This window comes from Orcinus orca, chromosome 8 (assembly GCF_937001465.1).
Source record: "Orcinus orca chromosome 8, mOrcOrc1.1, whole genome shotgun sequence".
In the NCBI taxonomy this organism is placed as follows: Eukaryota; Metazoa; Chordata; class Mammalia; order Artiodactyla; family Delphinidae; genus Orcinus; species Orcinus orca.
The window spans coordinates 756732-1016345 of record NC_064566.1 but is presented as its reverse complement, the minus strand read 5'-3'; the positions used below and the strand labels follow the sequence as shown (position 1 = coordinate 1016345).

The 259614-nt window shown below is 60.7% G+C and overlaps 4 protein-coding genes and 1 long non-coding RNA gene across 25 annotated transcripts; 1 reads left to right on the top strand and 4 right to left on the bottom strand.

The window, feature by feature from the left end:
• Positions 1–4287: 4287 nt before the first annotated feature.
• Positions 4288–68105, bottom strand: BRSK2 (BR serine/threonine kinase 2). Of its 17 annotated transcripts, none has more exons than XR_007478950.1 (23): positions 67619–67809; positions 27045–27139; positions 25985–26070; positions 23372–23512; positions 22755–22871; positions 22059–22092; positions 21775–21843; positions 21544–21690; positions 20702–20733; positions 20209–20373; positions 20003–20100; positions 19777–19927; positions 18011–18076; positions 16861–16884; positions 16015–16075; positions 15085–15292; positions 14309–14357; positions 10771–10894; positions 9259–9439; positions 9073–9162; positions 8809–8903; positions 6744–6791; positions 4288–5047 (listed from the first exon to the last, which is right to left on the bottom strand). XR_007478950.1 is itself a non-coding variant. In XM_049714009.1 (22 exons), the coding sequence occupies exons 1-22, from the start codon at positions 67710–67712 to the stop codon at positions 5312–5314; spliced, it is 2304 nt and encodes a 767-aa protein (XP_049569966.1). In that variant the 5' UTR covers positions 67713–67811; the 3' UTR covers positions 4288–5311. The 17 variants fall into 17 exon arrangements, 12 of the variants coding, with proteins under 12 accessions (XP_049569966.1, XP_049569968.1, XP_049569969.1 ...); XR_007478951.1 differs by lacking the exon at positions 4288–5047 and adding an exon at positions 5403–5487; XR_007478952.1 differs by lacking the exon at positions 4288–5047 and adding an exon at positions 5517–5535.
• Positions 68106–122534: 54429 nt separating this feature from the next.
• On the top strand, positions 122535–142521 carry TOLLIP (toll interacting protein). 5 transcript variants are annotated; one of them, XM_049714053.1, is made up of 6 exons: positions 122535–122557; positions 132156–132305; positions 135896–136078; positions 136785–136937; positions 137589–137679; positions 140498–142521. In XM_049714053.1, the coding sequence occupies exons 3-6, from the start codon at positions 135920–135922 to the stop codon at positions 140707–140709; spliced, it is 615 nt and encodes a 204-aa protein (XP_049570010.1). In that variant the 5' UTR covers positions 122535–122557; positions 132156–132305; positions 135896–135919; the 3' UTR covers positions 140710–142521. The 5 variants fall into 5 exon arrangements, with proteins under 5 accessions (XP_049570010.1, XP_049570009.1, XP_033258465.1 ...); XM_049714050.1 differs by lacking the exon at positions 122535–122557 and adding an exon at positions 122901–123191; XM_004278082.4 differs by lacking the exon at positions 122535–122557 and adding an exon at positions 122904–123080.
• On the bottom strand, positions 128231–128796 carry LOC125965259 (uncharacterized). Its single transcript, XR_007478956.1, has 3 exons — positions 128664–128796; positions 128341–128493; positions 128231–128306 (listed from the first exon to the last, which is right to left on the bottom strand). It is a non-coding gene; the product is annotated as an uncharacterized LOC125965259 (long non-coding RNA).
• Positions 142522–149139: 6618 nt separating the features above from the next.
• MUC5B (mucin 5B, oligomeric mucus/gel-forming) lies at positions 149140–202726 on the bottom strand. Its single transcript, XM_049713415.1, has 58 exons — positions 202518–202726; positions 201798–202047; positions 183920–184013; positions 181528–181674; positions 180904–180957; positions 179743–180313; positions 179313–179638; positions 178987–179093; positions 178075–178276; positions 177513–177638; positions 177266–177383; positions 177040–177178; positions 176633–176743; positions 176467–176536; positions 175971–176108; positions 175447–175611; positions 174985–175079; positions 173876–174002; positions 173393–173648; positions 172859–172911; positions 172640–172740; positions 172364–172515; positions 171742–171880; positions 171526–171639; positions 170442–170621; positions 169399–169638; positions 168355–168511; positions 167609–168074; positions 167452–167495; positions 167180–167377; positions 166001–166953; positions 164362–164770; positions 163376–163926; positions 162503–163135; positions 162398–162453; positions 162224–162282; positions 161786–162156; positions 161546–161553; positions 159943–161456; positions 157440–159630; positions 157222–157389; positions 156922–157120; positions 156513–156684; positions 155519–155766; positions 154945–155131; positions 154463–154688; positions 154194–154381; positions 154054–154123; positions 153719–153819; positions 153397–153428; positions 152960–153140; positions 152458–152562; positions 152330–152367; positions 151797–151913; positions 151099–151419; positions 150917–150962; positions 150650–150758; positions 149140–149976 (listed from the first exon to the last, which is right to left on the bottom strand). The coding sequence occupies exons 1-58, from the start codon at positions 202724–202726 to the stop codon at positions 149754–149756; spliced, it is 14625 nt and encodes a 4874-aa protein (XP_049569372.1). The 3' UTR covers positions 149140–149753.
• Positions 202727–203790: 1064 nt separating this feature from the next.
• Positions 203791–230654, bottom strand: MUC5AC (mucin 5AC, oligomeric mucus/gel-forming). The gene is made up of 49 exons (XM_049713414.1): positions 230582–230654; positions 228902–228976; positions 227836–227895; positions 227399–227660; positions 226965–227079; positions 226513–226603; positions 225626–225735; positions 225290–225503; positions 225068–225193; positions 224727–224844; positions 224315–224453; positions 223971–224081; positions 223498–223567; positions 223250–223387; positions 223005–223169; positions 222522–222616; positions 221639–221765; positions 221209–221464; positions 221087–221139; positions 220734–220834; positions 220396–220547; positions 220112–220250; positions 219913–220026; positions 219585–219764; positions 218500–218739; positions 218115–218271; positions 217593–217721; positions 217196–217358; positions 216679–216722; positions 216401–216586; positions 211712–215779; positions 211218–211426; positions 210497–210671; positions 209870–210120; positions 209579–209762; positions 208945–209152; positions 208301–208479; positions 207854–207941; positions 207641–207744; positions 207427–207458; positions 206920–207091; positions 206467–206568; positions 206275–206312; positions 205767–205889; positions 205544–205642; positions 205137–205256; positions 204937–205000; positions 204717–204831; positions 203791–204342 (listed from the first exon to the last, which is right to left on the bottom strand). The coding sequence occupies exons 1-49, from the start codon at positions 230652–230654 to the stop codon at positions 204072–204074; spliced, it is 10605 nt and encodes a 3534-aa protein (XP_049569371.1). The 3' UTR covers positions 203791–204071.
• Between the last annotated feature and the right edge of the window lie 28960 nt (positions 230655–259614).

Genomic DNA, 259614 nt, shown 5'->3' with positions numbered 1-259614 from the left:
TGGGGGTGCTTCCCAGGCAGCCCGCCCGTCCCAGGGGCTCTGCTGCAGGGACCACCTCTGGACAGGGCAGCACTGCCTGAGGGGTGGGCATAGGGAGAGCTCGAGAGAGGGGTGTGTGCTGCAGCGCAGGCTGGGCAGGGTGGCCGTGGCACGAACAACCCTGGAGCTTGTCCAGCCCCCTGTGGGCAGAGGTGAGGGGCTTCTGTGGGGCCCTGTCCCCCGACCCTGCAGCTGGCATCTTCTGCCTGTTCTACCATCGTAGTTTGGAAGTAGATAACTTTCCTAGGTCCACAGGCTCAACATGGAAAGGAATTTTGTGCTAGGGTGGATCATACTCGAAGTTTCACTTTTACCTGATTCAGATGATTTAGATGAGATTTGGGGTTTGACTTGAAACCATAATGGGTTGAGACTTCTGGAGACCTCAGGAACGGGGGGGTGTTTTACACGTGAGGTAGATGTGGGACTTGCTAGAGGGCAGTCTGCGGTAAGCAGAATAATGCGCACCTCCCCCCGCCAAAAGAAAGAGAGTCCACAGCCTAATGCCTGGAAACTCAACATGTTACCTTCCATAGCGAAGGGGGAGTAAAGCTGCAGGTGGAAGTAAGGTTGCTAATGAGCTGAACTTGAGATGGAGAGATTATCTGGGCCCAGTGTAATCACCAGATTCCTCAAAACTGGGAGGGGGCAGAAGAGGGAGAAGCAGAGAGATGGCAGGGTGAGAAGGGCTCATCTGATGTTGCTGGCTTTGAAGACCGAGGAAGGGGCTGCGAGCCAGGGGTGCAGGCGGCCTCAAGAAGCTGGAAAAGACAAGGAAATGGATTTCCCCAGGGCCTCCAGAAGGAACGCAGCCCTGCCAGCACCTTGATTGTAGCCAGTGAGACCCAGTTCTCGGCGTCCAGATCTTAAGATGGCACATTTGTGTGGTTTTAAGCCACTTGGTTTTTGGTAACTTGTTACAGCAGCAGTAGGAGACTCATACATCTGTGAGCCGGGCCATGGAACTCTCACAGGGTCATTCTGAGGGCCCACAGAGATGATCCACTTCACCCAGGGCCTGACTCCAAGGATGAGTGTGACAGACGGCAGTGCTTGGGCTTGTGACTAACAGCATAGACCCCGCAATCCCACCTGAGGCCCCGAGGCCGGCACTTGGCTCCCCTCCCTCGTGTGTGTCCGTCTCTGCTGCCCTCCTCCTCCGCAGACGTCCGTCCCTGCCTGGAGCTCACACAGGTTTTCTCTCCTCCTGGTCCCGGCCACTGTCTGCTCCGTGCCAGAAGCCCCACCCCTCTCTGAGTCACACCGAGGACCTGGGCTGGTGGTGGGGAGCGGCGGGGGCCCAGGAAAGGCGAAGTGTGACGGGGGAGTGGAGTGGACTTGGTGGCCGGGGGTGAGGGCAGGAGGAGTGGGCACTGAAGCCCGGGGAGAGGGGAGGGCAGGATGAGGCCAGCCCACCTCCAGCAGCGCGCTCCCTGGAGCAGCCTCGTGACGCCAGGAATCGCTCCATCTCACGGCCGAGGAGCCTGGGGCCCCTGCCCCACCTGTCCACTGAGAGCATGGACAGAGTCTAGGGCGGGCTCCTGGCAGAGCAGAATGAGGCTGGGCCGCTGCTCACACATCCCCTCCCTCGTGTGTGCCCCCGCCCACTCTGCCTCTGCTGCCCGGGAGCACTCAGAGCCCCTGTGGGGACACGGGTCAGACTGTCTCCCCCACCCCCATCCATGATTGCTTTGGCGAGCACACCACGTTGTTTGTTCACCAGGAACCCAGCTCCCAGGCCAGTCGGGCTGGCTACCTGAGAGTGGGGCCTGAGAAGTCATCCTCTCACCAGCTGCTGGACCCACCACATATCCTTTTTGTTTTTCACAAGCACCCAGTTACGTTTCTACTTCATAGAAAATGGCGTGAGGACCATTCGGCTTAATGCTCAGCGTGAAGTGCTCAGAGGTATCTGGCACGTAGCGAGTCCTCGTGTGTTGGGTTTTATTTTCTATTTTAGTAAATATGTGACACTAACAGTTTTTGAGCCTGCTTTGGTTCAGAAGTGGGATCGCAGGGAAGCGGCCCCTTCCCGCTAAAGGAGTGCGGTGGTGGGCATACGGAAAGCTGGCCGTCTGCTGGGTGTTCTGTGGTATTTCCTTCTGGGGACTCCATCGTGTGCCCGCTAAGGCTGACACATCAGACTGCAAACGTTGAGAGGGCCAAGTGGGGGAAGAGGAGGCCTGTGTGTGTCAGCGGCTCTCTCAGTAAAGCACATGCAGAAGCACAGGTCAGGGAACCCTGGTGGCTTGGCCAGGAGCCACATAACCACGTTCCCTGGCGAGACGTAGCAACCAAACCCCCTCCTCCAACTTGGCTTTTAAGCTAAAGTTAATGGGACACCATGCAGCCCAGAGACAGCAACAGGACCTGGCCCCAGAGTACCTTCTGAGGCCTCCCTCAAAGGGGCTGGGCAAAAGAGGGCCGCAGCTCCACGTCGGCAGACCCTCATTCGTGTCCTTCCAGCAGAGCTCCCGAGCTCACAACTAAGCCAGTGAAGCGTGGCACGCGCCTGGCGCTCTCCAGCAAGGGGGTGTAGGAGGCAAGAGCGCGAACTCTTTAGGGCTGATCTGTCCACCCTCAGGGATGGATGGCAAGGTTGGAAACAGTTTGTCACGTGGGGCTGGGAGGCTGCTACCGGCATCTAGTAGGTAGAGGCCATGGATGACGCTGACATTCTGCCACGGGCAGGACGGTCCCCACCACAGAGAACCACGCAGCCCCAAGGTCGGTAGTGCTGCGGTGGTGTAGACGGCTGGGTGCAGAGTGGCCAGGCCACACCTGACCCCCTCCACACGTGAGAGGCTGGGGGAGGCTTCCGAGAGCGTTGTGGTCTCTGCCGGGACCCCCCGTCGGGCTGCTGCTCGTCCCTCCTCAGGGCTGCGTGGTGACTGCCAGGTGCTGCCCTCGAGACGTGCGGCTGGGCGGTCCGTGGCACTCGGGAGGCTGCACCTGTCCTTCACGCCGCAGCGGCAGAGGGGGTGGCTCCCTGGTGCGTGGTCATGGTGCCTCCGTCCCTGGCTGGCGGGCATGGTGGGCACGGCTGGGACCACACTGCCCTGCCAGCCGTCGTCTCCAGGGCCTGCCCGCCAGCCTTGGCTCATCACTTGCAGGGCTGGGCCACGCTCCCCATCTGCCTCTTCCCATGGAAGGAGTGGAAAGAAGGTTCATCCTCCAGGAAGAAGCCCAGGTGCTGGTCTCGGGCTGAGGTCTCGGGGTGGCAGCAGAGCTGCAGTGGCCGGGCAGGGGGCCGTACTCGCCAGGCACCCCATCCCCAGCAGAGCTCCGTGTCAGCCTCTGGCGGTGCTTCCCACCTGGCCCAGCCCGTGTGATGCCCGCGCAGACCCGCGGCACAGGGCCCGTCCTCTGGCTGGGGCGGAAGTAGCACACGCACACCTGGCAGGGGCGGTCCCAGGTGGTCCCACATCCCTGCCCGCCCGCCCACCCGCATGGAGACCGGCGTGGGTGTCTTTGCTGAAGGAATTTATTGTTCGGAACTAACGTTGCTCACAGTTACTTGACAGGGGATACACGGGGTGGGGCTTGTCCGTTTCCGTGACGTCTGTGTGTGTCCCGAGTACAAAAGAGGAAGGCTAACGAGAGGTATTGCTTTCTGGACCTCCGCTTGTGCCGCGGCTTTTGCTGTTAGAGGCGTTTCATTTTTTGTTATGTATTGAAATCCCAGCCTGTGGTAGGGGGTCAATGGAACAGAAGCATTAAAATCTATGCACGACGGGAGAGGCAGCAGGGCGGGCAGGAGAGACGCCAGATGCGAAGTGGACTTGCCCCAGCGAGGGCGCAGCCACACGTGCCTCGCGGCCCCTCCGGGAACAGAGAGCACGCTGCCGAGGACGCCGCTACCGTTCTCTCTGTCCTTTGTTGCTTTTTGTTTTGTTTTGTTTTTAACTTTTTTTGTCATTTTAGTAAAAAAAAAAAAACCCTGCAGTGGCCCTGCCATCTTGCATGTGGTGCATAGGCGGCCGGCTCGGGCCTTCCTCCCGCCCCGCACTCGGACACAAAACCAAGATGGCCCCCAGCCCGGGCCTGGCGGAGGGGCCCTGGCCGTGCCCGGCCCCCATAGGACTGGAGTCGCTTCTCCACGATAACGGCACAGAACCGGGGACGGAGCGAACCGTGCCGTTCTCTAAATATATTTATATGCATGTGTATAGTAAGAACCGGACTCAAAGCCTAGCCCTGCCCCGTGGTCCCCCCCGCCAACACCCTTCTCCAAAAACAACCAAGAAAAAAAGTTTATAAAAATATCTTGCAGGAATTCTTTAAAGTTTACAGTAGCTTGCCGGCGCTGCATCGGCCGGCTGCCCCCGCGGCCCCGGCACCCCGACCGCTCTGTCCACGGGGCACCTTGGCCCAGACCCCACCCTGCCCAAGACACACACACAGACAGACGGCAGGACGGCGCTGCTGCTGCCCCTTCCCTGAACGGAGAAGTAAAGAAACTCAATAAGTTAAAACAGCAAGGAAATAATACTGATCTCGGCCTGCCCTCGGGCGGGCGGGTGGGCAGGTGGGCAGGTGCTGCGGGGCCCCCGGGGTTTCTTTCCACCTGCAGCCCCCGGGGAGCTGGGGGGTGGGATGCGGCGAGGCAGGTGGGCGGCGCTGAGGTGCATGGACGTGGACGAGGAGGGAGCAGCAGGGAGGGGACGTGCTGAGGAGAGGCCGTGCCGGCCGGGCCAGACGGCTGCTTCACCCCCTTGGGCCTGCCCCGGAGGCTGGCCGGACCCGCCGGGGGCACCGGTCACCGCGCGTCCAGTCGGGTGGGCCCGAGGCGGCCTCCCGTCGGGGCCGGGTCCTCCTCCCCGTGGCCATGCGGAGCTGAAACTGGGCAGAGCTGGCGGGCGGGCAGGGCCTCACTGCCCAGTGGGCGGCAGCAGCAGGAGAGGAGAGAGGGCAGGTCCACGGCAGCTGCCTTCGGTCAGCCGGTATCCGGTGCAGAGCACGGAGGACGGCCTCGTGGAGATGACATGTTAACTTTTCGGGATAATTCCTGGTATCAGAGCGGAAACAGTGGCGTTGTCAGAGACAGGCAGGGAGAGAGACAGCGAGAGAAAGAGAGAGCGGGCGCGGGTGGCCCAGCCGCGGCTGTGGCCCCCGGTGCCCCCTTTCCTTTCCTCCCCGGCTTCACAACAGTCTAGACGGACAGACGGGCGCAGCCCCGGGTCCACACCGGGCGGGCGGCGGGCGGGCGAGCGGGCGGCGAGGCGGCCTGGGGGCCACTGTCGGGGCCGTGCAGGGGGAGGGGGCTATGTGTCTAAGGCTGCTCTCGGCGGGCGGCGGGCGGCCCCGTCCTGGCCGTGTCCTTGCCCGCTGGGTACTCGGCGTCCCCTCCAGGGCCGGGGCCAGCGGCCGCGGAGTCCCCGAGTGGGCCGTGGGCACTCCGCTTGGCGGGCGTGCTGGGGGCCTGGGCCGCCTGCCCGTTCTTCTCGTCTGAAAAAAGTTGTTTAATTACGTCAAAGAAGTTACTCAATGGGCTGCCTGGGTGCACAGAACAGAAGACAAAAGAAAAAAAGGAGAGAGAGAAAAGGAGGGAGGGAGGGAAGAGAGAGAACAACAGACGAATGAACGAAAGGCCCGTGAGGGGGTCCGAGCGGGTGAGCGGGGCCGCGGCAGCAAGCAGGGCAGGCGGCCGGTGGGGGCTCGAGGCCTCTGGGCTGCGGGGCGGAAGCTGGGGCCAGTGGGCACCTTCCTCCCTCGCCAGGCCTCCCGAAGGACCGGCCCTCCCTCCACCTCAGCCTCGGCCTCCGTCAGCCCCGCAGCCTGGCCAGCGGGCCGGCCCAGCTCTGGAGACAGACGCGTAAAGGCCGGGGCCGAGCAGGACCCTGGGGCTGGCGGCCGGGGAGGCTGGAGCCAGCAGGCCTGCCACACTCCTCCCAGGAGGCCTGGAGCCCGGCCCCCAGCCAGCCCGAGTGGCACAGCGTGGACACAGAGGTCAGCAGTGGACAGACGGACGGATGGGTGGGTGGACAGGCATGGAGCTAGGGTGTAGGGGGGCTGGGCAGGCAGCCACAGTGGGGGCCCTGGTCCCAGAGGGCATGTCTGGAGGGCAAGAAGGGCGGGGCAGAAGCGGGGCCCCGCCCCACCCGGGGGCCTGTGCTCACGGTCCAGGTGCGCGACTGGGGTCACCTCAGTTCTATCTCCTAAACCTGGCCCCCACCTGAGCAGGAACGGGCAGGGCCCTCTCCCCGCCAGCTGCGGCAGGGCGAGCGGCCGGCGCACCTGCGGCCAGGCAGCTCAGGGCCTGGGCAGGAGCTGCTCCCCGCCCCCCCTCCAGTGGGCAGAGAGGGCATGACGCCAGTCTCCGGCCCAAGGCCTAGGGGCCACCCTGACCCCCGGCCAGGGCCCAGACGTGGGACCCTTGCTGGCCTTGGGGCTTGGGCACCCTTTCCTGCTGAGCCTTGGGGTCCCTCCGTGGCCTGCCCTGATCCTAGGGCCGGGCCTGTGCCCGCCCTGGAGGGTGACCGAGGCTGCCTGTGGCAGGGGCTGGGGGGCTGGGCACGGCTGGGCGCCGTGGGGGCCAGCGAGGCCACGTGCGCATGTCCGGGCCCCTCGTGTACACAGGGATCCCAGGACAGCCCCGGGGGGTGGCGGGGCAGCACCCAGCCAGGAGCAGGCTGCAGGGGGTGCAGGGTGAGCGGTGGGGGTGACAGGCTGGGGGGGCCCAGGTGAGCGTGAGGGGTTCTTACCACATTTGGAAAGCCTCCCCGTCATCATTTCCATACAGTTAGTGGTGTCTGGAGCACAGAACGGAGAGAGGGGGAGGGAGACGTGTGAAAAAGGCTTCCGGCTCAGACCTCAAGCCGGTGCTGCCTGCAGCCTCGGCCAGGCCCTGGGGGAGGGGGCGGAGCCTGGAGTGGGGTGGAGGGGCTGTGGCCAAGGGGTGGGGCTCAGGTGGGTAGAGCCTGGAGTGGGCGGCTCAGAGAGGAGGGGCTCAGCAGAGGGCCAGCCTGGTGTGGGGCCCCTCTCCTGGGCAGTGGAGCGTCCTGCCTGGCCCGCCCTCCCTTCTGCCCTCTGGGCCCAGGACACACGCCTCGGAGCCGAGAGGGCCAGGTCCCCGGCTGCGGTCTACGCTGCCACCTCCGTGTCCTCACCCTGGCTCTCTGTGGCTCACGTGGCCGCAGGCTCCCATTCGCCCCTCGACTCACGGTGGCACACCCTCTCCCGCTCTCTGCTGGGCTTGGCCGTGTTAGGGCTGGGGGTAGGGAAGGCAGCAGAGCCTGGGGTGGAGGGCGGCTGCCTCACGGCCCTCACTGGGGCCTCCCCTCCCTGGGCTGGGTAGGGGCCCTATTGGAGTGGCCACCAGATCTCTTGGCCTGGTGCCCGAGGGGCCCCCGCTTCTGCCCCCTCCTCCAGTGGCTCTAGGACTGAGCTTGCTGGACAAGAGTGTCCAGTATGGGGGGAGGGTGTTGGGAAAGGCTGACCCCTCGGGGAGGCCTGGGGACGGGGCCAAGGGATGGGCTGGGGTCCCGGAGTGGGCTCCCCAGGCCCAGGGCTCCCTGAAGGAAGGCAGGGGAGATGGGCTTGGCCCAGGGCAGGCACCCAACAGTCTCCAGGGACGTGGGTTTGGGCCCAGGGCTAAAACGGGGATGGGGCCCTGCAGAAGGACCGTGTCCGCCCTGCTCACTGCTGGGCCTGGGACCTAGAGCAGGGCACGTTCGCCGACAGACAGAATGGTATCCCTTAGGGTGGGACTCTGCCTGGCCAGGAGCAAAGAGGGACTGTGGCGCTGGGCGGGGTGGGTGCAGGCACGGCTGTCCCTGGGCGGCACACCAGGCCCCTTGCTTGCCTCCCTGAACAAGCTCTGTCCTTCCCCAGCCTCGGTTTCCCCCTCTGAGCACTGCTCTGCTCCGACGTGGAGGCCTTAAAGGCACCGGCCCCTGGGCCAGCCTGGCTCCCAGGGCCAGGGTGTCGGGGCTCCTCCAGCCCCAACCCACCAATAGGGCAGTGAGGCACACGCTGGGGGGAGAAAAGGGGGGCAGGTGAAACACAGACGATGGAATGAGGATGGCAGGGGCGGGTGGACAGTGGGGCAGGTCTGGCCTCTAGGACCCTACACAGAAGCACAGACGGCTGGCCACAGGGGGCTCTGAGAGGTGGGGCTGGGCTGGACCCTGTGCTCCCCAGACCCCACACCCCGACACAGGCCTCGTGGTGAGCTGCCAGCTCCCGCTGAGCGCACGCGCACCGCTCGCCCTCCCTAACAGCTCATGCACGTGCCCCCGGGGCTCACCCGCACCCACAGGGCTGCAGCCACTCCCCGCCAGGTGCCGAGCGGCACAGACCCTCAGGCTCCCGGGCCCCTGGCACCTGCAGGCCTGGGCAGCCCCATTCCTGTGTGGCCCCCTCTAGGCCCAGCTGGGGAGCCCCTGCTTTGACTGGACCTCAGGGCCCCTGTGTCCTGCCCGCCACGGGGAGGGTGGGTGGCGGACAGCCCCTCACATGCCAGCCAGTGTGGGCACCAGGCCCACAGCCCTGGAGAGTGCTACGTGGGGGACCCCTTGAGGGCGGCAGGGCTCCCGGCAGCACCTTGGTCACTGCTCTGCCGGAGCCTGCTGTCGCTGGCCTGGGGCCGGGCTGCCCCTGTGTCCAGCCGTTCGGCTGGGTGCTGGGCCTGCGGGGCCTGTCCAGGGCCGGGAGGTGGCCGCTGGACACATGGGTGGGCACAGGGTGCCTCCTCGGGGCCAGTCTGGCTCTCGCAGAGGACCTGCCCGCAGCCCCTCCCTGCCCCAGCGGCGGGGCTGGACACCTTACCTGCCAGCGTCAGAGGCTACTCTCGTAGCTGGTGGCCACCTTCTGGCCCTTAAGCCCAGCACCCCAGCTTAGTCCCGGAGCTGGCGGGGGGGGGTCTACAGTGGACAAGAGGCGCCTTTCAGTGTGGCGTGCTGGGCCTACCCCCCTGGTGTGCAGAGACGGCCGGCCACTGTGCCGGGAGGGCCCTGCTCCCGGGGGTGCACGCGGAGGGGCCACACCCCATCGCCAGCCCTCAGGGCGGCCCAAGCTGAGCCCCCCCCTCACCTGACAAGTGCTGGGCAGAAGGCTGCTCATGTGTGCTCAGCAGCTGGGTCTGAATGGTCTCCACGACCCTCTTGAAGCGGCGGCTCGGGCCTGGGGGGGGTGGGGGGGGGTGGGTGAGGCGGGGGCAGGGCTGGCCCGGAGCCCCGCCCCCGGGAGCCCCGCCCTCGGCCTCCGCCAGCAGCTCACCTGACAGGAGCGTGAACGTGACGGAGTAGACACCGTTCTCCTTCTGCGCCGCCCCGCCCTCGGTGTAGGTGATGTCCACCTGGAACTTGACGGGCTTCTGGAACACCGCTGGGCCCCCCGTCGCCTTGTGCTCGGCCCGGAAGCTCGTCTGGGAGATGACGCTGTGGCTGAGGCTGGGGATCTGCGGGCAGGGGGTGGCGTGAGCGAGGAACCCCCAGAGGGCAGGGAGCCGGCCGCCGCCCGAGGCCCCAGCAGCACTGGCTCCCCAGGAGCCTCAGCGAGACGGAGCTGTGCACGGGTCGCAGATGGATCGCGACACGGCAGCGGAGAGCAGGGCTCTGAGGGGCGGGCGGGGAGGCCCCGCAAGCGGCAGCGAAGCCTGGGGCTAGAGCCCATGCCCCGAATTGAGACAGAGCCCCCGGGGTTAAGGCCCCTGGCACCGCTGACAACAGCGCCCGCCGCTCTGCTGGCTCCGGGGTCTGCGGCCCTGGGCGCAGGCGAGGGGCCTCTGCGTGACTGGGCTGCGCAGCGGCCAGGGAAATGTCCGGCAAAACAAACCCAGGAGGCGGTCTTGCCTCAGAGGGGTCGCCCCCAGGACAGGGCTCTGTTGCTTGGGAGAGCACAGTGCTGGCTCGCCGGTTAGAAGGGGCTGAGTTCACATCACGGGGGAAATCTTGGTGTCCCAGGAGAGGCCTGGGGGGCTCCAGGGAAGGCCCAGACCCGGGGCCCGGAGGAGAAGAGGCTGCAGTGGCGGGGTTGGGGGGACTCAGCAGGGCCAGGGTGCCCACACCCGGCACAAGGCCGAAGTCCCCACCTGGTGCTGAGCTCTCCCGTTCCTGGAGACCTCTGGGAGGAGTGCCAAGCTGGCCCCCAAGCCCTAAGGGAAACTTCGCTGCGCCCAGGGAGGCAGGGTGGCCACCCCGGCAGGTCCCGCCCATACCAAGGCGGGGTCCCGGGCTTGGGCTGTGGGGATGCCGAGGGACCCCTAACCTGTGATCCCGGGGGGCCCGGCACAAGGCAGGCCCCACGCAGGGCGGGGCGGGTGAGGCCTCCTGACACGAGTGACTGTGGAAGACACTCTTCAGGGCTTTCTGCCCCACGCGCCCAAAGATCCCAGCAAAGACAGATGGAAACCCACCCAAGGCCCAAGCACAGCCCACCTCAAAAGCCACCAGTGGGAGGCGAGGGACTGCAGGAGGCCGGCAGCACGTGGGAGTGGGCAGGGGCACACAGGACACGGAGCCAGCCCTCCAGGACCGTTCTTGGGGCCGTAGGCGCATCCACCAGACCCAGCAGAGGCCCCCCCCACCCCCCGTGTCGAGGCCTCAAGTTCCCTCCTCAAAGCTGCCTCGCAGCCGCCCATGCTTCACCCCCGTCTCAGCGAGGTGCCCCCCCGAGGCCCGCCCCACCCCGGGCCTGTGCACAGCCCGTCTCCCGGCCACAGCGTGCCTGCTGCCCTGGCCCTGCCCAGGCGGGGCCCCAGGGGCAGTGGCCGCGCGGCGCAAGGCTCACCGACAGGAAGGCGTGGACGATGTCGGCTTTGATGGAGCTCAGCGGCTTGTCCTTGATGACCGCGAAGACCTGTTCCTCCTTCTCCAGGCTGATGAAGTTCCCAAACCAGGACCTTTTGGCGAGCCTGGGGGCGGGGCGGAGGGCTGGGCAGGTCAGGGTACGCCGGCCGAGCCCCGAGCCCCCCCTCTGGGCTGCGGGCCAGCTTGCTGTCCCAGCCAGACCCTGCCCTGGCCCCGACTCCCCGCCCTGACCCGCCATCCTGACCCTGACCACCCTCTGCCCTGCCCTGACCCTCACCCGACAGCCCTGATGCTAATCGCAGAGCCCTCAGCCTCGCACCTCACCCCAACCACCCCTGCCTGCTCGGGCCTGGGCTGCGCCCACCGGAACCCCACCAGGAAAGAAAGGAGGGTGGGGGTAGGGTGCCCTGTCCTTGAGCCCACCCTGACCCCCACCCTTGCTCCTCTCTGTTGAAGCCACCATGTTTCGGGGTAACTCGCTAAGCCGCAATCCTGCAGCTTCCTGGAGAAAAGTGCCCCGCCCGGGGCTATGTGGGGGGCAGGGGTTGGGGGCGGGGGGCAGGCCAGGGACCCCTGCACAGGTATGTACAGGGGTGACATGGCGCAGAGGGCCGGGGCTGGGGGCCCCGGGTGCTACCTGCCCCTCCCCGTGGCAGACCACCCTCTGTCCTTGGGGACTGGTAGCCCCCTGGCCATCTGCAGCCCCGCTGCCCCAGCCCAGGTCACTCGAACACAGTGGTCGCTTCGACCCCTGGGGGCCCAGCCGCTGTACGGGGCAGGGCAGGGGCCACCCCAGGGGTCCCGAGGCCGGCAGGGCCCTCCCGCACGAGACCCCTCATCTCACGGGCATCACGTGTACGCCTCCCTGCCCTCTACGCCATCATGCTCCGGTCTCGTCACTCTGCCCTGCTTCTGGGGCCCCCCTTCTCTGCGGCGGGGCCCTGCCCTACGGCGCACACCAGTGTGGGGGAGACCCCTTGCCGGCCCCACCATCCTGCCTCCGGGGTTCAGCCTGTGCGGGCCCCTCCCTCGTGTGGACGAGGCCCGGGACTTGCTCCTGACCATGAGAACGGGGAGTGGGGGAAGGTGACGGGGGTCGCGTGCGACCTCAGTCTCTAAAAGGCTGGACTTCCGTCTGGCGAGCGGGTCTCCACCTCTTTTTGACGAAGCCGACGGACGCGGCGGGGACGGACGGATGTGACAGCGAGGCCCACGTGGCCAGGAACCTGAATCCTGCCCGTGACCCCACGAGCCCGGCGGAGGATTCTGCCCCAGCTGGGCCTTGAGACGAACACCGCTGGCCAACACCCTGAAGCAGGGCCCGGCCGGGCCGTGCACGGGGCCTGACCCCAAGCCACGTGCCGTTGGGAGCAACTGCTGACTGTCACTCTCGCCCAGGCAGCTGTAGTGCGGAGACGGCGAGGGCCCCGCTGGCAGACGCGCCCAACTCAGGCTGGGCGGGGGCCAGGGCCGGCCCGCTCGGGCCCGGTGTCTTGCCCCGGCGGTGCTGGCAGCGTGAGCCGCGGGGTCTGAGGCACGGCTGCTGTTTCCTGCCGTGCACCTTCCCTTTTCCTGCCCGTTTCCAGAGCCTGCTCTCCAGCCCGTGGCGATGTGGCGGCAGCAGGCAGCTTGCCAACAGAGGCCGTCCGCTCCTGCGGCTGGAGCCGGCCCGAGACCTGACGGAGGCAGAGCCACGGGGACACACATCCTTCCCGACGCCACGCCGTACTTGGCCACCTTCGCCTCCTTCCCCACATCCTGCCGTCTCTGTGGCTGCTGGCGTGCTCAGAGCTCTGGGGTGCAGGCCACCCGCGCTGCTCACCCCAGCACCGCACTGGGGCCTGAGCCCAGGACGTGGGCCGGGAGGCGGCTCTGAAGCCCGCGGCGAGCGCTTCTGCCCCTCCTCCCTCGATGAAGAGACAGAGCAACAGGAAGGCTCCGTGTTGTACTTTGGTGTCTGGTTCGCAAGCAGCCTGGATGAGCCGGGAAGGCCTGTGACAGTTAATGGGCGTCAACTGGGCCCATTTGGTAAAGGTTGGGTGTGCTTCTTGAAAGCAACTTTGAGACGTGGTGACGAGCAGACTCTGGACGTGGCGGGCCTTGGAAGGTCCTGAGAGCAAAGGCTGAGGCTCCTGGAGGGGAAGCGATTCTCAGCACTGAGACGGAGAAGCCGCCCTGATTCCCGCCTGCGAAGCCTACAGTCCCCAGGCTCGCCAGCCCCACGGGCCGGTTCTGGAACACGCGGACGCACACGCTCCACTGACACGAGGCTGCTGGCCGCTGGTGGAGGGGACGTCTCAGGGCGGGCAAACACGTCCTTGGGAGGAGTGGGTGCTGGGGGTGCAGCGGCCCCCCAGGGCCACCCGTCTGCTCCTTCCCGTCAGCCACATGCACCGGGTGGCGACGCTGGCCGGGGCCCTCAGGAGGGGGACGAGGCCTCCAGGACTCGAGAATGGGCAGGGGAGGCTGCAGGCCACCTGCACGGTGGTGTCAGCTGCTCTGGGTGGCTTTTTTTTTTGAGTTTTCTGATAAACCTAACAATTCTGTTACAAACGTGGTCGCGAGAGCTTCTGATGACAACAGGAAACCGTGACCGAAGGGAGACAAACGGTGGGATCACGGAGATCCCGAAACCCCACACTTCAGGCTGGCTGCCCTTCAGCTGCACCCCCGCCCGCTCCTGCTGTGTCCACAGGCCCCATGGGGGGTCACGGCGACAGGGTAACGGCAGCTTCTCCTGCCGGGCCGAAGGCTGCCGGTGAGGTCACGACAGGGCGCTGCCCTGTGTCCACTCCGCACTTCACGTTCACACGAGGTGGTGGGGAGCGAAGGCTGGCGCCTCTCTGGGGTCTTCACCCCAGACACACGGGACTCCCGTCCAGACATCTGGCTGGGCTGCAGCACTGCCCCGCTGTCGCCTCAAGGCCCTGCTTCCTGCCCTTGCGGGACGGTGAGCCGGGGGCTCTATGTGTCCTGACCTTGGCCAAGGCCACCCTGCCCTGAACACGGTTCCCGCCGGCTGCCCCTCCTCACCTCCTCCCTGAGACCCTCCATCCCTACGAGCCGCCAGGTGTCCGGCCACACTCCGGGCTGGGCTCACCCTGGGAAGCCCCAGTCAGCACTGCCCAGCGCCCCTCCCTGGTGGAGGCCCCCCGCAGGCACCGCACCCCTGGTCACCAAGGGCTGGGGGCCGACACGCTCCCCCATGTGGAGGCCGGGGCTCTCAGCAGGTGTGGACACTCACCCTGAGGCGTGGCTGTGCTCTCCCCTGCCACCCCCAGTCCCAGGCACCCCCAGGCTGTGGCTTCTGAGCACATCTGGGAAGAGCAGCTCCCTCACCGCCCAGGCCCTAACCCCTGGCCTGGCATTCGAGGTGGAGACACAGAGACCCCAGCGCTGAGGGGCCCCAAAGCCCTCAGTGGATCCCCCGGCCTGACACACGGGAGGGTCCGTCACAGACCCCCATGCACTACGAAGGCGGCGACAGGTCACACTTGACCTCGGGCGGGGCCACTTACTCTGGGGACGACTCCGGGGTCAGGTTGGACATCTCCTCGGGCGTCGGAACTGCACACGGGAAGGACGGGGAGAGTGTGGTGACCACTCCACCTTTCCCCCACCAGGGCACCTGCGCCACGGGTGGGGTCTCGGGAGCCACGGCACTGTCTCCAGCGCCCACAGGCACAGGTCAGCTCCCGGCTCCTGCCCGCCGCGGCTGCAGGAGCCGCGGGCCACAGGGAGCTGTCCTGCCTTCTGGTGCTGAAACCGGGCCTCACCGCCTCTGGCCTCCAACCAGCCCTGCTGTCCCGGGATAGATGGTACCGCCCGTCGACCGTGCAGGGTGGCTGGTGGGGCCTGGTGGCCTGGAGGTACCAGTTGACCCTCGAAACCCAGCACACAGGGGCAGGCTGCCTATCGCTGCCCCAGCCCCGTGGGCTTCCTCACCACACCCACCCATGCCCGCCCACTGGCCTGCTCTCCTCTGTGGGGCTCAGGCAGCCCGGCCTGAAGAGGCCACTGGGCCAAGGGGTAACAATGGAGGCAGGAGGAGTCCCAAGGCCGCACCCGCCGGGCAGGCATCCCTGCACTGTGGGGTCCTTGACACACAGTGGGCAGGCTTGGGGACACGTGGACACTGGGGGTACCTCTCGCCAGCGCCTTCAGGAGGGGGAGGGGAAGACCCTCTGAAGCCGGCCCCTGCCTGCCCCGCTCGCCAGGACGGGCAGTGCTCCTCGGGGCCCCCGCCACCAGCCCCCCCGAGCCCCGCCCACCCCGCGTGTCCCGCCACACTCACCTTGCAGTTTCCGGCGGTGGAAGCGGGGTGACCCCAGGAAGCTGTTCTTGATGGAGTTGAGCCGTGTCCTCCAGGGCACCCCTCCCACGCTGGGGCTGGACGGTGGCGTGGGGTTGGGCGTGCCGGCCGGGCTCTCCTTGGGCGTGTGCACAGGCGTCCCCTTGGGGGTAGGGAGGGGACTGCCCCTCGGAGAGGGGTGAGGGGTCACCTGTATGGTGGGGACAGATTTGGTGTTGGCTTCAGTCCCGGTGGGGGGGAGCCGGGCGGGGGCCGGCAGGGTGGGTGAGCCCGGGGTCAGGGCCAGCTGGGGGCTGAGGCCTCCCGCAACAAGGGGCCGGGCCTGGGTGCCCGCCGGGAGCGGGTTGGACTTGGTGCCCTGCAGCGGCTTGTCGGTCAGCTTGGCCTTGCTCGGCAAGGTCTGGGTCTTGGGGTTGGGCCGCGGGGCGGCCTGTGGAGGGAGGACGTGTCCGGGCCGCGCGGCGCTCCGGCCAGCTTCGGGCTCCACGGAGGTGGCCGGGGGGCAGGCCACAAAGGGGAGCTCGGGGGGCGGGGGCGGCAAGACAAACTTTCTAACAGGCTACAGGGCAACGCCGAGGGCGGGAGGGAGAGCGCACGGGTCCCCGAGAGCCAAGTGGCCCCAGCGCGTGCCCCGCCCGCCCCGCATGCACACACAGCACCCGGGGACCCCAAGGCAGGACCAGCGGGGGCAGGCAGGCGGGGGGGGGGGAGCGTTCGCCACAAAAGAAAAGAACACACGAGAAAACAAACAAAACAAAACAAAAAACGTGCAGTTAGCGAAGGCAGCCGGAGCCCACAGAGCAGCAGCTGCCACCACGCGGGCGGCCCCAGCAGCAGGCGGGGTTGGGGGCCCACCGAGCCGCCCCCCACCCGGGCGCACGCTGGCGGCGGAGCTGGGGCGGGTTCACTTACCCGGGGGCTGCTGAGTGGGCTGGTGGAGAGGCCTGAGGAAGCGCCGCTGATGGACCTAGACCTGGGGACACAGGTGCAGAGGGCGGCTCAGACCAGGAAGGGGCCTCCGGCTCTCGGCTTCTCTCTCCCCTCAGGTGGACCCTCCAGGAGGCCTGGAGCCCTGGTTGAGAGCCCCGAGGCTGCCCCAGTCTGGCCGTGCCTGGGGCTGTCCTGCTGTCCCCACCCCGCCTCTCACCAGGCCCAGGAGAGCCCCCCGCCCCTTGGGGGCCCCATCAGAGCCCCAGTGGTGCAGCTGGAGACCGTGGGACTCCTTTTCCCCCACGCAGAAGGTGCCCTGTGTCCAAGGCCCGAGGCCCCAGGTCCAGGATGGCACGGAGGAGCCCTCGGCAAGGATCTCTCGGGCCCGGGGTGAGAGGACACAGGGCTTCCCGTGAGCCGATGCCAGCCCCGGTGCCCTGAGGCAGCCCAGCTGAACCCCAAGGCTGAGCTGTCACAGGCCCCGAGTCCTGCACTCCGCCCGGCGCCTCACACCCTGCCGTTTGGGCCACCAGCTGGCACCAGCCCAGCCCCTCCAGGCCCACGGCCCTCCCCTTGCTCACACCACAAACACCTGGGACGGGCGTCAGCAGGGACGCGGACTCGGTCCACCCCGGCCCCATCTGGCCTGCAGACCTGGCCTGGGCCTGGCCAGAGAGAGGCCACCGGCCCAGCGTGCCCAGCGGAGACACGCATGTAGCCGCCGCCCCCTCAGGGCAGGAACTGGACACCTCTCGGGGCAGGGCCAGGCCTGCAGGGCCTCGCTCCACCACCCCGCGTGGCCTCGGGGGAAAGGAAACGCCCGCTCACCCCTGGGCGCCGGCACCTGCCATCCTTAGAGCAAGGAAGCCGGAGGGGTCGAGGCAGCCACGGGAGAGAAGAGGACAGAAAAGAGTGAAGGGCGTCCACACCGCCCACCCGCCAGCCCGGCCACACTGCCCACACCGCAGCTGGCCCCTGGGCCTCGGGCCGGAGCTGAGCCCACGCTGGCCGGTCCCCCAGCACCTGTGGGCCGGGGCCCCATGGCGATGACCCTCCGACTCCCACCCCGCGAGCTGACACAGCCCGGAGCCGGGGGGCAGCGCTGACCCTCCTCTCAGCACCCCCGACCCAGCCTGCCCGAGTCCAGGACTGCACTCAGAGCCGGGCCCGAAGCTTCCCGATGCCGAGAACGGGGCCGGAGGGCTGGTCGGTGGCAGCTGGTGCCCACCCCGGCAGCCACAAGCCAGCCGTGAGCTTGCTGCTGGGCACAAGGAGAGCGGAGCAGCAGCAGCAGGAGAGAGAGGGTAGCCGCGTGCACGCCCTCCTGTCTAACCAGGCGGTCCCTGGAAACTGAGCTGAGGAAGGACGGCGCCAGCACGAGAGCAGCCAGGGCGCGGAGCAGAGCGGGCGAGGCGCAGGCAGGTGCGGGGGGAGGCAGAGGGGGCCCGGGGGCGAGCGAGGTCCCGCCACTGTCACCGCCGGGCAGCAGGCCCTGCAGGGGCGGGGCTGGGGCTCTGGAAGGCCAGACCCTGTGCTGAGACCCCTGGGACCGGCACACCTCCTGCCCCTTCCTAAGGAGCCTGCAGCCGCCTGGGGCTGCCACGTCTACTCTGGCCCTTGCGGGATATGGGCCAGCGTGGGCTGGGGGAGGGGAGCTTAACGAGGGCCACGGAGGCCCACTGACCACAGGGCAAGGGCCGGCCGGAAGGGACCTCACAGCCTGCAGCCCAGGGGCCCAGGGCAGGCAGAGTCTCTGGGTCTCCCGGCCCCTCTCGGGGCCGGCCATGGGTCTCGTCCCAGCAGCCCCGCTCCTCATTCTGGGCCTCAGTCTAGCCTGACCCGGGCCCTTCCCCGGCTCGCTGGAAGGTTCCCTTGCCAAAGAGGAGAGGGCCAGATGCACCTCAGGCCCAGCCCTGCCACCAGGCCCGCCGCTGTCTTTGGGACTGGGGGGCGGGGGATGGGTGGGCAGGGTGTATACCTGTCTTCTTTGCTGAATTGGGGGTGGGCTTCAGCGATATCCAGGCTTTTACTGAACATTGCTTTACTACAGCAGGAACAAAGCGAGAAAAGAGAGTTACTGACGCAGCCCCAGCAGGCGGCCCAGGAGGCCGGACCTCCACACGGCTCCGAGCTGCGCACCACCCACCTGGCCCCAGGCCAGGGCGCACAGACGTGAGGGGCGGGGTCAGGCAGGAGAGCACCAGGGCCACAGCACACCCGGCCCGGGTGACGTGCCTGGCAGGGTGGCCTGGCCGGGCCTTGGAGGATGCCTAGCACTGCCGCCAGCCCCGGGACCCCTCCAGCCCCAGCGGGTGTGGCCTGTTGTGGTAACAAGTGGCCAAGCCAGAGAGGAGGCAGAGCCTGAGAAGCAGCAGCGGGTGGGGAAGCGCCAGGGCAAGGACGGCTCGCAGCTGAGCCCACCCCACCCCTCCCCGGGCACCCCCGGCCCCCGAGGCGCCCAGGCCGGGAAGGCAAAGCAGAAGCCGCGACGGGGGGCCTCCCACGCCCAGCCCCTGCCCCTGTGCCTGCGCCTGCCCAGGCGGCTGCGGTGTGCGGGGTGTGGGTGGCTGGTGCCGGGAGCGCTGGCGAGCCTTCAAGCTGCCCTGCAGGTGTTGGACCGGAAGCCAGGACAAGGCTCGGGAAAGGTGGGCTGGGGAGAGGTGACCTCTCGCCCGGGCCGCTGGAGGGAGAGGTGCACCCCCAGCAAGCGGGACACAAGGCACAATCAGGGCAGGACCACGGCCAGCAGAGACCTTCCCGCTGCTCGTCCCCCCACCCAGTGCACGAGCCCGTGGCGGGTGGGCCACGCGGCCTGGAGGCCTGGAAGGAAGCCCCGGAGGCCAGGAGCCCAGGTCAGAGGCCAAGCCGGCCTGCTTCCCCGGGGAGGGCCTGGCACCACCACGGGGCTGTGGCCTGTGAGCTGGGCAGCCAGTTGAATCCTGACGGTGGGGCCCAGTAGCCCTGCGGGTCCTCGGAGGCCTGGCCCAAGGGGCCGTCCCCAGATGGCTGAAGCCCCTGCCTGGGCAGGAAAGCTTGGTCTCGCCCAGCCAGCCCCGAGTCGGCAGAGGCTCTGCAGGACCTGGGTGCCCTTCCTTCCTCCAGGGGGCACTCTGTTTGCACAGCCCAGACCTGCTCCTCACCCACCGCCCTGCCCCCGAATTCCACGTCCCTGGGCCCTGCACTGCCACAGGTGACCCAGACGTGGGCTCAGCGTCCATCGGGGATATGCCTGCTGGGCTGCAGCTCTGAGCACAGCTTCATCTCTGAGCAGCCGGCTCAGCCCCCTGAAGTCCAGCTCAGCTAAGCTCAGCTTAGATCTCAGTTTAATCCACTCCAGCCCAGCCCAGCCCAGCCCGGTCCGGTCCAGGATGGCCTGACCCAGCCCAGTTTAACCCAGGCCAACAAAGCAAAGCCCTGCCCAGCTCAGCCCAGCCCAGCCCAGTGTACTCCAGTCCAGCTCAGCTCAGCCAGTCCAGCCCAGCTCAGTCCAGCCCAGCCCAGCCCAGAGTTCAGCCCAGATCAACCTACTTCAGCTCAGTCCAGCCCAGCCCAGATCTGCCCTGCCCAGGGCAGTCTAGCCCAGCTCAGCTCAGTGCAGCCAGTGCAGCCCATGCAGCCCAGCCCCAGGGCCGGGGGCGCAGAGAAGAGCCAGGCCAGGCCCAGCACAGCCCGTGAGGGGCCCCGTCGCTGACTGGGCCGGGGCACCAGGAGGCAGAGCGCTGGGCCCTCCCAGAAGGCACGCACCTCTGGCCGTGCTGGGCCATCTCGATGGCCCGCCGCGCAGGCACCGGGGAGCCGCCATCCGTCACGCTCAGCACCTCCATGGACTTGCGCTCAGGCCGCCGCTTGCCGTGCCGGTTCAGCATTGGGGAGTCCACGCGCTTCCGGGGAGGGTCTGCGTGCAGATGGGGGTCAGGGCCGGGCAGCCTGGAGGGGGCAGCGTGGGCCGGGCCACCCGGGGACCTCATACCTATCTCGTTCCTGGGCGGCAGGTCCTCGTCCTCGTGGCTCGGATACCTTTCTTTCCGGTCCAGGAGGAGGAAGTAAATCATCTTCTCCTGGTTCTCCCTGCAGCGGGCGAGAGGCGCCAGGAAGGGTGGATGGGGGTTCCTGGGGGGCGGTGTTCCCACCCACAGACTCCACCAGGCCCCGCCCCGGCGCGGCTCCCAGACGCACTCCTCGGACAGCAGGTCCTGCAGCAGCTTGTTCCGGTCCCGGAAGCAGCCCAGCGAGTGCATGCTGTCCAGCACGTCGGGGTCGATGTCCTCCAGGCTGGGCAGCGAGCGGATCTGCACCTTGCGGGGGATGGGCTGCTCCGGCTCGGGCTCGTTCTTGCCTCCTCTGTGGGTGACAGGGCACCGCCACCACCAGTCACTCACCTCTGGCCCAGCCCGAGGCTCCTCCGCCCCCCCCCCCCTTCCTGGGGCCCCGAATCCTGCTGCCTTCCCTGTGCCCAGCCCCTGCACACTCCTGCATCCTGCATGTGCCCAGCGCAGGCCGGCCCAGAGGCCCCCAAGAGCTGGCCGGGTGGCCCGAGGCTGGAGGCAAGCCTGCGCTGGGCCCCCTGCCCCGGGCCCCCTGCCCCCCCCCCGCCCCCCGCCTTCCCTAGCAGGCCCTCCAGGCCACAGCGCAGGCAAAGCAGGCGATGAGGGGAGGAAAAGCTACTTACATATACCAAATGTGTTTCTGAATGTGCTCTAGCTACAAGGAAAGAGAAACAGGGAGTTAATACGAGGAAGGAGCAGAGGCCACGTTAGGAGGCCATGAAGGAGCAAGGAGGTGGGGGCCTGAGTGTGGAGAGAGCAGGAGAATGGGGGAGGGGAGGAGGGAGGGAGGAGGACCCGGGGGTAGGGAGAGCCTGGAGGCGGGGGAGGGGTGGGGGGACCATGGAGAGTGGGGGGAGCACGGGGCTCCAGGCCAGCACCCCTGACCCTGCCTATCTCAAGTGGAAGAGAAAACGCCACCCTAGAGACAGCAGAGAGCTGGGGAGAGTGGGGGCTGCAGGCACGGCAGAGGGAGTGGGTGGGGGGTGGGAAGCAGGAGCCCCCGGGGCTCAGGGCGGGAGGCCTGAGGGAGGACAGCAGGGGGAAGCAGCCAGGGCTCAGCCCACCCGTGCGGGAGGCGCTGGGTGCAGGTGTCAGCAGGAGGCTGGGGCTAGCCCCGCCCTCCACCCTGACTAGGGGGGCTTGCTTGGGGAGGGCGGCCTCTTGGGCAGTCCTGCTGCCCCTTCCCCGAGGGACCTGACATCCTGGCACGAACCGAGCCCAGAGGAGGCCAGAGACGGCTGGCTGGGGCTTCCCTCAGACCCCGGCCACCCCCTGGCCACTGGCGTCGGTCATGAGGAACTATTCGCGCATACAGGGCAGGCCCCGGACAGCCGGAGTGGCTCCGCGCTCCTGGACCGCGCTCGCGCGCGGACGGCCCTGCGCACGTTCACGCCGGGCGCGCGCCCGCGGCCTCCGCCCCGCGCCCGTGCGCCCAGGTGCGAGCTCGGGGGGAGGAGGGACGCACCGTGAGGCGCCGCGTGGCGTCCACCTCGATCATGCCGCGCAGCAGGCTCTGGCAGTCGGGCGGGATGAAGTGCGGCATGTGGAACACGCCCCGCTTCACCTTCTCCAGCAGCTGCCGCAGGTTGTCGTCGTCGAAGGGCAGCGCCCCCTGCCGGCGGGACCGGGTCACCGCGGGGGCGGACCGACGGCGGGGGCGGGATGGGGGCGGGGGCGAGGGCGGGGGGAGCCTCACCACAAGCAGGGCGAACAGAATCACGCCGCAGCTCCACACGTCTGCCTTGCGGCCATCGTACTTCTCTCCCTGTGGACAGCACTGGGGTTGGTGCGGGCGCAGGGCCGGGGTCTTTCCGGGGATCGAGGGGCCCAAGGGGAGCGTCTGGGAGGAGCTGGCCCCGTGGGCGGCGCCAAGGACAGGAGGCCAGGCCCCGGCCTGGGGGTCCACGATCTCCGGGGCAGGGAGGCCCCCTAGGCGGGACAGGGACCAGGGTGGGGGCGCGTGGTGGGTTGGCTACTTACCCGGATCACCTCCGGGCAGGCATAGTGGGGGGACCTGGAGGCAAAGGCAGCAGTCAGGGCAGGAGACTCAGTACCCACCGCGCACCCAGCCGTCCCGCCCCCTGCGCTTCTGGACCGGCCCCAGGACCGCAGCAGGTGGAGACGGACGGAGGGGCCCTCCCCGCTCCCCCCCGCCCCGCAAACTGCCTGGGACGGATGCCCCACTGTGGGATCCTCAGGCCCACCAGGAGGCCCCAGGGCTTCGGTGCCGATTCCCTCACAACCTAATCCCCCTGCCTGCTCCTGGGGGAGGCCCAGGCCTGGGACCCAGGGGCCCACCTGCCCTGACCAAGGAGATGGTCACCAGAGGCTGGACCGTGAGGCACCCCCATGAGAGTGCTTGCAGCCAGGAAGCTGGCACGCCAGCCTCACTCCCAAGCACGGCAGGGAGCTCCCAGGGCAAGACCGGCCTTTCCGAGCCTGGCCACAGAACCGAGGGATGTAATGGGCCAGGCGGGTCGCCTGCAGCCCCCCACTGCACCGGGGAGACGGTGCCAGGAGCAGAGCCGGGGCCCTGCCTCCAGCCCAGGCTGTGGGGTGCTGGGGGGCCCTGGGGCCGCGGGGCCACCTGGGTGGGCAGCCGCGGGGCCAGGCTGTGGGCGGGGCAGCAGCCCCTGGCCTATGGAGAAGCGGCAGCCGGTCCGGGGCTCAGCTCACCCGCAGCTCGTCTCCAGCAGGCTGTCGCCAACCTGCAGCGACGCCATCCCGAAGTCCGCGATCCGGATGTTATTCTTCTCGTCCAGCAGAAGGTTTTCTGGTTTCAGATCCCTGTGGCTGGGAAGGAAGGCGGGATTGAGGCTGACAGGGGTGGGAGCTGCCGCCCCTCCCGAAACCCCGCCCTCACAACATGAGGCCAATGGCAGCGCTGCCTGGTGATGTCACCAGCAGCCAATCGGAAGTCTCCTACGGGGCAGACGGCTTCAAGGTGGCAGGACAGAAGGACAGGGACTCTGCCAGCAAGGGGCAAGTTCTGCTTTGCTCCCTGAGGTCGCGTTCCCCTTCGCTGCTCCCACCACCACACCTACTCTGGGCCGAGGCCAACCTGGAGCCCCCAGACCGAGGGTGCCCTGACCCCAGGACCCCTGAAACACCAAGGAGACTTGGGTGGGCACCTGGCGGAAAGCCTCCTGATGCCCCTGGGCTGGGGGGCCAGTAGAGGATACACTGCCTGGTCCAGGGGGAACGGGGGCAGTGCAAGAGTGGGGGGAGGCACACCTGCAGGGACGGGGGCTAGCGGGTGGGGGACAGGGCCCCTGGAGGGGCGGGGAACGCACCATATGGAGTGACTGTGGCAGAAGTCTAGCGCAGAGATGATCTGCCGGAAGAACTTTCTAGCCTCTTTGGGGGTCAGCCTCCCCTTCTTGACAAGGTAGTCGAAGAGCTCCCCACCAGACACGTGTTCTAGCACCAGGTATCTGCGGGGGACGGGTGGGCGTCGGGTGGGCGCACCCAGCCAGGGCACCGCGGCCCAGAGGCGGTGGGCCACCACCCCATCCCGGCGCCATCCTCCACCACGTCCCGGCACTGGGCACCCTCAGCGGGTGGGGTCCCCCCCCGCCTCCAGGGAAGCAGGTCCAGAGGAGCAGGGCCACACTGGGCCCCAAGGCAAGAGGGGCACTGCAGTTGCTGACCTTCTTGCGAGCCTGAGGCTTGGCCCTTCCAGGCCCTCCCTGGCCACCCCGGGCTGGGCTCCCAGAGGAGCGGGGGGACACACAGACACTCAGGCCCTCAGGGAGCCCTGGCCAGCAGGGCAGACCACAAAAAGGCATGGGTGGGGGACAGGGCACAGCTGGTCTCGGAAGATAGGGGGCGGGTGTGGGACGAGGGACTGGGTGGGTGTGGCCGGGAGGCAGGTGGTGAACGCCCCCAGCTTGGCTCACGGCTGGGGTGATGCCGGAGGGTAGGGGTGAGCTGCTGGAGGCGTGGGCTTCCCATGGCGCCCCAGGTTCCATGGGGACCCCACGCCCCTCTGCGGTGAGCAGTGGGCTATGTCCAAGCTGAGCCTCCCTGGAGTGGAATCTGAGGGGCTGGTTTCTAGGGGTGGGCGGGGGGGTGGTCCAAGACACGTGGACATGGATGCCTGCGGGCCTCAGGGGAGCTGGGCCTGGAGGGCTGAGCACAGGCCCCGAGGAGCCCCTGGTGGGAGCCAGGGAGGGGTGGTTCTGGTGGGCTGCGGTGGCTTGGGGAGGGGAGGTGGGTGACAGGGGACGTGCGGGACCAGGGCTGGTGAGGATGAGGGTGTGGGCCTCGGGGGGCTGTATCAGGAGCTGGTCTTGCAGGAATGGAGGGGCTGGAGCGGGTGGGGGGGCAGCCTGTCTGCAGAGAGGAGGGGTTGGGGGGAGGAAACGGCTGGAGACACAGGGTGGGGACACTGGGTGGGGTTCGAGCAGAGGCGGGGCCAGTCCCAGGGGACCTGCCCTGCTCCTGAGCGGGAAGCCACAGCACAGGCCCAGCGGTGCCCCAACCTCGGTGGCAGAGGTCCCCTGCCCGCTCCCCTGCCTCCAGGCTCCCTGGGCCGCCTTGGGACCCCCGGGAGGGCTGGGCCCACCAGCACCAAGGCCGGCCGCTGTCCACCATGCTCCCGGCATCCTGTCACCCCGCCTCTGCTCAGCTGCACCCCCGCCTGGCCTGCTGTCTGGGCCCCTCCCTGCTTCCTGCCCCTCCTGGGGGCCTCTCCCCCTGCCTGGCACCCCCACAAGTGTCTGAACAGAAGGAGGCAGTGTGACCGGTCTCCTGTGTGCAGAGGTGGGCAAGGCCTGCCCAGCACCCACCCATACCCCAAACTCATGGATGTCATCAAGACACTGCCAGGTGGGTCCCCACGTGGGCCTGTGGCCCTCACGGGGTCCCGATGGCGGCTTCAGCTCAGCAGTGTCGGGGGCCCAGGACCACCACCTGCTTCACACCCCCAATCCCGTGGTAACCGGGGCCCTGCTCTTCCCAGGGCCCCCATGGGGGGTGGCTCTTGTCATCCCATCTGCAGTTAAACACTCAGAGTTGGGCACTCATGCAGCGCTGGGTCCCCGGCTGGCACAGGAAGAGAGGGAGGCCCGAGAGCAGGCGCTGCTTGTCGGAGGGGCTGGGGCTGAACCCGGGCCCCCTGCTCCCCCAGGGCCACTTCCTGCCCCCACCTCCCCTGCCCGAGACAGCGCTGCAGCGGCTAAGGCCAGCCTGCATCAGGGGCCCAGTCAGGGCTGGGCTCGAGGCCTTGAGGGCCCCTGGGGCAGTGGGCCTGCGGGGACCGTGCCAGGCCAGCCCCCTGCCCACACCCCCTCGCCCAGCTGCCCGTCCCCTCCCTGAGGGACGCGGCCCAGCAGCCAGGCCTTTCCTACGGCCACACACGGGGCAGCGGCAAAGCTGACTCCCCCGAGGGGACCCTGTGAGCAGCCCCCCACATCCCCAGGGAAGCTCGCGGAGGCCACACAGCGGGGGACATGGGGGCTGCCCACGCGGGGAAACGTCCGCCAGCCTCAGTGGCCTCGGTGGTGACAGGTCAGCCACGCTCAGCATCCCAACAGCAGGCTGGGGGAGGGGCCTGGGTGGCGACAGTGCGGTCCGCCGGCCTGGGGTCCCCACCCACGTGAGGGAGCACACGGGGGCTCCAAGGGGCTTGGCACGGGGTCCGTGGGAGCCCCCAGCAGAGCGGCGGGGTCCTGAGGCTCGCTGGGGCCAGGAGAAAGGGCCTGAGGTGCTCCTGCCCCTCAACGCCCCCCTCCCCCGAGTCTGCTCCCCACAAGGCCCCATCCTCAAGCCAGTGGCTCTGCAAGTCCCCGCTGGCCAGCCCTGGACCTGGTCAAGGAGCAGTGACCGCCATTGCCTGTCCTGCAGACCCCCTCCCGGGACGGCCCCCCTCTGCCCCCCAGCTCTCCGGACCCAGCAATACCTACAAATATTTTTTGTTTTCATAGACGTCGTGCAGCTTGAGGACATGGGGGTGCTCGATCAGCTTCAGGATGGCAATCTCCCGCTCCACCTGCGAGGAAGGGGGCGCCGTCATGGCAGGCCGGGCTCATCCCCCCACCCGTGCGCCGCCCACCCACCCGTCCAGGCTGTGGGGTCACAGAGCCCCCGGGATGCTGGGCTCCTGGGGCAGGTCCAGCCTCGCACTGGCATCTCTACCCCGTGGGCCGCCTCCCTGCCCTCCCCCAGCTGCGCTCGGTCCCTGCCAGGCCTCCGGGGGGGGCCCGGTTACACCCCCGGGTCCACTTCCACTGAGATAGCTCCTGTCTCCCCACTCAGATATCTTGTGGCATCTTGACCTTAGCGCCCCAAACTGACACGTAAGACCCGCCCCCAAGCCGGGCGCTGGCCAAGGCAGGATGGGAATCGGTCAAGCCGCCACCAGCACCGCCCACACCCCATCCAAACGACCGCCACCTCCCCTTAAAACCAGCCCGTGGCGCATCCCCCAGGCTTCCCCAGCTGGGCCCACCCGGTGCCCCCCGCCCCCACCGGCCAGAGGGGTCCTCACTGTGTCACTGGCCGGCGCCCACCACGGCCCACCTGCTTTCCTGCCCCCCCTCTGCCCCTCACCCCTGCCCGCTGAGAGGACAGCCGTTTGGACAGATGAGCAGACAGACGGGGAACAGAGCCTGGGCAGCCCCTCCCCGCTGAGTGTCTGGTCCCACCCAGGAGTCCTCCAGTCACGTGGGGTCTGCTTCAGTCCCTAAGGGGACCGGACTCCACCAGGGCTGAGGGGATGCTGAGGTGGGGGGAGCGGGGAGGAGGAGGGGCTGCGAGGCCTCCTGGGACCCCGCACTTCCTCTTCTCCCTCAGAGACAGGGGTCTCCTCCTGATTCTAACGGGGGAAACTGAGGCCAGCCAGCCCTCTCAACAGATGGGGCAGCAGGACCCAGCAGGAACCCCCTTCCCAGGCAGCTCGCCTGCAGCCTGGCTCCACCCCGCCCACTGGGCCTCACCACCTCCCCTGGCCGCCCCCAAGCTCACCTTCATCAGTACAGACTCGCTGAGCTTCTCGCGGTTGACGATTTTGACAGCCACCTTCTGGCACGTGACACAGTGAATCCCCAGCTTCACGAGGCCTGGGGGCGAGGGGAGCCCTCAGACCCCGTCTGGCCACCGCCCAGGCCCGACCAGCAGGGCCCCTCCCGCACCCAAGCCCGGCCCCTCACTCAGCGCCGGGATCCTGTGCCCCTGCCCCCCAGCCTGTCTTGGGCCAACCCCAGGCCAACATCTGCCCTCCCGCGCTCCCTGGTCGCTGGCCAGAGGCTGTCCCCAGTATGGTCACTCTGACCCACGCCACATACGGGCCGTCTGCCCCTCCAGCGACACCTGGAGTCCCTCCCCCGGACCTTAGCCGGAGCTCAGCCCCTCGGCAGGGGAGCCAGGGTGCCCTCAGGTCCCACAGGCCCCTCCCCCACCTGTCACCCTCCTCTTGGCCTTCGGACCCCTGGACAAGGTGCCCCCGACACCTGTGTCCAGCTCCCTGCTCTCCCCAGGACACCAGCACAGGCCCAAGGCCCCTCCCCCGGCAGCTGCGGCCCCGCAGCCCGCCTCCCTGCATCTCCCATTGGACAGGACACTGCCGATTCACCTCTGCTGTCGTCACCACGCTGCAGGGAGCCGTGGTCCTGGTCACTGCCCCCTGGCCTCCTGGCCTCCGCTGGACCTTCTGTGGCCTCAGACCGAGATGCCCTGCATTCTCCCCTCCCAAGCCCGGGCCCGACCTGGACGTTCCCCCAGGTGGCCTGTGTTCCCCGATGGGCACGGAGGTGACCACCACAGTTCGGGCCACCCCTGGCATTCGGGCGCCTGGATGCAGCATAGGACGACCTGCTCCCCACGGCACTGCAGCCTGCGTTTTGAGGGATGTGGAGCGCTGGACGCCCCTCGGTTTCATTCACACTTTGCCGACTCTGCTGCTGCTGCTTTAGTTACGACCTTGACACAGTCTCACGGTTCCAACCACTCGGGTTTGCACTTGCCCCTTTTTACGCTGCTGAAGGGCGGCTCTAACAATTTGCAAAGCCCTTTGCTTTGTACGGGAAATGAATTCCTTGCCATGTGCATCGAAAACACGTTCCCCTGAGGGGCACATCTCTTTATCAAGCCTTCGGGGCCACGAGCAGTCACACCCTCCCAGCAGTGTCGCGTCCTCCTCCTTCCTGCTCCCCGTGGGCAGTGAGCCCGTTGGCGGCCGGGAGATGACCTGTGCCCCCCAGACACGGGAGCAGCAGCAGGCAGGGCTGGACGAGGGGCGGGGGACCAGGCCCGGTGGAACCCCTGAGCCCTGAGCCTGGGGGCCCGGAGCTCCTTGGCTCAGGGAAGGACAGAGGTCCCGCAGGGGGGCCCGCTGAGCCCCGGCTCCCACCCGGGAAGGGCTGCGGGCTCCTGGGGGCTCTCCCCAGCTGCCTTTGATCCAGAGCCCGAGCCCTGGGATTGCAGGTCAGGAGCCGAGCACAGAGAACAGGCCCCGGGCAGCAGGAAGAGCGCCACCGGCATCTGTAATTCAGAGCCGTGGCCCAGGACTACTCTCCACAGCCTCCAGGATGGGAACCGGGCCTGGCACTGACCCCTCCACCCTGACTCCAGGCAGGTCTGGGCCCAGACGCAGAAACGGAGGGGGAGCCGGCCTGAGTGACAAGCAGGCTTCTGCCTGGCAAGGCCCCCAGACAAGGTACACAGGCCTCGAGGAGCCGCAGCAACGGCGGCCAGGCCTCTCCCCGGGGGCACGAGTCCCTAATGCCCAGGACAGCTGGCCCAGAAACGCCCCTCAGATGAGCCTCACACCCGTGCACACACACCCCTACACGCGTGTCCTCAAGGGTCAGGGGCACATGGGGAATAAAGGGAAGTGAGCTTCAACTCAAAAGGGAGCTGGACAGGGACGCAGGCGACCCTCCGGAAGTGGAAAACTAAGTGGCCTCTAACACCACCCCCATCACTGACCACCACAGCAGCCAGCCTGCTGACAGAGTGCTGGGGCCATGCGACATCGGGGACCTCACTTCACAGATGAGAAACTCCATCACCAGCTGGTGCACAGGAAGGCCAGGAGGACAAAGGACCCAGTGGACAAGGTGCCCTGGACGAGCCCCACGCCAGGGCGCGAGCCTGCCAAACCCTCACAGCCGCCAGCGGGCCTGTGGGCTGGGCCCCCGGCCAGGACGCGTGGCTGGGGGGCAGGGGGCTGCCCTGGGCCGCGTCCTAGAACTCTGGTGGCTATCTCCCTGCCTTCACCTTCCTCCGCTTGCTGCCTCTTTCCCCGAAAGTCCTCTGCCCACAGACTCCTACACACCCCTCAAAGCCCAGCATGAAGGTGCCCCTCCTGGGTGAAGCTTCCAGGCCGCCCTGGCTGTGCTGGTCTCCTGCAGCCCCGGGGTCCTCTGGGGTGGGATGTGTGGGTTCCAAGCAGTCCTGTCACTTCCCTGGAGGCGGGAAGCAGAGTGTACCCTCGGGAGGGCGTGCTAGGGAAGCCCAAGACCGCCCTAATTACCCCACCCTCCAACAGCTCTGGCTCATTTTCCAATTGCGATTTCACCTCTAATTATTGCCTTTGCAGCAAATACCGCGCATGTCAAGTGAAGGCAAGGACAGGGCGTCACAGATAATTGCGGGAGGAACAGAGGCAATCCCGCCCGGCGGGTGCTTGAGGGTGTTGCGCTGTCTGCAGGAAGGGGCTCCTCAAGGGCGTCCTGAGGACCCCAGGCCCACCCACGAGCTCCCCACCACACCCCAGGCTCAGGCACAAGGACGCGTGTGCACGAACACGGGCCCCCACCTCCCGGGGCTCCTGAGCACGGCTGGGAGAGTCAAGGGGATCCAGGAACCGCCAACTGAGAGCAGACCCCGCCCCAGGGCGCCCAAGTGTGCGGGACCTCCCCGCACCTGGGCCAAGGGCACGGGGCAGCAGGACAGCCCTCTCGAGCACCCCGGCCCCTCCACTCATCTACTATGGCTCGAGGGCCAAGAGGCGGCCACAGTGCTGGGGGCAGGGAGCTCTCCAGGCCTGGCTCAGCGCCCTCTGCAGCCCCCGCTGGCCCCTGGTTAGCCGTCAAACCCAGGGCACCAGTCTGGTCGGAGGAAGGAGGCCAGGGCCCCGGGCGGCCCAGGAGTGGTGGGGAGCAGAAGGTGCAGCCCGCGGGGTTCTCAGACCTGCAGGGGTCCAGCATGGGAGGTGGCTGGACAAGCCTGTGGGGTCAGAGGTCAGGCAGGGGTGGTCCTGAGCAGACGCCTCACCCTACGGCTCTCTGGTCATCCTTGGCCTCCCTTTTCTTCTTGGTCAGGTACCTTCAGGAAAGAACCCTGCCGGAGAGCCCTGCACCCAGGGGGCTGCCAGCTCGTAGGAGTGAACAGAGCACGAGGGACCACCGCCCAGTGGGGAGCCCCCAGAGGGGGGCCCAGACTCCACTGCCCAGAGACTGCCATTGGGGCTGGACAGGGGTCCAGGCCAGGTGACACTGCTGCAGCTGTGGGGGGTGGGGTGGCAGGGAAGAGGACCCTCTGCACCCCAGGCTCAGCCCTGTAGCCCAACAGGGCAGTCAACACTGGGGGTGTCAGCGGGGCCGCCGGAGGACTCCCCTCCCTACAGACACAGGGGGGTCACTCCCTCTAACTGCACGCCAGCCTCCAGCGCTGTTTCCACCCCCAAGTGATGAGCCTCCGTGGGTGCCCAGGCCCACCTGGGAGGGGAAGGCCCTGGTCTGGTGCGGGCGGCATCAGGCTCCCCTCTCGACCTCTCAGGGTGGTCCGGCCAAGGCCTGCTGCCCCATCCCTGCAGCCCCCATCCCAGCAGCCCCAGCCCTGCAGCCCCAGCCCTGCAGCCCCCAGCCCAGCAGCCCCAACCCTGCAGCCCCCAGCCCTGCAGCCCCAGCCCTGCAGCCCCCAGCCCCGCAGCCCCAGCCCCGCTGCCCGCAGCCCCCAGCCCCGCTGCCCCCAGCCCCGCAGCCCCACTGCCCCCAGCCCCGCAGCCCCCAGCCCCGCAGCTCCAGCCCTGCAGCCCCACTGCCCCCAGCCCCGCAGCCCCGCAGGCCCCAACCCCGCAGCCCCCAGCCCTGCAGCCCCAGCCCGACAACCCCCAGCCCCACTGCCCCAGCCCCGCAGGCCCCAGCCCTGCTGCCCCAGCCCTGCAGCCCCCAGCCCTGCAGTCCCTGTGGGCAGACAGTGCGGCTCCCAGGAGCCTGCCCCTCCGCCCTTCGTCCTGAGCTCAGAGCCGCCCCAGGCCCTCGGCTGTCCCTGTCCGTCTCCTCTCCAGGTGCCAGGCCACTGCACGGCCTCCCTCAGGGCATGCTTGGAGCACCTCCTGGAGGGCCCTTCTCCCCGCCCCAGGGCCCCTCGCTCCTCTGCCTGTGACCATCAGGTCCTGAGACCCCAGCTGGCCCCACCCCACCCCTTGGGGGCCCAGTGAGCGTCCTGCACCCATGGCTTTCCTGGCCACCCCCAAGTGGCAGCTGCAGGGGGGTCAGGACCAGAGGGAGGTCCCACTTCTGTCAGCAACATTCCTCTGTCAGGTTCCACCTCTGATTACCATCCCCCCACCCACCCAGCCCACGCGCTGCCCACCTCATCTGAACGCCCGATGGTGACGGGGGCACCGTGGCTCAGTCTGTCAGCCCCCACCACACGGCACTGTGGCCACCCTTCCGGAGAGGCGGCGTCCCATGGGTGGGAGCCTCCCTCCCAGGATTGGGGTGCCTTTCCTACACTTATGGCCCCTGAAGATGGCCTGTGGGTTCCCATCACCCAGGGCCTTCCCAGCACCCTCTTTAACAGGCCGGGAGGGAGGTTCTCGGGGCCTGGGGGCCACGCTCAGCCGTGGTCTGTGGCAGGAGAGCTTCGTGACCTTCTCCCCCGCGGATGACCTGTGTCTCACACACCGCGTGACAACACAGGAGTGTGACCTCGAGCCTACCCTGGCTTGAGCTCCACGCTGCCAGCCAGCGCTCACCGGCCGTGTCCTCTGCACATCCACCACGTGCCAGCCTGGGAGTCCTCTGCACACAGGAACCAGGGCACGAGAGGGGTGCCCGCAAGCTAGCGCACACACACGTACGTGGGTCCCGTGCGTGGTTGCCTCCACCCGCGCCTCCACACCGCCGACTGGCCGTGTGACCTCGGCGACACAAATCCCACGGGCTCTGCACGGCGGCCGGGTCTGCCCCGGGCCCTGCTGGCAGAGTCCTGCAAAGTGACACGTGCAGGGCGCATGCGGCGCCCACACAGACGGGAAAGCAAAGAGAGTAAAGGCTGGTTTTGCCATTTCTCGTTTAAATCACCAGATCTAGACCATGCTGCCACCGTGAGCACCATCCCTGGGGCATGGACCCAGCTGAAGGAAGAGAGAAGGCCCCTCCACCCCCGGGCCGGGCTGTCCCCTGCGTGGTCCCCTCCCTCGGTGGCGTCAGCTCTGCAGGGCCCTGGAGTTTTTGCCTAAAAGGCCCTTCTCCCCGCCGCCCCGCCGTCTCCATACTGCCTGACGCACCGAGCCGCAGCTTCACGGGTTCCGGGGTCCCTCCTGCCCGCCCGACCCCACGGGGGAGTCCCCTGCCTCAGGGGCCAACCCCGAGACCCCCTCCTGTGGCTTCTGCCTCGCGCCCCCCAGAAGAGGGCGAAGGTTCAGATAAAGGGTGGGGGTCAGCCTGTCTCCCCGGAAGCGGGCCCCGAGGCTCTGGCGGAGGGGGAGGGGAGTCGGCACGTTTCTCTGTAACTTCCACGGGAGCCAGCGGGAGGCTGCCTGGACACCAGAGCCCGCTCTGCCGCAGCGCAGCGCCAGCTGCTGTCCGTGGTGCTGACAGAGCCGGGCCGCGGCCTCCGACGAGCCCAGGCCTTCGGGGGACAGGAAACAGACCCTGGGGGGAAGGGACGGGACACACTCGCTCCTGCGAAGCCCCCGTCCGTGTGCCCACACCGGCCTCCTCGCGCTGGGGACGCGGGCACGGGTGACCAGACGGGGTGGAGGGCAGGATGCGCCACAGCCCAGCTCGGGTCACCTGGCAGCTCCAGTCCCCCGTCAGGCTTCTGCTGAGCCCGGAGGAGGGCAGGGCAGCCTGCCTGGGCCCCCCAGAGCCCCTCTGAGCACCCCGGGAGGCAGCAGCATCCAGCCGCTAGCACAGGACCACCGAGCACCACTAACGCCCGGGGCGGTGACCGGCCCTCCTCGCGCATCACTCCCCACTGTGCCTCTGGACCACGTGGCCAGCTAACGTGGTGCCAGGGGCACAGGCACAGCTAACGGCGACCCACTTCCCGCCCACTGTAGGGGCGTCGGGGGATGCTGTTTTCCTGGGGTGGAGAGGATGGAGCAGCCCTGTCACCCTCCCGCCCAGGCTTTCGTTGGACGATGGGGGAGGCGGCTCCACACCGGCTCTTGGGAAGAGTCAGCAAACCTGGTCACCCTGCTGCCCGGCCTGCTGCCCAGCCCTGCTGCCCGGCCCTGCTGCCCGCGGCTGGCACCAGGGGAGCCTTAGACAGCGATCGGGGCGAGACGGGCTCGGCTGCCCTCACTGAGACGGGGCAAGAGAAGGAATGGGGCTGAGTCCCCAGCCTGGGAGGGGACGCGTCTTCTGGCATCAGTGCAGTGGCGCCTGGCCTCCCGGTGCAGGTCCTTCCTGCCACCTAGGCACTGGCTGCTCCGCCCGCCTCGGTGGACTGCAGCCCCACGAGGACCCCCGGTGACTCGTGCCTCCTGGAAACCGGCCCCCGGGCAGTGTGGTCGCCCCCACGCTGCACCAGAGCTGGTCTGTGTGGCCAATGGAACGTGGCAGAACAGATGGCTTCCTGTCTCCAAGGTCAGGTGCTAACAAGAGCACAGCTTCCTTTGGGGTCCCTGGGGTCTTGCTCGGGTGGAGACGGCTGCCTTGTCTCTAGGCAGTGCCCCTTGGAGACGGCCACATGGCCTCCAGGTGACAGCAGGGGCAGGGGGAGCCTCCAGTCCAGCCCACAGCTGGAACCTCGTGAGACCCCTGAGCCCCACGCACCCAGCTCGGTTGCCCTGGACGCCTGCCCCTCAGGGGTGGTGAGAGAACGTTTGCTGTCTCAAGACGCTAGGTTTTGGGGGCAGCTTGTTACACAGCAACAGAGATCAAAGAAATACACTCAGCCCTACAACCGCCAGGCCTCAGAGGAACGCCTGGGACGGTGTCCAGTGTGAGCTGAACACACGTGGGGGACAGCCTCACAGACAGGACACGTGGCCTCAGCGGCAGTCGAGCCTGGTGGTCCCAGCCAGTGCTCTCAGATGAGACCCCGAACCGCCCCAGGCCTGAGTTTCCTCACCTGAAGCAGGAAAACTAATCCCCCAACAGGCCCCTGGCCGGCCCGGCCCAGCCCCATAGGACGGCAGGAGGTGCCTGTGAAACCCTGGGACCGGAAGAGGGGCGGCCTCTCCCCCTAGGCAGCCCACCCAGAGGGCATCCCAGGGCCAGAGCCTCAACCCTGGTCTGTCTCGACCCCCAGCCAGCTGGCCGGCTCCCGCCATCGCTGGGGGAGAGCAAGGGCCTGCCCGGCTCCCGGGACTAAACCCTCCCAGGCCCGGCCAGGTTGGGAGCCCTACGGACAGCAAGGCGCACGGATGCTGGTGGTGGGTTGAGGATGACGCACGGCCCTCCCCACTCCCGGGGGGGTGGGTGGAGGGAGCTGTATCCTTGTCTTTTAAACCTTGGGGAAACTTCTGCCACCGGGAGGCCGCTGAGAAAAGGGGACTCCTCGGCCCGTCCTCTGTCTCCTACACTGACCCCGTCTCTTCCCCGGCACAGCCCCCTCCACTGTCTGCCTGCGTGGGTGGGGGATCCTGACGGGGGGCAGGAGGCCACCCCACTAGGGTGACGGTTAACCCCACCTGGCTCTCCTCCCATCACCCCCCACTCGGGGTACCCAGCTGTGGGGGAGGAGCCCTGGTGGCACCCGGGTCCAGGCTTCCAGGAAGAGCATCCCCTCCCTCATCCTGCAGGACCAGGGACGGCCAGGCGACAGCCAGGCGACGGCCACGGGCTGCCGGCCGCAGCCGAGCAGCTCTTGAGCCCACGGGCAAGAGCGACAGTGCAAAACGGGGATCCGCTTGGGGCCCCAAGCCCAGTGTGCAGGGGCTGAATGGTGGCCCCAAGATGATGTGTCCACGTCCTAATGCCCAGAACCCACGAGTGTGAGCCTGTCTGGGCAAAGGGCTTTTCCAGAGGTACTTACGTTACAGATCTCAAGAGGAGATCACCCTGCATGGAGGGCGGGTGGGCCCTAAGTCCAATGACAAAGTTCTTATAAGAGAAAGACAGAAGGAGATTAGACACAGGCGCACGTGAAGACGGAGGAAGAAGCCGTGGGGATGCCTCTAGAAGAGCCAGCAAGCCACCGGAAGCCGGGGGAGGGGCCTGGAACCATCCTCCCTCAGAGCCTCAGGAGAACCACCGCAGACTTCCGGCTCCTGGAGTTGAGGGTAAGATTCTGTTGTTCTAGGGACCAGGGTTGTGGCAGTCGTGTGGGGCCCCAGGGAACTGTGCAGGGTCCCTTCAGCTCACATGGTATTTACCTGAGCCTCCTCTCACCCCAAACCTCCCGGTACGTTTCAGAAGGGTTTCCGTTCACTCCAGAGGCCTCTATGTAAGCACATACCTTCACGTCACTCAGTGTAACGGGAGCCCCTCCCCAGGCCCACATACACGCGGCAAAGGCCTCTGTGCCCGCCGCAACGGGCGGCTGCCAACAGCGCTGGAGCACCCGGGGCCCTGGAGAGGTTAAGGACGGGACTGGGGGTGGGCTGTCGGGTTCCGCTGCCTCTGTGAGCGCTGAGCAGCTCTCACGGCAAGCCTGGCTGGCACCCCCTTCGCCCTGCCTGCACCGGCGACACCTGGGGCACAGGCCCTGGGGGCTGCAGACCTGGTCAGCCTGGCGCCATGGCTGAGACCCTCGGGCGGGCGGGCTCTGGGCAGTGGTCAGGCCTGGATGTGGCCCCTGCTCCAGCCACGCCACTGTCTGGTCAGGACGAAGGTTCCCAACTATGTTCCACTCGAACCCTGATCCTTGCAATGGCTCCTCCCTTTCTCCGAAGGGGACACGAGGCCGGGCGAGGCCTGCAGGACCCCAAGGTCCATTCACTGCCACTGCCCAGGGAGTCAGGGTGAAACAGCCCCGGAGCCGGGGCTTCCCCAGCTGGTGTAGACACAAGTTCCATCCCCATCACCCCCTCATTACAGGCTTGGGGAGTCGAAGGTGTGCTGGGCAAAGAGATGGGAGGAAAACAGATGCTGGAAAGAATGCCTGCAGCTGCCCGGGGCTGCAGGAGGGGCAGGCGGTGGGCGGTGGCACGTGAAGCCCCTTTCAGCACCACGGACAGGAGCCGGCGCGGCCCAGGGACAGCAGGCGACTTACTCCGGACCACACTGCAGCTGGTGGACGCCAGAGCCAGGGTGCCCTTGGAAGACAGTTGGCGATCCTGGGGCACCTCCACCGGCCACAGCCCTGGCTCTTCCCTGTGCGGAGCAGGAGGCCTGCCTGCGCCACACCCTGGGGACGTGGCACTGTTCTGGCCTGTAAACTCAGGACACCAGGGGCACGCACATCCTTCTGCACGGCCCCTCGTGCATCAGCCCCAACCTCAGGAGATGCCGCCGGCCCCCCAGGTTCCAGCGCCTGGACACGCAGCCCCACCCAGGCCCCCCACAGGGTCTCCCACGGCTCGGGCCCACAGAAGGGCCCTCGGAGTGCAGGAGAACACCCCCCTCCAACCGTGGGGTGGGAGGTGCTACAGGAGCTCCCACCCCTCGGAGGGAGTGCACCAAGGCAGGGCCCGGAGTTGGGCCGGGCAGAGGATGGAGCTTGGTGGCCCAGGGCCCAGGTGGAGCGCTGGGAGAGTCGGGGGCAGGGCCCAGGCGGCTCCACCCGGGGAGGGACCCTCGCCCCCTCCAAGTCTCTGAAGCCGGTGCTCAGGGAGGTCCAAAGCGCCCCCCTCCCACAGCAGGGGCTGGGGGGACTGCCTTCGCCACCTCCAAGGCCCGAGGAGGAGACCGTGCTGGGAGAGGGTTCACGTTGCTCTGGGCCAGCGAGGGTGGGAGGTGGGGGGATCGCGCTGAGGTGAAGCCCCCCCACACCTGCAGCCCCCCCGCCCCCCCAGCGGCCCGGGCACCCAGCTGCCAGCGCCCTCTCCATCCTGCCTGACTTCCGTTCACACCCGACCACCAGGGGCCCCATGGCTGGGCTGGGGAAGTTCAGGGACTGCAGGCTCGGCCTACAGTGGGCCTGATGAATAAACGAAGAATGGCCACAGAGAGGCCAGCAGCGCGGCGGGGCTCCACCTGCGTCCGCGGCCGCGCCCCAGTAATCCCTCCTACTGGACAGGAGAGCGGGCCTTGGAGGACGTCTGGGGGCGCTCTCCGCAGCCGCCCCCTCTTCCTCCCTCACGTCTGCTCCTCCAGGCGCAGCGCGGGGAGGGAGCACAGCACCACGACCTGCCCCGGCCCCCCGGGTCCCTGCCCAGGGGGCGCCCACGCCCAGGGGGTCCACTTCAAACACGCGCTGCCTGCGCGCCGCGGGCCTCCGCGGACTCAGACCCGCGCGGGAGGGGGCGGCCTCTTTGAAGTTGCCGCCGACATCAAAGCGCGCGCGTTCCCTCATTAGTGGTCCCGCCTGGTTCATCCCGCGCCCCTCCACCCCGCGCCTCCCTCCTTTCCCCGCCCGCCCGCGCGCACTCAGCCCTAGCTCTCGGTGGGCTGATAAGGCGCCCCGGTTCTCTCAGCCTCTCCTCCTGGGGTCGGAGCTCCCCAACCTCCTCCTCCCCGCTTCCGGTTGGCGGGGATGCCCCGATCGTGCGCCCCAGCTTTGCGCTGCATCCGCCCCCGGTGCACCCACGCTTCCGGGCTCCCGGTGACACCCCGACACCCCTCACCGCGCTCCCGGGGGGACGGGGGGGGGCGCGCTCTCAATATAGATTCCGCTGTTTCCTTCGCCCACCAGCGCCAGGCAGGAGGGAGGGGGAGGCGGTGGCGGCGTCTCTTGGGAGACAACTGTTCACGCTCCGAAAAGGAACCTCTCAAATTAAATTAATTAAGCCCTGACATATTTCACACGCACTGAAGCCACTCAGCCGCCTCCGCTGGGCTCCCTGCCTGCCCCGCCCACAGCACCCAAACACAAGGGGACTGCTGCCCCCTCCGTGGAACAGGCCGGAAGCCCCAGGGCAGCCCTTGACCCACGGGAGGAAAGGGACATGGGGGCCGCTCCCCACCCATCCCCAAGAGCCCTTCCTACCTGCACGGCCATTCTGCGCCCCTGACGAAGCCTCGGGGCGCTATTCTGGTACCTGAAGGCCCTTCCCCCGCTGAGCCAGCCATATTTGGCCAGCGGTGGGCACAATGGCCGTGGTCAGGGCCGAGGCTTTGAAGCCTGGTTCCCCATCTCTGCCTGGGGTGGGGACTTGGGTGGCCCCTCCAGCCACAGGGGTGTACTAACACCCTCTCCTGATGCCAGTAAAGATTAAATGAGAAAACACCCCATCCCCCTCTCTCTCTCACACACACACACACACACACACACACGCATCTCAGTCCTAAGCATCCTACACTTCCTCCCTCCCCCTCCCAGAGGCATCTGGGATTGCACCCACGAAAACGTACAGCTGAGGGTTCTAACCCTCAGCACAGCCAGGGGGTCTCCAGGGTGGGGCCAGCCACCCTCGCCCCACAGCCCAACGCAGCCCTCAGGGCCTTGGAATGCTTTCAGGCCCAGAACCGCTGAAAAAAGATGATCACCCAAGCCTGCCCACACCCCGCTCCCCGCACCACCACCACCACCAAGCAGCTCCCTCTCAGCTCTGTGCCCGGTGGGAACTGCTGATAGGAACCGCCAATGGAAGCCCTGGGATGAAGAACTTCATTGGCCAGGACACAGTCGGAGGGTTGGGGGTGGGTGCCGCAGTGATCCTGGGGACACAGACCCTCCTTCCCGAAGAGACACTCAGGCCAGGCTCCCAAGGTCAAAGCTGAGAAGGGGCGAGATGCTGGGCACCTGCTGGTCGTGAAGGGGATGCCAAACATAGAGGCCTCTAGGCCCAGTAAATGGGCTCTGGAAGCAGCTAGAAACAGGAACATGCCCTGTGGCCCGGAGGTGCCCAGAGGCGCTTCCTAAGCAGGCCACACAGAGGCGTGTGCTCAGAAGCATCTCCAGTGGAGACAGACTGGGAGTCAGAAGACGGAGCTGGACGGAGGAGGGCTGAGCCCAGAGGACTCTGCTGGCCCAGGTGATGGAGGAGACGGCAGAGTTGGGTGGAGTTCTGGGGAGGAGGGGCCAGGAGAGATGCTTGCGGGGAGACCCTAGGAGGAGTCTGGGCTGGGGGCCAGTACCTGGAGAAGCTGCCAGGGCCCTGCTGGCCAGACAGACCCAGGTTGCTTGCAGTTGCCTCCTTCTGACCCCACCCTCTGGATTAAAAAAGAGGGAGCCTGGTGGTGGAAAGGAGATCTCAAAACATTCCAGAAACCTCTTGAAGAAGGAAGACAGGGGGCTGGTGATGGGGGACAGGGCAGGGGCCGGGCCTGCCGGCCTCCAGGGTGCCCTAGAGAGACTCCAGGTGCCAGCGTCAGCCAGGGGCAGAGGGCAGGCCTGGGACGGGGCTGCAAAAACAGATGGGCACGTATCAAGGGCACAGATGTGGGGACAGCCCGGGTCAGCATCCCCTCCCTCCAGGCCAAGACTCAGACACAACCAGGGACAAAGCCCAGGACCACAGGGGCCAGGAGGCTGCCTTGCTCGTCCCTGTTGTCACACGCTGAGTGCTCAGCCCCTGCCATCAGCGTGCCCCCACCAGACACCCCGCGCTCTGAACTCCAGGCAGGAGACCCCCTGAGGAGAGACCCAGGCAAGAAAATATTCCTGCTTCTCACACAGAAGGCAAACAGCCAACCACGCCACTAGAGGGAGCCCGAGAGAGAAACAGCGCTGACTCGGTAGAAACAGACATTTTAAAATTATGTTACTGTTTATTGCATTGACTTGCCAGGATTTAATCAGCTGCTACACCTATAAAACAAGAAATCTACAGAAAGGATGAGAAAGCAAGAAAGAGCTCTAAGATATAATAGTAATGGCTAGAGAAAGGAACTGCTGAGATAAGGGCTAAAAGCATGAGAAAATGCCCAATGAGGCGGAGCAAAGAGCAAAAAGAAAAGGTGAAACAATAAGAGATGATCAGTCCAGGATGCCCGATGTTTGTCCAAAGGGAGTAGCTAAGAGTGAACAGAAACAATGCCCTGGAGCAGATGGGCGTGCCAGAGCAAGAGGCCCTTGGTCGGCCCACACCCTGGCTGCAAGCTGGCCCACGCCCAGGCACGGCCTCTCGAAGGTGAGATCCCGGGAGCCTGCCTCATTCCTTCATTCGCTGACAAGTATTCACTGGGCTTCTCCAGGGACAGGCATTCAAAACAACAGCAACAAAAAGCGGGTCCACACCGTGGCGCTTACGCCCTCGAGACACCTGGCTAGAGCTGAACAGAAACTCGCTGAAGTATCCACTTAGTCCTGACCCAGAGAAAGTCCTACCACCCTACAGTCCTGGCAGAGGGAAAGGCAAGCCCTTTCTGGGGAAACCTTACCCACTGCGCTGCTCTTTTCAATAAAGAACGCCTGGCACACAATAAAGATGACGACATACACAAAGAAGCAGGAAAAGTGACCTACCCTCAAGAGGAAAAGGAGCCACAGCAGGAGCAGGCTGCAGCTGACCCAAAAAGCAGAAGTTTCTGGAAAGGATTTCGCAGTGATATGTACATATCTATATCTATATATATATTTTTTTAATTAGACGAAAAGATGCACAAAAAGAATTCATTGAATGGACTTAACAGCAGACTGGACACAACAGAAGAAAGGACCAGTGAACTCTAAGACAGGCCAATATACAGCATCCAAGCTGAAGTATGGAGGAACAGAACAAACAGAAAACCAAACAGCACGAGAGACCTGGGGGCAGCACCCGACAGTCCAACATACTTGTAATTGGAGTCCCAGAAAAAGAGAAAGGGGGGGTCGGGGGACAGGGTGGAGGACATATTTTAAGAGAGAACAGCCACGCATTTCCCCAAATTATTAGCTATTTCAGCCCACAGGTCCATGAGGCCCACTGAACCAAAAGTATGACAGAAACACAGAAAACCACACCAAGGCATATCACTGCCAAACTGACAAAACTGAGAGGAAGAGAAAACCTTAAAAGCAGCCAAGACAAAAAACGCACATCACATCACGGGGAGCACCAGTGGTGCCTGACTTCTCACCAGAAACAGTGTGACCAGGAGGCAATGGCTTAACACATCCTTGGTGCTGAAAGAAAACCTAAAGTTCTATAACCAGCAAAAATATCCTTCAAAAATAAGGCAAAATAAAGACATCTGTAGTTAGGCAAAAGCTGAGAGGATGTGTTGTGAGCGCTGTAACAGCACTAAAGGAAACTCTTCAGGTTGAGGGAGCCCCAACCCACAGGCAGGAAAGGGCGCCCCAAGAAGGGGACACATGATGAAATGGGAACACCCTCCCTGGAAAGAGCATCTCTTTAAAGAATCGACTCTGCAGATGCAGCAGCAAAGTACTGTGGGGTTACCACCAGGCAGAAGCCAGACACAACAGGGGCCCAGAAATGAAGGGCTGCGTCAGGAGGCCCCTCCCCTCTGCAACGTGGGGCAGCGCCAACTCCATGAGGACTGTGGGGCTGCAGCCCCTAAGTCAGAAGGTCTCAGCCTCTGTGACCTCATGATCCCCTTATACTCATAAAAGTTACCGAGGACACCAAAGAGCTTTTATGTATGTGGTTATATCTACTGCTATTTATTGGATTAGAAATGAAAACTGAGAAATTTTACAAATATTTATTAACTTGTTAAATATAATAAACCCAGGATTTCCCTGGTGGTGCAGTGGTTACGACTCCACGCTCCCAGTGCAGGGGGCCTGGGTTCGATCCCTGCGCAGGGAACTAGATCTCACACGCATGCTGCAACTGAGAGTTTGCATGCCACAACTAAGGAGCCCGCCTGTCGCAACTAAGACCCGGTGCAAATACATAAACAAATAAATATTTTTAATATGTATATATAATAAACCCAGTATACACAAACATAAATAATTTTTATCAAAAATAGCCATTTTTTTCAAAGCTCTAAAGAGCTAGTGGGAAGAGCGGCACTGTTCTACATCTTGGCAGATCTCTTTAACATCTGCCTTCAAAGAAGACACGTGGGGAACCTCCGGAAATTTCCCTGTGTTGAGGCGAATACCATCGTATAATGATATCCTATAATGTATGAAAACGGTTTGGGCCTCATGGACCACCCCTCACAAGGATCTCCCCAAGGGGTCCCTGGTCTAAGACTTTGCGAACAACTACTCTACAGTAACCGCTAAAGAAATAATAAAAGAGGTGCAGCGAAAACACTAAAAGAGGAAAGAAAGTGGAATGACTAAAACAATACCTGGTTGACACCAAAAAAGCCAGGAAAGGAAGGAAAATGTACAAAGAACAGACGGACAAATAGAAAACAAATAGAAAGACAGCAAGCTTAAACCAAAGCGTGTCAGTAATTACACAAAATGTAATGGATCTAAACACTCCAACTAAAAGAGACTCAGGGGAAAAAGGAAACTCAAACCCAAGTACGTGTGGTTTACAAGTGACACTTCAACTGTAAGGACACACACAGGTTGAAAGTAAGAGAATGATAAACATGGGCCATGCAAACCCTAAGATGCAGGAATGGACAAGGTCACCCGGGTGCCCATCAGCAGAGGAAGGCCAAGCTGACCGGGGGCACTCCAGCTCGCAAGCTGGCAAGGTGAGGACGGTCCAGAGAAGCGGAATGGGGAGGAGGGGGAAGAAAAGGGCAAACGTGGGGCTTCATAAGTTAAGTGAAGGAGGATGTCCAACTGCGTCTGATGCTGCTGACGGGGCAGGGACTGCCAAGTGACCACTGGCTTGGCACTGTAAGGGTCATGCATGCAGCAGGGTGGCCGGGTCAAGAGGTAGAGGGAAAAGATGTGGGTTCAACGGGAATCACACTTTCGAGGAGCTCTGATGTAAATGGGGGCAAAGAAAAAGGCAGGTAGGTCAGACTGGCATCTAATCTCCCATCAGCACTTGAGGTCGGGAGCTAATGGGAGGAGCATGAGTCCGCAGAGAAGGTGCCTCCCGTGTCGCTTTTCCTGGGAAGTCACCTGACAAAAGGAGGTGGTAGACCAGAAGGAAGTTAAGATCCCATCCAGAGAGGAGTCCTGGGAACTCCCCAAAGGAGGCCTCTTAGAGAAACATGGCAGACTAGAGCAGGACAGAAGGCTCCGGGAAAGAGGTTACCACGAGAAAAAGGGAACTTGACAGATCGGATGGCCTGCCCATAAATACATGTAATGAGTTTTATAATAATAGTGCAATGAAGCGGCCTCCCTGGTGGCGCAGTTGTTGGGAGTCCACCTGCCGATGCAGGGGACACGGGTGCGTGCCCCGGTCCGGGAAGATCCCACACGCCGCGGAGCGGCTGGGCCCGTGAGCCATGGCGGCTGAGCCTGCGCGTCCGGAGCCTGTGCTCCGCAACGGGAGAGGCCACAACAGTGAGAGGCCCGCGTACCGCAAAAAAAAAAAGAAAAAAAAAATAGTGCAGTGAAAAAGAAAGGCAACTGGGAACTCCAGGAAAATCAAAGGACTCTTCAAGAAAGTCATGGTGATGCAAATGGAATGTGTCAAGAACATAAACATTCATGGGGTCTCAGAAAAGAGATTCCGCGGATGGACTCCAAACCCCTGATTCTCCCAACTCCTTAAAGACCAGGCTGGCGCAGAGGCACAGCTTCCTTCAAGCGGGTCACATGACCAGGACAGGTGATCCCGGCACACTACCTAGCCCAGCATTGACCAACAATTCCCGAGTGACATCTAGGAAAACCCTCTTTATGATTTTTCCCTTTTGAGAGTCAACCAACAGTCAATCCCACAAGGCATGGGTGGGGCTGAAGGACACAGATTCTGTTCTTAAAAAAAAAGGTAAAAGTATCTGCTAGAAAGGAGGACGGGAGGGAAAGAGAGGCGAGGACAGCAGGACGCTCATCTGCTGCAGCTAACGGACAAGACAGGCGTTTACTGCGGTATCTGCAAGTACAGAGAAACCCAAGGATGCCCCGGGAAGAGCCACAGGTATCCACCTCGGGGGGGTGGGGGGAGATGCAGGGCTCACTGGGGATTGCCTAACTTGGCCCGTCAAGACCCTGAGGTGTGAGTTCACCCCCAAAGCAGTGCAACTGGAAACGGTTCAAAGAGGTAGCCTTGGGGGCAGCGCTCAGCAAGCCATCTGCGCCCGGCCCCTCCGAGCGGCCAGTGGACCAGGGTGCACTCTCGTTCCCGCCACAACATCGCAGCAACTGGACCAAATAATCTTACATCTGGTGAACATAGTAAATGGTAAATTATACGGGCTTGTGATGCACAAGGTTTGGGGTTTTTTCCTCACTTTGTTTTATTGCATTTCACTCCCACAGACACGTCGAGGTACCACTGGGCCCCACCCTAGCCAGAACACAGCCCTCGACAGTGTGGCCTCTCTCCCTCCCCTGCAGCCTGGCTTCCCAGCCGTGCCCCCTCCCCAGCCCCTCGGAGGCCACACTGCCCTGTCTACTGGGAGGTGCCCCCTGCACTGGACGAAGCCCAGGGCTACCACGGGAACCAGTGGTAAATTCTGTCCACTGTGTTGTTCTGGGTCCCAGCTGGCAACGGACTTCAAATTCTCGACTTGTCCAAATCTGTAAAAACTGAGACACAGAACAGAAGCGCTGAGAGCCCAAGGCTGGGCGCCCAGGGCTCCCACAGCTGCCTTCCCAAGCGACAGTGGCCGAGGGGAGCCGTGGCCACCATGGAGCCCAGGACAACAGGCAGGCAGCAGCCCAGGGAGCCCCCACCAGGACCAGGACCACCTGCGAGCATCACACAGATGTCGGCGAGTCACACCCTCCCTCTGAGCCAATGCATTCTGCAAAGGAAGAGAGGACGGTGGTAGGGTGGGCAGTGGGGGCCACCCAACGGGTGGGGGTAGGCAATGGGGGGGCCCTGTCTGTGGAGACGTTAATGGCAAAAATAAACTGACTAAAACTGGGTCTATCAGAAAGCAGTGTGGCCGTACTTCAAACGATTAAACCTAAGGGTCACCATTCCCAGGTGTGTCCCCAAAAGAACCGAAAGCAGGGACTCAAACACACCCGCAGCAGCCAAAGGGGCAAACCACCCAAGTGCCCATCGACAGATGAACGGATAAAACAATGTGCTCCGGGGGTGAGGATTCGGCGCTTCCACTGCCGGGGCCCGAGTTCAATCCCTGGTGAGGGAACTAAGATCCCGCAGGCTGCACGGCATGGCCAAAAAAGAAAAAAAATGTGGTCCATCCGCACAAAGGAATGTTGTTCAGCCTTAAAGGGGGACACAGGTTGACACAGCTACAACCTGGACGAACGTTGAGGATTTTCTGCTACGGGAAAGCAGGGAGACACAAAAGGCCACATATGCGTGACTCCATTTCTGTGAAACATCTACAATAATACATAAACCCACAGAAACAGGAAGCGGATTAGTGGCTGCCAGGGCTGGGGAAGGGGCATCAGGAGCCACTCCTTACGGGCTCCGGGTTCTTTTGCGCGATGAGACTGTCCTGGAAGCAGAGGCGGTGACCGCACCACACGGAACACGCTGAGCGCTGCAGAGCTGTACGTTTTAAAATGGTCCCTTTTATGTCACGTGAATTTCATCTCAACTTTTTAAAAAAGAAAGACACGGGTCTACTTTTTGCCACCACACACCGATGCCAAACGTCAGCGATAAAATAAACACCCATCTCCCCCAAACGCAGTCCGTCACCCTCCCAGTTCCAGACAGTCGCTGCCCACAGGTGGGTCTCTGTCCCGTGTGTGGAGGCGGCGACAGATGCTGCATCTACATGGAGGGCGTCCTCCAATCCCGACACTCGCCACCTTCTGCAGGAAGAAAGTTCTGGCTGCCACTCGGAGGCTCCCACCGCCCCAGAGCCTCCCCTGCGCTCACGGCTCAAAGCAATGACACAGGGTGAACCTCGGGCTGTGATGTCTTTGGAAGGTGCAAACCTTGGTTCATACACGAAATACTTTAGTATCTTGGAGTCTGAAAGTCAAGCCTTCTTTTTAAATGAATCCAATTAATTAATGAGAACAGTTTTAGACCCAAAGAACGAGTCAGGAAAGCAGTTATCACTGACTGTCACCGATTATCACCAAACACACTTCTGCCGTAAGAACCGTTCAGCTACGGCCTGTTCTGGATGTCAGGATGCGAGGGGGCACCGAGCCCCCAGGGAGGGGCCGCTCTCCACGGGGGTCCGGCAGGGCTGGGGCAGGCTGCCACGTGTCCCCACAGGTCACCAGGAGGTGCCACGGGCACGGGCAGCCCCACTCACATCCCAGGCCCCGCGGATGAGCCTCTGGCCCCCGAGGGCGGCCCTAGTCCCCTGCCCTGCAGTGCTGGCCACTGGCTAGGGCTGCCCTTGGCCTTGGTGTCCCTAAGCCCACCCCAGGTGGTCACCTCCTTCTCTCTGCCTGCAGCCAAGGCTGGGACCAGTGGCCAGGGCACCTGCCCGGGAGTCACAGCTGCCCTGCCCCTCGAGCACCCCAAAGACAGTGTGAGGTGGAGGCAGGGGTAAGGCAGGTTCCGCTGACCCCGGGGCTCAGGTCAGGACCCCTCCTCCTGGCTCCCACCGGCTCCGCCCAGGAAGGCACCACCTGGACTCGTGGGGGACAGGGGAACAGTGTGGGGATCCCCCAAGACAGGGCTCAGCTTCCGCACCGCAGGCCCCAGACGCCCTGCGCCCACTCCCTTCCTGACGGGGGGCTCTGTCGGGGAGCTGGGGGCTGGGCCGGGGGCAGACAGCAGCACACCTGGAGGTGAGGGACGGGGCTGAGGGTGCCGCTGGCGGGGCAGGACGGCCACAGGGCCCCGTGTCTCACGCCTCCTGCAGCTGCACCGCAGTCCCCTGGCATCTGCCTGGGCACCCCGCCCAGCCTGGCTGCCCCACGTCACGTCATTCAGCGGCCTCACCCCAAACTTGGGCTGGCTCTGGCCTGCCCCTCCCCCACCTTCCAGGAACAGTTTTCTTAAACTGAAAACAGTCCAATTAAGTCCCCCCAGAAAAGGCGGGCATTTTACCAAACCAGCCACAAAATTCTCTGGCTTCCCTGCTGGCAGGCAGCTGCCCTTGGTCTCCAGTCACTTCCCCAAGGGTGGGGGCGTTGCAGATGCTGCCCTGACTCTGGAAACAGCCCCGGGGAAAGGGCTGGTGAGCTGCGCCCACACCGGGGCCTGGGCTGACCCAGGGGTCCTTCCCCCCCTCCCCCCCAGGGGCCTGCAGGAGGCAGTGCCAGGGGCCACGCTTACCCTGCACAGAGGGGCAGCACGACCACTCTCACCCCAGGCCTTGCTGCCCTGGGACTCCAGCACAGTCTCCCCGGGGCGGGGGGCGGGGGCGGGCACAGGGCAGAGAGAAGAGGGGCCCCCACCAGCCGGCTCTCTGAGCCACTCCCCACCCTGGGGACAGGTCACTGTGTCTGCCCTGGAAGCTGCCTGGGCTACACTGCCCCTCCCCCCCCGCCCGACCCCCCCCCCCCCCTTCCGGCTAGTGCCAGGCAGGAGTCGGGAGCTGCCCGAGAGCCCACCGTCATGGAAAGACACACACACGTGTGGCTTTGACATCCCCACCCATCACCACACACCTCATTCCCCCAGAAAGGTCAGGAGTCAGCCTGCAGCCTGGGCCCCTCGGACCCTCTGCAGTGAGCGGACCTCGACCCAGGCCCCAGGCCTCCTGCTGTCCAGGCCCTGAAGGAGCCCCAGGCCCCCCAAGGCGGGGTGGGGGGGGGGTGGTCAGTCTCACCCGAGTGCCAACCCAGGCCCTTGACAAGTCCTGAGAAAGGGTCCCTGGAGGGTCTCCGGGGATCAGCGCTGGGGCCTGGGGCTCCAGAGATGGGGTCCCCCGGACTGCTGAGAGTGGGTGGTGGGGTCAGGGCAGAGCCAGGACAAGCTCTGTGGAGGCACTGAGCTGAGACTGCAGGGGGACGTGGCCGGATGCTGGTGACGGGTCGGGGCCCCACGGGTGCTCACAGGGCGCTGGGGCACACCTGGCGTGCCGATCTGCTCGGCGGAGACCCTGGCCTAGGCCTGAGCCCTGGGAGCCACGAGAGGTCTCAGAGAAAGGGGCCCCAGAGCCCTCCGGCCAATCTTCGCGAGGAGGCTGGGCGCGGCGGCTGGTCCTGGGCGGGGCCACAAGCCTGCAAAAGCAGCCGGAGCCCTGTGGGCGGGGTAGGAGGAGGGGCCCTGTCCCCACCCCCCCATTCCACCCGAGCTGTGCTGTGCTGGGGCTCAGGGCCGATGCAGGGCCTCCGATGCCAGACTGGGCTGGGGAGCCCGCCCTGCAGTGGCCCAGGCAGGGGTCTCCAAACCTCAGCAGGTGACCGGCAGCTTCCTCACCCACGGGGTGGGCGGCACCAGGCCAAAGACTCAGCTCAGGCGTGCACTCTGCCCTGGGAACCCACAGCTGGAGCTCAGCTGGGCCTGATGGACGTGCACAGGGCCCTTCCCCCCTCTCACGCTCACACACGGCCTCACGCTCACGCTCCTGGGGAACAATCAGGGCCGAGCCTGGACTGGGCCTGCAGGTCGGGAGGCTGTCTGCAGGAAGCGCCTGCCTGGCCTTGGGGAGAAGCGGCAGGTGCAGTGGGAGGGAGGGAGGCAGGTGCAGGGGTGGCGGTAAGGGCCCTGCTCAGGTGATCACCCCGGAAAGCCTGGGCCCCTTCCCTCCCCCCTCTCCACAGGCAGAGGGAGGCTGGCCAAGCGGAGGGGTCGCAGCGCAGGGCTGGCTGGGACTCGGTCATCCTGGGATGGCGCCCCGTGGCGGTCGCCCCTGCAGCCGGTGGCAGTACAGGGTTGAGGCTCCTGTGCTCCCGCCGGGTCTTCTCCCCATCCCCAGGCTCGCGGGGTGTCCAGGTGGGGGCACTGGTCTCTTTCTGATTTGCAGCCCTGGTCCAGGAGCCAGGGGAGAGAGAGAGGGAGGGGCGAGCAAGGGGGGCCAGGCGGCCACTGGGAGCCGGGGCGGGGCCGGCACTCCAGAGAAAAGAAGCTCAGACTTGGGTTTCTGTCTAAAACCTGCGCTGTGAACGGGGGCTGCGCTGGGGGCCCAGGGGAGGAGCTTGCTCAGCCGCGTCGCCAGAGCCCCGCCCTGTCCCTGAAGGATCCCAGCTGGTCTCCAAATCCTGCGCCCTCCTCATACAAAGCCCTCCCCCTCCTCTCTCCTGCCAAACCACCATCTGTTTCCATGACAACGGGAGCAGGAAAGGCAGGGGCACCGAGCGCTCTCCCCCACCCCCTTTCTTCCTGCTCCCTTCAGCTGGGCCCTGGACTCAGAGCAAGCCACTGGCTGCAGCCCTCACCGGCCGCAGAGACCCCTGCCCCCAGCTACCGGGCATGGCCTCAGCCGCCTCCTGCACAAAAGGCCAGGCGAAGGGCCCCCACTCCAGCTCCCCCCGCCCCCACCCCCGCCCCCTGCCCCGCCATGGTGCCAGCCCTGCCCAGGGCAGGACCTGTTTCGCACCAAGGAATGGCTGGTGCCCTGTCTGGTCCCTGACCCATCTCCCATGCTGTGCCCCCACCAGCGGGGCCCTGGCCTGCTGCAGGCTCAACCCAAGGAGCATCCCCAGGAGGCCAGCCTTCCCCCTACCCCATCATGAGACAGGCGTGGGCTCCGGGAGTCCTGGCTGCCCAGCGGGCGGTGCCCAGCAGATGACCAAGCCAGGGAGATGCAGCAGGCAGCCCCGCCTACACATGCTGCCCAGATAAACTCCAGGTAGACCAAGGAGACCCCCGAGAAGGAAAGCACCGCGCTCGTTCTGCGGCCAGGGCACGGCCATCACGGTGACAAGAAGGCACACGGCTGCAGCCACGTCACACCACACCTCTGCCAGGCGGACACCATGACTGCCCCTCTCACAAGGGCCCCAGGCTCAGAGAGGTTCAGTGACTTTCCCGGAAGCACCCAGCCCGAGACCAGGCGGAGTTCAGGGTTTTCCTTTTCCTTGTGTTTGTTGAGCCCTGGTTTGCTCCTTAAAACCTGCTTCCCCAGCAGTCTCCCCTTCTCAGCAGCTCCATGGAGGTGTCAGCGACACGCACACTTAAAGTGCCGGAGTGTTTCTCCCTGGGCCCTGCGAAAGGGCGTCCCAGTGCCCCGTCACCCCGCCCTCCGCAGCAGCCTGGTCACTGTCCACAGCCCACCTTCCCTGGGATTTCGTGTCAACGGAACCACTGGTCGAGCCACAGCCAGAGTGACTCAGAGCATCCCACCCCCAGACGGAGGGAAAGGCCCAGTGAACCCGGCCCTCGGATGTGAAGAGCTCCTTCAGAAACCCGCCAACGCGGCTGCTTCAAAGGAGCCAAGGATGAGACCGGTGATTCCCAAGAGAAACACAAACGTCCAACACACCAGAACAGGGGCTTCAGCCAGGCGGGCCAGGCCTGAGCCGGACGCACCCTTGAACAGGCGCGGGGCGGGCTGAGACGCTCCCAGTGCAGTCACAGCCCCCCAGTCTCAGGCACAGGCCCCGGCAACGGGGCAGCCAGGCCGGGCTCGAGGCAGAGTCACGGGGGCCACAGGAGCAGGAGGGCCCCGGCCCTCCCCAGTCCGTCCGGCTCTTTCTGCCCAGCGGCCCCCGTGGGCCTGGGAGGCGGGGGCGGGAGGGAGCGGGGACAGCTCGAGGCTGCAGTGTGAAGCCCCCCTGCCCCGTGATACCACGCACACCCCGGCTCCTTCCAAGGGCAGCTGCCCTGGCACCCGCCCACCGTGGTGTGGCCAGGACGGGGCTCCTTCCCACCACAGCGGGGACTTGCTTGGGGCTGTGGAAGGAACGCGGTCAAGGAGAGCGGGGTGTGGGCCGCACACAGGGCTGCAGGGACAGAACCAGGGAGGCCCCGGCTGTGCGCTGAGGGCCACCCCAGGTCCCCACACCCCCGGGCTGGTGGGAGAGGGCAGGGGGGCCATGGCTTCCTTCCTGGACCAAGGGCCCAGCCAGCAGGGCACCCTCTCCGCAGAGTCACTGCCCCAACCTCAGCAGCCCGGTGGTTGCCATGGTGACCACAACAGGGCTCCCCTCCCCCCCCCAACCCCAGTGCCAACTCCCCACCCCCGCCAGGACCCCCTCCACAGTCCCACCCGCAGAAGCCGGGGCACAAGGGTGGACGCTTCTCCTTCAGCCAAGGTACCCTGGCCAACACCCAGAGCATGGAAATCATCGCCCCTACCTCCAGGCCGGGTCTCCCCCAGATGCAGCAGGGCCCCCCAGGACATCCCTCAGCCACACCACGGAAAGTCCACCCATGCAGCCAGTGTCCCCAAGGGGCGTCCACCTACTGTGTACTCAGCAGCACGTCCTGAGAGCCCCAGATACTCGGAGGCCTGACCTGTGCGCCCCGAGCCCCCTCTGCGGGGAGAGGTGGAGGGAGAGGCCAGCACCTGGGCCCCTCGGCCCTCTGACTGCAGCCTCGGGGCGGGATGGCCAGGGGGACCCGGCGGTCTTGTCTGGGGGGCACGAGTGCTGGGAAACCATCAGTTCTGGGGTGCGCTGGGGGAAGCTCCAGCCAGCAGCCGCCCGGGCCCCCTTCCTGCCCTGCCTGCCCATACTTCTGCCTGCTCTCACTCTGAGAGCCTCTGGGAGGAGCAGGGCTTCCCAGAGGCCAGCGAGCGGGCCCCGCATCTCCGCTTCCCATGGTGGCAGATGACCACGTGAGCTTTTTATTAACTGCTTTATCAGTTCAACGCTGTAAAATTAGCCCAATGAAACATTTTGATTGAATTCAGTAACTATTCAGTAATTCAATCTGGTAAATTGTTGTTGTTGTTTTAAGCTGGTGCCCTAGTTTCAGAAGCCTTAGGACTGGGGACTGATGCTGGGGTCGCCTGCCAAGGGCCTGCAGGAAGGAGGGTGACTGGCCCAAGGGACCCAGGAAGGGGAGGGGTCGGAGGCTTGTGGGGAGCAGGTGGCAGGGGGCGCAGCTGCTGTGAAGACAAGGGTGCCGGGTCCCGCACGCGAGCAGCCAGCTGTACGAGGGGGCTGGACTCCAGGGGACCAAGGTCACACGTGCAGCGTGGACGCCATGCTGCGACGTGAGCATGCACCACCAGCAGCTGTCCAGCCCTCCAGGGACATGGGGGGGGCAGTGGAGGGACAGAGCCATGGTGACCGGCAGGAGTGCTTCAAGGTCAGTGACCCAGCGCCTGGTGGGGGGGAAGAGAAGGGGTCGCCAGGACAGGAAGGCTGCCTACAGGCCAGGCCCCAGGGGGCTTCAGCAGCAGACACGGACCGCCCCCGCCCCCCCAACCCCCGCACCAGGCCTTCCCTCCTTCCTGCTCCACCCCCTCCAGGCCCCAGGGATGGTGATGGGGTTGCCTTGGTGACGAGGCTGGGATGCCTGCCCCGGGAGGCCCAGGCACACACACCAACAGCCTCTCTGGCAGCAGATGCAACGCCACACAACCCCACTCACACCTGCCAGGTGTGGGGGGCCCTCGGGGTGGAGCCAGGCCCAGAGCCGCTCACAGCTAAGCCAGGTGTGGAAATACCTCCCAGAAGCCCCTGGGCCTCCCCTCAGCCCCCACCCCGAGGGGCAGGAGCTGCAGGTGACCAGACGCCAGAGGCTGGCCGCGCTCCGCCCCTGCCCGCTTCCCAGCTCCCACCGGCCCCCTGGCCGCGCCTCCAGGCCCCGACACAGGCCCCAGCGAAGCCCTGTGCAGGGAAGGTGCCCCTCATCTGCGGGCCGGCCTGTGGCCACCAGGCACCCCCGGCAGCCCCCTGGCCTGGCACACCTGGGAGGGCTGCCAGGGTTGGCCTCGGAAGCCACACGGGCACCCGCGGTGCAGCGGGCAGGGGAAGAAGGAACAGGAGGGTGGGGCGGGGGCCGGCGGCGGGGCAGACAAGCCCTCTCCGGTCTGTGGCTGAGATCCCGTGTCCCCACCTGGGACGGGCTGGGGGCCAGAGGACCACTCTGCAGTGTCAAGTCTGCATTTATCATTAAAAAAAAAAACCCCAATCCACGTTTTACAAACTATCTGCTGAGTTAGTTGGTTTCCCCAGCCACGAGGTAGGTCTGGTGTCCCACCCTCCCCCGGGCCAAGAAGCCTGTGTCCCCCACCCTGCTCGCGGGTCGGGGAGCTGCAGGCCCCACCCTAGACTCGTCTCAGAAGCCAGCCGTCCGATGCCCCTGGGTCAGGGCGCCCGGGCGGGAGGGGAAGGCGCTGGCACCGCGGCACCTGCCCCGACCGTGGAGCTTCAAGACCGCTCATGGCGGGTGCCTGACCTGGGGGAGCCGGGGGCTGAGGCAGCTGCTGGCTGCCCAGGGGCCCGGCCAGTGCTGAGCACCAGATGGACACCAAGGCGCTGGGCCAGGCAGGCCGTGTGCAGACTGCTCCCACCTGAGCCAGACAAGTTCCGTGCCCAGGTCCCTGGGACGGACGGACGGATGGACGGAAGGATGGTCAGACAGACGCACACCCTGCCTGCGGTACCAGCAGGAAGTGGGAAACACGCCTGTGGCCCGAGCTCCGCCCCCGCCCAGCGGGATCAGGTGCCAGGAGAGTCTGCCCATCCCCAGAAGGGCGCCGGCAGATGTAACCTCCAGCGCGGGTAATAATAGAAGCTGCTTGGCGGTCAGCGGGCAGCTTCTCCGAAGGACAGAGAGGAGGAGAGAGGCAGAGACCCGCCTGCCCGCAGCTGCCCCCTGGTCCTCCCAAACATCAGCCCGGTCCCTGAGCGCCTCTGACTGTTTCCAGGAGGCCCACCTGCCCGGACCTGTCCACGGTCACGGAGCCCGGGCAGGACGCCCACCTCTGCCACCTCCTCCCCGCCCCCGGGGCTGGCACCTGCGGAGCGGCCGGAAGGGCCGGGCAGTGGGACCTGCCACTCAAAGGCGCAAATGGGCACGAGGTCTCAGGAGAGGAGCCCAGCCCAGAGGAGGTGCAGAGCAGCCCTGCCCTGGTGCGCCACCCACAGGCCCCTGCTCAGGGTCCCCTGGGCCTCTGCCCTGACCCCCCGACCCAGGCAGCAGAGACTGTCCCGCACACCTCCCCCCGGCACATCCCCCCAGGGACGGGCAGGCAAGGCGCTCCATTACGTGTACATCTTTGCACCTGCAAACTTGAGGTTGGCCTCGGCGCTGGCCACGGAGCGCAGGCCTGGTTTATGAAGTCCCCAACCCAACACCTCCAGGAGACCGCCTGTCCTGAGGTGCACACACCAGAGAACCCCACATGGTCCTGCCAGCACGGGATCCCCAGGCTCTCACTCTGCTGACCCTGCTGACTGACCTGTCCCCACCTGCCCCAGCTCCTTGAGCAACGGGAAGCGGAGGAGCACGGGCGCCCCCCGCCAACCACTCCATCAACACCCACTGTGAGCCTCCCGGAGCTGATGGCCCCCCGCACGCCCACGCTGTTTCTGGGGGCCGCTCCCCCAGGGTACAGGCCACTTGGTGTCCAAGAGAAGAGGCACCCCCATGGGGATGGGTGCTGGCCTGCAGCCCCCCAGGCTCGGCAGGACTCACCCAAGTGGTGAGCTCCTGAGGCCCAGCAAGGGACCGCAGAGCCCCCACGACGCCGCCTGGGGCACGTGCCCACGGCCACCATGCCCGAGGTCCTGCGCAGGGCCAGAGAGGCTCCCCAGGGGCCATCTTTTCTCCCCAAGGCCCACTGCAGCAGGCGGGGGGAGGCAGCCTGGGCCCCAGACCCAGCATGGACTGGCATGGACAGGCCCAGGAGCCAGCCTCCCCCGAACCCTGGCTGCCCAGTCGCTCTGCCCAGGACAGGACTGTCCCCAGCACAGAGCCCGGCCAGCTTCCCAGAGGTGCCCCCAGGTGTCCACTGGCCAGAGACCAGCACCTCCCCAGCAGCACCAAGAGGGCTGCCAACCAGGCTCTGGTCAGCGTGGGACCCCACGCACACCACCTGGCATGGTGGGACTGGCACCCAGAGGCCACCCACCCAGGGTGACTCGGGATGCCACAGCCCCCTGGACAGAAGGGGCAGAGTAAGCCTGTGAGGTCAGAGGCCCTGGCTGGCCCCCCAGCCCCTGCCAGGCCCTGAGCACCTCTGGAGGCCCACAGCACTGACCAGCCCAGCCTGGCCCCCTCAGATCCAACTCTCCTGCCCCACGAGCCTGGATCCCGACGGAGGCATCACCAGCACCACCGACAGAGAGCCGGTTCCCATGTCCCCTTCTGCAGACACCAGGGCCGCGCACAGATGCCCACAGGAGGGTGTGCACTGCACACAGGGTGGCGGGAAGCAGGGCCCCCGAGGTCAGAGGCCCTACGGCCAGCTGACGCCAAAGACGGGCTGTGGGACAGGGGTCTGAGCACCCCTCAGGCAGAGGGACCCAGGAGGGGGAGGTACGGACGTGGGTGGCACTGAGGGCAGCAGCCAGCTCTCTGAGGAGGCCGAGGACACCGTGTGCCCTGCCAGGGCCGGCAGCGAAGCTGGAAGTGAATCTGGGAACCCGGCCCGTAGACCCTGGGCCACTGGGCATCACCCAGAGGGGCCCCTGTAGCCCCCACCAAGCCCCCGACACGGCTGCCCTGATGCCCAGGCCGACGCAGCCCACGACCGCCCACAGATGCCCTCAGTCGCCCCGCAGCATCTGCTGGAGGGTGTCCTATCTGTGCCACTTTATGATTAGTTATAAATCCCTTGGGATTTGGGGTTTAGAGTCAGCAAACCTCCAATCAGAGACGAGCTCTTGCCCCTAGAGCTAAGCCAGCATCTAACCCTTCCCATCTGCCCAGTCCAGCCCCACCCCCACACACAGGAAACAGTCCCTCCACCTCCAAGGCCTCGGGCCTTCCCAAACGTCTCCTGTCTCCGGTCTCCCCGCCGAGCCAGCCCAGGAGGCTGGTCTGGATGCGGGGGGTTAGTGGGGGTTGGAGCTGGGGGCCTGCCTTCCTGAGTCCAGGCTCAATTGCCCCCAGTGCCCAGGCCTGGGGAGGGGGCTGCAGGCATGGACTTTGAGGTCAGAGGACCCTCCTTGTGTGCACGGGGAGCTCCACAGATCAGCGCATGGCAGAACCAGCGGGAGGGCAACACCCGTGCCTTCACACCCACCACATCTCTGTCCCCATGGGTAGGGGCTCAGGTGGGCAGACCCCTGACTCAGAGGGTCGGTGCACAGCCCGGGCCCCAGCAGGTCTCCCCTCTCGGCTGCCCCAAGGCCACCACTGATGTCCCAGCGTGCTGCAGAAACTCCTGCGTTTCATCCACCCTTGGGCCACAAGACCCTTGAAATAAGGGGACGCAGGAGGGAGCCAGGAGATACAACTGGCTGGTGTGCACCAGAGCCTCTCACGGTGTGCCTGCCCCTCCCTGGGGAGCCCAGGCGACGCGGGGCACCCACAGCCTACAGAGCACGGGGCCGGGTGGCCAAGGCCTCCCTGGCTGCTCTGTGCCCCCAACGGCACCCACACCCGGGCGACGGGGGTCTCCAAGGGCTTCTGGATGGGAGGGTTCACTGCAGCAGCTCCTGCCACCTCAGAGACACCAAGCGGACATCAGGGACACCAGGGACTGCCCTGCAGAGTCACCTTGAATCAACCCCAGGGCCAGAGAAGGTGCCGGCAGCCTTGGAGGGCAAGCAGTACTCATGTTCACACTCTGTGGGGTCCTGGCCTGCCCCCTGCCCTGGCAGGTCAGCAGCAGCCCCAGGAGAACTGGCCACCAGTTCCTCCTGACTGAGGAGGGGAGTGGAGGCCGGGGTCTCCCCTGGGAGCACACCAGGCAGCTTCCCCCTTCCCACCTCCTCAGCACAGAGCCCAAGTCCCACACCGGGGAGACAGGTGCAGGAGCTCACCAAAGACTTACAGACCCTCCCACAGGTCTACCCAGCTGCAAAGGAGGGTTGAGGACAAACTGCTAACCGCAGCCTCCCTCCTGGGCCGCGGAAGCTGCAGACTTCAGCACTGCCGCGCTGGACAGCTCCCACAGGCGGGCCCAGGGAGAGGGCCTGGCCCCAGGCTGCAGGGCCAACCCAGGCCCCTCGGCGCCCCCTCAGGAACAGGGGGCAGCCAGTGAGTGGCCCCAGCCTCGTCCCCACAAGCCGCCCTGGCAGAGCGCAGCAGAGATGGGGCACCACCTGAGGGCTTGCCGCTGCTCTCCTTGGAGACTTATGGAGGGGAGGGCAGGGGCCACCCTGCACAGTGCAGGGGTCCTAGGCTGCCTGCACACTGCTCACGGGTAGCTGGCCCCTGGACGCAGGGTCTCCTGGCAGCCCACGCCGTGTACGAACACGCTGGCCTAGAAGAGCAATTCTCCCAGGTCACCAGGGCCCACGGCTTCGCACAGAAGCAGGCGCGTTTGGGGAAGGCGCAGCGCCCCCAGCGTGAGCCCCGCTGCAGGAGCGTGTGCCCCAGCCTCAAGCAGCCTTGACACCAAGCGGAAAACCCCAAACCCCAGAGAGCACAAGGGATTCGAGCTCAGCGGCTCCCGTGTGAGGTCACGTGGAGCCACAGGCCAGGCGTGGTGGCAGAGGGCCTGGGGGAAGAGCTGGAGGCGTGGGCCGGGCGTGGGCAGGCTGACTGTCCACCCTAGGCAGTGGGTGCTCCAAGTGGCCCTCCGTGACAGGGCCACTGCAGCCAAGAGGGTGAGGCTGCACACAGAGAGGGGCCCAGCAGGACGTGAGGAGACCAGGCGCCCGGTGGAAGCTGGTCCAAGCTCCCCAGGAGGGCCTCCCCCACCGAGCCTGTTCCCTCACCTACACGCCCCGCCCAGGGCTGCAGCGGCTCGAGGGACCGAGGGACCAGAAAGTGACCGGCCAGCTGTCCTCACCTGCCTTACGTCCACCCCCACAGGACAGAACCCAAACGGGGCACTCCTCACATGCCGTGACCCCCACTGGGCCTGCACCTCTGTGTGCGTGACGGCAGTGAAGCTTCTGGGCTCGGTGGACCCACCGCTCCCAGGCAAGGCCAGGCCTGGATTTCGCTGCTCACTGCACACCGGCACCAATGACCATCACGTCAGGGTCGGGACGGGAGTGAGAGCGGGACAGGCCACAAGCACACACGGTTTCCTGTCCAAGTGGGGCCCCGCCAGCACCCCCGGGAAGTCAGAAACGCGCAGATCCTGAGGTTGAGGACCCCTGGGAGCAGCCCCGGCGCCCAGGCCCCAAGGCCTCCAGACGCCGCACGCGGGGGGCCACGGGGACTCGGGTTCCAGGAAACAGCCCTTACCCGCTAAAAATGCAGCGTCTGACTGTATTTCTGCCAGGCTGGGAAATCAGGGTTAACTTCTCAGGGTACTAATGGTGCTTCTTTTAAAGAGTCTCTGTCTTTTAGACCCAGCCCGAAATCTTTACATTTCAGGGAAGTCTGGGGGTGGGGGGTGAAGCAAACTGACCCCGTGTCTGTGTCGCTGGGCTGGGGTGGGCTCGCGGGGTCCAGGGTGCTCTTTTCTCTACCTCTGCATCTGGAAATGCCCGTTTGCAGAGGGAAACGAGAAGCCGGCTCCCACGGCGGCCCAGGAACATGGGGCCTCCACCCCGGTGGGCCCCCAGAACAGAGGCATCTTCCAGCCAGAACACCGCAGGTCGGGCGCAAGAGGTCAGCGGGGGGGGGGGGGCCACAGGCAGGGCAGGCCGCGTCGCAGGGCACCATGTGGCAGAGGGAAGGGACGAGGCAAGCCCCTCCCCAGCCCAGACTGTGCCGCCACCCCCGGGTCCCTCAGCCGCGCAGAGCTGGCGGCCCAGCTCTGCCACAGTCCGCATCCACTCTCCCCACTCGCTGCCCCGTGAACAAGCGACGCACGAAGATACCACATCCGCGGGGATAAGCAAACACGATGCCCATCTGTCCTCCCTCGTCCTGTTTCCTCCTCGGCCCCTGGGCCTGGGCCGGACGTGAAGGCTGAGCCCACTCTCAGGCCCACGGCCCAAGGGTGACACAGGCTGCCAGCCCCCTGCCTGGTCCCAAGCAAACACATTCCCTCGCGGTGTCGCTCACCCTCACACCTGAGTCACAACAGGGACACGGAGGCCTGCAGACGCTGACTTTCCCACCCAGTCTGGGCTGGAGGCCCTGCCCTGGGGGCTCTGCACGCAGGCTGACCCCCGAGACCCTGGATGACCCCAAATGCTCTGTGCCTCCTGGCTGACTCCTGGGGGCGGCCAGAGTGAGCCCGGGACGGAGCGGCCCATCCAGCTCCTTCCTGGCTCCATTGGGCCAGCCAAGGGACTTTCTCTGAATGGTCTCGGAGGACCCTGAGCCCCTCACACACGCTCCAGGCACACCCCTCTCCACAGGCATCGGGGATCCCCGCGTCCCCGCAGCTGCCCGCCGAGCACCTGCCCCTCACCCTTCAGAGAAGAAACCGGCTCCACTGCAGGCCCCTGCCAGACGACCGAGCCTCTGCAGCCCCGGGCTCCCCACCGCCCTGCCGGCCCGAGCCCCGGACTCCAGCTCGGGCCCAGCGTCAACACCTGAGGAAGCTGGACCCGCGCGCCTCATACACCGCTGGGCCCGACTCAGAACAAGGCGCAGGAAGCACCTGGCCTCAGGGCCCCCGCCCTGCCCTTCCCTGGGGCTGCTCTGGCCTCGTGGCCTGTGATCCAGGCCGAAGTCGGCCACGGGCAGGGACCCGTCAGGTTCCCAGGCGGCCACCCCCCAACACGTAGGCCCCCCACTTACCCTGCTCCTCCACCCAGGCCAGCGGCTGCCAGCAACTGTAGAGTCGCCCGGGGCACCACGGCCAAGGCCCCCCACAGATGCCACATTCCTGGCCGGGCAGCCTCCTGCCGCCCCCGGAAAGCACCCCCGGCCCTGGGACGGAGCAGGAGCCCGCCACGCCCCCAGCCTCCGCTACACCACTTGGGCCATGCAGGCGGCCACGCAGGCTGCCCTCCCAGCTCCACCCTGGGGCCAGGAAGGCCAGCCCTGGTACCCAGTCTGAGCCCAGAGTGGGCAGCAATGGCGAAATGCCCCGCGGTGCTTCCCCACCCCGCAGCCCAGAACCACAAGGCCCCAGAATCTTCCATCCACCCTCGGCCAGGCCTGTGGGCACGGTCTGCGGGAGGCCCAAGTGGGGGCGGCCAGCCCTGGGGCCCTGTGTGGACGAGGATGTGACAGCACCTGCGGAAGCGTCTCTGTCCTCACAGGTCAGCGCCCCCAACCAGGGTGTGTGTTCCCGGGATGCCGTGTCAGCGCTCAACAGGCATCGGCCTCGGTGACCCCTGAAATCCACCCGGAGGCGCTGTCACCCCAGGGCACAGGGAAGAAACCAAGGCCCAGCAGCAGCCTCCCTGGACCCTGAGGGACGAAAGCAGAACGAACAGGAAGAAAACCACCAGAAGAGAAGGGCCGTTTTCTCATCCTGGGGTTGGGGGGCGGTGCTCCCAGCTGCCCAGCTCCAGAACACTGGGCCCTCAGAGGCTGCAGAACAAGGCCTGGGCCGCCTCTCAGGGTCCAGCCCGCACAATCCCTGCTTTGTCCCTGCAGCCTCTGCCCCAACCCAGCCTCCATCCCATCCAGAGTCTGAGGCAGCTAGCTCGGGGCAGCCCCGCTTGGCAGCCGGCACCCCTGTCTGGGGTGAAACCTCGGGCAGGCGGGCGGGCAGCTCGGCCATCCCTGGCCAGGACCCAGGGCTCTGGGCAGGTTCATGGAGGCCCACCCGGGGCCCACCACCCAGTGGTGTGTGGTGGACACGTCAGCCAGCCCACAGGAGACAGTGGGGCTGGCCGGGCCTGGCACCGGGGAGAGCTCCGTTGGAGCAGTTGTCTGAAGGCACCAGCTTGCCCCATGTCTGAGAGGACTTCCTGCAGAATCCAGGGCAACGCAAGGTACCACCCACAGGGAAGGGGGTCCTTCCCCTCCCCCGAGACCCTAGATGGGCCCTGACAGATGCTGGCCTCCTGCTGGACACCAGGCACAGCAGACGTGCCCCCGACGTTGCTCCCGTCCATCATGGCCTCACAGAAGCACCCCTGCCGTCGGGGGGCCTGAGGCTCAAAGCCCCTCAGCTACGGAGCACCAGAGCCTCGGGGGCCGTCCCTGGCTATACCTCCGGGACCAGAGGCACAGAACCACCCCATGAGGGTCCAAGGTGGCCTCGGGGGCCTGGGGGCCCTGGCTGTACCGCTGGGGAAGCCAGGCCACGTGGGCAGCACACAGGGCCACAGGCAGGTGGCAAGGCCTCTCAACCACCTCAAACGCCCTGCCACGTGTGCGGCCGCCACCGTGCTCCCTCTCTGCGTGGCAGCAGGCCCTGGGGAGCACCAGCGTGCCCCGCTCCAAGGAGCCCAGACTGTGCGGGGGGCCACAGGCAGGAAGCGCCCCGGGCCCGGGGAGCTCCAGGCATAGCCTGTGGGCGCGGGCAGACGGAGGACACAGCCTCCTCTGTGGGCACCGCCACCCAGCCAGGCCCCCACAGACACCAGTTCTGTGTCCACTGGCCTCAAAGGCACAGGTGCTCCCCAAACCAGAGCGCTAGGTGCCTAGGAAGTCGCCCTAACGCTCCTCGTAGCACCAGCCACGCACCCTCCCACTGCACCGCTGACTCGGGAGCCCGGCTGACGCGGGCCATCCTCAGCGCGGGCCTCTGACCTGGCAGGACCTGTCTGCTCCGGGCACACGGAAGGTGCCGGGCACCGAGCAGGGCTCATGCGCAGGCAGAGAAGATGCAGTCAGTGCTGCTGCCAAGCCCACCTGCCTCTCAGATGCCGGCCTCCTCTCCCTCCCCTGACGTTTTCAGGCCCAGTGGTCGCCCCACAGATAAGCCCCAGTGATGAACACCAGGGGAGGAAGTAGCCAGAAAAAGGCGCGTGTGGGCAGGGGAAGCGCACGCTCGCTCGGGCCCCCGTCCAGGCGCAGGCCCAGGGCAGTGCCGGTCAGCCGCTGCCGTGGGCAGCAGGGGACCCTGCCTCCTGCGGCAGAGCCCTCGGCGGCCCCACACCGCCCTCGAGGCTGGTTGGGATGGGCCAGGAGGCAGGGGGAGCAAGCCCTGGAGGCCCCAGTCCACACGCACCCCCAGCACGCACGGCCAAGCCTGCCGGTCCCCAGCAAGGCTCGGGTACCCCTGGCCACCCTCCAGCAGCCCCCGGAGTCTGAGACCCCTCTGCTCCTCTGCCCTGAGCACAGCGCAGACGGCTGTATATCCAGCAGGGTCCCCCCGTGAGTCCCACACGAGGACCTGCTGGAGACAGGCTCTGCTTGGACCTCGGAGCCGTGGCCAGCACTGGCCTGGCTTCTTCCAGAAAGAGCCAGGCCTGGCCTTGCCCCCCAAACCCGCTCCGGACAGACGGCTCTGGGACAGAGGCTGTGGCCACAGGTGACGCACTCTTTCTGCATCATGCTGGGGGCCCTGTGGGCGGAGGACTGCAGGCCTTGATGCCCCCTGTGGAAAACCCCCAGCACGGAGGAACCCACGGCCAGAGCTGCACTGGGCAGCAGCCGGCTCTGCAAAGAGCATGTCTCACCTCTGCCCCCTCGCCCGGGCCGTGCCCTCTGCACCGCACGCCCTTCCTGGTACAAACACCCCTCCCCCCATCCCTGCAGAGCCACAGCCAGTGGTGAGGCAGGCGGGACACGTGAAAACTCAGAGGTGCTCAGAGCCACAGGGGACCACGGTGGGTAGGGGACACTCTGGGACCAGGGTCCTAGGGCTCTGTCCACCCCAGGACCCTCCCATCCCTACCTTCAGGAAAATGCCTATCCTTTGAGGCGAGACCCCCATCGCCCCAGGAAGCCCGGTGCAGAGCTGCCCTCCATCAACAAGGACAGCCCACCCAGGGCCAGCGCTCCGCTCGGGGAAGGGGTTTTCCTGGGGGCGGGTCTGTGCCTCGGGAGGATGGCTGAGCAGCCTCTGTCCCACCCAAAGTCACTGATGGGCTGCTGAGCCTTTCTAACCACTCCAGTGGGGCAGGGAGACAGGTGGGGGATCCCCACTGCCCCCCAAGGTCTGCCCACAACTATTTGAGAACATGGTCGTAACGTTTAACCAGGCTCGTGCAGTGAGCATCTGTGGGCTTTCCTACCGTCCCCCGGGAGCCACTGCCCTGGACCCAGTTCAGGTTCTGAGCCCGTTCCCTCACTTATAAAACAGGTTAGATGGACTGAGGCCAGCCTGAGGCACAGAGCAAAGGGCAATGTGGCCTGCGACCATTCGGACCATGAGGCACAAAAGGCGGTCCACACGCGACCACTGGAGGCCACCCCCTCACTCTGCTCTGCCCACGTTCACTGTGCACCCCAAGTCCAGTGCCTCCAGCCACATGGGGAGGCCCACTCCTTCTCCAAGCCTCAGCCCTCCATGGCACCCCAGGCCGGATCCTGGGCCAGCCCCTGCCTGCCCCATCCCCAGAGCCGACGCACTGCAGCCTCTCGCAGGCTCAAAGCTGCCTCCGGACTTCCCTGGTGGTGCAGTGGTTAAGAATCCGCCTGCCAATGCAGGGGACACGGGTTCGAGCCCCGGTCTGGGAAGATCCCACATGCCGCGGAGCAACTAAGCCTGCGCGCCACAACTACTGAGCCTTTGCTCTAGAGCCCACGAGCCACAACTACTGAGCCTGCGTGCCACAACTACTGAAGCCCATGTACCTAGAGCCCACAGTCCACCACAAGAGAAGCCACCACAATGAGAAGCCCACACACCGCAACAAAGAGTAGCCCCCGCTCGCCACAACTAGAGAAAAGCCCGCGTGCAGCAACGAGGACCCAATGCGGCCAAAAATAAATAAATATTTTTTAAAATTAAAAAAAAAAAAAGCTGCCTCCTTATGCTCCACCTTGTAAAGCTGATGCGGCCCCCGCGCCCCAGGTGCCGCCCCGCCCGCCTCGGCCTCCGGCTCCGAGCTGGGCTCCCTCCATCTCTGGGCCATGGGTCACCGCAGGGTCTGCCAGACTCTCCCGCCAGCTCACCTGTCTCCCTCTCACACCTGTCTCTCCTCCCAGCTCACCCATCTCTCCTGCTCACACCTGTCTCTCCTCCCAGCTCACCTGTCTCCCTCCAGCTCACCTGTCTCTCCTCCCAGCTCACCTGTGTCTCCCTCGCTCACCTGCCTCATCCCACCCAAGGAGTCCTCTCCAGCCTGCCTGCCACCAGCACCCACATTAATTCTCCTGAGGGTCCCTCGAGAGCCTGGAGGGGGCTCTCCCCCTGCCCACCCACCAACCTGAGAGCTCAGCCAGATGAGCAGCAGGGAGGCCCCTCACCGCCCCCTTCTCTCTTTAGCTGGACCGACCCCTTGCCTGAAAGCCCTGTCTCAGTGCTGCCCCCCGCCCCCGTCTCCTGCCCACTGGAGAAGGGTTTCCGAGGGGGGGCTCCACATCTTACCGTGGACCTTGGCTCCAGGAAAGGCTCCCAGAGCCCACCGTCCTCCCCATCGAGCCCGGGGTCCTCCCGGCCTATGGGCGCCGAGCCCCACTTGGGCCTGCTGAGCCCTGGCTTGGGCAGGGCTCCTGATGGGGAGCCTGATGGGGCTGGAGGGGTGAAGACGGCACAGCCCACACCACTCACCTCCTGGGCCTACTCGGTCCCCGCTGGACCCTCTGGGGGTGTCCTCCCCACCCCCCAGCTGAAGAAGCCTCTCCTGGATGAGGGAGGGGCCAGGCGGAGCCTCCGCAGTGAACGCCACAGGGCACAGCGACACCCACCCCAGCAGGCCCGGAAGGCCCCGTCGCTCGACCAGAAACCACGTCGCGGCCGAGGCGGAGGCACCCTTCCCGGGCTGCTTGCAGAGGTGGCGCCAGGCCGTCAAGGAGAGCTGGGCAGAGCAGATGACTTCTCAACCACGGCCTCGCCAGCCCTGACGGGGAGGCCCAACCCGGCAGGAGTGACGGACCCGCTCCCTGAGCCCAACGCCAAACAAGCAAGACGGAACCAACCAGCGGCTAAAAAGGTGCAACAAAGTGTGAGCTGGACCCTGCCAGCCCCAGCCGGGCGGAAGAGGCGGCTCTGCCCACACCTGCACTCTGCACCTGGCGGCACCCCCATCCCGCATCTGACTCCCCAGAGGCGGCGTTTTGGGGGAGAGCAGCGGGCCCGCCTCCCAACAGGCCCCCACTCGGGACACGCAGCCAGAGTGCCCGGATCAGCTGGGTTGAGAGGCCCAGCTGCCCCACGCGGCCCACAGCCGCCGACGTCTACCCTCCTCAGCTCCCCCTTTACAGGACTTGGGCAGAGGGCGGGCAAAGAGCAGGGAGAACGGAGGTGTCCGTGAGACGAGAAGGGCTGGGCTGGAGTCGAGGGACAAAGCATGGGCCCCACCGCACCCTGGGCCTGGGGGCTGCACGGCTCCGGGAAGCAGCTCCCAGCAGCACCGATGGCTGGCGAGGGAGGCGGCACACTTCCACCGAGCTGTCCTGGCAAGAAGCCTGGCCCCCAGAGAAGGTCAGGTTTATCTCGGGAGCGAAAGGACAGGCCTGGGAAATCAAGCTTTCCTGGCTTTTGGTGCCAAAGAGCAGCCAGCAAGCGGAGCAGCCGGGCCCGGCACACACACCGCGAGGCCCTACGTCCACCAGACTCCAGACGACCCTGCCCCAGAGAGGACGGAGAGACAGGCGCCAACAGGACAGCCTCCTCCCCAGCCTTCCTGGGAAGCAGGTGCTCCAACCGTCAGGACCCCGAGTGGCAGCTCCAAGCACTCAGGGAGGCCAGAAGGAACAGAGGACGGACAGACCCCCAGAGAGGGGGCCTCAGCTAGAGACCTGATCCCACTCACGAGAGAAGGGCCTGAGGAGAGAGGCCGCTGGCTGGATGCAGGGGCCACTCAGAGCTGCTTCTAAACATCACACAGCCTGTTGTTCACACACTGTACATCCTTTTGTGTTCGTTACTGTTAATTACAGTGGAACCCTCCTGTAATTAACTGTACGACAGAATAGCTCAATGAAGAGTACGGAGACCAGCCCCTGCCCTGGGAGACCTGCGAATAATTCGCGGCTGTCATCGCTCGCGCCGATGTCCCCTCGTAATAACATTCTAGCGGTAAGGCAATTAGGTTATTCCACTGCCTCCTGCGTTCTGCTGCCCCAAGCCCCTCCCCCACGGAGAATTTCACCAACTACAGTTGTTCCTCCCAGGAAACATGCACATTTTGAACTCAGCTGATCACGGGCTGTCTGCCACCTCCTCTTCGAACCTGGCCTGCCACCCCGACTTCCAACAGCACTGCACTACTGCCCCGGGCCCCACGGTGCAAGGGCTGCCCGCCCAGCAGGGGGCGGGGGGGCTCCCACTGCCTCTAGCCCAGACGCCTTCACGCGTTCTGCCTTAGTTACATCACAGCCCCTGCCCCCCACCCCAGCCCGGGGCTTGGCCCACTTTCCTTCCACCTCCAGGCTCCGCCTCTGGGCCACCCTGGGGGGCTCAGGGAGGGCCTGCAGCAAGCCTGGCTAGAGCGCTCCCTCCTGGGCCCCAGCCCTGCACCAGTGGGGTGGGCCCAGCCCTGCCGCACCCTCCTCCTCCCTTGCTCCGCTTGCCTGCCTGCCCTAGGTCTAAGGAACGTCCCAGAGAGGCAGGGAGAAGGAGGCAGTGCCAATCGGACCTCTGGGCCGCCAGGAGAGGCCCATCCAGGGAGAAGAAAGAAAATGGCTGAGCCCAGCGTCCCACAAAGCGACTCTGCGAACGCCCAGCCAGCCAGATGAGGGCACTGGCCTTGGGGCTGCGATCTAACCCAATCGCCAGAAGACGGCTGCCCAGCACCAGCCCCCTCCTCCCGTAGGCTGGGGTCTGTCCCACCGCCGGTGTGGGATCCGTGGCCCAGGATCCGCGGTCGGGCCCAGTACCGGTCTCCCTCTCCCGCCCCTGGAGGAGTGCAGTGTCGCAGACATCCTGACAGGTTGGGAGAAGAGAGGCGCTGTCCAGCCCTCTGAGTGGCCCGGGCACTCTCCCACTCCCACCGTGGAGGGAGGTCCCGGCCTGGCCAAAGTGGCCCGGTCCCTGCAGGACACGCATGGCGGCCTCGCTGCTCGCCGGCCGCGGGAGTTGGGGGTCGCGGCCGGGGTCGCGCGGCCCGGGGCGCAGCTGCTCGGGCAGCACGCCTATTAGCGCGGCCGCGGCAGACGGCAGATGGGCGCCCGCTCGGCCCCCTCCTCCCGCGGCACAATGGGCCCGGTCGCTCGGGCGCACAATGCGGCGGGGGCCGCGCACCTGCAGCCTGCAGCCGGGCCGAGGGGCGCTGGCCGGGCCAGTGCGCCGCCGTCCGCGCCGAGTGTCCTTGGGCCGCGCCCGGCCGACCGCAGCCGCGCGGCCTGCGGGGCTCCGCGGCGAGACCGGGCGCCCGGCCTCCCATTGTTCGCGGCCGCGGGCCGGAGACGTGGGCCGGGCCTGCAGCACCCCGCTCCGGGCGGCCTCCTTCCCGGGCCCCAACTCGGCGCGCCGGCGCCAGCCTCCCCGGCGGCGGGCCTGTGCGCCCCTGGCCCTCCCGGTCCCCCGGCGCCCCCGGCCCGCATCGGTGTTCCCGGCCCTCTGGGCCTTCCGTGTGCACTGTCTCCCCGGCCCCGGCCCCCGCCGGCCCGCACGCACCTGTCTGCCCCTTGCCCAGCGTCTTCTCCAGCCGGTAGGGCCCCACATACTGCGCGTGCTGCGCCCCGCTGCCGTCCTTCCCCGTCGATGTCATCGCTCCCGGGCCCGGCGCCGGCGAGGTGGGCGCCCCGGGCGGGCGGCGGCAGGGAGGGGCCGCGTCCGTGCGCGTCCGTCAGTCCGCTGGGCCGGGTCGGCGGCGCCCGGCGGGCCGCGCTCGCTCAGCGCCCCACGCGCCTCCCCCGCGCCGCCGCCCCCCGCGCCTGCGCCCGCTCTGCTGCGGCCGGCCCGCGCTGCCTCCGCCTCTCCGAGACGACCGGGCGGGCGGGGACACAAGGCTTCCGCCGCCGCCGCCGCCGCCGCCGCCGAGGCCCGCGCCCCGCGCCCCGCGCCCCGCGCCTCGCGCCCCCCGCGCACGCCCGTCAGTCCGTCAGCGGTCGCGCAGCCGAGCTGAACCGAGCCGCCGAGCTGAGCCGAGCTGCCGAGCCGAGCCGAGCCGAGCCGAGCCGAGCTGATCCGCCGAGCCCAGCCGAGCTGCCGAGCCGAACCCGTACGAGCGCAGCCGGATGCAGCGGCGGCAGCGAGTGGCTCTCGCGCCTGCCAATCAGCGGCACTGGCCAATCAGCGACGCCTTCTGCAGGCCCCGCTCCCCGCCTCGCTCCGCCCCGCCGCGGAGAGCGCTCCTGGGAGCTGGTCTCCGGGAGGCGAGGCCGGGGTGGGGTCCGGGCGAGGCCCGGGCTGGGTTGGGGCCTGGGCGTCTCGAGCCCCTCGCCCGCCACCCACCGCCTTTAGTCCCCCGACCCCGCCCGGATGCCGAGCTGCGGCGGCCCTCTCTTAAAGTGCCTCCCGGGATGGTGCAGGCGGCGGGCCGTGGGGGTGGGCAGTCAGCTGCCCCGGCTCCCGGCGCCGTCCCTCTTGGCCGCGACCACCGGGGTGGAAAGGAGTTACGAGCCCCTCCCCACCCCCATCCCGGGGGCGGCGGCGCTGCGTGGCTCTTGGCCCAGACGTGACCTTGTGCGTCCCAAGGCCGTGCCCGGGTTGCTGCCCTCCTCCGCTCTGTTTTCCCGGGTACACCACTGTGACCAGCACAGCGGGGTCAGGAACTCAACCCAGGCCACACAGCAGGCCTTTGTGCCAGCCCACCTTCTTCCTCGGTTGGGCCGAGGGTGCACCGGCACCGACGCCTCGAGGGCTCGAGCCCTCTGGAGGGCCCCTGTTCCTTGCGGAAAACACGTGCTGCCTAAGCCAGTGCCACAGAGGTGGTGGGAGAAGAGATGTGAGGGCCGGGAGCAGGGAGCCCCGAACCCTGCACGTGAGGGTCCCACGCCCTTTGAGCCGCTGGGTGCCCTGCCCTGGCTCGGATCTGCCACCAAGTCCTGGGTGGCCGAGTTTCACCTGAAGTTTTTCTGCGGCTCCCAGGGCTCCACAGCTAGCCCTCACTCCCGTCAGGCTAATCCTCTGCTCCTGCCCGCCCTGGGGGGAGGGCTGAGAGAACTCTGGAAACTCGCAGGTCTTCCCAGCACCCCTCCTGGAAGGGCCTGTTTGCATTTCTTTCTCCCCTGTCTGAACTCAGAACACCTGTCTGCTCCACGCGGCCCTTGCAGGTCCCCCCTTGCTTCCCACGCGTTTCTTAAAAGGTTGCAGATCAAGAGTCTTTAGGTGCCTCCAAAGGTGTGCAGTGCAAGTCGGGAACACTGCCGCAGACAGCGCCAGGCTTCAGGGGGGTGGTGCAGTTTAAACTGGATATAAGAAGAGTTTGGGACCTTGGACTAGAGAAATTTTCCAGGGGCTAAAGGCAGACTGGGAGTCGTCAGGTCAAGGGTGGGCAAGAGATGGGCTAGGGCCGTGGGCAAGCAGAGGAGGGATGACATCCCGGTACCTGGAGGAGGGGCACCTGCCAGGGAAGGAACATGCCCCTGGCCTCCTCATCTTCCTCTGCTGGAGCTGTGCCTGCCACAGTCACCTGGGCCTCCCCAGCCTGCAGGACTTACCAGACGCATCATTCTTGTGCCCTCAGCAGCACTGGCCCAGCTGACCATTCTTTTTTTTTTTTTTTTAAATAAATTTATTTATTTATTTATTTTTGGCTGCATTGGGTCTTCATTGCTGCGCACAGGCTTTCTTTAGTTGTGGCGAGCGGGGGCTACTCTTTGTTGTGGTGCTCAGGCTTCTCATTGCAGTGGCTTCTCTTTGTTGTGGAGTATGGGCTCTAAGCATGAGGGCTTCAGTAGTTGTGGCTCACGGGCTCTAGAGCGCAGGCTCAGTAGTTGTGGCACATGGGCTTAGTTGCTACGCGGCATGTGGGACCTTCCCGGACCAGGGCTCAGCCCATGTCCCCTGCATTGGCAGGTAGATACTTAACCACTGCACCACCAGAGAAGTCCCAGCTGACCATTCTTATCTGGATACTCTTGGGCTAAAATTCCTGGCTTTCAAGATTCCCACGTCCCCACCCCCACCTCACCCTGTGCTCCTGGGGTCTTCTTCCCTCTCTGGCCACTTCTCGCTTCTCTGTGTCCGTGCAGCCCATACCCATCATCATTTCTCAGGGCTCCATGGGGGACCCCTCTACTGGCCTCTCCATGTTCTCCAGGTGACCACATCCACTCCCATCTCATCCCTGAATCACCACTGCCAGCCCCCCTCACTCCAGGGCTGTGGGGCAGGCTCCCTCCTGCACTCCTCCTGGTATCCGTTGCACAAACTCTCAAACTTAGTGCATGCACAACAGAATAGCTCATCTTCCCATCTTTGTGGGGGTCAAGAGCACAACCCCTCGTGGTCAGGCTTCCATCTGCCTGCTCCAGTGCTGGCCTTGGTGCAGAGAATGTCAAGGTGGGAGGCCTCGCTGGAGGATTACAGGAGACCCTTAAAGGAGAAATAACACGGCCACTACAGAAGTGCTTTCAGAACACGGAGGAGGAGGGAGCACCCGCTAACTCTTCACGGGAGTCCATCTTAACCCTGGTACCAAATCCAGATAAGGAAATGACATGAAAAGGAAATTAAAGTCCAATATACTTCATGAGCCCAGAAAAAAATCCTTAACAGAATATTAGCAAGTTGATTCCAGCAATATATTAAAAGAATAATACATATGACCAAGAAGGGCTCATTCCAAGAATGTAAAGTTCCTTTAACATTTCAAAATTGATTGATGTAATTCACAATGTGATTGGTCTGAAACAGAAAAACCACACAATCATTTCAATAGATGCCCCCAAAGAAAGCATGACAAAATTCACCCATTTATGGTTTAAACACACACATGTACAACACACACACATAAACATGTCAGTAAACTAGGACTAAAAGGGAGCGCCTTCAGTTGATAAAGGGGACCTTCAAAAACCCACAGTGACATCGTACTTGATGGTGAAAGACTGAGTGGGAATGAGGCAAAAGCATCTACTATCACCACTTTACTAGAAAACCTAGCCTATGTAATAAGGCAAGGAAAACAAGTTATACCTTATATTTTTATATGATTGGAAAGGAAAAATGGAAACAATCTTGATCCACAGATGACATTTTTGTCTGCAGAAAATCCTAAACTACAAAATACTCGTAAAACTAACAAGTGAGTTCGGCAAAGTCACAGGATACAAAGCCAAAATATAAAAATCCTATCTCTGTGTCCTAACAATGGATAATTAGAATTTGAAATTACAAGCACAATACAATTTATAAATAGAATTGAAGAACATGAATTACTTAGAGGTAAATTTAACAAAATATGTGTGAGATATGTACCCAGAAAACTATAAAATACCACTGAGAGACTAAAAAAGACCTAAGTAAATGGAGAGTCATACTGTGTTCGTTACCAAACCAAACTTGGGTCCACTCACCCCAATGTGCAGCAAAGCCAATCTACTAACACTGGGTTGTGGTGAAGAAAAGTGCAGTTTATTGCAGGGCCAACGAAGGAGAATGGGCAGCTTCTGTTCAAAAGACCCAAACTCCCCCACGGCTTTCAGGGAAGGGTCTTTAAAGACACTGTGAAGGAGAGGGTCAGAGGGTGGGTGACCAGCTTTTGCATAATTCTCTGATTGGTTGATGGTGATGTTTCAGGAATCTCAATCATCAACTTTCCTGTTCCAGCTGATCTGGGGTCTCTGTGCTGGTGGTCAGCATGCAGTTAACTTGTTCCACCTGGTGAAGGTTTCAGTATCTGCAAAACAACTCAAGGATACGGCTCAGGATGTTATCTATAGCCCTTGAGAAGGAAACTTGACTTAGCTTTATGGCTAAACTACTATTATTTTGTCTTGCTTGACCACTTTCCTACGTTTCTGCATTTTCTCACTTCTCTGATTAAATTTGCTCTTCAGAACATGGGGAAGGCCTAGAAGGCTGAAGCCTCTCTGCAAACAAGAGGTGTGGGACTTAGAGGGGGTCTGTCCCTGAAGCCCCTGCAGGGCCCTGCTCGGTTTCACATTCATGGATTCCAAGACTGAATATTGTTAAGATGTTGATTCTCCCCAAATTGATCTATAGGTTCAATGCGATTTCAAGCAAAACCACCCAGTTTTTAAAAAGACATTGACAAGCTGATGCTAAAATTTATAAAGAAATGCAAAAGGCAAAGGAAATTCCAAACAATGATAAGGAAGAAGGAAGTTGGGAGACTTATACCACCTTATTTCAAGACTTAAAAAGGTACAGCAGTCAAGACAGAACAGTGTTGGCTTAAAGATAGGCACATAAATCAAAGAATGAGGCTAGAGTTCAGAAATCAATCCTTGCATTTATGACAATAGGTTTTCAACAAAGGTGCAGAGGTCATTTAATGGAGAAAGGACAGTCATTTCAGCAAAAGGTACTGAAATAATGAGACATCATATGTTAATACAGAACCTCAAAGCTTACATTATCTATAAATATCAACTAGATTAATATTTATTAACCAACAATAATACAGGCATAAATGTAAAAACTATAAATATGAACCTACTAGAAGAAAACACAGGAGAAAATCTTTGTGTCCTTAAGTTATGCAAAGATTTTTCTACATAAGATGTGAAAAACACAAACCATAAAATTTTTAAAATAATAATTGGGTCTCATCAGAATTAAAAAATGTTTGCTTTGGGGACTTCCCTGGTGGTCCAGTGGTTAAGAATCCATCTTGCAATGCAGGGGACGCCAGTTCAATCCCTGGTCAGGGATCTAAGATCCCACATGCCGCGGGGCAACTAAGCCCATGTGCCACAACTAGAGAGAAGCCCGCGCACCACAACGAAGAGCCCACACACTGCAACTAAGACCCGATGCAGCCAATAAATAAATATTTTTTTAATCTGTGCTTCAAAAGACACTGTAAAGAAAATGAAAAGCCACAAATTGGGAGAAAATATTTGCAAAACACATCCTCGATAACAGATTTGTATTTTGAGTACACAAAGAACTCTTGCAACTCAATAAGAAGAAAACTTGATTTAAAACTCGGGCAAAACACTTCAACCAAGAAGAGAAATGGATGGCAAATAAGCACCTGGAAAAAAATGGTCAAAGAGATTAGTCATGTGATCCAGGAAAAGTAAAACCACAACTACAGACCTATTAAAACAACTAAAACTCCCAACGCTGACAACACCTACTGGAGAGAATTTGGAGCGCCTGGAGCTCTCGCATGTTGCTGACGGGAATGTAAACATACAGCCACTTTGGAAATCAGTTTGGCAATAATCTACAAAGTTCAACATACACTTACCACACAATCCAACAATCCCACTCGTAGGTATTTCCCCCCCAAAATGAAGACTTAGTCTACATGAACCAGCATACCAGTGTTCATAGCAGCTTCATTTGTAATAGCCAAAAAGCGGAAGCAACACAAGTGTCCTCCAGTGGGTGACTGGCTGGACAAGCTGTGGTTCATCCACACAGTGGACAACTGCTCCACAGTAAATAGGGTGCCCGTCAGGACTCAGGTGAACCTCAGAAACATCACGCAGAGAATCTGGTCTCAAGAAATAGTGTCCTGTGTGATTTTATGTATGACGTTTTAGAAGAGGCAAGACTGCAGTTACAGAAAGCAGACTGGGGTTGCCAGGTGCGGGCTGGGGGAAGGAGATTGCTGGAAAATGGTGGAGGGAGCCTTGCGGGGTGCTGGAAACGCTCTAGGGCCCAATTGTGGTTACGCCACAGTGCTTTTGTCAACCTCATCGAACTACAGGTCGATTTTTTTTAAAATAAATTTATTTATTTATTTATTTTTATTTTTGGCTGTGTTGGGTCTTCGTTGCTGTGCGCGTGCTTTCTCTAGTTGCTGTGAGCGGGGGCTACTCTTAGTTGCGGTGGGTGGGCTGCTCATTGCGGTGGCTTCTCTTGTTGCAGAGCACAGGCTCTAGGCACGTGGGCTTCAGTAATTGTGGCACGTGGGCTCAGTAGTTGTGGCACACGGGCTTCGTTGCTCTGCGCCATGTGGGATCTTCCTGGACCAGGGCTCGAACCCGTGTCCCCTGCATTGGCCGGCGGATTATTAACCACTGTGCCGCCAGGGAAGCCCTACAGGTCGATTTTACCGCATGTGATTTTTACTTTAGTAAAGCTGACCGGCACAAATGGGATCCGCCCTGCGGGGCCAAGGTCCAGGTGGGGAGAGAAAGCCCATGACCTCTGCCCATTTTCAGCACCCCCCGGCTGTGGGCATGTGAGAAGGAGAGGGCTTCCTGGAGTAGGCGGGCTTGGGCTGCCTGAGGACCTGAGTGCACAGCAGAGACGGCAAGGATTGTCGTCCCAACTCCACTGCAGCCTAAAGGTTCCTTGAGGCAGGGCCGATGCTGCGGGTTCCCAGCTCCCACAGCCCCAAGCAAGGGCCCTCAGGAGGACGAGCTGGAAAGAGAAGGCTCGCTCGGCCCCCGTGAGACACACAGGGCAGCGAACAGCTGTGGCCACAGGTTGGGGTTGGGGCACAGGCCACAGCAGCTCCGCCAGGAGGCACTCTAGGTGCCATGCGGTGCGTCTGGCCGGGCTGTCACTGCTGCAGGGGTGCGCTCTCCCCCTCCCACCGTCCTGCCCGCTGGCATCCCCAGGCCCAGGGACACCGGCCCTGGCTCCAGGACTCCAGCACTTGTTTCCTGAGGCTAAGGGCAGACAGCGTCATCATTCATTCATTCATTCATTCCACATTGCCTGGGGTTCATGGCCACAGTGTGGCAGCCCCTTCCCCAGATGCTGACCCTCTGCCCTGGAGAGAGAATCACACAAATAAATGATTACAAAACCTGGGTGGGGGACTTCCCTTGTGGTCCAGTGCTAAGACTCTGTGCTCCCAATGCACGGGGCCCGGGTTCAATCCCTGGTCAGGGAACTAGATCCCACATGCTGCAACTAAAAGATCCCGTATGCCACAACGAAGATCCCGTGTGCCGCAACTAAGACACGGCACAGCCAAATAAATAAATGTGAAAAAAAGAAAAAAAAGTGATGTGGGTGGACTGCATAAGTGAGCAGGGGAGACATTCACAGCCCTGAGTCACCCCCATGGAGGTAAGTGATGTTGGGTGTGAGCAAGGCCCCCCAAGGAAGGTGTGCAGCTCTGAAGACAGGCCAGAGGGACACAGAGAGATGGCACGGTAGGCGGGCCTACAGAGGAGATGGAGGACAAGCCATGGACCCAGGATGGGAGGGGCGGGAGGAGGGGCGGGAGGAAGGGCGGCAACAGGAGGAGTCTGCAGCTGAGCTTTGGAGGGAGGGGTGTGGAGGGAGGGGTGGGACCAATGTGTTCTAAAGGCTCTGTTGGGAAAATGAGGCTAACGTGACTCAATTACCAAGGAATGTGTGTTCATTGAGAGCATTTCAGAGCACAAGTGTTGTGCTTCTTTCGTTAAATTTATTCCTAAGTATTTTATTATTTATGATGTTATTATAAATGTAAGTGTTTTCTTAATTTCATTTTCAGATTGCTCTTGCTAGCATATAGAAACACACATGGTTTTTTGCATTGCATCCTGCAAATTTGCTAAACTTACTAGTTCTGGTAGTTTTTAGTAGATCCCTTAAGTTTCCTATATTCAAGCTCATGCCATCTGCATATAGAGACAGCTTTACTTCTTCCTTTCCAATCTGGATGCCTTTATTTCTTTTTCTTGACTTATTACCCTGTCCAGAACCTCCAGGACAGTGTTGAATAGAAGTGGTGATGGGCAGACATCCTTGTCCTGTTCCTGATGTCAGGAGGAAAGCACCTAGTCTTCTGTTGTTAATATGGTGTGAGCTATGGGATTTTGTAGATGCCCTTCATCAAGTGGTAGAAGTTCACTTCGATTCCTAATTTGTTAAATGTTTTTAATCATGCAAGGGTATCAGATTTGGTCAAATGCTTTTGCCAAGTCTACTGAGATGATGTGGCTTTTTAAAAGCCAGTTGATGTGGTGTATTACATTAATTGATTTTCGAGCACTAAACCAACTTTGCGTTCCTGGGATCAATACGACTTGGTCATGGTACATAATGTTGGTGGATTCAGTCTGCTAACATTTTGTTGAGGATTTTTGTGTCTATATTCATAAGGTAATTGGTCGGTAGTTTTCTTTTCTTGTGATGTCTTTGTCTGGTTTTGCTATCAGGGTGGTTCTGGCCGCATAGAATGAGTTGGGAAGAGTTCCCCCCTCTTCTTGGAAGGGTTTGTGAAGGATTGGTATTAATTCTTCCTTAGTGTTTGGTCGGATTCACCAGAGAAGCCATCTGGGCGAGGGTTTGTCCTTGTGGGAATCTAAATTATTAATTCAATCTCTTTACTTGTTACAAGTCTATTCAGATTTTCTATTTCTCCTGGAGTCAGTTTTGGTTCTTGCGTCTTCCCAGGAACTTGTCCATCTCGCCTAAGTTCTGTAGGTAGTCGGAGCACACGCATATTCATAGTTGAGCCCTTTGCTGTCTTTGGTTTTTCCCTGGGCCTCTCAGGGGCTAAGACTGGGAGTCAGATCCCACCCCTCCTCTGCTCACACCCTTCCCTGGGTCCCTGTCACCCAGCTTAGAAGGCGAGGTGGGCTTCCCCCACCCCCTCTCTCGGGCGTCCTCTCCCACCAGCGGCCTGCTTCACGCTGCTCCTCCCACCGTGGCCCCTCGCTGGCGCTGGGTGCCAGGCATACTCGTCCTCACGGCCTGGAAGGGCTTTTGCAACTTTTTCGTCAAGTGTCAGGGTATGTGCTTGCCAGGGAGGCCATAGCAAGTGCCACAGCCGGGGCGGCTTAAACAACAGACATTCACTGTCCCCAGTCCTGGAGGCTAGAATCTGAGATCCAGGTGTGGGCAGGGCTGGGTCTTCCTGAGGCCTCTCTCCCTGGCGTGTAGACGGCCGTCTCCTCCCTGTGTCCTCACGGGGTCATCCCTCTGTGTGTGTCTGTGTCCTGACCTCCTCTTCCTATAAGGACACCAGTCCTGTGGGGTTAGGGCCCCACCCTAGTGACCTCATTTTACCTTCCTCACCTCGTTAAAGGCCCAGCTCCAGACACAGCCACACTCTGAGGTGCTGGGGTTAAACATGTGAATTTGGGGACACAATTCAGCCCATCACGTGAGGCCCACTGTGGCACGCCTCTTGAAGCTGGCAACTTTTCCTTCCAAAGACTCCACATCCTTCTCACCTGCTCACCGTTTCTTTTTCCACGGCAGGTACCATCTTCTGAGGTCCATTCGACGTTACCTCTGGCGGGGTCTCCCTCTGGAACTCAGCCCTGTGAGGCAGGGTCCTTGTTTTGTTTCTGGGTGGATCTCAGGAGCCAGAGCCCAGCCTGGCACATGGCGGGCACTCGGCCAATGAGTCACTTTCCTCCTCACAGGTTCTTTTGTGGCATTACCTTCAGGGGCTGCAGTAGGTGCAGGCACCATAACCGTGAGTATTAGCCGGGGTCTCCGGGGGACAGAACCAACAGGAGATCTGTGCATCCTTTCTCTTTCTCTCTGTATCTCTATCTCCATCCCATCTCTCTCCTCTGTCAGCGGGCTGGATATTCAGGGGACCGGGAGGTGCAGTTCTAGTCCAAAGGCAAAAGAAGACCGATGTCCCAGCTCAAGCAGCTAGGCAGGTGGAGTTCCCTCTTACTTGCGGAGGCTCAGCCTTCGGGCCTTCAACTGATTGGATGAGGCCCACCCACATCGGGGAGAACCATCTGCTTTACCGCGTCCACTGATTCAGACGTTCATCTCATCCAGAAACACCCAGACTCTTGTTCAACCAAATGTCTGGGCCCCCTATAGCCCAGCCAGGTTGACATATGAAATTCACCCTCACACTGTGTAAGCTGTATAATGCCTTCACTTACAAAGATGCTGGTCTGGCCCATCTGCACTTGCATGTTTCATGTGCCTCTCGATGGCTTTCCTACAGTGAATTTCCCGGCGCAGGTGGTTAGGGCAGCGGGTACTGCATTTTACATGCCTTCTATCCACCCCCAACACAGCCCTGTCTCTAGAACAGTTGTGTTGATTTACTGCCCTCTCTCCTCCTGTTCATCCCTCATCACCCATATGTTAGTGAACCACCTTCGTCCACCCTCACAGAACTGGGTCATGTTTTGACACCCGGCGGTTCGGATGCAGGGCAATCACCCTCTTCATTCGCGGGGACGGTTCCGGTCACTGGTGAGGCTGGAAGTATTCTTTCTTGCATTTAGTCACCATTTGCATTTTTCTTTTGTGAATGACTTCTACATGTCTTTTGCCTACTTTTCTTTCGAGGCGTTCAGGTTTCTCTCACTGATTTGCAAGAGACCTTTTAGTATTTTTTTTTAATAAATTTATTTATTTATTTTTGGCTGCGTTGGGTCTTCGTTGCTGCGCACGGGCTTTCTCTAGTTGCAGTGAGCGGGGGCTACTCTTCATTGCAGTGCGCAGGCTTCTCACTGCGGTGGCTTCTCTTGTTGCAGAGCACGGGCTCTAGACACGTGGGCTTCAGTAGTTTGGGCACACGAGCTCAGTAATTGTGGCTCGCGGGCTCTAGAGCACAGGTCAGTAGTTGTGGCACACAGGCTTAGTTGCTCCACAGCATGTGGGATCTTCCCGGACCAGGGATCAAACCTGTGTCCCCTGTATTGGCAGGCGGATTAACCACTGTGCCACCAGGGAAGTCCCCCTTTTAGTATTGAAGACATCAACATTCCCTCTAGCATGCTTGCTGCAAACGTTTTTTTTCCATGCTTGTGCTTTGACTCTCAATCTCGGTTACAGTGTTTTGCGGGCTAAGTGCATTTTCAACGTCTGTGTCGTCAGGTATTGTTATCTTCCCCTTTACAGTTCTGGCAAAGTGGAGACCTCTGGGCTGTCTCTCCAGATTAGGGTCCTCCTGCTGTCAACGGCTGTAACCTCGGAGTCGGATCGGTTGGTGCCCTGCGACATCAGCCGTGGCTCATTGGACCAGGATGCCCAGCTGCCCACGCGGGGCCAACTGGGGTCTCCCTCCTGACCATTTGGGACTAGGATCCAGAGGTGCTTACCAGGCACTGCTGCCCATTCCACCTGAGGACACAGAAACCTGGGAACTGTGAGGGTAGGACGACCCCCAAGGGCCCTGAGATGCTGGAAAAGTCAGATCACAGAGAGACGGGGAGGAAGAGAGGGCTGCAGAGGTGAGTGAGAGGGCCGGGATGGGAGAGGCACAAGCGGATGGGGTGGAGGGCTCCCGGACCTTGACGGCTCCCCAGGCCTGGCCCATGGCTTAGGAGACTGGCTGTGTCCCAGGGGCGTCTCCTGCTTCTTAGCTGGGTGGGTCACTTGCCCTAGCAAAGCCTTGACCAAGCCGCGCGGGGACCGGACGCCAGCGCTCAGGCTGTCCTCCTGGAAATGAAGACCTTTGCCAGCAGGCAAGCCCTCCCACCCGTGCCCTCCCCCAGCTTGTCCTGGGGGAGACCCCAAGAGAGAACTTTACTCTTCCTGGCTGGGCTGGCTGCAAGTCGCTACTTCCTGGGGTCACCACTCTTCCCCATGAGCTCGGGGTGGGGGTGGGGAGAAATGACAAAGGCGAGGGCCTTGGAGCAGGTGACCCGGTGGCCCCAGGGCCAGTCCCAGGTGCCTCCCTGGCTGCACCACACTGAGATACACCGAGGTTCCCAGTGTTTGGCCCTTGGAGTGTTTGGCCCTGGGGGTCTCAGTGGCAACTCCTGCGTCCAGCCCCGCCCCCATACTTCTGTCTGCTGGGGGAGGGGCCGAGCCCCTGCAGCCTCAGGACGGCGGCTCCTCCCGGGCCCGTCCAGCCTTCTGCTGCACACAAGCACCTTCCTCCTCTGTGGGCACCTGAAGAGCTGAAGAGGGAGCCATGGAGCTCAGGAGTCTGTGGGTGCCTCTGATCATGGGGAGCTGACCCAGGGAAAATGGGGAGGCCTGTTCCTCAGTGACCCCGAGGCCCCAAGGGGTACAGGTTCCAGCGACAAGGATCTAGCCTGAGGACACAGAAAGACTTTCTAGTAATTCAGAGGTGGGTGGGCCGCCCTGGGTCGCAGGAGGCTCTGAGCCCCACCCCCAGCTTGGTGGGGGGTCCACCCACGGGTGGGAGGGGGTGGAGGAGCCTCCAGAGTGTAGGGACCTCTTTCGCTGCAGGGTCAAGATCCAGGGACCCCTGGCTTTGCTCCCCATCTGGGGTGGGGGGTTGAGGGGGGAAGCGCGGGGGGGGGAGTGTTCCACTCTCCCCACGAGTGTATCTCCATCAGCATTTGAGTAAGAAATGGGGAGTTAAAAAGCGAGCGGTTGGAGCTGGTTGCAGGACAGAGTGAAGGTACTGACACCGCTGAACTGCACGCTTAAAAATGCTTAAGAGGTTACATTTTATGTATATTTTTAAACACAATTAAAAACGTAAAAAACAGGCCGGAAAAACGATGGGAGTCATATTCTTCAAAGTAGGGCTTTGTTTCTTCCCCCTCCCTCCGCGGGACTTCTTGGGGGTGGGGGCGGGGTGGGCAGTGTGCGGCAGGTCATACGCGCAGGTGCGGCAGGACAGCGTAGGGAGCCTGGCCTCTTGGACCCAATACGGGCGCTGGGTGCGGGGAGGAGGGAGAGGGGACGGAGGGCGTTTCCAAGCCGGCTCTCCCAGCACTGGCCGCCTATTTTTGGAGCATTAATCCCATTCCTCGAGAGACAGCCCAGCCACACGCCCCCTCCTCCCTCGCTCGCGGGGTGAACCGACGCGGAGCGCGCAGGAGACGGTGCGCGGAGACGGTGCGCCCGCGCCACCACCGAGGAAGGAGGAAGCAGGCCACGCTGGAAATTACACTTATTAGGCAAAGCGCAGTAAATGCAGGTGCTGCGGTTGCCAGGGGGTGTGCGCCCTTCCTTCTCCCTCGTTCGTTCTCGAGCTGGCCGCGAAGAAACCATGCCCGAGCGCCAGGGCAGAAAACGCTCCGCGCGCGGAGTCCCCACCTGATTGATAACCGGACAGACTGATAAAACGTAATGACGCTTATAATCCGGCGAATTGTGGCTTAATAGTCGATGCATTTTCAGTAAGACTGTCTTTGTATTTACTTGTTTAATGACATGGGGCTCCAGGGACCCTGGAGAGGTCCCAGCCCCGGAAGTGCTGCAGGAGACAGGGAGCTGCCCCAACCCAGCTTCCCCTCCTGTCTGCTCCTGGCTCCTAATGGGGCCATTTATTTATGTTTTCAATCTGGTTATTATTATTATTATTCGCCTTTACAGAATTAGGAGTACATCAAACATCCTCTCGCCCCCAGAACCGGGTCACATGTCTCCAAAGTGCAGGCAAAGCTTCCCTCAGATGTAAGCAGAAGAAAAATATCTAATAATTATGTTGAATGTTAATAATTAAAGTCAATATAACTCAGTGGATTGAGTCCCTGTTTCTTGCAGTTTGCCCGTCGCATCACGAGGTAAGCCTGTGCGTCGATTCTTTGTATGTGAATAGCTGGCAGATTTGCATTTTTGCAATATTAGTGTTTCCCATGAAATTGGTGTTTAATATGGGATTTTTCTCTTGTTTTTTCAGGACCCTTTCAGCACCACGATCAGTCCCTTGGTCTTCACCTGACCCGTTTCCTGAGCCCCGCGTGAGGGGGTGAGGCTGCCCGTGTTTGGCACCTTGGTCATCTGTTGACTCCACCTCATCACACACTCATCGGAAAAACTCCAATCCTGTCCCACGGAGCCATATGCCGGAAATTCAGGAAGCAACTCACTGCAGTAAGAGCCCCGTGCGGGGAGCTCGGGCCACAGGTTAGGATTTGGAATTCATTTTGGTCACCTGAAGGTAGAGCCTTTCAGGGTTGGGTGCAGCTGTTGGAGACCTTTGTAAAGTCCCGGAGACCACTTTCTTGGGTACACGCCTCTGCCGTGGCCAGGCCTCGGAGCACAGTAGCTGGGACGGGAGCTGATCAAGGCTGCCCGTCCCAGGAGAGGCCTCAGCCCAAAGCGTAGGGAGGGTGGGAACCGGCACAGCGGCTGCAGGTGCAGCAACGGGGAGATGCCCTCCGACCCCGTGAGCGTGAGAGGTGTGCGCAGGTGGACAAGGGGAGCGGCCAGGACTTCTCTGCGGAAGCGGGGCTGGCCAGACAGGGCTGCAGCCCCCGCTGAGGCCTCTGCCCAGGTCACGAGATGATCCCGCCTCAGGAACAGGAAAGGGGCCCAGTTGTGTCACTGAGCACCTCCCTGCTGTAGCCTAGATTGTGTCCCCCAGGTTCCTAGACTGAAGCCCAAACGCCAGCATCTCAGAATGTGACTGTATTTGGAGGTGGGCCCCTTAAAGAGTGGATGAAGGTAAAATGACTGAGGTACCCTGAGGTGACCCTAACCCCACAGGACTGGGGTCCTTATAAGAAGAGGAGGTCAGGACACAGACACACACAGAGGGACGACCCCGTGAGGACACAGGGAGGAGACGGCCAGCTACACGCCAAGGAGAGAGGCCTCAGGAGGACCAGCCTAGCCCACACCTGGATCTGGGACTGGAGACAGTAAACGACGTGAGGGCATCCGGGCCAGGGCTGTGAGGGCATCTGGGCCAGTGTGCTGTGACGGAGGCACCTCCAGCCCAGCCGCGGCCGTGGTGCTACAGTCGCCTTCAGAAGCAGGTGGTTCATGTTGAGACTGATGACACCACAGGCGCCAAGAGGGTAAAGAAAACTTATTCCTCATGGAGCAGGTGTCTGCGGGGAGCAGAGAGGCCCGATGCCTTGACTGAGGGCAGGAAGACTGGGTCTTCACCAAGGTCACAGTGGGGCAGCTGTGAGTGTCCCCACGTGGCAGGAACGTGCACTTGAATCTCCTGCCGGCACCAGAGGGCAGATGAAGCGCTCGCTTCCTTCCCAGCTCACCCAGATGTGGGCGCGAGGAACCCTAAACGCCGTCAGCGAGCAGACACCGAGAGATGGAGTCCCATCCCTGGCGCACCTGGACAGCAGCCGGGCCAGAGCCACCGACCAGGCAGCTGACATCTCGGGCCAGCATGGAAGGGTGGCCAGAACAGCCTGTGCCTGGGGGCCGGGCTGCGGGGGAGTCAGCCACTCACACCACCTCCCCGGTCCTTCCCCGCCCCCCTCCCTGACCTAAAGAATCCTGTCCCTTTTTTCAAATTATGTTGCGCTTTCAACTCCTTTCCAGGAGCTCTGCTCTCCTCTCTACCTGGCCGTGGGGAGGACACGGGGATGGACCCACCTGGCGGGCAGGGGAGGGAATGGGCCACGGCCGTGGCTGAGGTCGGGAGGGACAGTTAGCTCTCGAATATGCGTCCAGCCATCCGTGTGGCCAAGATGAGCCCCGGGATCTTCCAGACCAGGCTCAGGATCTGGCCCGAGGCCCTGCGGCAGGAGGAGGGCAGAGGCTGGCAGGGCGGTGCCCAAGGAGGGATGTTCGGGAGGGAGGTGCTGGGGACCCATCCCACCCCCCACAGAGGCATTTTCCCTTCACCAACATCAGTGTCATAGGAGGGGCCGGACTTAATAAATGAAAACACAGAACGTGCAGCTAAATTTGAATTTCAGATAAACAACGAACAATCTTTCAGTATAAGTACGTCCCGTGCAATATTTAGGGCATATTTATGCTGAAAAATTATTCATTGTTTACCTGAGTTTTAACATAAGGGTGTCCTGCCACCTGCCTGGCGACCCCGTGAGCGTGAGAGGTGTGCACAGGTGGGCAGGGGGAGCGGCCGGGACACTAGGCCTTTCTCAGATCCCTGGACCACAGCAGTGGCCTCGTGGCCTTGAAGTGTGTCCTGGGGGCCCAGCTGCCTGGGGGGACACTGAGGTGGGCCAGGGGAGGGGGCAGAGCAACACCCACCCTCACCCTCAGGTCCAGTGGAGGGACGGAGGGGCAAGGCCCAGAGGGGCCCCTCTTTTGCTGGGGACAGCACCTCGCGGAGGCTGCGGCCCCCCAGGTGCCTCCCCCCTCGCACCCCTCCAGCTGTGGTTTACAGGAAACCCAAGGGCATTTCCAAAGGAACATGCTCTCTGCGGCACTGGTTTCCCGCGCTCTGCGGCTCCAGGCACCTAACTCGGAGCTCAGGGCGTGGGATTCACAGCAGAGCGACGGCGCCAGAAGCAGGGGTTACTCGGCCTGAAGCTCGGCCCAGCCGGGACGCCCCCAACACCCCCAGCAGCAGAGCCGTCGTCCTGAGAGGCCGCCACACGCGCCTTCATGGGTTTTAAATGAGGAGAAAATAGGCCAGCGGTAAAACGGAAATAAAGTGACGGGATTAATAGACCTGAACGTTCAAGTTCATCCGAGCAGGTGACAGCGGGGAGAGAGCAGTCAGTGCCGGCAGCTCAGCAGCGTGAGATCGGGCTGCAGGGGGTCTGCCGCCCTCTAGGGGGACTCTCCTCTTTGGCTGGGTCTCTGAGCACCCCTGGGACCCCTGACACCCTAGGGCAGACCCTGGGCTCCCTTGCTTTGCTGAGGGCATGAGGCAGGACGGCCCAGTGTTCAGATGCCCCAGGTCAGGGGTCAGCCTGCTGGGTTCAAATTCCTCCTCCCCTGCTGGAGCCGGTGGGGCCCCGTCCCGTCCTGACCTGCCCCTGTCCATGAGTGAGGGTGGTGGCAGTGATGCCTGGGTGCATGGTCGTAGAGCACTAGATGAGAGGGTGGGTGGGGCCAGTGCCCAGGCAGGGCTGCTGCGGGGTCCTGGCAGTGCCCCTTCCTGGGCCTGTCCCTGTGTGCAGCGCCCTGGCAGCCTGGCACCCGAGAGGCAGGGGCAACCCAGCCCCAGAGGACGAGGCCAACACGGCTATTCCTGGGTCGCTTGGGCTGCACCCCAGCTCCAGGCACCATGGGCTCCTGGCCAGTCCCCTCATGGGCATGGGGCCTGCTGGGCAGGAATCGTTGCCCTTCTCTGTGTTGGTCAAGGGTCTACCGGCTGCCAGGGTGTCTGCTGACCCCAAGAATGTGGGGAGTGGAGAGTCCATGGCCAGAAGGACAACTGAGTGGGCAGCTTAGGTGTCCAGGCAGCAGCTGTGGAGGGTGTACCTGGCAAGGCGAGGGTGGGGCTGGGGAGTATGCACACAACCGTCCCTTGCCAGTTCTCAGCACATCCTAGCAGGGATGCCACCCTTTCCTTCCTGTTTACACCCTCTCTCCCCGCATGCGCCCAGTAGCCACCCCCCCGCATCCTTTCGGTCCTTCCCCGCACCGTCCGTCCCCGGCAGGATAATTCAGCGTGTGCTTCTGTGTCCCCCTGTGCACCCCAGGCAGCCTCCTCGAGGCTGGAGTCTCACCTGCCTTTTCCGTGGAGGCCTCAGGAATGCTTTCTGGAGGCACACGGTTTTGTTCGTTTGCTTTTTATTTTTTCAAAATTTTAAATTTGTGGTAAAATGTACATAACCTAAAATTTGCCATTTTAACCATTTTCAGGTGTACAATTCAGTGGCATTCAGTGCATTCGCACATGTTATGCAGCCGTCTCTGCTCTCCTCTATGGTTCTTCATCGGTCAATTTGAGATATTATTCACTAACTTCTGTTGTGTCAGGTGAGGACTAGCTCTGTTATTACCCCTCACCTGTCCCTCACCTGTCCTTCCTCATGTACTCCATACAGAGAGAACTTTGAAACTTGAATCAATGGTCAGTGTTTACAACATCCTGTCTACACACCATCCACTCTAGTAGAAGGTAGTGTAACTTCATTACCTTCTTTGGACAGCCTTTTGTTTTTCCTGGAGTTTGTTATTGCTGCATATTCCACTTGCATCAATTGCTGTCCTTTTGTCTTTAATTCTTTCCAGTTGCTCTGCCCTACTGTACAGCTGTCTACTGCTGCTGCACCAAATTGCCACAAATTTAGTGGAGGACACCTTGAGAGACATGACTAAGGAAAGTTCTAGAAGCGTCCTGTGTGTCTAGTTGGAGCAGGTCCTGCCAGAGTGGACAGAGGCCCTCCCATGAGCACAGTGCCAGGCCAGGGGCCGAGCGTAAGGAAAGAAGGGTGTCCAGAGGCTCCTGTCCAGACCTGGAGACAGTGCCCACCTGGGAGGAGGAGTTGGCAGCAGCAGGTGCATCTGGCAGATACACGACATTAGGGCAAAGGCCCAGAACCAGGAGCTGCTCCCCCGGAGATCTGCCTCCTCAGCCACGCCCTCCACGGAAGGCAGGCCTGTCCGCCGTTGCTCACTGTTCTGCCCCAGCGCTCAGCAGGCCCTCAGACAGGCAGCTGCCCCAAGACTGACTAAGTTCTGGATGGAATGCTCGCCCGCACGGGACCAGATGTTTCTGGAGAAGGCCAGACTTGGGCGATCCTGGAGAGAGAGGGGGATGTGCATTCCTGCAGAGAGGGAGGGGTCCCAGGCTGTGGAGGGCAGATGAGCCAGGGCTGGACGGCAAGGACAGCCAGCACAGGGGGTGTGGCCAAGGGGATGGCTGGGGTCAGTGACAGAGGGGTGCTCGCCCTGGGGAAGGACGCAAATCTGATGGGCCGGGCCCCCCAGGATGACATGTGGGTAGGCGGGGGCTGGGTGTTAAGATGGGGGTGGTCAGCTGAGACAACCCAGGTGAAGCCAGAGATGGCAGGAGGAGGGGCCACCAGAAGGTTCTAGAAGCCAGTGGGGCACCAGCCCATGTTCGGGCCAGACCCTGGGCCGTATGGCCATGGGGGGTCCAGGCAGGACATTCTCTACATGAAGGGCTGTCCAGCCCAGCGCCCGGTCAGTTCCCACAGCCACGGCCAGGCCCTGGCCGCCCCACAGGCCTGCGGGATGGGAGCCTACTGCCCGGGTCTCGGAGGAGGGAGGAAAGACAAAGACAACAAAGGCGGCAGCCGGCACTGAGCCCGTCAGAGTCAGGCCACATGGAGCAGGTGGGCCTCGGGGCCAGGCCGAGCACCCGCCACAAGCCATCCATCAAGTCGAAGGTCCCATTGAAATTCTAATAGGAAAGGGGTGGGAGGCAGGGACTTCCCTGGGGCCGCGCTCCTGGCTCAGAGCGCCCAGGACAGGGTCACAGGGCCCCAGGAGGGGCACACAGAAGTGAGGTCACTCCCCCAGGAAACTCAGAGCACGTGCTTTTGGTGGCTTTCCCAGGGACCCCCAGGAAGACTGCAAACTGCCCCCAGCACCGGCGGGAGTCTGAGCAGAGGACTCTGCCGTGGACAGGCAGGCGTCCCACTGCGCGGCTGGATTTTCGGAGGGGCTCACGGGGCAAACGGCATTTTGGTTGCATGAGTTATAGATGCCCCTTCCCTGGGAGGCAGGATGTGGCTCTCCCCCCAGCGCCCCACGCTCTGCACGGGTATCCACTCAGGACACCCCGCCTGGCTTCAAGTGCTCAGTACTTTCTCTTAGATTTCATTCAATTCAGAATGTGGGTTGGGGGAGCCTCACACCCCCACGTGCGTCCGGCCAGCAGGAAGGGGCCCCGAGGCCCGCAGGCTGGGGAAGGACGGCATGAACCGAGGGGGGGCCGGTTGCAGAGAGGGTCCTGCAGGCGAGGCAAGGACTTGGACTTCTGTTCCAGGGGGACATCCGACCAATCTCCAGCCAGAGACGCACAATTCAGACCACGTCACCCTCTTGCTGGACCTCCTCCCACCAGGAGGGGGACGGCTGGCCCTGTGCCCCTTCTTTGGGCCCTGCCGCCCCAGATGCACAGAGAAATGGCCCTGCCCAGCTCCTGTGGGGCGGGGTGACCACCCCCCACCCCCCACTGCTGATCCACTGCCAGAAGGCAAAGTGCGAGGGGCCTTGAACCTGCTGCCGATGGTGCGACCTGGGATGGAGGCGGACGAGGGCTCGCAGGCGTGGGGGCAGCTGGTGCCCACGGACCCCAAGGAATAGTGGTCAGTGCAGGGCAGAGAGGGGCAAACCCACGGAGTGTCCACGGGGAGAGCCCGCGGGGGAGGAAGCCACTCCCGCGTCCTGAGAGCCGTGAGCAGTGAGGGTGCCACGGGGGTGAGCGCAGGCGGGGGTCGCTGGAGGGAGGCAGGCTGGTGAAGGCTATCGGAGAAGCAGCGGGCCCCTAGCCCCACCCCCTGCACCCTGGGACCCCTGCAGGTGCCTTCGGGGTTTATTCCCCCGGAGGGTAGCGGGGAGACTCCGGGCGCAGCTTGGGGTGGGTGGAGTGGGGGGAAGCCCTGCCCCAAGAAACACCGAGACCCTGGGCAACAGAACCCCAGCACCCCCAGTGGGCAGCCGGCGGACGGTGCCGCCGCTGAAGACCAGGCGTGGAGCTCCCGGGGGTACTGACGGGAGGGTCCCCTGGAGAAGCTCAGGGAGAAGAGATGGGGGGGTGTGGGGAGGGGCCAGGGCTGCTGGCGCTGAACAGGCCCTGAGGACGGGGCCAGCCTACCACGTGGGGGTGCTCAGGAGCACCACCCCCCCCCAGCCCCGGGGAGAGGGCTTTAGAGCCTGGAACGCGGCGGAGCCTGGGCCACAGAAGGTGGGTGCGGGTGCGGGTGCGGGTGCGGGCTGGGGGGAGGGGCCCTCGCGGCAATGGCTGGATGTCCCGTGATAACTGCCGGCAAAGGAAGCCCTCCAGGAAGTGGAACCCGCCAGCACCCACGGAGGAGCTCGAGGCAGGGCCTCCCCAGGGCAGCCTTCAGGGGAGACCACGGCCCTGGGGGACCCAGACGAGCCCCTCCCGGATCCTGACCCTCAGAAGCAGGGAGGTGGTGAAACGCGTGTTGTTTCCAGCCGTGACGTTTGCGGGTAACTTGCTACACGGCAGCCGATGCAATAGCTCACGGAATAAAGAATGTTAGCAGCGGGGCTGGACCCACTGTGAGTGTCTGAAGCTCTAGGGAAGGAGGGCCTGGGGGGGTGGCTGCCCTTGCCTCCCCTGCAGCTGGGTCCAGACTCGCGCAGGCCTGGCTGCTGCCCCCCTTGCTGTTGCCTCCACGAGTCCACAGCCAAGCGCCCGACAACACCTGGGGTCCCTGTGGGGCAGCGGGGACCCATCGGGAAGAGGGCTCAGGGCAGGAAAAGTGGAGACATCTGCAAAGTGCCAGGCCTGTGTCTGCCTCACTGCCTGTGGCCACCGTGACCTTAAGAGCGTGTGAGTTGTGTCCCCACAAGAAGTGAAAGCAGAGTCTCGGAGAGACACGTGCTCACCCGTGTCCACGACATCATCATTCACACGCCTGAAGGTGGATGCAGCCCACGTCCGTCAGCAGGAGAACAGGCACGCAAACTGTGGTCCATGCACACAGTGGGGCATTACTCAGCCTTGAAAAGGAAGGAAATCCTGACACAGGCTACCGCAGGATGGCCCCTGGAGGACGTTATGCTAAGTGAAAATAATCCGGACACAGAAGGACAAACCCTGTCTAATTCCATCCACGTGAGGTCCCTGAAGGAGTCAGATCCATAGAGACAGACAGGAGATGGTGGGGTCCGGGGCTGGGGGAGGGGAGGGGAGGGAGTGTTCATGGGGGCAGAGTGTCCGTTTGGGAAGACGGAACATTCTGGGGATGATGGTGGGGAAGGTAACACAGCATGTGAATGTGCTCCGTGCCCGGACATGTACACCTCGAAATGGCTGAGATGGAAATTTTATGTTGTGTGTTTGTTACCACAATCTAAAAAAAAGAATAGTATTTTTACAAAAGAACACAGTGGCTGCTGAGTTTTGCTCCTCTCTGGCCGACTGTGTCCTGGAGACACCTGATTCAGCTGAGTTGACACAAACCACTGCCTGGGCCTCACGCTCCCCCTGGACTGAACGACGGGGGGACTGTTTTCAGCTTGAGGCGTCTGTGGAGAGCTGGCTGTTTGGAGAGGCCACAGCCCTGGAGACAAGAATCCAGGCTCCAGGCCCCGATGCCCGAGCACCAGGCCAGCCTTGCACATTTCTACCTGCAAGGCTTTGGAGAGGTTCTGTGGGGGACCTGCTGTCCTCTTCCCTCATAAAAGCCAGGGTCACGGCAAGCCAGCCTCATGAGGCTCTTGAGACAGCTGAGTGGGTCAATATGTGTGAAATCTTTTAAAAGTACCTGCTACTATCAGACGGTATAGAAGTGTTAGCTCTTGTTGTATCGTTGAAGCATAATTGTGTGTTGAGTTTATGATGTCATCACAGAATCTCTGATGGCCTGTTCCAGGACGTGGCCAGACACAAGCTTGGGAAATAGGAGGGAAATAACGCACTTACGCCCTGGACGGGGTATGAGTTTGCTCAGGCTGCTGTAACCAACATCACAGACCAGGGGGCTTAAACAGCAGACGTTATTGTCCCCAGTCCTGGAGGCTGGAATCCCAGATCCAGGTGTGGGCAGGGCTGGGTCCTCCCGAGGCCTCTCTCCTCGGTGTGTAGACGGCCGTCTTCTCCCTGTGTCCTCACCAGGTCGTCCCTCTGTGTGTGTCTGTGTCCTGACCTCCTCTTCTTATAAGGACACCAGTCATTGGATTAGGGTCACAGTCTTATGACTTCATTTACCTTAATCACCTCTTTAAAGACCCCACCTCCAAACACAGTCACATTCTGAGGTCCTGGGGTTTAGGTCTGCTATGCACGACTCAGCCCATCACAGATGGAGAATGGCACTGGAATTAAGTATGGTTCTAACCGCTTCAGAACCTTCTAGAGGTAAAGGCTACACTGCCTCCCAGAGGCCCCAGGAGGTCAGGGACCAGAGGTCGGGGTCTCCGTGGACGGCCCTGGGAGGGGGCTCATTCGTCCACCACAGGCTTTTTGTTTAGGAGACAAGAGGTGGCGGATGTGTCCCTCCGCCGTGATGGCTCTCCCCGTAGACTGGGGAGGGGGCCCTGCTTATTGGAGAGCTAAGGGGAGGGGCAGGGCAGGGGTCCCCACTCCTCCCTGGGAACCAACCTGCCCAAGCCTCTTCCGTGCTCTTCCAACCTCCACGGTTTCCAGCATCGGGCTCTCCCCTTAGGGAAGGACAGGGACAGCTGTGCCTGGGGGGCAAGTCTGCACATTCTGAGGGTCGTCATTAAAAAGACCCCTGAGCTCATATTCTCCAACAGCAGCTTTACCGGTAATAAACAGCATGTTGGTCCCCCAAACCTCACTCTTTTATTTCTCAACTGGCGCAGAACTCCATGGGGAGAAGTGTGGCCTCCTCAAACCGTATCAGAACGAGCCCAGAATTCCTGGAATTTGAAGAACCAGATGAGAATCCTGTGGGCACCCCATTTTTCTCCTGGCCCTGGAAGAAGACAAAACTCACCTACAAGGAAGATTATCAGGCTCGTTTCTGAATTTTCCACAGGAACATTCCATGCCAGGAGCAATGTCTACAGGGACCTCAGAGAAAGAGAGTGTAATCCAGTAATTCTATAACCAGCTCAATTCTTGTGCAGGGAAAGGCCACAGACTTTTGAAATGTGAAATTTTTAAATTTTTCAAATTTTGTAATTGGAAGGTTTAATGTGATATAATTTATACAGGATAAAATGCTCCAATGTAAACTGTCCAGTTCAATGAGTTGTAAAAAAAATGTACCCCGCTTTGTAACTACCTTCCCGGTCCAGACCCAGAGTATTTCCATCAGCCTGGAAGGTTTCTCTGCGCTCCTTTGCCGTAAATCCCTGCTGCCCCATCCCCAAGGCTGCTGACCATTGACCTGACTTCTATCAATAGATCAATTTTGCCTGTTCTAGGATGTTGTGATAGTGAAATCAAATGGCCTGTTCTTTCTGTGTCCATTTTCACTCATTATTGTGTCTGACATTTGACCCTTTCATAGCATCGCAGACAACATTTTCAAACATCTCAAGAACAGGAGCCTCCCAGAGACTCTGTGCTGATTCCTCCACTTGCTGAGAGCCCCCTGGCCAGGGAGGACCCTATTACGTGCATCACTTTATATCCAGCCCCTCAGATAGGGCCCCGGCATCCACTGTATAAATGAATGATGAAATAAAAGGAGATGCTGTTATAAAATGAGCGAGGTTGACCCTGAATCAACTTAAATGTAGAACGACTAAACAAAGCAAAGGGGCTTCCCTGGTGGCGCAGTGGTTGAGAGTCCGCCTGCCGATGCAGGGAACGCGGGTTCGTGCCCCAGTCCGGGAAGATACCACATGCCGCGGGGCGGCTGGGCCCGTGAGCCATGGCTGCTGAGCCTGCGCGTCCGGAGCCTGTGCTCCGCAACGGGAGAGGCCACAGCAGTGAGAGGCCCGCGTACCGCAAAAAACAAAACAAACAAAAAAAACTCTAGGAATTGTCCAAATGCATGCAACAAATTGAGACATTTTTGTTTGTTTGTTTTTATAAATTTATTTATTTTTTGGCTGCGTTGGGTCTTCGTTGCTGCACGTGGGCTTTCTCTAGGTGCAGCGAGCGGGGCTACTCTTCATTGTGGTGTGTGGGCTTCTCATTGTGGTGGCTTCTTTAGTTGCAGAGCATGGGCTCTAGGTGCATGGGCTTCAGTAGTTGTGGCATGCGGGCTCAGTAGTTGTGGCTCACGGGCTCTAGACCACAGGCTCAGTAGTTGTGGTGCACAGGCTTAGTTGCTCCGTGGCATGTGGGATCTTCCCGGACCAGGGCTCGAACCCGTTTCACCTGCATTGGCAGGCGGATTCTTAACCACTGCGCCACCAGGGAAGTCCCTTGAGACATGTTTATCCAGGGAAATCTACTGAATCTTGGCAGGAACCGTGAGAGTTTGTGGCATCTTAGCCAGGGCCTGCTCCTCTCCCTCCCCGCCCACAAGACCCATTGCAGGGAAGTCCGGCCCAGCCTGGAGAGCAGAAGGACCGTGGCAGAGGGGGCCGGCTTTCTCTGGAGCTGAGTCTGGAAAATTCCATGCTCAGGGCGTTGCCAACAACAACAACAACGACAGCAAACTCTGTGGCAACTGACAGAGAAGGCCAACACCCCAGCTAGCCTGAGGTCCCCGTAGTGGTCGGGGCAAGTGACGGACCACCCAGACAGACAGACATTTCACGTGGACATCTGGGGGGTGAAAAAGCCAGGGAGGGCCTTCAAAGACGCCATGTGTCCCTGGTGGCCTGGCGGATAGCACCCATGCTCAGTAGAGAGCAGAGAAGCCCCAGCGGCCACTCGCGACCAGAGGAACATGAATTCCTTTTCCGAAGGGCTACTCGGTTCTCCCAAAGCCATCACTGAAGATTCTGTCTTTACCCCGTGATTTGTGACCCACCTTGTCATCCATGAACTTTCCACCCAGCCGGGCCCTATCTGTGGTCCGAGTCCACGCCGGCGCCGGCACCACGCGGCTCTAAACAGGTCACAGAGACTTTCAGGTGTCGTCACATCCGCTGAGTCCTCACAATTTCTCTTTTTCGGGGCACGCCTAGCTTTTCCGACATGTTTGCTTTTCCGTAAGAACTGTATCACCAACTCGTTTCACTCCATAAACGTGTCTTGGTATCTTGATTGGGGTTGCATTGAATTTATAAATTAACTTAGGAAGAAGTGACACTTTACAATGTTGGGTCACTCTGTCCAAGGGGATGAGGATGTCTTTCCACTTCTTCAAACCGACTTGTGCCCCTTTCCAGAGTGTTTTAAAATTTTCCCCATGGGTTTCAGTGCAGTGTTTTTCAAAACACTGGTCCACTGTCTCTCCCTTCAAAGCAGCTGATGCCAATTCTGCAAGTTCTGACAATGCTATTAAAACAAACAAACAAAAACTTACTATGGGGGCTTCCCTGGTGGCGCAGTGGTTGAGAGTCTGCCTGCCGATGCAGGGGAAGCGGGTTCGTGCCACGGTCCGGGAGGATCCCACATGCCGCGGAGTGGCTGGGCCCGTGAGCCATGGCCGCTGAGCCTGCGCGTCCAGAGCCTGTGCTCCGCAACGGGAGAGACCACGACAGTGAGAGGCCCGCGTACCGCAAAAAAAAAAAAAAAACTTACTATGGGACTTCCCTGGTGGTGCAGTGGTTAAGAATGCAGGGGACACGGGTTCAATCCTAGGTCTGGGAAGATCCCACATGCCATGGAGCAACTAAGCCCGTGCGCCACAACTACTGAGCCCGTGTGCTGCAACTACTGAAGCCCATGCGCCTAGAGCCCGTACTCCACAACAAGAGAAGCCACCGCAATGAGAAGCCCGCGCACCGCAGTGAAGAGCAGCTCCCTCTCGCTGCAACTAGAGAAAACCCGCGCGCAGCAGTGAAGACCCAACACAGCCAAAAATAAAAATAAATAAATAAAAATTTTAAAGTTAAAAAACAAAACAAAACACTTACTAGAGAGTGTTAGGCAGGGTTTCAGACAAGTCAGGACTCACATCCTTTCTCCAGATGGTCCTTACACGGCCTGTTGGGTGACAGCTGTGGAGCGCCCGCGGCTGTCCAGCCGGACCCACAGGAGAAACCGCCAAGTTTTCCTGTGCGTGGGTGGTGACCAAATGTCCACATGTCACAGTTGCCACCAGGGCGCAGTGATTATAAGACAACATCCACTGCCACTCACAGATCTAGAGAACAAACTAGTCGTTACCAGTGGATAGGTGGAAGGGGGGAGGGGCGATGTAGGGTTGGAGGTTAAGAGGTACGAACTATCAGGTATACAAAAAACTACAAGGATACATTGTACACACAGGGAATATAGCCAATATTTTATAATAGTTATAAATGGAGCAAAACCTTTGAGAATTGCGAATCATTCTATTGTGTAATTTATTGATATACAATATTATGCATCAAATATACTTCAATAATAATAGAAAAAGACAACATCCATGGCAACACTGCACCTGACTTCAGAGATGTTAAATGGTGAAAAAAACATGCCTAGGAATTTACAAAATATAGCGCATCCGGAGAAAATGCCCACTGGAAACTTCATTGGCGTGGCTCACAAATGAAAGGAGGATATCCTGGGACTTCCCTGGTGGTCCAGTGGTTAACACTCCACGCTCCCAATGCAGGGGCCCTGGAGTTCGATCCCTGGTCAAGGAACCAGATCCCGCATGCTGCAACTAAAAGATCCCGCACGCTACAACAAAGATCCCATGTGCCGCAACGAAGACCCAGCACAGCCAAATAAATAAATAAATAAATTTTAATAAATTTATTTATTTATTTTATTTAGTTATTTTTGGCTGTGCTGGGTCTTCGTTGCTGCACGCGGGCTTTCTCTAGTTTCAGTGAGCCGGGGCTGCTCTTCGTTGCAGTGCGCGGTCTTCTCATTGTGGTGGCTTGTCTTGTTGCAGAGCACGGGCTCTAGGTGCGCGGGCCTCAGTAGTTGTGGCTCATGGGCTCTAGAGCACAGGCTCAGTAGTTGTGGCGCATGGGCTTAGTTGCTCCGCGGCACTTAGGATCTTCCCGGACCAGGGCTCGAACCAGTGTCCCCTGCATTGACAGGCGGATTCTTAACCACTGTGCCCCCAGGGAAGTCCCTAAATATTTTTTTTAAGTAAATAAAAAAAGGAGGAAGTCCTGCGATCATCTCAACAGAGACTGAGGATGCTTTTGAGCAAATCCAATGTTCCTTCATTCGATTTAAAAACTGACTAGCAAACGAGGTGAGTCACAGAAATCTGACCCTCTGAGGCTGGGTGCCTATATTCAGTGCTGGGGTCCTGATCGCTGCTGTAAGAAAGAGAAATTAAAAGGAAAAATTAAATTATGTCATCACACATGATATAGTTGGGTATACAGAAGAATCCACAAGAGCCAGTGCTACCGGTTGAACTGTGTCCCCAAAATTCACATGTTGGAGTCCTAACTCCCAGACTTCAGAATGTGGCTGTGTTCGGAGCTGGGACCTTTACAGAAGTAGATTAAGTGAAAATGAGGCCATTAGGATGGGCCCTAGTCCAACGTGACTGGTGTCCTTATAAGAAGAGGAGATCAGGACGCAGACACACCAAGAGGGACGAACAGGGAGAAGACAGCTGTCTACACGCCAAGGAGAGAGGCCTCAGGAGGACCCAGCCCTGCCCACACCTGGATCTCAGATTACAGCCTCCAGGACTGGAGACAACGAATGTGTGTTGTTTAAGCCGCCCCGTATGTGGCATGTTGTTATGGCAGCCCTAGCAAACTAATACAGCCTTGATTGATACAAAATCAATATACAGGGTGTATAGTTTCTATGTGGGGTGACGAGGACGTTCTGGAGCTGGGTGATGGCGGTGGCTGCAGGACAATGTGAATGTGCTTAATGCCACTGAACTGTTCCCTTAGAGATGGTTCAAATGGTAACTTTTATGTTATGTTATTTTACCACAGTAAAAAAAAAAATCAATACACAGAAATCAATTATTTCTGTGCCTGCAACAAACTGTTGAAAATAGAATTTGGAAGCTGACGCTTAAAATAAGCATCAAAAATATCAAACAGCTATGAATCTAACAGAAGATGTGTAAGACCACTCTGGTGACCGTCACGACATTTTGAGGGAATTTAGAGATTATCACTAAAAATTGAGAAATACGCTATATTGATGGATGTCGAGACTTGGTACTGTTCGGATGTCGGTTCTCCTCAAAGCAGTTATCTGTTTGACACCGGGTTTTAATGGGATGCTTTTAATGTCTAAGACATAAACAGGGCAGTTGCTGTAGGTTTCCAGCTTCGTGAATGAAGTATGTGCTTTTGTGCTCCCGATTCACTGAGAGTTTTCACCTTTGAGCTCCTAACGTACGGAATCGCACTGATGGATGTGGTAGCGCGGAAACACCCTTGCAGGCCGAGAGGAGGCTTCCTTCGGGTCGAGGACCAGTTACTCTTTTGATCCCTCACTTGGTTTTTTTGCTGGTGTTTTTATTTAGGCAAGTTCAGAACACTACGTACCTCCACGTGGACGTGCCTGAGAAATTCCAAACAACGACCAGGCATTTAACTCTGGGAAGCGGAGGGCCTGCGGCTTCGAACCATTGTCTGCGTTGCGTGTGCTGCCTGTCTGTGGCTCGTGCAGCAGAAACAGATGTGACATGGAAACCTGCACGGTGTTTGCATCCACAGTCTCCTGTGATGCTGCCTGGGGTTTTCCTTCACGTTCTTTTTTCCTTTGTGTGTGTCTGCGTGTAAGACTGCATGTGATTGTTTGTGTCTGTATCACCAGGTGTGTCTGTGTGTTTGATTGTGCGTGCTCGTGTATTTGTGTCTGTCTCTGTGTATTACCGTGTGTGTACGTGTGTGACTGTGAGTGTGTGAATGCCTGTCAGATGCAGGGGGACGCTGCTGCGGGCAGGCTGGTCCCAGGGCCAGGACCGCTGTCCATCTTTCACTGTTGGCCACACCCACGTAAGGGGGCACTGCCCGCTGCTCGGACCTGCTCTGTGGGTCTCCCTGGTGTTGATGGCCAGCGGACGGCCACCACGTCACATACTGCTGGTCATCGTCTAGTTTCCTTAGAGAGTCAGTGCCCCGAGGGCAGTGGTCCCTGTTGGTCTGTCTGTCCCTGGCTCACAGGAGATGCCCCCAAATATATGGGGAGAAATGAACGAGTCCATTTCATCCCATAGTTCCTCAGTTTCATTTAGACCTTCCAAGTGCTGGGTAGAAACTTGTGCATGAAGTTCTCCTTTAACTTTTTTTTTTTTTTTTTTTTGCGGTACGCGGGCCTCTCACTGTTGTGGCCTCTTCCGTTGCGGAGCACAGGCTCCGGACGTGCAGGCTCAGCGGCCATGGCTCACGGGCCCAGCCGCTCCGTGGCATGTGGAATCTTCCCGGACTGGGGCACGAACCCGTTTCCCCTGCATCGGCAGGCGGACTCTCAACCACTGCGCCACCAGGGAAGCCCTCCTTTAACTTTTGACATCCCTTTAGTTTCTGTCATTGTTTTACTTTTTTGTCTTTTATCTTTAATAAAATTCATTTTTCCCCGAAGTCCAGCATTGGGTTTTCCTGGGCAGGTCTACTTGTCAATTTCCTGTTTTCTCAGTTTCCTCCTGCCTCATCGAGCCCTTTCCTGGGGGCATCTGCTCTGTGCTTTCTGGCTTCAGCACCCCCCCGACCCCCGTTCTCCAGGAAACGCCCACGGTGCTGCTGTGAGGCCATTTCCAGGCAGCTTTAACCAGGAAGTTGTTTACAAAGGTCTCTTTAAAGGGTCCCGGGAAACAGGGCCCTGCGTTACTGGGGCGCAGAGGGAGCTCGTGGGCAATCCCGGCCCCCGTGCGGCACTGGGCGAGTCCACCTTCCCGACCCCAGCCTCCTCTGCTTACTGTGACCACACGTCCGGCCTGCCCTCCGACCAGGTAACTCCATCCCCAGGGACCTACTTACCTACTTACCTTCCACTTCATCAGCTTCTGTGAGCGTGTCCAGTGTCTCACTGTGAGGGTGGAGCTCACCCGAAAAGTCCTAAAGGGTTTTGCTTCCTACATCCTGAAGGTGAGCATTTAGCTGCACTATTCACTACTGTTACGTCTTTTTGGATAGTCCATATAAAACCTTCCTTTTTCTAGACTAAGTCTTTCCATCTTCATTCTATTTTAATGAATACTTGTTCAGACGTAGAGTGGCACAACCACTTTCTCTTTGTGTGTGTGGATGCTTTAATCTCTGTCTTTCCCTCTATATTCAAAGGTTCCTTTTCATTGAGCTTCTGACTGTATCTCTTATAAACAGCATACAGAATTGTCCACTAATCCCTCTCCCAGCCCCTCAAATCTGGAAGGTTCTTAGTAGGGACCTCAGCCCTTGATGCTTTTCTGTGATCGTTAGCGGCTTCGCATTTACCTGGCCGTCTGGTCTTGCATTTCTTATTTACCATGGTTTTTACTGTTACCCCTCCCCCCAAGCCTTTCACCGTATTGGCTGAATTTTCTTTGCTCCACTTTTTGTCTTGATGATGGTTTGGAAGTTCTCCATCCAATTTCTGTTCTCCTGGTGGCTACCTTTAAAACCTATTTTTATTTTATTTTTAAACTTTATTTTGTATTAGAGTTGATTTACAACGTTGTGTTAGTTTCAGGTGTACAGCAAAGTGATTCAGTGACACATATACTCATTCTTTTTCAGGTTCTTCTCCCGTATAGTTTATTACTGGATATTGAGTAGAGTTCCCAGTGCTATACAGTAGGTCCTTGTTGATTAGCTATAAAATCTTAACATAGGTTGGAAGATATTTTTCTGTGGATACCTGGAATCAGTCTCCTGTCGGGGGTTACAGAGGAGCTGCCAGTCCGGGGGGACATTTTACCGACATTGTTTAGGAGGGTCAGAGTGCAGTGATGACAACACACACACATTTGGTCAGCTTATTATGGTTTTGGGATCCCCTTGTGCACCCGGGGTGGGGTGCCCATCACCCTCTTTAGGTGCAGTCAGTCAGCATCTCTGCCCTCCTTGGAAGCAAGAGGAGAAGCTGCTCTTATGCTGGGTTTGAAATGCCCACATAAAACCCACAGGTACACACGTGTGTGCACACGCACACAGATGCACCACACGTTCATAGGTACAACTATACACCCACAGCACAAATGTACACGCCCGTACACACACTCACACAGATGCACACACACGTGCACACATTGGCCCCAGGGCTGCAGGGCTCAGCCCCTTCTCCTCTGTGTCCCCGATGCCAGGAGCAGGGGATGCCCGATGACACCCAGTGGAAGATCCATGACAGGCACCGAAACTGCACTGGCAGAAGCAGCGCTGAACCCACGGTGAGATGGTTCTGTCCTTCCAGGGATGTTGTGTGAGTTTCCACAGATGCTCTGAAAAGGAAACAATCTCCTGTTGGTGGCCGAGCAGCTGGCAACAGTCCAGCCTTCCAGATGGCCGTCCACTGCTGGCCCAGATGCCCCAGAGGGCCACAGGGCCAGTGGTCACAGAAGGAGTCTCAGTGCTGGGGACAGCTCCAGCCACATGGACAATTGCCGGCCTGGGACGCATTGTAAAGATGGGGCCCAGGGACTGAGTGGGGGTCGCAGGGGGACCGGGGCAGACAGAGGACGAGGACCTGTGCAGGGGAGAGGCTGGAGCCTGCGGCCGTGGGTGAGTTCCAGGGAAGGGAGCCGCCAGCACGGGACAAAAGAGACGCAGGAAGACCAACCACAGCAAGTGGAAGGAGAAGGAAAAGGTTCTCTGAGGAAGGAGAACCCTGGGAGGAGAGAGACACAGAGACTGGGAGCCACAGAGACAGAGAGAAGAGACAGGGAGACATACAGAGACAGAGAGACAGAGAGAAGAGAGAGGGAGGAAGAGGGGGGGTTGACGCGGGCGGGGGGCGCAGAGGGAGGCTTCCAGACCCGGAGCAGCGGGAAGATGCCCGCCCGCCGCGGTGAGGGGACGGGAGGATGCGTGGGGACCTTGACGCCCAGTAAGCCGATGGCAGTGTGGCTTCTCCTCACCCCAGCTTTTTTTCATCCTCGTAACCGGCCGCTGTCCTCCTGCGGCCACCCCGCCTCCCCGCACAGGGGGCCGTGTCCCCGGGGCCGCTGGCTCCGGGTGCTGCCTCCGAGGGAGCCGCCAGGGGGCGGCGGAGACCCGGGAACAGAGGACGCAGGAGTTCAGAATCTCTCCCCCAAATTGTTTCTAACGACATTTCTCAAATGAAGATGAAATGGAATAAAAACCATGCATGGGAGGGAGGCGAGCCCAGCAGTGGGGACACGAAAGAAAACCTGCCTGTGAAGGGAAACGGGGGGAATGACAGCAGCGGAGGGCAGGGCCCTGGGGGGCCCCAGAACTCCGGGCTCTGCGGGTGTCCCGGCTTCGACTCAGGGCAGACAGACAGGCGCCAACACTGGGGCAGGTGCAGAGTTAGAGACAGCGAGGCGCTTACACCAAACCACGGAGCAACGATCAGGGTCTGTGTCATCATCATCGTCGTCATCAATAAGGAGACCACCGCCCTCCTGGGCCTAGGGGTCTGGGCCCGGCACACCGAGGCCCCTGCAAGGAGCTGGCTTGGTGAGCGTGAGATAGAAGGTCCTAGTGGACCACCTGACTTGGAGCCTGCACTGGGCACAGCTCCATCCAGCAGGGATCGCCCCGAGGAGCAGGGTCACGGTGTCGCGAGGCGGAACCCTGTCCCCCCCACCACCACCACCACCACCGACAGCAGGCTTCCGTGGGGCCGTCCTTCGCTGGAGGAGGAAATTTTCCATCTGGGTTTGATCTGCATTATGAACACTCTCTACCGCCTCCTGAAGGCGACACCATCAGCAGAACCGGAGTCAAGGCCTGAGGCGTGGCCTTGGCGAATTTTCTCGCTAAGTCCTCCCACGTGGGCTCCGAGCCGGAGTTGGCGGAGGTGCGCGGCAGCATCTGCGGCCCACGCGGGTGCGCCCCACGCGGAGCAGCGAGGGGCCGGCGGTAATTAGGAAGCGGTGGTTCTGGCTTTACTGCAGGTTATTTGACTGTAAGCTAATACACATTAACGTTTGAGGACGGCCGTGCTTCCGAGCTCCTGGGCATCAGCGGTCACTTCCCCGGCCCGCGGACTGGCAGCTGCGGAGGCCGCGGAGCCACGAGTAGTGCGTGTGTTTCTGAGCTCCGTCCAGAGTGGAAGTAAGGACTGGTGGTTCCTGAAGAGATGCGCCTCCGAGCTCTCCCTGGGCGGGGCCTAGCTGGGGGGCGGCAGACGTAAGAAGGCACGGGAAGGGGTGGGGTAGGGAGAGGGGAGGTGGGGTAGGGAGAGGGGGGTGGGGTGGGGAGAGGGGGGTGGGGTGGGGGCGGGGCGGGGCTAGGGTGGGGCTGGAGCTGGCGTGAGCTGGGGTGGGGGTTTGGTTGGCGGGGGATGGTGCAGTGGCCTTGACCCAGCGCTGGCCCCGGGCCGGGCCTGCAGGGCTGAAGCTGGGTGGCACAGGGAGCTGGGAGCGGGGAGGGAGGCCGAGACCCACAAGACCAGCCCCTCGCTGGGCTGACCTGTTCGCTTACAACCAGGCAGGGACCACCCGGAGAAAACTGGCCAGCAGGTTCGCTCCATCTTGAAGATGTATTAGGACACGTATTAAAAACAAAGACCCGGCTTTGTTACAATGGAGTTTCGTTCCCAGAGATTGTGGTGTATGGAACTTCCACTCCAAACATCTCTGAATTAGTTAGCACTTGGAAAATTGACACCCGATGTCTTGCAAGAGCTGCTAGTTATAGGAGTTCTGGGTTTTAGCAGATTCTCTTGAAAGCCCACGAGGTTGCTCTCCAATGTAGCTGTTTTATCCGTTGACATCCCTACACTGGGTATCTGATTTTTGTGTTTCCTAGGGCACACCTCTAAGATGCTCTCAGGGGCTCAAAGAGAGAGTTTTGGGCTTCAATTTAGTCTCATCACGTAGAATCCATCTCTTACAAACAATTCACCTGTTCATCTATCCATCCATTCACTACTTATGTGGACTTGGGAAAGGTGCTTATGTCCCTGAGCCACAGTTTCCCCGCTTGTATCACGGGGCTGTGTGGCTCCTGCAAAGAGTGGCGGGACTGCAAAGTCCCTGCCGTGGGCCCTGCTCGGTGAACGTTGGCGTAAATGTTGGCTGCGTGATTGTCAGCCTCCTGTGCACCTAAGGGTGTGACTCAGAGCTGACCAGCTTCCGCGCAGGACTGGCTGTGAGCCCACATCCCGGGGAGCAGTTAAAGCTGCCCAGGAGTGTGGCGACAGCCTTGACACAGGAGGCGACGTGGGGCAGGGGCTTTTGGGGCTTTTTTCAACATCTTTATTGGAGTGTAATTGCTTTAAAATGTTGTGTTAGTTTCTGCTGTATAACAAAGTGAATCAGCTATTCGTATACATATATCCCCATGTCCCCTCACTCTTGCGTCTCCCTGCCACCCTCCCTATCCCTCCCCTCTAGGTGGTCACAAAGCACCGAGCTGATCTCCCTGTGCTATGCAGCTGCTTCCCACTAGCTATCTATTTTACATTTGGTAGTGTATATATGTCAGTGACGGGGCAGGGTCTTGATGTACGCATATGAGTTTTCCAGGTAGCAGGTGGTGGAGAGGGACTTGCAGGCAGAGGAATCAGGAATCACTCCTAGAGGCAGGTCCCTCACACCACACGGAAGAATGAGCTCAAAGTGGATTATCAGGACGAATCTTACAGGAGTGGCCAGTCATGCTGACATCAAACCACCATCACTGCTGTGGAGGGCATCACAGTACAGCAGAGAGAGACACAAAGCACAAACACTTTAAAAACAACACGGAGAGAACAGAGTAGAACAACGATTAGTATAATGAGTTGCAATCCGGGTCACGATAAGGCACTAAGTGCAGAAGGGAGCCCGCTGAAGGTTTCTCGATGTCAGGGTCAGAGCATCTTTTGCAGTGCGAAATGTCTCTGATCATGTCATCAAGGGTTTAGGTAAACTTTCTGAGTGGCTCGTACAACAGCAGACGTGAAGATTGTCTGTACGTGAGCTGTTATGGTGATTTCTCTGAAATTTAAATCAAGTTGTCTGATGTTAGCTTGCATGACTTTGGGAAAAGGGCATTTTTAGTTCTAAACATTTCCAAGTCAAAGGGATGGGAGGGAAACTGGAAATGTTAGCTTGGAGTCATAGCCAGATATTAGAGGACACTAGGAGAATTCAGGATCTAGTCCAGATTATGGGTAAATACCAAAACCTCAAAGGCAATTTAATAGCACTAGAACCTGATATCCGCAAAAGTATTACTGAAACATAACTTTTCTCTCTAAAATTACCCTCATTTCTACCAAAGTTAGCCAAAGTAATTTTTTTTGCAAAGTAAGTCTGATTTCAATAAACTCAACCCAATTATTTACATAAGTGGAACAAGAAGAGCAATTGTTCATATTTTTATGATAATTTAAATTGGCTTTGCTGGAACTGTTGATAAAGAATCTCAGATTGAACTTTTTTAAAAAATTTACTTATTTGTTTATTTTTGGCTGTGTTGGGTCTTCACTGCTGCACGTGGGCTTTCTCTAGTTGCGGCGAGCAGGGGCTACTCTTCGTTGCGGTGCGCGGTCTTCTCATTGCGGTGGCTTCTCTCGTTGTGAAGCATGGGTTCTACGCACACGGGCTCTAGAGCACAGGCTCAGTAGTTGTGGCGCACGGGCTTAATTGTTCCACGGCATGTGGGATCTTCCCGGCCGAGGGATCGAACCCATGTCCCCTGTGTTGGCAGGTGGATTCTTAACCACTGCGCCACCAGCGAAGCCCCTCAGGCTGAACTTTTATTTATTTATTTATTTTTATTTTTGGCTGCGTTGGGTCATTGTTGCTGGGCGTGGGCTTTTCTCTAGTTGCGGCGAGCGGGGGCTACTATTTGTTGCGGTGTGCGGGCTTCTCATTGTGGTGATTTCTCTTGTTGCAGAGCACGGGGCTCTAGGCATGCGGGCCTCAGTGGTTGTGGCACGTGGGTGCAGTAGTTGTGGCTCGCAGGTTCTAGAGCGCAGGCTCAGTAGTTGTGGCGCACGGGCTTAGTTGCTCTGCGGCATGTGGGATCTTCCCGGAGCAGGGCTCGAACCCGTGTCCCCTGCGTTGGCAGGCAGATTCTTAACCACTGCGCCATGAGGGAAGCCCCCAGCCTGAACTTTTAAAGTCCTCTCAAGGCCAGGAAAGCCAAGCAAGAACTTGACATCAGATTTCGCCTGCAGTACCTGCAGATTGGGTTCCATTCCTCTTTTCTCCAGGTCCCCAAATATCTTGAGGTTTATGCACCTGCCAGGAAGTGACTTTCCCTACTCACATGTTTAGGCTGCTGGGAACCCTGTAAGCCAGGTCCCAGGCTGTTTTCCCAATGGGCTTTTGGCTCCATAAAGTCAGGCTTAGTTCCTTAAAGCTTTCTGGCCTGAGACAATGCATGTCCCTCTCAAATATGACATTCCAGTCAAAGCCTTGGTAAAAGAACCAATGCTTCCAATTATGTCCTGTTATAAGGAGAACAGAGTCTTATTGAAATTATGCAAATAATTATATTGCCATGGAAACAAGAATACCCACTCAGAGTTTCCAAATTCTGGAGGGATTAGGTAGGGAGAAAAGATCGATATTTCATCTTTGTCTACAAAGGTATACTTTATCAAATTGCTGCAAGTCCTAGATAGCTTGAGAGGAAAGGTTTTCTTAAATCTGGAAAAGCAAAACATAAAATGACCTGCAATGTTTAAAACAAAAAGTCATAAAAGTGATAATTCTCCTCACCAGTTCATTCAGTTTCATGGAATTAATTCTTTTTTTTTTTTTTTTTTTTTGGCGGTATGCGGGCCTCTCACTGTTGTGGCCTCTCCCGTTGCGGCAGGCTCAGCGGCCATGGCTCACGGGCCCAGCCGCTCCGCGGCATGTGGGATCTTCCCGGACCGGGGCACAAACCCGTGTCCCCTGCATCGGCAGGCGGACCCTTAACCACTGCGCCACCAGGGAAGCCCCCCATGGAATTAATTCTTGATCTTGACCTGTTGTTAGTAGTTTTATGAAGCCATCAGTTTCTTCAGTAGAGTTCTGTGAATTCTTACCCAGTTGAATGGTATGATCTAAAAGTTTATCAGAAACCTGTAGTCTAGAGAAAGTGTCAGAGCCCTTTCCAGGAATCTCTCTGAAGAGGAAACATTAATAAAGACCAGAGTAAAGCAATGTGTATAAATGAAAAAAGACTTAAAATGGCTGGTTAAAGACCTGATCACAATGCAATTGACAAGGAAATTAGGTTATTCCACTGACATACAGCATTTTAAGATAATAACTAGAATTATGACTGATGACATTATACCAGGATACACCAGATTTCCAGAAATTTCACATAGTTTCAGAAACATATTTAACATATACCTACACGGACACAACATAAAGGAGGCTTAGTATTACTTCTTATTTGACAATGCTTCCCGTGCAATTTAAAATATCAAATAAGCCTAATTCATTTAACATCTCCTTTTTACAAGGAGAGAGAACAAATCTTTGTGTTATTTCAGGGGCCCTCTGAAACATCTCATACCTCGAAGTTAGTTCTAAGTCAAAAAGACTTCATTTAGAATTTGATTCGGGGAATTTTGCAACAAATACCAAAAGTTTTTAAAAAAAGCACTTGGTCAAATCGGATCATAGGTAACTGTGAAGCAGTGCTTAGTTATCCATTTTACCAAAATAACAATTAAAGGCTTCACAGGCAAATATAAAAAATTATGTATATTGTAAAAAGCCTGAGCTATACAATATAGAATCTTTGTTTTTCTAGACAGATTACATTAAAGATAAAAAAAACCTTTGTCTACAATTTCTCATTAAGATCAGACCAATAATCTAAGAAAACGTTTCCTTTCAACAGAGAAAACAGAGTTTAATTTTTTAAACAAAGCTTGCTTTTGATATTAAAAATCATTTACTTAATTGAATTCATTCCAGTGTTAGCCAGTTCTGACCATATATAAAATTCCCTTCTAAACGTTCGCTTTTTTGTTTCATTTTGTTTACAAACTTTCTATAACTTCCTATATCCATATTGTTTGTCCCCTGTTTTCTTTCCCATTTAGAAACTACCAGCTTTAGGACAAAGTCACTTTTTTTCCCTTAACAAAATGCATTTCCATTCCTTAGACTTTTTAAAACAAATTGCCTTGCATGTGAAGATGTTTTTCTTATTAATTTTGGTAGTTTTAATGACATATATTAATTAGAATTTTAACCCTTAGAAACCTTAATTTCTAGTAAAAATTAAGAAGTAGGCAATCATGGACTGTCTTTTGCATTAGCATTCTGTAGGTTGGCGAATTACAAATACTTTTTACAATTTCTAGAAACATGGACTTTCTCACAGATAATTACTCAGGGTGGCACCAAATATATTTACTAATAGCCCCAAATATCTTTAGTTTCTCTGTAAAAGGAAGCCTATGTTCAGTAATTAATGTTTCAGCATCTTATTTTGGGGGGAATGACCTAGATATTTAATAAATTTCTGTCATTTAACTTAACAAAACTCTAAAGTTTCCAGTTACCAAAAAGAATGGAAAAAATATTTTTAAGTGTCATAAAACATAAAGAATTCACCTAACAACTCTTATCTCATTTACATTTAATTCACTTATGAAGATATCATCATACGAACTATTTTTTTTTTGGCTGACAAATTTTATAACAAAGATAACATGAACTTTTTGACTTTTAGTAAACCTAGGTATTGATACAATAAAAGTATTATACTTGATGCTGAAGAAATGTCTATATGAATTAAACCAACAAAGTTAAACTAGTTTTAATAACAAATATTAATTTAATACTGAAAATTTCCCAGATCACATAACCTGAAATTCATTTGGGTTAGTTTCTATTATATTTCTAAAAATTTATATAAGCACTTAATTTTCTTTAAGTCAATTATATAGAGCTCTTTGACAAGTTAATTTTGGCAATACCCTCCAGAGGTAGAAACATACCATATCCATAAGTACATACGTAGATATTCACACAGTCACCCAGACAGACGCAGACAGAGATCTCATAGTTTCCATTTTAAAACTTTCGTCATGAATTACGTACAATACAAAACTCACTAGTTTATAAATAACAGTTGGAATAAATTAAGTCTACTCACTCAGACGGCTAAAGTCTTTTATTATCTGTGGAGAACACTTTTAATATTTGTATTTGCCCTTGACGAAAGGCAGGTCACCAGGGGGAACAATGGTGTGATTAGACGGCTGTCACTCTCATTCCATCCCCCAGACCTCTGAGGAGGGGAGGGGGCTGGGGATTCAGTTCAATCACCAGTGGCCAATGATTTAATCAATCAGGTAATGAAGGCTCGAAAGCACTGAAAAGGACCGGGCTGTGAACACACGGAGGTCTGGGAGACTGCGCACCTGGAGACGGCATGGGAGCTCCTGACCCTTTCCCCACACATTGCCCCAGGCATCTCTTCCACCAGAGTTACATCCTTTTATAATAAACTGATGATCTAGTGAGTAAAATGTTTCTCTGAGTTCTGTGAGCCACTCTAGCAAATCAAACCCCAAGAGGGGGTCTTAGGAACCTCCAACCTATACCCAGTCGGTCAGAAGCACAGGTGACAACCTGGATTTGGGATTGGCATCTTAAGGTGGAGATGTGAGACTGAGCCCTTTACCTGTGGGGTCTGATGCTAACTCTAGGCAGGTAGTGTCAGAATTGAATTAAATTTGTGAGACACCCAGGTAGTGTCTCACAGGAGAATCACTTGGGGGTGTGGGAAAAAAACACACATTGGAATACCCAAGAGAAACAAAAATATGTCCACACAAAACTTGTAATATTCACAGCAATGTTATTCATAACAGCAACAAATGGAAACAGCCCAAATGCCCAGCATCTGATGAATCAATAAACAAAATGGTGTATCCACACAATGGAATGTTGTTTGGCCATAAAGAAGCATGAAGCAGAGAGGAAAGCAGGCTCTCAAACAGGTACTTGCACACCTGTGTTCACAGCAGCATCGTTCACAACAGCCAAGACGCAGCAACAGCCCAGGTGTCCACAGATAGATGGACGGATAAGCAAAATGTGGTCTGTGTGTACCGTGAAATATTATGCGTCCTTAAAAAGGAAGGAGATGCTGACACAGGCTACCACGTGGATGACACTTGGGGACACTATGCTCAGCGGGAAAAAAAGCAGAGACAAAATGTCACAAACCGTACAGTTCCATTTATATGAAATGTGCAGGACAGGCAAATCTAGGCGACATAAAGGAGATTTGTGGTTGCCAGGGGCTGGGGGCAGGGGAAGGAGCGGTCTATGACCGCGAAGGGTGCAGGGCTTCTTGGGGGTGGGGGATGTGCTCTAAAGTGGATGATGGTGATGGGTGCATCTCTGTGGACCCGCTAAAAGCGGGTGGGTTATATCTCAACAAAGCTGGGGGTAGGGGGGAGGAGGAGGGAAGGGAAGCAAACCCAGGCTGGAGGGTCTGGTGGGTGGAGCCACGGAGGCTGGGATGACCCAGTGCCGGGTGAGGCGGGCGGGAGCGGGGGACGTGGGAGGAGGGAAAGACTGGGGTCTGGTGACCAAGAGCCAAATACCGAAGAAGGGTTGCTAACTAGCCGCCAGAACCTCTCCTTCTCTCTTCCTTTAACTAGTTAGGAAAGACCTTCCCCAGGGACTCTGTTCTCTATACAAAGGGAGTGGCCAAGTGCTGATGAAGGAGTGGGTTCTGACCAGCCCTGAAGGGAGAAGTGTTCTGGCCACTACTTTTTCCTGGCGGGACTGACCAGTGGTGGCCAGACACACCCCCACCGCAATGCACTGGGCGGGCAACGCCCTGGGTTGGCAGGGCTGTCGAAAGACCCGCCAGGGTTGTGAGAGACATACGCGTTCCTCTGGGTTTGGTGTCCGTCACAGCAGGAAATCTTTATTGTGCATGTTTTAAAGGTCATATTTGTAATTTCTTACCCCGCTGGCCTTCTCTTCGACCCCAGCCTGAATTCTGCTCTCCTGTGGCTAATGCCTAGAAGCAGGAAGTGTGCCCTGGTGTGGTTTACGGGTAGGCATGTGAAAAGTGGCTTCTTTTGTGAAACCTCACTTTCTGCAAGCTGTAAGCTGGGTGCCCCCTTGTGTCCTTACTCAGCTCTCGCCCACCTGGGCGTCCATTAAGGACACATGCCTCCTGGGTGCCAGCCCTGGGCCTGAGGACTCCCCTGAGCGCGGTCTGGGCTTCCACCTGTTCCTGGAATGACATAGGTCATTTTTTTTTCCGTAGAGAAGATGCAGGTGCTGGCACACTGACCATGCAGGAGGTGAGGGACACTCTCTGTGCCCCTGGATCCCGGGGACGTCCTGCATCCTGGGAGCAGGATAAGACACCCTGAAGAGCGGTGTCACTCTCTCCACAGACCTTGCCCCGAGCAGCTTCAGCTGGGCTTCCAGAGTCGCCTGCCAGACGGAGTTCGTGTTGCACTGAATGATAAAACACCCTGAGCGTAAAGCACCACAGTGCTGCTTCCTGGATGGAGAAGAGAAGCCGGTGCTCCACGCCACAATGGGACTTCCTGGTGACACACAGAGTCCGAGAGGCAGTGCCTGGATGGAGAAGAGAAGCCGGTGCTCCACACCAGAATGGGACTTCCTGGTGACACACAGAGTCCGAGAGGCAGTGCCTGGATGGAGAAGAGAAGCCGGTGTTCCACGCCACAATGGGACTTCCTGGTGACACACAGAGTCCGAGAGGCAGTGCCTGGATGGAGAAGAGAAGCCGGTGCTCCATGCCACAATGGGACTTCCTGGTGACACACAGAGTCCGAGAGGCAGCGGCCAGGCTCTTGGGGACCAGAGCCACAGTGGACCACGCTCTCCAGATTCCAGGTGGAAAGAGCGGCAGAGGTGGGTCATTTCACTGGCCTGTGTCAGTGCCCAAGCAACCAGGACACAGAAATAACCTGTGATCAGGAATAATATGGAGTGTGAGCTTCCTGGAGCCGCCCCAACAAAGTCCCACAGATCAGGGGGCTTAAACAGCAGACACTCACTGTCTCCAGTCCTGGAGGCTAGAATCCGAGATCCAGGTGTGGGCAGGGCTGGGTCCTCCTGAGGCCTCTCTCCTCGGCGTGTAGACGGCCGTCTTCTCCCTGTGTCCTCACGGGGTCGTCCCTCTGTGTGTGTCTGTGTCCTGATCTCCTCTTCTTCCCAGTCCTACGGGATTAGGCCCACCCCTAATGGCCTCATTTTACCTTAATCACTCCTTTAAAGACCCCATCTCCAAGTACAGTCACATTCTGAGTTCCTGGGGTTAGGACTCCAGCGTATGAACTTGCAGGGACACATTCAGGGGTTAGGGGTAGGGTTAGGGCCTAACATCAGGCCATGACTTAAGACATTTGGTACAAAAGTAGTGAAGCCCCATGGAATCCCGAGCGCCAAAGCGTGCGAGCCTGTGTTGGCCGGAGGGCCTCCGGTCCCTGTGCTGGCCCTGGCAGGGACACCTCGCGGACACCCCGTGGGCAGTGGCCGTGCACTGAGATGCTGCAGTTTCAGGTGGCGCGCTGCATCACCTGGGCTGGGTGTGTGGGGAGGCTGGACCTGCACCTGAAAACAGCGTCTTTGGCCAAAGCCCCCTTAGCAGACAGCAGATTGCCACTTGTCTCTTGGAATTGCTTCCAGGGGGTGACGTCGGGCCCGTCCTGCCCCGGGTGTGGCATCTCCTGGCCTGGCCAGCCTTCTCCAGGTCGCTGGTCACCGCCTCCTGTCCCCTCTCACAGCAGCTCTGTTCCTGACCATCAGAGAGGAAGGACACAAGACAAGAGCCATTCTTCCCTGGAATGCGTCACCGTCCTGCGGAAGGACCCACTGGAATCTTGATTTTATGCCCAGGAAACTGCTCCCGCACTGACGCCCCACCAGCTGCGAGGCGCTCCAGCACCCAGCAGGGTCACCTGAGCGCCCCTGAGACAGCACCCGGGGGAATGTTATTTTTGTTTTGTTTTGTTCTGTTGGCGGTACGCGGGCCTCTCACCGTTGTGGCCTCTCCCGTTGCGAGCACAGGCTCCGGACGCGCAGGCCCAGCGGCCATGGCTCACGGGCCCAGCCGCTCCGCGCATGTGGGATCTTCCCGGACCGGGGCACGAACCCGCGTCCCTGCAGCGGCAGGCGGACTCTCAACCGCTGCGCCACCAGGGAAGCCCCCCGGGGGAATGTTAAAGTGCCTTTGTCCCTTCTGTGGAGCCAGAGCGCCCGCAGGGGATTGAATGCGATCAGGTAGTGGATCCTCACCCATGCCCGACTGGCACCCATGCGTGGCAGCGGCGGGACCCTGGCCCCCTCCCTTGGGCTCTGAGGCTTCTTCGACGCAAAACCTACCCACAACACCAGGGCGCAGAGTGGGGCTGCGTCTGAGTGAGAGGTCCCCACTGCTGTGTTTCTTGTTTTCTCTTCTTCTTTTCCCCACTGTGATAAAATACACATAAGAGTGAACATCTTCAAGGGTACGTTGTCATTAAGAGGGTTCACATTGTGCAACCGTCACACCATCATCTCCAGAACCTCCCGTCCTCCCAAATGGACACGCTGCCCCCATAACACTCACCCCCCTCCCCTCCCCCAGCCCCGGCCCCACCACCTGCTTCCTGTCTCTACGGATGTGATGACTCTGGAGACCTCACGGGAGTGGAGTCACACAGGATTTGTCCTTCCATGTCTGGCTAATGTCCCCAAGGCTCATCCATGCTGTTGCCCGTGTCAGGATCTCCTTCCTTGTCGAGGCCCAGTAACGCTGCGTCATGTGGAGGGACCCATCTTGTTCACCCTTGTGTTGCTCTTAAACAGCCTCTTACAAACCCCAGAGGTGGACCCAGGGCTGTGAGGCGTCAATTAGGGGGAGAGGCATCCGCTCCTTGGCTCGGGAATTCTGCCCCGGGGTGACTCATGCGCTGAGCACCCCCATACCTGATTTAGCAGAGATCTGGATGAGCTCTTGGACTTGGAATCAGTGCTGCAATGGGGCAGGACCTTTGGGGGTGGCGGGACGGGGTGAGCGTAGTTGCACCCGGGATGTGAACGCCGATGGGGGGTATCCTCCTTGGAGCCGGCGTCCGTGCTCTGCCAGGCCCGTGTGCTTGCCGGCTGCTGGGGCCGCTGCTGGGGCCGCCCTCCCCGTGGCCCAGGCTCTCCCAGGTCAACAGGGACACAGAGATGAGCGTCTGCTCCCTGGGCTCTGCTCTGTGCTTCCTTCCTGGGAGCCCAGTGTCTTCAGTCCCGTGAAAGATGTCGCTCAGCGTCAGCCTCTCAGGGCCCCGAGCTGACATCCCCCCAGCGCTGGGATTTGGCCTGAGCAGCCTCTGTCTCCAGACCTTGTGGGCGTGGACACCCCTACCCTGGGCGTCCCCCCGACACGAACCCAGTGTCAACCCCACTTGGGACACCCTGCCCTCCTGCACCAGCCCTCCTGTGTCCCAGCCCAGGTCACAAGACTCAGGGAGCACAGAACAGGCGTGTGTGAGGTGAGAGAGCACCCATAGGTCAAGCTGCAGGTCAACGAGGGCAGAGGGGCAGAGGGGCAGAGGGGCAGAGGGCAGGGCTCGCACGACCCAGGGGGCGAGACTGAACAGGGGTGTGCTTAACGTGGCAGTGTGACTTTTCCAAGGGAAAAACGTGTGTGTGTGTGTGTGTGTGTGTGCACACGTGTGTATGTGTGTTTGGGGTGGGAGGGAGTAGGTCACACTTGGAAGGAGGACCTTGAGGCAAACGTGCTGGCTCCGGTGTCAGAAATCCTGACCCAAGGACTTGGGATGGGCAGGGCCAGGGTCTCCCACCCCTGGGAGGTGTTACTGGTGGCCCCAAATATAGTCCACATCTGAACCCCCAGAACCTGAGGTGACCTTTTTTGGGAAAGGGGTCTTTGCAGCTGTGGTCAAGCTAAAGGTCTCGAGATGAGGTCATCCTGGGTCACCAGGGGGGCCCTAAATCCAACGGCAGGTGCCCTGATGAGAGAAGAGGCGGAGCGAGGAGGAGACCCGTGAAGACCAGGCAGAGGCTGGGGTGACGCGGCCATAAGCCCAGAGGCGCGTGGGGCCCCCGGCAGCAGCAGAGGCAGAGCACGACCCTGCGACACCTCGATTCAGACTTGGGCCTGCAGGACGGGGAGAGGATGAACCCCTGGCCGTATTCCAAGTCAGAAGACCCCAGACACGCCCCCAAGAGTGCCGACCGGCCAGAACGAAGATGATCTGACGGATACTTGATGGCCCACGTGTACGTCTGCTCACAGAGGGAGGGTGAGGCCCCGCGTCCCGGCTCCTCTGGTCACGTGGTGGGGTGCTGGTTTTCCCCAACAGTTTCATGATAACACGGAGCTCACGTTTCCTGACCCTGAGCCAGGGTCCCCAAGACGCTCTGCAAAAATGACCGCATTTGACCTTTGTGGAGAAAACCCCACGGGGCAGGTGCGCTCTCGTTTTCACGGGTGGAAAATCAAGGTCTAAGGACTGGCACCGGCTCACGCAGCCAGTGGCACAGAGCCCAGGCCAGAGCCCACCTGTCTCCCCGTTTCAGTGAAGTGGCAGAAAAACACAGAGGCTGGCATGACCAACTCCCGGCGACCAGGGCTGACATCACTGTAGATCTTTGTGTCTTTGTAAGAGATTAGACAGCGCGCCCAGCCCCAAGCTCCCTTTCCTGCTGGTGTGGGCACTGTGGTCCCCGCGGGGGGTCTGCGGTGCCCCGCTCTGTAACATCTCTGGGCCACAGGTGCAGAGTGGAGCCCGTCGGCCTTCTCTCGCCCGAGGCAGAGCGTGTGAACACACACTTTCCTGTGCACACGCGTCTTTGTGAAACGCGTGTTGTTGGTGCTAGCTTAGACCACGTGTGGAGGTCCAGCTCATGTACAATGACGGCACGTATTTAAACTGTGCTCGTTGATACGTTCTGGCTTTCGCAAATGACCCCGGAAGCATCGTACAATCAAGATAATGACGTATCACTCACCCCCGGAAGCTTCCTGTGCCTTTGTCGTGCCCCTCCTGTTTGTCTGCCTGTCGGTCTTCACCCTCTCTCTGCCAGCTCCTCCCCGCTCATCCGCTTGTGTCCTCACAGAGGAGTTTGCATTTTCCAGAATTTTACTTATTTATTTTTGGCTGCGGTGCTGCAGGATCTTAGTTCCCAGACCAGGAATGGAACTCCTGAGAGCGCCGAGCCCTAACCACTGGACTGCCAGGGAACTGCCCAGAATTCTGAATATATGGACTCACACACACCGGCAAAATCATTTTGCGATTCACCTTTGCTGCCCTGTGTGCCAACAGTCCCTGCCCCCAGGTCACCCAGAAGTACCCCGCTGGGTGGACCTTCCAAGGTTTCTCTCTCCACACTTTGGTGCACATTTGGGTTTTCTCCAGTTCGGGACCATTACAAATAAAGCTACTGTGAGAATTCTCCATGGGACACGTGCTTTCACTCTCTCAGGGAAAGAGCCTGGAGTGGAATCACATGGTGGGTGTAAGTTTAACCTTGGCGGAAACTCAACAACAAGCAAACGAACCTTTTAAGAAGCTGCCCGACCGTCCCCCCAGTAGTTGCGCCGCCGTGTTGCTTCCCACCAGCTGCGCACTAGGGCTTAGTTCTTCCACATTCTCTGGGCGTGGGCAGTCCTTTTTGTTTTAGAATTTAGCCATTTAATAGTGTGTAGTGGCATCTCATTGTGATTTCAATTTGCATTTCCCTAATGCCTAATATGTTGAACACCTTTTCACATGCTTATCTGCCCCTATATACCTTTTTCCATAAATTATTCAGATCTTTTGCCCATTTTTAATTGGGTTGTTTATTTTCTTGTTACTGAGTTTAAAGTTCTTGACATGTTCTGCATACAAACCCTTTACGAGATATATGATTTGCAAATATTTTCTCTTGGTCTATGGCTTGTCCTTTTATTTCTTTAACCATTATTTCTAATGGTCTTTAGAAGAGCAAAAGTTACTAAGTTTACTGAAGCACAGTTTACCATTTTTTTCTCTTATGGTTTGGGCTTTTGCTGTTGTATCCAAGAAATCTTTACCTAACTCAAGGGTGCAAAGATTTTTCTCCTGTTTCCCCAGGAAGATTCATATTCTTACATTTTACCCATGGATCTATGATTCATTCTTAGTTAATTTTCTATAAGGTGTGGGATACCAATCAAAGTTAATTTTTTTGCATGCAGATATCCAATCGTATATGGATACCCAGCAGTATCTGTGAAAAGACTACCCTCTCTTCTGACATGCTGGAAGCTCGGAAGTTGCCATTCTGTCCTAACAAAAGTAAAAAGCTGAACAAACAAAAATCCAAAACTCTTCTTTGATCTATAGAGGAGCGAGGTCATGGGGCAAACTACTGTCCCCCAAATTGGAGAGACAGAGGCGCACACAGGGAGTCGGGGTTTACCAGTGCAGCTGTCTGCGTGGGAGCCAGCACTGGGGCAGGAAGTCTGGACTGGAATTGATAAATGGCTGAAGGCTCGGTGTGGACAAACCTGAGGGATGAAAGCTCCAGGGGCACTCGGTCAGAGGGTCCCCACAGTAGTGTGAGATTCACCTCCAGGAGGACCACCAGGTCCTCACAGTAGACACTGGAGAAAAATTCCTGGTGCTTCCGTCAGGGGGAGGGAAAAGGATCCATTCTGAAATGGATGGAGAAAGACACACTACGCTAGCCTGAAACAAGGGAAAGCAGGGGTTGCTGTATTAATTTCAGGCAGAGCAGACTTCAGAGCTGGGAAATTTATCAGGGAAAATGATAAAGCATCCATTCTCCAAGAATACATAATACTCCTTAATGTGTAGGCACCGAACATCAGAGCATCAAAATACACGAGGCAAAAACTGATGGACGGGCTTCCCTGGTGGCACAGAATCTGCCTGCCAATTCAGGGGACATGGGTTCGAGCCCTGGTCCGAGAAGCAACTAAGCCACGTTGCAACACGCATGCTGCGCAGCAACTAAGCCTGTGCACCACAACTACTGAGCCAGCGCTCTAGAGCCCGCGAGCCACAACTACTGAGCCTGCATGCCACAACTACTGAAGCCTGCGTGCCTAGAGCCCGTGCTCCACAATAAGAGAAGCCACTGCAATGAGAAGCCTGCGCACCGCAACGAAGAGTAGCCCCCGCTCACCACAACTAGAGAAAGCCCGCGTGTAGTAACAAAGACCCAACTCAGCCAAAAATAAAATAACTAAAATAAAAATATATAAATATTAAAAAACCCCAAAACTGATGGACCTGCAAGGAGAAACAGATGAACCCACTGTTACAGTTGGAGACTTCACACCCCCCTACCAGAAATGGACAGGTCCAGCAGGCAGAAGACAAGTGAGGACATAGCTGAACTCAACAACACCAGCAATCACCTGGATTTATCTCTGAGTATTTAATGTTGCGGACGCTTTTGTAAATGGCATTGTTTTGAATTTCAGTTTATGAATGTTCAGTTTGTACTGCTAGTATATAGGAACACAGTAGATTTTTGTTTACTTCCTTTAACGCTGCAAACTTGCTAAACGCACAAACTAGTTCTAGTAGCTGTTTTGTAGGATTTTTCACGTAAACGATCATTCCGTCTGTAAGTAAAGATGGTTTACCTTGTTATTTTTCAAGTGGGATGCCTTGGTTTCTTTTTCTTGCCTGATTGCCCTGCTACTAGCTCCATTCCATGCAGAATAGACGTGGTGAGCGCAGACATCCTTGTCTTGTTCCTGTCTGAGGAAAAGTATTCAGTCTTTCACCACTAAGTATGATATGTCAGATGCATGTTTTTTTGTAGATTCCCTCTATCAGATGGAGGGAGTTCCCTTCTGTTCACACGTGCAGAAAGTTAACAGATGGAGTGGACTTTGGAGTTTGTCAAATGCTTTTTCTGCCTTCATTTGGACAACCATCTGTTTTTTGTTTTTTGCTTTTGTTTTCAGCTCATTAATGTGGTAGATTGCATCGTATAATGATTTTCAAAAGTTAAACCACCCTTGCACTCCTGAGTTAAATGCCACGTTGTCATGATAAATTATGCTTCCTATATGTTGATGAATTCAGTTTGCTAAAAATTTTGTTAAGAATTTTGCATCTGGGTTCATGAGGGATATTGGTTTGCAGTTTTCTCTTTTGTAATGTCTTTGTTTGGTCTTGGTACTAGCGTAATGCTGGACTCATGGAATGAGTTGGAAAGTATTTTCTCCTCTCCTGTTCTCTAGAAGAGAATTTGTGTAGAACTGATGTTATTTTTTCTCAAATTTTGGTAGAACTCAGCAGCGAAGCCATTTGAGTCTGGAGTTTTCTTGGTGGAAAGGTTTTTAATTTAATAGACAGAACTGTCCTTCATGAGGGAGCTTTGATCATTTGTGTCTTTCAAGGACTTTGTCTATTTCATTCTATTTCATTTAACCTAAGTGAAGTTGTTCATAACATTCCCTTACTCTTCTTCTAATGTTTTGTAGAATCTGTAGTGATGCCAACTTTATCATTCCTCCTATCGGTAATTCACGTTTTCTATCTTTTTTTTTTCCTGATCAGTCTGTTTAGTGGTTTATTGATCTTCTTTAAAAAATGAGCTTTTGTTTTTACCAATTTTCTCTGTGGTCTTTCTGTTTTCTATGTCATTGATTTCTTCAATGACTTTTTTTTTTTGGCTGTGCCCCTTGGCACGCGGGATCTTAGTTCCCTGGCCAGGGATAGAACCCGCACCCCCTGCAGTGGAAGCACAGAGTCTTAACCACGGGACGGCCAGCGAAGTCCCTCTTCAATGACTTTTATTTCCTCCTTATTTTCTGCTTACTTAGAATTTAATTTGCCTTTCTTTTTCTAGTGTCTAAAGGTGAATGCTGAGGTCAGTGATTTTCTAATGTAGGCATGGATTTCCCCTATGTACTGCTGTAGCTGCATCCCACAAAATGTAATATATTTTCATCTTCATCCAGTTGAAAATGCTGCCTAACTTTCCTTTGGGTTTCTTTGATACGCGGGTTATTTAGCTGTTTGTGATTTAGTTTCCAAATATTTTGTGCCTTTTCCAGATATCTTTTAATTATTGATTTCTAATTTAATTCTGTTTCGGTCAGAGAATATACTTTGCATGATTTGAGTCATTTTAGACTATTTTCTGGCCCAGAATATGGTCTATCTTGGTAAACGTTCAGTGAATACTTAAAATTGTGTATTATGCTGTTGTCGGATGGAGTTTTCTACAAATGCCAGTCAGATCAAGCCGTTGGTGCTGTCCTGGTCTGTCATCCCTTTACGAGGCTTCTATTTGTTCCACTGATTACGGAGGGGAGGGTGTTGAAATCTCCAGCGACAGTTGTGCGTTTGTCTCTCTCCCTGCAGTTCTGTCTGGTTTTGCTCCAAGAATTCTGAAGCTCTACAACTAGATGTATAAACTTTTAGGATTTTTATGTCCTCTTGATAAGTGGATCCCTTTACCATCTAAAACGACCCACTTCATCCCCGGCAACTTCAAGGCAAAGCCTTTTGCGTACCCTACTCAGTGTCCTGTTGGTTATGTGGCTTTTTACTCTGACTCGTGGGAACAGGAACTATTCCCGCCCCGTTTGGCTAACGGTATTATTTCTGTAGCTCTTTCAGGTGGCGCTCTCTCGTGCCTCAGCGGTTTCATCCCATGTGTGCTCTGGTCTGTATTCAGCTGAAGTCTCCAGGGGGAGTCTCTGCAGATAGCAGTCCCTCCTCTGCACAGGAACTCCCCCCCGGCGAATGCCAGCCTCCCCGGCCTCCTCAGGCTCTCGGCCAAGTCCCCTCAGCTCAGGGAGACCCCTGCCCTGCCCCTTGGTCACCCTCCCTGCCCTGCAGCCTGCAAGCTCTCTCCGGGCAGTGAGCAGAGGCCGTCCTACAGCTGAGCTCACTTGTTCCCCATCCCACAGGGACCACTGACCCTCATTGCTTTATGTCCGGTGTCTTGAAAACCTGCTGCTTAATTATCTTGCGTGGATTTAAAAAATTCATACAAGCTGTTCTACAAACAACCACTTTATTGTTTCTCCCTGTCGCATTGCACCCATAGTGTGTATGCATCACATCCTACTGATTCATTCCCCTAAAGATGGGCAATTAGGTTGCCAACTCTGCTACACAAACAACAAACAGCTCTGAATGTGTCTCTTGTGGGTCAGAGTGAGAATGTTCCGGAACGTATGCTCAGAAGAGAGCTCCTGGGGTGTGTCTAGTTCACTAAGCCCAGCTGGGGAGCCGCCCTCGCCTGGGTTCTCACCTGCCCTTGGTCTCCCTCCCCTCCTAATTGTTATTTTTCTGATGGATGTAATGTGGTGTCTCATTACTGTTTTACTTCTCTTACTCTTAGTGAGTCTGAAAGCCCCTTCCCATACCTGTCGACCCTTTGGGCTTCCCCTTTTGGAACTGCCGGTTTACAATATCTGTCCATTTACCATCTGGTCTCCTGTTTCCTTGTGATTTATGGGAGGTGTTTCTGTATTCTGGACAGTCATTACTCGTTGGCGTTAGACACTGAAACATTTTTGTCCTTCACCTGCCCATTATCCCTTCTGTCAGGCAGATGACAAACGCATGTGCCTCATGGGACCGTACTGTAAATTAAATGAGATTATACACACCGAGCCTGACACCTATGAAACATGCAAAGGTGTTATTTATCATCATTGTTACTCAAGAATGCCACCCAAAGACATACAAAGAAACTATCAGGGGCTCTTGGTACATTGGGACGTTCCATGAATACTGGGACCCATGGGTGCCATTGTGAGTTGAAACCTGGACCCAGAAAGGCCACGGAGAGCTCACCTCCCATGACAACATGGAACTGGACTGGGGAACAATGAGGATTACACAGGTAGATGACATCGTTCAGGTGACACACAGGGTCAGGGTCCTGAGTGTTGGTGTTGGGTCTCTGAGCAAATGTAAGCAGTTGGGGGAGGAGATGGTGTTTAGGTTAGAATTCCCTTCACAGTCTACATTTTCTACGGGACTTCACTTGGCTGGACCCCTGGCCTCCAGTTTTGTCCCTCTTGCAATTCTCCTGCCAAGGATGTCTTCTCTGGCCACCTCTATGGCCATACCACTCCACTCGGTAAGGCTCCATGAGGATGGTTCACTATTACACCTTGCTTTGGTCCTAACCCCCACTCTAGGGTTGAAACCTCCTCTTCTGGTCCACCTAACTCTCACTTTTTCTGCCCATCAGCTCCCTCTGCCTTTCTCAGGGATATGTGGTCAGCACCCTGGGGGCCAGGTGGTGCTGGTCTGCTGAACAACTTGTCCTCATGTTTGACTCACCAAGCGTCTCTCCTTTCATCCTACATGTTCTCTCCCAAGACTTCAACTGCTGCTCAACCCTTCCCAGATGGAGCAGAGGGGAGGTGCCACCTTTTTCTGATTTTATCCTTTACAAACATGACATAGGTATTGAATTCATCAAATATTCACTGGATCAGTTCCACCAGGAATTGCTTTTTTGTTCAGCATAAGGTAGGGGTCCAATTTCAAGTTTTTTCCTAAGTAGAACCAATCGTTTTAGTACAGAGTATTAGAAGATACTTCCTTTCCCAGCTGCTCAGCAGTGCCAACACCCTCCTAAGTCAAGTTTTCAGATTTTGTTCCATTGGTGAACTTGTCTATCCCCATATCCATACCATAGGCTCAATTACTGTCGTTCTGGAGTACATTTGGACACCTCCTAGGACAGTTTCCTTCTGTTTCCTCCTTCTCCTCTTTCTTCTCCTAGAACGTTTTGGCTATTACTCAGCCATTGTTCTTCCATATAAATTCTAGAATCAGCTTGTTAAACTTCTTTTAAAAAAGCCTGTTGGGGTTTTAATGAGAATTTCTTTTGTAGGGCAATTTGGGGGAGAATGGACATATTTCTGATACTGAGCCTTCCTATCCATGAATATGGTAAACAGTTCTCAACTTATTCAGGTCTTCCTTAAGGTCTTTTAATCAAATTTTATAATTTTTCCTTAACACTTTTAAAAAAGTTACATTTTGTCTCTTCTTTTTTTGCTCCTTTCAATGGTATAAAACTGTACCCTCTAGTTACCACTGATATTTAGACGCACATGTAGAAGAGTCTCTGTGTGGCCTCCCAGACCCTCTCCACCTTTCTTTGCCTTTCTTTGTGCCCCAGGAAGTGTTTGTCTACAGAATGCATCACCTGGTTAGGTTAATGGTAGACACCTGTAGAGACTAGCGATGAGAGGGGTCAGGGTGTTTCTTTCCCCAGGTGCCTCCCTGCAAGCCTGTGGTTGGCAGTGGCTCCACTCCTCTGCTGAGGAAGCCTCTCTCCCTGATTACTGCTTCCTCCTTTTGTCCTTTCAAGGCCAGGAGCGGTGGCCACTTCCTGAGGTTAAAAGAAGTCCCTCATGCTTTGCTTATTCACTTAACTCTGCCCCTCCTTTGTAAACTGGAGGGATTTGCTGAAATCCCTCCAGTGATCTTTCTGAGCATGCTATCTGTTTCTCGCCGGGACCATGACTGATACCGTAACTGCCACCAGAAGTGGCCCCAGAAAACAGACTCAAAATGGGACGCTAGCATTGGGTTGCACGTATATTTGATGAGCATGTGGCTAAAGTCCTTGCCCGGGGAAATGGAGTACCAGGAGCCTGTGTCATCCAGGGGCAACCCAGTTCCTCAAATTATCACCAATGGCGGCATGGGATGTGGTGCAAGTGGAGGGCAAACAGATGTGTGGCCAAGTGGATGAGATATTTAGTCGCTATGGCAAATGCGGGGTTACAAAGACTATGCAGTGGGCTGGCTACTCCTGAGGGCTCTGGGAAGTACACACAGGAAAAGGACGGTTCACACCTTGGGTGTGTCAGTGCCCTCCAGGCAGGCCACCAGGAACACACCTGTAACTCAACAAGCTGGGATTCTTCCTGGTTACAGCTAAGGAGACCACACACCTGGGGGATGCACCGGGGAACTTAGAGGGTATTAGAAAGGACTCCTTATAGAATTGGGGCTTTTGTAGGTGGTTCTGGGGAGGGTTTAAGGAAGCGGGGTTTTGCTGTGGATTGGATGCTGTCTGGAAGCTTCTTAATAACTCCCATCTAGAAGGTGAAGCTGTAATGGGAAGTGGCAGCAGTGTCCCAGCTCGGGTGGCGGAGGAGGTCCACCCGTGACTGGAGTGGTCAGCAGCCCTGTCTGATCGTAGTGCCTGGGAAACTGCTTGTGTCAACAGCAGAACACCAGGCCTAGGGGAAGCCAGGCCTCTCCACCTCCTCCTCGGACGGACAACAGCAAAGCTCCGTGGTCTCCAGAGGAAGCTCGGCCAGCAGCCTCGGGTAAGACCCTGCTGAGCGGCCGGCGGGAAACAAGGGGCGGAGTGGTCAGCGCGCGGCCTCACCGCGGACACACACGGAGGGCGGCCGCCGCACCGAGTCACTCCAGTCACTCGGCGAGGCGCGGCGGGGCCCCAGACCCGCTCCGGCCGCGGGTCCAGCCGGATGCACCAGCACCTACAGTCCGCGGCCCGGCCCCACGGCCCGCCCCCACCCACCCCCACCCACCCCCACCAGCCCGGCGCGCATGCGCACACTGCCGGCTCGGGAGCCATTTCGCGGGGCCGAGGGCGGGGAGCGACTGCGCAGGCGCCCGGCGCCGGAAAGGGCGGGGCGGTGCTGCGCCGGCGCAGTGGGCAGTGCGGGGGCGGGGCCGGCCGTCAGCTGACTGTGGCGGCGGCGGCCTTGCGGGGTAATAGTTAGATCGCGGTTCCGCGCGAAGGGTCGCCGGCGCGTCACCTCTCGGAGGGCGAGGCCTGAGGCCGGCCAGACCATGGCGACCACCGTCAGCACGCAGCGCGGGCCGGTAGGCTCCGGCTGGGGGCGGGCTCCGCGGCCTCAGGGCGCAGGGGAGGGCCCGACGCCGGGCTCCGGGCAAGCGGAAGGGAGTTCCGGGACGGGGGCGGCCCCGCACCGGGTGGGTCCCCGGGTTGGGGGAGGCCCCGCACCCAGTGGGTCCTCGGAAGGAGGAGGCACCCAGAGAAGCACCCTGAACCCTGGACAGGCTCTTGGATGGCGGAGGCTCCCAGGCCCGGCTCTGTTCCTCGGTTTCTTAAGTGACAAATGAGGGTCTGGGAGCCGCGAGCTGGGTGCCCTTCCGCGCAGCCCTCGCGTCCTGTCTTCTGGCCCAGCTTATTGTGTCGCTGCCGGCGAGCGAGTCCAGACGGGCTCAGGCCGGCTCCTGGGGACTCGCCTCCAGCCGGGCGTTCGGACTGGGTTGGGGTGCGTCCTCACGAGTAGTGAGCTTCTTATCACAGCGTCTTGAAACGCACGGTAGGCGGACACCTGGGTCCTTCTGAGTCGGGACAAGGTTCCTCTGTGGACACTCTGATGTGCCTTCTCTGAAAGCCGCTGCTGAGGGTAAGCCCCCGGCTGCCGGGGCTCCTCACCCTCGAGTCGGGCTTGACAAGTCTTGTTTGTGTTTCTCCCGACTGGAGAAGAAGCCACAGAACGTTTTTCTGAGTTTGAGGAAGACCAGGGCTTGTTAGAAACCCCCCCGGGCACAGACGCTCGTTCTGAGCGTTTGAATGGGACCTGATGGGAGTTCCTAGCCGACTGTGGAAACGCCCCAGAGTCAGTAGGATGATTTCTCAGCGTTTCCGCGTCTTCACCGGCACTGCGTACAGTGAGCTACACAGCAGGCCGAGGTCTGTCGACACGTTCTCATTTCTGGGCAAGTGGCTCATCAGAGCAGCACAAGGAGCAAATTAGCGGCTCCCTCGGGAGGGGAGCGGTGGCGTAACGGGCAAGCGGCCCGGCCCCGTTCCTGGCCCGTCACGTGTCCTCAGCCTGCTGGGAACCACAGGCAAACACACAGCCGGCTCGGGGCCAGGCGCAGGGAGCGCTTGGTGGAGGTGGGCCCCTCCTCTCACCAAGGGGGACGTCGGCCATGTGCTGTGACAGGGCTGTGACAGGGCCAGGGCGGCGGACGGTGTCCGGACTTGGGGCCTGTGCTGTCGGGGTCTCGATGACCCGGCTGACCGGCCCTGTGCGGTGCTTCCCGGTGTGTTCTCTTGTCGAGTGGTCGTGGGCCTTCTGTCCGTGTGTCGTGGGCCCCATGCGTAGACCAGCAGGTGTTTGAGGGCTGCCCTCCATGACCTGTGCTCGTGCAGTAAGGTTCGGTCCGGGCCAGAGCTGCTGGGGGCTCAGGGGTCTTGGGCGCCCTGGAGCCTGTGTGGCTTGCCCAGATGGTGTGGGTGCTCTCGGTATCTTGGGTGGCACCGTACGGTGACGCCTGCCATCAGGGTCTCACAGAGCATCCACTCTCAGACCCTGAGGTCTGAATTCAAGTCGGGGTGAACGGTGGCCTGCCTGGGCCGGGGCCGGGGCCGGGCTGAGTAAGGGTGTTGGGGCAAGGGTCTCTGACTGGAGACTCGATGGGGTAGCAGGAGCTGTGGGGTGGTGGGAGGGGAGAGCATGGAAAACAGAGTGGGACAGGGTCTGGGAGATGGGGGGCTGCTGCTTCAAGGCCAGGAAGGGTCCTGAGCAGGGCTGTCTGTGCCAGAGGGCAGGGCCGCCAGTGCAGGTGCATCTGGCCTTGCATTTGATCTGGTTGCTACAGTGGACTGTTTACTTTCTACTGGTTTTTTTTCCCCCCTAAGGTTTTTGCCTGGTACACATCCTCTCGTTTCCACATCTCCCCGCTGGCCCACCCCCTCTGGGTTAACTGTACTCGTAAAGGCTTTTTTGCCGGTTATCAGACTTGGAGAACCCTTCCTTTTGTGGTTTTCGGGGTCTGGTGGAGACCTCTTCCTTTGCCAGGGTGTACGGACTTGGCGTTGAAGGAGCTCCCACGTGCTGTCGTGTGTGTGGTGCGGTGGAGGCCCCGCGGGACGGCGTGGCTCGTGGCAGAAGCTGCAAGTCCAGCTGGGGCATCCGGCAGGTGCTCCCCATGCCGGGTCCTGGCTGGGCGGCTCTCCCGAGGGTCCGCCCTCGGCCGGGGGGACCCAGCCCTACCCACACAGGACGGGGTTCAGCCTCGGCCCAGGGTCACTCAGCAGGGCTCCCAGGGCCTGGATTCACGCTCGCTTGGGCTGACTCTGAAGTCTGACTGTCTCTTCCCGCTCGTGGTGAAGGAGGGACAGGCAGAGTCCTCGGGCATGGGAAGCAGAAGGGGGGGTCCCACGGGTCTGGGGAGGTTCCCTTTGTCCCTGAGAAGGGGAGCCTGAGGGGCTAGGAATTTGCTTAAGTTCCAGGAGACGTGGTGTTTGCATCTGCAGGTGAGTCCCTCCCTGAATGGCCACCGAGGGATGCCCAGCCCTGTGCTGTCTGCCCGCTTTCAGCAGTGCTGGTGTTTCTGTTCTGACAGACCTTCTCCATGCTGTGATTTTGTCTGGTCCACGAACTACTAAAAAGCACCCGATGGGCACCCACAGCAGTACCTGTGTGGGGGCCTCTCTGCCTTCTGAGGTAGAACTCGGGTCGGGGGGGTTTGCGGGACCCGCCACTGTTGACCACAGTGCTGCCGGTCAGCTCGACGGGACGGCGGCCAAGGCTTGGTCACAGGCTACGATGTGTGGTGTGTCCCATTGAGTCCAGGCCAAAGGGGGCCAGTAGGGACCACTTGTCCTGCTATTGGAGATGCTGGTTGATCAGTGTGGCCCCTCCTTCCTCTCATGTCTTTTCCCTCGTCAGGCCTGAGGGTGAGCTGTCTGGATGCCTGGGTGGGCGGGGATGTCCAGGTTCTCATCAGCCTTGCACGAATTGATAATTGACTTCACTGGGGGTGGCAGAGGGTGATAGTTGAATTTTTTTTTAAATTTATTTTGGCTGCGTTGGGTCTTTGTTGCTGCGAGCGGGCTTTCTCTAGTTGTGGCAAGCGGGGGCTACTCTTCGTTGCGGTGCGCAGGCTTCTCATTGCGGTGGCTTCTCTTGTTGTGGAGCACGGGCTCTAGGTATGCGGGCTTCCGTAGTTGTGGCATGCAGGCTCTGTAGTTGTGGCTCGCGGGCTCTAGAGCGCTGGCTCAGTAGTTGTGGGGCACGGGCTTCGTTGCTCTGTGGCATGTGGGATCTTCCCGGACCAGGGCTCAAACCCGTGTCCCCTGCATTGGCAGGCGGATTCTTAACTGCTGTGCCACCAGGGTAAGCCCCTGATGTTTGAATTTTGTCACTTCTTCTGCATTTATTAGCTGGACCTGTTTGTATAGATGAACGCTGTCTGGTTGTCCTTAAATACAGTCTGTATGGGAAAGGCAAGACAGCTGCTTAGTTCTTTCTCTTTCATTTCCAATGTTCAGAGGAAGGAGTTGTTTTTCTTTTTAGGCCTGCGCTTGGCTTTCTCTTTTTCGGGTACAGTTGTGGACCCGCACTGTTGGAGTCTAGACCATCGCCCGTGTCCCCGTGAGCTCTGCTCTGGATTCTCAGGGTGAGTTAGGAGCGCATCCTGGTTTAGGATGGCCCCGTCTTCCTGTGAGTTGGACCTTTTTGCGTGTGGTGACCCCGCTGGCCATGCACAGGCCTTTCTCGTTTGGTCTGATGCCACATGGCAACGCCAGCTTTCTTTTAGGGAGTGTTTGCCTGATGGGGTTTTCATTGTTGGACCACATCTTTCAGAACATGTGTCAGGTCGGTCTGTTGTCAGCAACATGGAGCTGGATTGTTAAAAAGTCAAATCTGAAGTCTGTCTTCATTTTTTAGCTGGAATGTGTTAGATAGTTTTATGTGTATAGTTACACACACACACTTTTTGTTCCTAACACTTTCATTTGTGCTTTTATTTGTCTATTTTTGTTTCTTTTTCTCTCCTTGCCTTCTTTTGGATTGATTAAATATAGTTTTTTAAGTTCCATTTTTTGGTTTCTGCCGGTTTGGAAAACACATGTTGTCATTCTGTTCTCTTTGGGGTTGTCCTGGAAATGTTAACGTACGGACTGCGCTGCAAGGTTAACCCTTGTAACCGCCCTCCTCCTGATGGGTTGCTGCCTCGGGTGGCCTCTCCCCATCCTCCCAGGGGCAGTGTTACCTTGATAAGCTGGTGCTTGCTCACAGGGACTGAGACACGTGCTGCTTTCTCTAGTTCCTGAAAGGTATGTTTGCTGTCTGGGATTCTGGGCACACAGGCTCCTTCTCTTGGGACGTGAAGGTCCCTGTGAGGCATCTGCCATTGAGCTGCTGGTGTGCTCCAGCCCTGTGCCTCTTCCCGCATCTGAGAGCACCCCCAGCCCCTCTTTCCGCTCCCCCGCTCTGCTCTCTGTCGGTGTCTGTGGCATCTATCTGGGCATTGTGGCCAGCAGCTCTGTGCCCGTACCCTCCCACGTATACGGCCTGGGGGCTGCTCGGCCCCTGCGTTACTTGTCGTTTCTCAGACACCTGGCCAACTCCTCGGGCTCCCCGCCTGCAGTCCTGCCTGTGTACCTCCCATTCCACCCACCTCCCTCTGGTGATTCTGCTTCACCACCAGCTGGACAGGAGCTGGGTGGGATGATGGCGGTGCGGGGCTGGGGGCCCAGGAGGGGCAGCTGCCTCAGCCGACAGTGAGAGGGTCCTGCAGGTCGGGAAGCCACCTGTGCTTTGCGAGGTGCGGGGGTGACCGAATGGGGGTGGGGCTCGGGCGGGGGCCCCGCAGCGGCTTGTCTGGCAGGTTCATTGTGGGCACGGCCGCGGCAGTGGGCACAGGTGCGATGGCCTCTCACTGCCTAGGGTCGCGTTCTTCACACGGGTTTCCTTCCACGGCTCCTCCGTCTTGCTCCCTTGGGGGTCTTGGGGGGTGTCAGTGCCCACCCCACTCATCCCCAGGCTGACCATCCTGAGCGGCTCCCTGTCTCCCAAGAACATCGCACACGGACCCTCCCTTTCCTTCCCTGGAACCCTCCCTGGCTTCCCCGTCCCCTTGGGCGGCCTCGCCTCTCCTGCCCACTCAGCCGCTCCTGTGGCTCTGCCTTCCGAGCAGGTCCAGCATCGGATTCCTTCTCAGCCTCTGCTTCACCCACAACAACCGCACCCCTTCAATTGGTCCCACCCGCCCCCACCCCCCACTGTCACACGCTGGGGCCGGGCGCCAGGCAGAGCCAGATGTGCATGTGCAGCACCTCACCTGCCCCGGCACCTCACCTGCCCCGGCTGCTCACCTGCCCCGGCTGCTCACCTGCCCCGGCACCTCACCTGCCCCGGCTCCTCACCTGCCCCGGCACCTCACCTGCCCCGGCTGCTCACCTGCCCCGGCTCCTCACCTGCCCCGGCACCTCACCTGCCCCGGCTCCTCACCTGCCCCGGCTGCTCACCTGCTCCGGCACCTCACCTGCCCCGGCTCCTCACCTGCCCCGGCACCTCACCTGCCCCGGCTGCTCACCTGCCCCGGCTCCTCACCTGCCCCGGCTGCTCACCTGCCCTGGCTCCTCACCTGCCCCGGCTGCTCACCTGCCCCGGCTCCTCACCTGCCCCGGCTCCTCACCTGCCCCGGCTGCTCACCTGCTCCCTTCCTCATCTCTGAGTCAGAGCCCATCAGTGGCCTTGGTGCGACACTCCTGTCCTCTGCTGCACCCTCCTGCTCTCCCTTGCTTGTTCTGCTCCAGCCACCTCCCTGCCTCAATCTGCCTGGCGGGCTCCTGGCCAGGCCTGTGCACAGGGCCCTCCCAGGCTCTGCATGACCGCCGCCTTCATGCCATTCAGGCCTCTGCTGAGGTGGCGTCTTCTCCCAAAGTGGCCTCAGCCGTCTACACCGTCTTACGTCACCGGCTGTTCACCTGCCCCGGGGTGCTCACCCTGTGATTATGTACAGCGCTGCGACTTTCAGCAGTTGTCTTCTTTTGTTAAACTACGAGCGCCACGGGAGCAGTGATTTCCCCCCAGCATTTGGCGTGAAAATCCGCACATACGGTGAAGTTGAAAGACTTGCAGTGCGATGCCCGGCCCCGGCGCCCCTTGGCCCGTCACTGGCTGTTTCATTTTACTCAGGTGTGGACAGGGTGATCCATCTCTCTCGCACCCAGACCCCGGGCTGGCGTGAGAGGCTCCAGAATCCCTGGGCAAGGCCCCGTGGAAGACGCTGCTGTCCTGTCAGCATTGTGGTCTGGTCCTCGTTTGGGCCAGTGGCGTTGTCTCTCTCGCTGACCCTCCGGCGTCCTCGTGCTCAGTTAACGCCGTGTCTCAGTCCCCGCGTCCGGAGCTTGTGTCCGGCAGGGCTGGGACAGCCAGACGTTCTGGCTTGAGTGGCCTATCCAGGTTTGGGTCATTTAGAAAGTTGGGGGAGGCCTGAGGGATAGGAATAGGGGAGGAGAGGTGACACAGAGGTTTTTGCAGTGAAACCTGGAAGAGGACTGTGGCGGGAGGGGCGAGGGGGGAGGGACTAAGTGGCACCCTCTGGGGAGCCCCCCACGGCGCCAGCCCTCCCTCCCTGTTGCTTCTGGGCTTTTTCCTCTTTTCCTGTTTCCTGAAACCAGGTCATCGGCAGGAGGCGCTGGAGACTTGAGGAAGGAGCAGGGTGTGTGTGTCTGTGGGGGGCGGTGACCCGTGTGGAGACCCATCCCCGTGGCTGCAGGTGTCGGCTGGCAGTTGGAGTTTTCCTTGTAACTTCCTTTGGGAAGATGCTGAACTGATGGAAGAACGTCAGTGGCCCGTGCCGTGACTGGCAGGTGTCTCCTAGGCCTCAGCGGGCGCGTCCCGGGGCCTCTCTGTCGGGGTGGGGGGCGCTGGGATGAGCGTGCAGCCTACTGCTTGCCGCAGGCCTCTGGGGCTGCTGTGCGACGGGGCCTGTTGGCTGGTGGGGCAGCCGTCAGCTGCTGGGTGCTGAGCCCCACATGCCCTGCCCTGACCCGCCATCACCCTGGGCCTCGCCCCTGCTGTTGTCTCTGGCGGGCGGGCCTAGGGCAGGTGTCCCCAGGGTGCCTTCAGGTGGGTGGCCCTGCAGACCTGGAGGCTCCTCCTCCCTGGGCTGTGTTCCCCCTCCCCCACCCCTCACAGGCTCTGACCATGTGGGATTGGTTTGTTGTGCTCTGTCCCCCTCCCTTAAGGCCTCAGCGTGGCCCGCTGTCCCCGCGTGGCTCCTGTGTGGACTGTGCTGAACCCCAAAACCAAGATGAGTACAGTAAAGAGGGAACATACCTCCCAGGAGTTTCATTTCATTCTAGTTTCATGACCTCTAGGAGCTCCTGACAAGACAGGATCACTGAAGGAACAGAGAGGCCTTTCCTGACCTGTCACTCTCGCCACTGAATGTCCCCCTGCGGCCTGCTCCCTGTGGGGTCCTTGGCGCTGAGGTGGGCAGTCATTCCTCAGACCAGCAGGCGGGGGTGTGGTCTGTGCGCCAGCGACCCCTGGGAGAGTCATTTCAGTAAGACGAGTACCGGGCAAACGGCAAGGAGCCTGAGGGGCTCTGGATGGGGTGCGTTTGGGGGGTCGCGGGGGCCTGGTCTTGGCGCTGGCAGGAATTGACGATTGGCGTGTCCTGGGCATCTCAGCCCTCCTGAGGGGTGTGGCCCACGGGGTGTCACCACCCGCTTTCCTTCGAGGGCCTGTCCTGGAACCCACTCGGCTGCACTATGCGCCCAGGAAACGCGGCCTGCGATGCCCTGGGGAGGGAATGGAAGGCACTGCGCTCCTCTCCTGGCAACGCCGGGGCCTCTGGGGGGCAGCCTCCGGGGGCACCCTCCCCTGCCCTGGGCTGGGCCCTTGATGCAGCGGAGGTGTGAGACGCAGAGCTGGCTCCCAGACAGAGGGTCGGGGGGGGGGGGGCGGGGGGCTTGCTTTTAGAGAGAAGCAGCGGGAGCGCTAGGCCCCTGGGTGCAGAGTCGGCGTGCGGGCTGCTGGGAGCCAGCGAGCGCCCTTGTGTGCGCTTCCATCAGCCTTGGTGGGAGCGCATGATCTCCAGGCCCAGACCCTCCCAGGGACCTTCGATAGGAAAGGCGCTGGGGGCGCTCGCTGGGGGAGGTGCTCTCCCAGGGGCGCTGTGAGCTAGGTGGATGGGGTGCTGTCTGGGCCCCTGCCTGGTGCCGTCTGGTCTGCGCAGCAGAGACCCCCGTGTCGTGCGGCGCCCGGACGTCAAGTGGTCCCTGGCGGCTGCTGTGAGCGCAGTTGCCAGAACTCGCTGTGACACGCTGGGGTCTTCCTTTCCGTTTCCATCCAGTTCTTCAGGGCCCGCGGCTGGGGTCTGTGACGTCCCCTGTGCGGCTGAGGGGGCCTGTGGCCCCGGTTTCCCCCCCCAGCAGCCAGACCTCCATCGTGGGTCCTGCGGCTGCTCCCTCCCGTTCACCTGGGCTCTGCTCACACTGTGGCCCCTCCAGGCCCGCACCCCCCCGGGGGGCGAGCAACGGTGCGGCTGTCGAGGGCTCTGAACACAGGCGGTCGGGCCGTCTGGCTGTGGGCCGTCTCTCCGTGCATGGTCTCCTGCGGTCTTCTTGGGAGTCGTCACTCTTGGAGCCCCCAGGCTCCACCAGGCTCCACACTCAGGTGTGTCCCTGAGTGTGGTCCCCATCAGGTGTGTCCCCATCACTTCACCTGTCCAGGGCCAGGTATCCGGGCTTCTGGTGGTTAATCTGTTGGGTTCTTGGTCTCCGGGGCGTTTTTGCACACAAGTTGTTTCTCGTGGAGACGTTTGGAGGGTATCAGCACAGAGGCCTTTCCAAGTCACTGGACATCCAAGCTTCAGGTTTCACCCCGTGAACAGCGCTCACGGTGGACAGGCCTTGCTTGCGGCGGTCCTGGTCCTGGGGAAGGGATCGTGGACACGTGGACCAGAGCGTGTGAGGCCCCCAGGCCCAGCGAGGACGCGAGGCCTGCTTTCAGGGCGGAGATGCACTCGGGCCTCCACAGAGCCCCCCGTTTGCTGTGCATCCTGATGCCGAGAGTGCAGGCCCTGGGAGGGGTCCGCAGGGTGGATATCTTGCCGCCGCGGACCCTCGTCCTGTGGGCGGGTGGCGCCCAGCCCTGACCGCCGTGCTCTCCGCAGGTGTACATCGGGGAGCTGCCTCAGGACTTCCTGCGCATCACGCCCACACAGCAGCAGCAGCAGATCCAGCTGGACGCACAGGCTGCGCAGCAGCTGCAGTACGGAGGGGCGCTGGGCACCGTGGGCCGCCTCAGCATCACCGTGGTGCAGGTGGGTGTGGCCGCCTGTGGGGGGGGGCGGGGGGAGGGGGCCGGAGCGGGCGGGGCGGGGCCTTCGCTGTCGTAGCATGTTGCCATGTGGATGGATGGGGCTTCCTCTGATCCCGTTTTTCTGGAAACACATACCTCGTGGAGAGCGATGGATGTGAAGATACTGACGATCGCCCGGGTTTCCCCGGGAAGAGTTAGAGAAGGGGTCCGGAGCGCCGCTCGCCCTGCCGGTGCCGGGGAAGGGGCGGTGTGGCTGCTGCCCGGTCATCCCGGCCCCCGGGAGAACCAGATGTGCTGTCAGGACAGAAAGGGCGCTGCCACGTTGCTCTGACGGGCTGCGTGAGGCCGCGGGAGGCAGAGACATCTGTCCATCTGTCCATTTGTCCGCAGCAGACACCAGGGCCGTGCCTGGCGAGTCGTTGTGCCCAGTAAGCTTCGGGGTGGCCTTCCTCAGACACTCATGTGCCTACAGCGCAGCCCAGTCGATGTCTCAGGGGAGCCACTTGGAAGCGGGCAGGCCAGGCCTCCGTGTCCCCTTCGTGGTGCCGGGGGCGCAGGAGGAGAGCACGGTGGCAGACGGGCCTCTGCAGAGGGCAGCAGCCGTGAGCAGAGCACGGCCTTGGGGCCAGTCGGGGTCCAGGAGAAGGAAGGCGCCTCCCGCACTCACGGGCCGCTGGCCTTGCTCAGGCCACGAGCGTCGGATTATTCAGCCGGAAAAGCCTTGGCGGATAGACAGAGACAAAACAGCGGCCTTGAAGCTATCGAAAATCAGGCCCGTGCCAGACTTTGCTGCTACGTGTTTTCCAGAAAATACCAGGGCGGCTTCTAGGAGTTTTGGGGGGAAAATCTGCCGTCCTGAGAACTGCTCTAGTGAATTCACAGTGAAGACAACAGCGTGTGAGGGCTGAGGCCCTCTGCCGGGCGCTTTCGGGAAGACATTGCCCGTGCGATCCGTGTTTGCTCTTGCAGACAGAGGAGCAGGAAGTCAGCGGGTGAGGAGGGCAGGGCAGGGCGGCAGTAAACGCCTGCGTCGCCCTGAGGGCCGGGGTGCGGTGCGCCGATGGCGAGCTTGGGGGGCAGGTGTGGAGCGGCCCAGGTGTTATCGTGGAAAGTACAGCATGAACAGGAATCGCCACCCTGTGCCGGGGGCTGCTTCAGGGCCAGGCCCTCCTGGTGCTGCCAGCTGGGGGTCCTGTGGCCTTGGGGCTCGGCTCTGAGTGGGCACCCTGTCCTGAGCTGGAGTTCAGGGCTCCCTCGGGGTCTGTGTCGGGAAGATGTGGGCGAGGCTGGAAGGCCCTGCGCTTGGTGCTCCTGGGGGAGAACCAGCCGACTTCGGGGCGCACCCACGTGGGGGCAGGCGGGTATGTGACCCCAAGGCCTGTTGCCAGCACCCAGGGGATGGAGGAGCCTCGACCAAAATGGGGGAAATTACAGGAGGAACAGGCCGGGAAGGAAACTCGCGGTTCGGTGTCGGACACGTTAAGTCGAGGATGTTTTAAAGGCAGGGGGCCGAGGCCGGGAGACTGTGGACTGCAGGGCAGAGGTCCAGCAGTGACATAAGGCGGGCGTCCTGAGGGGCTCAGGCTGGGCCTGCACGGAGGGGTGGTGGCTCTGGGACGTGCGGTCGTGGGCAGCCCCGGCCAGAGCTCTGGGGAAGTCGGCACGAGAGTGGGGGATGCGGGGGGGCAAGGAGGCTCGCAGACAGAATAGGGGCTTGTGCGGAGCCTTCCAGAGGGGAGAAGAGAGAGGGTGTCAGTGCAGGCAGCAGGGCTTTGGGGAATTTTTTGCTGTTTTTTAAAAAATCGACCTTACTGAATATGATTTACATATGTTAAAATGCACTGATTTGAATTAGCCTGTGTTTCAATGACCTCTAACGAGCCTGTCCACCCCTGTGATGAAGAGAGCTTCCCCAGCAACACAGATAGTTCCCTCTGCCTGTCGGTGGGCCTGCCCTTGACCGCAGTGCTGACCAAGCTCAGGCCCCGGGGCACTTCCCGAGTCTGTCTGTTGCCCAGCAGGGACGGGGGTCCCAGCCCCGGGCCGCTGTGAAGCACGGGCTTCTGTGTGAGTGTGAGTTCCCATTTCGGAGTGGACTCCCAACTCCCGAGCTGGGTGGAGTCTGCTTTGGAGAAGCTGCCAGGCTGGTCCCTGCACTGCCACACCGTGGCTTCTCCCAGCCGCCTGCGGGACTCCTGCGCTCTGGGGGTGGGCGGCTTGGCCCGGCGGGCTGGGTCTGAGCCCGTCCAGCAGCTCCTTGTGGCCTCATGGGGTTCTGCTTTGCGTGTCGCTGATGGCCGATGGTGGGGAGCGTCTTCTCACGTGCTAATTGGCGTCGAGCTTTTCTTCTTCAGATCTTCTGCCTGTTTTTCAACCGTGTTGTGTTCTCATTGCTGAGGTTTGTGGGTCCGTTATGTCCTGGACACGGGTTTGTGATCAGACTTGATGCCGCAGACGGGGCTGCTCTGTCCTCCTCACGGTCCCCAGGGAGCCGCCAGCTGTCCTTCCTGGGCCGTGCTTTTGCTGACCTTGCCTAAAAGATGACAAAGACGACTTCTGGTTTTTCCTGTGCAAGTTTTACAGTTTTAGGTTTTACATTTAAGCCCATAATCCACTGGGAGTCAGTACTTCCCGACCGACAGCCTGATGTGCTCATCGGTGTTCACGTTTGCGCCTACAAACGCATCCCAGCCGTCCCGAGCAGCGCGTCTGGCTTGAGGTGGGCCCGTGACCTATGTGAGATGTGGGTGGGCTCTGCCTCATCTGGTGCCCAAGATGAGTTGCCTGCACCCCTGGCCCCCATGCAGCACTGGGCAGGGATGGTCACTGCTGAAAGGCTCCTGCGCGGGAGCGGGGCCGGGGAGCCAGCACGGTCACTCTCCGAGGGCGCAGGGAAGGCCTTGGCTGGGCCCTGCTTCTCCGGGGTGGCCCCCATCCCCCTGCTTCTCTTCTCGGTGGCTCTTGGCTCTGTCCTGGGACGGCCTGCCCTTTTCACCCTCCTCCTCCTTTGGGTGGGGATCCAGCCCCTGCCTAGCAGCAGCCGGTGTGTCCTGAGTGTCAGGCACGGCGCCGGGTGCCTTATCGCAGAAACACTGGACCCAGCCTGGACTTTCTCCTCCCTCCTGGGTCCCAGAGCACGGTCGTCCCTGGGATTGGTTCTGGGACCCCACAGACACCACAATCCAAGGATGCCCAAGTCCCTTATATAAAGCGGTGCAGTTTTGCACGTGCCCGACACACATCCTCCCGTGTACTGAGTCATCACTGGATTACCCGTAACACTTGACACACGGTAAATGCTGTGTGCGTGCAGTTGTAACACAGTGTAAAGCTATAAAATTCGTTGCTGGTGTGGCAAATTCAAGTTTTGCTTTTTGGAACTTTCTGGAATGTTTTTTCCTAATATTTTTTATCTGTGGTTGCTTAAATCCACGGATACGGAGGGCTGACGGTTCAGTTACAGCCGTGTTCCGGTGGGTCGGCACCCAGAAATCTCTGGAAGCCGTGAGTGGAAGGGGCAGCCCACTTAGCTGAGCTGCGGCTTCCACTGTGACAGCCGCTGCCCCGTCTCATACATCGGCTTTATTTCAGGCCAAGTTGGCAAAGAACTACGGCATGACCCGCATGGATCCGTACTGCCGACTGCGCCTGGGCTACGCGGTGTACGAGACGCCCACAGCCCACAACGGCGCCAAGAACCCGCGCTGGAATAAGGTCATCCAGTGCACGGTGCCCCCGGGTGTGGACTCCTTCTACCTGGAGATCTTTGACGAGGTGGGCGCCGCGCGGGGGCCACTCAGCCGCTCCAGAACTTCAGGTTTCTTGTGGCTTTGTGACAGGTGTCCTGGTGTCCCCAGCATAGTGAAAAGCACGTTTCCCCTGCAGAGTCTTTAGAACTTGCATTCAGACACGTCACCACCCTGTGTCCAGCGTGTGGGCGTCACCCGACCAGGCAGGTCAGGCAGCCGCTATCTGTACGCAGCTCAGGTGTGACGTGGTCAGGGCCCGTGGCTGGGTGGCGTGAGTGGCAGGAACCTCCCGAGTGTCTCTGGGCCGTCGGGTGCCCTGGGCTCTAACTCAGCCTGGCCCTCCGAGGGCCTGCCTGGGCGTGTCCCACCGCTCCTGAGGCCGGGTCAGCTGCCCCCTCGCCTGTGGTCGGCTGACGGGGCTGGGAGGTGGGGGTGGGCAGCGGGGCTGGGAAGTGGCCACAGTCCCCAGGGTTCTGCCTTCCTCCCTTCCTCCCGGGTCCTCCCTCACACCCGGCCCCGTCGCCTCTGGGGCCCTGGGGTGGAGGGGAGCATGTGGTCTGTGGGGGGCGCACGTCTGCAGGGGCCCGGTGGAGCCTCCCTCCCCCTGCGCCCACAGGAGGTGGAGAGAGCGGGGCGGCCCCGGGCCGCGCACACCCTGCCGGGAGGGCTGGGGGAGTGGGGCGGCCTCCCGGGCAGCCCTGGGGTCACCGCCATCTCCCGTCGCCCCCCAGCGAGCCTTCTCCATGGACGACCGCATTGCCTGGACGCACGTGACAATCCCCGAGGCGCTGAGGCAGGGCAAGGTCGTGGACGAATGGTACAGCCTGAGCGGGCGGCAGGGCGACGACAAGGAGGGCATGATCAACCTGGTCCTGTCCTACACGGTGAGGCCGGCCGGCGGGCCCATGGCCACTGGGGTGCCGTTCCCGGGCTTACCGGCATCCCCGCCCTTACTCCCAGGTGTTTCTGGCATGTGGACGCGGGGAGGGGGTGCAGGGGCCCCGGGTGGGACCGACTGCCCAGCCTCACGGCCGCCTCCTCTGGCACCTTGTCTCACCTCCTTTCTGGTGCTGGACTGATTCACAGCAGGTCCCAACATCAGTGAGTTTACTCGTGAACATGCCATCGTGCCTCTGTAACAGGCGTTTCTACGTAGACGGAAAGCCATCGTTGTACTTAACTAAAGAATTATAAACAGAGAGAGGCGGTTTGACCCTGGAGTTTAAGCTTAGGTTTCCTTTCTTGAGCGGGGTTCTCTGTTGGTCACGTCTCAGCCGTGGTTCAGCAGGCCTGATGCCACCTTCTACCCGAGTCCTCCGGCAGAGGAGCCTTTGGGGTGTCGGTGTGGGCAGGGACTTGATGATGCTGGACGGGATGCAGGGCCTGGCTGGACCCACCTCGATCCTGGGCCCGGTGACTGGGCTCCAGGCCCTGCACTGTCCCTCCCAGGACGCTTTTGGCGAGGCTGGGAGTGATGAGGTTCGGATGTGTGCTGTGTTCTTCTCTGACCCCTGATTGTCTTTGGTGTGTTTCAGTCACTGCCGGCTGCCATGATGATGCCGCCTCAGCCCGTGGTCCTGATGCCCACTGTGTACCAGCAGGGCGTTGGCTACGTGCCCATCACAGGTGTGTGCTGCTTCTCCTCCCCGGGCGCATGCCCTTGGGTGTTCGAGCAGCGGGGAGGCGCGTGGGGGTTCGGGGTGTGGGCTAGAGTCTGGGCCTGGTCTTCAAGGGATGCCCGGAGAGCCTCCTGAAACCAGGGGTCCGCTGTTACGTTTGAACGTTACGTGCACGTGTAGGAAATAGGGTCTGTTTTTTCTCTGTCGGCACAGAGAAGGTGAGTTGAAATTTATGGAGATGTTGAAATGTGATTTCTAAGCATTTTGAATCACCGCAGCACAAGATCACTTCCTGTTGGGTGGATGGACCCCGGGCTCCAGCGTTGCTGTTTCTCTCCCATCTTTTTATCTTTATGGCTTCTTACCTTACGCGCTGGTAACCTTTCTGAACGCGCGGCTCGCACAGCATAGCAAAGTCAAGTTGGACTGTGGCTCTTCCGCCTTTGGAGTTTTGAGCCTTCACGTCAGCCTGTGATCGGCTCCCATCCGGGGCCGTGACGGGTCCTGGGCTCAGCTCGCCCCCCACGTGAGCCACCATAAAACCCGGGCAGTGCATGGGCGGCGGGAGGCTCGGGGCACCGGAGAGACCAAGTGACGCCGAGGATGCCGTGTGCACGGTGGTGGCCACGTCCCTGAAATCCTCTAAACTCCGTCCAGAGCGAGGTGAAGACTGTGGGGCCCCGAGTTAATTGCCCTAGGACCGCCTGCCTCCCACGCTACAACCCAAGACCCTCCTGGCGGAAGGGGCCTAAGGAGAGCCAGGGTGCCCCCTGAAGTTTGTCTCCACTGTTCCCAGAAGTGTCAGAAATGCAGGCGGTGGGGTGTGGCCTGGATGCGAACCAGGCCAGGGCGGACGGCGGGGGGCTCGCGGAGTGAAGCTGTCAGCCATCCCCAGTCCCGGGTTCCCTTTCCCTCCCCTTTCTGAAAGGCGGTGGGCGAGCACCTTCCTGGGCTCGTGGAATGACCTGGGGGCCCTGGCCTCACCAGGTTTGAGTGCCCGCCTGGGACCCAAGCGACCTCTCGCCTCTCAGGACGGCCAGGACTAAAGGCCGGTGGGCGGGGGGTGTGGGCCGGTGCTCGGCCCGGCTGGCCCAGGAGGGACTCGGAGGGGCTGGGCTCTGCTGCTGCCTTGGGAGCACGTCCCGTCCCCTCTGTCCCTGGAGGCAGCCGTGTGTGTCCAGCGCAGCCTCAGTCGCGCACCTGCAGCCGATGCGACCTCGTCTCAACACTTGTCGGCCCTTCTGCCAGTTTTGGTTTGGACGGCGTTGAGCCGCCTTTAGGATCTTCTGACTTCAGACAGGAAAGGAAATCATGTCCTAAACTTCTCAGTCCAGCGCTCCCAGCCTGGTTCGGCGGATTGTTTGTGCTTTTGAGTTTATAAGAACTAATGATTTTATTTTATTTTATTTTTAAAATTTATTTATTTATTTTTGGCTGCATTGGGTCTTCGTTGCTGCACGCAGACTTTCTCTAGTTGCAGCGAACGGGGGCTACTCTTGGTTGTGGTGCGTGGGCTTCTCATTGCAGTGGCTTCTCTTGTTGTGGAGCATGGGCTCTAGGCGCACGGGCTTCAGTAGTTGTGGCCCCCGGGCTCAACAGTTGTGGCGCACAGGCTTAGCTGCCCCGCAGCATGTGGGATCTTAGTTCTCGACTAGAGCCCGAATCCGCGTCTCCTGCATTGCCAAGCGGATTCTTTTTTTTTTTTTTTAAATTAATTAATTTATGGCTGAGTTGGGTCTTTGTTGCTGTGCGCGGGCTTCAGTAGTTGTGGCTCGCAGGCTCTAGAGCGCAGGCTCAGTATTTGTGACACACGGGCTCAGTTGCTCTGTGGCATGTTCGACCAGGGCTCGATCCCGTGTCCCCTGCATTGGCAGGCGGATTCTTAACCACTGCGCCACCAGGGAAGCCCTGCAAGCGGATTCTTAACCAGCGTGCCACCAGGGAAGTCCCAGAACTAATGATTTTAAATCCGTTTCTACTTTTCAGAGAGGTGTTTGACTAGGCTCTGCACTTGGTTAGGCGTGGAGCCTCTTAACACTCTCCTTCCTTACGTTTGTCTGGGTTCCCCCACGAGACCATCTCAGGACAAGGAGTCAAAGCTTTGTCTTGGGGTCCGGTGGCACCAGGTGCTCGGACTGAACCTTCCAGCAGTTGAGATGCCGTGAGGTTCTCAGTTGTCACCTGTGTCTAACAAGGGAGTGAGGGGACGTGGCTGGTGTGAGGGAGTGATACCAGGAGCCCCACGTGTAGCTGGCGGGGCTGGGTGTCCGGGGCCCCAGGGCCTCTGCTCGAGCGCACAGGCCCCGGCGCGGCAGTGCTCGTGAGCACCTCGCCTCGTGGGTTGTCTGCTGTCACGGGGAAGGCTGGGCACGTGCTGGGCACGCGCTGGGTGAGTTTTCTTTCCTTGTCAGTGTCTGATTGTGATGTGAGTGCCAAGCTGGGAAAGTCTGTTCTGGAATGTGTGACAGAGGAAACGGCGTGAAAGTCTCAGGTGTTGGGGCAAAGGAGCGTAGACTGGGTTTGCTGTTTCGTTCTCAGGTGGAGGGAACTGTTTTGTGGCCTTTGATGGATGAGAATTGACCCCTGTGGTGTAAATGCACACGTTCTTAGGCTTGTTTTTGCCCCTGCCACCCCCGCTGTGAAGTGGGCTCATGTGAGATGCCGGGGACCGAGTGGCGGGGGGCTGCTCGCCCCTGGTTTCTCACGAGTGTCTGGCCAGTTTCTGAGGTCACGCTGGGAGACGAGACCTGGGGGGCCGACCCCCAGGGCGGCTAGCCCGCGCGTCGGAGGTGCTGCTTTCCCTGACCCCTGTCTCCTGCTCTCAGGGATGCCCGCCGTGTGCAGCCCCGGCATGGTGCCTGTGGCCCTGCCCCCAGCCGTGAGCGCCCAGCCCCGCTGCAGCGAGGAGGACCTGAAGGCCATCCAGGACATGTTCCCCAACATGGACCGGGAGGTGATCCGCTCTGTGCTGGAGGCCCAGCGGGGCAGCAAGGATGCGGCCATCAACTCCCTGCTGCAGATGGGCGAGGAGTCCTAGATGTGCTCTGCTGCCAGCCCGCCTGCCCGCCTGCCCGCCCAGCTCCCAGGAGCACCGTCCCCAGCAGATCCCCGTGAACGCACCCTGCGTAGCCCCTTCCTCGGACGTCTGTGTAGCCCAGTCCACACCCTTGTTCGGGATGCATGTGGTTTTCGGTTCCTGCAGCCGTTCTCGACGTGGTCGCGGCGGGTGGGGGGCCTCTCCCGCATTGGTCGGAGGGCCGTGTCCCGTGTGCGCGCCCGCCTTCCCGCCGTCCCGGGAGGCTCTCCTGGGAGCAGCTGCCCCCACCAGGGCCTTCGCGCCGAGCCTTCTCTGGTTTGATTGGTGGCCTGCAGTGACGCGACCTGATCGGGTAGGCCCATTAACGCAAGGCACACAGAACCCACTGACAGTGGGTTTGGGGTCACTTAGAAGTTTCAGCTGAAAACTTGTCTCCTCCCCTTGGTGGTGTTCGTGGGCTGCTCACCCCCGTCCAGCCTCGGCTGCAGAGCTCAGCCTGAGTGCAGAGCAGCCAGGTCTGGGCGTGGCGTCGGGAGCCCTGGCCCGAGCCCTGGGCCCTCAATCTCTCCTGCTGTCTCACCCGCCTCTGTGTGATGCTGTCCCGAAGGGTCACCGCTCCCCCCGGGATGCACTCTGGCAACAGAACTAAAACTGGGGTGTAAGAAACAGATCCAGTCTTGTATTTGCTTATTAAAGGGCATTTAGGAACTCCTGGCTTTTACTGCCGATGTTAATTTAGGGAGACTAGGTTGGGCCCAGGCCTGTGGGTCAGTTTGGGCGACAGAGAGGGCAGTCTGGTGACCGTCAGTGCTGGCAGGTCTTCCCAAGAGGCAGGAGGCGCCCTGCCGTGTGGATGCTACCCTGGCCCTGGCTCCGGCCGCGGACAGAGAGGATGGGGACAGGCTGGGTGATGCCCCGTGGAAATCAAATCTGAATGGTGTCTCCGAAGTGACGCACTGGCTGTGGCCACTGCGGTCCGCGGTAAGTCGCGGTCACCGCTCTGTCTTTGGAGTCATTGCCCAGCCTTTGGACATAGAGGTGGATCCCAACCGTGTGGACGTCAGTGGAAGGCCAGCCCGAGGAAGTTAGGAGGACTCAGGCTGCAGCCCTTCCCTCCATGTAGGTTAAGTGCAGTGCCGCTTTCTGTCTCCCCCGGGCGTGCACGGTGGCCCCGGCTCGGGGAGACCTGCGTTGGTTGGTGGGTTCGGACCACTTGTGCCTTTGCCGCAGGCTCTTCTCAGATGCTTGAGAGCGATGGTTCCTCGGCTGCAGCCCTAGACTGTTGGGCGGTGACCTGACCACACTCGGCGCAGCTCCACACAGGCCGGGCCCCCAGCCCCAGGTGACCCCGCGCTGCCCCAGCCGCCCCGCCCGGGCCTCCGTTCACGGGAGTCTTAGCTTCAGGGCGGCCCCAGACCTGCCAGCTCTCATGGTCCTTTTCCATGGATGCTTCTTTACTAGGTCAGAGGAAGGTCATGCCTGTGAGGCCTTCGTTAAGTCAGACGCCCTTCCTGCCCCGGCTTCGCGTTCATGTCTGCACTCCCCATCCAGGCAGCCCCTGGGGGTGGGGTGGGGGCCGTCTTGCTCGGGCGCCCGGGGCCGGGGCACCGTGCAGCTGGCTGCCGCTCTGTGCTGGTGAGGAGAGAGGCGTTTCCAGCAGGCGCCCTGCCAGTGTTGGCAGAAACGGTCCTCAGAGCTTTGCGTTTCTGATCATTCTGTTGGGGTCCAGGGTCCAGATTCCTCCTTGATTGTAAGATACGTTTTTACTTTTCAGCCTTCTAATTTAATAAATGGTCTGTGTAAAATAGAGAAGTCAAGTTCTCCAAGGAGAGTTGACCATTTTTGTTCTGATCTAACTCGGCTCGTAACAAGCAGGTTGACAGCAGTCGCAGTAAACTCACCAGCAAACTAGTTACAGGACTCGTAAGTGCAGGCAGAGCAGGGCACAGGCTGCATTCTGACTGGGAGCCGGAAATGTTTCCATGCAGCGTGGGTCTGGTTTTCTGGTTGGGTTGTGGAGGACAGGCCGCAGACGCTGTCCTCCTCTCCTGGTTCCCGAAGCACCGGCCTCTCGTTCCTTTGTTGTCCTGTTTGTAATTCTCCAGGCCGTCCCGACCCGGGAGTAGGAACCGAACATGGGCCACAATGTGTCTCCCCTTCTAAGAGGGCCCACGACGCCCGCCTCGGAGCCATACCCCGAGTGCAGGGTCCGGCTCGGGTGCTGGGCCCCGCGGCCCTGGAGCACACAGGGGTGGGGCTGGCCCAGCCCTGAGTCAGCGGGCACTGGCCCCGCTGAGGACGTCGTGCAGCCGGGGATTGGGGGCGGGAGGGAGGGGACCCACTGCCTTCAGGTACGCCCCCCCCCCCCGCCCCCATCATCCCCCGACAGTTTTCTCAGGTGCCCTCCTGCCCCGGGTCAGTGTCACAGTGAGAGCTTGTGCCCAAGGCCGAGAGGAGTTGTGTGCGGGCGGGGCCCGGGCACCAGGGACACGATGCAGAGGGTAGGGTACGCTCAGCGCTCGTGTGTCCCGGGCGCTCGGCCCTGCGTGTGGGGCGTGAGCCGCCGGGAGGCGCGGCCTTGGCTCGTTGAAGTGCTGGCTGAGGAGGGGACTCGGCCCACAGAGGGAGGGGGGAGCCCTCCCCACCGCGGGCCCATGTCTACACCACCTGCAGCCCGGGGAGCTCCAGGTGAGAAAGCCGCTTGGTGGAAGCAGCAGCTCATTTCTGGAGGAGCCAGTGTCGGTCCCGGGGCGCCAGCTCAGATGCAGGCGAGCGGGACCCCACCCATCCCAGCCGCCAGCCTCCCCTGGAGCAGCACGTGACGACCTGCAGTGTCGTGGAAACAAAATAAAATGCAAAGACCAAGAGAGTTAAAAATACCCACCCAGAAATGGAGAAGAACAGATAGAACTGTTGGAAATGCAGATACGGTCATGCAGTTGGCCCCTTGGTGGGCAGGCTTTTGCCAGATGGGACGTTGCTGAGGGATGGTGGTCCAGCGGGGGCTGAAGAAACCCACTGCACGCAGGGCCCAGAGGAGGTGGGGGGACGGTTGGTGCCTCCGGTCGGGAATCCTGTGAACCCCAGGGAACACGAGGTAGCTGTGCATCGAGTGTGTGAAACAGGCCTGATGCTGAGCTGGGCGTGGGCGGGGGTGTTACTTTGGGGTCAGCGGGTGGAGCTGGGGACGGGGGACGCGGACATGGCCCAGGTATGCAGCCTGCCCACGTCTCAGGGGCCCGCCACTCCTCGCGTGGACGTCCATCCGCAGCCGGGTGCGGGCTGGGTGTGCAGGCGCCGGGCAGTGGGTACCGGGCCGTGGTGGTGGCGGCGACACTTGCGTCTTTCATGTCGGAGGTCAGACATGGCCCTCCTCTCGGCCAGCCCGTCCCAGACGGCAGAGGAATCAGTGGCGTTCTGCCGGTGTCCATCCCAGTTGCACGTTCCAGGGCTGGGGAAATGACCAGTGGGTAGCTGAGTGGCCCCATAAGCCCCAGTTTTAAAGGAGCCTTGGCGTTGCTTTGGGCCCCTGCGGTCAGTGGTGGCCCCTCTGCCCTGGGGGTGAATGCCGTGAGCCCCTCTGGGAGGGGGTAGGGACCACCGCCCTGTCCACTTGCCCTGGTGCCTTGGGGCTCTCCCGAGGGAGCCCAGCCTCTCCTCCGGCCGATGGTTCTGGTCTGAGGACCGAGCAGGTCTGGACCTTGGGCGAGGGGCCGTGGCCCCCACGAGGAGGCCGACAGCTGTCTGTGCTGTCACTTGGTTCTGTTCTGAGTCCGCAGGCTGTCAGCGGCCCGTCCAGCTTGCCCCCATCACCGCAGGTAGCCGCTGCTCAGGGCGTCCGGTTGCCTCTGACCCCTCTGCTCCTGTGGGGCCTCAGCCCCCACCCCATCACTCTGCTGCTGGGGAGCCAGCCCCGTAACGGCATCTGCTGTCTTCAGCCGCACTGCAGAGGTCACCCGCGCTGGTTCTCGGCTGTGCAGGCGCCCTCTCACCTGTGCAGTGTCCCCGCGGCCCTGCTTAGCCTCCACATCCCTTCCTCAGCCACTGCGAGGGCCCTCCTGGGCTCTCCACCCAACGCGGACCGCGGTCAGTTCCGAATTTCCAAGAGCCCGCCCGGCAGCATGGTGAACCTGCTCCTAGGGCATTTGCTCCTGGGCCACAGCCAGCCCCCCGACTGGGTCCAGAGCTTGTCAGGCTCCAAGATGCTTTCCCAGTGCCTGCAGCTGCAGTGGGCCCACGCTGTCCCAGCCTCCACGCTGACACCCGCTCAGTCATGGGCAGCGAGGAGTGGGCGGGCCCCGCAGCCATGGGGGCTCCGAGGACGGCCATCGCGGGTCCAGGCTCCCTTCCTCTCGGGGCTTCCTGGGGTGGCAGGTGCTGCTGCCTTTATGTTGAGCTCCGGGCCCGGTGCTCAGGGCCCCTCCTCAGGCTGCAGGATGACTGCTTGTCCCCAGCCGGCCCAGGAGGCCCCTCACTTCCCACCAGGAAGTCTGGAGACTCTAAATGGGTGGGCCGAGCACCCTGGCAGTGGCTCTGGTCCTTCGTCTGGGTTCCCACGTCTCCTGAGCGCTAGGGAGACGGCACAAGGCCCGGATCCTCACCCACGTCCCAGCCAGCCCTGCAAAGGGAAGACCCAGGAGCCAGGAGCTCAGGGAGGCCTCCTGCCGAGCCTCCCGTCCCCCTGCAAGGCTCCTGACCTCCACCTGCTCCCCATGGCTAGCGGGGCAGCTTCCCAGCCTCTCTGGCAACTCCCCGCCCTCCCCACACCCAGCCCCTCTCGATTGGGTCATCCAGACGTACCCGTTCCCTTTCCTCTGCTTGGTGTCCATCCTGCTGGGATGCTGGGCGGTCAAGCACGGGCTTCTGCCTGCACAGCAGGGCTCGGTCAGCACTTGTTGGACGAACAAATGCAGGAGGGATTCTGAGCTCGGCCGGTCCCCCTCCCCGCCATGGCCCCAAGGGTGGCAGGACCTCCCTGGGCTGGGCTTCCGGGTTCACGGGGCTCCCAGAGCGCAGAGTCTGGGCCTTCGGGGCCGTCTTCCCTGTGCCGACAAGGAGAGCGGTTTATTATCGTTCTCTCTTCCATTTTTATTTTCAGAAGTAATGTTCAGAACATCCTTTGGAACTGTTGATTTCTGAAAAGCAACCTTTGTGGAAGCAAAGGCTGCAGCCCAGTTTGATGTTTGACTTGTTCTGGAGGCAGAGCCCCGTGTCCAGGGCCGTAGTCCCCTAGCACTCAGCGGAGCTGTGTCCCCATCACCCTGAGGGCGGAGGGCGGGAGACAAGCCAGCACAGCGAAGCAGAGCGCGGGGCTGCTTGGGACGAGCATGTCAATGGCGGTCTTGCTTGAAAGCTTTCTGTGCTAACACGTCAGTCTAGTGAGAAACACGCGGTTCCCTGAGCGCGGGTGTCACTGTGAAACGCATTAAACCCAGTGATAACAAAACGTTCATTCAGTAATTTGTAACGTTGTCACTAAGGTAATTATCCTCAGTGTCTATTAACTGTTAGGTACTGCCAAGATTAAAGCAATAAACCTCATTTAGGACAAAATGGAAAAGTGAAAAATTACAAAAATTGCAGTGCAAGGGTTATTAGTGTGGAAGAGCTGTTTTCTTTCTGACATACAGCTGGCCCGCTGTTATTCCTGTGGACATCAGGGCAGGATGGACAGAGCGTGTGGACTTCACACCAGCGCAGGGGGACGCGTCCGGTGCTGGCCGAGGGGCGTCCTGGAGGAGGGCCCGGCTGGGGCCTTGGTCTGGGAGGGGCTCTGCTGAGCTGGAGCTGTGGACGGACCGCTCGGCGGCCAGGCTGAGCCCTGGGCCCCCCGCAGAGCTCCGTGCCCCCTGCTTCCACAGCTCTGCTCTCAGGCCCCAGACAGGCTGGGAAACCAACGTGGCCTGGGTTCAGCGAGGGAGCAGATTGGAGGGCGAGTGAGGACGTGACCCCCGGGTACCCGGACAGCAGGAAGATCCGTGCCAGGCACCCTCCACACCCTTCCTAGGATGGAGCTAGGATGAGTTGTCTCGTAAAGAGCACTGGCGGAGTTCTGGAAACGTCTGTGACCTGCCCGGGCCCCACGCCCTCGGCCCTTCACGCATCGCACAGGAGCTGCCCCCAGTGAGCCTGGCAGCAGAGCTGGGTCCACTCCAGCTGCAGAAGCCCACGCGGGGTCCAGGCGGGGCCACGACACCAAGCAGAGGATGAGGGCGCCTGGCGTCCGCCCTGATGGGTCAGGGAGCCCAAGACCTGGGTGGGGGCGGGCCACGACACCAAGCAGAGGATGAGGGCGCCTGGCGTCCGCCCTGATGGGTCAGGGAGCCCAAGACCTGGGTGGGGGGGGCCACGACACCAAGCAGAGGATGTGGGCGCCTGGCATCCGCCCTGATGGGCCAGGGAGCCCAAGACCTGGGTGGGGGGGCCACGACACCAAGCAGAGGATGCGGGCGCCTGGCGTCCGCCCTGATGGGTCAGGGAGCCCAAGACCTGGGTGGGGGGGGGGCCACGACACCAAGCAGAGGATGAGGGCGCCTGGCGTCCGCCCTGATGGGTCAGGGAGCCCAAGACCTGGGTGGGGGGGACAGTGGGACCCCAGTCAGGCCCCTGAACTCAGGGCTGGACCTGGCTGACCAGCGGTGAGCCTTGCCTGGAGCAAGACGAGAGCACAGAGCCGCCCAGGGCTGAGAGGCAGCACCTGGTGCTCCCAGGGTCCCATGTCTCAGCTGCCCTCAGTGACCGTGGGCTTGTGGCCTCTGGAAGGAGGTGGGGTGCAGCTTGTCCAGCGTCGACTTCAATAATAACATAGCCAGTTGTTTCACCAGCAAAAGTGAGTTTATTCGGGAATAGCAGAGGAATTGCAGCTCAGTATCTGTGAACCGTGGTGGCCCACAGGCACATCCAGAGAACAAGGAAGGGGTTCTTGTTTTTATGGGGAGAAGGGGGAGCTGGGAGGAGCTGTGATATCCAGAGCCCATTGGAGGAGCTGGGGGTCCGGAGTAAGGAGGCTTCCCATGGGCTGGGCCGCTGCAGTCTCTGATTGGCTGGGCTGCCGTGGGAGGAGAGAAGTTTCCTTCCTTCCTCCGGACGGCTGGGTGGTCCGTAGAGATGCCTTCCTGTCAGGGGCGTGCAGGGGGACGTCTCTTCCTGTTTGGGGTAGTTGATGATGCGCTGAGGGCATGAGAGCTTCCCCTGCAGGCCTGTCCCGACTCCAACTTTAGCTCAGTTTCCTTAATTCCACACCAGGCAGAGAGAGAGCCTGCAGAGAGCACATCTGGACCCTGGTCTCCAAAGTGAGCTCCAGTCTGTGACGGGTGAAAACACTTCACACACGTGAGCTCTGGTCTGTGGAGATGGACACTCATTTCACAGGTGCCTTGGAAACGCTTAGTTTTGTAAGAGGTGCGTGGGTTTAAGGAAGCAGTCGTGCCCTGAGAATGACTGACATTTAGGAAATGCTGTGTTTTACACGTGGGTTAACGAAGACACGGCTGGGGCATGACTCGGCCACAGCCCCCCCCCCCCCCCCCCCCCCCCGCCGCCCCAGGAAATCAGACTGTGAGACGGCAAGCTTACAGTTGACTCCAGGGGTGACCGAGGCGGGCAACCGTAACCTCGTCAGCCCTCCTGGGCCAGCTCCGGCCCAGTCCCAGGGTGGCCTGCCCTGACCAGACCTCGGTGCCGTGAGCAGGAAAGGCCACTAAAGAGACCGCAGGCCCCGCCTTCCCCGGGAGCTGAGGACCGCAGCCCATGGGGGCACTGTAACTCACTGTGGCTGCCGTTCCCTGGGTGGGCAGGCGCGCACAGAGCGCAGAGGCAGGCCACGAGATGCAGGAGGCCGCAGAAGCCCCCCGCCCCGCACGCGCTCGCCAGGCTTCCTTGGCCCGGCCAGCACCGCCTTTGCCTCCCCGGTGGAAGCCCCACCCCCTCGGAGCTGCCCCTGCCCATGTGGGCGCTCAAGCCGGGGCGCCACCCCAGCCCTGCCCCCGCTCGCCCATCCCATTCCTGTGCTGGCAGTGTTCTCCACTCTGGATGGGGCAGCAGAAGAGAAAGGCAGCAACCCCTGCCCTCGGTGGAGAGAGGAGCGAAGGCCAGATACACAGCAAGTTGACGTGTGACAAGTGCCTGAAGGAGACGCCCCGCAGAGCGCAGGGAGCGCTTCCCACAGATGCCCTCTGCATCCCCCGTGGGCCTCCCCCGTTGGCTCGTCTGGTCTTTGTGCAGCTGTGAACCAACCTCCTTATAAAACCCGCGTGTTTGAACCTTCGGATGACCCCTGACTCTGGCCAGTACTCCCGCAGCCCAAGACTGACCCTGGGGGCCTCTTGCCTCCTGCCCCGCCTGTCCCTCCCGGAGGTCCAGCAGGGGTGTGCCTCTGGACAGCCCGGCCCACACGTGGAGGGGACATCCGCCAGGACCAGGAAACGTATGTGATGCTCGGTGTTTATTTTCAGAGACGGGGGCTGGGTGAGCAGAGCGGGAGCTGTGGGGTGCCGACCCCGCCGGGGCCCGTCCCTTGGCCCCCGGAGCCTCAGGCCGGGGTCCAGACGTGGGCGGGTAGCCAGCCTTGCCCGGACAGGCCTCAGTCTGCGCTCAGCTGCAAGAGGTGTAGCCAGCGGGCACCTGTGCACCGCGGGGCTTCGAGGGGCAGTGGGGGGCACACAGGCCCGCCGTGGGAGCAGCACGGCAGTGGGTGTGCAGTTTTCTCCGGGGCATCCCTCTGACACCAGGACGGGGGTGAGCCTGGGTGGAGCGGGTGCTTGTGTTTCAGATGAAGGTCAGGGCCCGAAGGCCAGGCAGGTGGCCAAAGCAGGCAGGAGGGGCTCTGAGGGCAGGTCCCCCCAGCCTGGGGTCCTCCTCAAGCCGACCCTCACTACGCTGTCACCCGCCAGGGCCTGGGTTTCACCTGGGGCAGGTGTAAAGTGGGCGGGGGCAGTGGTATCCACGGAAGGTGTGCGTGGGCTCCCGCGGTTTCCGTGGTTGGGTGGTGCGTGTTCTGGCTCCAGGTGGGGCAGGTGGGGCGGGCGGAGGGGGGGCAGAATGCGTCAGACAGTGGTGGACCCATAGGTCGGGAAGTTGGGGGTGCTGTCTTCGGGAGCCTGGGCCGAGGAGACGCAAGATGGGCCACAGCTGCACTCGTCCACGTGGGTGTAGGTGTGCTGGAAGGCCGTCCCGTTGGGACACTGCATGGTTACCACCTCCTGGTGGGCCCTGGTCTTCTTGCAGCAGATGCACGGGCACTGTGTGGCCCGGGCCCCCATGGAGTACCTGCAGACGTACGGCACTCAGGACCTGCTCACCCAGCCACAACCGCCCGGACTGCCCGGCTCCTGGTTTCTCGGGGGTCGGGAGACAGCGGCCCTGTGCCTGTTCCCTGAGCGCTCGGGGCTTCTCTGTACTGGCCCGGGCAGCGCTCTCGGTCACTTTGAACCCCGACCTTCCCCAGCCAGGCCCCCTTTCTTTCCCACAACAGCTCCTCTGACTTGCTGACCCTGTCAGACCCCTCCTCCAGGAACCTGCCCGGGGCCCTCCAGCCAGGCCTGGACCCATCCTCCTGCCTCTTCCAGCCCGTCTGCTCACAGCTGGCTGCAGCCCGGGCATCAGGGGTGGGGTGGGGCTCTGCCAGCAGCTCTGCCCAGACAGTCTGGTCCCCCCGGATTCTGCCCGTCCTGCACGTGGACTCTGACCTTTGGGTGGTAGCCCTGGTGCCCTGCCCCACGTGGCCCAGCCAAGCTCTCCCAGGCTGGGCTCTGGGGGTCAGGGAAGGCCCCAGGGCTGGTGCAGCCCTGTTGGGGCGGCCCTTCTTCCCTTCCTGTAGCGAGCTGGGCCCTCCAGCCCCAGCCCAGCGCCAGGTGTCCGGCCAGGGACGGACACAGACACGTGGGGCACCGGGTGGTGTCCCCGTGTGTCCCGGGGGTGGGGGGAGGCGCGGGCCGCTCACCGGGCCGCTCCTGGGCAGAAGCCCTCGCAGAAGGGGACGCTGACGGCGGCCTGGGTGGCGCAGCCCTGGTGTCGCAGGACCGTCATGCTGGCGCGAACCTGGCAGGAGTCTGGGCAGACGAAAGGCGGTGGAGGCGGATCTCTGAGGTCCCCGCCCGCGCCGCACCCCCACGTCACCTCCCGCTCAGGGTCGGGTTCCGGCGGCGGGGTTGGCTTCGGGAGGAGTCAGTGGGCGGGGCTGGGGGCGGGAAGGCGGGCCTCGACTTACCCACTTCCTCACAGGAGTAGCAGCAGCCGATTTTCCTGAGGATGCCCTGCGGGGGAAGGGGGACAGAGAGCGAGCTGGGGCAGGCGGGGCCTCCTGGGGTGGGTGTGGGTGGGGCTCCCGGGTGGGTGTGGCTCTGGGCGTGGGCGGGGCCTCCGGGGCGGGCCTGAGCCCCAGACACACACCCTGCAGCTGGACACGTCCGGGCACGCGACGGGCGTCGGGGTCAGCATAGGGGGCCCGTTCTCAGCCTGGCAGTGGTACAACGTGCAGTTGTCCACGAGGCTGTTGACCCAGGTCTCATTGGGCTGAAATAAAAGGGGGAGAGTGGGGGCCGGGTTGAGGATTATCTGGTGGGCAGAGAAGAGCTGGCGGGGAGGGTCTCTGGGGCGCGGGGATTGAGACTGAGCCCCCCTTACCTGGACCAGCCGGCCGTCGGACGTGAGGCAAGCCGTCTGCACGCACTCCCCGCAGCACTGCCCGGCCACCCTCGAGTACTGGAAGCCCTGGGGACAGAGGGGGGGGTCACGTCCCTCAGCCCCAGCCTGGCTCATCAGCCTCCTGCTCTCCTGCCCATATCCCAGGGGCCCAGGGCCTCCCTTTCCTCTGTGAGGCAGTGTCCCTGCCCTGCCCCAGTGTCCCCTCTTAGCCTCACCCCTGCTTCCAGCACCTTCTGCACTTGTGCCCTCCAGGAACCTGATCCCAGCCCTGCAGGTCCTGCCCCTCACCCAAGACCCCTTCCACCATCCTCCTGCTTCACTCTCTCCCTTTGGGAAGAAAAAAACCCCAGTGAAGCCTGAGCTGGAGACCCTTCCTGGACCCTAGGGTGTGGTGGCTGGGGGCTGCCCCAGGGGCCTGGGTCTGCCCAGGAGGCTGGCCTCACCTGGGGACAAGTGGTGTCGCAGGCATCCTCCTCACACAGCACGGTCGGGTCATGGGTGTCCACGGACAGGCAGGTGCATGTGTGGCAGGGAATGACCGCTGGGAAGGTTGCACCGACCTGCAGTGGACAGGGTGAGGGGAGGTGACACTGAGGGCCCTGAGGGGCACCAGGGCCAGGACCTCTCCCCGTGTCGGTGAGGCCCACAGAGCAGTCTCTCCTCTTCACATGGGATTACGGATGTACCTGCTGGCTAAGCACAGACCAGGGCAGGCAGGGGCCCCGGGCAGGCAGGAGGGGTGGGAGGGTTCAGTCCTGCCCCGAGGCTCTTGCTGGGAGAGCTAAGCTCCCAGAGGCTCTCTACAGAAGGTGCCTGTATAGGGCCCGGAGCCTCGACTCACTTGCTGTCATGGCGGGAGGGGCTGAATAGGGCTGGGCGTGGGGAGACGAGGAGTGGACACGGGGCATCCCTCGGCGGATGTGCCCACCCCGGACCCGCTCTCCGCCCTACTCCGACCACCTAGCTGAGCCCTTACCCCGTAGACGGTGCCATTGTAGGTGCACAGCTGAGGCCCTGGAAGGGACGAGAGGGCTGAGGACCTGCCCAGGCAGCGGAAGGAGGTGTTCAGACCCCCCCGGCGCCACCCCCACCCCAGAGACTCACGGCAGCTGAAGGTGGGGCAGCAGCTGTCCTCCGCCTGGGTGCAGGCCAGCTCCTCTCCCGGCCTACACTTGGGTGGGCTCTGGGGGCACGTGCTTCTGTTGCAGACTGCGGGAGAGTTGGGGGGCTGCCTGGGGTGTCCCTGCCCTCTGGCCTCTGGCTACTCTGGTTCCCAGGGTAACACCTACCCTCGCTGGACCAAAGAGCACCCCTTCCATGGGAGCTGACGGCTCTCTGCTGCCCTGCAGGGTCCCCACGCTTTGTCACCTCCCCGGTCTTCCCCAAGACCCTGGGTGGTACCAGGGCACACCAGAGGTCATCAGCTTCATTTTTAGGTGGAAAAATGAAGGCCCAAGAGGCCTCCCCACCTCGTGGTCCAGCCAAGTCCAGCTAGGACCCTGCAACCCTGCTCCGCCCTGCAGGCCTGCCGGCCAGGCGGCCTGTGCCCAACGCCGTCCTCTGCTGTCTCTCCGCTCCACCCGGTCCCCTGGGGTGCAGGCCTCACCACACAGAGTTTCCATGCAGCAAGGGTTGTCGGCCAGGGGCCTGGTCTGGGCCACGAAGCCGGCCCGGCCGCATTCCTGTGGCTGGCCCCGGGCCTCGCACTGCACGGGGGCGCACTGCACCGACACGGAGTCTTCATCACACACGCAGGACTGACAGTTGCTGACCCACCGCTCTCCGGGCTGGAACAGACCAGCTCAGGGTCCCCCAGGGCTCCTGGGTGGTGCCCCGGCCTCTGGGGCTGCGTCCAGCAGCAGGTCAGGCCCCAGCCCTCAGCCTCCCCGTCTCTGGAGCAGGCGTGTGACGGTGATGCAGCTCACGCTGGGGTGCCCACACCAGCCCCTCCCTGGCCCGGGTAGAGCTGCCGCCCCGAGATGGGGACGCCCTCCCTCCTTCTGCTCAAGCAAGGAGTCAGGCAGCTGTGCGCAGAACACTCACGAATTTGGGAAACCCATCTGGTCCCACGCAGGCTGGGAGGGAAGAACGGGGAGAAAGGGGGTCACTGGGAGTGCCGGGGTTGGGGCCCAGCAGGCCTGGCCACCCCTCCCCCCAACAGAGGCCTCTTCTTCCTGCTGGGGACAGAAGCCCCCCGAGAACCCGAGGCGGGTGGTCACTTAGGAGGGGGCTCAGGAAGGCTCAAGGCCACCCTGCGCCGCTGGCAGAACTGGGTGGGCGGGGCCAGGCCGGGGCGTGCCCGCCCCGTGGCCCTCCGCATCCCTCTCTGCGGGGCTGGGGAGGGCCCAGGTGTGGGGCTGCTTACGGCACTCGGGCACGCAGACGTCCGTGTGGGAGTTGAACAGGATGTGGCCGTCGGGACAGAAGCAACCCTCCGCCAGCCCCCTGCTCGCCGGGCTCTGGCTCCTGCAAGGCGACCAGGGCAGTCCGAGGAGGAGTGCAGTGGGCATGGTGGGGGGCTGGGGTCACTCCGGAAGTCCAGGGTCGGAGGTCAGGGTGGGGGAAGGGCACCCTGAGATCTGGGGCTTGGGGTCCCGGACCCTCTGTGGGTCTCCTCCTGGGTCCCCCCAGACCCTTCAGGCAGGCCTGGGAGGCCTGCTGTCCCCACCGTCCTATCCCGTCCCCCTCTGCTGGGCTCACCTGGAGTCACAGGACTTGGGCTGCACGGGGCCACACGGCTTATACACCTTGGTGGGCGGGCAGGTGAGGTCTGCGGACACACGGACGGGTGTCAGGTGGGCCAAGGAGGCCAGGGCCCCCGGCGGCCACGGCCGACTCACCGCACAGCCCGCTGGTGGCGTTGCGCCAGTCGGGGCACACGCCCCGGGTGCGGCAGAGCGCAGAGTAGGCCTCCAGGCTCTGGCAGAGCGCTTCAGGGCGGTCAGGGCGGCTGGGCCTGCAGCTGTCGCTGACACAGGTGCTGAAGAACGGGCCGGGCGGGATGAGGCCGTGGCACCCGGCGAACACCCTGCGGGTAGGGCCGGTCAGAGGCCAAGGCGATGCCCCGGGGGTGGCTGCCCCCGACCGCCAGCCCATGCAGAGGACTCACGGGCTCAGCATCAGCTCGCAGAGGGGTTCCGGGGGACACGGAGTGGAGGTGGGTGTGCTGGGTGCTGGCAAGGGGGGGCTGGTGGTCGGGGGCAGCCCGGTCGGTGCCCAGCAGCCCTCCCCGCTGCTGTTGGCGACTAGCCAGGACCAGGCCATGTCCTGGCAGGTGGGGGCCATGGTGCCATCGGGCCGGCGACAGTCATCCCTGCGGCTGTTGGTGCAGGTGCCTGGGGAGGGCGGGGCAGGCGCATCACTGTAGGGGGGCACTGGACCATCCTGTTCTCCCCTTCCATCCCCCAACTTCCCTGGCAGCCAGTCAGCTATGAAACACTGCTTCCTGCCGGGGCAGGTGGCAGGGGGAGCAGGTGGGAACCTGTGGCGGGGGCAGGAGGTCAAGAGCCAGGGCCGCCTGGGGCGCGTGCCCGCAGCGGTGGTGCCCGGCCCCTCGCTCCCCCAGCAGGCGTCCTGCGGGGCCCTGCTCACCACACTGGCCCTCGGTGTTGTAGCTGAAGCGGCTGTAGGACAGCCGGGCCTGGAAGACCCGCCCGTTGAAGATGACGCTCACGCCGACGGCGGGAATCTCGATGCTCATCTCGGTGGCCCCCGTCGCCGTCACGGTCAGGCCGTTCTTGCTGAAGCTCGGCCTTACCGGCATTTGGCCAAACAGGATCTGGGGACGTGACCGGGAGCCCATGACTTGGGCCGGGGGGCAGCGGCCTGGCCTTTGGGGCTTTGCCTGCCGGACGCTGGGCCCCCTCCTCGGCACCTGCACCCCGAAGCGCAGATGCCGCCTCGGGCCTGGGGTCACAGTCGGCGCATTTGGGTCCCAGGGTGCTCTTGGCCGCGGGCACCTCCCACGCTGCTTCCCTGCTCAGGAGTCACTGTGCTTGGGGCCCCAGGTCGCAGCGTGCCCTTTGCCTCCCCCGAGGCCCCATGGGGGCTGCCCTCCGCGCGGGGGAAATGCGCTCTGTGCACCAGGGCTCCTGGGCCTCTGCTGGCCCCTGCCTTCCCTAACCAGGTTGGGACAGGCCAGTGCCACTCTGCTGCCTGCACTCACCAGGCTTTCCTCCTGCCCGTCGGCGCCAGGGGTGGTGGTGAGGACGATGTCCATGGACTCATAGTGGACGCTGAGGGCGCGGGGGCAGCTGGCGGCGGCCTCACAGTAGTGGTTGTGTAGGAGGATGCTGAGGTTCCCGTGGCGCGGCTGGATCTCCCGCATGAGGACGTGGGTGCAATCGTCCAGGAAGGAGTAGGAGGTGCCGTCGAAGGTCTCGTAGTGGGTGTCCCCCCAGCCGCTGCAGGAGCCTGGGGGGTGTGGACAGGCCTCACGCAGTGCCACCCAGAGCTGCCACCTTGGGGAGTCGCTCAGCCCCCAGGGCCCCAGTCCTCTCGTTTATGACGTGGGTATAGCAGGTTGGATGGGGGCCCCGAAGACGCGTCCACCCAGAGCCTAGGAACGTGACCTCCTTTGGGAAAAGGGTCTTTGCAACTGTGATTAAGGATCATGGAGTGAGGTCATCCTGAGTTGCCAGAGTGGCCCTAAATCCAACGACAGGTGTCTTTCTAAGAGACGGAGAGAGGAAGCCGCGTGATGACTGGGGCAGAGGTGGGCGGGACGCGGCCACAGCCCGGGGCGCCTGAGGCCCAAGTCTGGAAGGGGCAGACAGGACCCTCCTTTAAAGTTCTGGGGGTAGCTCGGTCCTGCAGACACCTGGATCTTGGATTTCGTCTCCAGGACTGGGAGAGAGTCACTTTCTGTTGTTTTGAACCACCCAGTTTGTGGTCCTTCATTTTAGCTGCCCCAGGACCCCCAGGGGTTGTAAGATCACCCCCTCCCACGTGCTGCTCCATGGGGAAATCTGCTCAGGACCCCTCAGGTTATGATCCCCTCCTCTCCCCGACCTCAGAAACCCCCGGCTTCCCTTCAAACCGCCAAGCCTGACGGGGGGTGGGCTCAGCGATCCCGGGCATCAGGCACGGGGAACATGTGCGTGTCCCAAATGCCTGGCGGCGCATCCCCTCCCCCCCCACCCCCAGCGGCGGGCTCTCACACTCGCACTCGTAGCTGTAGTCACAGGGCCCATCCCCGCTCTGCACTCGCACGGGCAGGTGCCCGTTCACGCAGACGACGTTGCCCATCGGCTTTGGCCCCAGCAGGACGATACGGTTGTCGCCCTCACAGCGAGCCACCGTGCAGTCCTCCAGGGTCCAGGACTCATTCACCTGGAGGGAAGCGCAGAGCGCTCACCAGGTGGACTCACCACCGCCGCCGCAGCCTCAGGACCCCCTCGGCCTGGGCAGGGCTGCCCCGCCTCCTGGCCGGCCGGTGCTAACCCAGACCCCGCGCGCCTCCCTCCAGCCAAGCTAGCTGTGGAGCGGTCACCGAGGGGCTGGGGGTTCGCCCGAGACCCTGTGCACACAGAAGGGCCTGGCGCTACAGGGAGGAGGCGGGAGGCACACCTGTCGGGGAGGGATGGTGTGATTGCAGCCGGGAACTGGGGTGGTTGGGGGAACAGAGGCCGAGGTCCCTGAGGGTGAGAAGGTGGAGCAGGGGCCCTGGAAGCGGTCGATGTCGCAGCGCTGGTTGCAGATGGCTAAGAAGAGGCAGCCTGCTCCGTCGGTCTTGTTGTAGATGACGTCCCCTACGAACACAGAGACACTGGGTCAGCCAGGGAGGGGGACAGGAGGGCATCCCCGGACAAGCAGGCACATGAACACAGCCCGCAGGACCCAGCGTCCAGGCTGCAGGGCTCCACTCACCTGGTAGGAAGAGCTTTCCGAAGGCGTGGCAAAGGCAGGCTGTGGTGGGGTTGGGAGAGGCAGTGGAGATGAGGAAGGTCCCCGGGCTGCCAGAGGTCACCCCAGACCAGGAAGGGGTGGTGGGTGGGGACCCGGGGGCGGTCGATATGGGCGAAGTCAAAAGGGGACCTGTAGGAGAGACACTGGGCAAGCCTGGCTTGGTGGTCGTGGGTGGGGACCCCGGGAAGGCAGAGGGACTAGGGGTGGAGACGCTCTCGGTGGTCCCAGGGGAGAAGGGACCTGTCACACGGGTGGGGGTGGAGACCCCCTGGGTGGTCCCCGTGGAGGAGGGACCCGTCAGAGTGGTGGGGGTGGAGACCCCCTGGGTGGTCCCCGTGGAGGAGGGACCTGTCAGAGTGGTGGGGGTGGAGACCCCCTCTGTGGTCCCCATGGAGGAGGGACCTGTCACACGGGTGGGGGTGGAGACCCCCTGGGTGGTCCCCGTGGAGGAGGGACCTGTCAGAGTAGTGGGGGTGGAGACCCCCTCGGTGGTCCCCGTGGAGGAGGGACCTGTCACATGGGTTGGGGTGGACACCCCCTCGGTGGTCCCCATGGAGGAGGGACCTGTCACACGGGTGGGGGTGGAGACACTCTGCGTGGTCCCCGTGGAGGAGGGACCTGTCACACTGGTGGAGGTGGCCTGGCCTGTGCTGGGTGTGGTGATGGGGGGTCCGGGTGTGGTCTCGGAGGGCCTGGTGGGGAGCTCTGTGACCTGAGGGGAGGCCGTGGGGTGCAGGGAGCGGGTGTAGGTGGTAGCCCTAGTGTTGGGCGTCACGGGGGCGGGCAGCAAGGCAGTCCCGAAGGTGGTCTTGTGCACGTGTGTAGCTGGAGGGGCCGTGGTGGGGGCTCCCGTCTGGGTCACGGCAGAGGTCGAGGGCCATGGCACCGTGGCTGTGGAGCTGCTGGTGGCGGGCAGTGTGGTGGAGGTGAGGTGGGGGGTAGCCGTGGTGGGGCAGTGCCGGACGTCATCGCAGCAGTACACACGGATGTTGTAGTTGAAGCACATGGTGAACTTCCCCCTCTGGTCGTCGTTCCTGCAGACCAGCCCGACCTCCAGGCTGCAGCTGAGCTCCTGCCCAATCTGCTCAATGCTCACCTCGGGGTAGCTCTCTGCCCGGCACTCGATCTTCTGCGGCTGCTGGCACACCTTGCCGCCCGCAGCCCGGATGTTGTCATAGGTCTCCATGTCTCCACCCCTGACCCCCGAGGTGGGGGAGTCCCCATCAAACCACTCTGTCCATTGGCACTTGGGTTGACAACTGGTTGTGCTGGTGGTGGCCCCAGTGGTGCCCGTCGACACCAGGGTTTTCAGCATGCTGGTCTCAGGGTGTGAGGTGGACAGCGGGCCCGTGGAGGTGGTGCCCATTGTGCCCGTTGCTGTTCCCGTCGGCAGCTGAGACGTGGAGGTCTGTGTCGTCACCGACATCAGGGTGGGCCCCCTTGAGGCTGTGTGAGTCGGGAGGACCGACGTGGCCCTCCCTGGGATGGTGGGCTCTGACGCTGGGGGAGATGTGAGGAGCCCCGTGGCAGATGTTGGGAGCGTGCCTGTGTGGCTGGGCCTCAAGGATGTCACTCGGACTGTCAGCCCCGTGGAAAGGGAAGGTGCTGGTGTGGCACTGCTGGCGGGGGACGTGGTCACCCCTGTGCTCCCCAGCCATGTTGTGTGCGGCGTGGCTGGTGTCACAGCGGTGGTGGTGCTGGAGGCCGTGGGGGCCGTGGTGGCTGTGGCAGCAGAGGTGGCCACTGTGGCAGTGGCAGCAGTGGAGGTGGCTGCAGTGGTGACTGTAGCGGTGGCCACAGTGGGGGCTGTGGCAGTGGAGGTGCTGGCCGTGGGGGCTGTGGCAGTGGAGGTGGCGGCAGTGGTGGCTGTAGAGGTGGCCACAGTGGTGGCTGTGGCAGTGGTGGTGGTGGCCGTGGGGGCTGTGGCAGTGGGAGCTGTAGAGGTGGCAGTGGTGACTGTAGCAGTGGATGCAGTGGCAGTGGGGGCTGTGGCAGTGGATGCGGTGACAGTGAGAGCTATAGAGGTGGCCACAGTGGTGGCTGTGGCAGTGGAGGTGGTGGTCGTGGGGGCTGTGGAGGTGCTGACAGTGGAGGTGGTGGCAGTGGGGGCTGTGGCAGTGGATGCAGTGGCAGTGGTGGCTGTAGAGGTGGCCACAGTGGTGGCTGTGGCAGTGGAGGTGGTGGCCGTGGGGGCTGTGGCAGTGGATGCGGTGGCAGTGGGGGCTGTAGAGGTGGCCACAGTGGTGGCTGTGGCGGTGGTGGCCGTGGGGGCTGTGGCAGTGGGAGCTGTAGAGGTGGCCACAGTGGTGACCGTACCAGTGGATGTGGTGGCAGTGGGGGCTGTGGCAGTGGTTGCGGTGGCAGTGGGAGCTGTAGAGGTGGCCACAGTGGTGGCTGTGACAGTGGGGGCTGTGGCAGTGGAGGTGGTGCCAATGGGGGCTGTGGCAGTGGAGGCGGTGGCACTGGGGGCTGTGGCAGTGGAGGTGGCGGCAGTGGGGGCTGTAGAGGTGGCCACAGTGGTGGCTGTGGCAGTGGGGGCTGTGGCAGTGGTTGCGGTGGCAGTGGGAGCCATAGGGGTGGCCACAGTGGGGGCTGTGGCAGTGGGGGCTGTGGCAGTGGAGGTGGTGCCAATGGGGGCTGTGGCAGTGGAGGTGGTGGCAGTGGGAGCTGTAGAGGTGGCACTGGGGGCTATGGCAGTGGATGCGGTGGCAGTGGTGGCTGTGGCAGTGGATATGGTGGCAGTGGGAGCTGTAGAGGTGGGAGTGGTGTCTGTGGCAGTGGGGGTGGTGACCGTGGGGGCTGTGGCAGTGGGAGCTGTAGAGGTGGCAGTGGTGACTGTAGCAGTGAATGTGGTGGCAGTGGGGGCTGTAGCAGTGGATGTGGTGGCAGTGGGGGCTGTGGCAGTGGAGGTGGCAGCAGTGGGGGCTGTAGAGGTGGCCACAGTGGTGGCTGTGGCAGTTGGGGCTGTGGCAGTGGTTGCGGTGGCAGTGGGAGCTGTAGAGGTGGCCACAGTGGTGGCTGTGGCAGTGGGGGCTGTGGCAGTGGAGGTGGTGCCAATGGGGGCTGTGGCAGTGGATGCGGTGGCAGTGGTGGCTGTGGCAGTGGATATGGTGGCAGTGGGAGCTGTAGAGGTGGCACTGGGGGCTATGGCAGTGGATGCGGTGGCAGTGGTGGCTGTGGCAGTGGAAATGGTGGCAGTGGGAGCTGTAGAGGTGGGAGTGGTGGCTGTGGCAGTGGGGGTGGTGACCGTGGGGGCTGTGGCAGTGGGAGCTGTAGAGGTGGCAGTGGTGACTGTAGCAGTGAATGTGGTGGCAGTGGGGGCTGTAGCAGTGGATGTGGTGGCAGTGGTGGCTGTGGCAGTGGATGTGGTGGCAGTGGTGGTGGGGGACGTGGGCTCCCCACAGTGGCTGTACCCACAGCACAGCACGCGGATTTTGTAGTTGTAGCACATCTTGAACAGGCCCACCTGCTCGTCGTTCCTGCAGACCAGGCCGAAGCTGACGTCACAGTGCACGCGCTGATTCAGCTCCTCCAGCCTCATGTTGGGGAAGTTTTCGGCCTGGCACTCTATGCCCTGGGGCTGCTCGCACACGGCCCCTCCCGCACGCCTGATCTTGTCGTAGGACTCGACGTCCCCTCCGGCCTCTTCGGACTTGGGGTAGTCCTCATCAAACCACTCTGTCCACTGGCAGCGGGGCTCACAGGTGGTGGTGGCTGTCGGCACCGGGATTCCCGACGTGCTGGTCTCAGGGTGTGAGATGGACAGCGGGCCCGCGGAGGTGGTGGTCGTGGGGGCTGTGGCAGTGGAGATGGTGGCAGTGGATGTGGTGGCAGTGGGGGCTGTGGCAGTGGTTGCGGTGGCAGTGGGAGCTGTAGAGGTGGCCACAGTGGTGACTGTAGCAGTGGATGCGGTGGCAGTGGGGGCTGTGGCAGTGGAGATGGTGGCTGTGGGGGCTGTGGCAGTGGGAGCTGTAGAGGTGGGAGTGGGGGCTGTGGCAGTGGATGTGATGGCAGTGGGGCCTGTGGCAGTGGAGGTGGTGGCAGTGGGAGCTGTGGCAGTGGAGGTGGTGGTCGTGGGGGCTGTGGCAGTGGATGTGGTGGTAGTGGATGTGGTGGCAGTGGGGGCTGTGGCAGTGGTTGCGGTGGCAGTGGGAGCTGTAGAGGTGGCCACAGTGGTAGCTGTGGATGTGGTGGCACTGGGGGCTGTGGCAGTGGATGTGGTGGCAGTGGGGGCTGTGGCAGTGGAGGTGGTGCCAATGGGGGCTGTGGCAGTGGAGGTGCTGGCCGTGGGGGCTGTGGCAGTGGAAGTGGTGGCCGTGGGGGCTGTGGCAGTGGATGTGGTGGCAGTGGGGGCTGTGGCAGTGGATGTGGTGGCAGTGGGGGCTGTGGCAGTGGATGTGGTGGCAGTGGGGGCTGTGGCAGTGGAGGTGGTGGCAGTGGGGGCTGTAGAGGTGGCCACAGTGGTGGCTGTGGCAGTGGGGGCTGTGGCAGTGGATGTGGTGGCAGTGGGAGCTGTAGAGGTGACCACAGTGGTGGCTGTAGCAGTGGATGCGGTGGCAGTGGAGGCTGTGGCAGTGGAGGTGGCGGCAGTGGGGGCTGTAGAGGTGGCCACAGTGGTGGCTGTGGCAGTGGGGGCTGTGGCAGTGGTTGCGGTGGCAGTGGGAGCTGTAGAGGTGGCCACAGTGGTGGCTGTGGCAGTGGGGGCTGTGGCAGTGGAGGTGGTGCCAATGGGGGCTGTGGCAGTGGAGGTGGTGGCACTGGGGGCTGTGGCAGTGGAGGTGGTGGCAGTGGGAGGTGTAGAGGTGGCACTGGGGGCTATGTCAGTGGATGCGGTGGAAGTGGTGGCTGTGGCAGTGGATATGGTGGCAGTGGGAGCTGTAGAGGTGGGAGTGGTGTCTGTGGCAGTGGGGGTGGTGACCGTGGGGGCTGTGGCAGTGGGAGCTGTAGAGGTGGCAGTGGTGACTGTAGCAGTGAATGTGGTGGCAGTGGGGGCTGTAGCAGTGGATGTGGTGGCAGTGGGGGCTGTGGCAGTGGAGGTGGCAGCAGTGGGGGCTGTAGAGGTGGCCACAGTGGTGGCTGTGGCAGTGGAGGTGGTGGCAGTGGATGTGGTGGCAGTGGGAGCTGTAGAGGTGGCCACAGTGGTGGCAGTGGAGGTGGTGGCCGTGGGGGCTGTAGAGGTGGCCACAGTGGTGGCTGTGGCAGTGGAGGTGGTGGCCGTGGGGGCTGTGGCAGTAGAGGTGGTGGCAGTGGAGGCTGTGGCAGTGGAGGTGGTGGCAGTGGCGGTGGTGGCCATGGGGGCTGTGGCCGTGGGGGCTGTAGAGGTGGCCACAGTGGTGGCTGTGGCAGTGGAGGTGGTGGCCGTGGGGGCTGTGGCCGTGGAGGTGGTGGCCGTGGGGGCTGTGGCCGTGGGGGCTGTGGCAGTGGTGGCTGTAGAGGTGGCCGCAGTGGTGGCTGTGGCAGTGGAGGTGGTGGCCGTGGGGGCTGTGGCAGTGGATGCGGTGGCAGTGGTGGTGGGGGACGTGGGCTCCCCGCAGTGGCTGTACCCACAGCACAGCACGCGGATTTTGTAGTTGTAGCACATCTTGAACAGGCCCACCTGCTCGTCGTTCCTGCAGACCAGGCCGAAGCTGACGTCACAGTGCACGCGCTGATTCAGCTCCTCCAGCCTCACGTTGGGGAAGTTTTCGGCCTGGCACTCTATGCCCTGGGGCTGCTCGCACACGGCCCCTCCCGCACGCCTGATCTTGTCGTAGGACTCGACGTCCCCTCCGGCCTCTTCGGACTTGGGGTAGTCCTCGTCAAACCACTCTGTCCACTGGCAGTGGGGCTCACAGGTGGTGGTGGCTGTCGGCACCGGGATTCCCGACGTGCTGGTCTCAGGGTGTGAGGTGGACAGCGGGCCCATGGAGGTGGTGGTCGTGGGGGCTGTGGCAGTGGAGGTGGTGGCAGTGGGGGCTGTAGAGGTGGCCACAGTGGAGGCTGTGGCAGTGGAGGTGGTGGTCAGGGGGGCTGTGGCAGTGGAGGTGGTGGCAGTGGATGTGGTGGCAGTGGGGGCTGTGGCAGTGGAGGTGGTGGCAGTGGGGGCTGTAGAGGTGGCCACAGTGGAGGCTGTGGCAGTGGAGGTGGTGGCAGTGGGAGCTGTAGAGGTGGTCACAGTGGTGGCTGTGGTAGTGGATGTGGTGGCACTGGGGGCTGTGGCAGTGGATGTGGTGATAGTGGGGGCTGTGGCAGTGGATGTGGTGGCAGTAGGGCCTGTGGCAGTGGAGGTGGTGGCAGTGAGAGCTGTAGAGGTGGCCACAGTGGTGGCTGTGGCAGTGGAGGTGATGGCCGTAGGGGCTGTGGCAGTGGGAGCTGTAGAGGTGGCAGTGGGGGCTGTGGCAGTGGAGGTGGTGCCAATGGGGGCTGTGGTAGTGGATGTGGTGGTCGTGGGGCCTGTGGCAGTGGAGGTGGTGGCAGTGGGGGCTGTAGAGGTGGCCACAGTGGGGGCTGTGGCAGTCGAGGTGGTGCCAATGGGGGCTGTGGCAGTGGATGTGGTGGCAGTGGGAGCTGTAGAGGTGGCCACAGTGGTGACTGTAGCAGTGGATGCAGTGGCAGTGGGGGCTGTGGCAGTGGGAGCTGTAGAGGTGGTCGTGGGGGCAGTGGCAGTGGATGTGATGGCAGTGGGGCCTGTGGCAGTGGAGGTGGCAGCAGTGGGAGTTTTGGCAGTGGAGGTGGTGGTCGTGGGGGCTGTGGAGGTGGTGGCAGTGGATGTGGTGGCAGTGGGGGCTGTGGCAGTGGGTGCGGTGGCAGTGGGAGCTGTAGAGGTGGCCACAGTGGGGGCTGTGGATGTGGATGCGGTGGCAGTGGAGGCCGTGGCAGTGGAGGTGGCAGCAGAGGTGGCTGTAGAGGTGGCCACAGTGGTGGCTGTGGCAGTGGAGGTGGTGGCCGTGGGGGCTGTGGCAGTGAGAGCTGTAGAGGTGGCCACAGTGGTGGCTGTGGCAGTGGAGGTGGTGGCCGTGGGGGCCGTGGCAGTGGATGCAGTGGCAGTGGTGGCTGTAGAGGTGGCCGCAGTGGTGGCTGTGGATGTGGTGGCAGTGGTGGTGGGGGACGTGGGCTCCCCACAGTGGCTGTACCCACAGCACAGCACGCGGATTTTGTAGTTGTAGCACATCTTGAACAGGCCCACCTGCTCGTCGTTCCTGCAGACCAGGCCGAAGCTGACGTCACAGTGCACGCGCTGATTCAGCTCCTCCAGCCTCACGTTGGGGAAGTTTTCGGCCTGGCACTCTATGCCCTGGGGCTGCTCGCACACGGCCCCTCCTGCACGCCTGATCTTGTCGTAGGACTCGACGTCCCCTCCGGCCTCTTCGGACTTGGGGTAGTCCTCGTCAAACCACTCTGTCCACTGGCAGCGGGGCTCACAGGTGGTGGTGGCTGTCGGCACCGGGATTCCCGACGTGCTGGTCTCAGGGTGTGAGGTGGACAGCGGGCCCGCGGAGGTGGTGGTCGTGGGGGCTGTGGCAGTGGAGATGGTGGCAGTGGGAGCTGTAGAGGTGGCCACAGTGGAGGCTGTGGCAGTGGAGGTGGTGGTCGGGGGGGCTGTGGCAGTGGAGGTGGTGGCAGTGGATGTGGTGGCAGTGGGGGCTGTGGCAGTGGTTGCGGTGGCAGTGGGAGCTGTAGAGGTGGCCACAGTGGTGACTGTAGCAGTGGATGCGGTGGCAGTGGGGGCTGTGGCAGTGGAGATGGTGGCTGTGGGGGCTGTGGCAGTGGGAGCTGTAGAGGTGGGAGTGGGGCCTGTGGCAGTGGAGGTGGTGGCAGTGGGAGCTGTAGAGGTGGTCACAGTGGTGACTGTAGCAGTGGTGGCTATGGCAGTGGGGGCTGTAGAGGTGGCCACAGTGGTGGCTGTGGCAGTGGGGGCTGTGGCAGTGGGGGCTGTGGCAGTGGAGGTGGTGCCAATGGGGGCTGTGGCAGTGGAGGTGGTGGCACTGGGGGCTGTGGCAGTGGATGCGGTGGCAGTGGTGGCTGTGGCAGTGGATATGGTGGCAGTGGGAGCTGTAGAGGTGGGAGTGGTGGCTGTGGCAGTGGGGGTGGTTACCGTGGGGGCTGTGGCAGTGGGAGCTGTAGAGGTGGCCACAGTGGTGACTGTAGCAGTGGATGCAGTGGCAGTGGGGGCTGTGGCAGTGGGGGCTGTAGAAGTGGCCACATTGGTGGCTGTGGCAGTGGGGGCTGTGGCAGTGGTTGCGGTGGCAGTGGGAGCTGTAGAGGTGGCCACAGTGGGGGCTGTGGAAGTGGATGCGGTGGCAGTGGAGGCCGTGGCAGTGGAGGTGGTGACCGTGGGGGCTGTGGCAGTGGGAGCTGTAGAGGTGGCCACAGTGGTGGCTGTGGCAGTGGAGGTGGTGACCGTGGGGGCTGTGGCAGTGGGAGCTGTAGAGGTGGCCACAGTGGTGGCTGTGGCAGTGGGGGCTGTGGCAGTGGATGTGGTGGCAGTGGGAGCTGTAGAGGTGACCACAGTGGGGGCTGTAGCAGTGGATGTGGTGGCAGTGGAGGCTGTGGCAGTGGAGGTGGCGGCAGTGGTGGCTGTAGAGGTGGCGGCAGTGGTGGCTGTGGCAGTGGAGGTGGTGGCCGTGGGGGCTGTGGCAGCAGAGGTGGCCACTGTGGCAGTAGCAGCAGTGGAGGTGGCTGCAGTGGTGACTGTAGCAGTGGCCACAGTGGTGGCTGTGGCAGTGGAGGTGGTGGCCGTGGGGGCTGTGGCAGTGGTGGCTGTGGCAGTGGAGGTGGTAGCAGTGGGGGCTGTAGAGGTGGCGGCAGTGGGGGCTGTGGCAGTGGAGGTGGTGGCCGTGGCGGCTGTGGCAGTGGATGCGGTGGCAGTGGTGGTGGGGGACGTGGGCTCCCCGCAGTGGCTGTACCCACAGCACAGCACGCGGATTTTGTAGTTGTAGCACATCTTGAACAGGCCCACCTGCTCGTCGTTCCTGCAGACCAGGCCGAAGCTGACGTCACAGTGCACACGCTGATTCAGCTCCTCCAGCCTCACGTTGGGGAAGTTTTCGGCCTGGCACTCTATGCCCTGGGGCTGCTCGCACACGGTCCCTCCCGCACGCCTGATCTTGTCGTAGGACTCGACGTCCCCTCCGGCCTCTTCGGACTTGGGGTAGTCCTCGTCGAACCACTCTGTCCACTGGCAGCGGGGCTCACAGGTGGTGGTGGCCAGGACCACAGAGTTGCTGCCCACTTGGGTCACGGTTGAGGCGGACTTGGTGGTTGGGGTCTGTGAGGTGGAGGCCACCGTGGACAGGAGGGAGGTTCCTCTGGTGGGTGTGGTCTGGGTGGAGGTGGGCAGGGGCTGGGAGGATGGCCGCTGGCTGGTGCCCGGGGCCAGGCTGGTGCTGCAGGGCACGTAGTCGCAGCAGAGGACCCTCAGCTCGTAGTTGTGGCAGAGCGGGGGGTTCTGGTCACTGTTGAGGCAGGTCAGCCCCCGGGCCTGGCCACACTCCACCCTCTGACCCAGCTTCTCCAAAGGCATATCTGGGAACTGCTGGGCCCGGCACTCGACATGCGCTGGGGCCGGGCAGAACTGGTAGCCCCTCTGCCTCAGGTTCTCGAATGTCTCGAAGTCGCCCCCTTCCATGCCCGGCTCTGGACGTCCACTGTCGTACCAGTCGGACCAGCGGCAATGCTCCCGCACGCACACGGTGGAGGGTGTGGGGACCGAGCCTGTGGGTGGGGTGCCAGGGTCCCCATCAGCCTCCTCTGCATCCTCGCCAGCCCAGAGGAGAGGTGACTCATGTCCCCTTGCCCCAGCGTTGGCCCCGGGCCATCCTTTGCACCCAGGACACCTGTGCCAGGTGCCCACTGGGTTCTCCCTTGGCACCCAGACCATCACCGGGGTCAGGGGCTCTGGTGAGTGAGGCAGGACCAGTGGTGTGTCTGCCAGGCTTACCCGTGGTGGACGGCGGAGCCGCAGTGCTGGTGAAGGTGAAGGGCGTTGTGGGCGTGGTTCCGGGACACTCCTCGGCCTTTCGGACGATGGTTCCATTGTCTCTGCAGATGGCAATCAGGCAGGCGCCCAGCCCATCGGTCGTGTTGTAGATGACGTCTCCATAGGCATAGGTTCTGCCCTCGTAGGTGCACGTACAGGCTGGAGACGGACAGGTACGGGGCTCGTTCAGAGCCCCCAGCCCCCATCCCTCAAACCAACAGGCCCCCGCTTACCCGCAGGGCTGTACGTGCACTGGAGGCCTCTGGAGGTGCAGTCGCTGGGAGGGAGAGAGAGAAGCGCTGAGGGCCAGCAGGGCGCAGGCCTTACTGTGTGCGCCCGGCCCTGCTTCCTGTCCTCCCAGACCCCACCCCCGCTCCGCCACTGGCTCACCAGCTCCGGCAGTTCTCCGCCGTGGGGACCCTGGTGCCGGCATCATAGTAGTTTCCATCCTCGTCGTAGCAGCCCTCACACTGGGCCACGCACTTCATCTGGTCCTCATTGAAGAATGGCTTGCTGGGTGGGCACTTTGGGTAGCAACCTGGGGCGGGCACAGGGCAGGGAGAACACTCCCCTCTCAGGCCAGGCGGTGGGGCTGCCCCGGCCGCCACCCATCTCTGTCCCCCCGTCCCGAGGGTGGGCATGGGGAGGCAGGAGCCCCCTTGCCCCGCTGCCTGCACGCTGTGCTGGGGTGACGAGGCATGGCCTCCCCGGAACAGCCTGCCCTCACCTTCCAGGCCTGGCAGGTCCATCAGGCAGTGCCCGCGGGGATTCCGGCAGGTCCTCAGGCAGGGGGCCCCGCAGGGCTGGTAGTGCCACTCGCACTCCCCTTGGGGGTTGTAGTAGTCGCAGAACAGGGCTGAGCGAGGGGGAGAGAGGCTGTGGGCGCCCGCCGGGCCCCGTCACCTCACTCCTCCCAGGTCCGAGGGGTCTCAGGGCCTGCCCCCCAAATTCCTGTCCCCCGCTGAGCCATCCCATTTGGGGGCGACCTGTCTGTCTGGTTTGTACGCACACGAACGTGAGCACATGCGTGTAGTACACACGTGTCACGTGACCTTGTGTGTGCATGCGTGCCCGTCAGGCCCCAGAGCTGGTGCAGCTGCACCTCATGCCGCCACCATGGACAGAGCCCGACTCACGGCAGATGTCCGGGGTCCGCCAGGACACGCACACGCCCGCGTCGCGGCAGGCCTGGGCGTAGGCGGCCACGGCCGTGCAGAAACACTCGCAGTCGCCCCCCGAGTCGCAGGCGCACGCGTCGCTCACGCAGGCCTCGTAGTACCTGGTGGAGTCGACCTGGGGGGTGGGGTCTGCTCAGTGAGAAGAGCCAGTCCCCGGCCCCTGGGCAGCCAGCAACCCCCCACCTGCCGTCTGCGGTGCGCCCACCTGGGCACCCACCCCTCCTCCCTCGCCTCTGCTCCGCCACTCACTCAGCTGTAGGCCAGCCCTCCCTGTGACCGTGCTGTGACCTGTCCTGGCAAACGGGGTGCTGTCTCCTCAGGGTGAGGGGGTGCCCCCCGCTCCTCCCTCCCGGGTGGCAGAGACCAGGGCCACCATGTCTCGCATCTGCCACCACGGGCGGCACCGTCTGAGGTGGAGACTGCTGTGTCAGGTGCACAAAGGACTTTCTGAGCCAGCAGGCAGGGCACCCGGGGTGCGGGTGGGGGCTGCGAGCCCGGCGGGACGCGAGGCCTCACGCAGGCTGGCCAGCGTCAGCCGCGGACCAGTCCCACTACGCCGCCTGCTCGACCCCCGCGAGTCCCGGATCACGAGACCGAGTCGGTGAGTGGGCCCTGCGGTCCTTGTTAAGTAGCAGGAAGGGCTTCGGGGAAGGCTCTCAGGCCGTGGCAATGCTCCGCTTCCGTGGGGCCCGGCTGGGCTGAGGCCCCCTGAGGTTTCTGTCCGTGCTGGGGGCTGGCGGCTCAGGGAATGTGGGGGAGGACCGAGAGGTGACATTGAGGTCCTCCCTGGGTGGCTCGCAGCCCCGTTTCCAGGGGATGAGACTGAGTGCCATCAGGGAAAGCAGAGCAGGACTGGGGACGTGGGCACCTGCCTGGTGGGAGGTCCACACAGTGTGCCGTGTACAATGGTCAGGGTCAAGGCCGTCTTCGGAGGACAGGCCTGGGCCAGACCCGGGTCCCTCCAGGAGGGAAGGAGGCAGCCCCAGCACCCGCTTGGCCCACCTGAGAATGGCAGGCGCTGAAGGTGGCGCTGTTGATGATGCTGCACTGCTTCTGGGCCCAGGACTTGCGGTACGGGTTGGCAGTGCAGGGGTCCCTGGGGGCCTGGGCGTCCGGGCAGGACGGGGAGAATTTCCAGCTGTTGCCGAACTCCAGCACGTCGCCCACCACGGACTGGCTCCGCGTGGTGAAGTCGTTGAGGGCGTTGTCGTCAAAGTTCCCGCACAGCCCGCAGACCCTCCCCTGCAGATGGACGCAGAGATGGGCACAGGGTGGGGCTGCATGGGGTGGCCTGAGGGAGCAGCACAGAGCCTGGCCTGGGAGGCGTGACTGCAGCCCACCCTATTCCCCCAGGCAGCACCCAGTGAACTTTCAGGAAGGCGGGGTGCACGAGGAGTCCTGCAGTGGGCAGGAAGGCAGGTGGGCAGGTGGATAGGCAGGTGGACAGGCGGATAGATGGGCAGGTAGACAGGTAGAAAGGTAGGCAAGTGGACAGGCAGGTGGGCAGGTGGACAGGTAAACAGGTGGGCAGGCAGGTGGGCAGGTGGATAGGCAGGTGGGTAGGTAGACAGGTGGGCAGGTGGATAGGCAGGTGGGCAGGTAGACAGGTAAGCAGGTGGACAGGTAGGTAGGTGGACAGGTAGGCAGGTGGGCAGGTAGACAGTGGGGCAGATGGACAGGCAGGCAGGCCAGTGGACAGGTGGGCAGGCGGACAGGTGGGCAGGCAGGTGGGCAGGTAGACAGGTAAGCAGGTGGACAGAAAGGCAGGCAGACAGGCAGGCAGGCACCTGCTCCCCTATAGAACCTTAGCCCAGCGGGCATGGAACAGCTGAGTGCAGAGACCGGGAGCCACGAGCGCTTTCCAACCAGGACTGACACGCCCCCTGGTCGGTTTGGTCTCAACACGCCCCTTTGGGAAGCGGACATTGTGCACGGCCTCCCCAGCCCTCAGCAGTCTGTCAGCTGCCAGACTGCACTGCTGGGCCAGGTCTAGGAGCAAGAGCTCTGTCCCTCCCCAAGGGGGTCCCGCAGCCTGCCACCCCCACCTTGTACTCCTGGTGCAGCCGAATAAACACGCTGGTCTTCCGGTCCCAGGACACGACCACGCCACTGCGGGTCTCGACGGCCAGGTAGATGCCCATGTAACGGATCTTGTAGGGCAGGTCTCCGCCTGGCCCCCTCTGCACCACCTTGTAGGAACCCTCGTGGAGGATCAGCTCATAGTTCTGCAGAGGGGCATGGGGAGGCGGCGGCTGCAGGGAGCTGAGGGGCCAGCTTTGGGGCCGGAGCCCCCTTCCCCCCGTGGCCCAGGACAGGGGCTCTGTGGGTACTCAGGGTCCCAATGCATGGGGCTGGCGTTAGGAATGAGCCGGACTCCTGACACTGTCTGCGAACTTGAGGTGAGAGGCTGGGAGCCCGCAGAGGTGTGTGGCAAGTTGGGAGCTGTGGGCAAGCAGAGTGGGGCGGAGGGCACAGGAGCTGCAGGAGACCAGCCAGCCCCACCTCGGGCCTGCCGCCCATGCTTCTGCTGCCTTCCTCACGCCTCTCCCCACCTTTGGGGTGGGTGGGAAGCAGCCCCCAGTCAGCAGCTCTGCTCTCTGCACTGTGAACTCTGACCACCCTCTGCTAGAACTGGTCACCCCAGGTGTGGGGGGCTGAATGAAGGCCCCCCCAAAAAGACACGTCGAGTTCTAACCCCCAGAATCCGCAAATGTGCCCTCATTTGGAAAAAGGGTCTTTGCAGATGTGATGAAGTGAAGGATCTGGAGGTGAGACCGTCGTGGATTTAGGGAGGGCCCAGATCCAGGGACGGGGGTTGCTACCAGGTCAGACAGGGGAAAAGGACACAGAGAAGGGGCCGTGTGACGACAGAGCAGAGATCGGGGGGGACACAGTCACAAGCCAGGAGCCCCCAGAATCTGGATGAGGCAGGAAGGACCCTCGCCTGGAGCCTGTGGCGGGAGCCTGGCCTCAGAACCATGAGAGAATTAATTTCTCAGGTTGCAAGTCCCCGGGCTGTGGCTGTTACTGCGGCCCTGAGACCCGAGGCCACAGCTGGAGGTCCAGGGGCCCCGGCTGGGGCTCCAACGGGGCTGCAGAGGGAGGGGGATGGTCCCCAGGTGCCCCCACCTCCAGGAAGATCTTGATGGCCTTGGAGCAGGTGACGCCTGTGGTCCCGCAGGGGACGTTCTCGGTGACGACGCGGAAGCTCCCGTTGCTGGCGTCGTTGCCCGCACAGTAGTCCTGGGAAGGGGAGGAGAGGGACGTGGTCACGCTGGCCGGGGGCGGGCGAGGGGCCGTGTACCTGGGCCAGCATGTGCTGGCCGAGGGAGGGGGGCCGCGTACCTGGGCCAGCGTGTACTCACAGCTCCCCTCAAAGCTGTAGCGCTCGCCATCAAAGGTGATGAAGTGGCCGTCCCCGTAGGCCACGCAGGTGCCCAGGCAGGGCCGGCGGCTGCACTCCCACCTGCGGCCCCTGCAGGTGCTGCAGGGGAGGGGAGGTGATGCCCTGCTCAGGGGGCCGGGCCAGGAGACCACCTCACCAGGCAGCCGTGGCCGAGCCCGTCACGACTGTGACAAGGACGAGGACACAGTGCCTCTTCCATAAAACAGGAGTGCGGTGTGCCCCTCCCCAGGCTGGAGGGGTTAAATGGAGCAGGGAGCTCGGGGCACGCGGGATCTGACACCCCACCCCCGAGTTGGGCTCCTGTCTGCAGGCTCCCCTAACCCTTGGCGCCTGGGGTGCAGGGCCCACGGCCCTGAGGGCAGCTTCAACCGGCCCTGCCGTCTGCTGGGCAGAGAAGGCCAATCCCTGGGCACCTTCCAGAGGACGAACGGGCCACCCAGGGCCTTCCAGGCCTCAGCTCCTCTCCGGCCTCCTGCCAAGGACATCCTGACCGAGGCCCGCTCGGGCCGCTGCCCCTGTGGCCTCCGCCCACACCACCCCGTCCGCGGCCCCTCCACACACCAGGTGTTACAGTCGACCCTGATGGTCTCCCCAGGCTTGTAGGCGGCCTCGTTGTGCAGGCAGGGGCAGTCCTCCTCGGCCACACAGCCCCCGCTCCCATCGGCCAACAGCCCCGCAGGGCAGACGCAGCCCGACACGCAGCGCGTGCTGAACTGTGGACAGGCAGATGCCCATCAGCGGCTCGTCCGGCTCGGCTCGGGGACACCAAGGGGCAGGGGACGCTGCCCCCCACCCCTGGCCCCGGGCAGCACTGCCGTGCCCTCCCAGCTGACTCACACAGTCCACATCCAGCGCATGGCAGCTCCGCACACACTCGGCCCCGGGCGTGTCCGCGGAGGCGTTGCTACAGTCAAGGAACAGCATGGGGGCCACGCACCCTGAGGAGGAGACCACGCTGGGTGGGCCGCCCGGCCCGGCAGCAGCCCCTCCCCTTGGTCGTCGGGGGGTGGTGCGGGGCCCTGACGGGGGGAGGCCCGGGGCGGGGGTGGGTAGAACCTGTGCTCTGCTCCACGGCTCCCAGGCAGCTCAGCTTCCCGCTCACACATGAACTACAAGAGATGAGAACGATGGCCAGTCTGGGCAGCCGCCCGCTGCCCCACAGACCTCACCCAGATCTCGGCCGGCTGGGCCCCCGGGCCTTGTCATGAGGGGAGGGAGGCGCCTGCTCTGGGGTACGGTGAGGGCCCCAGATCCCCGCGAACGCACTGAGTGAATGAGCAGAGGTGCCAGGAAGGTACCTGGAGTCGGGCGGGAGGGGGTGGGGGAGGCCAGGACAGGGGTGCACCCAGGTGGGCCCTCCAGGGCACACACCGTGCCCCCCACGGGCCTCAGACCCTTGGAACACCTTCCCGGGCCAGAGGAGGGGTCCCTCTCAGAACGGCTATGGGGTGCACGGGCTGAACTTCCCTCCCCAGGGCGTCCTCTGTGTTTTAAAGTCCCCTGGGGGAGACACGGAGATCTTTGTGTGTGGAGCAGGCGGGTTGGGGGGCATGACATCGGGGAGGGGGTGACAGCGGGGAGGGGCCTCACCACACCACGCCGTTGTCGTGCAGGACCTCCCCTGGAGCCAGCACAGAGCCATGCGAGTAGCAGGGGCAGGCCTCGGCAGGCACGCAGCCACCGGTGTCGTCCAGGAAGTTGCCCGAAGGGCAGGTGCAGCCGTCCACGGGCACGAAGGCCACGTTGCAGGTGACATCGGCCTGGCTTAGGGAGCGGCAGGTGGGCTGGCAGCTGTCCACCACATAGGCGTAGCTCTGGGTCTTGGGGCAGCTGCTCATGTACTTGTCTGGGGGCCGGCAGGTTACATACAGGTCAGTAGCCGGGCAGCCCGTCCAGCCCCGCCTGACCACGTCCAAGCTGGGGCTGGAGCAGCCCGAGACTCGGCCTCCCCCCCGGCTGGGGTGGGGAGGCCTAAGGCTCTCGCCGAGGACAGGTGGTGGGGTGCGCCCCAGGGTCTCCGGTCCCCCCGCATCCCCACCCCGTGCCCCATCAAGCCGGCTGGCGGACACTCACTGCACACGCCGTCCCGCCAGCCAACGAGCAGCACGCCCCGGGCGGCGCAGGCCCGCACGTAGGAGGACAGGGCCGCGCACATGCAGTCCTCACTCTTCTCACAGTTGCACGTGTCAAACATGCAGTTCTGGGGGGGCATTGGGACGTCAGGGACCCCAGCCCACCAGGGACCCTTCTCTCTGTGTCCATCCTTCCTGGGACCCCCGTCTGGGCCAGGAGACAGAGGGCAGCGGGGCCTCCCGCAGGGAGCTTGGTGTAAGGCCACGGTGGGGTGGGTGGGAACATGCTGCTCTGAGGGATGGGAGAGGCCCGGCCAGGCTGAGGACAGGGTCCAAGGGAGGGGTCTCTGCGGGACCAGGACAGGGCTCGGCTTGAGTTCTAGACCCGTCATTGGCTGAGCTGCATGTGGGGGGAGACTGAAGGCCGGAGATGTCTGGAGGTGAGTTGGCTGGGAGGGTGCTGGCAGGGGGTGCAGCCCCCCAAAGTGGGCCTGGGTCTTCCAGCTGTGGACACACACTCCCGGGGGCTGGAGTCACTGAGCGTTAGAGCTTTGGCTTCCAGAGAAGCGGCCTGTGAGCCAACCGTCGGGTCGAGTTGTGTCCCCCCAAAGGATGTGTCCACGTCAGGACCCCAGGGCCTGTGAACGTGGCCCTGTTGGAAACAGGGTCTTTGCAGATGTGACAAAGTTAGGATGAGGTCATTAGGGTGGGCCTGGACCCACACACCTGGTGTCCTTATGGGAGAGCTTTGAACCCAGACACACAAGGAGGAGGCCACGAGGCAGAGGCTGGGGTGAGGCAGTGTCGTGGCCCCCAGAAGCAGGAGAGGCAGGAATGACCCCCGGGGGACCGTCTGCCAGCACCCTGATCTTAACCTTCAGGCTCCAGGACCTGGGCAGTGGGTAGATGCCTCCGGCTGTCAGCCCCCCCAGTCTGTGGCCCTTTGGTACGGCCGCCCCAGGCACCGAACACACCAGCAGTGGCCATGTCCCTAGAGTGGGATGCCCCTCGGCCACGGAGGTGTGGGCGGTGCTGAGAGAGGGAGCCGGGAGTGGGGCATGTCCTGCCCCCAGCACCCCACCCCACCCAGGGGCTGGCCGGGGGTCTCACCGAGTGGAAGGGCCCAGGGCTGATGACAGAGTGGCAGGACGAGAAGGCCCCAGCAGGGTCGGTCAGCACAGAGCACCAGCGCCGGGCGTAGTTCTCTGGGGAGGGCAGGCACGCGGACCGTCGTGGGCGCAGCTCAGCGGTCACTGGCGTTCCTCCCACACCTCCTCTCCTGCACCTGCCCACCCGCCCAGCCTCCACTCGGCATACGCAGGCCCTGTGGGGGCCGCTCCGCTGGGGGAACCGAACTGGAACTGGGGGCTCGCCAGCCGCGCTGCGTGGGCCCAGCTCACAGGGCAGCGGGCGCCCCCCCGGGGGTGGGCCTGCAGCCTGTCGGTGACCCCGCACCCCGCCCCACTCACCCCCCAGCCCCTGCCACCCTGGAGCCCGGGTGAGACAGACGGGCAGCTCCCAGGCCCGGCCGCAGGGTAACCCGAGGCCCCCCCACCTCCAGGCTGGGGATACCGTTCTCCACGCTGAGGGAGCAGGGGTCCTCAAAGCTGTTCTTGACGTTGGGGCAGGCGGCCTGGGTCTTCCAGCTGTTGGCGAAGGCGGCGGCCGTGCCCTCCACCACACCGCTGATGGTCCGGAAGTCGTCGGCCTGGTTCTGGTTGAAGTTCCCGCACAGGCCTGGGGGCGGGGGGGTGGGCATCAGCGGGCCGCCCAGCTCGGCCCAGGCTCCCGGGAGCCTGCGGGTCCTACAGGCACCACCACACCGTGGCCCCGCCGGAGAGCCCAACATCCCAGGATGTTGGTTCCAAAGCCATCTGCAGATGAGCCCTGGTGGGGGGGCGGGCAGCCCCCACACGAAACCCGCTGTGAGGGCAGCGTGTCCTGCTCTCCATCCTCCCGGCCCGCCTTCCGGGGCCGGGGTCCCTGCTGTGCCCGGGGAACCGCTGACTCCCCAGTCCCCGCCTCTGGCCTGACTGCCCCCCCCGCTCCCCCCCACCGCCCCGCCCCCAGCCCCCCAAGCCCACCGCTGGCCTCACCGCACATCTGGCCCTGGTAGGAGGGGTCCAGCCTGAGGAACACCTGCATGAGGGGCACCAGCTGCACCTGCAGCTGCAGCCCGAGGCCCGTCTGCACCAGGATGAAGAAGGATGACGGCCTGAAGACGGTGACGTTGGCTGCGGGTTGGGGGGGACGGTCAGAGGCCGCCGTGCTGACCAGCCAGGCCTGGGCCGAGGGCTCGGGGGGCTGCCCGGCAGGAACCCCGGCCGCCCCTCCAGGGCCCGGGAGCTGGGCAGGAGCTCGCGTGTGTGCTCGGGCCGTGACCACTGACGCTGCTGTGAGGCCGGGCACCGAGTGTGCGCCACACGGGTCCCCACGGAGTCACAGATGAGGCCCGTGACAGCCCCACCTTGCAGGTGGGAACCCAGCCCGGGGCCTTTCCGGGACTCCCAAGGCCACAGAGAGCTGGCTCGGTGGCGCCACCTAGAGGTCCCGCCTGGCCGCCGCAGGGCCCGTTCCCTGGGGGCCGCGTACCCACTGCCGCGGGCAGCTGCGTGTAGATGGAGTTCACGAACACCCCGCCGTTGGCCTGGACCTGGATGGTCTGGGGAGAGGAGGCGGGGCCGCGGTCAGCGCGGGGCGGAGCCCGGCCGGCCCGCCCGCGGAGGGCCGCTGCCACCGCCCCCAGCCGGGCCCTCACCGTGTCGCCTCCGCTCAACCACAGCGTCACCGTTCTGAGGCAGTTCTCGTTGTCCGTCAGGCCGCATTTCCGCAGCTCGGCCAGCACGGTGAGGGCGTTGCCTGCACATATCTGACGGCACAGAGCCCACCCGTGTCCTGGGTCGGCCAGCCCCCACCCCGGGCGGGAGGGACTGTGTGTGTGTGCTGCCCTGTGCCCAGGAAGCCCCTGCAGGGTCGGGGGCCTCTGGCACCTGGTCACCTCTGGGCAGCTTGTCCAGACCTGGGAGCGCCTTGGCCCCCATGAGTGTGAGCTTCCTCTCGGAATGGAACCCCAGGGGACTTCACCGCTCGGATGGCCGTCATGGAACCCCTCCTGGGGTGGAGGAGGACGGAGGGTCCCGGGAGGGCCCAGCAGGCGGGGCTCACCTTGGTTAGGACATAGTTGCAGTCCCCGTGCACGTCGTAGAGTTTCTCATCATAGGTGGAGATGTGGGACCCGCCCAGGACGGAGCAGATGCCCGGGCACAGGAGGTCCTGGCACTGCCATAGTCCCCCGGAGCAGGTGCTGGGGGGGGAGCCGTGACAGAGGGGCCATGGTGAGGGGGAGGTGAGCCCCACGTGGGGCAGGGGCGGGGCCGGCCGGGGGACATACCAGGAGCTGCAGCTGGTGGCGAAGGAGGCCCCCGGGGCGTAGGGGCGGCCGCCGTGCATGCAGGGGCACTGCCGCAGGGGCAGGCAGCCCGAGTGGGTGACGTCGTCCATCACCGTGCCTGGGGAGCAGCGGGGGGTGGGGGGCACAAGTGGTCAGCGGAGGCTGGGCTCAGGCGTTGGAAACACAGCAACCGGATGGGGACAAAGGCCCAGATAGGGGGCGGTCCCCAAGGGCCCGGAGGACCTGCCTTGGGGGCAGAAGCAGCCGTCGACGCAGTGGTCCTCGCAGAGCTGGGAGCGCTCAGGGTTGGAGCAGGTGTCCGCGCAGGGTGAGCCGCACTCCTGGTATTGCATGTTCAGGGGGCACGTCTGGGCTGTGGGGAGAAGGACAGGGCTTGGCCACAGGAAGCCACCCTGCTCCCACCTTCCATGTGCCACCAAGGGTCCCCAAAGGGGCGCCTCTTGCCCCATCTAGCCATCTTCTGAGTGAGGCGGAAGGGGAGAGGAGCGTGGGGCCCCGAGCCTCCGGGGGCAGCCCCCCCGCCCCCACCTGGGTTCAGGGGTGAGCCCAGCTCAGTGTGCCCAAGCCAGGTCCTCCCTCTGGGCCCTCGGGGGCCCGCAGGCCTTTCATATTCCCCTCTGATCTCCTGCCCATCCTCTCACCGTGGGCCCCCCGAGGGGCTCCACCTGCCCGGATCCCCAGCCAGATGCCAGGTGTCCTGCCTGAGGGTCGCCTCCCTCACACTCTCCCCAGGGACCCAGTGTGGGTGCAGGGCCTTGGGCTCCTCCCCAGTGCATGGGGGCACTCACGGCAGAGGTCAGGGCCCCTCCAGCTCTGCGGCTGTCCCCCGGCGTGGGCACACTGGCGAGAGTACTCCGCGAAGGTGGCACATGGGCAGGTGGGGCAGCGGCACAGGTCCTGGGTGCAGGTGGCCACGTACACCTCGGCATCCACCAGCCTGTGGCACTGAGCAAAGGCTGGGCCCAGCAGGGTGTGGCGACAGATGCCCTCCTGGTGAGACAGAGGCTGGAGGCTCTGTCCTCTGTGCGGTATTGGTGGGGACCCCAGCCCTGCAGCCTTCCCCCAGGCCAGGAAGCCCCCTTCCCCTGAGGTTCCAGCCGGCCAGCCAGCCACCTGCTTGCCCATCGTCCATCACGCATCCATCTTCTCATCCCTCCCTCCCTCCCTCCACCCATCTGTCCTTCCAGTCCTCTGTCCATCTGTCCATCCACATATCTATCCATCCATCCCTCCAGCCAGCCACCCATCCTTCTGCTCAACCACTGAGAACTTGCTACTGCTCTGTGCAGAGCTCTGCTTGGTGACCCACGGCCCTGGACTCCCTGCACCCACCCCGGGCTCCGGGACACACCTGCCCACAGTGCGCGTGCCCAGGACGGGTGCAGACCCCATGCTGGAGGCGGCTCAGAGAAGGGGGAGGCGGAGGTGCCCACGGTCAGCCAGCCCCAGCAGGGTCAGTGCCGACCTGTCGCTGACCGTCCCCCTTGTTCAGCCCCCACCCCTGACTAGCTTCAGTTCCCCAGTTAAGCCTCGTGGATTCTGCTGGTTTTGGGGATCCTGGAGCTGCTAGGCCACTTCCAAAGGCGGGGTCCTCCCAGCACATCAGAAGGGCTTTTGCTCTGGGCTTCCTGAGCGCCCCCCTCTTGGTGAGACTGTGTTTGGGGCGCACGTATTTGCAGGGGTTGCAGGCAGGCACTCACCTCATCTGTGCAGTTGTCAGCTGGGGAGGGCAGGGGGTCCTGGCACTGCTCCGTGGGCCCATCCAGCTTCTGCAGGTTCCCAAACTGTAGAGGGGTCAGCCTGGCATCTGCAGAGAGGAGGCACTCCATGCAGGGGCCCGGAGGGGCTCTGGGGGCAGAGCTCCCGCCCATGCTCAGGACCCCCGAAACTTCCCTCTGGGGCATCACTGGAAGCGTTGCCACCCCCCGATTTGCTCCCTGCCCAGCGTCCCGGCGAGGCCCCCACCCTGCGCCCCAGCCTCCCTGGGACCGTCCAGCCTGGGCTCGGCCACCTGCTGCGCACTCACTGTGGGCATAGAACTCGTTGATGGCCGGGAGTCCATTGAAGTCCCCGCACAGGCCGCAGGTCTGGTTGGCATACCTGGGGTCCAGCTCCAGCTGGGGGCGGGGGAGGGGCAGCTCTAGCTTCTGCAGGCCCACAGGGCCCCCAGCCCCCATCCACCCAGCTCCCGCAGGGGTGCCCCTGGGTGGGGAGGGCGTCGGGGTGGGCAGCCTCACCAGGGCGCTGTCCTCTCCGTTCCACGTGAAGGTTAGCATCAGCCGGATGTTGACCTTGACGTAGGCACTGCTCTCCTCCACCAGGAGGCCGGCGCGGCTGTAGGGCAGCTCCTCCCTGGGCCGGAAAGTTCGGTGCTCCCACAGGTCCAGCGCCCTCCCCGCCAGCTCTGAGCCCAGCCCACCCTGGAGCCTGGCCCCTCCACACCAGGGCAGGCTCACCGCCTCCCGTTGACCAGGATGGACCCGTTGGAGACCTCCAGTACCAGCCCCTGCGTCTTGAGGGTGATGTGGGTGACCGTGGGCCTGGAGCCCACCAGGCCGCGGCGGAGCTGGAGGTTGAAGTCCTCGTAGGCGGCACCGCAGTGCGCGGAGAAGACGTAGTTGCACAGCCCGGGGAAGCGGAAGACGTCGCCGTCGAAGGTCTTGTAGTGGAAGTCGCCCCACGTGCTGCACACCCGCCCGCCATGCGCCGTGTTCAGGGCTGTGGGGAGTGCGCGGTGGGGGAGGGCAGCCTTCCCTGGGACCAGGCCCCCGGTTTCGGGGTGGGGAGCCGCCGCCCCCTTCCTCACTCCCCTCTGCTCCGGATTCTCCCATTCCTCCGACACCAGCACCCGGGTCAGCCCCCAGCAGAACCATCTACAGGGATGGCTCCCAGCCACGCCCAAGGCCCAGCTCCAGCCAAGCTCCAGCTTCCCGGCTGCCCACACTGTCCCGGCTTTATCCCCAGGTCTGTGACCACCCCCTGAGGCTGGCAAACACCCCTGCCCCTGTGGGCAATGGGCGGCGACCACTTACAGCTCATGGTGGGGAAGCCAGTGATGGGCGGGATGAAGGTCACACGCCGGGCTGCAGAGTGAGCCGGGTCACACCCGAACATGGCCGGGCAGGGACCAGCCAGGACACCCCTTCCCCGGACTGCCGTCCTCCTCACTGGCTACCCCGGGGCAGCAGGGAGCCGCAGGCCAACCCTGGCCCAGCCAAGGGAGCCCAGGACTAACGCTGTCCCCTCCAGGACCCTATCCATCTGCCCAGGACACGCTCCTGCCCAGGTCTGTGTGTTTCCCCGATTGTGTGTGTGTGTGAGCATGCGAGTGTGTCCACGCCTGCGAGTGAGTGGGTGGGCATTCATGTAAGCACAGACGTGTGGGTGTGAACATGTGTGTGCACACGTGTGTGAGTGCATGTGAGCGTCTGAGCCCGTCCGCTCGGTGCCTTTGTTTTCTTAGACCCCCTCCGCTGTCCCGTCCTGTGGGCAGATGGGATCCAGGAGGGTCTCTATGTGGCACGTAGCTAATGTGGCAAAGGGTCCACCCCCCACCCCTGCCCAGATCCCCTGCCAGCTCCGTGTGGGGCCCTTTCTACCACTGTCCACCCTCTCACCGTTCATGGTAGCCTCCTGACTCGCCCAGCTCTGCTCCGCGCTGCCCTGGGTCTCTGTGGGAAAAGGGAACCGGAGTCCATGAGAAGCCTGACATCAGCCACCTGTCCCTTGGTCTCCAAGGGCTGCAGGATGGTGGCCACGTGAGCAGCACCCGATGCCGGGATGGGAGCTTCGGCAGGGAGCTGACCCGCCCTCCCCGTCTGCACCGCATCTCGCTGTGGCTCAGGGTAGAATGGAATCAGGAAAAGCTATTGGCCTCACTGACCCCAGGCCACCCCAGGGAGAGCGTTCGGCCCCATCCACACATCCCTCAGAGAAGGACAGAGCCTGGCTTTGTTGGGGAGAAGGACACACACGGCTGGGGAGGCTCCCGGGCGTCACTTAGCAGAAACCCAAGACCAGAGCCAGCTCCACCTTAGAACTACCAGCCGTGGCAGGTGGGAGGCCTGGGGGGGCCCAGTGCCGGCACGGCTCCCCAGGTCACCTGTGTGTCCCCCGCCACCAGGCACGGGTGCCCCCACAATCTTGATGGACAGGACTGTGCCCCCCTCCAGGCCCCTCTGTCTCAGGCTCAGGCTGGGGCATCCCACTCTTGGGCTAGCGCCTCCGAATTCCTTCATCACGTCTGTGGGGGTCTCCATGCTCGGCCGAAGCCGGCGCCTCCTCGGGAGTGGGAGGGGCAGCCCCAGGGGTCCCCATGTCCCCGGTGGCGCTGGGGCTCGGCTCCGCAGCTACCATGCCAGCCTCCACTCCCTGTGCGACTTTCCCGTCTGGGACACCGACATGGGAACCACAGGGACTGGCCTGGGATTTCTCTCTCCTCTTAAGGGCCCTAGTTGACTGCGTTTCCCAGAAGCGTGGCTGCTCCCCCGTCTGCCCCTGACCCCCGACCTGCGGCCCCTCCCGCGTGTGTCCGCTGTTGTACCCACCCCACGGTCGGGAAATCAGGGGGCTTCACACGGACAGGCTCACGTGGCACACCCTCCTTGGGCCAGGTGACGGCCCAGTGAGCCTGGGTCCAGCGCTTGGCCAGAGAAATGCCTGCTGTTGACCACCCCATCACGCTGTAGTCCGGTGCACATCGCCCTGATGGGAAGCACCCCCACGCAGGGCCCAACCTCACCCACCCCTAAGGGGGCTTCAGCCCAGGGGACACCCATCTGAGGCAGGAGATAGATGGGCTCCAGGCTAGATGTTTACAGCCAGCCTCCTGTTTACATTTCCCGAGGCAGGAGGCAGGTGGGCTCCAGGCTAGATATCTACATCCAGCCTCCCGTCTGCACTTGGAGATGGAAATAACAGGAACAGGGTAAAAAGCTGGACTTTGCTTCTGGTGGATGCTTTAAGGTAACAGTCATGGCAGGAGCAGAGAGGGGCTAACCCTTGTTTGAGGAAAAGATCAAGAGATCACGTATTTCCCATCCCTGGGGCAAGGGAGACACTGCACATGCGCAGAAAGGCTCCTTGGGGGTCAAAAAGGAGGGTGCGCCACCCCCTAATAGGTGATGCCAAGGCCTCCCATAGGCCTCTGGGCTGGGATCCATCTTGGCTAAAGGTTGCGCACACATGTTGGGGAGGGTCCTAGGGCGGTTAAGGGTGTGGAAAGGGAAACCGGATAATTGGCCAGAGGTAAACAGAGACCCGGAAGAACTGCCCTGTATGAATGACTTCACCGCCTCTTTCCTGGGGTCCTCCTCCTTGCGGGGGCGCCCACACCCTTTCTCTCTGGGGGAGGTGAGTGGTTAGGATTAGGGTATCTCTGCCTTGCTTCTGTCTTAACTAAACAAACTGTTTCTCTGTGAGCTCTCCCACAGGTTGTGCTGTGTCTCTAGTAATAAACTTTGTACCTGTTTTTACAGTTTTCGCCTCCCTGAGAAATGCATTTTCCAGTGGGGTCAAGGGCCAGGGAACCTTGCTTCTGGCCCTGAGCCCCTGGGGGACTAGCAGCTGGGATTCCTGGTTTTCATCCAGGCTGCCCAGGCCCACTTCCTGAGCAGGGAACTAGGTCTTGCTTCAAGCCACGGCTCACTGTTCCGTCTCCCAGCCCATGCCCGCCACGGCGCGCGTCTCCTTCTGACAGGAGCACAGACCCTTCCCAGGGATTTGCCCCCAGCCAGAGGGAGGGGAGTGGGCTGACGGCAGGCCTGCTGCCCCGGAGCTGAGGCAGGCTGGCCGGCCACCCAAACCGTGCGGGACCCCCACCGGGAGCTCCCACGGGAATGCCCCCCCCCCCCGCACCCAGCCCAGTTCGCCCTCCCAGAAAGGCGGCTTGGGGCAGGGGCTCTGGGAGACAACCCCCTCCCCTTCAGCACCTCCCTTTCACAGAGGGAGAGAGCCTCGGGCTGGTGCCCACCTGCCCAGACCCCCGAGCTTGGGCTGAGGTGCTGTAGAGGGGCTGCCGGAGCAGTCCATGGGGCCCGGGGACGGAGGGGTGGCCCCCGGTGGCCAGGGCTCCAGGCCAGCCCAGCTGGGTGTCACCGGCCGCCCCAGGCAGCATCTTTCGTGTTGACGGTAAGCGTTAGGGCTCTCGGTGCTTCCCCGGCTTGGAGTGCCACAGGGCCAGACAGGCGGCAGTCAGGTGAGGACGAGAAAGGCCGCAGGGCAGTTATAGCTCCAGGAGCAGAGCCGGCGCTGGGATGGGGCTGCCGTGATGGCCGTGACCCCGGGCCAGCCCAGAGGGCGGAGTGTGGGAGATGCAACCCTGCTGCTCTCCCTGCCGTCAGGCAGCTGTGCCGTCCCCTGCCCGCTCTGCTCTGGGGGCCTCACGGGAACCAGAGAGAACCCCCAGCCCAGTCTCCTCTCCCAGAGCCCCCCCAATCCCATCCCGGAGGCTGAGACCCTCAGTTTCCCCAGGGGGACCTAACTTCTCCCAACACAGGCTGGGTGCTCCGGGGGGGCCAGGAGTCTGGCGCGTGCAGGGCCCCACGGAGGACACGCTGTGCAGTGTCGGCAGGAGACACACAGGCGAGTGGCCTGCGGGGGCCGACGAGATGGAGTGAGGGGCTTAGGCCTTACCTGCTTTCTGCACCAAGGGCAGGACCACCAGGGCCCAGGCCAGGGCCCGGCACCCGCTCTGGGCACCCATCCTGAGGGCCAGCACGGCGGTGGGCTGGCGGCGAGGAGGGAGTGGGGCACGACGCTCGCTCCCCTGGGGGCCCTGGGGCTTATATAGCGGGAAGCCTTGGCCCTGTGCCCAGCTCCTGGGCCACGCAGGGTGCTGTCCTCTCCCCACGGCAGCCACGTGTGTTTGTTCTTGGGGAGGGGCCGTGGCACACAAGAGCCTAGAGGAGGAAGGATCTGCGGCTCTGGGCCCCAGAGGTGCAGGACCCCTCCCCCACGCCCCAGCCCGCCGCTTCTGAGATCAGGAGAGAAAGCGTGGACGGAGCCGGAGGGTGGTGCTAGCAAAGCCCCCACAAAGCAGGGCCGCCTCGGCCTGCCTGGGTCCCGCCTTGCTGCAGCCCCACCGCCCGCGATAGGACGGGGCCCGGGGAGGGTGCGGTGTGTGGGCAGCAGGCGGGCTCAGACCCCGGGGCAGCACCTCCCGGGAGCCTGGCTGAGGCGGTCAGGGGGGATTGGAGGGGAAGAGGCAGCCGTGGGGGAGCTGCCCAGAGGTGCTCACCACCCCATCCCCGAGGGGTGAGCAGGGGCTGCGAGGCCGTCACTCCACCTGGCGGGGGCGGCGGGGGTCCTGCTCACTGCGGGGTGTGCATGCCATGTATGGAGGGGGATACCAGTCTGCAGGCTCCCGGGGGTCCCAGAGCTCCCAGCTGTGCCAGCAGGACCCTGCCAGGCCTCTGGGCTCCTCTCTGTCACCAAGTTCAAACTCAAGGGGAAACTGAGGCCCTGAGGATGGACGCCCTGGCGCACATGCCGGGACTGGCCAAGGCAGGGCCGGGGGCTCCCAGCCTGGGTCCTGTTTGACCCTCGTCTCATGTCCAAGGCCGGCTGGTTAACCCCAGGGAAGGGGCACAGAGGAATCCCAGACCCACCTGGGGTCCCCGGCCAACGGCAGGCTGAGCAGGGACCCGTGTACAAAGTGATGTGGCCCCGGGGCCCCCCGCAGGGCTGACGGGGGGCACTGGGGGACCAGGGATGTCTAAACCCCAGTACCTGCCCCAAGCGGGAGCCACGAAGGCCTGCTCCCCCAACTGGTATGGCAGGTTTTGGGGGGGCCCTGGTCAGTGCAGCCCCCCAGCCACACTCCTCCCCCCCGTCCATTCCCTCCTCTGGCTCTGGCTCTCAGCCACTGGGCGTCCTCACCCCAAACCTGCTGTGTCTGAGCACAGGACGGCTGGGGGGCGGGGTGCACAGGCCCCCACCCCCACCCCCACCCTGCCCTCTGCCGTGCCCTCCGCCTTTGTCTTTCGGATAAGTCCGTTGAAGTGGAATTTCTGGGGAAAAGGGAAACCCCATCTTAAAGCTCTAAACGTCTTTTACCGACGTCATCCCCCCAGCTTGGCCAATGGCCCCACAGGTCCTGCGTCTCCTTTTGGTTCCTGGTGTCTTTGGGGCGTTTCCGGCACCGGCAGCAGCATGGGGGCTCCTGCAGACCTAGGCCCTGGGTCTCAGCTCAGGCTCAGACCCCACCCACTGCCCGCTTCTGGGACCCCAGGGCAGGCGCTCAGGCTGCCCTCCAGCTGTCCCTCCCCCATCCTCACTGTCACCTCCCGGCCTGGGGTGCGTGATCTCCAAAGTTCTCTTTCACAGCCAACCCAGTTGTCCCCTCCGCAGAGGGCACAGCTGGAGGGGCCTCTGGGGGAGGGCTGGGTGGGGCCCCTTGCAGAACAGGCCTGGAGGGTGCGCTGGACCCCTCCCTCCACCCTCCTAACCCCGCCCTCCCGAGCTCTCAGGCTGTGGCTGGGCCTGGCCTTCCTGCCCTCGCTCCAGGCCAACAGCCGGTGCTCGAGGCCGTGGCACCTGGTCCCTCATGTGGGTGGGGAGTGTACACAGCCCGGACCCCTGAATCCACCTGAAGGAAGGAAGGAAGCAGGGAATCTGGCCTCCCAGACTGAGCCCCCGTGCCCGCCTTCTCCCTGCTCCCGAAGCCTCAGCTCTCAATCTGTGCCCCTGGCCCAGAGCTGAGCTGGGCGCCTTCAAGGCTGGTACATCCCTCCGCCCGCCCTGGGTGGCCAGTACCACACAGCCATCAGAGGGGCCCCGCCAGCCCCAGTGCCCACGAAGGTCGGCCCCTCGCTCCGCACCCGCCAGCACCATGTGTGAGTAGCCTGGGCGCCTCGGCCCTCGAGGATGTTATCTCTTCAAGCTTCAAGGTTATCGTCTGCCCCCCACCACCACCAGCACCCCGGAAGGAACACTCCATGTGGCAGGGGCCTGGCCCATCTGTTCACAGCTGGCACACAGTAGGCACTCAGTCAGTGCACCGGAAGACTGAGGGGGCGGACGGCTGTGCCGTGGCCCGACGCTGCCCTTTCCCCCCCGGAGCACCACCCTCGGGCAGGGCTGGCCGTGGGGGCCGCCAGGGTCGCAGGATTGAGACATCCCGGATGTGGACCGCCAAGCCCAGCCTGTTTGCCCAGCGAGTTTACCCCTTCACAGTTGAGAGAGCCGAGGACAGAAGAAGAAGGAAGCGAAGCGTGAGGCTGCTGGGAAGGAGAGCCCGGGCCAGGCCTCCCGGGGCTTGGGGAGGCCGCAGGGACGTGCCAGGGACCTGCCCCGCCTGGGGCGCACCCTGTCCCGCGCTCAGCCTGCAGAGCCCGCAGGCAGACGTGATCCCACCCCCCAGAAAAGACCCCACACACACAGAGCCCAGAGCTGGGCTGCCCCGGCCAGTCCCTCGGCCCTGTTGGAAGCCCCTGGAGGGGTCATCACAGAACGCTGGGCGCCCTTCTCAGCTCACCCCTCCCTGCCCACCGGCCTTTCACCAGAGCAGTGCGGAGTCTGGGCCAGGGGCACTGGGGTGCATCAAGCCTCAGGCATTTATCGAGTGCTGGCTGTTCGCCCAGCTCCACACCGGACACCATGGAGGGTTCAGGAGTACAAGGTATGGCCCTGGGGGCGTCAAAGGCCTGGCTGGCTCTAGGCCTGCTCAGAGCCCGGCCCCGGGCCATCTAGGGATGCAGGCCTTCTGCACCTGCTGCCTCTGCGGGGAGTGGAAGCCTCCACTTGCCCGATGGGGTGCCCCCTGCCCTAGTCCATACCCGGGTAGTGTAGGGGGGTGGGATCAGGCTCCACCGGGGCATCCTCGTCCCCAGAGCGGCCACCATGGTGAGAAAGGCTGTGCCCACTCCCCTAACCCTGCCCCAGGGCTGCAAGAATGTGGAGACCCTCCCCCAGGAAGCCCCTGCCCTGTGTGAAGACCAAGACCCCCCACCCCCACCCAGCATCTTCTTCTATTTCCTGGTCTTCACACAACCCCTTTTCTTGCCCGTTTCATCTCTCCATCCCTCTCACCCTCCTTCCCTCCTTCCTTTCTGCCTCTAGCAAATTCTGAGCCCCAAACCCTGGGGATTTGACGTGGCCAAGGATAAGAGAGGGCCCCTTTGGAGCTCACAGCTCACTGGCCATATAAGGGAGCAGTGAGAGCTTTGAAGGAACCAAAGCTCTCTGTGGGGCTAGGGTGACATTGAGCTGAAGGAAGGGGAAGAGGCAGCCTTTAGCAAATTAGGGAACAGCAGGTGCAAAGGGCCTGGGGCAGGGATCAACATGGCTCCTTGGAGGGTCTGAAGGCACCTGGTGTGGCTGGTACTGGGGCACCTGCAAGAGGGGAGCTGGCTGTGGCGTGGGCAAGGTTGGACCAGGGGAGGAGTCAGGGTTTACTCTGAATTTGGGGGGTACAGTTTACTGGAGCATTTAAAGCAGGGAAACCATAGGGGATTTTTTTTTTTATCTGTGTAGAGAAATGTATATAACTTAAAATTTACCATTTTAAGTGTACATTAACTGGCATTAAGTACATTCACAGTGCTGTGCGACCATCACCACTATCCTCTCTAGAACTCTTTTATCATCCCAAAGAGACTCTACCCATTAAACAACTCCCCCTCCCCCTCCCCCAGGCCCTGGCCCGGTCCTTCCTACTTTCTGTCTCTGTGAATTTGACTATTCTAGGTCCTCATGTAAGTGGAATTGTACGGTGTTTGTTCTCTTGTGACTGGATTATTCACTCTGCACAATGCCTGTAAGGTTCATCCACATGGTAGCCTGTGTCAGAATTTCCTTTTTTTTTGGTGGGGGGGGTGTACGCGGGCCTCTCACTGTTGTGGCCTCTCCCGCCGCGGAGCACAGGCTCCGGACGCGCAGGCTCAGCGGCCATGGCTCACGGGCCCAGCCGCTCCGCGGCATGTGGGATCTTCCCGGACCGGGGCACAAACCCGTGTCCCCTGCATCGGCAGGCGGACTCTCAACCACTGCGCCACCAGGGAAGCCCAAGAATTTCCTTTTTTAAGGCTGAATAATACTCCATTGTATGAATAGACTACGTTTTGTTTATCCACTCATCCTTTGATGGACATTTAGGTTGTTTTCACCTTTTGGCTATAGTGAATAAGGCCATGACGTCATCAACATGACGGTGTGAATATCTGAGTCCCTGCTTTCAATTCTTTTGGGTACATACCTAGGAGTAGAATCGCTAGATCATATCATAAGTCTATGTTTAACTTTTTGAGGAATCACCAAACAACAGAAGCATTTTACATTCCCAGCAGCAGTGCACAAAGTTTCCAATTTTTCCACATCCTTGCCAGTGCTTCTTATATGCCCTCTTTTTAAATGATAGCCATCCTAACAGGTATGAAGTGGTACCTCACATGGTCCTGATTTGCATTTGTCTAATGGCTGTTGATGTTGAGCATCTGTTCCCGTGCTAATTAGCTGTTTGCATATCTTCTTTGGAAAAATGTCTATTCAAGTCCTTTGCTCATTTTTGAGCTGGGTTGTTTGTTTTTTTGTTGTTGTTGTTGAGTTTTAGGAGTTCTTTTTTTTTAAATTAATTAATTTATTTATTTATTTGGCTTTGTTTCTGTGCGAGGACTTTCTCTAGTTGCGGCGAACGGGGGCCACTCCTCATCGCGGTGCACGGGCCTCTCACTGTCGCGGCCTCTCCCGTTGTGGAGCACAGGCTCCAGACGCACAGGCTCAGTAGTTGTGGCTCACGGGCCCAGTTGCTCCGCAGCATGTGGGATCTTCCCAGACCAGGGCTCGAACCCTTGTCCCCTGCATTGGCAGGCAGAAGGAGTTCTTAATATCCTGAATATTAATCCCTAATCAGATATATGATTTACAAATATTTTCTCCATTCTGTGTTTGTCTTCTCACTCTCTTGATAATGTCCTTTGATGCAGAAAGGTTTTAGTTTTGATGTAGTCCAATTTATCAATTTTCTTTTGTTGCCTGTGCTTTTAGGGTCATATCCAAAAATCATTGCCAAATACAGCATCACAAGGATTTTTCCCTAATTTTCTTCTAAGACTTTCATAGTTTTAGCTCTTACATTTAGGTCTTCGATCTATTTCGAGCTAATTTTCATATACGGTGTCAGATGAGAGTCCAACTTCACTCTTTTGCTTGTGGATATCAGGTTTTCCCAGCACCATTTGTTGAAAAGCCTCCTTTCCCCTGTTGAATGGTCTTAGCACACTTGTCAAAAACCAATTGACTGTGTGTGCCAGGGCTTATTTCTGCACTATCTCTTCTATTCCATTGGTCTACATGTCTGTCTTTATGGCAGTACCACAGTGTTTTGAGTACTGCAGCTTTGTAATAAGTTTTGAAATCAGGAAGAATGAGTCTTGCAACTTTGTTCTTCTTTTTCAAGAGTAATTTGACTATTCCCTTGAGATTCCACATGAATTTCTGTATGGATTTTTCTATTTCTGCAAAAACACCATTGGGATTTTGATAAGGATTACATAAAATCTGTATATCTCTTTGGGTAATATTGTTATCGGAATTAAGTCTTCAAATCCATGGATATGAGATATTTTTCTACTTATTTATGTATTCCTTAATTTCCTTCAGCAATGTTTTGTAATTTTAAAAATAAATTTATTTATTTAATTAATTTATTTTTGGCTGCATTGGGTCTTTGTTGCTGCACATGGGCTTTCTCTAGTTGCAGCGAGCGGGGGCTACTCTTCATTGCAGTGTGCAGGCTTCTCATTGCGGTGGCTTCTCTTGCTGTGGAACACAGGTTCTAGGCTCATGGGTTTCAGTAGTTGTGGCTCTCGGGTTCTAGAGTGCAGGCTCAGTAGTTGTGGCACATGGGCTTAACTGCTCCACGGCATGTGAGATCTGCCCAGACCAGGGCCTGAACCTGGGTCCCCTGCATCAGCAGGAGGATTCTTAACCACTGCACCATGAGGGAAGTCCCAATGTTTTGTAATTTTCATTGTACAAGTCTTTTGCCTCCTTGCTTAACTTTAATCCTAAGTATTTTATTATTTTTGATGCTACTGTGAATGGAATTATTTTCTTAATTTCCTCTTTGGGTTGTTCCTTGCTAGTGTATAGCAACTTGCTGAATTCATTTATTAGCTCTGTCTTAATCCATTTGGGCTGATATAACAAAATGCCACAGACTAGGTTGTTTATGAACAACAGAAATTTATTTCTCACAGTTCTGGAGACTGGAATTCAGCCAGCATGATTGGGTTCTGGTGAAAGCCCTCTTCCTGGTTTCAGACTACCCACTTCTTGCAAAGTCCACAGGGGCTAGTGATCTCTCTGGAGCTGCTTTTATAAGGCACTAATCCCATTCATGAGAGCTCCACTTTCATGACTTAAGCACCTCCCAAATGCCCCACCTCCTAATACCATCACCTTTGAGGGTTAGAATATCAACATATGGATTTTGGATGGAAACACACCATAGCAAGCTTGAATCATTTTTGGTAGAATTTTCAGAAATTTCTACATATAAAATTATGTCATTTGTGACCAGGGATAGTTTATTTTCCAATCTGGGTGCCTTTTACTTCTTTTTCTTGCCTAATTGCTTTGGCTAGAACTTCTAATACTGTGTTGAATAGAAGCAATGAACATACGCATCATTGTCTTGTTCCTGATTTTAAAGGAAAAGCTTTTATCTTTCACCATTAAGTATGACATTAACTGTGGGCTTTTCATATATGGCCTTTATTATATTGAGATAGTGTCCTTCTAGTCTTAGTTTGTTGAGTTCCTAATCATGAAAAGATATTGAAATTTGGCAAATTCTTTTTCTGCATTAATTGAGATGTGGGTTTTTTCCCTTTTCAATCTATTAATGTGGTGATTGGTTGGTTTTTGTATGTTGAACATCCTTGCGTTCCTGGAATAAAACTCACTTGATCATGGTGTAGAAACCTTTTAATATACTTCTGAATTTGTTTGCTAGTATTTTGTTGAGGATTTTTGCATAACTATTCACGAGGGATATTGGTACGTAGTTTTCTTTATTTGGACCAAACATAGTTTCTTTTGTTGTTTTTTTTTGAGGTTTTTGATTACTGATTTGATCTCCTTCCTAGTTAAAGGTCTATTCAGTTTGTCTGTTTCTTCATGAGTAAGTTTTGTTAGACTGTGTTTCTAGGCATTTTTCCATTTCTTCTAGGTTATCAAATTTGTTGGCATGCAATTGTTCATACTATTCCCTTTAATCATATTTTTAGTATTATTTGTATTATATTTATTTCTTTGTGATTTTAGTTTTTAATATACTATATTGCCCTCATTAGATTATACCTTCATATTCATAGAACAATATAAACTAATGCCAGTAATAATAATATTGTGGTACAAAAGATCCTGAAGCCTTTTTTTTTAACTGTTTTGAGAACCATACATGGTATTATATTTTATTTCATTCTGTTATTTTAATTTTTTATTTAAATATAGTTGATACACAATATTATACAATTTACAGGTGTACAAATAGTGATTCACAATTTTTAAAGGTTATGCTTCATTTATAGTTATTATAAAATATTGGCCATATTCCCCATGTAGTACAATATATCCTCATAGCTTATTTGTTTTATACATAATAGTTTGTACCTCTTAATCCCATACCCCTATGTTGCCCTCCCCCCTCCCTACTACCCACTGGTAACCACAATCTTTTCTCTACAACTATGAGTCTGTTGTTGTATTCACTAGTTTATTGTATTTTTTTGATTCCACATATAAGTGATATCACCAGTATTTGTCTGTCTCTGTTTGACTTATTTCATTTAGTATAATATCCTCCAAGTCCATCCATGTTGTTGCAAACCTTTAATCACATTTATCTCTATAAAATTGACAGTAATGCCCCTTTCATTTCTGATTTTAAATTTTGATTCTTCTTCCTTTTTTTTCTTAGTGCATTTAGTTAAAGGTTTGTCAATTTTGTTGATCTTGTCAAAGAACCACCTTTTGGTTTTGTTGGCTCTCTTTGTTGTTTTTCTATTCTCTATTTTATTTATCTCTGCTCTAACCTTTATTTATTCCTTCCTTCTGCTAGATTTGAGTTTAGTTTTCTCTTCTTTTTCTAGTTCTTTAAGGTGTAAAGTTAAGTTATTGGTTTGAGATCTCTTTTCTTTTTTAATGTAGGTTTTACAGCTATAAATTTTCTTCTTAGCACTGCCTTTGCTGAATCTCCTGTTTTGGTATGTTGTGTTTTTGTTTTCATTCATCTCTAAGGATTTTCTCATTTCTTCTTTGACCTATTAGTTGTTTAAGAGTGTGTTGTTTACGTTCCATGTATTTGTGAATTTTACAAATTTCCTTCCATTATTGATTTTTAGCTTTATTCCTTTATGGTTAGAAAAGATACTTTATATGATATTAATCTTTTAACATTTACTAAAGCTTGTTTTAGAGCACTTAGTTTATAACACTTAGCACTTGTTTATAACACTTAGTTTATTCTGGAGAATACCCCATGTGCACTTGAGAAAATGTGTATTCTGCAGTTGATAGGTGGAGTGTTCTGTATATGTATGTTAGGCATAGTTGGGGTTTTTTTTGTTTTTTGTTTTTGTTTTTGCGGTACACGGGCCTCTCACTGTTGTGGCCTCTCCCATTGCAGAGCACAGGCTCCGGACGTGCAGGCTCAGCGGCCATGGGTCACGGGCCCAGCCGCTCCGCGGCATGTGGGATCTTCCCGGACCGGGGCACGAACCTGCGTCCCCTGCATCGGCAGGCGGACCCTCAACCACTGCGCCACCAGGGAAGCCCCCTGTAGTTGGTTTATAGTCTTGTTCAAGTCCTCTGTTCCATTACTGATTTTCTGTCTTGTTGTTCTATACATTATTGAAAGTGTGGTACTGAATTATCCAACTATTATTAGTAGTTTTATTATCTAGCTCTCCTTTCAAGTCGGCCAATGTTTGCATCATATATTTTGGGACTATACTGTTTGTTGCATATATCTTTATGATTGTTATATATTGTTGAATTTTTTGCTTTTATCAATAAATAATATCCTTCTTTGTCTCTTATAAACTTTATTTTAAAAAACTTAAAGCCTATTTTGTCTGATATTAGTGTAGCCACCCCAGCTCTCTTTTGGTTGCTATTTGCGTGAAATATCTTTTTCCATCCTTTCACTTTCAACCTATTTGTGTCTTTAGTTCTAAAGTGAATCTCTTGTGGACAGCATATAGTTGTTGTTGTTGTTGTTGTTTGCGGTGCGCGGGCCTCTCACTGTTGTGGCCTCTCCCGTTGCAGAGCACAGGCTCCAGACGCGCAGGCTCAGCAGCCATGGCTCACGGGCCAAGCCGCTCCGCGGCATGTGGGATCCTCCCAGACTGGGGCACGAACCCGCGTCCCCTGCATCGGCAGGCGGACTCTCAACCACTGCGCCACCAGGGAGGCCCTGTTGTTGTTTTTAATCAATTCTGCCTTGTGAATGGAAAGTTTAAATCGATTTACATTTAAATTGATTACTGATAAGGATGGACTTACTTCTGCCATTTTGCTATTTGTTTTCTGTATGTCTTCTAGCTCTTTTGTTCCTCATTTCCTCCATTACTGCCTTCTTTTGTGTTTAGTTGATTTTTTGTAGTGACAAATTTTGATTCCTTTCTCATTTCCTTTTGTATATATTATGTAGATATTTTCTTTGTGGTTATCATGGGATTACATATAACGGCATAAAGTTAAAACCGTCTAATTTGAATTGACACCAATTTAGTTTCAATTGCATACAAAACTCTAATCCCATCTAGTTCCTTCCCCTCCTAATGTTATTGTTGTAACAGATTAAATCTTTATGCCTTGTGTGCTAATAACATAGATTTGCAATTATTTTCATGAATTTATCTTTTAAATCATAGAAAATAAAATGTAGAGTTACAAACAAAAATTACAGTAATACTGGCTTTTATATTTGCCCACATATTTAGCTTTATTGGGTATCTTTATTTTCTTATAGAGCTTTGATTTACTGTCTAGTGTCTTTTCATTTCAACCTGAAGGGCTTCTTTTAGCATTTCTTATACGGTAGGTTTAGTTTTTGTTTATCTGGAAATGTCTTAATTTTGCTCTCACTTTTGAAGGGCAGCTTTGCCAGGTGAGGAATTCTTGGTTGATTGTTTTTTCTTTCACCCTTTCAGATGTATCATTCAGTGCCTTAATGGCTTCCAAGGTTTCCGATGATAAATCAGCTGATAATCTTATTGAGAATGAATTCTCTTGGTACTTTTGGGATTTTCTTCTTTGACTTTCAACAATTTAGTTATAATGTATGTCAATGTGGACCTCTTTGAGTTTATTCTACCTGGAGTTTGTTGAGCTTCTTAGAAGTTTTCAGCCATTATTTCTTTACATAATATCTTCGCCCCTTTCTCTTCTCTGCAGGGACTCTCATTATGCATATGTTGGCCCACCTGATGATGCCTGACAAGTCCTTTAGGCTCTATTCACTTTTCTTCATTCTTTTTTTCCTGCTCCCCAACTTTGATAATTTCAGTTGTTCTGTCTTCAAGTTCGTTGAGTCTTTCTTCTGCTTGCTCAAGTCTGCTATTGAGCCCCTCTAGTGAATTTTCCATTTCAGTCACTGTATTCCAGAATTTCTGTTTTTTTTAAAATAATTTCTATCTTTGTGTTAATATTCTCATTTTGTACATGCATCATTTCCCTGATTTCCTTTGGGTTTTGTCCATGTTTTACTTTAGCTCTTTGAGCACACTTAAGGCAGTAGTTTTAAAGTCTTTGTCTAGTGAGACTGATGTCTTGACCTCCTTATGGACGATTTCTATAAATTTATTTTGCTCCTTTGAATGGGCCATATTTTCTTGTTCTTTGTAAGCCTTGTGATTTTTTGTTGAAAATTGGGAGGTAACTCTGGAAATCAGATTCTCCCCTTCCCAGTGTTTGCTATTCTTTTTCTTTTCTTTCTTTCTTTTTTTGTTGTTGAAGGATGTAGCGGTCCATTTGTTTTGAGACTTCTCCAAAGTCTTAATTTTTACAAAGACTATTCCTTGTTGTGTGTGATCACTGAATCTTTGCTGGTTTAGCTTGTGTTCAGCTGGTGTTTGGCAGAGTTTCCTTGAGTAGCAGGAGCCTTCCCAGTCTTCACAGCCTAGCTCTGTCCTTCAACACTTAGGCAGGCTTGCTCTGAGCCTGGGGACCAGCCCAAGATGAAATCTTGCCTGGGCATGAGTGTGTCTTTCTAAATTCCTGCATGTGCATGGCTGCTTTTGAATGCCCGAATTTCTCAAAGGGTCCCACTTCAACTCCTCCAGGCCTTAGATGGTCCATTATATGTCTCCAACTGTAATCTCTTGCCCCAGGAGTCTGTGGGTCTGTAGTCACTTCGCAGCTTTTATGAGCAGTGTCTGCCACTTTTGCCACTTGAATTCCAGGTTAAGCAAAACAGAGATGCGTGCCTTGCATCATTCCTTCATGAATCCACCAGATGTTCCCAGTAATTTGCAAGTATGGTATTCTCTGCTCCTTCTGGCTTGGGGTGGGGGAGGGGAACTGGGCTGGCAACTCAAGACCAAAACTGCCACTGCACTGGGGATGGGCAAGGGTGAGTGAAAATGCCACAAAACTTTCCTATCCTTCTGAAGATGGCCTTTTCTGGATTGGACATTAGCTTGGTTGCTGTAAACCTCTGACTATCTTCTAGAGCTCTGAAGACAGTTATTCCAGACAGTTTCTCCTTGTCCTTTTCAATGTTTCTTTGGAAAACGAGACCTTAGAGCTTCCCAGCCCACCACAGAGTCATTCTGAAAATACAAGTTCGTGAGGCTAAATGGATATAAATGAATAAATGAAAAATAAATAAATGGAAGAAAAGAGATATCTCTTCCTACTGCAGAATGCAGGTAAGAAGAGTGGATGTGATTGGAAAAGCATCATTGGGTGCTAACACTAAAGGGAGTGGGATCCTTACTTGGTCCCAAGCCTCTCCCACAAGACCCTTATTAATTCCAAGGGGGGAAATGGCTACTTTCCAGTGGAAAACCTGACAGACCCACCCTGAGCCAAAGTGAACTCCCAGTGGTGGATCCAACCGACATCACGTGCCTCCAGGTATAAGGAACCGAGAAGGACACAGCTCCACTCCTGCTGAGTGTGTACTCCAACCTCGACACAAGGAAGCCACAGACAGACCCAGATTGGGGGATGCTGGTCAAGAAGCCCAGGGAAAGGCTGGGGACAGATTCCAGGTTAAAGATGACCAAGGAGGCTGCACTCACGTGACATGCGGTCCTGGGTCAGACCCCAGACCGGGAGGAATGGACACCAGCAGGACAAGCGAGGGGTGTAGCAGCCTGAGGACGCCAGGTGGTGCTGCATCTTCACAGACCCCGCCCTACTTCTGGGAGACGCACCCCTATCTATTTAGGTTGAAGGGGCAATCTTCTTAAACTCCAGTGAAACAGAGAAAATATGTAGACACAGAGAGAGGGGAGGGCAGGCACAGCACAGCCCAAGAGCAAACAGTACAGCAAAGGGAGCAAAATACAAACCCTGGAGAATCTGGGCTAAAGGCAGACAGGAGCTCTTTATACTATTTCTGTAACTTATCCATAAATTGGAAATTGTATCCGAAAGTTCTCCAGAAAGCTCCGTGCTGGCTGTGATTTGGGGAATGGACTAGAGGGAGGCCATTGGGGGACCACTGCCCCTGTACATGGCAGGGACACAGTGGTGAGGTTGGGGAGGGCCAAAGGGAAAGGGGGGAAGGGGGAGGGGGAGGAAATAAGGGAGAGCGGAGGAGGGGCAGGCACCCTATCTTCTGGGCAGAGCCAGCCTGAGCAGGGACCCCGTGACGTGGCAGGTCCCCAGGCAGGTGCAAGAGGTGCCTCCCTGTCCCCTTCTCCCCCCTCCCTCTCCACCCCTCCCCCCTCCTCTTCCCCAGCCCTGTTGTGAATCTCCTGGAGAAGCAGCACCCCCATACAGGGCCAAGGTCTTGGGGAGGGTCACAGGACCCCCCAAGGGGGCAGAGCCTGGGCGAGGGGGCAGGCATGGCCCGGCATGGACAGGCAGATGTGGACAGAGGAGAAGGTTGGGCCTCTGGGCCCACGTTTGCTCAGGATTAAGACAGCATGAGGGAGAATAAACAGTAGCGGGTGGGGTGTCCCGGCCGCCAGCAGAGGTGACCAGGTGTCAGTGGGCAGTGTGCCCTCCTCCCTCCAGGAACCCCAGTGTTGACTCAACACCACAACCAGGCAGAGGGGCCCGACGCAGCCCCACACAGCCCGGGGCCACACCCCCCAGCCAGTGCTGAGGGGCGCCTGGCCCTGAGGCTACGTAGGCTGGAGCCCCGCCTGCTGCCCTCTCCACCGGCCTCAAGGCCCCAGCAGTGACCAGTGACCGGAGAGGACGGCTGGGGGACACACCACCGTCCTGGGCCACGCCGCTCTCGTCTGGGCTCAGGCCCCAGGGTGGGGGAGGCCCGGCCCTCCTGGGGGTCACAGGCCCAGGCCTGATCTCTGACCTCTGGAGGCCCCGACTTCACTCTGCTGCATTTTCTTGGGGAGGCTGAAGGGGTTCCCTCGTGTCTGGGTATCTTGTTCGTGTTCTGTCAGGGCCCCCGCCTGGCCCCACGTCTGGGATGTGGGCGATGCAGCAAGTGGGGTACACCCCAGCGATGGGTGAGTTTGAACTCCGGACTGTAACAGGAGGGCGGGGAGGATGGCTAACGGCCGCGATCCTGGTGGCCAGGAAAGTCCTCGAGGCACGAGCTGGACTAGCGGGCTGTGGGGAGGGTTGGATGGAGGCTTCTTGGAAGCACCAGCCGGGGGAGGAGGAGCTAGAGCCGCCTCGCCACGTCTGCCCCCACATCTGCCCAGCAGAGCTGCTGCCAGGCCCCTCAGAGCTCAGGACCGCTCGGGATGGACCTCGCTGGCCAGCAGGATGGTGGGACCCGCAGGGGACAGCAGTGGCCAGAGCGCCTTGCCCACAGCCCCCTGCCCCAGCCCCCTGCCCCGGGAGGCTGCCTGGCCTCTGCAGGAGGGGTTTCTGCCAGCATGTAGTCCCTGCCCTCCGTCCCCAGGGCTCTGGTGTCCACGTCTGCAGGTCTGGCCAGGGACTGTGTGAGTGACACGCACACCCGGGTGCCACGTGAGCAGAGACGTAGGTGCCGTGGCTGGAGAGACGCCGTCTCCCTGATGCCTAGGGTTAGGGGTGTGGCCGCCACCCTAGGGGCAGCTTCTGCAGGGGCCCTGGGAGGAGACGGAGGCCGGGGGGAGCTCGCTGGGCCCCACCAAGCATGGCTTAGCCTGGAGCAGCAGGACAGGGTCCCTGCTGCTTCCACACACGCTGAACCGCCCCCTCGTGGAACCGTGGAGGCTCGGCCGTCAGCTGAGGACACAGCATGGAAGCGGCCAGCAGGAAGCAGAGACCCCACCCCAGGAACGGAACTCCAGGCCCCACTTCCTGGGGCTGGAGGCTAAGGGCCGGGAGGGTGTCCAGGAAAGGACGGGTCTGGAGACAGGGTGCGAAGTCCCTCCACCCGAGGGCTCAGCCTGTGGCCTGAGATTGAGTCTAGGGTCCACGAGGCCAGGCCACCCTTCCCACCTGGGGGACAGTCTCCAGACACCCAGGCTGCCATGGGGCCGCTGGCTCTGTGGACGCTGTGTGCCCCCAGGGCTGGCTACCCTGGTGGAAGCAGGAAGGGCCGGGGCCCAGGGCGGGTAGGGGCCCCCGGGAGGGGCTGGGCGGGAAGGGGGCCACCTCATGCCCCCGGGGATTTCGTGCCCCTCACGTCCTCCAGTGGGCTGGGTGCCTTGCTCTGAAAGGTCTCCTGAAGTGGGCAGCACCTGCTGACAGGCTGTGTCCCCAGAGGTCACCCTACCTACTCCTTCGTTTCATGGGTGTGGGGGACTGTGGCACACACAGGACAGGGTGGCCCTGAGCTTGGCGTGGGTGCTGGGGTCCCCTCAGGGCCTGTCAATCTGGGAGTGAGGGCACCAAGTTCCCTGAGCCCTGCGGGGGCTGGAGGCGCCCAGGCTGTTTGTCTTGGTGGAGGGGCGGTTCCCATTCAGCCGCGTCAGCTCTGACCTGCCCTGGCGACCCTCCTGCCCAGCCCCCCAGGCAGCCCCCTGCTGGGCAGCTGGACACCCCTGGGGTGGATGCTGGGTTGTGGGGGTGTCCTGAGTCCCAGGCTGATCACTGGTCGTGCAGAGCCCCCCGCTGCTGTCAGAAACACACCGAATCGTGCCCATCGTCCGAGTTCCGGGCTGGCTTTCCATCTTTGTTTTTGTTCGCAGCTCTAGCATCTTCCATCCCTCTGTCCATCCCTGCTTGGCTGCGGGAGCCATGCTCTTTGGAACGTCAGTCATAAACACATTTTCTTCTGGGAGCCGGGACACAGGGGCTTTACAGTGGTAACACGATGATGTTTTATTTTTATTCTGTTCTGTAAAGAAAGAAAACCCTGGCGTGCCTCTCTATAGGTGGGTTCTATGAGCCACGAGAAAGCCACGGGCGCAGACAGCGACCCCAGGCGTGTCACCCTGTCCACGGGCCGCGGCGAAGGGGAGCCACAGAGCTTATGTCAGCGAAGCCCAGGGCTGTCGCCGGCATCTGCTGTTTCACATCTCGCGGAAGGGCTCCCTCCCCACCTCCCGTCACAGAACCCTCTCCCACAGCTTCCCTGGGGCTGCAGGGTCCTCACCTGCGAGGTCTCGAGCCTCCTGGAGTCCAGAGGAGAGGAGACCTACCTCCCGCGTCCCTCCCCCCACCTCCCCTCCCTTTCTTTTCTATCTGCACTCACTCCCTTGACAATCTCCCGAGCGGAAGAGCTGAAGCTCCAACTTCTCCCATCTTTGCCTCCCGGTGAGGGCAGGCTCCGGCCCTGGCGCCCCCGACTCACATGTCCACCTACCGCCCTGACCTCTCTACCGGGCATCTAATGGTCAAGCTCCTACCTACCCCAATGCCCTTCCCCGGCCCCCCCATCCTTCCCCGGCCCCCCAATGGGGGTGCTGTCTATTCACCCACACTCCACAGCCGGTCCATTGCCAAACAGTCACCTTCACCACTGACCTACCCCCCAGCTCAGTCTCCTGCTTCCCTCAGCCCGTGTGTCCGTCCTCACCCTGCAGTGGGGCCTGAAGGGCAAGGCAGGGCTCTACAACCTCTGCCCGGTCCCCCGGGGCCCTTCACTCGGGGCTAAGGCCCGGTTCTGGCTCACCCTGAGGCCCCTCGCCCCGCCCGCCTCGGGCACAGCCGTGTGCCTGCAGCTCCGCTCTCCGACCCCGCCAGGCCCTGCCGGGGCACCTCCCCCAGACGTGCCCAGGCTCCCTCCTTCCCTTCCTCCCTCCCTCCCATGACGGCCACTGAGCGGGACCCCACCAGCAGAAAGGGGTTCTCTGCTTTACTCCCCCGTGGCACTAACGCGTGGCCTCATTCCCAGTGATCTGTCCACTCTGCCCGCCGTCGCCAGGCTCCCGCTGTGCGTGGCTCCGCGCATGGCCCGGTCCCTGAACGCGGCTCGCCCTGGGTCCCGGGCTGTCACGTGGCACAGCTCCTGGCGCAGCCCTGGCCCCGAGATCGCTGCGGTACTTCCCGCGCCGGCGGCAGCGCCCTCACTCTTTGTCAGTTGATCCGGATATCTGAGGACCTTTGACGTCCATGCAGATTCTGCAGTGTTTGCTGACTTCCTCTGAAGACCGGGCCACGAGGCTGTCTGGGCCACGCTCACGGAGATGCCTGTGTGATGGCCCAGGCCCCACGTGTCCCCACGGGGTTGGCTGTGAATCGCCAATCTGCTGCCCAGGGCCCAGGTCAAATAGGTCAGAGCTGTGACCTGCATGTGCCCAGGACCAGGCCGGCCGCTGGCGCCCGGCTCTGGCCTCAGACCAAGCAGCCCTCCCCAGTGGTTCGGGCCTGGGTGGGAGTCCAAGTGTCCCTGGATGGGGTGGGCTTGCTGGGGGCAGAGGTCAGGAGAGGGCTGCAACCCAACCTGCCCACCACGGTCACAGGCTTCTCAGTGTCCTGTGTCCCTGTCCATCTCCTTCCCCATATCCAGGAGCCCCCAGCGCCCTTTATCTGGGCAGAAGCTGCCCCCAGTCAGGTCCCCCCAGCATGAGGGTGGACGCCTCTTCCCCATCTGCCGGGGGCAGGACCCAGAAATGAAGGGGTGTCCCTGCCAAGGCCAGACTCCACGGGGGCCAAAGGGGTGGGGTGTGAGCCGCAGAGGCCAGCCCTGGCCCCGGGACCTCTTCTGGCCATGTGTCCCCACCCCCGTGGTGACAAATCATCCCCCCTCCCCCCCAGCATCCAGCAGGTGGGGGCCCCAAGCACAGCCTGGAGGAGCCGCCCTGCAGGCAGAGCCGTGGACGCCTCGGGGGGCCGAACCCGGCTCTGTTGCTCTTCCTGACACCACCTGGCCAGGGCTGCGGGTCTGGGGTGGCAGCAGCGACCCGTTATCTGGTTACTCTTGCTGCCTGGTCACAGTTCCAGGCAGGGGAGGGGTTGTGCACTCCTGCGGGGGTGGAGGGTTAGTCACTGTGTTGGCGTCCATCCCAGCCAGAGAGGAAGAGGGGGCTCCCTCCGACACCCGATCCCCCCCGGGGGCAGTGGCGCTGATTAGGGTGCCACCTGCGGCTACAGGGCCAGCCGGTCTCTGGGGCAGCAGCTCCCAGAGCCAGAGGGCCGGGAACTTCCTGCTCCCAAGGAGGGCGTCCCATGGGGGTGGCAGTGACTTCCCTGCCCGGACCTCGTTGCCACGTCCATCCACCTCCCACTCAGGCTGTCTCCTGGGCCCAAGGGGTCGTGGGGTCATGGCTGTGGGAGCGCCTCGGCCCCTACCTGGTCTCTGACAGGGGAGGTCAGGCTGTGAGGTCAGCTCCACTGCCCACACGGCCGGCCGGAGCAAACAGCTGGGTCAGGCGGGCCATGGGGGCCTGGACTAGGGCACCAGGCACTTGGCGCTCAGGACGGGGCAGACAGGGGTGGGAGTGGGCAACGCCGGCCAGAGGGGTGTAAACTGTAAAGGGCGGTCCTCGCCCTCATCCAGGGTCTGGGAGGCCCTGCGGACCTCAAGGGGCGGCCCAGCCTCAGAGGACGTAAGCCACCTCCCTGGACCCCTGAGACCCCTGACTCTGCTTCCTGAGCCCCTGGCCCAGCCGGAGGCGCCAAGACCACTGTGCTGCCACCTTGTGGCAGTTCAGGGACTGCAGCCCGGTCCTGGAGGTGGGACTTTTGGTGTCACCAGCCCCGGACCCACCCGGCCCCGAGACCCAACTCAGCCTGGCCCCGGTTCTTGTGACCAAGGCAGCGTGAGGTGGACGCAGTGGGCATATCTAATTCCAGGAACCGCAGCAGGGACATGAGGACATGAGTCCAGCTTCCTGTGTTTCCACAGCTGACCTCCAGCAAGCTGCCCTCCCCAGGCCTAGATTCCAGCAGGACTGAGAGCCTGCTCCCACCCCCCATGTTGTCGTGGAGGACAGGTGGTGAGGCATCCGCCCCTGCCCTGCATCCACGCCTGGCCACTCGAGCCCACTGCCCCGTGTCCTCAGGTCCCCGAGGCCTTCTCTGGCCCAGCAAAGGGGCCCCAAGATGCCGGAGCGGTGGGAAGCTCGGCAGGACTGTTAGCCCCAGGCGACCCTGGTGGCCAGCACGGTCCAGCCTGCCAGCGCCCGCCCCGTCGGGGTCCAGGCCAGGCTGGCCTCCCAGCAATGGCCGGGGTCAGCGGGCTGGCACCTGGCCCCGTGGGCTTGTCTGCTCTGCGTGCCCCTTCCTGGCACTCAGGCTTGGGGAGCTCGGGACACCCTGTGCATTCCTGTGCTGGACCCTGCCCCCTGCCCCCCTCCACTGCCCTGTCTGGGCAGCAGCCTCCCTCCATGCCTGGAGAGGGACATCCGCACGGCCCTTGCCCACCCTCCCAGTGCTGCTGTGGGGCTGGGTCCAGCCTGAGGCCAGTGTGTCACCGGGGGTGTCGGGGACTCCCCTGGGGCCTCTGAGGAAGAGGGGGCGGGGTTTTCGAAACTTGGAGGTTCTCAGGGCAGGGGGCAGGGGGCACAGAGGGGAGGGCAACAGCACTGCTGGGGGATTGGTCTCCCTTGGGCCTGCGTGCACACACGCATGTGCACACGCATGCACACACACAGGTGCACCGCACACCGAGCTTGACTTTGGTGTGACGGGAGAGTCCAGAGATTTGTAGAGAGAAGGTGGAGCCTTCCCAGTCTGACGGCTCAGCTGGGTGGACCCCCGGGACCCCCGCCCTCCGTCCAGCCAAGTGCACAGAAGACCAGGCAGCTGGCCTGCCCCGCCCTGGGCCCACGTCTGCCCTCCGACCTGCTCCCGGCTTTTATGGACAAGCTTAAAAATCACACGGAGCCCACGACTTGCAAATGCTCCAAGTGTATTTCCGAAACCGACGGCCCTTTCCTGAGGCCCAGGGCCGAGGCAGGGGTGAGGCTCTGCCTCCCAGTGGCCGGCCGAGCAGTCAGTTGCTGCATCTGAGGGACCGCAGTGGATCAGGCCCTTACGTGATGCTGAAGGTTGGGACCAGCAGGCTGGCCCCACAGAGGAGCCTCCCCCACCCCCTGCCCCCCCGGGCTGGTCCCGAGCAGGCGGCTGCAAGCCCGTCAGGGCCACTGCACACCCGGGGCCGCTGGACTCGGGGAGGGACGAGAGGGGTGGACCGTGCATCCTAGGCTTGGGTCACCTGGACCGGGGCTCAGGTTCCACTGGCCCTGGAGGCTGAGATTGCAGCGAATACAACCGTTCTTGTGGGCCTGTCCTGGGGGGACAGGGCGGGGCTCCAGCCCGTCTACTGCAAAGGCCGGGGAGCCGGGGCGCCTCTGCTCCAGCGCCTGAGCCCCGCCTCCTGGCTGTGCTCAGCACCCCGCACCTCCCCTGAGCGGCTGGAGCCCCCGTGGGAGTCGCAGCGCAGGCCCACGCAGCCGCACTCCTGCACCTCGGTGTAGCTGAAGGCCTGGCTGGAGCCGTCCCCACAGCGCAGGGTCACGTAGCGCACAGAGGCCCGCAGCTCCCGGCAACACCTGCACCTGTGCTCCACGGCGCGGGCCTCCAGGGAGTACCTGCGGGCAGGGGCCGCCTGAGCCAGAGGTCGCGGGGGCGCTTAGCAGTGGCTCCCGCGAGCCAGTCACGGCAGCTGAGGGCCTGTGGTTCCTTCTGAGCCCCCAAAGGCTGGGGGGGCCCAGCAGCCTCTCAGCAGCCACTTGACCAGCAGGTCACCAATGGGAACCCCGAGTCTGGGGTCTCAGTAAAGACAAGAGTGTGAGTCCAGACAGGCCGCGAGCCGTCCTTGGCCCCCGGCCCAGCCCCCTGCTGGCCCCCGGCCCCCCATCCTGCCCCTGTCTGCCCGCCCCAGGCCCTGCCCTGCAGGAGCCCTCTGTGGGCCGGGGGTGGGGGAGTTGCGGGTCTGCCCTGGGCGAGTCAGGGACTCACGTACATGGAGGTGGTGTCCCCACAGTTGCCCCGGCAATAGGTGAGGCGCACGGGCCCCACGGAGCTGCAGCCTCGCTGCCGGAGGACCTGAAGCTCGTGGTACACGGCGCAGGTCGACCCTGGGGAGGGACACGGGAGGCGGCGCAGAGGTCAGCCCTGGCCAGGCGCCCCCCGCCCCCCGCCGCCTCCTGCGTCCCCCGCCCCTGGCAGACACGCCCACTCACTGTTCTGGGCTGGGGGGTGGGGGCAGGAGAGGCAGCAGCCGTCCTCGCTCAGCCGAGCCTTGTCCTGTGAGGACAGAGATGCCGTTGGCGAGGGCAGGGACGCAAGACGGTGGCGCCCACTCCCATGCAGGGCCCCATCCTCCCATGGCCACTGTCGACCCCCCTGGGCAGGGCAGGGCGGGCGGGCTCCCCGGACTCACCGCTGGACAGCCGAGGGGGGCACACGCCTTCTTTGTGGTCACCACCACGAGCCCGTCCTGCTGCTTCTCACACTTGTGTGTCACGCAGCGGCTCCCGGGGTCTGACCAGGACTCGCCGGGCTGCAGGGAGGCCCAGCCAGCAAGTGAGTGGCCCCCCCAAGGCCCCCCTTCCAGCAGGGGAGGGTGCCGCATCCATCTGTCTGTCAGCTCCCGTGGCCTCTGCCCTGCGCCCGCCTTGCACTGACGGCTCCCCAGGGGCCCCAGTGCACCAGGAAGCCATCCATCCAGCACCCCTGCTGTCGCTGTCGCTCCCGGCGGCCCCCTGTGCAGGGGTGGGGCTGGCCCCCCTGGAGCCTGTGGCCAGCCCCGCCCGGAACTCACCCCAAGGCCCCGTGACCGCTACTCACGTAGAAGAGGTGAGCAGAGCTGTTGCTGGTGTTCATGACACAGGCCACCTGCACGCACTCGCCACAGCACTGCCCGCTCTGTGTCTGGTACTCGAAGCCCTGGGAGGGGGGCAGGATGTGTGGCCTGAGCCCCGGCTGGACGCCGTGTGGGGGTGGGAGTGTGGGTGTGGCCTGAGCCCCGGCTGGACGCTGCGTGGGGGTGGGAGTGGGGGGGGACGCTCACCACGGGGCAATGGGTGCTGCAGATCTGGGTCTCACAGCTGATCACGACCGTGTCCGACTGGGGGCCACCGGGCAACTCACACCAACACTTTTCGCACAGGTTCGAGGAGACTATGGTACCAGGCTGGGGGAATCAAGGCGACAGTGTCTTCCCAGCTGGGCCTGGTGCCCCCGCCCTCCCGGACATCCCCTCCAGGCCTGCCCCCGCCAGGCAGACTCTTCCCCCGAGGTGACCCTCAGTAGTGCCTCCTGGCTGGGGTCCCGGTCTTGGGGACAGAGCCCCAAGGCTGCTCCTCCAGGGAGGTCACATGCTCTGGAGGACCCGGCATGGGGAGAGAGAGGCTGGGGACCTTCTCAAGTTCAGGACAGGGGTTGTGGTCCCAGAAGAACCCACTGCTGCTCCAAAGGCCACCCAGGCCCGCAGGGACGCAGCCTCGGGGAGAAGCTGGCAGGACGGGGGGACTCTGGTCCCTGTGCACCAGGGGGCCTGACCTTCGGCTGGTTCTTACCTGGTACAAGGTGCCGTTGATGCTGCAGACGGTCCGGCCTGCTCGGGGGAGAAGGCAGACCTGCAGACCCACCGTCCCCTTGTCCCGCCAGCCTCCCGAGTGGCAGCTGCCCGCGCTACCACTACAGCATCCCAGTCCGGGGCGACGGCGCATGTTCCCCCAGCCTGGCCGCCGCTGAGCCAGGACACTCACTGCAGTTTTGGGTCGGGCAGCACGCCCCCTCCTTATAGGCCAGGATGGAGCGCGAGCCTTCCGGGCAGTCCACGGGCACGGGGCAGTGTGTGGTGTTGCAGACTGCAGCAGACGGAAGGGGGTGTCAGGGCACCTGCCTCCCTCCCGAGCCTGAGTGTCGCCTCTCCCTGGGGGTCTCCGGGAGTACTGACTACCCAGTGGACAGGTGGTAGGCTCCCCAGGGGGTGCCCACGCCACGGGGGACGAGGCTTCTGCTCGGCGCTGACCTCCATGGTACCCCTCACCCTTGAGCCTTCCTGCTGGGGGTCAGCAGCTGAAGCCACATACAGGGAGGGTATGCCCACCACCCTCCTGGGGTGTGCCGCCAGGTGCCAGCACCTCAGGACCCTTCAGGGGCAAAGCTGGCCAGCACTGAGCCTGTGCATGTGCGCCCCCGCCCGGCCTGGGGCTCACCGCAGGTGTACTGGGGACAGCACTGGCCGGTCTGCAGGGCCGCGGGCACTGGCACGAAGCCGGGCTCGGGGCAGGCGGGGGGCGGGGCGCAGGGCCGAGTCTGGCAGCTCAGAGTCCAGGTGCCGTCCTTGCAGGTGCACTCCTGGCAGCCCACGCTGACAGTGTGGCCAGGCTGTTAGAGGAAGGACATGGGACCCCCGGGCCCACGGCTGAGGGCCTGCAAGGGGTCTTCCAAAGTGTGGGCGGGGCTGAGGGCTGCTGGGGCTCTGGGAGGCCCATGGGGGCCAGGAGGCGGGGTGGGAGGGGGTTGTGCGGGCGACCGTCCCCACCTTCACTGTGTGGGAGCAGGGTGGGGGGTTGTCTCCAGGGAGGGCGGGATGCGGCCAGCCTTGGGGCCAGCACCCACCCTCCTCCAGGGCCGTGCAAGGAGGCCTCCTGAGTCTTTGCTCAGGAAAACCTGGCCCCTCCCTTCCCCTCCTCTGAGTCCCCCGAGGGTGCCACACTCACCTCCACAGGCTCCCCGTCGGGCCCCACGCAACCTGGAGGAAAAGAGAGGACGTCATCGCTGGGCTTCCATGGCCCCCAGCCCGTCACGGGCAGACCCGGTGTCGGGGGCTGGGGGAAACCTAGGCTGTGGTGGAAAGCCCTGGGGTCTGGCTGAGAAGTGCAGAGCCCGAGGGCCCAGTGCGTGGAAGCCCCAAGCCCAGCCCCAGGGACGTACTGCTGCAGTTGGCTGGCACGCAGACCTCTGAGCTCGAGCTGAACAGCGTCATGTCCTCCGGGCAGAAGCAGCCTTCTGTGATGGGAATGGCTTCCGGAAGGGCCCTGTGGGGAGCGGAGGGTGAGCGGGGCCGTGACCTCCAGGGTGGGGAGAGGCGGCCTGGGGACACAGGGCAGGGTGGGCGTGTCCCAGAGGGAGAGGGCAGGTGCTTACAGGGTATTGGCACTGTTGTTCATGTAACAGTAGGAAGGATTGGACGGGCCGCAGGGCCGGTACACCTTGTCAGCAGGGCAGGTGAAAGCTGTGCGAAGGGTGAGGCCACACCTGAGGCCGGAGGGCACGAGAAGCGAGGCCTGGCCTGGGCCCCGCTGGCTGGAGCTCTTGGCCCAGGCACCTGCTGTGTGCCCTGCACCACCCAGCCTGTCCGAGCCCTGGACCCCTGCACCCTGGGCCCAGGTGCTCTGACCTGGATGCCCCCTCTTGTCCCTCCAGGAAACAAATGCACTCCATCCTGGGCTCAGCCCTCCTCCTCCCGGAAGCCCACCCTGACCACCCAAGCCCACCCATGGATTGCCCCGTGTGTCTGTCCCCTCGAACATGCTGATTGCCACCGCCCAGCGGGACGGGGCACTCTGGGGCGGGGGGGGAGGGGGCACTCACGGCACTCGTGGGCGGTCAGGCCCCGCCAGTCGATGCACACGCTGAGGGACGCGCAGAGGGCGGCGTACAGCTCCAGGCTGGAGCACCTCGTGTCCACCGTGGGCGCGTGGCACTGGTCAAAGGCGCAGGCTTGGTAGTATGGCCACGGGGGGATCACCGAGTGACACGGCTTGAAGACCCTGCAGCACAGAGACACACGGGTCATGGGGCAGCTCCGTGGTGGGGTTGCCAGGCTGTAGGCTTTCCCTAATGAAGGGCCCCGAGGGAGAGGCGTCACTGGGCCGACCTGTGTGCCGAGGGACCCCAGCCTCTGGGGCCATCTGTGTGCGGCGGGGAGGGTGTCTGGCTGCAACACAGCTTTTCTTTCTGCAAATTCTCCGCTGGGCTCCCCCCGTGCCCTGCACGCCCGGGTGCTGCCGCCGGCTGAGGACTTATGCCCGGAGCCACCATGAGCTGCCTCAGCGCCTCAGAGGCCGACCCGCCACGAGCCCCGCTGGGCTCTGCGCCTGGCGTTCCAGCAGCCGTGACCCCTCTCCCTTGGAACCCCCTGCAGGCCCGCCCACTTCTTCCTATCTCCCAGGCAGCGTGGGATTAGCAGGGCTACTCGACACCCCCCACACCCCAGCCCTGCCAGGGAATCTCACTTGCTCAGAATTAGCTGGCAGATTGGCGAAGGTAGGCACGAGGTGGACGTTTTCTTGGGCTCAACTGTGGTGGGCGTCGGGGGAGGCCTGCTGCAGGATGGCTGGCCGGGGTGTGTCACATTCCAGTGGCCAGGCATGTTGGAGCAGGAGGGTACCACCGCCCCCCCGGGCAGGCGGCACTCGTCCTTCTGGTCATTGGTACAGGTGCCTGGGGCGTGGAAGCAGCGGTCAGTCAGCCGGGGAAAGCAGAGGCACCCTCACCCTCCCTTGGGACGCTGGGGGCCGGGCCCCAGCGTCTCTGCGCAGCACTCGATGGGTTGCTGTGGGACCTGTCCCCTGACCTCCCTGTGCTTTCTTTTGCCTCCAAGAAGCCAGACCCTGGGGCAGTTCCCAAAGAGGCCTAACGTATGGGCCACATGGCCAGGCCCCTGGGCCGTGTGCCGCACATTCTTGGTGCAGCTGGAAAGCAGAATCACCTGGAGGCTCCGCGCCACACGGGCGGCCTCACCCCCAGCCAAGAATGCAGTTCCTGGAGGGACACACCCGAGGCCGACCCTTCGCACACCAGACACTCCCGGCCAGAGAAAGGGCCCAGAGTGCGGAGGGCCAGAGCGGGGCTGGGCCGGGCGCTCACCGCACTGCCCCTCTGTGTTGTTGGCGAATTTGCTGAAGGGCAGCTCCACAGAGAAGATGAGGCCACTGAACATGACCTGGACACCAAGGGCAGGGATGGTCACGTACATCTTGATGCCGATTTGGGAGACGAAAATGCCGTCTTTCTGGAAGCCGGGTCTGACCACCTCACCGTTGAAGATGATCTAGACGGGGACCCAGCGAGGGAAAGAGAACCGGGTGGTGATCAGCCAGTGCCTGGCGCCCCGAGTCCACCCGGCACAAATGGGGGCTGCCCGGAGGGCATCCCCACCTCATTGGTCATCACCCCTCCGACGGGCTTGCGGGTCAGCACGATGCGGTCCTGCTGGTACTCGATGATGATGGACTGTAGGCAGGGCAGCCCATCCTCAGCATCACAGAAGTAGGTGTCGATCAGCACCCGGAAGTGTCCGAACACGGGCACGATCTGCTGTACCAGCACATACGTGCAGTTGTCCAGAAACGTGTAGTATGTACCATCAAAAGTGATGTAGTGGGGTTTGCCCCAGCGGCTACACACGCCTGCGGGAGGACGAGCCGCCTTACCTGGCCGCACTACGGGCCTCCTCCCACCGCCCCGGGGCTCCCGCAGGAGCAGGTGTGTCCCGCGCCAAGCGGAGCAGGCGACTGCCCTGTTGTCGGGACCCACACGCCAACAGCACACAGAACTCTGTCCAGTAGGTGCCCAAAGAGGCCAAGAGGTGGGACCAGACTCCAGACGCCCCCTCGCGCCTGCGTGGCCCGGCTGCTCTGGGCTTGGGCAGGGTTCCGCCGGGCACCTGGGGAGGAGGCTGGGCGCCACCACCGCTGCCCTGACCTTGGGAAGTCCTTCCTGGGTCCCACCGATTCCGTCCCGCCTTCTCTGCCATGGCCGCCACCCCCGTCCCCGCCCACTCACACTTGCACTCGTAGGATGGGCAGCAGTCCTCCGGGTGGGCCACTATCACAGCAGGGTAGCCGTTGGCGCAGGTGGGCTTCTGCCTCTTTGGACACTGGCGCGCCCTCACGGTGATGACCCCGTTGCCCTCACAAGTGGCCTCAGAGCAGTTGGGCATGGCCCAGGTTTCGCCTTTCTGCGGAAGCAAAGACTGCTGCAGGGCCTTGCCCTGACGTGGCGCCCACCCCTCGGGGCTCAGGGCTCGCCTGGGTCTCCGGAGAGAGAAGAGCCACCAGGATTGGGACCAATACTCACACCAGGCCTCTCCTCCCCCAGCACCCCCCGAGCGCCCAGCCGACTGGGAGGGGCTCCGGGTGTTGGAGGTTGCCCCCTTCCCCCTCTGCCCATTTCCACCCACCCACCGTTTCCACTCCTTGGCCGTTTGACCCTGTCCGGAGCATCAGTCACCTGCTCTAGCCCCCTTTATAGGCAACAGAGTCTCAACCTCGGGCCCCACGCTCCTGGCGCCCCCTCCCAGAAGTTCTGGAGGACCAGAAATGGCCATGGTCAGCCTACGTCAGCCAAGGGGCCACCAATGGCCGCTCGCCATGGTCAGCCTACGTCAGCCAAGGGGCCGCCAACCTTCAGGCACCCTTGACGCCACAGCCTACTTTGAATGATGCGGAGGGTCCCTGCCCTGGCCGCCCCGAGCCCCCGAGAAGGGCAGAAAAGGTGAGGTTACCGTTCTTGGGGGGACTGCATTTGGGCATCCTCCCTGAGTAACGGACACAGAGGCAGAAGGGGAGGACACTGGCGTGGAGGTGGCCGGGGCGGGAGGTGGTGTGCTGGTGGGACAGGTGTGGTCGGTCCGCCTGACCACGTGGCAGTGCAGGCTGCAAAGGGCATAATAGCAGTGCCCGGAGAGGTCCGTCTGCTGGTAAATGATGGATCCTGCAAGAAAAGGAACGGGAGGGCACTAGGAGAGCCAAGAAGCGATCACCAGGAGGGACTCTAACCAGGCTGGTGGTCCACCCGGGTGCTGGGCTGGCAGGTGGCCTTCCTTCCCAGGTGTACATGGCATATCCTCAGAGAAGGCTTACTGCCTTCCTATACACAAGACCTAGCCCTTTCGCAAAGACAAGGCACCCCTCCGTCCCCTTAACACCGTAGTTTTGTGAACAGGACAACAGTGACCAGGGTCAGCACACACCACACACCCAGGTAGAGTACACATACCTGCGGGGTATAACCTGGACGCCACACTGCAGTAGCACGTGGATGTGGAGGGCGCTGCGGAGCTAGGGGAGGTCACCAGGGAAACCGTGGGGGTGGTGGACTCTGGAGAGAGTGAGGGCTGCGGACTTGGAGTCACAGAGCTGACAGGGCAGCCTTTCTGGGGCTCACAGCACAGCACGCGCACCTCGTAGTTGAGGCACATCCTGAACTTGCCCTTCTGGTCCCGGTTCCGACACACCAAGCCCACTTCCGGGCTGCACTGCACCACCTGGCCCAGCGTCTGGATGCCGACGTCTGGGTGGTTCTCGGCTCGGCACTCCAGGGCGCTGATGTATTCGGGTTGGCGGCAGATCTTCTCTCCCCTTCTGACGATGTTGCTGTAGGTTTCAAAGTCTCCTCCGTGGGGCCCAGGAGATGGGAAGTCCTCATCGAACCACTTGGTCCATGTGCACTGTGGCTGGCAGGAGGTGGTCCAGGGTTGGGAGTGGGTTGTTTCAGGTATAGAAACAAAAGTTGTGCTGGTTGTAGGAGCGGTGGTTGGGCCGGTTGTCTCCACAGTGGTGGTGCTGGTTCTACGAGCTGCGGTTGGACTGGTTGACTCCACAGTGGTGGTGCTGGTTGTAGGAGCTGTGGTTGGGCCGGTTGTCTCCACAGTGGTGGTGCTGGTTCTACGAGCTGTGGTTGGGCTGGTTGTCTCCACAGTGGTGGTGCTGGTTGTAGGAGCTGTGGTTGGACTGGTTGCCTCCACAGTGGTGGTGCTGGTTGTAGGAGCTGTGGTTGTGCCAGTTGTCTCCACAGTGGCGGTGCTGGTTGTAGGAGCTGTGGTTGGGCCGGTTGTCTCCACAGTGCTGGTGCTGGTTGTAGGAGCTGTGGTTGGGCCGGTTGTCTCCACAGTGGTGGTGCTGGTTGTAGGAGCTGTGGTTGGACCGGTTGTCTCCACAGTGGTGGTGCTGGTTGTAGGAGCTGTGGTTGGACTGGTTGTCTCCACAGTGGTGGTGCTGGTTGTAGGAGCTGTGGTTGGGCCAGTTGTCTCCACAGTGGTGGTGCTGCTTATAGGCACTGCGGTTGAACTGGTTGTCTGCACCGTGGTTGCACTGGATGTGGCCTCATGGAAGGTGGTCCCTGTCTGGCTGGTGACACTCACACTTGAGGTGCTGGAAACTGTGACACGTGTGACAGGGCAGCCTTTCTGGGGCTCACAGCACAGCATGCGCACCTCGTAGTTGAGGCACATCCTGAACTTGCCCTTCTGGTCCCGGTTCCGACACACCAAGCCCACTTCCGGGCTGCACTGCACCACCTGGCCCAGCATCTGGATGCCGACGTCTGGGTGGTTCTCGGCTCGGCACTCCAGGGCGCTGATGTATTCGGGTTGGCGGCAGATCTTCTCTCCCCTTCTGACGATGTTGCTGTAGGTTTCAAAGTCTCCTCCGTGGGGCCCAGGAGATGGGAAGTCCTCATCGAACCACCTGGTCCATGTACACTGTGGCTGGCAGGAGGTGGTCCAGGGTTGGGAGTGGGTTGTTTCAGGTATAGAGACAAAAGTTGTGCTGGTTGTAGGAGCTGTGGTTGGGCTGGTTGTCTCCACAGTGGTGGTGCTGGTTGTAGGAGCTGTGGTTGGGCCGGTTGTCTCCACAGTGGTGGTGCTGGTTGTAGGAGCTGTGGTTGGGCCGGTTGTCTCCACAGTGGTGGTGCTGGTTGTAGGAGCTGTGGTTGGGCCGGTTTTCTCCACAGTGGTGGTGCTGGTTGTAGCAGCTGTGGTTGGGCCGGTTGTCTCCACAGTGGTGGCGCTGGTTGTAGGAGCTGTGGTTGGGCCGGTTGTCTCCACAGTGGTGGTGCTGGTTGTAGGAGCTGTGGTTGGGCCGGTTGTCTCCACAGTGGTGGTGCTGGTTCTACGAGCTGTGGTTGGACCGGTTGTCTCCACAGTGGTGGTGCTGGTTCTACGAGCTGTGGTTGGACCGGTTGTCTCCACAGTGGTGGTGCTGGTTCTACGAGCTGTGGTTGGGCCGGTTGTCTCCACAGTGGTGGTGCTGATTGTAGGAGCTGTGGTTGGGCCGGTTGTCTCCACAGTGGTGGTACTTGTTCTACGAGCTGTGGTTGGGCCGGTTGTCTCCACAGTGGTGGTGCTGGTTGTAGGAGCTGTGGTTGGGCCGGTTGTCTCCACAGTGGCGGTGCTGGTTGTAGGAGCTGTGGTTGGGCCGGTTGTCTCCACAGTGGCGGTGCTGGTTGTAGGAGCTGTGGTTGGGCCGGTTGTCTCCACAGTGGTGGTGCTGGTTGTAGGAGCTGTGGTTGGACTGGTTGTCTCCACAGTGCTGGTGCTGGTTGTAGGAGCTGTGGTTGGGCCAGTTGTCTCCACAGTGGTGGTGCTGCTTATAGGCACTGCGGTTGAACTGGTTGTCTGCACCGTGGTTGCACTGGATGTGGCCTCATGGGAGGTGGTCCCTGTCTGGCTGGTGACACTCACACTTGAGGTGCTGGAAACTGTGACACGTGTGACAGGGCAGCCTTTCTGGGGCTCACAGCACAGCACGCGCACCTCGTAGTTGAGGCACATCCTGAACTTGCCCTTCTGGTCCCGGTTCCGACACACCAAGCCCACTTCCGGGCTGCACTGCACCACCTGGCCCAGCATCTGGATGCCGACGTCTGGGTGGTTCTCGGCTCGGCACTCCAGGGCGCTGATGTATTCGGGTTGGCGGCAGATCTTCTCTCCTCTTCTGACGATGTTGCTGTAGGTTTCAAAGTCTCCTCCGTGGGGCCCAGGAGATGGGAAGTCCTCATCGAACCACTTGGTCCATGTGCACTGTGGCTGGCAGGAGGTGGTCCCCAGAGGGGACTGCTCAGTTGTTCTGGTTGTGACCCTCGTTCTTGTGGGCACATGTGCCGAGCTGGCAGTGCTGTGTTGTGTGGAAGACGAGAAAGTTGCGGTGGTCCAGGCAGTGCTTGTTTCACCTGTGGTCGTCTGTGTGGGCCCAGGTGTGGTAGGGGGTGTGGCGTTTGTTCTGCAAACGTCCACCATCTCACAGCACAGGATCCGGATTTGGTAGTTGTAGCAGATGGGGGGCAGCTGGTCTCTGTTCCAACAAATCAGCCCCACGTTTTTGTCACAGATCAGGTTCTGCCCCAGTGCCTGCAGGGAGGTGTTGGGGAAGACTTCCGCCCGGCATTCCACGTTCTTGGGGTTTGCACAGAATTTATAACCTTTGGATCTCAGATTCTGAAAACTGTCAAAATCTCCACTGTTCCTCCCTGCCCCAGGGTAGCTGCCGTCAATCCACTTGGTCCAGGTGCACGTTTCTTGTAAACAGGTGACCTGGGTTGGCTCAGATGAGGTCCCCTTCGAGGGCCCGGGGGTTGTGGTTGACACAGAGGTTGTGGTGGAAACTGTTGTTGAAACCGGCTTTGGGCTAGGAGTCAAGGGGGTTATTTTCCCAGTTGTTGAGGTACCTGGGCCAGGTGTTTTGCTAGTCATAGAGGCAGTGGTTGGGCCAAGTGTGGTGACGGGGGCTGAGGAACCTGCGCTCCCTGTCGGCACAGATGTAACCCTGCTGGGTCCTGGCGTGGGCCCAGTTTCAGTTGTGCTGAGGGTTGCGTGCAGGGTGGTCTCTGTACTGCTAGGGGGGCAGGCCCGGGAGAAGCAGCACAGGATTCTGATCTGGTAGTTGTCACAGCGCCCAGAGGCCTGGGCCCTGTTGTAGCAGGTCAGCCCCACCGTTGGGCTGCACTCCACGCGCTGCCCCAGGGCTTCCAGCGGCACCTCGGGGGCACTCTCGGCTCGGCACTCCACCGCCCTCGGTGCTCGGCAAACCCGGTACCCATAGGTGCGGAGGTTCTCCAGCGTGTCGAAGTCACCGCTGTCTGTGCCCCATCCCGGGCGGCTGACATCCAGCCATGGCGACCACTGGCATTCCTCCCCACAGCGGGGCCGGGATGAGGGCGGGGCGGAGGCTGTGGGAGGGATTGGTCCAGGGGATGTGCCCGGGGTGGTGGCCGGGGCCGAGCTCAGAGCGTGTGCTGTCTTTTCGGACAGGCTGGGGTGTGTGCTGGGTGGAAGCGTCGAGCTCACGACTGAGGGCAGGAGAGAAAGGGCGAGCGTCAGGGGCCAGGGCTCCCCACACTCCTTAAGGACAGCCCCCCCGCCCCCTCTGTCAGTGTCAGCTGCCTGTCTGTCTCCACCCATGACGGGAACTTGGGAGACAGGGCAGTCGCCAAGCGTCCGGGATATGCCCAAACCTGGCAGGGGTAAAGCTCACTGCAGCTGAGTCAAGGGGTGCATTAAGCTCCCCGGAATCTAAAGCCAGAGCTACAGGGGCTCTTCACCCTCGGGGGAAGCTCTAATAAGGCCCTAAGTCACCCTTAGAAGAGGTTAGGATGCGGAGGTGCCTGGCCCTGGTGCGACGCAAGGCGATCGGAGAGCAGTGGATCCAGGCAGGGACTCCCCAGCCGGCTTCCCGTGGTCCTCTCCCCAGGAGCTAACCTGGGGTACCTTTGCTCACAGCCCCTGCCCCATGCTGGGTGCCGCAGCCCTGAGAGCATGACTGGGGACACGGGTCCTGCTAGCCTCGCGGTGGCTGCGGGCTGACCGGCACAGGGACATGCGCTCTGTCCCGTCCCGGTTCCTTCTTGCCGCTCGGGGCCAGGGGTGGGGGGACGGCACCACCCGGTCGGCACCCTGCCTGTCTGCCTTACCGATCAGTGTAGAGAAGGCGAAGGTGGTTTGGGGGGTGGGGGTGGTAGTGTTGCAGTCTTCGACCCTCCTCTCGATGGTGCCGTTAGCCCCACAGTGGGCGAAGATGCAGGCCCCCGTGCCGTCTGTCGTGTGGTAGATGACTTCCCTGGGACGGAAGCGCCTCCCATCGTAGGTGCAGACACAGGCTGTGGGGAGGACAGCAGCCAGGCGGTTAGGGGGCCGGGGCGCAGGCGGGGACCCGAGACCCCGGGCACAAGGAGGGCCGCCCACCACTCACCCTCAGAGTTGTAGGTGCACTGCACGCCGCTCTCGGTGCAAACGCTGGCGACAGAAGGGAGATGAGTCAGGGGGTGGAGACTCACCCAGGGGCAGGCAGGCAGGGGAAGCCCCACTGGGGTCCCTGGGGGCCACGCCTCAGCCCCAGAGGTCACGCCCTCTCAGGGAGCCCTTCCTATCAATGACCAGAGAAGGCAGCTCGAGCATGGCCACTGAGCCCCCTGGACCTTCTGAAGGCCACTCCCTCTCCAGGGTGTCTTCCCAGAGGTCCTTGGGCCGTGTCATGACTCAGCTTCCCCTCTGGCCCCTTTCTTCACCCCCAGACCCCCCACCCTCATCCTGCATAAAGGAAGCTCCCTGTTGGACCCCACAGAAAACCCAGGCTGGGGGACCCTCTGGCCCTGAAGGAGGGAGGCTCTGCTGGGGGGTGGCCAGGTGGGGCCTTTCCCCAGTAGCGGAGGGCTGGGCGAATCCCCCACGTGCTCCAGGGTCCTCGCGGCTCCCGCCAAGCGCCTCACCAGTGGTGGCAGTTCTTTTCCGAGGGCACCACAGAGCCCGGCCGGTAGGACTTGCCCTGGATGCGGCAGGGCAGTGGTGGGGTCGGGGTTGGGCATGAAGCTACACATCGCATCTGGTCCTCATCGAAGATGGGGGCCTCTGATGGGCACTTGGGGTAGCAGCCTGGGGACCAGAGAGGCCTGAGTCCCAGCCACACCAACTGCCCAGTGCCTCAGTCCCGCCTCGACTCAGCCCCCAGCCCTGGACCCCACGACGCCATGGGGAGCTTGAGGCTATGGCCGCAAAAGCACCCCGAGGGGTCAGGAGCCGCCCAGCCTGGATCCCCAGGACAAACCTTGGCCCCAACCACCGTTCCGCCAGCACGGCCCCGCCCAGACCAGCAGGGCAGCAGCGCACCTTCCAGGCCACGGACATCGTGCAGGTACTGGCCGCGGGGGTTCCGGCAGGTCCTCAGGCAGGGGGCCCCGCAGGGCTGGTAGTGCCACTCGCAGTGGCCCTTGGGGTTGTAGTAGTCACAGAAGAGGGCTGCGGACAACGGGGGCGGGCTCAGGGCCAGGCGCTCGGCCCAGGGGGCCCCAGGTGGAGTGCCGCCCTTGCAAGGACAGCCCCGGGGGGCTCCCCCGTAGCCCGGTCCTTGACCAAGTCCTGCGAGCTGTTCTGAAGACACGTCCCTCCTCTGTGCCTCCCGGACGTGGCTTCAGAGGACATGGGCCTGGGATGCCCAGGGGCAAGGGGGGGCAGTGGGGAGGGGGGCTGGCTGGCTTGTCAGGGACGTCCACCCACTGCGGCCAGGCTCCATGGAGGGGGGGTGCTCTGCTGATTCCCTTCAAGCCCTTCCTCCCCTCGCACATTCAATACCACTCTTGTCACTCTCTGTGTCTCCGCCCCACCCCGACGGACACATCCGTGGGCACTCACGGCAGATGTCCGGGGTCCGCCAGGACACGCACACACCCGCTTCGTGGCAGGCCTGGGCGTAGGCGGCCACGGCCGTGCAGAAACACTCGCAGTCGCCCCCTGAGTCGCAGGCGCACGCGTCGCTCACGCAGGCCTCGTAGTACCTGGCCGATTCCACCTACGGGAGAGAGAGGCTTCAGATGCCGAGGGACCCGCCATCCCTGTGGGCTCCGGGGAATCAGTGCAGCTGGTGTCGGCCTGGGCCGGTTTCCCCTGGAGCTCGTTGTCCCACGAGGCCGGCCAAACGGGTCCTCATGGCCACAGCGGGCCCTAGAGGGCGGCAAAGAGCCACTGCTCCCATTTCTGTCCCTTCTTCCCCAGGTGCCTGGAGGAGCGCCCCGCGTACGTGGGCGTGGCAGGCGCTGAAGGTGGCGCTGTTGATGATGCTGCACTGCTTCTGGGCCCAGGACTTGCGGTACGGGTTGGCGGTGCAGGGGTCCCTGGGGGCCTGGGCGTCCGGGCAGGACGGGGAGAATTTCCAGCTGTTGCCGAACTCCAGCACGTCGCCCACCACGGACTGGCTCCGCGTGGTGAAGTCGTTGAGGGCGTTGTCGTCAAAGTTCCCGCACAGCCCGCAGACCCTCCCCTGTGGACAGACAGACGTAGAGACGGCGCAGGCTCAGGGCAAGCGCAGGAGGGGCCCTGCGACCTCACTCGCTCCCCCCACCCCGGGGCCCTCAGGAAGAGCCCCACTGGGCTCTGAAGTCTCCAGGAGGGGAGGGCACAGGAGAAGCAGCCTAGTGGCTACGGAGTGTCCCCGAAAGACAGGCTCAGGTCCTGACCCGGGACCCACGAGTTGGCCCAAAGCGGAAGGAGGGTCTCTGCGGAAGCAATCCAGTTAGGGTGAGGGCATCCTGGACTGGGGCGGCTGATCCAGTGGCCGGCGTCCTTACAGGACGAGGGACACACACAGAGTGAAGACAGTAAACGGACGTCGTATGCAGAGGTTGGGCTGACGGGGCGCCTGGGGCCACGGAAGCTGGAGGAGGCGGGAAGGATCTTCCCCTCAAGCCTCTGGAGGGAACGTGGCCCTGGGGCACCTGGTTGGACTTAGTGTCCAGACTGCGAGAGAAGGGCCACCAGTTAGGGATCGTTTCTTCCAGCAGCTGCAGGACCCGGACACGGCCGAGGGTCTCCTACTGTCACCTCCTCTCTGTCTCTCTGCCTCTCGGTTTCTCTCTGTCTGTCTCTCTGTCTCTCTATAACTCTCTGTGTCTCTCTGTTTTTCTATCATCTCTCTCTGTCTCTGTGTCTCTCTGTTTCTATCATCTCTCTCTGTCTCTGTGTCTCTCTGTTTTTCTATCATCTCCTCTGTCTCTGTGTCTCTCTGTTTTTCTATCATCTCCTCTGTCTCTCCCCCACCCGCACCCCCGTCTCCGGCCGGCCCTTGGTCTGGGGTGAGGGCGTCGCCCTTCCTGGGCAGGGCCTCACCTTGAACTCGGGGCTGAGCCTGAGGAAGATGCTGGTCCCCTTGTCCCACAGCAACACCAGGCTGACATCCGTGTCTACCACCAGGTAGTTGCCCATCTGGCGAATGGAGAAGGGCGGCAGCTGCCCCTGTTCCTTCCCGATCACCTCCATGTTCCCGTCACTCAGCTTCAGCTCGTAGCTCTGCGTGGGGCAGGACCAGCGAGTGTCTGGGTGAGGACCCTGGCTACCTGTCGAACGGGTCCATGGCCCTGCGGCCCCTGTCCCAGCTCGGCCATGGGAGCGCGGCCTTCCTGGGGGCTCCCCACCAAGGCCCCCACCCACTGCTCACCCCCAGGAAGATCTTGATGGCCTTGGAGCAGGTGGCTCCCGTGGTGCCACAGGGGACGTTCTCGGTGATGACATGGAAGCCGTCCTGGGCGCTGCCGTCCCCCCCACAGTGGTCCTAGGGAGGCCGGGATGGGACTGAGCGTGCACCGCGGGGCAGCACAGCAGGGCTGCGGGGCGGCGGGAGGGCTCGGCAGCCATACCTGAAGCAGCGTGTACTCGCAGTCCCCGCTGAAGCTGTAGCGCTGCCCATCGAAGGTGCGGTAGTGGCCGTCGCCGTACACCGCGCAGGTGGCCGGGCAGGGCTGGTCTGTGCACTGCCACATCCTGCTCTTACAGGTGCTGGGCAGGGGCGGCAGGCATCAGGCCCAAACCTCCCTCCTGGAGGCCCAGCTGCCTGCCTGGGCGGGGGCAGGACTTGCCGGCCGGGCTGTACCTCCCGCTGCAGGGAACCCTCCCCCGTTGGGGTCCGAGCCCCTCCCCGTACCAGGTGTTGCAGCCCACCCGGATGGTCTGGCCCGGCTTGTAGCTGGCCTCGTTGTGCACACAAGGGCAGTCGGACACAGGGATGCAGCCGCCGTCGCCAGTGGCCACCAGCCCGTGGGGACACACACAGCCAGGCACACACTGGGAGCTGTACTGTGGAGGGGGGGGAGCAGACACAGCTCAGTGGACCCCCAGGGCCTGCAGCGGGGCCACAGGGATACAGGACCAGCAGCCTGCGGGCAGGGGTCCCCTGGGGCCAGTGAGTGGGCTTCTCCACAGGTGCCCATGGGGGCCGAGCAGGTGTGGGGTTGTTGGAGGGGGGTCACTGGGGACACTTACACAGTCCATGTCCAGGGTGTGGCAGCTCTTCTGACAGCCAGCCCCAGCGGCCCCAGGCGTGGTATTGTGGCAGTCGAAGTAGACCATGGGTGGGGTACAGACTGGCGAGGGAGGGGCCATTCAGGGGACCCTGACGCCGCCTACCAGGCTCGCTTGAGGGACGTGTCTCCCGACGGCAGAATTTAGCCGCCCCGGGGTGAGCGTGTGAGTGCGTGGGCAGGGTGCCCACACTGCTGAGCCCAGAGACGCTGATTGACACCCAGCAGCCTCGCTGACTTGTGGGCATTTAACCCCGAGCTTAGGTAACTTTATGCAGAGATAACCGAGGGCCCCCTCCCCCACTCCGGGCTCACCTGGAGCTGGGGCATGGCCTCCAATGCAGGTCAGTGTGCCCTGGGTGCAGGTGCTGCAAGGAGAGAGTGGTCAGAGAGCCCCCCAGCCTCACCCACGCCACCCACTCAGCAGGGGCTCTTACCAGACGACCCCCTGCTCGTGCGTCGACTCCCCATTGGGGACCACGGAGCCCCCATGGTAGCAGGGGCAGCTGGTGGCCAGCACACACTGGTCCGTATCATCCAGGAAGGTGCCATCAGGGCAGGTGCAGCCGTCCACGGGGACGAAGCTGATGCTGCAGGTGACGTCCGCGTCACTCCGGGCCCGGCAGGTGGGCTGGCAGGTGCTGATGTTGTAGAGGTAGGTCAGTGACTGGGGGCAGGTGGTCATGGCCTTTGCTGCACGATGCCAGGAGGGGGTAGCACTCAGGACAGGGCCGGCCCCCCGGCTTCCCTGTTCCCGCCAAGCCCTTCGTCCTTGATGGGGTCCCGGGGCACTGGCCTGGGCGCTCCTTGGCCTCTGAGCCTGGTTGGGGGACGGGGGCCATGGGACATCCACCCTGGGACACTCACTGCACATGCCGTCCCGCCAGCCGCCAAGCAGCACGCCCCGGGCGGCGCAGGCCCGCACGTAGGAGGACAGGGCCGCGCACATGCAGTCCTCACTCTTCTCACAGTTGCACGTGTCAAACATGCAGTTCTGTGGGGGCATCAGGATGTCAGGGACACCAGGCCACACACGGTGAGCTTCCCCCATGCTGCTGCCGGAGCCCCTGCCTCTCCAGGACCCCTCCCCGAGCCTCACGGGGGTCCCACTAACGTGCACAGAGCATCTTGCCATCACGCCCCTGGGCTGGCGGGCGGGGGTGCTGGAAGGACCACAGCCCCTCATCTGTGTGACCCAGCGGTCCATCCCTGTGTCAGCCTTAGACACCAGTTTCTCATTTGCACCCTGGGGCCAGCAGGCTACTGACTCCCTGGGTGTAGCCCCTGTGCCTAGCATGGAGCTGGAGGAGAGGACGGACTCAGAACCACAGCAGTGGGTGAGTGAGTGAGTAAGTGATGAATGAGTGAGTAGATGAGTGAGTGGATGAATGAGTGAATGAATGAATGAGTGAGTGGATGAGTGAGTGGATGAATGAGTGAGTGACGAATGAATGAGTGAATGATGAATGAATGAGTGGATGAGTGAGTGGATGAATGAGTGAGTGATGAATGAGTGAATGATGAATGATGAATGAATGAGTGAGTGGATGACTGAGTGGATGAATGAGTGATGAATGAATGAGTGAGTGAATGAATGAGTGAGTGAGTGAATGAGTGAATGAGTGAGTGAATGGGGGTGGGAGGAACTGGAGACTGAGAGACCTGCTGGGCCCAGACGCTGCTGCCATGGCCCCTGGGACCCTGAGGGTGGCCGAGTGGTCCAAGGGCAGAGGCAGGTGGGTGGCATTACCGAGTAGTAGGCACTGGGGCTCACAGCAGCGTGACACCGGGTGAAGGGGCCGCGGGGGTCTGTCAGCCGCGAGCACCAGTGCTGAGCGTATTTCTCTGTGGACAGAGGAGGGGGGCGGTCAGCGAGGCTGGACGGCCACGTCAGGCGGGAGCTACATGGAGATGAGCAGCTTTCCTTTTAGCCGGAATCCCTTATGCTCCGTGTGAAAGAGTGCCAGGTGTCAGCAGACCTAGGCTGCTTCCCGAGCGCCCCGCGAGCCCGGTCCCCCAGGAGAGCAGGCAAGGAGGGTGGGCCTCCACTCCCCCCAGCACCCTGATCCTCTCCTCTCGGGGCTCACCGGCCAGAACAACGCATGTTGAGTCCGCCTGTTTACCAACCACCTGACGCCCCCTTCAGGCCGGGCCCCCAAGGAGCGCATGCTCAGACCTCTGGCCCAGGGGCCCCGGCACCAGGTTGGCCCGCGGGGCTGCTGGACACACACACCGTTCTCCACGCTGAGGGAGCAGGGGTCCTCCAAGCTGTTCTTGACGTTGGGGCAGGCGGCCTGGGTCTTCCAGGTGTTGGCGAAGGCGGCGGCCGTGCCCTCCACCATGCCGCTGATGGTCTGGAAGTCGTCGGCCTGGTTCTGGTTGAAGTTCCCGCACAGGCCTGGGGGCGGGGGTGGCGTGAGGCCCCTGTGTGCTGGGCTGCGGAGGGTGGGCTCGGGTGCTGGGTGGTGACCCTCTTACCGCAGGTCTGCCCCTGGAGCTGGGGCGCCAGCCTCACGAACACCTGCATGACAGGCACCAGCTGGATGTCCAGCTGCAGGCCCAGCTGGGTCTGGGCGATGATGAAGAAGGTGGAGGGTCTGAAGAGCGTGACGTTGGCTGCAGACACAGGGGACCAGGTCTCAGTGGGCGCGAGGGGCGGGGCTGTCAGGGGGTGGGGCTGTCAGGGGGCGGGGCTGTTAGGGGGCGGGGCAGGGAGGCGCCCTCACCTGCCGAGAGGGGCAGCTGGGTGTAGATCTGGTTCACAAACACCGCCCCGCTGGCCTTTACCACGAAGACCTGGAGAAGCACATGACAGGGCTCCCGATGGCCTCCCCAGGGCAGAGGAGGGCTGATGACCTGGCCCCCCATCCCCCAGGCTCAGCCTGCTCCGCTAAGCTTTCCGCGAGGACCGGACCGCTTTTTGGCGACGTGAAAACCAAAGAGATTTACTAAAGTAAAAAAGTCGACTTCAGCAGAGAAGCTTCCTGGCCTCGTGGGGGAGGTGTGGAGGCCCCTTGCCAGCCCCTGAGCTGTTCCCTTTGGGGACCGTCACTCAAAAGACCCACAAGAGGTGGAAGCAGGGAGGCAGTGGGCGGGTCCTCGGGCCATGCCTCGGCCACCTGCTGCCCATGTGGGGTCAAGGGCTCGGGCAGAGGTCGCTTGCCGTGAAAGACACCCCAACCCCAGGGTCTGCACCCACCATGTGCCCCCCACCCAGGGTCAGCGTCAGGCTCTTCAGGCAGGTCTCGCTGTCGGTCAGTCCACACCTGCGCAGCTCGGCCAGCACGGTGAAGGCGCTGCTGTCACAGGGCTGGAAACACAGGTACTCACGCAAAGCGCAGCGCCCCCAGCCCGCCTCATCCTCTCCCCTCCCCACCATCCGTCCGCCCGCCCAGAGCTTGGGTGGTTTCCTGGAGGACTCGGCGTCGGGGATCCCAAGGTGGCCCCAAATGCGGCACCCACATGCAGCCCAGGCTGGGGAAGGACACGTGGACCCACGACCTGAAAGCCACTCTGTCCGGGGAGGACCCTGGGGCCATGTACCTTGGCCAGCACGTAGCTGCAGTCCCCGTGTACCGTGTACTGCCTCTCGTCGAACGTGGAGAAGTGGGCACCGCCCAGCACCGAGCAGGTGCCCGGGCACTGCACCTCCTGGCATCTCCACCGGCCCCCAGCGCAGGTGCTGAGAGCAGGGAGCGCCCACGTGGGTGCTGGCCCCCGGGAGCAGCCCGCCCCCCCAAGATGGCAGGTAGACTTGCCCAGGCCTGCCTGCATCACCACATAGACTGGAGCCCATCAGCGCCTGCCCAGAGAGCCACTGGCCTCCACCTGGGGACCCGCGTGGGAGAGGACAAGCCCCCAGAGGGGCCGGCCCGGGCGCATCTAGGGGGACCAGAAGGCAGGGGCCGTCCCTGGGCATCTCCGGGGAAGGGGAGGGCAGGGGCCCAGGTCCTACCAGTTGGTGCAGTCTGTGGAGTAGCCGGTCCCTGGAGTGTAGGTGGCCCCGTTGTACACACAGGAGCACTGGGGCACCGGGATGCAGCCAGTGTGGCCGACGTCATCCAGCACCGTCCCTGCAGAGGCAGGCAGGCCATGTGGCAGGTGCCGGACTGTGCCTGCCATGTGGGTGTGTGGAGGGGACAGGCCCTCTGCCCACAGTGGCCCTGCCCTGGAGGGTTCCTCAGACCCAGGGGTCCAGGGACACCTCGGGCCACGTCAGAGGGGCCTTCCTTCCTGAGCACCTACAATGCATCTGTGTGATTCTGGGGGGCCAGAGGGGGTGGGGCTCCAGCTCACCCTCAGGGCAGAAGCAGCCGGCGACGCAGTGGTCCTCGCAGAGCTGGGAGTGCTCCAGGTTGGAGCAGGTGTCCACACAGGGTGACCCGCACTCGCGGTACTGCATGTTGAGGGGGCACGTCTGGGCTGCAGGGAGGAGATGGGGCACGTGTCACGCCCTGCCCCTGCCTCCGGCCCGAGAAGGGATGGCATGGCAGGGCCGGGGTCACACAGGGCACTCACGGCAGAGCTGGGGGCCCCGCCAGTCCAGGGGCAGCCCCCCGGCATGGGTGCACTGGCGGGAGTACTCAGCAAGGGTGTGACAGAGGCAGCTGGTGAGGTTGGCCTGGCCACAGTGGCAGAGATCTTGCCGGCAGGTCTCCACGTAGCTGCTGGCGTCCACGAGGGCGGCGCAGTCCAAGAACGGCTCGCTGCTCAGCATCTCCTCGCAGATGCCCTGGGGCAAAGCCGGGGCACTCAGTCCAGGCTCTGGAACATCCCCTGGCTCACAGCCCCCTCCCCGGCTTGTCCCCGGGGCCGTGGGAGGCAGACGCCACCCCTGTTCACTCTGGGACTTACAAAACCGGTCAAGCAGTTCACGGGGGGCTCAGGGGCAGGGTCCTGACACTGCTCCGTGGGGCCGTCCATCTTCTGCAGATTCCCAAACTCGGTGGCGGTCAGCTTGATGTCTGACAGAGCAAAACACCAGGCTCTTTGCAGGCTCCCAGCGGCCCTCGCTCGGGGCGACCGGGCTACGCCGGCCTTCCCCTTCCACACCGCCAGTTTAAGCGGCGGCTACACAGCACTTTCGGGGAGTCTGGAGATGAAATGAGGAACTCCCAGGCATTCGGGGCTGCAGGGCAGCGGGTTGAGGTCCGTTAACTGACGCTCCGCTGGCCCAGGGCTGGAGAGTGACCTGGGCCCCTGCCGGCCACTGCTGGGCACGCAGGCAGGCTTCCCCTAAGGGAGTCCCTTACGTATGGGCTCTGCATGGGGCTTCCTGGGCCTGACAGTGGGGGCCCTGGGATCGGGGCTGCAGCGGGTGTGGGTCACATAAAAGGCCACTGCCTGGCAAAGTCTCAAGAACCAAGAAGCAGAGACAAGGTCTGGATGGAGGCAGGTCTTCGATTTCAGAGGAGGGTGTGTGACGGGCACTGAGAACGGGAGGGCTCAGCGGGGGCTGCCCCACCGAGAGCGTGTGCTGGGTGGGATGGGGTGGGGGCAAGTGCACGTGAGCGCGCGCCGTGCGTCTGTGTGTGCTGGGGCGTGCCCGAGTCTGTGCACATGCTCGTGGTGTAGGTGCGCGTGCATGCTGGACCTTGAGCGTGTGGGTCTGCATGCACGTGTGGGTGCGTGCACATGTGTTAAGACCGAGACCTCTGACTTGGCACCCTGGAAGGCAGGCTTCCAGGGAGCACAGAGCTGGAGCAGGCGGCAGGGAGGGGAGCTCGCGCCCCGGGGCTTACTGTGGGAGAAGAACTCGTTGAAGACGGGGACGCCATTGAAGTCTCCGCAGAGCCCGCAGGTCTGGTTGGCGTACTTGGGGTCCAGCTCCAGCTGCAATGAGAGGACACATCAGACTCCAGCCGTGCCAGGGACAGCCCCGGACCAGGACAGACGAGGTTCCCCAGGCTGGAGCAGCTGGGCCTTCTCACAGAGGACCCTCCCCATTTGCTCCACGCGGCTGGGACCCGGAGCAGGGGCTCTGTCCTGGAGGAAGCTACCCCCACACTCAGGGTCTCCATCAGGGGTGTGGACCCTGGGGCCCCGTTAGCATCTGGGCCCCATCCTCGCTGCCGGGGCTGGGGGTGTCTGGCTTTCCCACCCTCCTTCGCCCAGAGCCCCTTCCTCCCTCCCTGGAGAGGCTGTCAGGCTGGAGGCATGTGCCTGGTCCCCCGAGCCCGGCCCCCCGCCTCACCAGGAGGCTGTCATCCTGGTTCCACATGAAGACCAGGCCCAGCCTGGCCGCCACCTTCACGCCGCTGCTGCGTTGCTCAATGAGGACTCCGGAGCGGCTGAAGGGCAGCTGAATTCTGCGGAGAGAGGGCCCAGCTGAGGCGCCATAGGGCACGAGGGGACGGGCAACATAGGTCTGGACTTCAGGCAGGGAGGGTCCCTTCAGTCACACGTATGACAGGGTCAACATGCCCACAAGAGCCTGGAGCTCTGGCATCAGAAGAACGAGGAAGGGGCCGCTTCCAGGGGCAGAGGGAGAGCCTGAGCCCCTGGGTGGGGCAGGGGGCCGAGCATGGGGGCCTGGGGGGCACCGCTCCGGGACCCACTCTTGGGACAACTGCACTTCCCTCCCCCGACGGCCCAGAAGCATGCTCGCCGTCCAGGGCCCAGACTCACGGGAGGCTGTTGACCAGGACGGAGCCCTTGGTCAGCTCGACGACCATGCCGTCAAGCTTCATGGTGACCCTGCTGGGCGCGGTGGCGTTGGGGCCGGGGCCGCGGCGGAGCTGGAGGTTGAAGTCCTCGTAGGCGGCACCGCAGTGCGCGGAGAAGACGTAGTTGCACAGCCCGGGGAAGCGGAAGACGTCGCCGTCGAAGGTCTTGTAGTGGAAGTCACCCCATGTGCTGCACACCCGCCCGCGGTGCGCCGCGTTCAGGGCTGTGGGCCAAACAGAGCAGGGCCTTTCCGAGGGCGCCGAGTCTGGGACACCCGGACGTCCCGAAACCTGGGCCCTTATCCACCTGGGAAGCTGCGGTCCCCCGGCCCACCCCCCAGGTCTGACGAGGCAGAGCTCGGCCAACACGGCCCCCCGCCTGGCCTCTCGGGGTCTTACCTCGCACCAGGGGGGTGCTCCTCAGAGGCGGGTGGATGGTCACCCCGCGGAGGGAGTTGCCTGTGGAAACAGGGCGGGTGACGCACAGCCCTCACCCCCACCGCCCAGGCACAGCTCAGCCCCCACGAGAGGCTGTGGCAGCTCCGCGACTGCTCGGGTCTGCCAGACTCTAGATCCGGCTCCGGGTTCTGCCGTGTATATGGCCTCCCGGCCGGTGTGAACACCAAGGCCAGCGGGGACCACTGTGGGCTGAGAGCAGAGCACCCAGGGGCCCCAGCTCTCACACCCCGTGGCCCAGAATGCTGTTTGCACTGGGGCTTCCTTGCTCCCGGAATCTCAAAAATGCCTGAATCAATACCTGGAGACTGTCATGCAGAGTGAATTAAGTCAGAAACAGAAAAACAAATATCGTATGTTAACACATATTCATGGAATCTAGAAAAAGGTACAGATGAACCAGTTTGCAAGGCAGAAATAGAGACACAGACGTAGAGAACAAACGTATGGACACCAAGCGGGGAAAGGGGGGTGGGATGAGTTGGGAGATCGGGATGGACATATATACACTACTATGTATAAACTAGGTAATAACTGAGAAGCTGCTGGAGAGCACAGGGAACTCTACTTCGCTTTGCTGTACAGTAGAAACTAACACAACATTGTAAAACTATACCCCAATTAAAACAACGAACGAACGCATCAGCAGCTACGGGCAATCCCCTGGGTGCTGACGTCAGGCACAGGTGCGCCTCCCTGGGAGCCCCTTTTGGGGACATGCAAACTGAGGTGGCTGGGTCTGTCCCCGAGCCTCCCCTTGCTCTGGGGCGTCTGGCCGCGCTGTGGGCTGACCCTCACCCGCCCTGCCACCGCTGGAGTATCAGGTGTTAACTCCAGGGAGAAAGGGACATTCTGTGAGCTCCCAGGCAGCCTGTCACCCTGTCTCAGCCACGCCGGATGGGGATGGCAAGCAGCCTGCAGGGCCCAAGGCGGGTGACCCATGGCCCTTCAAGGGCTCTTTGACTGCTGGGGCGGGGAGGGGGCTCTGACAGGTGGGGGGTCCACTCACCGCCAGGCCCCTGGGGGGCAGGAGGGAGGTCCGGGTACGCATAGCCGAGCTCTGCAGTGCTGTCCTGGGCCTGGCCTTTGGGAAGAGGAGAGGGCGCTGGGCCTGAGCCGGCCAAAGGACAGGCACGTCCCCTCAGAGGATGCACGGAGGGAGGGGCGGAAAGTCCAGATGGTGGGATTCTCTGTGCGGACGGGGGCACTGGGAGGATCTCTTCCAGGCTGCCGAGCCTTGGAGGTCACCCGGGCCCACGGCTGGGCCACCACTCCCTTGACGTCCCCTTCAGGTGGCCCCATGAGCATGTGGGGGTGTCCCCGGCCCCATGAGCATGTGGGGTGACCCCGGCTGTCTCTCCAGGGGCCATTCCTTTGTTCACTGTTCATTCATGCCCACCGAGTGTCCACCAGGGCCCAGCCGCTGGTCCCCTGCTCGGGACGTAGGGGGACAGGCAGGCAGCCCCCGTCCAGGAGCATCTGCCGAGGGAGCAGACAGTAAAGCCGCGGGTCTGTTGCAGCTGGCCCAGAGCAACCGGAGCTCTGGAGGAAAATTCAGAGCCTGTTGGGGATCTGGGACCAAGAGTGGAGACAGTTGCACCCAAAATGGGGTGCTCGGGCCACTGCACAGGTAGGGGCCCAGCACCGTGGAGGTCAGGTAGGCAGGGCCCAGGGACGGGCAGTGTTGGCCTGGAGGCCACCCCAAGAACCTCATTTCTGGGGTCCTCAGAGGCCGTTCCCAAGGTGCAGAATGTCACCAGACACAGGCTTGCCATGATCCCGCACAGAGCTGGCATGGCAGGGGGGTGCCCAGCCCCCTGCCCAGAAGGGGAGGCCAGCCCTCCTCTGGATGGGGGCTGACCCAGGGAGCACTGCCTCACTCACTGGTGTGCTGGCCCCATTTCTCAGATCACCTGGGACAACCTGGACTCATCCTTACCATGTGTCCAGGGAACATCCAGTGGGGCAGCCTTGCCCTGAGTACTCAAGGGAGAGCTTCCCAGTTCTGAGACTGTCTGGCGGCAGCGGGAGACTGGGCACCGGGATGTGTGAGCCGCCTGGGGCAGTGGGGACCTTGGGTAACACGGCATGTTCCCCAAGCTGCCATTCCAGGAGCCTGGGAGCCCCCCCTCACCCATCCAGGGCCCTGCTATCCCCTGGGAAGCAGAGGAGGGAGGTGCAGGCCCATATGGGAAGGGGCCTCCGAGGACCGTGGGGCCTGTGAGCTGCCCTCATCACACCCTCCACCTCGGACTGAGCCCACCACAGAGAAACAGACAGGGAAAGCGAGCTGCTGGACCGGGGATTCACGGTGCGGGGTGGGGGCGGGGGGTGGTGTCCCAGGCAGGTGGGCAGCTCTGCCAGGCTGGGCCAGGAGTTCGAGAGTCTGCTCAGACCAGGCTTGGCAGGGGGCAGAGGGCAGAGAGCAGCAGAGACGCACGTGTGGATGAGATCCTGCAGCCAGGGGCTCATAGATGCTGGGCTGCTCCCAGCCCTAACCCCCACGTGGACCCCACAGCCCCCAAGAACCCCTCCCCAGCCCCACAAGCTGGAAGAGCAGCTCACGAATGCACTCAGCTTGACCAGAGCCCAGGACAAGGCCTCAGAGCTGCCTGCTGGATTTGGGGATTTGGGGGGGGCACAGGGGCCATGGTCAGGGCCAGCCTGGGAAAGCCAGCACGAACCTTACCTGTGTGCTGGGCACAGGCCAGAGTGAGGCCCAGGGCCCAGAGCAGGGCCAGCTTCCTCCGGCCGACACCCATGGTGTGTGGGGGGAGAAGTCCCCAGGGCGGCCTCTTAGGAGGGCTCTGCCTCTGCAGGAGCCTTTTGTAGTCCCAGAGCTGGCTCCAGCCCCACGGGCCTCACGTGGGAGGGTGGGGCAGGGCCTGTGGTTCCCCTCACCCAGATAAACAGTGGGCACTGGCTACGGGCTGGCCGGCAGCTGAAGACAGGCAGGGATGGGTGTGTCTGCCAGGTGGGATGTGGTCCCTGAGGGTCCCCCAGTCCTGGCCTCAGGCATCCTCCACCACGCCCCTGCCCCTGGATCTTCCCCGGGCACTCTCCCTTGCCGCCGGACCCCTGAGTTCCTGGCACCTGGAGTGGCCACTGGCATCTTCCCTGCTGCCGGGGCTGCTGTGGCCAGCCCCACCCTCACTGGAGAAGGGCTCAGGGCATGGCACCCCCAGTGACAGGACCCCGCCCCACAGTGCAGCCCCCAGACCAGCACTGCCTGGGAGCCTGGCTGTGCTCCAGCTGGGTGGGTGACCCCAGGCCAGCTCCAGTCACAAGTGGGCCTGTGGCCTTGGGGGCAGGGATGGCTGAGTTCACTGCACTGGAGAGATGCCGACTGAACGAGCCCAGAAACTGGCCCAGTGGTCTTGGCCCTGATGGGCTCTGGTTGAGAAAGCGCCCTGGTGTGATGGACACGCAGCCTCAGACAGTGGGCCTATCAGGGAGCCAGGCGCTGCAGCTGGACTTCCGTCCCAGGGGTCCGCACACCCCCCCCAAGGCTGGGGGCTCCACTGCCACAGGTGAGCCCAGCCAGGAGGCTCTACCTGAGGCGGAGTGGCAGCAAGGTGAGCAAGGTCCCCACCATGCTGGGGCGGGGGCTGGGGCCAGGGGGCTCCCGGGAGCTGCTCTCAGCTTTGCTTCTGCCTCACTTGGGGCCTGTCCCAAGCTCCTGCTGGTCACCTGGTTTTTGGCCCCTGAGCCATCCCCTCCTCATGCCCTGGTACCTGGTAGAAAGAATGCCTCCCATGTAACAGGAGAGTGGGGGAGGAACATGGTGGGTGAGTGAGTGAGTGAACGAGTGAGTGTGTAAGAGTGAGTGAATGAGTGAGTGAATGAATGAGTGAGGAATGAATGAGCGAGTGAGTGAATGAATGAGTGGGTGAATGAGTGAATGAACGAGTGAATGAGTGAATGAACGAGTGAATGAGTGAATGAACGAGTGAATGAATGAGTGAGTGAGTGAACGAGTGAGTGAATGAACGAGTGAATGAATGAACGAGTGTGTGAATGAACGAGTGAGTGAATGAGTGAATGAATGAATGAATGAGTGAGTGAGTCACTGAATGAACGAGTGAGTGAACGAGTGAGTGAACGAATGAGCGAGTGAGTGAATGAATGAGTAAATGAACGAGTGAGTAATGAACGAGTGAGTGAATGACTGAATGAACAAGTGAATGAATGAACGAGTGAATGAATGAATGAACGAGTGAATGAATGAATGAGCGAGTGAGCGAATGAATGAGTGAATGAGTGAGTGAGTGAATGAGTGAGTGAGTGAGTGAACGAGTGAGTGAGCGAACGAGTGAGTGAGTGAACAAGTGAGTGAGTGAATGAGTGAATGAATGAATGAATGAGTGAGTGAGTCCGTGAATGAACGAGTGAATGAACGAGTGAGTGAATGAACGAGTGAGTGAATGAGTGAGTGAATGAATGAATGAGTGAGTGAATGAACGAGTGAGTGAATGAATGAGCGAGTGAGTGAATGAGTGAATGAACGAGTGAATGAATGAATGAGTGAGTGAGTGAGTGGGTGGGTGGGCGGGTGATCACATAGCAGGGGGCGTGGATGCCAGTTGAAGGGAGCTGGCGCCACCTCCGTGCCCCCTGCCCCCCCACCCCCCTGCAGGCTGGTGTATCACATCCTCCCCCTCCCCCGCACGGCTGCCTGGCTCTAGAGGTTGACAGCACGTCACTGGTGCTGAGCAGGGCAGGCCCCTAGGGGCAGGCCGCGGGGACCAGTCTGGCTCCGAAGGGCTGTGTGGGCTTTGTGGTTAGGATATTGGACATTGGGAACCAGTGCCTTGGTGGGGAGGCTCAAGGGTCTGCAGACCCAAGCCGAGGGAAGCATGAGTGACACGGGTCTCCCCCCCTCACGACCCCAGGAAGGCAGGGAGGTAACAGGTCAACCAGTGTCCATGCTCCCGGCGTAGGGCACAGGCCTGAGTCCACACCTCGCCCCGACCCATCTGAGTCACCAGGCACGCCCTGCACCGGGGTTAGCATCCCTTCCCAGGGTGGGGCAACCCCATAAGAGGGACCCATGGAGAGGGGGTCTGGAGTCGGGGCAGGTGTGGGACCAGGGACCCAGCCTTGAAAACCAGGGGCCTTCTTCCCTGTGACCTCCCCGAGCCCAGTGGGGGCTGTGGAGGGGTGGGGGGCTGGAAGGGGTCCCTTAAAGCAGTGGGGCAGTGATTCCACCCCCCTGCTCTCAGGGGCCTTCACGCTTAGTGAGGGCAGCACAGGGGATGTGGCACGGCTGGGGTGAGCCTTGGCCACCCTCAGTTTCCTCACCTGAAAAGGGGGTCCATGAAAACCCCTGCAGGAAGAGGGTTCATGTCCAGGGGTTCACAGTAGGGTGCTGTCTGTGGGAAGCGGGAGCCACACGTGGGGATGTGGCTCGCCCAGGGCAGTGGCCCCAGAAGCCTTTGTTCCCCCGGGTTCCCGGGAGACCGCACAGCCTGCACCTGGGCTGCTGCCAGCCCCCCACCCAGACCTGCTAAACTAGCGGGTTTACTGGGGAGCAAGGCAGTGCCTGTTTGGACAGAGGGCTGGGGTCCAGCGCTGACAGGACCGCCCAAGCGTTGCCATGGCAACAGGAGGACGGTGGAGGGGCGTGGGGATGGGATGCAGGCCAGGCCGCTGACTCACTCTGGCAGCTCTGATTTGGGACCAGAAGCGGGCATCAGATAGCTCCTGTTTGTATGGGGGACTGACCCAGGTGAGGATGAAACGCTCACCAGCCCGGATTCGGCCAAGAACAGGGCCCCACGGGTGGGCAAGGAGCCTATGGGTGGGAGGTGCGAGTCCAGCGCTTTCCTCTTGGGGTGGGTGGTGTCCTGGGACCCCCGGGGGCAGCATGTTCCTCACAGCTCTCTCCTCGGACACATGACATGATGGAGAAGCAGCCCCCACGACCCTCAGGACCCTGGGCTGCCTGACCCTGACCCTGATCCTGACCCTGGCCTAGCCCAACCCAGCTGCTCCTGGCCAAGGTGACCAAGGCAGGGGACACTGGATTCAGCATTGCCTTCCCAGGGCTGGCACTCTTCCCCCACGCCTGTCCCTTCCTTTCCAGTTTCTGGGCGTGGCCGAGGTCCCAACGCAGGTGACCTGCAGGGCCATTGGGGTCACTCTGCTGTAGCTGCAGGACCTGGGGGCTGAGCCGTCCCAGCAGCCTTCTCCGGACCCGACACTCCCACCTCCCTCAGCCCACGCAGGCTGCAGGGCAGAGGCTCTGTCCTGGTGGACAGGTACAGCTTAGGGGCAGAAAAGGGGGGCAGCTTCACAGCCCTTCCCATGTGGGACTCTGTGGGGTTGGCTTCCTCCCCTCCAGGGCAAGGAGGTGAGAACAGCGGGGTCTGACTGGACACTGGAGTGGCCAGGCAGCCGGACCCAGACCTCCCTCCCCTATAGCCCGGTGCCCTGGAGGGGCTGCAGTGGGGGAAGACTTGACTTCCACCCTCCACCTGGGGCACATCTCCAACCCGGAGGTCAACACCCACACCCCAAACGCCAGGTCCCTCCAACCCCCTGCCCTGGGGAAAGAGCCAGGCCTGGACCAGCCGCACGTCTTAAAGCAGACAGTCCGCCGTGGCTCCTGTTTTCTGCCGAGACTGCAGAGCGGACGGGTGTCTCCAGGCCCCTCTGGACACTTTGCCAGCCCCGTCTCGGACGCCAGCCTGGTGGCAGCCCTCGTGGGCCGGGCACACTTCTTGGAGGCTTCACTGTATAATTCAGTCCATAGAAAATCAAAAACTCCTGAGTGGTAGGAACTGTGGTTATATCCCTGCTTTTTGGATGACACAGATGGGAGGCACCTGACCTCAGAGGGACCAGCTGGAATTCGAATCCAGGGCCTGGGGCTCCAGACACTGGGAGGAGATGGTATCCTGGCCCTGAAACCCATCCGCTGTGTAGCCCTGGGCCAGCACATCACCCTCTCTGTGCCTCGGGCATCTCGTCTGGAAAATGGTGATCGTAGGAGCGCTGCTCAGAGGACGGTTGCCCCAAGGACAAAACCAGCTGATGCGTCAGGGAAGCGTCCTCTGAGCTGCGTCTGGTCCCCTGGAAGAGCCCCTGCCGCCCTTGCAGCGGTCGCCTCCAGGAGGCTTCAGGCGAGTTGAGGGACCTCGTGAAGCTCCTGCTTTCTCTTCCTGAAACGGGGTGATGATGCCGCGCTGGGGCGTCCCTTCGACCTTCTGCACAGTTTAGCGCATCTGGAACCTCGGTGCACTGCCAGCCTAGCCTGCACCATGACAGTCGAACAGGCAGCACCTTCCTCTATTGGCTGCACCTAAAATCACAGCCCAGTTTCTCATCAATGCTGGCTCAGCATCCGTGACCCACAGTCACTCCTGACGCAGGGGACACCGTGAGGCCGAGGGTGCGGCCTGATGTCACAGATGCGGAAACCAGCGGTTTGGGGAAAGTTTACCACGTATCCCGCGTGACAGAGAATGACTTCAGGACACAGACAGATGGAACCCTTCTAACGCGCGAGGAGGAAGTGGGCGCCACCTCGGCAGGAAGGCGCTGGGAACCTCTGACAGCTTGCAGGAACTATCATGCTGTTGACAGAAAGGGCACGGTGGCTTCAGAGTTGCTCCAAGCCGGGAACTTCCTTGATAAGGAGGACGGTGTCCTAATCCCTCCTGCTTGGCTTCGGGGCCCGAGGGGGAGAGAGCCATCTGGAAGATGCCCATGGGTGGGGTCAGCCTCCCCGGGCCGAGGGGCCAAGACCCTCCCGGTACCGGCGGCGCGGGCGTGGGGGCGGGGGGCACGGGGGATGCTCTCTGGGCGGCGGGAGAAGGGAGCGAGAGTAGCCTTGGTTTCATGGCAGGGCTGGCCTGATTTGGAGCCTTCCTGCACGCGTCTGTTTACCTGCATCACTGGGCAGACAGAATTCCTCCCGAGATCTGACCCGGTCCCCCAGATCCACAGCTGTAGATGAAGGGCAGTGGGACCCCGGCTTGCTGCTGACAGTGGCTCCCCCCTCCCCCCACAGCTGAGCCCCTCTCTGCCCAGGCCTGGGCGGGGCAGTGCTGGCCCTGGAGTCCCTCATCGCCCTGGGCCCAGCTCGGCTCCTGGGAGCCCCCGCCCGCCCCCTCCTGCCCCAGAAAACACAAAGGCCCCCAGCCCCTCCCCACCATGCCTTCCTCCAATGCCTCTGCTCAGCGGCCACCCCTCCACCTCCTTGGGGGGTTGGAGGGGACTGTCCGTTGAGGCTGTTCCCTGGAGGCAACCGCATCTGTGTCCCTCCTAGCTTCCCAGGCAGCCTGGGCACCCAGGGGTCAGGTAGCAGCTGACGCTACTAGAATCCAGCCTCCTCTGCCCTAAGAGCGCTGTGCCAGCCCCTCCCCCAAACACCGCCATCTGCAGGCAGGGAACTGCCCGCCCACTTGCCCGCATCAGGACAAGGAAAAGTCACCCTTGACGGTCCTGTCAGCCTCTAGGGAGAGGGGAGGATGCATCCAAAGTGAGATGCCGCCCAAACAACCCTGACTGTGGCCCCCAGGGTCCTGACGTGGAGCGGGCGCCTCTGACCCCAGGACAAAAGGACATCGGCACTCGGGGGGCCGGGGATTGTCTAACGCCATCAGCACGTTTAAAAGGTATTGTCCACAGTGTAAAATCGTGCTCGTAGAAATTAAAGCACCACTTCTGGGTGTATCCCAAAAGAATTGAAAGCAGGGCTTCGAAGAGATATTTGCACACCTGTGCTCACAGCAGCCCAGAGGTAGAGGCAACCCAAGTGTCCATCGATGGATGAAGGGATACACGTGGTCCATCCACACAGTGAGATATTATTCAGCCTTAAAAAGGAAGGAAATCTGACTCAGGCTGCACAGGATGAATCTTGGGGACAAGATGCTCAGTGAAATATGCCAGACGCAGGACAAGTCCTGCATGACTCAGTCCCATGAGGTCCCTGGAGGAGTCACATCCATAGAGACAGGAAGTAGATGGTGGGGATCAGGGGCTGGGGGAGGGGAGGGGAGTGAGTGTTTAAATGGGGACAGAGTGTCCGTTTGGGAAGATGGAAAGTTCTGGAGTGGATGGTAGTGAAGTTTGCACAATGATGTGAATGTACTTAGTGCCTCTGAAATGTACCCTTAGACATGGTTAAGATGGTACATTTTGTTACACGTATTTTAACACAATTTTTTTTTTTTTTGCGGTACGCGGGCCCCTCACTGCTGTGGCCTCTCCCGTTGCGGAGCACAGGCTCCGGACGCGCAGGCTCAGCGGCCATGGCTCACGGGCCCATCCGCTCCACGGCATGTGGGATCTTCCCGGACCGGGGCACGAAGCCCTGGCTCCTGCATCGGCAGGCGGACTCTCAACCACTGCACCACCAGGGAAGCCCTAACACAATTTTTTAATGGGAAAAAAAAATGAAGCAAAAGTTGCCACTCTCACCTCGAGAAAATACCTGTAAATAATCTGGTGTCTGTGTTTGCACATCTTGAAAGCAGGCTTTTCACAGCACACTCTTCTGAGCCTCCGCTGGTGGTGGCCCAGCCCCTCCTCCCTCCAAGACCGCTTCCTGTCCCTTTTCCGGGCTCATATAAATACGAAGAGATCAGACACATCTCCAGGAACATTCATTAAAGTCATGGCTTGGAGGGGAGCTGACCCACAGGGGGGCCAGGCCAGCACCCCTGAAATGCTGGTGGAGCCGAGCCTTCCCAGGGCTGGCGGGATTCCACCTCTAAGAGCACACATGCGTGACACCCACTTCTGGGGCCAGAAACCCAGATATGCCGGGGAACCACCCTGCCTGGAACTCCCACTTGGCAAACAGCAGCCGGGAGCGTGCACCCACTCACACCTGGAATCTCTGAGGACCGTGCAGGCAGGCAAATAGGCACCGCTGCCCCGGGCACACTTGCTGTGAGTCACTGCCCCCCAGGCCCGGCCGGCGGGGCCTCGAGCCTCCAGCACTGACGGAGCCTGGACTCCACCGCCCCACCTCCCCGGGCCAGGTCCCTGGGAATGGTGGAGGGACCAAGGCCCCAACACGCTTGGCCCAGCGGGGGACAGGGACAATGCTGTCTCTACCCAGGGGGACCAGGGACGTGAGCGCCACGGGCCCAGGCAGCCGGTCAGCAATCTGGAGAGAAATGCTCACCAGAGCGTCACACTGGTGCCTGCACTACCCCAGATTTGTAAAGATAAGACCAGAAAGATGGAAGGAAATCACGGCAGTGACTGCTCTGGTGTGGTCGGTGGGGCTGTGGGCGGGAGTTCCTTCTGAAACAAGCGCACGAACAATAGAGCTGAAACATTGTCTCAGTAGCTGTCAAAGCAATCACACACCCCCACCAAACAGGCAGGAGCACGCGTGCAAATACACACGCACACAGGCACACACAGCGGGCAGGGGAGGCAGTGAGCACAACTCCTCAGTGACGCGGTCCCCACAGCCCAGGCCGCCTCTCTCCCCTCATCTGCTCTGCAGAGCTGGGGTGTGCAGAGGGACCCCTGACACCCTCCCTGGACAGACCCTGGAGCGCTCTCGGGAGCCCCAGGGGCAACGCAGGCCCCTCCCGAGCCCGGCACATCCAGGCTCCACGCCCAAGGCTGGACACCCGCTCCGAGCCCTGGGCTGCAGGCGGAGGCAGCCCAGACTCTGGGACCCCCAAGGGCTGGGCCAGGAGCTCGGCCCCCGCGGCCAGGCGTGTGGCAGTCACCCGGGACCACACGCCACTGAGCTGAGGAAGCTCAGCGCGCAGACGGGGAGCCACTTAGAGCCTCCGCCCCCTCGCCCATGGGCCACAGTCCCTTGGGAAGTCGTCCCCAGGCCGCTTCCCACCGGGCAGCCTCACTCCCTGCTGAGGCCCCTCTCCTCTTCCACGCCCCACGTCCCTCTGGCCCAAACCCCTCTCTCCATCCACGACCCCTCAGCCCTGCCCCTGGCTTTCCTGTGGGATGACAAGTGACCCCAGTGAAGGAGCGGAAGGGCCCCCTCGGGGAAGGAGGTGTCCCAGCTAGAAACTGGATCCAGCGGACATTCCTGGGCTGCAGACGGCCTGGGCCAGACCCCAGCACCCTCTCTCCCAGGACTTCTGCTCCCCTCGGGATGACCAGTAGTCCCAGTCTGCCCAGAGCATTCTGGTTTTAAAGCCAAAAATCCCACATCCCAAGAAACCCCTCAGTCCCCGGGGACCAGAGCAGTGGGTCACCCTCGCCCTGCCCGCAGGACTCCCACTGACCACTTGGAAAGCCATGGGGCGGGAGCAGGCGGGTCTGGGGGTCTTGGGGGGTAGGGGGTTGCAGGCAGAGCCCTCTGCCCTGCACATGGCCAGGCCAGGACTGAGGCAGCGCAGTCACTGGTCACGGCTGGCTGTGTCCGGCCAGCTGACCCAAAGAGCCTGCTCTGGGAGTGTTCCCGTCAGTGACCCCCACGTGGGCCGTTCTGCTGGGAGCAAGGTGGAGTCCAGGACCACCAAGCTGAGCTTCTTCCCACACATGCTATGACACCTGGAGCCCCTCTGCTGCAGCGCAGCAAGACTTTGCCTATTTCTTTTTTTGTTTTCTCAATGAATCTTTTTAGTCTTTTATTTAAACCTTAAGTCTTTGGTTTGAAATCACCGTGAATGTCAAAATAGAGCAATCACATGTAAACACTTGCATCTGTTAATAATTTATCAGATCACAAAGTTTGCAGAAAGATCAAATGTTCAAAAATCAGCTAAAGGTTCAATTATTTAACTATCTGGATGAAAAAAAAATAGTTGTACCCATAAGATATGACTCACTAAACTAACTCCATCACGGGTATTTAATATTTGAATATCTAAGATAAAATTATTCTGGTAACTAGAAAAATATAGGTGAATCTGTTTATAATTCCCAAATAGAGAAAAACATAAGAAGCATAAAAGCAGTAGAAGAAACTTAAAAGAAAAAACTTTAGGAAATTTACACTCATACATTTCAAGGCACCACCATCCATGATAGTCAACAAATGGAAACAACCCAATGCCCACATACGGCAAAACAAACAAGCAAAGAGTGACGTTTCAAATGCCCATTTTTTCCAAGTTGGTTTGTTTTTCTTTTCTTATTGATTTGTAAGAGTACTTTATATATACTTGATACAAGTTCTTTGTCAGAAGCTCGTACTGTGAGTACCTTTTTTAAGTGTGTTTTGATGAAGTTCTTAATTTTTTTTTTTTTTTTTTTTGCGGTACGCGGGCCTCTCACTGCTGTGGCCTCTCCCGTTGCGGAGCACAGGCTCTGGACGCGCAGGCTCAGCAGCCATGGCTCACGGGCCCAGCCGCTCCGCGGCACGTGGGATCTTCCCGGACCGGGGCACGAACCCGCGTCCCCTGCATCGGCAGGCGGACTCCCAACCACTGCGCCACCAGGGACGCCCGAAGTTCTTAATTTTGGTGGAACACAATCATCCTTTTCTTTCTTTCTTAGTTGATGTTTTCATGTTCTAAGGAACCTTCGTCTAACTCACGGTCCTGAAGGCGCTCCCATGTTCTCTCCCAGAAGTTTTCTTCTTCCCCATTCCACATATGGGGCCGTGACCCAGCTGGAATCCTGTCTGTGTGCGGTGTGGCCTGGTCAGGTTCACGTTTTTCCATCCGCTGTCCAAGGGCCCGAGCTCTGCTGTTCATGGTGTGTTCGTCACAAGCCAAGTAGCCACATGTGTGGGTCTCTTCCTGGGGTCCCCATTCTGCCCAGATGATGGAAGGGGGAGGGGAGGGGGAGGGGCTGGGGGCTAACCACACCGTTAACTCGCCAATTACACTGTTTTGCTTTGCTTGAATTTTTGCTGGACCATGGCTAACATTTCATAAACAAGTAACATTTATTATCTTTGGAATGAGTTGCAGTTTCCCCTGGAGACTAATATAGATTAATTTCTGTGACTATCTTCTGGACTGTGAAAATGAATGAATGTCATCTGTATTAGGGAATAAAGTTAGAAACGTATGAATAAATAAATCTTAGGAAACACATAACTGAAATCTTGCCTCTATGTCTGTCTATCCGTCCCTCTTGCACCTGTCATGGGGTGGGACGCTACAACCACCTCTTCGCAATTCCTCTGTGCTCTTTTTGACATCAACTCTCTGTATATTTTTCATTGTTTATTAAGGTGTAATTTATACACAGTAAAACTCTCTCTTGTTCGTGCAGAATTTTGGGAGTTCTGATGAATGCATACTGGCATGGGTGACTGGACCCTACGGTAAGAGTACGTCTAGCTTATAATAAACTGCTGGGCCGTATTCCAGCAGGGCTGTGCCGTCCTGGTTCCGCCAGCCGTGTGGCAGCCGGGCCGCTCTGTGCGAGTCTCCTCGTAGCTTTCATGTGAATTTTTCTCTAACAGCTTTTGATGTTGGGGATACTTTATATCCGTGTGTCTTCTTAGCTGAGGGGACCGTCAACACTTTGGCCGATTTTTAAATTGAACTGTTTGCTTTCTTATTGTTGAGTGTGTCTGAACACACGTCCTTTATCAGACACGTGATTTGTCAACATTTCTCCCAGTTCATCGTTGATCTTTGCACTTTTCAGAGCGTCTTTCAAAAAGCAAAGGTTTTTCATTGTGATGAGACCCAATTTATCAATTTCTTCTCTTATGGGTCTTGCTTTTGGTGTCATAGCTAAGAAATTTTGCTTCCACCAGGGTCACCAAGGTTTTCTCTTGCTTTCCTGTGGAAGTCTTGTAATTTTAGGTCCTACGTTTGGATCCTCATCCGTTCTGAGTTCATTCGTGTGTGAGGTGTGGTGTACGGATTGCGTTTCTTTTCTTTCTTTCATTTTTTTGCATGTGGATGTTCAAGGACTTCAGCACCATTTGCTGAAAAGACAGTTGAACATATTTTGATGCTATGGGGTTTTTTTCCATTAAGCTTTTTATTTTGAGAGAATTGTAGGTTCTCATGAAGCTCTAAGAAATAATCCAGAAAGATTCCAGGTACCCTTTACCCAGCCTCCCCCAATGGTGACATCTTACAAAACAACAGTGGGACATCTCGACCGGGATGCTGGCATTGATACAGCCGAGACAAAGAGCATTTCCAGCCCCACCAGGATCCTGCCTCTTGCCTTTGCTCTCACTCTCACCACCTAGCTAACCCCCGACAACCACAAGTCTGTTCTCTAGTTCTATAATTTTGTTGTTTCGGGAATTGTACAGAACCTTTGGGGACCGTCTTTTTTCACTCAGCATAATTCTCTGGAGTTTCACTCAGATTGTTTTGTGTTCACTGCTTTTTACCGCCAGGTGAGATCCCAGGGCATGGACGGACCACAGCTTGTTCATCTATCCACCTGCTGAACGACATCTGGGTTGTGTCCAGGTTTTGGCTGTTACAAATGATGCTGCTGTGAAGATGCGTGCACGGGCTTTGCTGTAAACATCAGTTCTTGTTTCTCCGGGATAAATAAATGCCTTTGTGCGATTGCTGCGCTGTACAGTAGTTGCGTGTTTAGATTTTTAAGAACTCAACAAACTGTTATTATTATTAGAGTGATTGTATTATTATTTTTTTGTTTGTTTTGTTTTTTGCGGTACGCGGGCCTCTCACTGCTGTGGCCTCTCCCGTGGCGGAGCACAGGCTCCGGACGCGCAGGCTCAGCGGCCATGGCTCACGGGCCCAGCCGCTCCGCGGCACGTGGGATCTTCCCGGACCGGGGCACGAACCCGTGTCCCCTGCATCGGCAGGCGGACTCGCAACCACTGCGCCACCAGGGAAGCCCTCTCCTTGTGGTTTTAATTTACATTTCCCTCCAGGCTAATGATGTTGAGCGCCTTCTCATGTGCTTATTTGCCTTCTCTATGTCCTCTTCAGAGAAGCGACCCTTCATGCCTTTTACCCATTTTCTAATTGGATTGTTTGGTTTTTAATGTTGCTATGTTGAGAGTTTGTTATATATTCTAGATACCAACCCTTTGGTGAATGTGTGGTTGGCAAATATGTTCTCCCAGTCAGTACCTTCTCTTTTTATCCCGCAACAGGGTCTTCCATGGAGCAGAAGTTTTTAATTTTGATAAAGTCAAATTTACCTTTTATTTCCTTCTACAGATCATGCTTTTAGTGTCAAGACTAAGAACTCTTTGCCTAATCCTAAATCCTGAAGATTTTCTCCCATTTTCCTAAAAGTTTTAGAGTTTTGCATTTTACCTTTAAGTGTGTGATCCATCCTGAGCTAATTTTTGCATAACATGTGAGTTAGGTCCACATTCTGTTTTTTACGCCCAATGCCTCCAGCAGCTTGTGGAAAAATCAACCCTTCATCCACTGAATTGCTTTGGCACCTTTGGGCGTATTTGTGTGGGTCTGTTTCTGGGTCTCTTTTCTGTCCCACTGATCTATCTCTACCCCTCTACCTATACCACACAGTTTTGGTTATCCAGCTACATAAGAAGTCCTGGAATCAGGTACATTGATGTCTCCCAATTTCTTCTTATTCACAGTTGCTTTGCCTACTCTAGTTCCTTCATGTTTCCATATGAATTTTAGAATAATCTTGTCTATATCTACAAATATTTTTGCTGGGATTTTGATAGGAATTGTATTGCACTTGTATGTTACTTTGAGGAGAATTGACACTTTCACCATGTCAAGTCCTCCAGTGCATGAGCATGGTATGTCTTTATGCGAGTGGGACCCTGTGGGGCCTTCCTGGGACAGACCCTGCCCTGTCCTCCGTCTGCCTCTTGTTTATAGAAACCTAGCTTCCTAGGCCTTCCCTGAGTTCCAAAGAATAAATTTAATCAGAGAAGTGAGAAAATGAAAAAACAAAGGAAAACAGTCAAACAAGATGAAATAATAATAGTTTAGCCATTAAACAAAGTCAAGGACCTTTAGTTCCTCCTCCAGGGCTATAGATAATATCCTGAGCCATATCCTTTGAGCTGTTTTGCAGATACAGAAACTGGCACTGAATGGAAAAAGCTGACTGCGTGGTGACCAGACTGTAGCCGTGACATAAGCTGCTCCGTACTGATGTACTGATGAACTCTGTGTGCCGTTACTTGGTAAAACATTTTTGTATCTATATTTACGAAAGATGTTAATCTGTAGTTGTTGGTTTTGGCTTTTAATTTTTTTTGTACTGTCTCTATAATTATGGTATCTGGGTAATACTAACTTCATAAAATGAATTGGGAAGTGTCCCCTCCTCTTCTCCTTTCTGGAAGAAATTGTGCAGTCTTGGTGATAATTCTCCTTTAAAAGTTTGATAGAATTCTTCACTGAAACCATCTGAGCCTGGATTCTCTTTTTGGAGTTTAAAATTATGAATCTAATTTCCGTAATAGTTATAAGGCTACACAAATTATCTATATTGAGTGAGTTGTGGTAGTTTTTGCTTTTTGAGGAATTGGTTTATTTCATCTAAGTTGTCAAGTTTCTGTGTGTAGAGTTGTTCCTAGCATTTGCTCATTACCCTTTTGACGACTGTGGGTTCTGTAGTGATATCCCCCGTTCCATTCCTGATATTGGTAACTTGGGTCTTCTCTCTTTTTTCTTTTCAGCCTTTCTAGAGTTCTGTAAATTTTATTGATATTTTTCTTTCTTTCATTTCATTTCTTCCATTCGAATGAGTTAAAATTCATTCATTTCTTTCCCATTTTCCTGTTTTCAATTTCTCCGGTTTCTGCTGCTGTCTTTGCTTTTTCCTTCCTTCTGCTTTGCGTCCCTTTTTCTCTTCTTTTCCTATAGGTTCTTGAGGTGGGAGCTTCGTGTACTGATACGAGACATTTCCTCTTTCCTAGTATACGCCTTTACTGATATAAAATTCCCCCACACTGCTTTAGATTTGTCCCTCAATTTTTGATACGTTGAGTTTTCATTTCTATTCAGTTCAGGGTATCTTTGTGCTTCCCTTGAGCCTTCCTCACTGGTCCACGGATTATTTAGAAACATGTTTCTGAGTATTTGGAGATCTTCTTGTTAACTTTTGGTTACTGGTTTCTAATTTGATTCTATTGTTGTCAGAGAACAAACTCTGTGTGGTTTCCGTTATGTTAAATCTGTTGAGATTTGTTTTGTGTCCCAGGATATGGTCCGTCTTGGTATATTTTCTGTGGGCACTTGAAAAGTGTGTGTATTCTGCTACTGTTGGGTGGAGTGTTCTGTAAATGTTGATTAGATCCTGTTGGTTGATGGTATTAAGTTCTTCTACATCCTTGATGATTTTCTGTCTAGTTGTTCTATCAGTTGTTGAGAGACGGGGGTTGACATCTCCAGCTGGAATTGTAAATTTATATATTTCCCCCTTCAGTTATATCAGTTTTCAGTTCACAAATTTCGCAGCTTTTAGGGTATATCTTATGGTGACAGATTCTCTAGCTTTTCCTTCATCTGAGAATGGCTTGTCTTCCCCTTCCTTTCTGGAGGATATTTCCACGGGGTTAAGCATTCTGGGCTGGCAGTCCTTTTCTTTCAACACGTGGAAGATGTCATGCTTTTTTGGCCTTCATGATTTCTAACGAGAAATCGGCCGTCATTCAAATTGGTTTTTACTCCTAAATGTAAAGTGCTGTTTCTCTCATTGCTTTCATTTTTTAAATTTTCTTGCCTTTAGGTTTCAGAAGTTTGACTATGATATGTCTTGGTATGGCTTTCTTTGGGTTTAACCTGTTTAGAATTCACTCAGCTTTTTCAATCTGTGGGTCTTTTGCCAAATTTGGGATGTTTTAAAACTTTATTTCTTTGAGTACTTTTTCCAGGTCCCCTGTGGCACAGATCCCACAGGTTTCTGAGTCTCTGTTCATTTTTTTTCCCATGTATTTTCTGTTGATCGGATTGGGTAATTTCCGTTGTTCTACAATCCAGTACAGTGATCCTTTCCCTCCATTGTGCTGGGTTGGCTTTTATTTCATTTATTGTAATTTTCGGTTCTCCTTTATATTTTCTCTTTCTTTGCTCGCACTTTATATTTTTTATTCGTTTCAATGTGTCCATAACTGAAACATTTTCTGGCAGCTGCTTTAAACTCTTTGCTGGATAATCTAACATCTGTGTCATCAGTGTTGGCCTCTGTTGACCGTCCTTTCTCATTCAGTTCGAGATCTTCCTGCTTCCGGTCATGATGAGCAATATTTTTATTGAAACTTGGACATTTTGGGTACTGTCATGAGATTCCGGACCTTATTTAAGCCTGTTTAGTTGGCTTTCTCTAGCGCAGATTTACCAAGGGAAGGGGAGAACCAGACGGGGGTCCAACCCTCTGTTGACACCCAAGAGGCCTTCTCATTACTGCCGGGTGGGGTGGGAGTCCTGGCTCCCCATGAGGCCTCCCTGGCTGGGGGGGCAGGTGTTCCTCATTAGTGCTCCCCTGCACAAGCTCCACTGACACTCTAGGGGAAGCTGTTGCCTTTCCCCTCTAACTCTCCTGTGGCATGAGTTTTAGATATGTCTCTTATAAACATGTAGTCAGCCTGTAAGTGTTTTTCTCCCTTTCTCACCCCACCTCCAGCTTTGTGTTCAGGGAAGTTGGATGAGCCTTTATTCTCATAGGTAAGAGTGGGCTCTCCAGCCACCCTGTTGGACGCATCCCTGCCTCTTTCTTTGGCCTCTGCCCTTCTCGTGCCGTTTGGCTTATGTTTACTTTGCCTTTTCTGCCCTGTGGATATTCACTGAGTAATGTTACCATAGAGGCTATCTTTTTCTATCAGCAATATTGAGTCACCCCTGTGGATGGCAGAGAAACCACCACCCTTCCATTCTTCCAGGCCTTGTTCTGGAATGTTCACTCTGGATTGTAATAACAATTTCACCCCTGTGTCTGTCCTGCAAGAGTTACTTCTGATCTTTGCACTCAGGGCTATTGCCACAGCACACAGCCACCTGGAGCAGCCCCTAAACCAGACAGTTCCAGGGCTCTCACCAAGCTTCTTAGGTCAAGACTTTCCCATTCTTGAACATGCTACCGAGATTGTATCTTGATTGTATGATCTCAAAGTATGTCTTCAAGTCCTTTTAGTTTCCAGGAAAAGTATGTGGGAAATATTCTTTCTAATCCTTAGGCTTAACAGTGTTCAGAAGGCCCGTTCCCTCCCACTCCAGCCTGCACGTGCTTCTGAACACCTGTGTCTGACACCTGTTTCTGGACCCCCATCCATTCCCCGCTGACCTCCATCACCTGTTTAGGGGCACTGTCTCTGGCTGTTCTCTGCTCCAGGCAGGCTCACCTCCCCAGGATGAATATTCCCACAGAATTATGTTCCTTTTGCAATTATACACAGATTAATGAGACTATAGAACCAGAAAATGATGTTCCTGCTAAACTTTACTTCCTATGAGAGCAAGGATTTTGTCTGTTTTTGTGACCTTTGTTCAATGAAAAGGAGAGGTTCTCAAATAGCTAAATAAATGAGCAAAACTGACAGCTTGCAGGCTTCCCTGGTGGCGCAGCAGTTGAGAGTCTGCCTGCCGATGCAGGGGACACAGGTTCGTGCCCCGGTCCGGGAAGATCCCACGTGCCACGGAGCGGCTGGGCCCGTGAGCCATGGCCGCTGAGCCTGCGCGTCCAGAGCCTGTGCTCCGCAACGGGAGAGGCCACAACAGTGAGAGGCCAGCGTACCACACACACAAAAAAAGACGTCTTGCTTCAGCTCAAAAATGTTTTCTTTTATCGTATCTTCAATCCAGTTATGTGATTGGCATGGTTGGGTTTAAGTCTATCATCTTGCAATTTGTTTTGTGTTTTACCCACCTGTTCTTTGTTCCTCTTTCCTGATTTCTTTTCAGTTAATCAGGTTTTTCTTTTCTTTTAGACTAAACTTTATTGAGATATAATTCACACACCAGAAGATTAATTCACTTCAAGTCAATAGTCAGTGAGTTTTAGCAAATGTTTACACTCAGGAAACCAGCATCACGATCAAGATACATTTCCATAACCTCAAAAAATTACTTCGTGCCCCTTTCCAGTCAACCCCACCCTTATTCCTGACCCAGGCAGCCGCTGGTCTGAGTGTTGTCCCTGTACCTTATTCGTGTGTGTTCTGGAATGTTCTGGAATGTCACACAGATGGAATCAGAAGGAGTAGCTCCTGGTGCCTGGATGTTTCCGAGACTCACCTGTGCTGTGGTGTGTACCCACCGATCGTTTCTTTTCAGTCTTTTTTTTTTTAAAACTAATTTATTTATTTATTTATTTTTGGCTGCATTGGGTCTCCGTTGCTGCAAGTGGGCTTTCTTTAGTTGTGTTGAGTGGGGGGCTACTCTTTGTTGCGGTATGTGGGCTTCTCACTGCAGTAGCTTCTGTTGTTGCGGAGCACGGGCTCTAGGCGCACAGGCTTCAGTAGCTGTGGCACGCAGGCTCACTAGTTATGGCTCGTGGGCTCTAGAGCGCAGACTCAGTAGTTGTGGCGCACGGGCTCAGTAGTTGTGGCGCACGGGCTCTATAGCGCAGACTCTGTAGTTGTGGTGCACGGGCTTAGTTGCTTCACGGCATGTGGGATCTTCCCAGACCAGCGCTCGAACCCGTGTCCCGTGCATTGGCAGGCAGATTCTTAACCACTCCGCCACCAGGGAAGTCCGCTTTTTAGCCGTCTTTAATCGTCCGTCTTTCCCTTCTTGTTTCAGAGTCAATGGTTTCTTGAATTAATAGATACTTTCTAAAATATACTTTATTTCCCTGTCGTAACTTTTTTTCTTACAAAACTATGTGTCTCTCCTGTCTCTCCTACCAGCTAATGACTCTTTCCAAGGGCCCCACTTCAGTTGGTTTTATTTGTTTGTTGTTTGCTTGCCATGAAGTGGCTTCTCCAGGCCTCTGGCACTTTCCTGTTGAGGGGACCACAGGGTCTACTGGCCCCTGGGCTCACCAGTTGGTCAGTGTATCAGTCAGTTACTTGAAAGTCTGAGGCTTAAACTAGCCAAGCCCCACTCGGGACCCACGTGACACGTCTGTCGTGGGCTCACTCTTCTCGCTGCAGGACCCGGGCTGCTGGAGCGTTGCCATGTGCTGTGGCAGAGGGCAAAGCCTGGCCCAACAGTTTTACTAAAGATGTTCCTTTGTCCATATCTTTATTGCCCAGAGGGGTAAAGTAATCCTGAATAAGTGGAGATCTGTGCATGAATGAGAAGGCTGGGGTGCCAGGGAGGAAATGGCCCTCAAAGGGTTAAATCCTGAGGGGGCTGAGGTGGGACCTGATGGAGTAAGCATGTGGGTGATAATGACGCGGGGTCTCCAGAAAGTCTAGAGATACGTAGCCAGCACGGTCGAGATGCAAGGGAAACGATGCCCTGTGGAAAAGGCAGACCTGGCCCGGAGGGCCACAGAGAATTTCCAACGGTGCGTGCACAGCTGGGCAAGGAAAGCATGGAAGGTGTTCCTTGTGCAACACCGAGCAGATACCGGCATGGTGAGGACCCGGTGGGCTGGGATGCAGTGAGAACGTGAGGGCATGCGAGGAGGAGAGATCAGAAGCCGGTTCCCATACCGGAGGGTCGGAATTGCCTGTGGCAGAGGCTGGGCACCACTGGAGCACAGGGAATGGCAGCCAGGCGCCTGGGGCGGCTGCATCACCTCACACGCCCTTAGCAGGCCCCGCAGACGCTCCCCCGTTGTGGCCCCACTGGAGGAGCTCTGAGGCTAGTGGGGGGTGGGAAGAGACAGGAGGGGGGCCGCATCCTGCTGGCTTCCTGGAGGAGGTGACCGCGAGAGGAGGAAGGGCCAAGCAGGGGCAGGAGGATGGCGGCAGGGTGGGACCACGGCCTCGCCTCTCCCCCCTCTGGCCTCTCAGTGGGTTCCAGGCTCCCGCAGCCTCTGTGTCTCTGCCCTCCCCTGTGGGTGGGCGGTCTAGACTGCAGGCTCCTCAGCCCCCCCTCCCAGAGTGACACAGGGCTGCGGCAGTCTCCCGGGATGCACGCGCAGATGCAGGGCTCGGCTGAAGGACCCGGCCTGGGAGCTTGTCCTCAGAGCCTGTTGCCCATCTGTGGACGAGGGGCGGGTGGGGTGAGGACGGACAGGGGACATAGAAGGGCTTCATGGAGGGTGAGACTTCACTAGGTGGACGTGAACTGGGAGGAGGCAGGGGTCCCGGGGGCAGATCCAGAACAGGACTTACAGGGAGTGAAGAAGTGGGGGACGGGGCTCAGCCTGGCCGGGGTGGGCAGACGAGGAGGGCCCCAACGGCTACAGGTCTGTGCCCACGCCAGCCTCCTCTGCCCTCCTGCAAGCCCGCCCAGGGTTCGGCCCCTCCCCCGGGCCCCCAGGCCACCCTGGCTCCCCACTCCCTGTCCATGGCCCTTCTCCTCACGTCCAGCCAGGAATGACAGGAAGGCTGGGTGCCAACACCCTGCCGCTTGCGAGCAGGGCCCACCTGAGCGGTACCGACTGTCCGGCCACCGGCCCGGCTCTGTCCAAGTCCCCGTGTCTGCGTTGCTTTCCCCCAGTTTCCTCTCTGGGTTTATTATATTTCCATCTCGGTAGGGATGAGGTGAGGTTCAAACCACCGGCCAGTGACCTCAGGCCAGGCAGCCGAACTCCCGACACCGCCTCCTCATTTGCTGGTGGAGGTCCCCTCTTGAGAATCCATCCAGACGGCATGTGGGTGCTCTCGGTCGCCCCAGGTGCCCCCAGTACCACTGCAGACACTGCCCCGCTGGGTGCCCTGAGCAGGCCGGGCCCCCCCAAACCCCAGCATCCCCCTCCCGGTCTCTTTGTCGGTGCCCCTGACACAGGAGCTCAGGAGATGCACGAGTGGATGTTCTGTGAGGACGAGCCAGGAAGGGCAGGCCCGATGGGGACCAGAGGCCGGAACACCAAGCAGTGGGCTCCCTGTTCCCCTCCACACCCTGGCCCTCCAGGCTCCTGGCCCCGCCACCTCCCAGCCATGGGGTGGGGTAGGGAACGCCCTCCTCACCTGGGCCTGTCCAGCCCCACCTGAGACAACATCCCCACTTGATAAGGCTGACTTCACTGATTTCAGGCACTGGCACACACAGCGCTAATCTGCTTATCTGTGGGCCGCCAGGCCACACCTGAGAGGAGCTCCTGGGCCTGATAGGGGAAAGGGAAGGGGCACTCTCCGCTGCCCCAGCTTGGCTATCCTGTCCGGCAAAGGCCAGAGACGAGGGTCCAGCATGTTCCCCTCCCCCCTTCCCTGCGCCCCACACCTGCAGTCATGTCCACCTGCACGACAGCTGGGCCAGGAAGTGGCCGCCGTCCATGGTAGTGGCCAGAATCTGGGCCGGGGGTGCCTGTTTGTGGGAGGCAAGGCTCGGGACCTCCTAACCCCCTCCTGTACGGCTGGACGGTGTCCGCACAGCCCGGGCTTGCGCCCCTCCCCATTGGGCAGCTCTGGGCAGGGCGTGCTCATGGGTGACTTGGCCTCAGGCCCCGGGTGCACACACACATCGGGGCGGGTGCACACACGGGTCCGGCTGGCGTGGGCACTGGCCACCCAGAGGCAGAGAAGTGAAGGCTGCCTGCTGCGTGGAGGGGGCTGGGAGACTGAGGGCCAGCCCCTCCCGTGGGGACCAGCAGGATGGTGGGCCGGAAGTGGTTTGAAAGGGCAGCTGGAAGGGTCCTGGGGGCAGCTGTCGAGGGGGCAGCAGGGCTGCACTTGAGGGCTACGTGCAAGTGGGTAGAGGTCCTGAGAAGCTGGACCCCCGTGGCCGCAGTAGTCCTGCATGGTGGCCTGCGGGGTGCCACCTGGGCCCCTCAAGGACCACGCCCTCTCCCCCTGCCCCTGGCCACTAGGAGTGCTGGCTGCAAGGACTCGGCCATCCGTCCCCGGGAACTGCCCCCCCGGAGACCCTCCCAGCCCGAGGCCGAAACACCCCCACCCCGGGCACAGACGGCCCACAGAGCTGCTCCGAGCGCAGCCGAGGTTTCCCCAGATGGCAGGATGCAGGGCTGGGGGTGCCAGCGGTCAGCCCCGCTCAGGGCTGCCCGGGGGGGCAGAGTCTGTCCTACATCGTGAGGACTCCGACCGCCACCCTGGGGGCTACTTCGAGGCTGAAGCGGGGAGGGCGTGTGGACGAGCCTCTGTTTCCTTCATTCAGGATTTCGGCCAAGGGCCCACTCTGGGCCCGGCGTGTTCCCGCACTGCGGACACAGCACAGAGCAAAGCAGACCTCGCTCTCGTGGCTCTGACGCTGGGGGCAGGGGACAGCCCACAAACCGGTGAGTGCACAGGACAGTGTCGGCTGGTGACAAACTCTGAAGAATTTGGACCGGGGTGGTGTGGGGCAGGTCGGCGATTTCACAAGCACAGTCACAGGGCCTCTGGGAGGGAACATGTGCTCAGAGGGCAGGGGCCAGGCGTGAGCACTGATCCCACAGACGCCCCTCCCCCCAGCACAACTGACGGGGGGCAGGGGCGGCGCCGGGTCAGCACGCAGGCCGGGTGGGAAGGTGGGCCGTGCACAGAGGCTTTGCTGCACTGTGGGGCCTGAGACACCTGGCTGGGAGGGCTTAGACAGGCAGAGCCACCAGCCATGGGCAGTGTCCTCCCCAGATGGCCAGGAAGTCCCAGGGATGCTCAGCCCCTGGGTCTGGTCTGGGGGACAGAGAGGGGGCTGGAGAACGGGCACCTGAGGGTCTGCGGGGACCATGCCTCTTCCCTCTCCAGAGCAGGGCCTGCTGGCTCCCAGAGGCTGTGGGTACGCCCGTCGGGGATTTACTCTGCAGGTGCAGAAGTGAAGGGGGGCCGGGGCTGAGTGGGGAAGTGGCTCCGTCTCCAGTGCTTGAAGGACCTTAGTGACCTGTCACACAGCTCAACGGCCCAGGGTCTTTGTCCCAAAGGGGCGGGGCCTGGGGACTTTGCGGAAAGTGCCCAGCGGCCCAGGGGAGCTGTGACGGTGACCTGGCGGGGTCAGGCCTTGGGGCAGCGGGGGCCTCTATTCACACCAGGCTGTGTGGGATGTTCTCCTAGAGGGTGGACCCTCCTGAGTCAGACCCAGATCAGGGCCCGGCTCGGGGCGGATCTCTGCGCTCAGCACGGGCCAGCCTCGGGGAGCTGCCAGGATCCCCCACCTGGGAGTAAGGCGCACCCCGCCTGGCCCGGGCTCAGGGGCGTCCGTGGGCCAGGGCCCCGGTGGGCAATACCTGAGCTGCTCGGAGCAGAGCCTGCAGGTCCTCCGAGTGTGAAGCCTCACTGCCTGAGGGGCCGAGCCCCCGGGGGGGGGTTCCCTCCCATCCTGCCTGTGGTTGGATCGGATGGACTGCCTGCCCTGCCCGCCCCGGGGACTGTGCTGTCTGGCTGTGAGTCCTGAGGTGAAGCCAGGTGAATGGCGGCCCCCAAAGGACATGCCCCACCCCAGCCCCTAGAAGCCGTGAGTATGTGTATCTGGGAAAAGGATCTTCACAGGTGTCATTAAGTGAAGGGCCTTGAGGGACCTTCATCCTGGGCTCCAACTCCACTGGCAAGGGTCCCAGTGAGATCTGAGAAGCAGAGACCACGCAGGGGACATGGCCATGAAGACAGGAGCAGAGACACGAGGGAGGCGGCCACGAGCCCAGCAGCGCCGGAGCCCTCAGGCCTGGAGAGAGGCCTGGAGCGACGTCCTCGGGGGCTCCAGCTCCCTGACCTCTGACCCTGAGGGCCTCCACGGGCTCTCCCGGGCCCAGGACCCTCAGGGATGCACGCCGTCCTCCAGGTGCACAGGCCGGGAGGGGCTGGTCCCATGCAAAGCAGCTGCAGGCGCCCTAACGGGGGACAGGCCATGGAAGGCCACACAGCCAGGGAGCTGCCACGGTCTACCCCCCTTGCTGTCCCCCGTCACCTCAGCCAACCTGTGCTACCACAGGTCAGTGCCGGGGGGGCCCCCATCACCCAGGGCGGGCAGACCTGACGGGGAGACACTCCTGCCGTAGCTTCCGTGGCTGACAGGCCCCTGGAACCAGGAGGCTCTGTGGGACAGCCAGGGCCGTGTGCTTGCGGCGGGCTCACCTGCTCATCAGACACCACTCGCTCCCCCGCGCGCACCTGTGCTCACCTGCACTCGTTCACCTTCTCTCACCCATTTATTGCACAGTGTTTATGGGACCCCTCCCTCCAGCGCACACTGTGATTTGGGCGACAGACCGTTCACAGGTCGTAACACAACAGTGTGAAGGGGAGATGCGGGGTCAGAACGGAGGGGCAGCAGGGCCCCTGCCTCAGGTGAGTCCTTCAGAGGCATGAGCCCAAGTTCTAGACCCCCACTGGGTCAGAGAGCAGGGGCTCACACCTCTGCTTGGACACCACGACTTTGGGTCTCCAGGGCCGGGAAGTCCTCTGTCCCTGGGGCAGGGGTGTCTCCCACCCCTGGCACACGTATGTCCCGGTTGCCTTCCAGGAAGCTGTGAGGATTGCATCAGCCCAGCCCGGTGGGGGTGGCCCAACGCCGGGACCAGAGGGGATGGGGCCAGATCACCCCGTCTGCACTGAGAAGCCCCTGCAGGGCTCCCGGCCCCTCTGTCCGCTCCCTCGGCATCACTGCTCAGAGAGTTTAGAAATTCCAACCCGAGGACAAGCACCCAGCGGGAGGACTCGAGCCCCCCGCCCCTCCCCGCTGACTGGGCTCGTGGGAACTGAGGAAGATTGCCCTGGAGGGTTAGAGCGGAAATCAGAGTTCTAGGAGTGGGGGTGGGTCAGCGGGGGGCTGGAGGATGCTGGCCTCGTAGGAGAGAAGGCAGTGCCGTCTCCCCAGGCCAGCCCAGCCCAGCCCAGCCTGGCACGGAGAGCAGCCGGGCCTGGGGCGGCTCTGAGGACACACAGGGCTGTACACAGCCCCTCACACGCTGCTCAGCTCTCGGTCTCAGCCGCCTTCGGCCCCGGGGTCAGGCCGAGGTGCACTGCTGATCTGAGAGCGGAACCTGGGGTTTTCAGGGACCCTAAAGCCCGTCCCAAGACCGTTGGCGGCTGACGCTGCCCCGCCTGGCTGCCCGCCCCGAGCCCACTGGCAGCGCCTCACAAGGCAGCGGTCCCCAGGGATTCTTCCCAAACTGGCAAGACGTCGCAGGCCGTGGCCCCGTCTGAGGGACCTGACCCTCTGCCAGTGGCTGTGCTCCCACTTCCCTGGGGTGCCAAGCAACATCTGGCAAGGCGCTTCCAGCAGGGCTGAGCACATCCAGCTGGGCCCACACTGGGGGCTGCAAGCCTGCTGCTGGGACCCTCCGTGTTTCTCGCGTGACCTTAGATCACGCCGGCCTGCTCGTTACAGAACGTCGGTCCCTTGCACACCTGTGTTCGCGGCAGTGCTACCGTCACCAAGAGGTGGAGGCAGTTCAGTGTCCGTCCGTGGATGAATGCGTCACAAAGTGTGGTCCGTCCACATAGTAGAACATTACTCGGCCTTAAGAAGGAAGGAGATCCGGACACAGGCTACGACAGGACGGCCCCTGGGGACACTGCACCCAGCGAAATAAGCCAGTCACAGAAGGACGAATCCCGTCTGATTCCACTCACGTGGGGTCCCTGCAGGAGTCCCATCCACAGAGACGGGAAGCAGACGGTGGGGCCCGGGGCTGGGGGAGGGGAGGGGAGTGAGTGTTCATGGGGACAGAGCGTCCATTTGGGAGGATGGAGAAGTTCTGGAGGCGGATGGGGGTGACGGTCACACAACGATGAGAACGTGCTTAGCGCTGCTGACGTCTCACTTACAAGCGGTTAAGGAGGTAAGTTTATGTTGCGTGTATTTTGCCACAATTCAAAAAAATAATTTTAAAAATAAATCAACCCCCCCCTCCCCAAGCAGCATAACCTATAGGAAGCAGGGGCTCCCCTGGCGGCCCAGCGGTTAGGACTCCGCGCTTTCACTGCGGTAGCCCGATTCAGTCCCTGGTCCGGGAACTAATATCCCGCAAGGGAGGGAGGGAGGGAGGGAGGGAAGGAACTGTGTCCCGGCGCCCTGCTCCTGGCACAGACCTTGCCCCGTCCACACCGAAGGACTCGACCGTGTGGCTCTAGACCGGGAGGACTGAAGCCTTCCTGGGGGCTGCAGTGGACACAGGTCCAGGGAGCCATGCACTTGGCTCGGTGGCAGTGAAAGGCCCGTCAGCTCACAGGAAAGGAAGGGTCCCCTCCTCCCAGGTAAATCAAAGGCCCCAGGAAGGAGAGGAAGGAGGGAAACGCGGCTCAGAACGCAGCCCAGCACCAGGCCGCCTGCGGGTCAACCGGACGTCTCTGCAGCCACTGCTCCGGCCCTGCAAGGGGGTGCTGGTGGCAGCGGGGGAGGAACAACGGGGTTGGGGGCCTCTAGGTGCCCCACTCTTAAAGATCCCTCCTGGCAAACCAGGCTCTCTGGCAGCAGCTCCCGCGTCAAGCGAGGAGGCCAGGCTTCCCAGACGGTAAGGGTTCTCCTTACACACCAGCCCTGGGTGCGGGGCTACCCGGCGCAGGGTGTTCATCAGGGTTCCAAGGCCACTTCCAGGCCTGTGTGGGCAGGGGGAAGCCCTATCAATTAGCGACGCCGGCCCAGGCACCAGAGGACAGGGTGGCAGCCACCTGCAAGCTGGGGACGCGGCCTCCTCCAGCTGCCTGAGGCCCCCACTTCTGAGGGCCTCGGAGACCCTGTGCCTGGCCCACTGCTCCATGGGGACACCTTCTTCTTGTTCCACAGCACATGCCTGCGGGTAGGGCTCGAGGGCCATGAGATGGGCACGGTCTGACCTCCCAGACCTCACGGCAAACAGGTGGTGACCAGAGCGGTCAGCACAGAGTCTCAGATGACAGCCGCCCAGTGCCGGTGGGACGCTGGGCTCAAGGTAGTGGTCCTGCAGTCCCCAAGCACTTCCAACAGCCGCCTGGCTGGCCCACCCGGAGTGGGTGTCTGTGAATGGGGGATCGGCCCCCCACGGCTTTGCTCCCTCTTTGCCTTCAAGGCACCTGTGGGGCAGGAGCGTGGCCGTCCGTTCCCCCCCGCAGGCAACATGCCTGCCCTCTCAGGGCCTCCTATGACAAGGCCCACAGGTAGGGCCTCAGCAGGCAGGACCTCTCCGGCCCCCCATCACCCTCAAGGATGCAGCATCGGCAGGACAGCCGGAGGCAGGGAGGCCGAAGGTTGCAAGATCGGGGTGTGCGGTTTGCAAGAGGGCTGAGGGAAGGGTTTGTACGCCCAGCCGGCTGTGCCTGCGCCCCACTGGGAGCACCGCGGGTCACGGCAGGTCCGAAAGCTGCGTGCCCTCTAAGGTCAGGTCACCTCCTCAGGGTCCCAGGGGAAGGGTGTGCGAGCAGGCCTGCCGAGGCCAGGAGGTCCTCTCAGAGGAATGGCTCCTCCTGTCTTCACCCTCCCTGCCTTGCGGCCTTGCAGGAGGGCTCCACGGGTCAGCCGACGGGGTGACGTGGCACTGTGACCCTTCCTCCTGGCACCCGGCCCTTCCCAGCAAGCCGTGAGACTGAGAGGCCCCTGGAACGTGGTGGGCTTGGCCCTGCCCGGCCCGTCTCCGGCAGGCAAGGAGACGTGCAGGGACAGATCAAGGTCAGGACAAGGCACATTGTCCCCAGCGGCGCTGAACACGTTCCCGCCCAAGTATCAAGGATGGAGGGTGGACATGGACGGACGATGGCCATGGCCATGGCCGAACACCCCGCGGGGCAGCGGGCAGCTCATGGACAGAGGTGCGGTAGCTCCCTGGCTCTGATAAGTGTCTGTGCTTTTCTGAAAAAGGCACCATCATAAAGGGAAGCTCGGAAACCTCAAGGACGTGCTCCCTGAGGGTCAGCGTGGGCCACGAGGCCACTGTCCCCCACATCTCCACACCCGGCCATGCCGGGGGCAGGCCGGCGGGACAGGCCTCGTGGCCCTTCTGGGGGAGGAAGGTGGCTGAGCGCTCGACCACCAGCCCCGCTGCACGCGAGCCCTGGGCTTGGAATCCCACGTGGTTGCTGGGCGTGGGGGGGTGATTCCCAGGCATCTGGTCCTCGTCCTGCTCGTGCGCAACCCACGCAGCTGCCACGCGGCGACTCCGCTACAACCACCAGCCGGCGCCCCGAGCAGGCGCTGCACAGCCCGGCAGGAGCAGGTGGCCAGGGCCCAGGTTCAAAACTGACTCAGAATCCGGGGCGGAGATGCAGAGGCTGCCCCTGAGAGCCCGGCCACTCTGCCTCCCAGCACGTGACCCTAGTGACTCCCCGGGGCTCCCCAGCCCAGGCTCGGCCCCTCCTCTCCGTGAATCACCGCACAGCCGCTGCCCTTTCTGCTTCGCAAGGCCTCTGAGCCAGGAGGTGGCGGCAGGCTTGGAGGGAAAGTGTCAGGACGACGGGGTCTGTCCCGCCCTCCTCAGCAGTGGGGCACAGGCCACACAGGTGCTTCTTGTTTGCACACAGGGCTGGCCCAGCTGCCTTATTTAGCTTTGAGATTTATGGGGTTTTAACTAAGCCCTATCTAATGACGCAGTCACTGGTCAGCACCCAGAGTGGGAGACAGAGTGAGAGAGACACAGAGAGAGACAGGGAGAGAGAGGCAGAGACACAGAGATGCTGAGAGGGAGAGAGCTCGAGGCTGCCTTGCGAGGTGGGGGGCTGGGCGGGTAGGGAGGGGACAGTGGGAGGCCGTGGGAGGCGGACGGGATGAAGGCCTTCTGGCCGTCTCTGGTCTCAGCCCTCAGCAGGCCCCTGGGCCATGAGGTCGGAGTCAGAGGCTGGCAGCAGTGTCCCAGTCAGCCTAGGGTAATGGCAATGGCAGGCAGGCCTGTGGACCAGCCCACCCAGCATCTCTCCTCCTTCCCTCTGTTCCAAGCACCTGGGCTGGCCGGTCAAGCCTGTAATGGCTCCTCCCCCAGAGGGTTCGGGTGAGGGTCTGAGCAGGAGAGGTCTGGTCACGGGGAATGCGTCTAGGTGCGTCTGAGGGTCTGGGCCCATCCCTGCTTTCTCCTCAGGAAGACCCTGGAGAATCCCAGAGCGACTGACAGCAGGCTCGCAGGCACTCATACACCATGTTCACAGCAGCCCAGAGACAGAGGCAGCCCAGGTGCCCGTCGAAGGGTGAGTGGATAGATGCACAAAATGTGGTCCATCCATAAATGGATGTCAGCCTTAATATCCTGCCACAGGCTACATCCTGGGTGAACCCTGAGGACATGATGCTCGGTGAGATAAGCCAGACACAGAAGGACAAATCCCATCTGATTCCACCCACATGAGGTCCCTGGAGGAGTCACACCCATAGAGACAGAAAGTGGACGGTGGGCTCGGGGCTGGGGGAGGGGAGGGGGTGAGTGTTTCATGGGGACAGGGTTTCGGTTTGGGAGGATGAACAACTTCTGGAGGTGGATGGTGGTGAAGGTTGCACAGCAATGCGAATGTGCTTACTGCCCCTGAGCTGTGCACTTAGACATGGCGAGATGGTAAATTCTATATTATATGTTTCATACCACAAATAAAATTTTTTTTAAATTTTAATGGAGATGGCTTCCCTGGGGGCCCAGTGGTTAAGGATCCACCTGTCAATGCAGGGGACACGAGTTCGAGCCCTGGTCCAGGAAGATCCCACATGCCACGGAGCAACTAAGCCCATGTGCCACAACTACCGAGCCTGCGCTCTAGAGCCTGCGAGCCACAACTACTGAGGCCCAAGCGCCTACAGGCCGCGCGCCGCAACAAGAGAAGCCACCGCAATGAGAAGCCCGCGCACCGCAACGAAGAGCAGCCCCCGCTCGCCGCAACTGGAGAAAGTCCGCGTGCAGCAACGAAGGCCCAATGCGGCCATAAATAAATAAATTTAAAAAAATTTTTTTATGCAGAGGAAAAGTGTTAAAGTAATAATGGAACGTTTTTCCCACAGTGGAAAACAAAAG

What these genes read in the sequence shown, in the direction of transcription:
- TOLLIP (XM_049714050.1), top strand. Translation starts at nt 123,048, where the DNA reads ATGGCGACCACCGTCAGCACGCAGCGCGGGCCGGTAGGCTCCGGCTGG. An exon ending in CGGGGGCGGCCCCGCACCGG is followed by an intron (nt 123,192 to 132,155) that starts GTGGGTCCCCGG and finishes TGCTCTCCGCAG; the next exon opens with GTGTACATCGGGGAGCTGCC. An exon ending in ACCTGGTCCTGTCCTACACG is followed by an intron (nt 136,938 to 137,588) that starts GTGAGGCCGGCC and finishes GGTGTGTTTCAG; the next exon opens with TCACTGCCGGCTGCCATGAT.
- MUC5B (XM_049713415.1), bottom strand. Translation starts at nt 202,726, where the DNA reads ATGGGGGGTGGGAGCAGGCTCTCAGTCCTGCTGGAATCTAGGCCTGGG. An exon ending in GCATGGAGACCCCCACAGAC is followed by an intron (nt 180,958 to 181,527) that starts GTGATGAAGGAA and finishes CTTTTCCCACAG; the next exon opens with AGACCCAGGGCAGCGCGGAG. An exon ending in CACGACAACGGCGTGGTGTG is followed by an intron (nt 172,912 to 173,392) that starts GTGAGGCCCCTC and finishes CATCTCTTGTAG; the next exon opens with TTCATGTGTGAGCGGGAAGC.
- MUC5AC (XM_049713414.1), bottom strand. Translation starts at nt 230,654, where the DNA reads ATGGGTGTCGGCCGGAGGAAGCTGGCCCTGCTCTGGGCCCTGGGCCTC. An exon ending in GCAGCTACGTGCTGGCCAAG is followed by an intron (nt 224,082 to 224,314) that starts GTACATGGCCCC and finishes CTGTGTTTCCAG; the next exon opens with CCCTGTGACAGCAGCGCCTT. An exon ending in GAAAAGAACTGCCACCACTG is followed by an intron (nt 216,723 to 217,195) that starts GTGAGGCGCTTG and finishes TTCTGTCGCCAG; the next exon opens with CGTTTGCACCGAGAGCGGCG.
- BRSK2 (XM_049714009.1), bottom strand. Translation starts at nt 67,712, where the DNA reads ATGACATCGACGGGGAAGGACGGCAGCGGGGCGCAGCACGCGCAGTAT. An exon ending in TGCCACAGTCACTCCATATG is followed by an intron (nt 22,872 to 23,371) that starts GTGCGTTCCCCG and finishes CTTCCTTCCCAG; the next exon opens with CCACAGGGATCTGAAACCAG. An exon ending in CAGGACCTGCTGTCCGAGGA is followed by an intron (nt 20,101 to 20,208) that starts GTGCGTCTGGGA and finishes CGCCCGCTGCAG; the next exon opens with GGAGAACCAGGAGAAGATGA.